Raw genomic sequence first — 277,703 nt, 5'->3', positions numbered from 1 at the left:
ATTAATAAAAAATCTCTCTTCTATTAAAAGAATTAATGCATTGGTTTTGTAGAGTTCATTGTCCTTGCAAAATTAAAAAAGTTGGATTAGATATCATACCAATGAATCACTTGACAGTTCAACTAGGACACCCAAAAAGTGCAGAACTGATAGCAAGCTGTGAGAATTCAAATAGGAAATCGATTAGGGATTTGAGTTGAACATTTAGCAGTAAAAGGGTATTCAAAACATCAAATGAAATAGATTTTGAAAGTTAAGTTAGAAGGTTGAGTTGAACTAGGAAAATCAAATCGTTTTCTATAACTTGGAGTTCAGAACAGAAACTGAAACTAGAAAACTAGAAAGGCAAATCAAAATCAGAATATTGTAGAATTTTAACCAATAATCAGACTTTAAGACATTAACCAATTATCAATTTGAAACAAGACAGAAGAATAAAACCACAAGAGAAGAAGTTGAGATATTATAAAAAAAGAGATGGGTTAAAGACAGAACAGCAAACTAGATTAGGAATCCAATCAATTTGTAGGCTTAGAATCCACAAGTGTGGCCTGCAAGCACAAAACCAGAACTAAATACACAGTACTTGAAGAAAACTTCAATAATATTACTCATAAATTCATGTCTGAGGTCATAGGCCACTACATCTATATATATAGAATTCATAAACTGAATCTTTTAACAGTCCTAAACTTCAGTAATGTTACTCATCAATTCAAGTTGTTTTATTTGGACTGTTTTTTTGCTAAGCTTTGAAAATCATGTTCTCTTTTTTTTTCTCATAAAATGGCTGAAATTTTCACTAGGAAGCCTTGAGACCATGAAATCTTAAGCCTTAAACCAAGAATTCTGAACTAAAACCATTAAACTGTTAATTGGATCACACACCAACCCCTTCAATCTTGATCAAACACAAGGCACTCTTCTAGTTGCAGAAGACAAACAACAGCAACAGCTTTAATTTTCAGAATCGTGAGGTAAGAAAGAGACCCCCATACATAGCTTTATTAAATAGGCCAATAGGCCAACAAATCAAAGTCTGATTAGAGGTACAAAACCCCCTAGCTGACTTCACTTACAAGACACAACCTCCTCACATGCATGTAAGAAGTGTAGACCCAAGCAATTAACTATTGCTAACTTAAAACTTAGAATTAGAATAATTGCCAACTTAAAACTTAGAATTAGACCAACTTAAATTGAACCTGGTTCAATTAAACTAAACCAAGACAAAAACATAATAAATAAACCAAGTATGAAAGCACATAAAACAGCATGCTATTAGGCCATGGATTGGCCCCCTCTCTTGGACTTTTTCCTTCGTGAATATGTCTTCAGATTTGCATCATCTTACCATTGTGCCGAGATCCGCCCTCTAAGCATTTCAGTTTGTAAATGGAGTATTTGAGAGGAGGATAACAGAATATTCAGAGAGATTAGATGCCATCCAATATTCACATATTTGTAACACTATTGTCATGGTCACTTGCTGATCTTGTTTCCTTCGGAGGTGGGGGAAGGGGAAAGGGAGGGAATAAATATCTGCAATTTTTTTAACAAAAAGGATAGGCCAACAACCAGGCAAGGCCTTCCTCTCTATTTACCACAACTATAACAAAGAAGAAATGATAATCATAATAACAAGAAGGGGAAGGATTTTGTGTACTAAAGCAATCATGCGGTTCGTCCTCAGCAATGGAATACTCAGCAGTTGCATACATGTGAAGAAAACAACAAAGTAACGCAAAAGAAAAACCATGGCTACACTGATAGCCAATGTCATTAGAACACCACAATATTCAGTTTTGATTATACTGATTGCCTTAATTTTAAAAATGATACAGAAAGGGCATTTTCTTAAACCAAAATGAGCTAATTTCTGGCCAAAATGAGCAAAACGAGCAAATATTTGGTGAAATCAAGAGTAACAGAGAAAAAACTCAAAATACCTGCGAGCCTCCACTGTTCCTCCTTCGACTCAGGTAAGCGTTAGCTCCTGTACTCTCTCTTTCTCCGTTGTGTTCGTCTGCAAACCCTAGTACCGGAGCCAATAGGTCACCAAGATCAAAGGATTTAGAAGACGAATGCAGCAAAAAAAACTCAGAGCAATGGCTCACCAAAATCAGAAAGGATGAGAGAGAGGATGTCGTCGTCGCAGTAGCAGCTGGAAAGCAGCAAGAGCAGCAGTAGCAGGGTGAGAGAGAGGATCGCCACCGCCGTCACCGTCGCAGTAGCAGCCGGAAAGCAGCAAGAGCAACAGTAGCAGGGTGAGAGAGAGGATGTCGCCGTCGCCACTGAGAAGTTGTGAGAGGGATGAGTGAGAGAGATATGGATTCAAGAGAGGTTCTGGGAAATGTTCGTTCGGTCTGAAAACTGAGTGAAATGTGTTTAGTTTGATGGGAGATAAGTTTGGTTTGGTTTGGTTTGTTTTGAACCGATCATATGGGGTTGGTTTGAGGTTTAAAGTGGTTCAAATAGATGTAATTAGGATTTCAAAAAAATTTGAATTTTTCAAATAACCACCATTGGATGATTGTCAGGACACCTGGCACGCTAGGAACACACGGAAGTAGGATGGAAGTAGAGCTGAGGAATTAGAGGATGTGGATCCCAACAAAACCCAGACCATACTTACATGCACCTCTCACCATCTCAATAAAAAACTCTGAATAACATTGAAGAAATGTTATTCTTAATTAAAAAAAAATTTGTGTTATCCTCTTGTCTAATGTTTTCTTGTCTTTCTTAGTAGTCATCTCTACCATTGTAGTTTGATGAATGCTCCTTACAAAGGGAAGTTGTGGAACCAATTCCACTTTTTATAATATCAACCTCTCTGTTCTCAGATGCACTCAAACTTAATTTTGCACTAGTTTTAGCTTGGAGGTGATCAAGGACTTTAGAACAAATTTGAACATCATGGCTAGTAATATTATCAATGAAATCAAGTTAACAATAATTGCATTTAAAACGGCTCACACTAAGTTGTTGTACATGTTCCTAAAACTAATCCTTTTTCCTAACCATTTCTCAAGAATCTCAGTATCTGGATAATATTACAATCAAACATTTATTCAAACAATCCATTCCAACGTTAGAAACAATCATACTAAATGAACCAGTTCAATAATATTCCCATCACACAAATAATAGAAAAACATTAATCAGAAAATAATAGAGATATAATCTATTTAAATTGTGGAATGTTACAGAATAACAATGAATGAATGACCTTAGCAACCTAAGTATGAGTACCAAGCGGAAATAGAGACGATGAAACACCAAAAGAAAGAAAAGAAAACAATGGAAGAGGAAAATAATTAAAGCAAGCAAAGTTAGCAAACAAAGGAGACAAATAAAACAACAAACAAGAAAGAAAGTAAAGATGAAGAAGAATAGCAGAGTGAGGGAGGGGTTTCTCTATTCTAACTTCTAACTTTGGAAGCACTAGTCACTTGCTGCTGCTCTGGAAGGGATAGAAACGTCGCTAAGATTGAGGGAGAGCAGAGAGGTATTGTGCCAATTCTTGGCTCACCGCTGGGAGTGAGGGAGAGTTACCGTGCAATGAGGAAGTGTTAGGGTTCGAGTCGTTCGACTATGCGAGCAAAACTCTTCGAAAAAATGGAGGGAATTGAGGGGAGTTTTCTTGCAGTAAACTACCTCCTCTTTTGAAGGTCTTTGGCGCAATCACCCTATTTCCCCTTTTGTAATAACATCGAGGAGTTCATAGTCCACTCCGTCCATTGCCCTTCTACATCTACTGGTTGGCGTTTTTCTTCTTTTTCGAATAGATACCTAACTTTTTAATGATTCAAGTTTTAGGGATTGGATTTCCCATTTAACCGTAGAACTGCCAAGATATAGGAGATTTTACATTACATTGGACTTCACTGTGTTGAAAATTTTGGAAAACCAGAAACAAATTTATTTTCCGTTTTATTCAACTAGATCTTCGAGCTTTAATGTCTTCTTTTTATTTGTATTTGGAAGAGAGTGAGATCGGTCTTCAGAAATCTCCATTACCAAGCCCCATACACTCCGCCAGGCTTGATTCCCCATTAAGGTCCCCTTCACAGTATTTTTCCGCTATTACTGATGGTCCCTGATCCGTTAGTTCATATAAAGGTGGTTGTGGGGTTCTTTTGTTGGATTGTTCTGGGGCTTTCCTAACAACCTGTTGTAAAGCATCAGTTGGTAGTTCTGGCACGTCGCTCGAAAATGAGGCTGTTCACAATGCAAACATTCTTGCAAGTAGTCTTCAATTGCCTATTTTGCAGATTGGTCAGATTGTCTCTTGATTATCCAAGCACTTCAGGGGCTGCATTTTTCTTTAGACTAGACGTCGCAAGTAGTAGTTGATGATATCTTGTTTCTTTGTAATAGCTTTTCTTTTATTTCATATCTGCATGTTTCACATGACGGTGTATGTTAGGGGAGCTCATCTTCTTGCTAATGGAGTTTCTAGGTTTAGTTTGTCTCATATTTGGTGGCCTTAGCTGGCCAGAGTTTCTCTCCTGTCGATTTTTTTAATAACGACTTGGTATATCCGATTTGGTTGCATGAGTTGCTGCAGCACTTCAGAATCTATTGAGCCTTTTTTAATTGGGCCTTACCACCGCGGAATGATTCTGAGTAATTCATTGACTCTTGGTGGAAAATCGAACGTCCTTTGCGCATATATGCTATGACTTCCTTACTTGATATATGGCACGTGTTTTTGAGCCGTATTACTTTACAATAGTGATGGAAAACTTCCATTGGAGAGCTGAATTATATACATTTGCAATGCTTAGGTTGTATGAAATCCATGGTATATGATCATGTCTTATTTAGTTTTTGGTTAAGTAATGCTATAGTTGTAAGAAATCACAGAATTGGAAACATAAATGATTTCTGGATGATAAATCACTGAATTCTGTACACCATAATACACTGGGAAAACAATGTTTATATCCATGAGTTTGATGTTAACTTTATGAGGTTATACAGTTCCCATATCTGCCAAGGATTAAAGAAATTTATAAATGCACATTTAGCATATCTTATGTGAGTGTTCAAAGTGACTGCTGGTGTGAATAAAGTCCTGTCTTGTTATGGCCTTCCTGTAATGCCACATTGCCGTAGAAGTACACTTCTCTGATTGTGTTCTCAGTTATGTCTTTCAGCTTTGCATTTTAATGTGTACTGACTTGGTAATTGATAGTAGGCAAACAGAGGTCTTGGATTGACTGCACCGATTATTGACCAATGTAAATTTATCCTTAAATTTCTTGAAGGCACAAACAGGTGAGACATTTCTCTGAACCTCTATTTTACTGTCTTCATGTGCACCTACTACTGAAGTTAAAATATGCTTTTAACTTGTTTGATCTTTTCCCACTGTACAATGACAGTTTAAAATTTATGAACCCTTGGAGTACCATTATGATGTTTGTGAAGCAACTGTACTGTGGGAACAGGTGAGATTTAATAATATCTATCCCAGTAGTTTGTTGCTTAACTTAGTGGATAAGTACTATATGACGGATTAAAGATGAAGCAGCACCCTCAACTCCTTCGGTTTACTATATCTGCTTCTATCTATTAGAAATACTAAAGAACTAATAATGGGGGTATCCTTTGGTTTAAGTAAAGGCTCAGACATTGGCTCGAAGCATTTTCTCTACCCCTTATCCGGTTTAGCAGAAAGACAAATATTCCTTGTTCATTATCAAACAATCACTTATTCACAAACCTTGTGTGGGACTAATAGTTTTCATTCCCATTCCTTAGCTGGAAAGATAAGTGGCCATGAAAGAATTAAGCAGAACAGAATTGACGGGGTGGTAGAGTTGTGAAAACACTTGTTTCTTCCATATATTGGACCTTAGCTCCTTGGATACTAATTTCTCAATTAGTCTGGCTTGGAGAAGCTCTGTGCCTTACCTTTCATTCAGACTGGATGGGGTCAGAAACTGGTCGTGTATCCCCAATTGATGCAGCCTCGGATGCTTCAATTGTTGATTCTAATATTGAGTGTTGTATTACAGAGTAAATGAATTTCCCCCTTACCCCAGAACTTTAAATGGATAGTTCATTCAAGAAGCGGCTTTCACACCTTTATTGTGGATTCCCCCAACCTTGGTTTGATCCAGAAGTTAAGTGGATAAGATAGCTGCGCTTTAGTTCAGGGGGCCCAAGCCATCAGTGAGATACCATTCTGGAAGAGCTAAAATTCTAACATTGTGTCAGGACCTACAGGCCAAGGGACAATTTCTATGGGGTGTAGGTCTCCCAAAAGGTAACGGAGGCATGCAAAGATTCACATTGTTTTTCTTTCTTTTTGTTCCCCACGATACTTTATCCCAACTATATGTATCTATATTTGTCGATGTTACCAAAGAGATATCATGCTAGGTCTAAAGGGAAGTTGTGAGCGTTACATTCATGCATAACTTCCATACCAATGTTAGCACGGTTGATGATATCAGCCCAAGTTGACTTTGGACCAATTTTGAGATCAGTTGTGATTTCTTGGTCGACTTTTTTTTTGGGGATCTTGGTCCTTGATTGAAACAGTTGGAATGCAGTACCGTAACATGAATACAGTTTTGACGAGAGAATATCTAGATGTACGATCAGATGGATGGCTAGGGTATGCAGCAAAAAGAATTGCTCGGTTGTATGATACTAAAACTGATCCATCTCATCTGTTTCATTTTCCCCCTTGTTGATAGGAACCATACAAGGACTAGCATTACATTCATGGGAGCTTCAATTTTCCCAACATGATAGGCATGCTAGTATCAAGAAATTCAACACTAAATGGTGTCTCTTCAAGTGGGGCATTCAGCAACCTATGGAAAGCCCCTCTAGTGGGTGTCATTTTGATGAATGCTTTCATTGAGCTTTCTAGCTTCTTTAGAAGTCCATTTGTTTGTATTTGAAGGATCAGATAAGATATTGAGATCCTACTGATGCATCCTTGTTGAAACACACTCATACTCTGAGATTCTGTGCTTTTTTTTTCTCTTGGCAGTTGGTTCTCCATAAATGGTTCATCGAGGGGCTAAGCTACATGGCTTGAGGAGAAAATTCCTTTGTGGAACATTCCTGTTGTAGACCATGGCCATCATCATCATTCCCACCACCATCAATAGCAACAGCAGCAGCACCAGCAGCAGCATCACCACCATAATCTCAGCAAATCAGACAACTCTGTCAGCAACATGGGGTCTGGTGATTGTGATGGCAGGTTGGGATGGATTTATAAGGACTTTCTATTGTAAAATCAAAATCATGTAGTCTCTCTATTGATTGGCTATTTTATTCATGCCACTAGGCTTACATGTTCCAACTCTTTAGTTCTGCAAAATTTTCCCTCTTCCACAAATATTTGCGAGTAAAAACTTGAGGTGATTTATTTGATACATGAAGAGAATACAAAAACTATAGTTATCCTTTGCAAATATTTGTGTGGTTCACTGCTTTGCTGTATTTGATTTTGATCTTAACTGTTCAATCTCTTTGCAATGAAAATTGTCTTGAGTTGAAAGCTCCAAAACTGGCAAAAACTTTCCCTTGTCATTCATTACTTACATTAGATTTTAGTAATGACATTCCTTTTTTTCCATGGACTTAAGCTAGTTCAAATGACTCTTCTCTTGGTGAGGATATCATTAAGCGAAAATGAACTATGAAAAAGACAAGGGCACATAAAGTACAAGTCATCTTTTGCAGTTAAAGAAGTGGCAATAGTACGTCCATTTGTTTGTTATCTTTTCTGATGATCTGGTTTGGAAACTTAGGTTTCCGCTCTGTATGTGTATGGGCATGAGCACTTTGGCCTTGCAGCTTAGCTGCTGCTTTCTTCTTGTTTTTCTCTCATAAGCAGAGTAGCTTTGAAATGTACCAATTCTTTCTTGTTTCCCATCCTCTTCCCCTTTTATGGTTTACAAAGATTGAGAAGATTTACCAAGATTCAACAGGTCAGGTCCCACATTATTTATGCTACGCCATGCCATTTAAAGTATAACACTTCACTATTTGTCACCATGCCAATACTTGTGTCCCCTAAAATTAAAGGACACAACTATGACCCAAAAATGGTTCAAGAGCACAGGTTGAAGACCCTAAGGAGGTGGAAATGAACAGTCCTTAACATCTGAAACACCTTCTACGGAGATCTGAAATCGTGCTTCAGCTTCAGCTTCAGCTAAACATGGAGAGCTTATTACTTTGCAGATGTGTTCATCTCCCCTTCCTTTGCAAAGGGCAAGTCTATGTATAGAGATGAAACAACAAATGAAGATCAGTAAGAGTGGGAGGAGGAAAAGAAAAGTGATTCACATCTCATGGTAAACAGACCTTGTTGTAGAACCATGAGCCATGATGTTTCCACCTACAGGATTGATCTAGGACACAGCGAAAATGATAGAACCATCCACTTGTGCAAGAACTTGGTTGGTCGCCAAACTACCCTTTCCCTTTCACAGGAGAGTAGCTATTACCAATTTTGAACCTGCAACCAACAGGTGCAATAGCGCAACTTAACCGTTGCGCCAAGGCTTGCCCACTATTATTAGTAAAAAAACATTAAAAGAGAGAGCGAGAGAGAGAGAGATTCCAATGCACTGACATAATTAAAGAAAATGATACGAATTCTTCAGGGAATAGCAAGAACAACCAAGAAGGAATAAAGTACAAGTAAATGGAAATTATAAAGAATTAGACCAAAGTTTTGTTTATAAAAATCATGTTTAAGAAGTTACATAAACTGATGTATCTGGTAGCCCTAATGCCTTAATACTAATAGTTTAAGGGAACAAAGCAAGAGGACAGTACAGTTATGAACTTCAAACAAGTTCAGACCCCATGGCAACAAAAATTGTGTGTAAAAATTAATTGAAGATAGTGCAATTCAGGGATCTGAATGCCTAACTTCATTGAACTATTAATCCAAGTATACCCATCCAGCTCTTCAAACCAAGTGGACTGAGAATTCTACCAAAGGGAGCTCAACTTCAACTACGTATATCAATCCTAGAAGTTCTTCCTCCACCTATTACAGGTATCATAATATGCTCAATTTGGTGATGCCATCCAGAGTGTTGGGAGCTCAACTTCAACTATGTATTCTGTCGCTTGGATTAGTGGGTTGATTCCAAAGGGCCGTTAAGAGGTTATAGGGGCTGAAGGCCCGAGGCCTCGAGGAACAGGTACCCTAGGAGAGTGCACAGTAGTGGTCGTAGTATTGTAGACATGTGTTAGTACACCAAGGAGGAAGTATATATTGAATTTAAATCTGAAATTTGACATGTAACTTATCTAGACGTACTATCTTATATCTTTCCATCAGTCAGAATTACCACATCATCAAACCAAGTGGGATATTTGGAATTCAATGAAGAAAAATCCCTAAGTCAAAAGCTCCAGAGCTGATGGAACGCTTTAAATCAAGCTCTTTAACCTATTCCATATTAAGCTGACTTAATTTAGCATCCATACACTGGATCGATCCCCATTAAACACATAACAAGCACTCCATCTAGTTAAAAATGAATCACCCATTGCTCTATGCTTATTCACAGTTAAGAGCGCATTCTTTCTTTCTATAAACTTAATGTGGTCTAACCCTTGCTTAACTGTGTAAGTCAGCCTTCCCACAAAAAACAAAAAAAAAAAACAGGAATGCTTTCTTCTCCCAACATATTTAGATTGCCGTGACTTGCGGGCTTTCAAATTTTGATCAAAACACTCCACTTCGTGCCTACCTTTGGAAAGACAAGAACCTTGCTTCTTTGCACAAGAAGTCAATTGGTGTATGAACCACACACCATTTTTAAGTCGCAATACTCAAAAAAATCTTTATTTCATATAATATATACTTTTTCTGAATGGGACCTATAAAGACCTGATTGTAAATTTTATAGCTACTACAGTGGCAGCTCCCAACTTGCTTGTACCAAACATTAACCATTTATGTTGCAAATCCAATTTATCCCATCTTATATTATGATATGAGATTACCTGCACCAGTGTAATGATTAATGAGAGCACATGCAGTGGCATCAACATAGATGAGATTTTTGATTTCATGAATACGCTCTTGTATTTTGGCGTAGAAGCCACGTGACCAGGTATTAGTAGCATTCTTTTTCCCTATATATTAATAGAAAAAAATATCTCTACTTGGTAGTGTTTCCTACACTCTCTCACAGGAACCGTGAAATGCCACCTGGGTAGGTATCCAGATGTGTTTCCCCATTGGCCCAAACGCTTATAGAGAGCATGCGACCAAGTAGAGATCTCTTGCACATATTAATATATTAACATTATATATATCCCACCCTTGTGTTTGACACAGGCTGCGCCCAGATGCACTCCCAGGTAGAGAACGTCGTCCCATAATATTTTAATTTCTATAAATTTTCAAAAATTAATGTTTTTTAATTGAGTTTTAAACACTTTTTAATTTTTTGTCCGTTTTGTCAAAACCATACATTGCATATACCCATATTTGAATCTTTCTTGGTTTTGAACTATGTCAGATTGTGAGTGATCCATTGGATTGTGGATCAGGAGTGATCCGACTCCGATGCAATTGCGTTGACAAACCCTTTTTTATTAAACATGGAATTGAAGTCTCTTTCAAATCCATTTATATGAGAATGGGATCCACCAGAGAACTGGGAAGAAAAATGTCGTACCAACCCAACAACAGCTTCTGGAGGTGGTGAAGCTTGTTGAACCTTCCTCCTCTAATTTTCGTCAACTAGTTTAGTGTCAGATAGTATTTGATTGGCTACTTATTTAGTCTTTTGTTTTTTTATTAAACTTATTTAGTCTTTTAGGAGATCTTCCAAACGAGACTTTAAGGTTTCAACCTCATGATGATGGCAGCCAAGAAACATTTTCTGCCTCCTTGGACTCATGCACCACGCCCCTCTAATTTCAGCATTCTAAAATGCAAACGGTGCTGGAAGATGACCTTATAAACGTAATGAGTGGGACCCGTAAATGAGTACTTTATTGAAGGTGCGTTAATCAGTCGGTTTGGATCGATTTGGTTTGGTTTTAATGGTTTCAATGTGAGAATGAGTGAGTCTAAAACATGATCCAATAAGAGTGCACCAATTTTAGTTCGGTTTCGATTTATTTTAATAGTTTATTTTCGATTTAGTTCTAGTTTATCATGTAAATATATGAATTTTAGGTTGGTATATGTTATCATGTCATTTCAGTTTCATTCCAATTTTTTGTGTGGTTCAGTGTCTTATCAATTTTGATGTGGTTTGATTTGATTTCGGTGTTGGGGTACGGCATTTTTTGAAAATCTCGAAACAAACGGAACCAGAAGCAGTTGTTCTTAGGAAAGCACCATCCAGGGCAATAGCGGATTGGGCTCCTCTCCTGTGCGACACGGTGTGCAACACGTCAGGATGTGCTGGCGTGTGGATCACAGCTCCCCAACCGCATGATGTACGGTGCACAAGTGTGCTGGAGAGGAGCTAGATTCGATAATAGCTCCTATATAGAACTATTGTGAATATCATAGTGGAGAAGTCAAGACCTAATAGAAGAAGTAAACCTGAAGTGTCGCGAAAGACTGGGATGGAAAATGAAACCCAACCCGAAATATGATCTAATAAACTCATATCGGCTTCGATTCGATTGGGTTTCACCGGTTCGGATTAGGTTTGGACACCCCTAGAGTGTCGGGAGAGCGAAATTTTGAAATTTATTCAAATTTAATTCCATGGACTTATTGACCTTGACAACCCTTTATTAGAGAATTTGTGTTCAATTATAAGAATGCCACGTGGATTATCATCTCATGGGTCCCACTGCAGGTGACGGCGAGCTAGACTAACGGCAGGAGTGAAGAATTTAAAGCAGTTAATTTGCACTTGTTGTCGTCAACTTGACGGCTCCAAGCGCAGGGACCGTTTATCCCTCTACATCTCCTACATCTCCCTCTGTCCTCTTTTTGTTTTTTTGAGCTCGAATTAGTTCTTTGATTCGTTTCAATTCAATTCAATTCAATTCTTTTCAGTTCTCTTTCTCCATAAAGCAAAGCACAGAGACACAACCGTTTTAGAAAAATCTTTGCTTTTCTTCATCTAAATGATGAAGAATCGAAGCAGTGACAAAGTATCAGTGAGATGGATTCTTATTCTTTGCATATCCAGCTTCGCTCTTGGAATGTTATTCACAAACAGGTTCCTCTTTCTAAATTTTTTGAATTTTTTGGTGGAATATGGCATGGGTTTTACGTTTATAGCTTTTGTTCTTAGTGGGTTTTGGTTATATGTAGTGTTCGTCTTTAAAGATCCTTGCCCTTTCTCGGTTTATCTGTTTAATTGGATTTTTTGTTGCTGTAGATGTCAATCTTCAATGGGGTTTTGTTTTATCCTTTTTTTTTGTTGAATTTGATCATAAATTGGGTGATTGCAGGATGTGGACTCCTTCCGAATCGAATGTTCAGATCATAACTCGTCGACGGCAGGAACAGGAGTTGAATGTTGTTTCTGAGGATTGCACCACAAAGCAGGTCCGTTTGTGACGTTTTATTGTTTTAAAGTTAGAATTTTTTTTCTTTCTTTTTTGCCTGAATCTGTATTTTCTTTGTATCAGAAACTTGGACAGGAAAAGGATATAATGGGGGAGGTTTATAGGACCCATGAAGCAATTCAGTGAGTATAGGATGGTGTTAATTCTGCCCAGTTTGATGGGTAGTTTTTTTTTTCTTTAAGTTCAATTAATTATTTGGTTCATTTTCTGATGAATTTTTTGGAGGCCGGTAGATCTTTAGATAAGACAATTTCATCACTTCAAATGGAGCTAGCTGCGGCAAGGGGTGCTCAGGATGCGGGAAGTGGTGATTCTCATGCAATTCACGATGGCCCACCGAATAAGGCATTTGTGGTAATTGGAATTAACACTGCATTTAGTAGCAGGAAGAGGCGTGATTCAGTCAGAGAGACTTGGATGCCTCAAGGTATCTTTTTGTTACTCTTTACAGTGTAAACTATATGGATCTATCCACCATGATTTGTGTTATTACTTAATTAGCTCTTGTAATTTAGGGGAGAGGTTACTCCAACTGGAGCGAGAGAAGGGTATTGTAATACGCTTCATGATTGGGCACAGGTACATTGCTTACATTAGTTACTCTGAGCTTGTAAATTTATATTTGCAGTACTGGCATGTTCTCCATGACTGTTTCTACCAAACACCTGGCATTAATTTTGTAGCACAGTGTGAACTGTTTTAATTGAGATTTGATGTTCTTATTCAGGCCTTGCTCATTTACGTCTAGTGAGTCACATGTTGCTTATTGAATCTGCTGTTGATGATTGAGAACTCATGTTATTCAATTGGATTTCATATGACTTTTATTATCTTATATGTTTCCTGGGTTCCACTCCCCCCTCCCTTTTACATTTTTAAACAAAAGACGTATTGGCAGCAGTTCTTCTTACCCATGTGAACATATAAATAGTCACTGAGGTAGAAGACAATTTTGGAATGGGACTGTAGTGGCAATTCAGGGTTTTCTTTTTCTGGTAGGTTATGCTACAATTGAAGTTCTTAAAAAAATAGCAATGGAAATAGAAAAAATAGTTGGACAACTTGAAACCTGTTGAACAATTGAACAAAAAATGAAAAGAAACTCAAATGAGAAATTGAGTTGATCTATTAGCAGTTTTTCCGTTCTTGTCTAAAGTTGGAGTAATGAAAGTAATTCATACTCTAAATGGTTGCAATGTCATGTTTCTTGAAACACTTAATTTATGGTCCAATCAGTGGTAGGAAATGCTACAAGATATAAGGGGCAATGATGAGTGATATTTGACTGTGCAGAGGCATATGCTATCAAGTGGGCAGTTTTCTGTAAAGCTGTTTTCAAAACCCCTGAATCATAATCGTGACGGTGATGTCAGTCGTCTTATCTGGAATAGTTTGGCTTAACATGAAGGAGAAACAAAATTTGTTAATGTCCATTAACAAGAAAATTACAGAATATGCATAGTGTTAGTTCAAGTTAGTATCTGCTTGGCTGAAATTGCCCAATGAAGAGCCATAAAATGATGTTGCGACGAACTGGTGATTTGCTCTCACGCTGTGCATGAACATCAAATTATCATTGACAACATTAGCTACCATCAGCATAGCTTCTATGACAAGCTTCACAGGTCAGTCTGTTTTCCAATAGCCTAGCGTCAGTCAAGAGAATAAATCTCTATTTTATGTGTAGAAATAAATATCTGGTTTGTGATCATTACCTACTTGATTGAGAAAGTAGGGTAGGATTTAATGCCAGTAACTGCCATTACAAAAGACCTGCAATTTGGATTTAAATGAAGTCATTGACTTCAAATTATGTGGGTTGCTACATCTCCTTCTCTTCTGTTTGACTGTCCCCCCACCCCAGTTTATTTCATATTCATATGCATTATGAAGCTTTGGCTCTATTTTAGTGTTGTGCAGGGTATTACCCTCCAAGGGGAATACTGCTTTGTTGAATTTGTTCAATATCCATCATTCACTGTAAGAATGATGCATACAGGTTAGATATCCAGAGTCCAATGTTACTGTAGTTTAAAGCAGGGTTTTAAGTATTGGTGCATATCGTATCAGTCGATACGTATTGGTACTAGTGGGTATTGATACGTTACTTATTTTTTAAGAACAATTTGTGTTGACCGATACAGGTTGATATGATCTGATACGCGACCGATACAGTTCGATAAGAGACCGATTCGATAGGAGACTGATACAGTCTGATATGGATTGATACATGTAATATACATTCGATACAACAACTCAGCCTTATCCCAACTAATGGGGTCGGCTACATGGATCCTTGCCCTTCAATCAGCTCTATTCAAGGTCATACTTAATACAAGACCTTAGCTATGCTTGTCTTTCCTCACCACTTCTCCTAGGGTCATTTTAGGTCTGCCTCTGGCTCTTTTAGTTCGTTCAATCTGAATCAAATCACTCCTCCATATTGGAGCATCGAAAGACGTCCGTTGAACATGGCCATGCCACCTCAAACAACTTTCTTGTGGCTTATCATGTATCGGAGCTACTCCTATATCAGCTTTGATAAGATCATTCCTTACTTTATCCTTCCTAGTTTTTCCACTCATCCATCTCAACATTTTCATCTTTGTTACACTAATTGCCCAACATTCCGCTCCATACATCATAGCCGGTTGTATGACTATCCTATAATTTTTTTTAAAAAGTTTTAAAGGAATAGGTCGATCACACAATATTCCAGATGCACCTCTCCACTCCATCCATCCTATTTTAATTCTCTATGAAACATTATCCTCTATAACACTTTCTTTATTTCTGATTGAGCCCAGATACCTAAAATAATCACTATGCGGAAGCTCCCTCTCATCAATTTTCACCACCTCATTATCCGTCCTAGTATAACTAAAGTTTTACACTATATACCCCGTCTTTGTTCTACTTATCTTAAAACCTTGTGATTCTAAGATTGATCTCTATAACTCCAACTTGGCGTTAATCCCTGCTTTTGTCTCCTCCACCAAAACCATTTCATTAGAAAAAAGCATACACCAAGGAACCTCTGAATGTTTCTTGTTAAATCATCCATGATAAGCGCAAACAAATAAGGGCTTAAAGCTGATCCTTGATGTAACCCAATTGTAATTGGGAATTTACTACCTCATGCCCCCATAATTCTTACACTAGTCACCACACCATCATACATATCTTTAATTATGTCCACATATTTACTTGAAATAGTTCTCTTCTCTAGTACGTGCCAGATTAACTCTCTGGGGACTCTATCATAAGCTTTTTCTAGGCCTATAAAGATCATATGGAGATCCTTCTTACAATCTCTAAATCTTTCCTTGAGTCTTCTAAGTAAATAGCTTCTGTCGTGGATCTTCCAGGCATAAAACCAAATTGGTTCTCTGTAATAGTAGTTTCTTGTCTCAAATGTGTTTCAGTAACCCTCTCCCATAATTTCATAGTATGATTCATTAGTTTTATGTCTCTATAGTTATTGCAGCTCTGAGTATCACCTTTATTTTTGTAAATCGAAACTACAATGCTTCTCCTCCATTTATCTTGCATTTTCTTTGTGCTCATAATCTTATTAAACAACTTGGTTAACCAAGGTAAACCACAGATTCCTAAGATCTTCCACACTTCTATTGGGACCTCATTTGGGCTTGGTGCCTTGTCTACTTTCATCCTTCTTAAAGCTTATTTTACTTCAGACATCCTAATTTTTCATATAAATCTACAACATGTGATGTCTTGATGGGTATTGCGGTCTTTTGGGACATTATTACTCGAAATGTCTTCATTTAGTAGGCTATAAAAACAATCTTTCCATCTGTCCTTAATGCCCTCATCTCGTACTTTACCATCTTCACTTTAAATACATCTTACATGGTCGAGATCTCTACTCTTCCTTTCCCTCATGTTAGCTATCTTATAGAAAGCATTTTCCCCTTCCTTTGTGCTCATATTGTTATAAAGAACTTTATATTTCTTCGCCTTTGCTTTTCCCATAATCTTCTTAGTTTCAATCTTGGCAGATTTATACCTTTTTAGATCCTCCTTTACATCATTAGTCCTTTGCCATCTCTTAAGATTAGCTTTCTTAGTCTTAATGGCTGCTTGAACCTCCTCATCCTACCACCAAGTCTCCCTAATCCCTAGAGGAATGACATTTTCCTTTCGATACTCCCAGGACATCTTTAGTAACCTTCTTAATACAAATAGTCATCTCGTTCCACATCGTATTAATGTCTCCCTCAAAATCCCACTTTCCTTGTTTGACCACTTTGTCAGTAAATGATTTCAAGGTATCTCCTTTTAAGCTCCACCACCTTATCCTAGGGCAAATAAACTCATCTTTCTTACGATTCTACATAATGAGGCACATATCCATGACGACTAACCAATGTTGTGTGGTTAGGCTCTCCCTGTTATAACCTTACATAACAATCTATTGGCCTTCTAGTTAGGAAGAAATTTATTTGGCTACTTTGAGGGTAACTAAATGCTCTTCTCTCTTTTCTAAGTGTTTATAATGGATAAATCATAAGCCACGGCAAAATCTAAAACTGAGATCCCCTCCTCATTTTTCTTTCTAAAACCATTTCTTCCATATGCACCTTTATAGCCTCTACGATCTCTCCCAACCATAGTTCAAAATCTCGTTTCGTTTTGGTCGAAATTTCGAATATTTCGAGTATTTCGATCTAGTTGAAACAAAATGCAATCAAATTGAAAAATGCAATGGAAATTCCGATGAAATTTTAGTAATCTCGTTTCGGAAATTTCGGTCTAAAAAATGCACTGTTTCGTCGAAATTTCGGTTATTTTGACACCATAAACGGACAAGCAAAACTCATAAAAAAAAAAACAATATTTCCGGCAAAATTTCGGTATCTCGGAAATTTCGGTATGACCGAAATGGCCTTACGAAACGAGATTTAAATACTATGCTCCCAACATGCCCATTCACATTACTCCTTATAATAATTGTTGGAACTAGAATGTTCCATTTATTTAATATGTGTTTTGGATATAAAAACCATCGTGTAATGTGGGCTTTGGGTATACTAATGTGTACTAATGTGCTAAGAGATGGATGATACCTAAGTTACTGAAGAAGTATAGTTGATGAAGAAAAAAGCATGTTGATTGGAAGAAGAACTTGTGAAGACGGTCTTCTGTGTACTTGAAGAATCAAAGAGTTGGAAACTACATCAAATGGCTGATTCCTTTAAGTCAAGGCATTAGGATTTGATCTGATTAAAATATCTTTAAGGTCAACAAGATGAGAAATGGCTAGAAAATGACATCAAAAGATGGACTTAAATGGAAATACCAAGAAACTAGGTGGTTTGACTTAGAAGAGTGTCTAAGTCTGTTGTCCACGGACTTTCGTGAACATGGATGGACGATCGAGCTTTAAGTGGCAAAATCAAAAGTCCAAGTCTAAATTCACAGACGATCGAACTTAAGTGTCTCAGTGTCACAGACAACCTTCATGGTCTTTAGTGTGATCTTCCGTGCATGTCCAAGAGTTTAAGAGTTTGTGTCATCTCAGAAGGACGATGCTACGGTCTTCCACGCCCATCTTCCGTGGGAGTTCGAGAGTAACCAACTCAAGTCCCTGCAGCTGTGGTTTTCCTTTACTGTCGTGCGGTCTTCTGTGCGATAGTAATTTAATGCTACGTGGTCAAGCAGCTGAAGAGCCTTTGACTATCTATTAATGACCACTTGGACTGTAACCACTTGAGTAGAACTCTTAAACATCTTCATTGATGTTGAGGAGCTCAAACAACTAGTTTCTCTCGGTACTTCTAGAGTTCTAGTTGAATATTGGAGACCTAAAATGAGCTTAATGCTACTAACTGTTTTGATGTTTTAGTGGTTCTCCAATAGCTTGTTTCTCTTGGAAATGAAAGTGGAATTTAAGATTCAAAGGAGAAGCCTAGCTTGACTCTAACGGCTAGTTCGTGTGCCTATAAAAGGGCTGAAGTCTCTTGATGTCATTAACAAGAAGAACAAGATTATAGCAAACAGCAAGTGTGCAAAGAAAAGAGCAAGATTATTTTGAGTTGCCAGAAATCGAGCTTACTGTCTACATCCTTTTGAGAAGTTGCTTTTGTTGTGCTGTAAAGCTACATCATTCTGAGAAGGGCTGATCAAAGTGGTACAACGTGTAAAGTACATTTGTAAAATCATCTTATATTATTCAGAACTGAGCTTAATGTGTTATAGTAATCTGGCTTGAAAGAAGAAGCCATTGTATGCTGTATACAGGTAGCCTGTGTGGCTTGGTGTAAAATCCTTTGAGCTTATGTGGCTTGGGTACATAGCCCGTGGTTGTGTGTGGTTCTTGATACTTGCCTGGGAAAAGTATCTGATAGTGGAGAAATCCTTGATCCTTGATCACAGTAGTGGACATAGGACAGGTTGGTCTGAACCACTGTAAATTGCTATTGTATCTCTCTCTCTAGCATCTCTTTCACTTACAAATTGCTAAGTGCATGTGTTAAGTGGAAGAAAAGTCATGACCCAGTTCACCCCCCCTCTTGGGTGAAGCTATTCGATCCTACAATAACTCTTTTCTCCTTGATTGAAACCTTGCACTAATCCATCTATGTGTTCCCAAAGTTGTAACTTACTACTTTCATCCAATTCTACTTGGGGTGTGTAAGCGCTAATTATATTGACAACCTCTTTCTCCAACACAAGCTTGATGGATATAATCCTATCCTCAAATCTTTTAATATCCACCATGTCATTCTTTAAATCTTTATCCACTACTTTGCCCACTCCACTTCTTACTTTTGACCCCCGTATACCAATGTTTAAAGTTGTCCAACTCCTTAGCTTTTCTACCCTTTCATCTAGTCTCTTAAATATAATCTATGTTAATCCTTCTTCTTCTCATAACATCTAGCAATTCTAGACTCTCACCCGTTAAAGATCTAATGTTCCAACATGCTAAATTAATCCTACACTTTTAGACTACCTTCTTACCCACACTCGTCCATGGTGCAAGAACCCTTGCCTACTTGTCACTGCATCCGGCCGCCGACATGGTGTTTCGCTTACAGGGGACGCCCTTGTTAATCCTTGCTTGCTTTTCATTACACCTGGGTCGTAGTGTAGCGTGCCGCTTATTCTGGCGGGAACACCCTAGCAAAACATTGATAAAACCTTAGGTTCTAGAATCCATGTGAAAAGGGTTTGGCTAGGGTTTTTTCCGGTGCCAGCTGCCAACCTAATGCACCAACCCTCCTCTCTTATCAGATCTTGGGACCGGCACATCTCCTTTAAATCTGTAAAACTGAAACCGTGACTGAGATATGAAACCGAGAGCAACTGAAAGCCCTTGGAAACTTGTTTTTCTCTTCGATTTGAGTTGGGGGATATCATCTAACATAAAAAACAACCCTAATCTTCACCAATGTAACAAGTTTTGGGGATTTACAGTGCTCAAATCACAGAGATTGAAACAGATTTGGGCGAAAAAGAGGTAAAGTTCAATTATTATTTTTTGGGTGTTCAAATCTCGTTTTCCTTTCTTTTTGTTATGCATCACTTGATTGGGTAAAAGCGATTCAAATGTCAAGATGATATATATATATATATATTAAAAATGTATTTTATATGTATCATAAGCATATCTATACATTTCTTAACAATTTCCATGAGTATCTTTAGTGTATCTTGTGTCTTCGATACAAAACGATACATGATAAAGAGTGTCCCAGTCACGAGCCTTCTGCTACTGTAGCCTTACCCCCTGCTTCGCAGGATAGGCTGTTTCCAAGTCCTAACCTGCCACCAGCAGGTTCCAATAGCGCAACTTAACCGTTTTGCCAAGGTTCTCTCACTTCGATACATGATAGTTGATATGTTAAAATCATTCCTTCGATACGATACCCGATACCAATACTTAAATCCTTGGTTTCAAGAAATAGCAAACTTAAGATTTTTGTTGAATTAGATGCACAACCATGCTATTACAATCTGATCTTCTACCTTCTTTATTTCCCCCCTGATCGGAATCAACAGAAAACAAATTTATAATGAAGAAGAGAAAGCAAAACAAGAGAATGACAAAATAGGATGAAAGAGAAAAGGATTAGAACCAACACAAGCTCCACTGCCAACAGAGAAAACCACACCCATTAGGACCCTCAGAAAAACGCCCAAGACACTTGTGGAATGCCCCAAACACCCATGTCACAGCTTCACCCCCCCCCCCCCCTATGCTGGCTCTTTGATTATGCCTTTGCCTGTAATTTCTTCAAACAAACCAAGTAGTGATCTGAGACTTCCAAATGTATTTTTCCCTTTTTATTTTATGATTGTAGTTCCCACTTCCCAATGATTTTCTGATTGTCTCTGGTGAAATATGACGTATTGTGAAAGTCATGTTGGTAGCAGAATAATAAAGAAGGGGAACGATTTCTTCTCCATAAAGGTAGATACTCCACTTCCAGAATCAGCCTGCGTCGGACCCATATTCATTGGGCCCATGATACATGAATCTTCAGTATCTTCTGTTACAAGCTTCTATTTTTGTTCTACACAAGTCATGCACTATACTATAGGAAGGATGAAAACAAACTTATCAGGTTTTCTGTAAAGTTCGCTGCTTCAATAGGTTTCATTCCTTTCCTCATTGATGATACCGAAATCATCATGCATTATGCTGATCCATTGTGGTTCATCTTCAATCTTGGAGTGTGGATCCCATCCTAGTGTCCTAATCTTTTGTTTTCTCTGTCCACTTGGTCCCACAATCTGTTTATTTGTGTTGTGTTATAACCTTTAAACCCACTTACCTATGCTTACTATTTTTTGTTGGGTAAGTATGCAACTCAAGAGGGGGGTGAATTGGGAGATGCAGGATGATATGTCTAAATAAAAGCTTTCTACCCAAATCAAAAGATGAATGTTAGTATGATTGTTTAATTGCACATTTACATTTCCAGTAGCTAAATTATATGTAGTCAGTGTTTATAATAGGGCTAGTGTATAGCAGCAACATTCAGCGTACACTAGCGAACCTGGGTCCAAACCACAACTCCTAAAGTACCATTTTGGGTGTTTAAAAAAAACCATTTATGGAATAGGTGTAAAATTGTAAAAATAGGCAGCACAAAGAAAAGGTCGAAAAACCATTTCCTGGGCATCGAAACCTAGGTTTTGATTTTGGCACAGAAAAATCCTAGCTTTTGGTCGAAACCAGGGAAGTTTCGGTTTTGGCCATGGTTGAAACCTGAAACCAGGAACCTTGGTTACAAACATATAAATAAAGATAAAAGAAAAGACTCTTAGTAGAAACTGAATTCAATTCAAACTCCATTACAAAAACAGAACTACTTTCCTACATATATATCTTCCCTAATAAAATAAATTAAAAATGAAGATTAATTGAATAACCCAAGAAGAAAATAAACTCCCTACCAACCCTTATTTGATCAAAAGCCTGGTTGGGTTTTGGTTCGTCTCGGTGTGGGTTTCTAGATCGGGTCATGTCAGTTCAGCCACGATAATTCTACTACATCATTGAGACATTAAGTGATGCAGTAGCACTTGACTGGTTAGACCAGCATAACGGAGTTTGGAAACCCAAATCTAGATGGAACCTTTCCAACCTGGGTTTTTGGTTCACTAAAGGTTGGAAGTAGTTATTCATAAGCTTATTTATTTTTAAGTCTTCTATTTGTTTTGAGTTGAATATGTAGGACATAGATAGAGTTTGGTTAAAAGTTGTTATTTCAGTTTTAGAGTCTAATTAGGAGTCTTTGGTTATCTCTTTTGTTGAAGTATATCTAGCACATAGAGAAGGATAATCTTGATCAGAATATTCCATTACTCTGATCGAGATTCCCTCCTATGTGTCTCTTCTATCTATGGAGTTTAGTTAGGATTGTCTAGTCCTAGTTTCTGTTTATGACAGTTCCTATTGTAACTAGGAGTAGTTTCTATTTTTCATATTGTAACTAGGATTCCTAACCTAATTAGGAATCCCCTCTTTTGGCTGTAATCTAAACTATATAAATAAAGACATGGTGACGGAGACTGTCAAGTTCGATCACTCTTGGCAGCTCTCCTCTTTTCTTCTCTCGGTTCTGGTTCTCTCTTGTTTAATTCTGTTACATCTTTAAATATTTGCATGTATTCAATGAGATGGACAGTGAATTGAATCAAAAAATATTGGGTTTGCCTACGTGAGTGTGTGGTTGTGTGTTTCCTCTTCCCTGCAAAGTTTCTTCTCAGAAATCTTCCCTTCTCGTAACCGGCCCCTCCACCAATTTGGTATCAGAGCCACATCCAAATCCTCACAAGGTTACATGGGGAACAACACTAATCTCAAGGTTACAGATAGGTGTTTGCTCACCTACTCAATTGGTGGGTTCGTGGATATAGTACAATGCAATGTCCTCACTCTAAAGGTGTGTCATATTCTTCTTATCTCCCATCGGTGCCACTTCTTACTCACCCAAAAATTATCATTACCTGAAAGGTGAAGTATTTTCAACAATAAATGGCATTTGCTGTATTCTAAGAGAATTTATTATTATCTGCCATGTGATGCTTGTTATTTGGTTTTTCTGCTTATCATGACTCTATTGACAGATTTCTTACATATCATTACTTTGCTCATGCTTTTCTCCTGGGTCTATGAGATGGCTATGGTACTCGTGAAGAATCATCAAATGGTTCATTAAAATAGAACTTCACCTAATTTTTTTTGAATTCATTGGGACAGTGCAACGTCCAACAGCATTTTAGATCGAGCTATTGATATGGAAGACGCACAGCATAATGACTTTCTGAGGCTGGTAAGAATGCACTCATTACAAATGCATAATGATTTTGTCTGAACTTGGGACTTAATGTTGTTGTATCATCCTGCAGGAACATGTTGAGGGGTATCATGAACTTTCTGCTAAAACAAAAATGTTCTTTTCCACTGCTGTTTCAATATGGGATGCTGAATTCTATGTCAAGGTGGATGATGATGTCCACGTCAATTTAGGTATGTACTATCTTTATTTGTACTGAATCGTCTTCACAAATTTGGCCCTTTTTTATAATAATAATAATAATAATTATTATTATTATTATTATTATTATTAAGATTATTATTTTTAAGTTTTGGCTTTTATATCCTTCACGGAATGCAGGTACGCTAGCTGCAACTCTTGCCCGTCACCGTTCTAAGCCCAGAGTCTACATGGGCTGTATGAAATCAGGACCTGTTCTTTCTCAAAAGTAATCCTCTGTGAATTCATCTTTATGGTTGGACTTCTTCAAATTGCCTTTTTATGTTATCTAGAAGTGGAGTGTGTACCTTATATGTTTCCTTTTTCTCTTTCTGCAGGAGTGTCAAGTACCATGAGCCAGAGTACTGGAAATTTGGGGAGGAGGGAAACAAATATTTCCGGCATGCAACTGGACAGATATATGCGATCTCAAAGGATCTGGCCAGATATATCTCAATTAACCAGTAAGAACAAGGAATTATTCTGTCATGCAGAGTTAGGTCCAATTTGGTTCCTTGTTGTCTACCATACAGCAGAGTGAAGCAGATTCTTATGGACTTTGCAATCTAGGGTTTGAATGTACTGACATGATTAGTACAGGCTTCAAACATCGATTGCGGAGGATTCATATTCTTTTAGTTTGCTGGTTAAAGAGTTATCCTATTAGACAGTATAACCTGTCCTCCCCCATGACACAACTTGAGAATCAGGTGTTGCTGTTTGTGATTGTAGGGTCATACTGCACAAGTATGCTAATGAAGATGTGTCTCTTGGTTCTTGGTTTATCGGTCTTGAAGTCGAGCACATCGATGAACGCAATATGTGCTGTGGGACTCCACCAGGTACAATTTCTCCAAGCAATGTTCCATACTGTCTTAATAAACAGGATTTCCTTCTCTGACTGCAGTTTATTTATTTGGGGGGGGGGGGGGTATTGTTCAGATTGTGAGTGGAAGGCACAGGCAGGCAATGTATGCATTGCATCATTTGATTGGAGCTGCAGTGGAATTTGCAAATCAGTGGAAAAGATGAAGGATGTTCATGCAAGATGTGGTGAAGGAGATGGAGCTGTTTTTGGTGCTCTATTGTAAGTTATTGGGATAAGAAGGTGATAGGCAATGTCTGTGGCTTCATGTTTCCACTACTGCTCGATGGCCAAGGTAAGAAAAATTTCTCTGTAGAGGCATCAGCTGGCAGTTTTGACAAATCAGCTGAGAGGAACAGTGCGCATATAGATGGTTCATTTGCTCACTACTACAGATGTACATGTCGTGGAAAGCCTCTGGGTAATTGTCATTCAGGTTTTGAAAGGCATGAGCTGCACCAAATCTATTTTCATGTTGTTGTAGTAAGAAATACAATTGCTTCCCCATTTTGGGGTTAGGATCATGTTAGTGATTTATATAGAGAAATCAATTCTTTCATGTGGGAGTTCTGATTGTATTGTACATGTTGGATGTACAAGTGATTTTCTGTTACTGACTTGCATATAAAGGCTCTTAACCCCCCCTCCCCCCACCTCATTTTTTTCATAAGCTATTCCTCAAAGTGTTCATGATGAAATTTGCGCACAATTTATAATCAGTATTCAAAAGAAGTTGATTCATATTTCTGAGAGAAGGCATTTTAATTGTCTTTACTATTTTATAATCACTATTCTTATTTATTTTGAATGCCACATATTAATTTGTCTGACACATGATTTGTATTTGACTAAACTCGGAGTAAGGTTCCTCTCAAGAAGCATTGCAATGTCTGATGCAGATATTCTTTTTGTGTTTGATTCAATTGGAGGCTCTAAAACCCAAAGTTCATGCTTCCTATGGCTTAATATTTGTTTTGGCATCAAAGATCTTATAGTCTATGAAGGCTATTGCCATGTTTGGTTTGTAGATTTAAGTTTAAACAGGTGCATCACTGGATTTTGTGAGTTTCCCATTTTTTTCCCCCTTTTGGAATGGGAAAATTAACTTGAACAGAGAAGAAATGGTTTATAAAAAATCTATCGGGACAGGTTTTCGTTCACCCACAGTGAAGGGTTCATCCACAAATCTACCATTGTTATCATTACTTCTCCCTATAAGTTCAGAGTTCCGTAATGCCCTTCACTGTTCTCAGACGCCCATCCAAAAGTAAGGAGCCCTCTTCATCATGGCTTAAGGAAAACTCAGTTCAAATCTATATTCAGAAATTTTGAATAGCAATTGTGGTGGACAAGAAGCAGAATATCTGCCTTGGTTTTTCCTATTTCTGATTTATACAGGGGAAAGGTTTTGTTTATCAAAAGGCTTTTGCATCAGGGAGAGATATGCAGGGTAAAATGGATAGGGAGGGGAGAATGCAAACGGAGCAGGGAGATCGCAAATGTGTTAAGGGAGATTGCAAATGGTGCGTCTTAGATCAGAGAACTGACTTTGTATTAAGCTTCAACTACAACCACAGAGAGCTTCAAGACATACATACAAAGTGAGGTTTGGTTGTCAAATTACAAGAGAAAAGGAAGTTGATTCTAGTTAGAAAACTAGATTTTGGCTAAGACATAAGAGTCCTAATAGGAATGCTACAACTCAAGAGACGCATCACGCGTATATAATTACATCATTCAATACACCCCCTCAAGTTGGAGGCCCGAGTGATCAAATCTCCAACTTGTCTTCTAGGAATTGAAATCGTGTAGATGGCAACCCTTTTGTCATGATATCAGCGAGTTGGTCCGTAGTGGTATAAAGTGAACGGATAACTCGTGTTTGGTAACCTTGTGTCTCGCACAAGTTAGAGTGATTGCTACTAATGAGAATGTCATCCACATAAATCAAGACATATATGGTTGTAGATGGATATCGAGGGATTTGTAAGTGAGGCTCAGAATCTGAAATGAAGAGGAACTGTGAAAGTCGATGGAATTATGTACGTGGAGCCTGTTTCAGACCATATATGAAGCTATGCAACTTATAGACATGGTTTGAGTGAGAAGGATCCTCAAAGCCTGGTGGCTGAACCATATAAACCTCTTTATTGAGCATGCCATGTAGAAAGACATTGTGCACATTGAGCTATCTGATTGGCCACCCTTGAGATGTTGCAAGAGATAGAATGGTCCTAGTTGTTGTCGGTTTAAGAACAGAACTGAATGTGCCAGTATAATCAATGTCATATTGTTGTTGAAACCTTTTCACAACGAGGCAGACCTTGTAACATTCTAGATACTCGTCCACCTTTCTATTGATTCGGTAAATCCATTTGCAGCCAACGAGTAACATGTGAGACTAGCGTGGAATAAGAGTCCACGTACCATTTATGATTAAGGTATTGAGCCAATCTGATGGCCACCCTTTAGTTCATATCACTTGGCGCAAACATGTCTGTCAGATTGAAATCTTCTAACAAAGCTTTTCAACAAAAAGAATGGCTCAGGCTCGAATCCTAATTTGCACATCACAATTAAGAGTGAGATTCTAAGAGAGAAAAATAGTGTCTTCTTCTTTGAGATTTTAATTTCCTTACATTATTGTTATTGATGTTCTAATTAGTTTATTGTCACATAGAAAGTGTTAATTTGCTAGCCATCTATGTGCTTCTTCTTCTTTTCGATCAGGGTCAGCCGACCCAGCCCTAGAGGCGAGTCAAAATTGGATACTCCATACTCCATACTCCATAATCCATAGCACATTTGCACTTGGCAACTAAGTCATTTATGCTTAGAGGGTCTATGAATTATGAATTCATTGACCAACCAAAGTCACCGTAAATAATGGTGAAGTAATAAGTGGAAAGAATTTCGTTTTTGGTAAAACATAAGTGGAAAGACTTGACTTACGTAAGATATACTGTTCATAGAAGTAAAAAAAAAAAAACAGAAAAAACCTAAATAAAATACGGTGGGTTATTGGTGGGGATCCGGCTCCTCTCCAAGGAATCCAGCGCACAGGGGGCATCTAACAATTGGGTTATGCTGCACACATACCTGTGCGCACCAGGTTGATGGATATTCTCATAACACATTAGAAGTTATGATGTTTGTCTTTTAACATGTGATGGGTAGGGATGTAAACGGATCGGATTCAGCTCGGATAAGGCTATATTCGCATCCGCATCCGATTAGCTTTCGGATAGATTCGGATAATGCTAAACGGATACAGATCAGATATTTTATCCGTTTACATGTAAATATAGCTTTTCGGATAGCTATAGCCTATCCGTATCCACATTCGTTTAACTTTTAGATGGATTTGGATAGTGCTAAATGGATACGGACACGGATATGAAAACAGATTTCAACCATTCATTTACACTCCTAGTGATGGCTGTTATTGTTGCAAAATTTTGAACCTCTATACAAACTAGTGTTTTGGGGATCCGGTTTCTTTTCTTGAAGGGCATCGCCTAATGAATGTCTAATGAGGCATCTGACGGCTGAACTATACTGCACACATCCCAATCCGTTTTGTAGAAGGGTGATCGGTCGAGCTTTTCTTACCCAAAAAAAACAAAAAGGGTCAAGCTTTTGGCTGATTTTTTTGTTTCTTCCAAGTCCCATAATTTCCAGTCTTGGGCTTCCACCTTCAGTCCGTAATAATGGTTTCCTGGACTAGAGAGACAAGACAACAAATGGCAGGTTTCTCACCCACTCTCCTTCTCATTTCGATTAATTTTCCAAGTTGACTAATTGACTTGGACAAAAAATTATCCACATGATTTTGGAAAAAATTTCCTCTGCAGTGCTTTAGCCTTGCGGTGCCATGCAGTTTGGGTTTCAGAGCACGACACAGGGAAGATGCGACATCCAAAGGTGTCAAGCTTTAGAAGAAAGATTAAAAAAAAAAATCTGAATCAATCAAACTCGCACCATTGGATGAAGCACCTTCCATGTATCAAGCTCTCAAACCTAAATTGCGAGGCACGACAAGATGAAGGAATTGTAGAGGATTGTAAGCTGAACTCCTCCTTCAACCATGTTCAAGTCTTCTAATATTTCATTGATAGGCTGTTATACAAGGCATAATTTGTAAGATTAATCTGATATATAGTGATAGATAAATACTTGGTTAACTAAGTCAACCAGGTATTTACCAAGTGTTATGTTTTAACCAAGTTAACTAATTGACTCGATTGAAAACATCATCCACATGGCTGATAAGGTCAAAGTCAAGGTCAATAAGGCCTCATTTGTTTGAAGGAGAAAATGGGGTGGGAATGTTGTGAAACTGGGTCCCACAATGTAGTGGGTTAGGCAATACGAGTGAGATTTTTATTTTTCCCATGAATTGTAATTGAAGTCCTTTGTTTTTTGTGAGATTTTGGATAACATAAGGATGGGATTTCCAAGTGTTATATTAGCGAACAAAACATTTAATGTTGTTCTTTGAACTTTTATAAATTTACCACCTTAAGTTAAACAAAAAACATTGGGATGGGATTTTGAAGTACTACATCAGCACTTTCCTACCCCACCTAAGTCCCCGTCAAATAAACGAGGCCTAAAGCAGTTGTTGATGTCCACCCATTCAACATATCCAATTCTCTTTTTATTTTTTTCCTTCCATAAACAACACTTCCAATTCAATGAGGCCCATAAGTCCTCGTCAAACAAACGAGGCCTAAAGCAATTGTTGACGTTGGTACGTCCACCCATTCAACATGTCCAATTCTCTTGTTTTTTATCCTTCCGTAAACAACACTTCCAATTCAATGAGCCCCTAAGTCCTCGTCAAACAAACGAGCTACGTCCACCCATTCAACTTGTCCAATTCTCTTGTTTTTTTTCCTTTCGTAAACAACACCTCCAATTCAATGAGACCCCGAAATCCTCGTCAAACAAACAAGGCCTAAAGCAATTGTTGATGTTGTTAAGTCCACCCAGTCAACATGTCCAATCCTCATTTTTTTTCAATGAGGCCTTGTTTGACACGTTCAATTCAGTGAGGCCTTCTTATGTCTCACAACTGGTAAATGGCATGTCTCATCATTGTGTGGGATGTTTATAGGAAAGAGGCCCAGATGAAAAGTTTAATGATTATATAAGCCTTCATAACTATTATATAGAATTTAGATGCAAAAGTGGGTTGTATTGTAACTTTTGTTCTTTGCTTTTTCTTTTATTTTGTAATATGAAATAAATTGGCTAATATTTTTGGGAAAATTACGTGATTAGTTACTTTTAGATTTTCATTTACAAAACTGTCCACCTTATGTTTGAGTTTACAAAAATAGACAAAAATAAGTTTTGGTTTACAAAACTGGACAAAATAGTGTCTCTCCCTCCCACACTTACTTTTTTATACATTTTTACCCCTATCATTGCCTTCTCGCCCAGGTATCCTCCGTTCCCTGCAACCCTACCCTTGTCCCAGCCACCGCCATTCTCTGCTACCTCAAGTAACAGAGGAAAAAAAAAAGAGATTTTTCAAGAGGGGAACTGTCGAAGAAAGAAGGAGAGTCACTGTTTTGTCTAGTTTTGTAAAACTAAATTTGTTTTTGTCTATTTTTGTTAACTCAAACATAGGGTGGGCAGTTTTGTAAATGAAAACCCAAAAATAGCCAATCATGTAATTTTCCCAATATTTTTTGAGAATAGGTTTAGTACACTATTGTGCTTTCAACCATTGGACGGGATGATTGTAAACAGTACTCAACCCCTCATCCCCATCCAACAGTTGTATGTACAGGCAGTACAGCCGTACACAAAATGTTTTGCCATAATTTTTTTAACAAAAATATTTTTTGGGAAGAGGTTTAGTACACGATCATGCGTTCAACCGTTGGATGGGCATGATTGTAAACAGTACTCAGCTCCTCATCCCCATCCAACAGTTGTATGTACAGCCGTACACGAACCGTTTTGCCATATTTTTTTAACAAAAAAACAAAAAAAACCAAAGGTTTTGTGCTATATCGTGCACAAAACGTTGGATGAGGACAATTGGGGGTCGAAATGACCAAAACACCCTCTCTCTATTTGAGGAATGGTTCGATTGCCATGTCCAACCGTGCTTGAACCCCTTTCCCCAAAAAAAAAAATTAATTGTAACTACAATTTATTGTCAAACTAAAAAAATAAAAAATTAAAAATTGGAATGTTTGAACCGTTACACAAATATAATAAACCTCTATAAGCAAAAACATGTTCCTATTTTTTAACGTTTTAAACATGTCTTGCCGGAAAAAAAAGCAAACGGCAAACATTACCATTTTAAACACCTGAACCCTTTTTTTTTATTTTTGGAATTGGGAGCTTTATATTTATATTTTGTATAGAGGGGGGGGGCGGATCGAACTGGGTAGGGGGTAAGGTGCCACCACGGCTAACCAACTGAGCTAGCAGTTGTTGGTACTCTCTCTCGAACTCTGATTAGCCTAATTCTTTCACTGACGTAAAGATGACTCGAAGGACTACATTTTTCATGATTTTATGCACGGACACCGAAATTAAAAGCATGCATTTTAAATAAAAAAATTCTCAATTTATATGAGAATAGTACCATTTTTTTTAAATATAAACGTTTAAAATCCGTACTCCGTTTTTCATTTTTTTTACCGTTTTATTTGACTTCCTTTTGCAATTTTTATCATTTAGAAGCTGTACCGTAAGATTCCGTGTGTTTGCCGTTTACTATGTAATAGACCCAACAAGGCCGTGACTTATTGTCACCAAGAACTTCAAATATGTCTCACCTTAGTGGTTCATAGCCCTTTATGTGGGGATAGTCTATGAATTCATTATTATTATTATTATTATTATTATTTTTTTGGTAATGTATGAATTCATTATTTATTAGTATCCTATAATTCCAGATTGACAATGAAGCCTATCTTATGGCTCACCGTTACAAATGGAAAGACTTTGACTCCGTTGTTTTGTCTTGTAGTACCATAACGCTATCGTTTAAATCCATCAATTAATTATTGGTTTCTCAAAGACAAAACAGAGTAGCTCTTGCAAGTTGCAACTCAAAAATTGGTTTTCATGGCACTTCAGCTTCTAGTTTTCATGCTCCTTTTTGGGGGTTCTTCATGGTTAGAATCCGTCACTGGTAGAAGGATCGTTGGGAACGAGACAGATCGACTTGCTTTGCTCGAGTTCAAGAAACAAATTGATGATCCGTATGGAGCATTAAGTTCTTGGAATGATTCCATCTATTTCTGCAACTGGGTAGGTGTCACATGTGGCCGCCGTCATTATCAACGGGTGATCGGCTTAAATTTACAAGCGAAGGGCTTGGGAGGAAACATATCTCCTTCTATAGAGAATCTCACTTTTCTGCATTTCCTCATCTTTTCAAATAATAGTTTCCATGGAAAAATCCCCAAAGAAATTGGTAATCTGATTCGACTACAGTACATTTATTTTGATAACAATACTCTTGAAGGAGAACTTCCTCTCAGCTTGGCTAACTGCACTTGTCTAAGAGAAATCTACTTCGGCCGTAACAATCTCATTGGGAAGATTCTGGTTGAACTTACATCTTTGTCAAAGCTGGAGAAATTTTCTATTTTTCTTAATGGCTTAACAAAAGAATTACCAACATCTTTTGGGAACATTTCCTCCCTCCAACATCTTTCTTTGGGTGGAAATGAATTGCAGGGGAGCATTCCAGGATCCCTTGGTCAACTAACAAACTTATTCTTTCTATCACTTGGTGAAAACAAGCTATCTGGTATGATCCCTCTCTCACTATACAATCTTTCATCTCTTAGCTATATTGTTCTCGTGCAAAACCAACTACATGGGAGCCTTCCACGGGACATAGGCCTCACTCTTCCAAATCTCATTTATCTAGCAATTGGAATTAACCATTTCTCAGGGAGCATTCCGAGTTCCATCTCCAATATTTCAACACTCGAAAAGTTTGATCTTGATCGTAATAGTTTTGTTGGATGAGTTCCTAAAAATTTGGGAAATCTTCAAAATCTGAAAGTATTCAATATTGCCGCAAATCAATGTGGAACAGGGGAAGCTGATGATTTGGATTTTGTAAATTCTTTGGTCAATTGTACACTTCTAGAGGACTTGGAGCTACAAGTTAATCGTTTTGAGGGTCGCCTTCCCTACTTTAAAGCCAATCTCTCAACTCACCTCTCACAACTTATGTTATATGGGAACCAGATATCCGGAACCATCCCTGATGGCCTTGAGAATCTCGTTAACTTGACCTCATTGGACATGGAGCAGAACTTTCTCGAAGGAAATATTCCGCCTGGTATAGGAAAACTTCCAAAGCTTCAAGTATTGATCTTGAATGGAAATGGATTTTCTGGACAAATACCACCCTCTATTGGTAATCTTACTTTCTTGTATGTGTTGCATTTAGAAAAAAACAACTTGAATGCAAGCATTCCTTCTAGCCTTGGAAATTGTCAGCATTTGCAGCACCTAACCCTTGATCACAATAACCTTGAAGGCCCAATTCCAAAACAACTCTTCCTTATTTCCTCCTTATCAATATCTCTTGACTTGTCTTACAATTCTCTGGTCGGTTCCCTACCGATAGAAATCGGTAACTTGAAGAGTCTTTCTACATTAGATATCTCAAAAAACAGATTGTTCGGAGAAATCCCCTACTCCATTGGTGACTGTAATAGTTTGGAACATCTTTATATGGGGGTTAATTTCTTTGAAGGAACCATTCCCCAGTCTTTGACTCATTTGAAGGGGCTGCAAGATCTAAATCTTTCACACAACAACTTATCAAGTCAAATCCCGAAAGATCTAGAAAACCTTTCATTTTTGAAGAGTTTGAATTTATCCTTCAATAATCTTGGGGGGGGGGGAATACCAACAAAGGGAATCTTTAGAAACGCAAGTGCAATTTTAGTAAAGGGAAATGACAAGCTTTGTGGGGGAATTGCAGAGTTACAATTGCCTCCATGTACAAACCATGGATCTACAAAACGAGAAAAATCTCATGCTTTCAGATTAGTTTTAGAAATAATTAGTGCGGTTCTTGGTTTTCTTTTGATATCTACCTTTCTTACTCTTCTTTGGATAAGAAAATCAAAAAGTAAACCTAAACCTCCATCCACACAATCAATAAGTGATCCATTCTTAAGGATTTCTTACACTGAGCTCTTCAAAGCTACTGGAGGATTTTCTTCAACTAATTTCATAGGTTCCGGTGGTTTTGGCTCTGTATATAAAGGGATCATCAATCAGGATGAAACAATTGTTGCAGTCAAAGTACTCAACCTTCAAAATCCAAGAGCTTACAAGAGCTTTATGGTTGAATGTAGAGCGTTAAGAAACATTCGGCATCGAAATCTTGTTAAGATTTTAACTTCTTGTTCAAGTCTTGACTCAAAAGGCAAAGATTTCAAAGCACTTGTTTACGAGTTCATACCCAATGGGAGTCTAGATGCTTGGTTGCATATGCCGATGGAGGAACATAATTTTTCAAGGAATTTAAGTCTTATTCAAAGATTAAACATCGCAATTGATGTGGCTTCTGCATTGGATTACCTTCATTACCACTGTTACGTGCCAATTGTTCATTGTGACTTGAAGCCAAGCAATGTTCTACTTGACGATGATATGACTGCACATGTCAACGATTTTGGTTTGGCAAGGCTACTTTTAGTACCTGGAGACAATTCATCCCACACACAAACTAGTACCATTGGGATAAAAGGATCTATTGGCTACGCTGCTCCAGGTACAAATAAACTATACTTTATTTTGAGTCAACAATATAATAAGTATTTATCCTATCTAGATGCCTGTTACTAAGTTGTTGTTTCTACTCTAAATCAGAACCAATTGTAGGGTGTTAAACATGACCCAAATTATGATTTAAAAAAAAAAGACTCTAGGTTTAAAGATTTTGTTTATTAGGATTACTAATTCAATCCAACTATTATTGTATATTCAGATCCTGTTCTGGATGGTTGATTGAATATATCAACACACTTTTCTGTCTTAATTAGAATAGATCATGGTTTTATCCACATTCATTTCAATTAGGAATAGGTTGTAGTATGATCATGTTGCACCTTGGTACCTAATTGGACTTGATTTAGATTGGATTCCTATAAGCATAATCAAAAGAATCCCGATTCCTAGATTAAAGACTTGGCCATGTAACTTGCTACTTTCAAATAATTTGTTCACAATTTCCATATTTCAGACGTAAATTTTTTGTATTATTTATAAAATATGCAACTCTCTTACATTTATATTAATAGTGAGAGCTTTCTAAATTTCAGAATATGGCATTGATGGAAAGGCAACTACACAAGGGGATGTATTTAGCTATGGGATCCTTTTATTGGAGATGTTCACAGGAAAAAGGCCAACAGATCAGATGTTTACAGATGACTTAAATCTCCATCACTTTGCAAAGGCAACTTTACCTATGCAAGTAATGCAAATTTTAGATCCAACACTCCTACCCAAGGAAGAACATGGTGAAGAAATTGAAGAGGAAACTATCAACAGAATTGAAGGTCCTAGCCATAGGACAGATAAATTGCAAGATTGCATAACAGCAATAATTGAAATTGCACTGCAATGCTCTATAGAATCACCAAGAGAACGTATGAACATGAACGATGTTGTGAAGGAACTACAAAAAATCAAGGGCAAATTTCTTGGAGCAAGAACCGGTCATTATTGAGCATCTATGCTTGATTAGAAGGTAATTCTGTATTTATTACCTTTGTAGTTATTGTATTGTCTTTGCCACATAATGCTCATGAAAAAAACTGGAAAAAAGAAAATTCTAGATCATGTAGCAGAGGTTGGTTAATCTAGAGTTATTCAAATATAATAGTAAAAGAAGGAACTCCAGGGGTATAAGAACCAATTTGAACCTTACCTAAGCCCACTCTATATATGGCTCAATCAGTTCCTAGACAAGTAATTATTTGATTTCAAAACTGAAAGGATTCCATGTTTACTCATGTTGGGAGTGGTCTTTATATCATCAACTCTATAATTATGGAAAAACTGTGATTTCAAACATGCTTAGTTTATTATATTGCATCTGGATATTATTATATATAGAAAACTGAATTATAATAGGGCTTTTGAAGCTTTGACAAAAGCAGGAAGATTGACAAAAGCAATTGGTGGAGTCTCATGCAAAGAAGACATTGAACGACTGGTTTGATTGAAGACAGCTACAAAATACTGCACATGCCTCTACTTTAGCCTCAGCTCTTAGATGCAAAGAGCTTGTTATTGTCTTTTCAGTTTGTTTGTAAGTATTTCCACAGAACAAGTAACAGGGGTAGCTCACTTCTTGATATTATATATATATATATATATATATATATGTGGTAGGGATAAGATATCTTAGCTAGGTTTGGTATGGTTGATTTGGATTTTCCTGTCAAGGTTTTTTATGTGTTATTTCATTGTATAGTGCAAGCATCATATGTAACTCCTGGTTTTTGTAATCCTAATAAAAGTCGGCTTCGCATGAATAGGGGAAAAAGAAGAGCATGGACTCCTATTATGGAGTTCATTAGGCACCTTTTGTTTAGAGGGGAAGTTACAATGGAATTGTTGGGAAGATGGGACCCACATGTTGGTGGGATTTTGGTAGGATGGGATTTTGAAGTGTCACATCAGCAGACAAAACATTTAATGATCTTCCCTAAGCTTTTGTTATTTCACCACCCCCTCGATAACCGAAGAAGGTTGGGGTGGGATTTTGAAATGCCACACCAGCATTTCCCACCCCACCTAAATCCCCTCTAAACAAATAGGGCCTTGTGGAATTTTGATCCTCCAGCCACAAATGACAATAGACAAATTTGGATTTAAGAATAATCCAGGAGGAGAATAATTTGAGTTTAATTCATTTCAAATTTCAAATTTCAAAATTGAGTCAAAATTTTGATAAAAGAAAAGATGGGCTATGGAAAAAAAAAAAGAAGTCAGATTCGGTTCAATATAGGAATTAATCGTTTATGTTTCGAAAATTTGGGACCAACCATTTTGTTAATTTTCCAAAAAAATAAAAAATTGGGTTGAAGAGTTGAACTATACAGTTCCTAATTATATTTGCAAAATTTTCATCTACAGTCCAAAATTTTTGGACCAAATCATTCATTTCCCCAGCTATTGGCATTGTCTCAAAAGTTTGTAAAATTTTCAAACCAATTCAAATGTAATTCAAATTTTGCTGATTTATTTGCAAATTTGTCAACTGTGACAGATCTTGTCTTGTCCTGAATTCAACAGGATTTAGGTGGAGTTGGGCATGAAAAGGATAGCCCAACGTTCTTAAACTGTTCTATGTGTGTGGGTCTTGAATTCTTGTACTTGTTTCGAAGTTTGCCCTGCTTTGATATTTTTTTATGGCAATCTAAAGGAGAAATTTTGTGAGGTCTATGATGGTAGCAGAGGTCTTGGGCCTACCTGACCCGACTTGGAGGAGTATTTCTTTGTTTTTATTGTCTTGTTATGTAAGCAAGAGATGGTAGTGGGATTTGGGCAGTTTCGTGTTAAGGTTTTCTAGGAAGAGTTCTTGATGTGAGCTTTGGGTGTTCTTGAGATATCTCTATTGTATTTTTCTTCTATCACATAATGAGTCATCTTCAGCTTCGCCCGTGGATGTAGCACATCTAATTGGTGTGTGAACCATGTTAAATCTCTGTGTCATCCTTTGTTAAATCTGTTTTGTATTTTCGTGTTTCTTATTTGTTTGCATTGACATAAACACCCAATTATAAACTGCCTTTGCTTGGCATGCTAGAAGAGCAAACCATTTTGACAATTGGGATCTTGTGCTGGGCATATAACTAAAGATCCTTAGCTCATCCAGCGCAAATCTGTCTAGTTCCACCCTTCATATTGGCTTGTTAAAAAATAGTAAAGGAATCACTTTTGCTGTTGTAGGTTAAAGATTGCCACAAAACATTTAAAACATCTAAGCTCCCTCTAAAGCCTTGCCATCGTTGGGTAGTTTTTGTATCCACCATAATGATTTTACATTTTCAGTCTCTAGAGCAGAGTTTAATTATCTTCTGTGAAACACAATGCAACTAGCAAGAATGAAACATGGGTGTGGGTTACCACTTCCCGTACTTTGAAATTTATCTGCCCACCCCACACCTCCAAAAAAAAAAAAACATGGGAAGGGTATTGTCAACTTGGATTTGGGTCCTCTGTAGTGCGACATGGTGTGTAGCGCATCATCTGACAGCCCACAGTGCTTGGGCACGCAGCCCAACACGCATGTGGGGTGTTGAGCTGCATGCCCAAACACTGTGGGCCATTGGATGCGCGCTATAGAGGAGCCCAACACTTGTCAACTCTTCCACAAGTTGACATGCAAGGACAATGAAGGCCATTCCAATTTCCATTGATAGATAAAAATGATCAATGTTTAACTTGAAGTTTGTTGTACATGTTGTTGGAAGTGTGTCCATAAAGTAAAGAGTTTTTATTTATGTTTATGATTGAATGTTATTAATGAGATTTGGTTGTTAATAGGTTTTAACCTAAAATTATTCACGGCTATGGATGGAATTGGGCGTCTTGTTTGTATGGTTGCAACACTTTGTGTTGTCAGGAATGTTGAGTCCAAAGTAAAAGTATGAGTATACATATGCGTGTATTAGTCTGGAGGATCACATGAGAATCTTGAATGGACTACTATCACATATTTGTGGAACAAGATTTTCATAAGTAGCGTCACATGGTCCCCTTAACATGAGATGCCATTATTGTTATAGTTAGGTATTATGAGTTTTGAAGTACCAATGGTTAAATGTCTCCCCAACTATATTAGTGCACTAGCTTCATGGTGTTTAGCTGTGAATGAAAGAAGTACTCAATCTAAAAGAAGAATCTACTTCCTAGAGGGAGAATGTCAAAAAGGGAGTATCTGTAATTGATTGGACGAAATTTGGGTCTGGTGGCACGTCTTGTAAATAGTTTTCAAAAGATTTTGAAATATATTAATTAGTATTAATATTTATTTTATAAATCTTAAAATCATCATGAATGGATCCAACTCTCTTTTCTTTTAGTTGCTTTATTATTTTGGGTATATTACACGTCACCCTCGGGTTTTCAAACAAAACTAAGATCACACCTTGGTTTTTGAAAAAAATCAAATCATCGCCTCTACAGTAATGGTGTTAATCCGTTGTTAGTTATTGGTGTGAAAGGACTATTTTACCTTTGTACTAAAACATTAGAATTAAATTTATAATACTATCTTTCCTTCATCTTCAACATTGGTCAAGGGGAGTTTAGGGATTTAAATTTATTTAATTGACTGACATCATCACTTAACAACATAAAACTAACGGTAGGGACTAATTTGTCATATTGAGGTCTAAACCTGTGGGTGATTTGAGTTTTTTCAAAAACCAGGGGGTGATCTGAGTTTCGTTTGAAAACCAGGGGTGATGTGTAATTTACCCTATTATTTTTTATGATATTCATTAGGAGAATCATCAAAAGGATCGTTAGCGGCAGAAGGAGACGAAATAGTACTCGGCTCTCCTCCAGCCATGGCGAGAGTTGGAGGATCCAAAAAGGGGTGTTTGACTCATTTCACATTCCACCTTTTCAGGGGGAGGGGGTCTTTTCGCACTGGGTTGTGTCTGGATGCAGGTACCCGCCCACACACAACATTGATAACGCTCTGTAGTAGTTGTCCATTGCTTTGGATTTGGGTTAATAAGATGTAATTTGGACAATAGCCCAATTGCTTGGACCCATGTTGTTGAAGCCCAAATTTGGATTTAAAAATTTGATGCCTGCAACATGCTCTTGTATTTGTCTAACAAGACCCACCCACATAAACAATGCAGGTCCTAAAGTTCATCTGTACAAAAGTTCTCCATATGTTCCACCCCAACCCCCTTCGTCCACCTTAGCGATGTCAGAACCCATTTCGAACCGTTGAAACCAAATAGACCTCACCAAAATCGAACCGAAATGAAACCGATACGAGCTTATCAAGTTTTGGACTGGGTTTTTTAACAACAAAAAAAAATCGAACCACATCGAAACCAATAAGAAATCGAATCGAACTTAATAATCAGACTGAAACTGAACCCAAACCGATACCAGCTCGAAATTCATAAAAACAAAAAACATATTTTTCATGTCTTCGAATATATTTACATGATAAACTGAAACCCAACCGATAAGAAATTGAACTAACATCGATGCACTGTTATTAGATCATGTTTTGAACTCACTCATTCTCACATTGAAACCAAACCAAACTAACACCTGTCCAAACCGATCGATTGATCGGGTCAAGGCTAAATTGAGTTAGAGGAGGCGAACATAAGAACGTGTTTTTTTTTTTTTGGGGGGGTAAAAGGCGTACCAAAGAACTAATCCCTTATTCATGAGGAAACATAATTTTTTTGGTAAATACAGCTGGACAGGTTAATAATTAGTTGATTTAGTTAAAAAAAACAAAAATTATTTTAAACTAATCAAAGAAAAGGGACGCTGGTCTCTGTACGGCAGCGCTGGCTGCGCCCAGACCCATGAGAGTGGGCGCAATAACCATCCTGTCCCTTGAGTCTGCGCTGCGCTCAGGCACATGGGGTGGGGGCAATGACCACCCTGCCCTCTGAGTTCCCGTGATTGGTCCAGCAGCGAGAACTGTACCAGTCTGGACGGGACCAAATAGTGACCAGAACCAAGAAGCTTGTGTGCACGGCGTTCTCCGACGGCTCTCTCACGCTTCAAAGTCTTCTTCAGTCTTTCTCCACTCACAACGCCACAGCCATTCTCGTTTTTTTTCTTTTTTTTCTTCTTCTACTTCTCTCAGCTCTTGTATCAAACACTTGGTAGATCTGATATTGCTCTGCATCAAAAACTTCATCTTTCATTGTTTCTCTCTTGTTTTATACTTCACTCTTCACCACCTCCTCCGGTGATTCCATGGAGAACGCAGACGTTTTTGGATCATCAACGGCGCCGCTCACCTGGCATGATTTTCTGGAGCGGATGCGACAGCCTTCAGCAGCCGATTTTGTCAAATCCATCAAGAGGTTACACTAATCCTTCTCTTGCTTTCACTTCTGTTTGTATTGCTTAAGAGCAGGGGAAACTTAATCTAATTCTAATTATTTTCTCAAATTGGGTAGCAAATTGATTTCCATAATAAAACATCCAGTTTTTATGCTTGGTTTTGACCAGTTGCGCAGTTTATGTTGATTTGAACATGGAACAGCTACATTATATACTGTGAATATGGTGGGAATGTTAAGGGTTTCGCTTTGTATGGTTGTACAGCTTCTGGATATTAATGACCTGTGGCAGTTTTTACAAATTGAGTGGTGAGAGAAAGTCCCTGGTGTTGGAGTCATTTTAGTGCGTCATCGTGTTGTATGGAGATCTCATTTCATCTATACTCTCCTTAGGATTTCTATTTTGTGTGGTGGCATTTGCTTGAATTCTGGTTTTGAGAAGAGATCCGGTTGCAGATGGATTGTCATTTAAGTTCGTTGTTTCCTGGTTAAGTTGGAAATCTCTATGCATTTAAACTTGACTCTCTGCTGTTTGTTGATAATTTTTAGCTGAAAGAAAGACAGAATTGCAGGGAATGCGCAGAGCTGAGACCAGCTGTTTTGAGTGGCAGTAAATGAGAAAGACATTTTTATTTATTTGATTAAAAAAATTAGAAATATCTAACTAACTAAATATAGAAAACTATGTGAGATCACTCCCTCTCTCTAGACAACGGATTTCTTCGATGTGTGTATCCTTCTCTCAAAACTATGAGGACTTTAGCTCAAATGTGCTCTTTCTGGTACGAGATCTATGTGGAGATGATTGGTGAATTTAAGTGTTTCCCTTACATATTTTTTGGAGATTTTTAGACATTCCGTGCCTATAACCAGTAATCAGGTATATGAGTTTTATTATGTTTGGGCTTTATAAAGCGATCTGTTTTGGAATTGTAATCATCGGCAATATGATTGTCGGTAGGATGGGTGAAGCAAATCTTGCTGTGCTTGGTCTAATGATTACTGCATCATATAATCGGCTTGCTGGACAGGTTTGTTGTTTCAGGAAACTAGCAGGTGATTTAGGACACCCCCCAAAAGGGAAAAAGAAAAACAAAAAACAAAAAATGGGTATTTGATGAGGGAACTAATCTTGGGAAATGTCCTCTGACTTAAAAATGTGGTTAGAAGTCATAGAATCTGTGTATGAAACTGAATATTGGTGGCAGATTAGCTCTTGTAGAAAGGTGAGAATGCTCAAGGGAAGGATGAAAAATTAGAAAAGGAACTTCTGACTTCAGATAGCAAAAAGAAACTCCTTTCAGAAATTGAGACCTTGACACTAGAGGACTCAACAGTTTAAGAGAAGCGTTGGAAAGGAAATGTGGCATGGAGTTCCTCCAGTTGGGAAGATTTTGGGTTGACTATTTAGGTGGGAGCCTTTTCATTGAATGGTGATTCTTAATGAGGTTTAACAATTGATCATCTAAATTATCATAGCGCTTTCTTTAGATGGTCTAAATAATCATTAGCTTCAGACATGTTTTCATTAGATGGTGATGCTTCATAAGGTTTTGACAATTAATCATCAAAAGAATCGTTGGTTTAGACACGCTTAATGGAGCTGAATAGTAATTAGCAAAGAAACACAAAACTATTAAGAAAATGAGTGTCGCAGAGATGAAGATGTTCAGATGGATCAGTGGCAAGTACATTTTGGGAAACTTAAGAGTTCTGCCAATACGTGTAACCTCAGGACAGCCTAAGATTTCAAAGATCTATGGCTGAATTCCTAGGAAATCATGGTGGTAAGGGGATTAAAAGTTTGTAACAGATCAGACTCTAATGGAGTAAGAGAAATTAGGTCAAGATCAGGGACAAGGTTCTTATCCAGTTCTGTGACCTATAACTTTACTAAAAGGTAGAAAAATAATAGAAGAAAATTGTATGAGAGAGTAACAACGCATAAGTAGCATCACAAAAGTAATAATAGCAGCAAAATAACAGCAAACAACAAAGAAATCTCGTCACAGCCAAAAGGAAGAGACACAAGTTTCTTCTTTTAAATCTTCACATCCAACTCAGTTTTATTCACTCCACATCCAAATTTTACAAAGGTTAGATCTCAAAAATAGATAAAATAAATGGAAGCAACTTCTAATGTGGTACTTTCCATATTTTTCATGATTACCTGATCCACTTAATTGAAGGTGAGGATGATCCCAAATCAAAATTTTAATCCATGGATTGATCCTTGCTTGCATTAGGGTATTCAAATGAAACAAAAACTAGGGTTACACACCGGGGTATACTCTATTTTTCATTCTACGTATCTTATAACTTTTTTGATTCCAGGGTTGATCTCCATAATTCCAACTTGGCTTTAATCCTTGCTTTTGTCTCATCCGCCAAAACAATATCATCAAAAAAAAGCATACACCAAGAGACTTGATCTTGAATGTCTCTGGTTCATTCGTCTATGATAAACGCAAACAAATAAAGACTTAAAGCTGGTCCTTGATGTAAACCAATTGTAATTGGGAATTCACTACCTTGTCGTCCCCCCCCCCCCACACAGTTCTTACACTAGTCACCACACTATTATACATATCTTAACCATAGTTGTCCAGGCGGCAAGGCTACCCAAGGCGGTGGAGGGGTGCCTAAGCGCTTAGGCGATAAGATGCCTAAGTTTTATTTTTTATCCCTTCTTTTCTAACATTATTTAGTATGCTACAATATATACCTTATACCATAAGAAATCAACATTAAGCCGCATCAAGTAATCAAAAATCAACATTAAGCCACATCAAGTCATCCAAAATCAACATTAAGTCCCATAAAAAATCAATATTAAGCCACATCAAGTCATCAAAAATCAAAATAGAACTAGAAGACAACAAAACTAAAGAAGCCAACTATTGGAAGTTTGAAACAATCAAAACATACATTTGGTTTATTTTATTTTTGGAATTGGTCATTGTCCTGGTATACCTAGTCTCACATTTGGTTTATACTATTCTTAGAAAATATGATCTTATCTATAAGTAATTAAATTACTCTCAATTTAGAGAAATGTTCTTGTTCTCTAAGAAGTTTGATTGGTCAAATGATTTTATTTTTACTTGAGACTTTTTTGTGTTAGGTAGAGCACAAAACCAGCTTTCTAACAAATCCAAAATGGCTTAAATTTGATTTATACTGAAAGAGTAATGTTCCGTTCAAATCTTATTTGGTGTGCTTGAATGAAAATATTTATTTTTAAATATCAAAACAAATGAATATTTCACTGCTCTTTTGGTTTTTAGCGATGGTTTACCATATTAAGATTTATAGAATTTTTAGATTTGAGAAAAAACCTAGCATTAGAAAGTTGAAAATTTCACCTACTACCTAAAAATCTAATTTTTGTTCTTGAACTGATGGGTTGACTTTTTATCCTTTTGGAATTTATTTTTTAACTATTTTATTAGATTCAAATAGTGGAGTATTTGCTTATTTATGAATAATAACTTAAGTAAATGAAATAACAAATATAAAAACATTTACTTAAATAAGGGTCAAACTTGCTTCGATACCACTAAGGTGACAGCCGCCTAGACCCCAACAAATCCGCCTGGATGCCTAGGCAGCGATTAAGCGACGGCTAGGCGACGCCTTGACAGCTATGTCTTTAACTATGGCGACATATTTACTTGAAACACTTCTCTTCTCTAATTCTTGCCAAATTTACTCTCTAGGGACTCTGTCATAAGCTTCTTCTAGTTCTAGGTCAATAAAGACCATATGGAGATCATTCTTTTTTGTCTTTAAGCATAGTATGATTCATTAGTTTTATGCCTCATATAGTTATTGCAACTTAGCATATCAACTTAGTTTCCTAAGTAAATAGCTTCTGTCATTGATCTTCCTGGTGTAAAACCAGTTTCTTGTTTGAGGCGAGTTTCAATAACTCTCTCCCATAATTGCATAGTATGATTCATTACTTTTATGCCTTTATAGTTATTGCAACTTAGCATATCACCTTTACTTTTATAAATCAAAACCATTTATTTTTTATAAATTAGAACCATAATGCTTCTCCTCCATTCATCTAGCATTTTCCTTATGCTCATAATCTTATTAAACAACTTGCTTAGCCAAGATAAATCACAAATCCCTAAGCTCTTCCAAACTTCTATTAGGACCCCATCTGGACCTGGTGCTTTGCCTACTTTCATCCTTAAAGCTTCTTTTACTTCAGGCATCCTTATTTTTTGTATATATCTGCGACATGTGGTGTCTTAATGGGTAATGCAACCTTCCAGACACTATTAGTCGAAATGTCTTCATTTAGTAAGTTGTAAAATAGTTTTACCATCTCTCCTTAATGTCCTCATCCCTTATTAGAACCTTATTATCTTTACTTTTAATGCATCTAACATGGTTGAAATCTTTACTCTTCCTTTCCCTCATTTAGGCTATCCTATTGAAAACTTCCCCCTCTTCCTTTGTGCTCAAATGAGCTACTTATTTATTACTCTAAAAACCTAATCTACTAAAGAGGTCACATGTCAAGTGGTGGGATCCTATTGGGTGACCTACCTAGGTTATCTGATAAGAGTTTAACTTTAGTAAGTACAAACATTTACTTATAACTTTATAAGTACAACTCTATCCAAGTAAATAAAACTATTTACTTGTTTGTACACCCTGGGATGGATGTAACTGAAAACCCATTTAAAAGTAGTTGAGACCAGGCCAAGGGCATGGACCTAAAGTCTTGAAAAGGCTAGGACTCCAAGAAGAAACCAAGCCTAAGGCCTTCTATACCGTAAAATCGATTTTCAACAAAATAATAAAAACATAGAGGGTAGTATCATAACCATAGAAACGGCTCTAATTGAAATGCATACATTTGTCTCATACACTATGAGGACGGTGAGAAGAGATATATTTTACAATTAATTACATTTTAGTGTCTCCACTTCACAATATTGCATGATAGGTTTAGTACCATGGAATGTATCACCGTAAAAAAACCTAATTTGTCGAAATTGCTCAGTCCGAGAATCTAGACCATTGATTGGGCATAAATTTTTTGTAAAATACTTCAAAATAATAAATAAATAAATTTAGTTTAAATGCTTTTGTAAATTATTTACAAAACTGTCACCAAACTCTGAATTTCGTCCAATCATAGTCAAATATCTCTCTTAAGATATTCACCCTAATTGGAAGTGGATTTCATGTTGAGCATCTCCTCCATTCATAGATGAACATTGTGAATCTAGTGCACTGATATATAGCCAGTGGAGGCATCAACCCTTAGGCCTTAGTACACCAAAACATATATAGTCCAACTGCAACAATAAATACTTCTCAGGTCTGGGGACCAAAACAACTATCGCAGCCCAGTCTTGTTCCTAAACAACTGACGGTAGTCCATACAAGATTCTAAGATGATCCATTTTGATGCACATAATATTTATATTCACAATTATATTTTGGAATCAAATTTCAAAAAATATACAATGTGACAATCATATGAACAGAATCTTCAGTTGTGTCCCTAATTGTGAACAATTTAAGGTCTAAGCTTAGGACAGTCAATCAACCATAATGAAATAATGCAAATTATTTATTTTAAGTACTTTAAATTGGGTTTGATGATCACATAATCCATCACTTAAATAATTATCCAATTGCAAATTTAAAAAAAAAAAAACTTACAAAAATATGCAACTCGGTACGGATAAAACTCCCCAATAATAAAGCCAAATCCTTTTTTTTTTAATTTTTAGAAAAAAACCAATATAGAACTTGGCCCATTTTACAGGATACTCCCATAACCCAAAAAATACAATCCTCATGGTCCTTTGAGAGAAAATTTTCAGCGGCTTCAAGGGATGCTCCCAAATCAAGGTTAAAAGATGATGCCAAGTCAATTGAGATAGTTTGGACATTACAATAAAGAACAACAAATGCACTAGTGGGGGGGGGGGAATAAGGTGCCAAGTGAAGCTGGTAAAAGGAGGGAGGGGAAAACCAAAGATGACCCGAGTTGAAGTGGTGAGGAAGGAAATAAGTGCTTATGAAATTAATTACTGCTCTGGCTTTAAATAAAGTACAGTGGCAAACAGGATTCAGGTAGCTTACCCCAATTAGTCGGAATAAGACTTAATTGAGTTGAGTTGAACTCACTCTATGTAAATAAAATTTTATTAACTGTTAATCGAAAATAAGCAATGAAAATTTAGAGGCATGCTGGTGCATGGCATGTTTCCTTGATGGTCTACTGACCAGATGTCTTCATGTTGGACATTCGTGAACTATTTGCAATTCAAAGATTTTTTGTATTGGCTTGCGCTTTTTCTTTTTATAAATTTGATATACATGAAATCATTTGAAAATGATGAATGATAGTCATCATTGTCAGACTTAACATCCAAATGCCCGAACTGGGCTTGTTGATCCATGTAAGTTGACTAAGTTCGCTAACTATTGCGGAAGGATAATATTCCTTTGCATATGAGTGTAACAACGAACTAGCCAGCTTCGCATGACTGGAATTCCATAGCCAAGTCATTGATGTTGAGGCTCTATTTGTTTCAACATAAAATATTTTTCCGCATTTGTTGAAAACCAATGCAGCATAAGGATTAAAAGGGAGGGGGTGGGGATGTTTTACTTAAATGCAATGCAAAGAGTTGGAAATAAACTTCCATTTTAAATTCCAGGATGTTGTTTTCCCTATATAATGGCAATATATTGATCATTGATATACTTGGCACCCGTGGAGGACTCCGTTCAACATCATAAGGCTGGATTCTTGTATCACTAAGTCATGGCCATATGTGCTTGTGCTTCCTTGCCATGTCCACCATCTCCAACCACGAAAATGGGAAATGGAAGGAAACATAAAATAAATAAATATTTTTCAAGGAAATATTTTATGTTGAAACAAGCAGAGCCCAAGTGATTCAGGTTAATTAGAAGCCATGTGTCACTGTTATTGTTGTGTTTTTGTTATTATCTGTACTCTCGTTCATGCTAAAGTCTATTTCCTGACCTTTATGTTTTTGGAAAAGATAAATGAGACTGCCCTGACTGAAGTAAGTTTGCGATATGTGGTCGGTGCCACCAATAAATTTATTCTATTATGACTACAGTAATGGAAGGTCTCAGATGAGTTCAGTCTCATGGAATATTTTCCCATACTGCTACTTATTATTTTTATATATTGATTTGAGGCCATATAGTTTTAATTTTTTAACTCTAATTTTTGCAACTGTAAGCTAATTGTGTGCAAAGTTTTGAATCTAAATATTGCTCACTTGGCAGCTTCATTGTGTCATTTTCAAACAATCCACCCGATCCAGAAAAGGATAGTGCTGCTGTACAGGAGTTCCTTCACAACATGGAAGGGGCTTTCAGGGCTCATTCACTTTGGGCTGGTTGCTCAGAGGAGGAGCTGGAGAGTGCTGGTGAAGTGAGCTATTTTACATTGTTTATTTGTATTGCATCTCTTTCTATGAGGATAATGCTTTAACCAACTTGTCTGTGTCTGTATCAAAGGCTTTTCTAACCAGTAGATTATGAGGGAATCTTTCTTCTTTTAGTTATAAAGGTGCAACTTCTTTACTGTTTTACAATTTTTTCTGGGCTCAAGCATTTTTCTGAGAATTTGTCCTCCCCTCCAATTCACCTTGTTATTAGTAGGTCCATAATGTAATCCATCATCAAAACAACCGAGCTAATATTTTGTATCTCTCCATCCTTCGTCTTTTTTTGACTGAATGATGTATGGGTCATAAGCATCAAAGCTGAGACGCCAAAATTAATTGAAGTAGATATGGAATTTTCAAGGTTGAGCATTTGAGGCCATTTTACCATTGGGTACTACTATCTTACAAACAATTGAGAGATACAAAAGGTCCAAATTATTTTTCTTGTTGGAGGTAATGCATGACAATCCAATGCAATGGACCTTCAGGTACCATTTAATTACCATGTGCTCGCCACTTATAGTGGCATACGCCAATGAGCAGCAGATTTGACCAGTTTTGAATAGTGGTTTTAAGAGTGTGGCTGTGTGGGACAGCAGTTGGATTGTTTGGAACATTACCTCCCAAGCCTGAATAACCCATGAAATATTACAGTTGATGCTGTTTCTATGGTCAGAATAAGAACCTGATGTTCATTGCCCAGGCCCCAGGCTGAAACAATTCCCCACTTGTTCAATTTTCACAAACAGTGGTCTTGTTAACCAAAGATTAAAAAAGCATCAAGTTAAATCTGTTTCCAGTATGTTCTTGAATGAAGTAGCATTTGGATACAAGTCGACAAAGTCATGGAATTTCTTCACCACTTCAAGCTTCCACAGCAATGCAGCTCCCCTGCAGACCGAGGTTCAAAATTTTGGTTTTGAGGCCAGTTTCAAACCTAGCAGAAACCGAGATTTCCCAGGTTTCGACTGAAACCTGGTATTTTTTGGTCGAAAGTCAAAACTGGTTGAAACTACTGAAATATGGTTGAAACCTGGTACGATCCAGTATCGACCTTAGGTTTCATCTCAGAAAGTGTCGAAACCGAGATATCTTGGTTGAAACTGCAAGTTTTGACCAAGATTTAGTTCCATGCTGCAGATACCACTGCCGGTAGGTCGAGCCAATAAATAAAATATACTTTGTGCTAAATGATGAGCCTGTCTACCATCAAAAGAATGCATTTTTATTCCTCTTGGACATCACGAGATCCGCCTGTTTCTTTTTCCTTAAACAAATATCAAAATATCATCCCTCTAAAGTCCAAACAAAAAGGAAAATAGTTTAAAGCAACTTTCTATCACCAGTCTCCTCAATAAAGAGCTCAATCTAAAGGCATTCCATTATAAATTGCATTTTGACACCCTCCCTCCTCTCTCCCTAAAATCTTTTTAACAAAACTTCTGGGTTCTACCCCTATTACCTCCTCCTGACAGGATTAACGATTTTTTTTTTTTGTGTGTGGGGGGGGGGGGGAGGGGGAGGGAATTCATGTTTGATGGTCGGACTAGAATCTTCTTGGCGTTGAACTGAGTGCACGTCTTAAAGTCATATTTGTTGTTTATTCAGTGGATCCATATCTTTTCTCACCATTACTCCCAAGGTCATTTCAGTTTACCCTGTTTCTTCTAGCTCCTTAAATCTGTACCATGTCACCCTTCCCTACTGTTGCATGTATGGCTTAGGTTGTGCATGCACAAAGCACCTCACGCAACTTTCAATTCAACTTGTCACTTAAGGGAGTCACTCCTAAATTACCACGAATGTGTTCATTTCTTGTTTTATGCAACTCATTTGTCTCAGCATCCTCATTAAGTCATTATTCAGTGACTGAAGGATTAGGGAATAGTCCTTTGCTAGAACTGGACAGATATAAGGTTGGAACTTGGAACGGATGTGCAAAAATAGGAATAAACAGTAACTGATTCTAATTGAACAGAATGTGGAGACCAGTAGAAGAAAACTCAGGAAAACTGGGAACAGAACCTGAAGGATTTGGGAGAAAATATGGAACTTCAAAATCCAAACTCCTTGGGTCAGAAAATCAGGTCTACTGGTCCTGTGGGGTCCTTCTACCTTGCGGTTTAACAAGAATTGATTTCTTGGCCCTGATAGGTACAGCTAGACCAGTGGGTGTTCTTGTTTGATTTTCTGGTTACAGAAAGAGGGAATAGAAAACATTAGCAGAAAAAGGAGATTTGAAACTCAATAGAAGCAGATTTTGATAAAATAGGATTATATGGAATCTCAGAACACAATAATGACTGAATTGTTTTCCAGTTTCAGATTCTGATCAGCAAGATAAAGTAGCACCGAAAGTATAGGATTAAACTTGAACAGAGAACAATAGAATATAATGAGTTTTGATAAGGTCATGAAATCATGACCAATGCCACTCATGACTCCAATTCAATATGTCTTTGAGCATTGGGAATCCCATCAAATTGTGGGGATAGGGAAATAGAAATTATTGTTCTGACAGCTGATTGCCCAACATGACATTTTGGGCGTCAGTGAGGTTAGCTTTTTCAGAATAGAATGGCAAGAGGGAGTACTGCTGACCTGATCACCCGAAATTGAATGGAACTGAATAGACTGAAGGATAGGAGATTTTAAAACTGGGAATACACCCATTGATAACCTAAGGAATCCACCCTAAGGTTGAGGAGTCCACCTCAAAGTTCCCTGATTCCATACAGATTGGAGAAAAGACAGAACTGAATTGCTTAAATTGTTTGCTCTAGGAGCTTACAACCGCCTCCATATGTAGGTCAAGATCCAAGTCTAAACTTGGATTAGAAGACAAGGTTTGGAATTTCAAAGGAAGGGGAAAATGCGATTTATCGGATAGCTAAAATAAGAGAAAGGAAGAGCAGAGATTTGGACCATGTTGGATGCATTAAGAGCAAGGATGGTGGAGTACTAATACGGGATGAGGACATTATGGAGAGATTGGGTGAATATTTTTACTACTTACTAAATGGAGCTACCTTGACTTATAGGATCGACTCAGAAGTAGAGAGGAATAGTTTTGAAGCCAACACACATCATGGACATCTACAACGAGTTGGCGAGGCCGAAGTTAAAGAGGCCCTAAGAAAGATGAAGGTAGGTAAAACACCGGGATCGGATGAGATACCAATTGAAGTATGGAAGAGCTTAGGAGTACGAGGGGTATCTTGGCTAATCAAGCTGTTTAACAAGATTTTGAGTACAAAGAAAATGCGAGATGATTATAAGAGAAGCATTGTAGTTCTAATGTATTAGAATAAAGGTGATATCCAGAATTGCAATAACTATAGAGGCATAAAACTAATGAGTCATGCCATGAAACTATGGGAAAAAATCATTGAAACCTACCTAAGAAGAGAAATTGATATATTGGAGAACCAATTTGGTTTTATGCCAGGGAGATCCACGACAGAAGTTATTTACCTTCTAAGGAGGCTTATGGAAATTTTTAGAGCTTACAAAAAGAACTTCCATATGATCTTTATCAACCTAGAAAAGGCCTATGACAGAGTCCCTAGAGAGCTTATTTGGCATGTCCTAGGGAAGAGAAGGAGCTCAAGTAACTGTGTGGATTTAATTAAGGACATGTATGAGGGCGTGGTGACGAGTGTCAGAACTGCAGAGGCCAAAGTAGTGAATTCCCAGTTACAATTGGGTTACACCAAGGATCAGTTCTAAGTCCTTATTTGTTTGCACTCATCATGGACGATTTAACCAGGCACATCCAAGATGAGGTTCCTTGTTGTATGCTATTCACTGATGATATTGTTTTGATAGATGAGACAGTGGAAGGGATTAATGCGAAGTTGGAGTTATGGAGAACAAGTTTGGAATCAAGAGGTTTTAAGTTAACCAGAACAAAGACAAAATATATGATGTGTAACTTCAGTCAAACCAGGAGGGGTGATGAAGTGGTGAAACTTGAAGAGCGAGAGCTACCACAATGTGAATGCTTTGGATACTTGGGGTCAACCATTAACAACAATAAGAACAACAACTACAACAACAACAACAGACTCAACCTTATCCCAACTTAATGGGGTTGGCTGCATGGATCCAATCAAACAAAGTAGGTAAAAACTATGAAGTGAAAGAGAAGAATGGGAAAATGAGATGAGAAGTGAAAAATGAAAAATGACAAATGAACAAAGGAAAATACAAGAAAAGTGAAAGAGGAAAGAGGCACAGACCAACAAGTCAGGAGAATCTCAGCTAAATAGGGTCTGCTACATGGATCCTTGTCCTCCAATAGGCTCTATCCGAGGTCATACACGGCACGAGACCTAGACTATGCATGTCCTTTCTCACAACTTCTCCTATGATAGTTTTAGGCCTGCCCCTCGCTCTTTTAGTTCCATCAATCAGAATCATATCACTCCTCCTTACTGGGACGTCCCTAGGCCTCCGTTGAACATGACCAAACCACCTCAGACGACTCTCTTGGAGCTTGTCATTGATCGGAGCAACTCCTAAGTCAGCTCTAATACAATCATTCCTTACTTTATCCTTCCTTGCTTTTCCACACATCCATCTTAACATCCTCATCTCTGCCACACACAACTTCTCAATATGACTCTTCTTAACTACCCAACATTCTACTCCATACATCATAGCCGGACGAACAACGGTCCCATAGAATTTTCCTTTAAGTTTTAATGGAATACATTGATCACATAGCACTCTGGACGTACCTCTCCATGCAACCATTCCACTTTAATTCTCTGTGAGAGGATGATATAGAGGATGATGTTTCCCACAGAATTAAAGTAGAATGGATGAAGTGGAGAGGTGCTTCGGGAGTGTTATGTGACAAACACATGCCTATTAAGCTTAAAGGCTACAGGACAGTAATAAGACCGGCTATGATATATGGGGTGGAATGTTGGGCAATTAAAGAAGAGTAATATCGATAAGATGAGTGTAGTGGAGATGAGGATGTTGAGGAAGATGTGCGGCAAGACCAGGAGAGATAGAGTAAGGAATGATTGTATTAGAGCTGAATTGGGAGTTGCAAATCAAACCAGGACTCCATGAGAGCCGCTTGAGGTGGTATGGTCATGTCCAAAGGAAACCCATGGATGCACCAGTAAGGAAGAGTGACCAGATTCAGTTTGACGGAGCTAAAATAGGTAGGAGCGGGCCTAAAATGACTATTGGAGAAGTGGTAAGAAAGGATATGCATGTGATAGGGCTCAATCCTAGTATGACCGTGGATAGAGTTGTTTGGAGGAGAAGGACCTGTGTAGCGGACCCCTTGTAGGGGGATGTTTCTGGGATGCTGTTTTGACTTCCTCCTTTACTTATTCTATTTTTTTCTTACTTCCTTTTACCCCCCCTTTTACTTCTTTTTACTTCTCTTATTTCTATTACTGTCATAGCCTTATTGGATCCATGTAGCCGACCCCATTTAGTTGGGATAAAGTTATGGTTGTTGTTGTTATTTGGAATTTCAAAAGCAGAAACTAACTCTGAGACTTGACTTATAACCAAGTAACCAGAATATAGAACTATTCTATAACTTCCTAGATCTCAGAAAATAGAAACCAGATAGGAACTCCTAGTTACAATTGAAAATAAAATCTGTAAAATAAGGCATCTGGAGAAACTGGAAAAGTCATAGCAAGGCTTCTTGGCATTATGTCTGCATTTTTAACCACGTGTGCCTGCTGCTGCATCATCTCATAGCAAGACTACACATTTTATTCATGTGATCTTTCTTTGTTGCTGAATATTCAGTTCCATAAAACATGGAATAACCACGGTTTCCATTGTAGACCTACACTGCATTCTTCCTTTTAAGAAGAGTGATGTGTTGTTTCCAAAGCTTTTGCTGGTATGTCCATTTCTGTCATAATCACATAGTTTCTAAGGAAACAAATGCCAGTTCGAGGCAAGGTTTTGAAATTTTTATCACATAAAATTTCTCACTGTAACTTACTACCTTTGACCCGCAAAGGAAGTTTTCCTTTCCATTTTGGTCTATCCTAAATTTGTACTGACTTTTTATTACTCTTACTATTTGATCCTTTACATTGATTACCACAACTCATTTTTTTAATGGATTTTCAAACAAGTAGTGGAGGGAGGGGAAAATTGAAAATTAATTGTTTTTAATGCCATAACCATCCCCTGGCCCCTTCCTTTCAAACTTTGTGCTTTTTCAAATGGGGCAGTCATTGTGGGATAGAGGGAGTATCTTTCTTAATGGAAATGGAAACTAGGGGGAGAAGTAGTTGTGGATGCCCATGCATAATACTGGATGCAATGTGGCTGGCTGTGAAATGACGCCACTATGCGTACATCACAAGGGATGAATACTTAGTATTATTATTGTTATTTCTCTTTCAATTACTCAAATTTTTAATGATTTTTTAGTGTGGAATTTTTTTTATCTTCAATAATGATTTTTTCTTTCATTGTATGACATTGACATGCATGCATGCTTTGTTTCAATTGCAGGGACTGGAAAAGTATGTTATGACAAAATTATTTACCCGTGTATTTGCATCACTTCCAGAAGATGTAAAATGCGACGAGCAACTTTCTGAGAAGATGGCTTTAATACAACAGTTCATTCGGCCAGAAAATTTGGATATCAAGCCAACTTTCCAAAATGAAACATCATGGCTGGTGAGTTACGGAGAGCTCAGTGGCAAAAACTTATTTCAATGAGTTTGTCTAATTGTCTTTTGCTATGGAATTTTAGTGCAAGTAACAGATCTGTTAACGAGTGGTAGATTCTTGCATGATTGTAGTCAACATTTTATTTGAGCCATATTCGGTGTATTTCACAAACCAAGTGTACCCTCCAGGACAAGACAGTCCCCTGTATCCCTCGCAGGACCATTGCTTTATCAGTGGACCATCCAAACATTGAACCATTCAGATTGTTCTTACCAGGCAGTCCGACTGTTGCACTGGGGACATGTTTCGAACCAAAGACACTTGAGTGGTGCCGCAACCTTATCCACTGTTGCAGGCTCCTTCCTTGTGGTTGTTTCCTGAAAGTTGTAGTATATAATAAAAAATATAAGGCACATCATATCTTAGTCAGATCAGACCATTTGGACAGTTCGACTGTTGGACCAGTGACCTGTGGGTGGCAGCGGTACCGATCCGATACAATATACGGCACAAAAAAAATTCCAGCAAATGATCTCAATCAACCAGTCACAGTCCGACAACTCTCTCACTTGGATGTTCTCCATAAACGGGCAATGGAAACTTTATTGGGTGTCACCTCCATTACCATTTATATTGTGTACGCCGAGCAGCTGATGTGTAGTCAGTCCTGTCGGTAGACATCAACCATTGGCACACCACAGACGCACAAAAACACGAATGCAGCAACAAGTGCCTCTGAGGTACAGGAAAAAGAAACTACCCGAAATTCCTGTTGCCAAATACAACTGACGGTAAACCATTCAGGAATTTCTATGGATCAGTGTTCAACACATATAAGTGCCCACATTTATATTTGTATGCTGATCCCCTATTGTTGAAATATACAATGTGGCAACCCAAGTATAGAGTGCCCACATCTGTCCATAGTTGTGAGCAAATAAACGGTACTTATGGGCAGTTAGTTGAAAATAAAAGAACAATTATAGCAAGCACATAATATAAAATTGTAATCAGTTAATTTGATCTCATCAAACTGGGTTTGATGGACAGGTGGACACACATCTAATGTCTGAATATCCAACATGACCATGGTTTCAAGAATTGGTGTTGGATTAGGTAACTTGTCAACTTGGGATGGGCAGATCCATATCCATCATCCAATATCAATCTTCACCCCCCCCCCCCCCCAAAAAAAAAAAAAAAAAATCAGTTGACCATGTCTATTTAACCCCATTTTTGCCGTGTTTTGATCAGAATTAGCCATACTGGGCTGAGTGAACATAGGATTGGGTTGGCTGGTCGGGACTGGTGGAGTCCAATCTGATCCTGTATCCTAAACTTTAAATCTTTACCACCGATTACAGGCTTTTACAGCCTAACTCTAATGTATGTTCCAGTTTTAAAAACATGTGTGTGTATATTGAAACGATATAAAAGGGCCATAGCCCAGTGCTGGTTGGCCTGGTCTTGCCTATACTGTTGATACTATCGATACCCTTGATATGCCCCTCCAAAACAGAAACCAAAAACACAGGCTGAGGAAGAAGAAGAAGAAAAGGAGAAGGAAGACAGCCAGTGGCTATAGTTGCCGCCACCAGAGCACCAGTTGGGTTGCCGCCGGTGGGATCGTAGTTGCTGGCTAAAAGAAGAAGACAGCAGCAGCCATATCCGCCGCCACCATAGCACCAGTTGGGTCACCACCGGTGGGATCATAGTTGCCGGCTTGCAGCTTGCACAGAGGAAGTCACCATCAAGGGTTTCAGTGGAAGCGCTCTCGGTCTGTCACAGAGGAAAGGTGTGGGAGTGGGACTGCCAGGTTTCGATCGGCTTCAACCCCCCTTTTTTTATTCACATGCATGTGATTCCATGCATCTCGATGTACCAAATTCTGTATATAAACAGATAACAAAGAAAGAGAACCAAAGGTCATACGGTGGGATTGTATGCTTGACTAAGTAGTTTAGATTAGGCTCTTATTGTTTCCTACTCCTATTGTAATTAGTTTTCAGTTTTCTCTTGTAATTAGATTTTAGGATAGCTAGGAAATTGTTTTATTCCTATTGTGACCCTGTTTTTGGCTTTAATATAAATATGGGGAAAATAACGCTACCTGGTCTCGTGAAAGTATCGCACTGCCCCCATGAAAAGCAGAAATCTCTCCCAGGGCAATGCTTGCACTCACACTCCCATTGGCCAGCACAGGCATGCAGGCTCTATCCCCCAGCTTTCTCATTCCTATCGATTCCTTCATCTTCTCTCTCTCTCTCTGTTTTCTTTCAAGCATACAATCCCATGGTATGTATCTTTAACAATCTTCTTTAGAATTAAATATGTTTGGCATATACCTAGTGCTCTCACTGATCTGCCATGTGGCGGATATTGGATCCTACTCCTATGGTCAAACCTAATTAATGTTTATTCAAGGTATATTATGAATCAGAAAAAATGTTTTTCATGTATTCTATGCATATCTATATATTTTTGAAGTGTTTCCATGCATATCTTGTGTCTCTCTGATACGATACGATACATCTCTTAAAAGCAGCCTTCCGATTCGATACCCGATACCAATACTTAAATCCTTGATATTATCTGAATTTCAGATAGTGGACTGTCATTGTTACTTAGCAAGCATTCAAATTCTGACCATGTATTTTTTAAAACCATGTATTTTTTACTTCTCCATCTTTGCTTGGGTTTATTGTTTCTTCTCTTATATTGATCGGGATCTTCAAATTTTCAAAAAGGAATATGAAAGTGTATATAATTATTTTGAACTGTGAATTGTCCTTATATCATCTCTCTCTCTCTCTCTTTATATATATATATAAGTGAATATTTAGCCATCCTCATGAAGTTCCATCATTCTATTTTTCTCAGCTTGCGCAGAAAGAACTCCAAAAGATTAATATGTACAAGGCTCCAAGGGACAAACTTGTTTGTATTCTCAATTGCTGTAAGGTCATCACCAATTTATTGCTCAATGCTTCTATTGCTTCAAATGAGAATCCACCTGGTGCTGATGAATTCCTTCCAGTACTTATTTATGTTACTATAAAGGTAAGCTCTTAGTCATACCCAGTTTTTTTTTTTTTTTGGGTTCACATGGCATATCCACTTTGTTGTTTCAGTGAATTCCACTTATAAGATTGCTGCTTGGTAAGCAATATGGCAATACTTTTTTTTTCTGGTTGAAATATCATTATCAAGGATTTAAACTTCTGATACTGGATATGGGATTGGGCTGCACCAATCCTGATATGGCCCGAATTCTGCTGATGTAGATCCCATGTCTGGCCTACACTACCAAAGAAAGAAGAAGAAGAACCAAACTCAAGGGCCAGGACCAGCAGAACAGTCCCATCGAACCAGGTTTTAATGGGCCAGAATTGGACCAGGTCAAGCCACCCAAGCAGCCTTCGAGCCAGCCTATCAGGGCTTCTAGAAGCCCCAAATTTGCTGCACTGATTTTGGTACAGCTGGCCTTTTACCAGTCAAACTTCAGCTGCAGCTTAGTTAGTTGCTAATTTTGTTTTCCTTCCTTTTTAGTTTCCTTGCTTGTTCAGAAGGCTGGATTCTATGAAGCCTTGTTAGTTTCTATTTTCAGTTAGTTTCTATTTCCAGTTAGCTTCTATTTCAGTCAGTTTCTTTTTCCTACCTTCTATTTTAGTATGCCTGCCTGAGCTATTAAATTGGCACCCATTGTAAAGAAGGATCACCAATTGATTAATGAAATTTACAAGCAATGCTTGCACTCGGTTCTGAGAAAGAATCCCCTTTTCAACAGCTGGAATAATTGTGGGTGAGAGACCCAGGGCTGAGACTGCCCAACCCTTACCCACCTCTATCTCGAGTTCTCTTTCTCCTTTTCTTGTGTTCTCTTTGCTGCCTTTCAAAGGTTGTTTCTCCATCGATTTAACTGCTGAATCCCTGCTATTGTATGAGAAGACTTCCATCAAGTGCTGAAGATCAAACACCAAGCCAAGCTTTCTGTCCAATCGAGCTCTGCTGCAACCTAGGGTTTTCTGCAGAAATCAATCCACTGTTGGTGTCTCTCTTAAGTTTGTTCTCTACTGGATTTTAGGGTTTTATTCGTCTCTCAAAGAGGGCTGCTCGATCTCAGTTTGGGCTTCTTTTACTTGCTGCTGCTGCTACTTCTGTAACCCCCTTGTGAGTACCTAAAGTTCTCTCCGTTCAATCCTAATTCTCAGGTTGTAGGTTGATTACTTCTTCTGTTTAAATCTGAGTTTGTTCTTCCTGAGCTCCTTGGAGTTTGAGGACTGTTTGGGACTGTTGCCTTTGGTAGATAGTCCGAAATTATCTGCCTAATCTTTGGCTGATACAGAGGTATCAGATAGGTGTACGCTGATCCCAATCTGGATTCGATAATCCGATACTTAAAACCTTGATCAGTATGGCGATACTGGTTTAATGGAGGTATTGCTATTTATGTTAACGAATTAAATCACAAAATATCTTGTTAGAATGCATATTTTTTCCTCATTTTCTGTCATTTAATTTGTCAGCATGTAGCTAAAGCTGGGCTTGTGCTTTTCATTAAGAAAAATGCAACCAGTGGCTTCGTTGCACCCTGCAGCATACCATCTCAGTCCAGGTGGCAGGCTCTCTTCTAACCCCACTCTCCCTAGTCCCACTGTGCAACCTCTTCAATCATCGGAAAATGTTGAAATGCCTTCTAAACCATTAAACCTAAACAATTTTTCTTTCTGCAAGGGGAGCCCAATCAAGCATCACAGCAAGCTCCTCACTACTCCCACAACCAACATCCGAGTAGGCATGATGCTGTTATCTTCTGCCCAGTGAAGGCTTGAGGCTTTGCTTTCAAAATTGAATGCCGTTAGAAAATATGAGAAGACTCTCTTTCCCCACTTTAAAGCTCTTCAAATAAGAAGAAAAAAAGGATCCCTCCCCCCCCCCCCCCCAAACTTTTGCCTGATAGATGAAGAAAAGGCAGATTTTTGTAGAGAAAATAGATGAAATTATGAGTTTTCTCATCAAAATAAAGCCAAGAGAAAAAGATTTTGCAGGTAAACAAAGATTCAAAGTGGTTGATGAGAATAATGTGGAAAGAAGCTTAAAGGAGAAGGGAGAGCATTGTCTTGTTTAGGGTAAAAGAGAGACTTGAGGACAGTAACAGGGTTACATACAATCTCCAGGAGCACATCTTTCAATTAGGTCCAGTGAGTTAATCTGAGATGTTTAGTCTCAGGTTGTGAAGTAAAGCTTCAGCACTTATCTTACAATTGCCGTAGAAAACCAACTTTTTTCCTCATTTGAATCTTGAGGTTACCATCCAAACCCCCGCCCATTGGGGGGAGAGAGAGAGAAGGAAAAATAAAATTAAAGGTGAAGACAGAAATGGGGGAGAAGAAGAGAGAAAAGTGAAGGATAGAGAAAGAAGCAGGAAAAAAGAAAAAAGACGAGAAGAATGAAGTAGGGGAAAAAATTGAAACACAACTGGAAAAGGAGAGGAGCATGGAAGAAGGGGGAAATAGGAAGAATTTTTTTTTTTTTTTGACTACCTGGAGTAGTGGCTGCTGTGGATGAAGTGATTCCAGGGTTGGAAAACCCTATTTGGGTTCACTATGGACCCACCTAATCATACGATAGGCAAAGTACGAAGAAAATGGAAATTCTGTGAATAACTTCAAGTTTACAAGGGGGATGGCACTTTGGTAATTTAAATATAATCTTAAAGTGTACTTTGGAAAGCATATAGGAGTTCGGATACAAAAGGGATTCTCATTTAAAGAACAGGGATAGATTTGGAAGCAAAACTAGTTAAAGGACATAAGTGGATTAGAAGGTAAAGGTAGGAGTAATATTAGTAAGAAGGCTAAAGGGATTAAACTTTAAAGATACTGAAAAGAGGGGTGGGGAAGGGATCGTCTTCTACCTCAAGGCACAACCAGGAGCTCTTCAGATGAGAGAACTCCCTCTAGAAAACACCAATCGAAGTGAGATTTCAAGCGAAGGATTCTATTTCAATACCCTGCCGAATGCAGGCCATAGCCAGCTCCATCAATCAACAACTGAAATAGATTTAAATCACTGAATGTATAGCTGGCTGTACCTACAGGCTCAGACCTAAAACCCAACTCAAATCTCCCAATAATGGAGGACTTAGGAACTGAAACTGGAGGGCTCGAGTCCCCTATACTCAAGGCACTTACACCCCAAATTTGAAAAAACAATATGACACGAGGGAGATCAAGTTGCTGAGATTAGTACTGGCGGTGGGACACAACTCAGACTTGAGTTTTGTTTTAAAGCTCCTATGTTCAACAAGGTTGTATGACAAGCTCCGAGAGAGTCGTCTGACGTGGTATGGTCATGTTCAACGGAGGCCTAGGGATGCCCTAGTAAGGAGGAGTGATATGATCCCAATTGAAGGAGCTAAAAGAGCTAGGGGTAGGCCTAAAATGACCATAGGTGATGTTGTGAGGAAGGACCTGCATAGTCTAGGTCTTGTTCCAAGTATGACCTTGGATAGAGCCTATTGGAGGGCATGGATTCATGTAGCAGACCCCATTTAGCTGAGATTCTCCTGAATTGTTGGGTTGTTCCTCTTTCCTCTTACTTTCATTTTTCAGCTTTATTTTTGTTTTCCATCTTTTAATTTGACATTTTCCATTTGTCATTTCTCATCTCATTTCCCATCTCTTCATCCCCTCCCCCCCCTTTTTAGGCCTCAATTTTCCCTACTTTGTTCTGTTTGGATCCATGTAGCCGACCCCATTAAGTTGGGATATGGCTGAGTTTGTTGTTGTTGTTATTGTTTATGTTCAGCAAGGTTGTGGAATAGGGTTTTTTAAACAAGATCGCACAAGGGAGGGCTACCTTTGATTCAAATCTTAGATTGAAAGGAAGAAAGGGGAGAGGGATCTACACCAGCCTTTGTTGGCTGCTGTTAATGCTAGGACAGAAAGAGGTAGAAGGAAGAAGAAAAGAAAAGGAGGAGGGAGGGTCTCACTGGGAAGAGAGAGAGAGAGAGCACGCACTCACAAGCCACACAAGCACACCCAAATCAATTTTCTATTCCATTCTCAAATCTATCAAATGAATTGGGTTACAAGCATATTTATAAAAATGAAATTGAAAGTTTCCTAATTGTAGTCAAATGCTGAAATAGAAGTAACACCTATCTCCCAATTATCTAACCCAATCTAAATCTATAATGGAATCAAACTCTAAAATTAAAAATGGAATGAACTCCAAACAAGTAAATATCCCAATCTGTGCCCGGTCCAAAGAACTGCTACTGCATCAGTGGACGTAACTCTTCAGTCTTGTCTTCAAGTTAGCTTCAATCTCAAATCCTGACATCAAATGTTCAAATGTTTTCTATAAGAAGGTGAGCAGTGGCATCCCCTTGAGCTCTCTCTGAAGTTCTCTTGCTTAGTAATGGATATTCTAGTCGCCTTAAGACTTGGAGGGTTTAGAAAAACCCTGGGAAAACCAGAATTGCAGGGATAGGAACCAAACCAGATTCAAAGAAAACCAGATAACTCAGCCAAACGGATCAGATGAAGATGAAACTAAAGTCAGAGGATCTATTCAAGTGGTAGAATCGGTTTGCAAAATATGATCCAGATGATGGCTGTATCTCAAGTTATGAGACCTTCCTATTTTAACTAGGAAATTGAAAACCCTGACAAATCAATAGTATTGATGGAGAGTTTTTAAGGGTTCAAAACTGAAACCAAATAATGATCTGATTCAAACATTAAGCAGTAATTAATTTTCAGATTCAGCTTCAGAAATCAGATTAAGAAACTAAAATAGAAGAAGTTTAGTTGAAATAAGAAACCTTAAATTCAGTTGGAGATCTGATTGAAAGCAGAATATGATTCTAGTAAAAATAAGGCAAATCAATGGCAAGAAATAGTTGGATTTAATTAAGAATAATTCAGCAACTTGAACTAGTTTTAGAGAACAGTTAATATCTTTCTCAAGACCAGTCTGATTGGCCTGATATTTAGGTTGAAGACTCAATTACATAGGAAGAACATTCCTATGAAATTTGAAGCAATTCTGCTGGTTGGATCTCCACTCATGGAGGAATCCTTCTGCAGGTAGGATTGAACAATAACGGCAGAATCGATGTGCTAGAAGGGTCTGAAACCAGTACTAAATTAGATACTAAGAAGTAAATAATAGCAAACAGAATCCACAGTTCAAAACAGGAATTCAGGTTCAAAATACAGAATTTTGAGGTGGTTGACTTGAACTAGAAGAACTGTAATTAATTGAAAATTTTAGAACTTAAAACAGAACCTAAACTAGAAACTTGAACAATAAACTGAAGTAAGGGCAGAAACTATCTAGCAGAATAGTATAATAGCAAAGCAAAACAGAATTAAAGAAGGTAAGAACAGGGAATCACAGGGTATGAAAATTAGAATTCTGACCTGTGATTTGATGAAGAAGAGAAAATGGAGAGAGGGAGATAACCAATCAGGAATCCACCTGATTGCAGGCTTGGAATCCATTAGAGCCTCACTACTGAATCTACAGTATCACTCAGAAGTCAGAATCCACGGAGTAAATCACCCTTGAATCCACAAGAGTCAGTCTGCAATCCATAGAACGAGAACAGCATGGCAGCTTCTTCATTCATAAAATCGAGTGGTAGAGTTGTAACCCTTTACATGTATTTATAATGCTGTAGAACTGACTCAGACTCTAAGCATGAATGGTTAATCCAATCCTGACCAGAAAAGGAAAGAAACAAAACATAGTCTTACTGGGAAGCCAAAACAGGATTGATCTGGGAGAGACCAAGACCCATCATGGACTAACAAGGAAAGGAAAACTGACTCAAAACAGGATTGAATTTATAGTACCCTAATCCAGCTTAACAGGAAAAGAAACTCAAAACAGAATCTGGACATGAACACTAAACATGATCAATAACTGTGGGCTATCATGACAGCTAAGTGGCTGTAATGGTGGTTGTGGCTCTGCCAAAGGCATGTCCTGAGTGATGTTGTGCACCAGGGAGCACACCAAGGTGCAAAAAATGCAGCTTGTGCTGTCTGATACATCTGCGTATGTCCATCAGTGAGCTTTAATGACAATTATGACATTGGCTTGGTTTATGGTCAAAGACTGAAGAATGGTGATGGTATTGCTTAGGGTTGAAGGTTCTTTGGATTCAGACTGAGGTAAAAACTATGGCAGTAAATAATTTTTGTCATTTGGATGGTATTTGTCATTGACTAATGGCAGCAGATTGTAGAAAGTACTAAATGTAAAAGATACAATAGCAATCCACCTAGAGTTGTTGAGTCCACCTTCTGCCATTATCCACAGCAAGAGCAGAGCTCTGAGCTGCAATTCTGAAATTGACAGGGAATAATGGAAGTTAGGTGGAGAATTTCCACAAGCCTTAATCTGCTTTATCAGGCCAAAAAGATGAGATCGTAAAATTAGATGGAAAATAAGGGTTTTGGCAAAACTGGGGTTTAGTTTACAAAACCTTTTTCTGTTTTTTTTGATAATTTTGTACAAGATTACTAATGAGGATATAGAAGCTTAACTTAAAAACAAATAGGGATGGTTTGGTCTTGGAATAAGAGGTTTTATGTTGAGAACCCCATGTTGAATATAAGAACACATTATGAAGTCATGCAAGTTAGAGAAAGCTAGGGTTCAGTTGAAGTTAACCAGTTGGCTCAAAAGGAATGAAGAATAAATGCAAACAAGAGGTGTGCCTAAGGTTACCGGAGGGATGGAAGTCTTTTAGGCGGTCTCATATGTTTATTCATGAATAGCTGATCATGCAGAGTTGAGTATCCGACCAAATTAACAGAAAACATTCATACAACTAATAATGTTTCTACCACAATTCGAACTACTTAAGTTCCTTACTGGATTGGTCATCCAGACCAGAGAAACCTCCATAAAGGCTGAAACACTCATATGACACCTTGTTATTGTGATAATTTGAAGCAGCAAAGTTCCATAGAAGGACTCCAATGCTAAAAATTGGATGAAACTTCCCTAGTTAGCTCCCAGAAACTGTTAATTCCTCCCCCTTTGTAGTTGAGCTTTATTTCTTGGACTTTCAACTTTTTTACTGTTATATTCAAGTAACTCAACTCCCAAAGCCATCCATGTCTTTTTAACCACTTCTCTGTTATTCTAATTATTATTGTTATCCCAAAGCCATCCATGTCTTTTTTTAACCACTTCTTCCCATGTCATCTGGGTGTACCTGTTATTCTTCTAGAACCTCTACTCTGTCCCTTATAAATCCTTCTTAGCAGTGCAGTAAGTGGCTTCATTGTACATGCCCAAACCACCTCAAGCAAATATTCGTCAGCCGAAGTTTTGCTCCCCATAATAGAACCCTTTCATATAGGACTTTCTGAAGATGCCAGGAGTACAGCTGGCTAGGGTCTTGGCTGGTTGTAGCCAGATCTTGGGATCAAATCCTGCCTTCACTTCTCTCCTTCCTGCCTCGCCGAACCAAATCCTCAAAAAAGGAAAAGACTTGCTAGATATTTTATGTCAGATTTGATATGTTGTGAGTACTTAAAAACAAAACTAAATTCAATTTAGAACCAAAATCATGATAGCAACATGTTGGTGGGACTTGTGCATCCTAGAATGTTTACTTGCTCAAGTTGCAAGCATAGTTGTCACAGCATCTAGGCAAACCAAGGCATTGGAGGGGCGGACCTGGATGTAAGGCGACACCAACAAGGAGTCCAAGGGTGCCCGCCTAGGCGACGCCTTGACAACTATGACTTGCAAGACAGGTAGAACCTTTGTTTCTCATACATTTAACCATGATTGATTTTAACCGGTTTCCTGAGATAATGATGAATAGGCAGTTAGCAGTTGCACTTTTGGCAGTTGCACTTTTGACAGTTGCATCAATTTGTTCTTTCCTAATAGAATAATGTTTATAAAATTCCTTGCAATGATAATCTTATGCAGGCAAATCCTCCACAATTGCATTCAAATTTGCTGTATATACAAAGATACAGGCGTCAATCACGCTTAGTCTCAGAAACGGCCTATTTCTTTACAAACATGCTCTCTGCAGAGTCATTTATCTCAAACATTGATGCAAAATCCCTTTCTATGGATGAAACTGAGTTTGAAAAGAACATGGAAACTGCACGGGCACTTCTCTCAGGCCTTTCAACTGATTTACAAGGTCTCCTGAGAATGGAGTCCATAGAGGCCAAACCACAGACTTTGAATTCTAGGAAGGAAAGAAACAGTTCCCTTCCTGCGTCGCGACATCATCTTCCAACTCGACCATCTGCACGCAAGTTTGAGAATAAGGAAGAAATGGATGTAAAGGATCAGTCACTGGTAACAAAAAAGTTGTCCATCTCAGATTTGGAGAAGAAAGGTGCAACTGAACTTTTGAAGGAGGATCATTTGAGCAGAGCATTTAGCGAATACCGATACTTGTATGCACAGGTTGGCGATCTAACAATCAATGATGTAGACGACCTGCTCAATAGTTACAAACGACTTGTTTTCAAGTATGTTTCTCTTTCGAAAGGGATGGGTGCAGCTACTTCATCTTCTCCAGAACCTGTTTTCCAAACCCAAGCACTAATCCATGCTGAAACAAAAGAGGACACAAGAGCAATGGGAGAGGAGAACAATAGAAAGAATGATGTTTTAAATGGAGGCTCACTTGCAGGAATGGATAAGTCTGGATCCGACCTACCACAAGATGAAACAGTGACCGATCAAGGAATCGATAAACCTAAGCCAGACCTACCACAAGATGAAACAGTGACAGATCAAGCAATGGATAAACCCAAATCTGACCTACCACAAGATGAAAGAGTGACAGATCAAGCAATGGATAAACCCAAATCAGACCTACCACAAGATGAAACAGTGACAGATCAAGGAATGGATAAAGCTAAATCAGATGAAACAGTAGCAAATCAAGGTAGAGAAAATGATGAGAGTTCCAAACAATGACTGTAATATAGGTGGTTTTGTGGTGTTATCAGTTTCCACCGCAATGGATTGATGGCCATCACAACAATGTTTTGGCTCTGTCTGCTTAATGAATGGTAGGCTATTACCACTCAGTACTGCACCTCGGATCGCAACAACCAAAAATTAGTGAATGGGCATTGCCAGGAAGACATGAAAAATGAGAAATTTATTGCCATTCTATCATATGTGAGATTGTAGTCCTTTGCCTAACCTGCAACTTCCTCTTGTCACTTCTTCAAGTGGCTGTATCCTTTTCCAGGTCTCTCTCTCTCTTTTTCTCCAACCCCCCCCCCCTTTTATTGTTCATATCTTATTGTCATTATTTATTCCTTGGATTTATTCATTTGCCGTCTTTCTGAAGGGGATGATAAAGATGCGTACAGTTGTAAAAGTTCTGTATCATTGGTACAAATGAGAAAGTAGTGAAGTTAGATACCTCTATTTATTAGTGAAATGGACAGAATTTCATGTGTACAGGCCCTCATCAAGTTACAAGTACTAGTTCTTTTTTTTTTTGGGTGAATAAATGTTATTCAACCAATGTACACATAAACAAGCAAGAGAAAGAACTGGACTAAGAAAAAGAGCCGTTTCCGAACCTTGATTAGTTGGGATTAACACTTAAGGAGAGATTTGGAAAAGATTGCAAGATCCAGTAACATGGTCAACTGTGACCACAAAACAAAGAATGAGCTTTACTATTATCTAACAAAACATTGAAGAACTCCCATTGTCAATGGTGGTCAAACGCTGAAGATAATAGTCATTCCACCAGGGGGGTATAATGTGCAGGAGGAATAATAGTCTTTCCACTATGTTATTTTTGGCCATCTGAGTGTCATGGCCTATTGCCAGAGACACTCAAGTCAAGTGCAAGTATATTGTCTCAGAGTGAGTCACAAACCGTGGGATGACGCCCATTATCGCAGTGCACTTCCTCTAGTTGGGTTGGATCTAGTTCAAGTTGCGGTTCCTGATCAGAAGATCTGGATCTGGGCACATCCAGTTGACCGGCTATGTCGAACATCAACAACCAGATCTAAGCATATTCGGGGACTAGGTGCTCTCCAGCTTACCAAATAAATTTGAGGTAATTATCACAACCGTTCGATCAAATCCTATCCAACAAAATGTTTTAATCATTTCATCGGATTCCAAATCTACGGAGTACATAATCTGCTACGGTTGGGAATGTCTTCAACATCACAATAATCAAATGGAGTAACTCATAAGCCCACATTAGATCAAGCGTCATTATAGACCTACCTTGGTCATGTTTGATGATCACTCTTGAGTGATTTGGTTTTGAGGGGGAATGGCAGTATGGAAGATCATGATTATGTCCAGCCATGCTGTGGCGTTTCATTGCACTGCTTATGTTAGAGCATGAGAGATCCGTCTTGTACGCAATAATGCCCTTAACAAAGCTCTCAAACCCGTGTATATCTCTATTCACAGATAGGGGAAGAGTTCTCTGCAGGGGAGCGTGCGCACGAAAGCATCAATAGGGCGGACATTTTTACTTTTCATGGGGGCGGGACAGTCATTTTGCCCCCTTCTGTTTCTGGACACAGCGTACACGTTCCCCCCCCCCCCCCCACCACCAAGAGTTCTTTTTCCCTTTCAGATATTTGCTCTACATTTGCTTGCTTTTTTTTTTTATGGCTCACAACGGACCTAGCTCTTGTGAAATGACCCAAACACCCCTATTTTTGTTGGGCTAGATCCTCTAGCTCCCGCCACGGCTGGAGGAGAGCCGAATAGGAAAAATATCTCCTCCAGTTCCTCTAATAAGGGGTTGGGGGTGGACCCCACCCGGGCAAGGGTGGAATGGCCATTGCACCCCCCTTGTTAGGGGCACTGGGGAACTAGGCCAGGCAGGGAACTGGAGGGGATAAAGATCCGAGCGGAATATGCTCACAACCCCTTGACATCTTTTAATTGTCTCTTTGTCTTTTTCCTAGAAGTTCTATTAGTTAGGGGGGAGGGGGATCGCTGCATGGCCCCTACAGAAGCGTGGGCCAATGAAACTGCACACAAAGACACATCCAACAAGGGTGGGATGGTCATTTTTCCCTTCCTATGTCTAAGCGCCGCGTAGGTTGGAAGCCTTCTTTTTTCCCAAGTAATTAGGATCATGTTTTTTAAAACTTGATTTAGCCTGTAGTTAGCCATCCATCATAGATCATACAAAGAATAGTTACCATTTCAATAAACAGAATCATGAAAAAATAGACCTTTTGCCTCATTGTCTATGGACTCTTCTACTCATCATCTGTTGTAGTATAGGATACGCAAAGCACAAATAATAACCTATGCCTTCAACTAGGAGATATGTCTTCAACAAACTCTTCAAATGTCCATGATCACTTCTCTTTGTTTTTGACAATTCTTGATCATTTCCAATTCACTCCCAAGCTATACCAACTCTTCTTCTTAATTTATACACTAAGAAGATCTAGGAAAGACACAGTAGAGTGCCATAAGCACCAAAAATAGCTGCTCTCTATGTGCCAAAAATGTTGTGTTTGAAACCACAAACGAAGACGAAGGACGATTGTGTACCGAAATGGGATAACAGAGTAGTCCTGTTCTCCGATCTAGACAAGTACGGTGACGAGCCATCATCCCCTAGAGTTGGATGTATGGGCCAAATCAAGAGTGAAAACAAGGTGGTTGGGTTCCCATTAATCCACCACCACCAGAGATGCAACAACCACAATGGTAATGTTGACAAGAAGAAGTACTACTACTACTACTTCAAGCTCAGTAAGGTTTTCTCTGTCAATCAGAATCTGAATAGTAGTATTAGCAACTATAGGAAGCAGAGACAGATCATGATCATCAAGGGTGAGAGTCAGAAGAAGAGATCCTATAATGAGAGGGTTTATGTTTCAGAAAGTGTCTTCAATTTAGATCCTCCTTTGCCAGTGGTTAGGTCATCACCCAGAGTTAGTACAGACGGCAGTGATACAATTAGTCTTTGGAAACGAAGATGTGGAGGAGAGGATTTGGAAGCTCTACAGCTTCAACAAAGAAACCCTTCTTGTGTTCTTGGACCCACCACCCTTTGAGAGAAACTGAGAAATAAGAGAAGTGGCCATTTTTTCTTTCCTAATCCATTTGTCTATTACTTGAGAAAAGAAGAGTTGCATATATGAAACATACTAGCTACCATTTGTTTTTTTTTTTTTTTTTTTTTTTTTTCTTAGTTTGTTTTAGCCGTTCAATTCTGTTAATGGGAGTTCATTCCCTTTATGGAGATGAATTTTGATTAGATGGAATGGAAGGAGAGTTTTCAGTTTAAGAGATATTAAGGTGTGGTGGCACCAAGCATTTTGAATGATGGTCAAGAAGGTGGTGGATCCTAGTGTTTAACCTTCCTTTCCTTTCCTTTCCTTTCCTCTGAAGCTTACTGTAGCACTAAGACTTCATTTACAAGAAAGCCATAGTGAAGCATCTTAGGAATGAAAGCCATCTTTCATTCCTAAGATGAATGTGAATAACTAAAAACTTTAATTAGTAAAATGACTCATAGCTTGCTATGTCATCAAATGAAACAGCTATACTATTAATGTTTCTTAAAGGAGGGAGCTTTGGTTAGGTCCTGATGGCATGGATGATACAGTTTTATGTAAAGAGTGTACTCAGTGCATGAGGCTCCCGCCACTGCAAGTATGAGGAGGGTCATAAATGATACACTTCTATGTACAATGATAAAAGTTTCTTTGAAGGGAAAATTTCTTACTCCCCTATGCTCATCCTATATTTACTCGGACTTGGCTCCTGTCCAGCCGTGGTGGGTGCTGGACGGTCCAGCCCCGCTAAACGACAGGAAAAATAGGGGTGGGGTGGTCATTTCACAGGTGGGGGCTAGGTACCCTGTTTTTGCTGTCATTTAGTGGGGTTGGACGGTCCAGCTCCCGCCACAGCTGGATAGAATCCTTTTCCTATTTACTCACCTCTTTTTCTCCCCCGTTGATTTTGAATCCCATAAGTTATCTCTGCTCTCCTAACCTGCCCTCCTTTCCCATAATTCCTCTGGTGGCTCCTCTCTCCCTACCTTCCTACGATACTCCCCCAACTAGGGATGTAAATGGATAACCGAAATCCGAATCCGAATCCGCATCCGTATTCATATCCGTTTAGGGACATCCGTATTCGTTTAGAGATATCCAGAAAATAATTCGAATTCTCCGATTAAAATCCATCTAAAAAAAATCTGAATACTTAATAATAAAAAATTAAATAAATAATGATTTTGAGGGTTTTTAAGATTCAACAGGTTCTAGAATATGATGAAAAGAGAGCCATGATCTACAAGATATGGATTGCAAGTGAATTGTATCCACTAGGGGGAGGAAGGTCCGGGTTACACAAGACAGAGATGTAAATAGATCGAAAATTCGAATCCGATCCACATCCGAATCCGTTTAGAAGTCTCCGCATTCGGCCAGGGAATATCCGGCTCTGATCACATCCGATCCATTTACATCCCTACCCCCAACCCTCTACTCGGCCCCCTCGGCCCCCACTGCCACCTCTGCTCTCTGTCCTCCACCCAACCACCGCCACCTGTCACCTCATCTCTTTGCAATCTTCTTTCTTTCTTTTCTTTTCTTTTTTTCTTTTTTTTTTTTTTTTTTTTTTTTTTTTGGGTAGAATTTGCAATCTTCTTTCTATGTGATACAAATCATTAAACAGTTAAGTTGGCAAGCAAATTTTGAAGTTCGTAGATCAATCACTGTAACGTTGAACACAAGCAACACCATAGCAATCTGGTGTTAATGAGATTGTAGTTTGAACTTTGAAGATAGAATAATTAGGCTCCCATTACTGCTGGATATGAGTCAAAAAAAATTAATAAAAAATGTTTATTTGAATATTTTTGCATATCCATGGATTTACACGTTAACCTTTGTTCATGGCTAGGAACGTAATTGGGGCATCGTTCACATGGCCTCCACACCATGTGCTCTCTGTGATGTTAATCATAAGGCACAAGTAGGTTTTTTTTTTGTTTTTTTTTATGGGAAAAGCCAAATATTAGATTAAGAGAAACGTTTTTACATCATACAAAAAAAGGGGAGGGGGGAAGGAGTATTGGTTCTAACTGAAAACAGAGTGTGAGATCTTAGGGCAGCTGTCCATTGGTTGTGTTGAAAAGAGATTGGTACAGCAGAAAAGTTAGAGGTGAGTTCAGCGAGTTCAAAAAAAGGTGAAACCAAAGTCCAAAGTATACACATCTGTCCTCCAGGTTGTAAAATTTTGCTAAGGCTAAATTTAGAGATCCAAATCTCTTTTAGATGGATTCCTTCCTTGAGAGCGTGTTTCCACCCCTGCAAGATTCCTATCAGCTCAGCCTCCTTTGGATCGGATGAACACGAAATTCCTACAGATGTTAAAACACTCTGGCCATCTAACAAAAAGCTATAACCCCATCCAGTTAGTTTCACTGATGGTTCAGAAAGACCTGCGCAGTAGAGAACAGGGAATTTTACTTCTTGGTTAGGCACATGGGTTAAAACAGGAGTGCATTGTGTGTCCAGATCGTGAGCTAAACTAAGTGCAGTTAAGGTAGGACGATAGAGATTTAAATTATGCATCTAACGAGAAATATTCAATAACACCATATGTGGATTAGCCGTAGCTAGACCATGAGATACCTTGTTTTTTACATCCCATACAAAGTAATAAGTTAAAATAAACAGAGAAAAAAACCAAGTAGCTGAAGAAAAATCCAAGGCTTTAGAGTCGAGGAGGGAAGCACAGAACTGTGCAATATTGGGGCTGCTACGGTGCTCTGTTCTCAAGCCGAGGGGCCCAGATGCCCAGACACGCTTAGTATCCATGTGCATGCATTGAACTAGATGATGAATCTTGCTCGGCTTAGTGTCAGTAAGATTTTTGTTAGTCACTTATGATTACGCAATATAGATTTGACATACACATGTTATTATAATTATATATCGATGTACTGGATTCATGATGTTTGATCATCAATGAAATAGATTATTTGACACAAATCCACTTCCTTTTAGAAAAATAAAATATCACAGAAAGAGAATGTATGTATATGATTGGACAAAAATATGGATCCAATGGCATGTTTATAAATTTACAAAGTGTTTTGAAAATGAATATTATTTTTTAAAGAGAAAAGTTCTTTGTGGGGAGGCGGGATCCAATTTTCGTACGAGACCATACTAGACTGGCACCCACCATGAGTGGGCGGAGGGGGATGCCATTTGGGAAGCTCACACCCATTCTCGTACAAGAACCCAGCTCCTTTGTGAGAGAACGTACCACTCACACCTAGACATAGAGGGCAAAATGACCAACCAACCCCCATGAAAGGCAGAAATCCTAACCCCATGATGCCAAGGCATATGCTCTCCTTGGCCCATGCGCAAGCACAGGGGTCATGCTCCCCCACAAAATGCTGACCCATATATTAATATTATCTTATCAAATGTCTTTTGGTCCAATCATTAACTCAGAATCTCAATAAATATATTTATGACAAACTGGGGAGATAGTAATTAATTCACTTGCCCTAAACTTTCTTACTCTCCTTGCTCATCTTTCGATTGGAAAGTAATTGGTAGAACAAGAAGAAAGTCATTTTCAGGGAACAACCTTTGAATAGTAACCAAGTTTTAAATGATGCAATGGCTTTCTCCTTGATTCTATACATCATCTACATTACCAACCTCATGAGTGAATTCCACAACGGAGAATCTCACTTGTTGGAATTTATAACCCAAGCACAATACACCGAGCACCTGGTAATTTGTAACCATGAGTTCATTTCTATCAGCAAGGAAAGTTCCACAAGTGGATTAGCTTTGCAAATGAGGACCACTAATAATTTAAGAAAGGAAACCAAAGCCGAACTAGATTACTGTTCAAACGGATTAAAAGCAAATTGTGGATTTATCCTCGAGCAAGACTTTCCTTACAGCAATTAGACAAATCATACAATCACCACACAACCACAACAACAAAACAGTTCACCCCAGACAATGTCTTTTACAAGTAGAACTGCTGAACTGCATTACTTGGGACCATGCAATTCCGAGTAACAAAATCATTGCTTTCAGAAGGTATTACTTTCAGGAAATGACAAAACAAAATCACACTATTCAGTGGACCAGGATTGTCTCCAGGGAGCCCAGCACCCAGGGCATCCAGCGGTTGAGCTGTGCCGCATACATCTCGGCGCATGCCTAGGGATGTGTGCGGGAGAGCCCAATGGCTGGCAGCACCCTGGGCATGCGGGCCTCCCCAGAGACAAGCTAAATTTCTATTCAGTACATTTAGAGTGGGAAAAGTATGCCAAGGTAAAAGTTAGATAGCTGGGCAGTACAAACTTTCCACTCAACAAAGCATATGGGACAGGAATTAAGTACATAATACTCAGTAACCAAGCCGCACACAAACCAAATTATCTGTACTAAAGCGCTTTGATGGGTACTGATACAATTAAAAAAAATTCCATAGCTATTTGAATTGCTAATTATTAGTACAACCAACGGGTGCCTACAAAAAATAACTAACAATGAATTATAATGAAGGGGTCAAAATTATCCCAACTAAATGGGGTCGGTTACATGGATCCTTTTTTTCTTCAATCAGCTCTATTAAGTTGCACATGGTTTTTTCATCACATCATCTAGAGTCATTTTAAGCCTCACCCCTGGCTCTTTTAGCCACCTTCAATCTGAATCAAATGACAATGAAATCTAATATACAACTTAAATCCCTACTGACATCCAAGGTACAGTCGTACAGAAGCTAAAGCACCCTATAGTTGTCTGCTATTGAACTCTTCCATTAAAGGCAAATGCATAGCCCCAACCCTTTTCCCGACTGTCCTTGTGTCACCATTTACAGCGTGATTCAGATCATGATTTACTCAACCACCTTTCAATGGCAAGCTATTTCATTAATTACTCCAAAGGTCAACGGATCAGTGAACCAGAGTTATATGATCTTATACACAACCAGAATGCATAGACTTAAAAGCCCTCCAGACAGCAAAAGCTTGTGTAAAGAGACCATACCTCCATCCTGTGAAGAGAAACCTTTACCGAAAATCAGCAAGTCATCCAGGCAAATTAATCAGAAGCTACACCCAATACACCAGAGGCTCAATGGTTGAATAGCACAATATCACACTTCCACTTGCTAAAAGCTACAATCATCCTCATTCCTCATCGCATGCAATGCCCTGACAAAACTCTAGCAAAATTTAGAATAACAAATAATAGTGCCATAAAGCATTTATATGTTTTTTTTTTTTTTTTTTGAGTGTGTGTGTGAGGGTGTTGGGGGGGAGGGGAGGATATCAATTGCAAGGGCATTCCTTACCATCCAAGCCTCCAATTGAACCACATGTTGCTTAGAGGCATGCATGAAACCAAGCATTAAAACTATTAAAGCACAATCATAAGGGAGAAGAGTTGGAATGAAATAAATCATTACAAAGAAAAATCAACACGCCGAATATCTGGCAATATGAAATCAAAGCTCTTCATGCCACAACCCAACAGATTAGTTTCTGTATGGAAGCCACCCAGTATCATCAAAATTTAAACTGACGCTGCTAAAACACCAATCTTGGACAGTGTAGCCTCCGGATGATCTCCTGCTGGAAACATTGCAAAAAAGTTGCCAATTTGTAAACCAATAAGATGATCCTAGAACCTGCACAATGATGACTGATTCAAAACGTAAGTTACTGAGATCAATAACACCAGGAACTACAGGAACAAACAATGATACTATCAACTGAGGATCTGATTTGGCACACAGATGCTATGGGCACAAGTGAAGAAAGTTTACACCAACGTTTACAGAACAAGCACCAAAAGGATACCTTCTAATTCTTCATATACAGTTACAGGGAAGAAGCTAAGCTTCTATCAACCAGGCATGTAAGTACCCATATATAGTGATTCAAGCCTCTTGGCATAAATTTAATGTTAACTCTCATCCTCTGTACAATTTCTCTCAGAATCAATGTACAACAATGACATCAAAATTTTCTTGTCAGAATCGATGCAGCATTTCTTCTAAATAAGGATACAATGGCCAGAACCCTATCCGCATCATTCACTCTCCCTTCTTGATCATCCATTAGAATCGAAGTAACAGGTCAAGCCTCCGAGCAGCAAATATACAACTGGATAGGTTTTGGCCCCTAGAAGGCAATTGCAGACCCCAAAAGTGATGCCCATCTCTCTACCCATCATCATGTTCCAATGGTTCATGAGAACCTGTGTCACAGGCTACTAGCCTTTCCTTGGAAAGGCAGCCAGTAGGAACATAAGCAAATCCTTTAGGTAATCGCCGATTCTGCACACATGCTTGATCTGAGGTCATTACCAGCTCTTTCGGAAAGGTCTCAGTTTGCTACATTATTGATCAATGGAGTGAGCATCTAATCATCTTCTTCAAAAATGATAAAACTACGGTACCCAGAAATGACAAAACCATAGTATTTTACCTTCCTCAACGTCGATTTCCTCTCCACATCATCTGCCAGATTCCATGAGGCAATCGATACAGGTCTATGTGGGAGTTGCTTCCCAGAAAATGGTGGCCTTTCTGTCGGCAATCATGCAGCGGGGCGTTGGGATGTTAAACTTTCATCAGTCCGTTGGTCAACATCCATGGGCACAGGAATTGTAAATCTGCGCTTACCAGAAACTGTGCTGTCCACAGAGAAGTCATCGGATCTTTGGAAGCCTTCACTGAAGGATTTATGTTCATCATGCCCTTTGAGGGATGTAGTAGCTGACCCAGAACTAACATCAGGTGGGAGACTGTTAACAAGTACAGAGAATGCAACAGCATCTCTTTTTGATGCAAGTATGTCATGTGAGCAAAGAACCAACTCTCGCTGCCAAAAAAAATTAGCGTTGAACATAATACTTTAGATGACCCTAGAAACTTGAACAGCTTATGGAAGGACACAGACTGCCAAATCACAGTAAGTTTAAGACCATACAATCTCACAGACAATGAAAGACATACTTCTTCAGCAAAACTAGGTAGCGAATCATGAAATCAATCACAACAATAGCACCTATGAAATTACAGAGAAGCATTCAATTTCGATTATCCCAATGCATATGTAGACCATACAAATCAAGGAAAAGAAAGTTCAATAAGTAACTAAGTAACATGACTGTCCTGGCAGAGCTATGTATGAACATCATCATGAAGTTCCATGACGAGTTATTAGAAAGGACGAACTTGTGAGAAATAGGACGAGTTAGATTTGGGGAAGATCAATGGTTGGAAGAAGGAACTGAGCCACACCTATCCTAGATTTATAAAGTGGCCCCTCTTGTAAACATATTTTTATACAAGAAATATAAAAATATAAACCATATCTTGAGGAAACAGTAAATATATATGAACCATATCTTGAGATAACAGTATCTTGGATATTACCTAATTATCCAATAATATTATATGAACCACATCTTGAGTTAATAGTATCTTGGATAATTATCTTATTATCCAATAATATTATATGAACCATATCTTGAGAAAACAGTAACCAACCTCATCAAGTCTAAATCAAGTGTAAACAAGGGTAAATGAACAGTATGAGCAATAAACCAAGGTGCAATACATACATATCAGCCAGATCAGATGGAGTTAAAACCTACAAAGAAAATATGGCAATTCTCTCCCCCCACGGCACATCAAAGTCCCTGATAAAGTAGAGTCTCGCAACAACTTGAGGATCAAGAAAATAATGGGCCCTTGCACATTTAATGCATTTGTTAGCCAAAAGAACACTTGTAAATGCGCCCCCCTCTAGGAACCAAATGCTAGTCCCACACTTTATTTATTGGAGAAATGGGACCACTGCACAAGAAATGAGAGAAAGGTACGTAAATGACCGAGCAAGCACACAACCTTGTCACCTATCGTCACAGTAAGCAAATCCTCTCCAAATTCCTTGCAAGAAACTTCTTAAAGCTTTAAAATTGAGCATTCTCTCATCTCCAGATAATTAAGATCCACAATGAAACTAGAGGACAAACACCACTTTACCTTCCACCAATTCAAAGAAATGACTAATAGGTTGTTTTTCTTGGACAACAAAATAAATCTTAGGGGAAATATCACAAAGTTTTATCCACCACCAATCATCTTCTTACATCCATAATTTGCCCACAGCCCATCACAATATTTCTTATAGTAACCACAAAGTCAAAACACTCCATCACCTCCTATCATGTGATACTTTCATAGGAAGTGGGCTTCTTCAGGCTCCCAACTCCAGTAAGTGGTTCCAAACTTCGCCTGCATCTTATGCACTAAATGATCTCCAAATCCTTTTCTCCGTATTAGAGCTGATTTGGGAGTCCCCCCAATCAGCGACAAGCTCCGAGAATGTCGTCTAAGGTGGTTTGGCCATGTGCAGCGGAGGCCTAGGGACGTCCCAGTAAGGAGGAGTGATCTGATTTCGATTGAAGGAGCTAAAAGAGCTAGGGGCAGGCCTAAAATGGCCATAGGTGAAGTTGTGAAGAATGAAATGCATAGCCATGCATACCCTTGGACTTGTGCCACGTATGACCTCAGATAGAGTCTATTGGAGGGCAAGGATCCACGTTGTTGACACCAAGCAGCTGAGATTTTCCTGATTTCCTAGGCTATCCTCTTTCCTCTTACTTTCATTTTTCATTTTCCATCTCTCACTTTCTTGTCTCATTTCTTCATTTCTATGCTTCATTCCTCTTACTTCCATTTCCTTTGAGTGGATCTCAGTTTTCCCTACTTTGTTTTAAAAGGATCCATGTAACCAACCCCATTTAGTTGGGATAAGGCTGAGTTGTTGTTGTAGCATGACTAACCACAAAACTAATTCCCCAAACTCCACTTTCTTCTGTTTGCCCATACTTTACATTCTGTTAGGTGCCAACTCTTATTTTCCTTCCCTTCCCAAAGAAAATCTCTATTGAGTTTCAGTTTCTTTGTTTTGATTTAAGTAACATTCCTTAGAGGATAAAAACGAAATATCTGAAAGGGTTCTTTTGATAAGAGTGATTTCCCCTCCTAGAAAAAAATCTCTCTTCCGACATGCCAATCTCTCTTCAATAATTATAATAATTGGATTAAAAAACTCGCTGTTCTTGAACCAAATTATTTACATGATTGAAAGAAATAATAAACCTTACACCTACTAGCCTATAACCTTTTGAAGAAAACCCTATATATTATTAGTTATAATGTTGATGTATCAGAGCAAGGAGGTCAAGGATTAGACTCCTAGGTGATGCAGATCCAAGCATCTGCAAGAAGAAGAAGAAGCCCTAAGTAGAGCCTAGTATTTGGAGCCTTAGTTTATTTCAACCTCAGTTATTTCCCATACTTAGTTTTTTTTTTTTCAGTTTAATTGTAAACTTAGATTGAACCGGTTTAGACCATGGTTCAATCTAAGTGATTAATTCCTATTGGTTGTTAGGTGCTTATTTCCTATTTATAGTTTAGGAATCTTTTAAGTTTTAGCTTTTAATTAAAGTATCCCACCCCTTCCACGATTTATGAGGGAATGATTCATATTGTAATAGGATTTGGACCTATGACCATATTATAAATAAATAAATCGTGGGAGGCTACCCCATAATTCAGAGTTTTCAAAATTGGTTTTTTCTGTTGCTGCTGCTGTGCTCCATCGTGAGTGTGCCTTGTGAGTAATATCAAGGTGAGGGACTGGTGGATCTCCAGCTGACTCCTTGCGTCTTGTAGACCGGGAGGATCTTCTTCTCATCTCCTTGCAACTTGTAGATCGGGAGACCTTCAATTCTATCTTCAAAGCTGCTGCCATTGAAGATCAGTTTTCAAGTAAGTAATTTACTGTTACAGCATTCATCCTTCTTCTTCTAATTCTCTAACCTAAACCCCATCTATCCCTATTGTTATCCCCCATCGATCCACCTAACCCTAGGTCACCTAAACTCTGTCCAGCCCTATTCTACCATCCAAATCCATTTAAATTCAAACATAACATCCTCACAATAACCCCTCCACTCGACTGTAGCTTTTGCCCTATTCCTACATCAAACCCTAAAATCCCCTCAACCTTCATTAATCTCAAAACCCTAAAATTTATAAATCCATCACTTCCAGCAATCAATTATTCATCAAACCTTGGCCGAATAAGCTCCTCACCCTCTAGAACACTCGATTCAAAGCCCCTTCCCAAAATTCCTAACCTAAACCCTAGTTTCACCTATTTTCCTATTTCCCAAAACCCAAAACCCGAAACCCTAATTTTTTTAATTTTGAAAATCTCACTCAAACATCATCAAAACTAGTTCATTAAACTCCTATAAACCTGCCTAGCTTTACCGTATAAGATCCATCACATTACCCTAAACCTAACCCTAATTTTGACCTAAACCCTCAAATCTGGCCCCCCCATCGAACCAGCAGCTTACAGATCCTGGTTGTTTGGCTCCTAGTAGGTCTCCTACCTATCTAGGACTACATTAATAGGAAGTGCATTGGAAGACTTTCTCCGACATTTCTTCTCCCTCAGTGCTGTACGAAGGAAATGCCGCGTGAGCTCCAAGTGCAAGGACCATGGGATTTTGGCCTGCACATGCGGGGGAGTGTAGATGTACACATTGATGCTGCCCTTCCCTAACAGCATAGTCGCCTAGGCGCCTTTCTCAGGCTTTGTTTGCTGGCAACACCTTATCGGCTTATTTTTTAAACGGTTCGCCTAGGCAACCCAAGGCGCTGGAGAGGGACCAAAATCAAAGCGACACCAAACAGGCGAGCAAGGCGTCCGTCTAGGCGACCAAGGCGCCAAGACGACTAGGCAACGCCTTGACAACTATGCCTAACAGTTTGAGCTTTTAGGTGAACTGGTAGCAAACATATAAGAAGGTAGTTTATATGTTTGAGTATATAAAAGCTACCATTCATAGGACCAGATGCCAGTTAAAGCGAAGTAAGACCAATCCCCACCAAACCCTCCCCCCCTCCCCCAAAAAATAAAAAGAATAATAGTAAAACATAATGTTGATAAAGCAGCAAGTCGATGCAAAGGAGATGAATAGTTGACGACCCATCTCCTGCCCCAAAATGGGTCATTTCAATTAAAGGGAGATATCACATGATGACAGCACAAATATGAAATAGAGCATATTATTATACAAGGCAAAAAAAATACGACCACATACAGGAAATGTAATATTAGTGTCCTGAAGTAGTGAATGACGTACAAGAAAGTGATAATAGCCACAATGTTTTATCTATCCAGAAAAAAAATAATAATAACCAGGGGGAAACATAAAATCAATCAATGCATAAAAACAAGTCAGAGTTCGTCACCTAGCAACTAAGTCATGGGCTAAGTAACAAAAACTAGCCACCGCAAGTGATAGACTAGTTGGACCTTGCCGGTGGTAACTGCCTTATGTTGAATCAGCCAGTAAGGGTCTGTTTGGCAACATTCTTTTAAGTATTTCTGGTGTTCTTCTATTCTTTTGGAACATAAAATGTGTTTGGCAACACCGGTTCGTTTTTTCCTGATCTTTTGTAGTGAACCGGACAAAAAGAACACAAATGTTGATAAAAATAAATACCACATTTAAATCTAGTTTTAGAGGGGGGGAAAATAAAATGAAGGGTTCCCCAAACTCAATCAACCCCTCACCCTTTCTTTTCTTAACTCTCCCTCCTCTCCCACCTTCCCTCTCTCTGAACCCGCCTCCCCCTCAGAAGAGCTCAAGCACGAAGCACCCGTTGAAAACCATCATCTCCAGGAATTCATTGCTGCTGAGAGGGATGGGGCCTTCGTAGCAAGCCCAAGCCTTCTCCTTGACCTCCCAGATGGAATAGATGTAGATATTCACGTCTTGACAGATTCGCTTCGGAATCTAATGGAGGGAGTGCAGATCTCACCCACTTTACCAAAATGCAGATAGCCCAACCCACAAGCTCCTCCTGAAGCAATGGCTCAAAGAAAAACTAATCCTTGGCTGCATAGCCCTCAAAGAATCCCAAATCGACAATGTCCACAAAGAAATCACCCAACTCTACTGCTTCTTCTTCCTCTTCCTCTTCCTCTTCCTCTTCCACTCCACAGCCCTTCTCCTCCTCTTCAGAACAGCATCCAGAGAGCCCGGTGGTGAGGGCTGACACAGATCTTGGATCCCAATACTTTGTTCCCTCTGTTCTTTGGCCATCATTTGAGCTGTTAGATACAAGAAAGATGTCGAGGGTCACATGGAGATGTCATTGGAGAGAGAAGATGGGAAGCTTTTGACAAAATGTGTTCAAGAATTTAAGAAGAAAGGTCTGGAATTTGATTTGTTGAAGGAAGTGGATGCGCACAGCAGAACAACTTTGCCGTTTCTTATTTTTTAAACCAAAAAAAAAAAAAACCCTCCCTTTATCAATCCTCAGATTTTATGTAAATTATCGTAATTGGACTAATTTTAGTATATATCATGGTTCAAGATCTGAAGTTTCGACTGAGATATCTTGATTTCCCAAGTTTCCGAGATGAAACCCATATGTAATACTATCGACCAGGTTTCAGCATATTTCGACAATATTTCAAAAATTTCGAGCAATTTCGACCAGTTTTGACTTTTGACCAGCCCATGGCATGTCAAGTTTTGCCCCAAAAATACCAGGTTTCGACCGAAACATGGGAAAACTAGCCTTTGAAAGCAAGATTTAGAACCTTGGTATATATTGATCCAAAATCTGAGCTCTCGGACTCAGGAGAGGATGACTTGGTTCATTTCTTGAGATTTTCTTTCTTCCAAGAACATTCCAATTGCAGTCACACCCCGAAAACGGCCGTCCCGGTCTCTGAGTGAGAGAGAGTGTGTGTGTGTGTATCTTGTCTGTCTCCATTTCAATTGCAGTCAAACTACAAGCACAGCCCAGTTCATTACGCTGTAGCATTAGGAGACCACACCACTGTGTCTCACCTCCCCTCTCTTTCCCACCCATGCAATTGTCGAAGGTGGGATTCATATTCTGGTATGCTGTTGCTCTCTCTGTCTGGATTCTGGAACCATGCTTCTGCAACATCACATGGTCTTGAGTTCCTAGCTCCTCATGGTTGTTGAAGGAGGAGGAGGCGCAATGGCGAGGGCTTTGTATCTTGCATTAACGCCCCTCCCTTGAATCACGCTTTTCGGTCCAGTTTGGAACAACGTTTTCTACACAATTCTCTGCACAACGATGGATAGAATATAGGTTTGCTTATGGTTGCTATTAAAATAGAGATTTGCTTTCTCTCATCCATGTTCTCTCTACAATGCCATGGATAGATATAGGTTTGTTTATGGATTACCATTATGGGCTCCATTGAAATTATGCGAACTAAGGACGAATTTTTTTTGGGGGGCGGGGGGAGGGAGGGCAGAGGCTGACAGCGAAATGTTTTCAAATATTTTTTTAAAACAGAAACCAAAATAAGTACATCTTGACTACAAAATATTTAGATGGAACAGAAAAGCTACCAAACAGACCCTAAATTCCCCCAAGATGCCTAAGTAGTATGCCCAGGCACCGCCGAAGTGATAACTTTCATTATACAGAAGAAAAACACATAAAAGGGGGGGGGGGGGATCCAGCAATTACTTAGAATATTAAACTAACAAAAATGCTTTGAAGTGCGGAGAGAAAAAATCATTTTGGTTCAAAACTTTTGCGGAAACCTCTTGGAAAGAAAGATTGTGATTGTGCTGATTTGTTGAAAAAGCAGCAAGAATTTGGAAGGATCCCTTGGTGAAGTTTCCCATGGTTTCTATACATGGGTAAATGTGAAATTTTGCATGGCCACATACAAAAACCCAAAAACAATGAAGAACTGAATCTCATTTTGCAAAAATAAGATCGGCAATAGTAGTACATGAAAACAACATTTGTGACAAAGCAATGAAAAAGAACATATCAATTGAATCAGGTTGGTAATAAACTTTGTGCCAGAACAATACGCAGGGGTGACTTCTTCAATACAAAGGGGAGTGTCATCCCCTAAAATTGTTGTTCACAAAAGACAAGACAGAGAGAGGAAAAAAAACTGCAGTTGATCTAATACCAGCAATTTGAATTTATACATAAACATGAAGTACCTTCAACTTTTCTCGTCTGATAATTCTCTCACAAAGAAGGCGCAACTTCTCAAGTTCAACCTGCATCATATAATTGACTAAGTCAGTCAAATCATTGATGCCACAACCTTATAAACACTAGTAGTATAACAACTTAAAAGGAAAAATAAAAAATAAAAAAAACAAAAACAAAATAATAATAATAAACTAACACAAAATGACTATGAAGACGTGTTCACAAATAATTTTTCTCCCTATCAATATTTTAGGATGACATTGGGTGAATAATGTCTAATTTCTTCAATGTTTCTGCCTTACAATAGCAGTATGACACTGTAAAGCCACACAAATATTTATCTGGGAAAAAACAATGAGAACTAAGGAGAAAGAATAGAAACTTCTGAGCAAAGAAGAAAGAAAAGCTTTTAAAATTTGTAGTAAAGCCAAATCAATATCTTTCAATATCAAATTCAACCATAGTTTGAGATTTCGATTTGACCTAGGCCGAAACCGAAATATTTCGGATTTTGGTCGAAATTTGAACGACATCTGGTACATTTTGGTTGGCCATTTTGGTAGTCAAATGGCCATATTTAGGCCTGAAACTTCTGGACCCTAATTAAGCATCCCTAAAAATATTTGAACCTTCATTTTGTAAAAAAAAATACAACCAAAATGGTAGTTTGGCTTCACGCCCTAGGTTGGTAGTGTATGTTGTATGTTTCGGTATCATTTCTTTTATAAACCTAATTTTACACATAATTTAGTACAAGATAATACAACATTCAATAAAAGCAATTGAAAGATGTATTAAGAATGAACAAAAACCATTTAATAGTACACCAATGCCAAGAAGTGTCATCATATACCATTAATAGGAATTTCCTATTTAAACATATTTATATATGTTAGAAGCATTAGATTGGAAAAAGGAACATCCAAAATGGTAGTTTGGCTTTGGACCATCTGACATACGACGGTCACGTCATCCTATGAAGAATCTCTCAAAGTCCATCAAAACAGCTCTATAGGTGAAAATTTTGAAATTTGAGAAAATTTGGCCCCATGATTCAAATCCAACCATAAATTGAAGTGGGTGCTCCATAGTTGACCACCAAGACTAGATTCAGTAGCGATATAAAGGACTTTGCCAAAAAAAAAATTGAGATTTTCTAGTAGTTTCTAGAGTTCTCAGGAGAAAGGGGGCAAAAGCTCAAAATTTTTCCAAAATGAGTCGATTTCTTCGAAATCTTGCCAAAACGCATAGAAAGTTTATTGTGATGAGTCAAAATAACCAAAATTTTGATCAAACTCTGGTAACTGCAAAGCCAACCCCTGTTTTTGTTTCGAGCTTCTCGAAATCGTATTAATTAATTTTCCAAAATTAAGCATTAAGAATTAAAAAAATCAAACCATAAACCATTAAGCATTAGGCATCATATTCATAAATCATAAATGGTGATGGTTTGACGGTTTGTTAATAATTGGTAGAAACTTGGAAAGAGACATAACTTAAACAAATACAGGTGTAAGTGTGTAACAAGTCCTACCATTTGAGAGTTAGCTAGTACTGAAATGAGTGTTGGTGGACATTGTATCACATATAAAAACTACATAGTCAACAAAAAAGTATTGATCATGAATCTATGAAATAAAGCACCAAAACCCTCTCTTGATGTTGAAGCTTTAATCTTCATTTGAGGTGAGATTTGCCAAACAAAAAAGCACCAAAACCCTCACCTCCAAGTGTTTTTCCCTCATAGCAGAGCGAGAGAGGCGAGATTTCGAGTTAAGGAACGAAATCTCGCTAAGAGGGTGCCTTTTTATAGCTTGGTTTTCGACCGAGTCGGAGATTGAGATAATACCATGGGATCTCAGTGAGATACCGAGGTCTTGCACAAATCTTGTATCGCCTACCGTCTCATCTCGAGACTTCATGAAACCGAGTTTTTTTCTAGATTTCGCCGAGATCTTGTACCATGTTACTGACACATATTCACCGGCTAGCATGGCTTCAAGTTCTGGTATCAGAGCAGTCCTAGCCAATCCATAACAGGATCAGCAGTGACAAATCCTGCCAATCCAGTACCAATACCCAACACCATTGATGCAAATAAGTTTTTTTTTAAAGTTGACTAGTGGAAATAAGCCTTGGGTCGGGTTACATATGTGTTGAGCCTTTGGTCCAAAGGCTTTTTGTTGTAATAAGCCACTCTAATGAGCCTTAAATATGGGTAGGAGGTACGCATACAAGATTAATTCGTTATCCAAGTCATGGGGTCTTCTAGAAGTCTATTTTCTTCTTTTTATCATAGTTGTCCAGGCGTCGCAGTTGCCTAGGCGTCCAGACGCCTTAGTCTACTTGGGTGCCTTGGACGCCTTAGTCGCCTACTTGGTATCGCTTTGCTTTTGGACCCTCTCCAACTCCTAGGGTCGCCTAGACGCCGTGACAACTATGCTTTTTATTGTAAAGCTTATCTTGGTTTGGAATTATTTTATTCTAAGCTGAGATGGCTCCTCTTTATTTATTGGCCAGTACTGTAATAGGTTAGTTTGGAGCTTTCCTATTGGTTAGATGATTGAAGTTCTTATTTCCTATTGGTTGGATGATGTAAGAGCTCTAATCAGCCAGTCATAAGTTTTTGGAGAAGCTATAAATGGAGAAAAGTTCCATGTGGGGGACACAGGGGCCAGGGGCCACCCAGACATAGTAGGGGGCAACATGACCGCCCCGTCCCCACGAAAGGTGGAAATCCCGGCCCCTGAGATGCCAGCGTGTGCGCTCTCATTGGCTGCCACGCACACATGGTCCCTGCGCTCCCTTGCCACAAATATATGTACTGGCCTACAGGCCCACCCATGGATTTGAATTTTGAAGAGATAAAGATGTTCAGTTTCTGAATTTTGGTTCTGTGGATTCAGAGTGTTTACCTAGTGGATTTTGGATGTACTTGATGGATACCAAATGAAGACTAAGGTGGATTCCTTAGTGGAAGAGTGGATTCTCTTCACAGGCTTGGATGGATTCCTAGCCTGAGGTTTAGGTGGATTCCTAACCTGTTCTATCCTTCTGTCTCTCTATCTAGTCTTCTATCTTTCTATCAAGTTACAGGTCAGATCTACTTAACTTTCTGTGGTTGTGCTGTTCTTGCTCTTTCAGATTCTGTTATTATTAAGAGCCATTGCTGACCACTTATTCTAGCTTAGGTTTGATTAATACTTCCCTGATTTACTTCTTTCTGAGTTTCTGTTTCGAATCTTTGAATATCCTAATCAAAATTTCAGTTCTGTTCTTATTTCAACTTTTCCTATTAGAATTGTTCTAAAACTCACAATCCAGTCATCAGATTTTGACACAACTTTGCAGGTGTGACCTGTAAATGGGACAGAACCTTAGACTGAAATATGAGCCCAATCTAAGCTATTTAACCCTAACTGCCAATACTTTACTGTTTCTAATTCTTTCCATATTTCCTACGATCCAGTTAAGTTAATCTCCTGCTGGAATTTCCTTGGTTTGGGATTAGTCTTCATAAACCATGAGCCAAGGACTGTCCAGGATCTGAGTCAGATCAGCCAACCCGAATTGGATCAGGATCGGAATAATCTTATAAAAATCGAAGCTTAGATCTCAATCCTCAAAACCTTTCTGGTCGGTCGGTTGGTTCACACAGTATCACAGATTATGCTAATGAACTACAAACTTCTATCCATGTTTCTATCTTGGAATATTTTTCATGCCTAGCAGCATAGTTATCAAGGCGACGCCTTGGCGTCCAGGCGGTTTTTCAAGCCCATGGCGATAGGACGCCATTTCGTATGTCGCAAAATGGAGCGCCATGGTCTCCAAGGCGTCGCCTTGGTCGCTTTAGGACGACTATGCTTCTGGGCGGTCGCCATATGTATTTTTTTTTAAAAAGATTTTTGTTTTTTAATTTTTTAATGTAATTTAAGATATTCTAATTGATATAATCGGATTGGTGTGATGCTTTTGGTTCCATGCTCTGAGAAGCATGGAATCATATGCTACAAAAAGAAAAAAAAAAAAACAAAAACACCTAAATCGATTCAACATTTCAACTAATCAACTTAACCCTAAACCCATTTGACCAATTCACCAGAAAATTTGAAAAACACGAAAAAGAAGAAGAGTCGAGGACTGCGAAAGAAAAATAGAGAAGCAGTGGCGACTTCGAGTCTTCGTCTCTTCGACTTAGACTCCGTCGAACACTCAAACCTCACTCCTCAGTGGCCAACTGCCCATCGTCCACCGGCATCCGGCCACTCGGCGAGGATCTCCAGCGGTAAGTATTGTTCTTTTTTCTTTTTTTTTCTTTTTTCCTTCTAAAACCTAAACCCTTTCTAAGTGCTAACCCCTGCGGCCCTACTGTTCCTCTTCTTCTCTTCTCCAGCCTCAACCTCCACCGGTGACATATCCATCTTCCACCGGCGTCCGGCAACAACTCCATTAAAGGTAAATCTGTGAGTCATTCAGCTTTTCTTCTTCTTCTCTTCTATTTTTTGTTTTTTTTTTTTTCTTATGCTGCATTGCTGCTGCTGTTCCATCACTTGATTCACTTCCATGTCCCTCTTTTCCAGCTTCCATCCCCAGTCCGGCAGTCCCCAACGGCAACATCTTCAATCTCCACCCCCACCGACAAGTCGACATCTCCAATTCCACGGTAAGAGGTGCCATTTTTTTTTTCTTTTCTTCTAAAATCTAAAGTCTAAAGACTCTAAACCCTGTTCTTCTAAGTTCTAACCATCTCTATGACTATGTTTCTTCCTTTTGGCAGCAGCAGCCTCGTACATCGTCCGGCACTATTGTCTTCCATTCCAGCAGCATTTTCCAGCCAGTAAATGCCTTCTTTTTTTTCCAGTCTCAGTGCTTCACTTATTCTCTTCCTCATTAGTTTAATTATAAATCTGTAATCAGTATTTTTCTTTCCAAGTTCCAAATTTCATTTTTTCCTGATTTTCTTTTCATTTTTTATGCTTCACTGCTTAGAGTTTCAAATTTCAGCAGTGTATTACTGTGTTACTAATTTCCTGCTTCTTATATGCCTTCGGTTGGACTAGCAAACACTTCAATATTTTATCTATTGTGAATCTGTGATAGTTTGATTAGTGATTACACTTTCTATAACATAGTTGTTTTTTTCTTTACTTTTTAAGTTTTTATACACTTCAATTCTCTATATTTTTTAATTTTTTTCTATTTTTTGTCATTGTAGACAACTAGACATCAGACAAAGGGAGTACAATGACCAATGGTGATGGTAATAGTGGGGCAGAAAATATAAGTACGGTGGGGTCAAGGATTGATCCAAGCAAGGATCAGAAAAGAAAGGCCAGGTCTAATGATCCTGGGTGGAAGAATGGATAATGGCCTAATTTAGAAGACAAAAATTGTGTCAAGTGTATCCTCTGTGGGGTGAATACCAAGGGAGGAATAAAAAGATTGAAGCAACACTTGATTGGTGGCTATGGAGATGTAGCCAAGTGCTCAAAGACAACTGCCGAAATTGCTAAAGAGATGAGAGAAGCGATCTTGAAAAACAAGAAGAGGAGGATGGAAAATTTGGATGATTTGGATGTTGGCGGTGGCGATTTTCATGTTGAAGGATCCGAAGAAAGGCATATAGAGTCTGATTTGGGGGGTGGGGACTCGAGCCTTATTCCAAGCTCTGGAACAACTTCAAAAAAAATGAAGTTGTCATTCAAACGATAGTCAAACAACAAGTAAGGGGTCCCATGGATGCTCATGTAAAGAGGCGGACTCCTGAAGAGGTTGTTGCAGAGAGGCACGGTAAAGGTCCCCAACAGACTACAATGGAGAACCGTATGAGATCAGAGGAGGAAAGAGATAAACTCCGTTCTTACTTTGCAAGGTGGGCTTTTGAAAGTGGCGTTCCATTCAATGCATTGAAGCTAAGGAGCTTCGAGGAGTTGGTTGAGGCAATTGGACAATATGGGCCAAGTTTCAATCATTTCAAACACTTCAGAGCTTATTGAAGCATAAGGATGCTTTGAGGAGATTATTTCTTTCTGACCATTGGGAGTAATCTAAGTTGTCACATATAGAGGCAGGGAAGCAAATTGTTGAAATAGTTTTCCACACATTTCTGGAATGGTGTGCAGGATTGCTTGAGAGCATCATTGCCTCTTCTTCAAGTATTGAGGATAGTAGATGGAGATGAGAGGCCTGCATTGCCTGAAGTATATGTCGCAATGGAAGAGGCAAAGAAGCACATAATATCAAATTTTAAGGGCATAGAAAGGAAATGGAAGAAGATTGTAAAGATTATTGATAGGCGTTGGACAAGTCAGATGGAGGGACTAATATATTTGGCTGCATTTCTCCTTAATCCAAGCAAGTACTTTAAAGCAATTGAGATGGAATCAGATGAATCTTTAGCCAACTCCTTGATGCATAAAGCAAATGATGTCTTTAATGATGTTCTTGTGAGGATGGTGCCTGATACAACCTTGCAAGACAAGATCAGTGAACAATCTACTGCTTATACTGGAACTAGAGAATCTTTTGCAAAGGATATGGCGATTAGACAAAGGGACAAGTTGAGTCCTCGTAAGTATTTTTTCTTTTAATTTATATTGCTTAGTTGTTTTACTTGTTTGTATTTTGTATTGTATGTTGATTTTAATTTAAGCTATATTTTTTCTTATATATATTATATATATTTATAGTCGTTTGGTGGGAAAAACATGGAAGCTCTACACCTGAGCTTACAAAGCTTGCAAGGCACCTACTTGGTCTTTGTTGTTCATCTTCTGGTTGTGAGCACAATTGGAGCATATTTGAGTTTGTAAGTACTTGAGTATTTCAGTACTAAGTTAATATTATTTTTATTTTTTGTTTTTTGTGTGGTTTTAATGTTTTATGAAAGAATGACTTAAAGAATAAAAAGTAATATTTTCATATTGTTTATTTGTTCTTCAGATTCACACCAAGAAGAGGAATAGGTTAGAGCATCAACGTTTAAATGATCTTGTCTACATCCAGTATAATCGTCGTCTTCAAGTAAGGTTCCAAGAAAGAAAGGAACAAAGCAAAAATTATGATCCACTGGAGCTTGATGAGCTAGATTGGAGTAGTGAGTGGATGACTGGGGCATCAGATGATGAATTAGTTCATCTTGGGGATGATCTCACTTGGAGAACTGTATTAGCACTAACTGGGGCATCTTCATCGTTTTATGGCGCCAATAGAGCGAGGAGGTCTGGACCATCAACCGCTCCAGTTCCACCCCTTCCCTTTTCTTATTCACGGCGTGCTAGGGGGAGGGTTGAGGAGTCTTCAGATGAAGAACTGGAGCTCGGGTTCGAGTTGGATGAACAAGATATGCGTGATGATGAAGATGTTGAGGATGATTTTGGTATAGAAAGTAATGATGCGGACAAACAACAGGAGCAAGAAGATTTAAATATGCTTAATTGGGATTGAAATTTGAAGTTGTAAAGTACTTACTGAACAATTTGTTTTGGATTTTGGATGGTTTTGTTTTTTAGACTTTTCTTCACTCTAAGTATTTGAATGTTTAAGCTTTAATGATTACTTAATTTTGGCATTTTACTATTTTAGGTTATGTTATGTTTTCTTTTATTGAGTATTGATTGACAGGGTCACATAAGTAGAAATATAGTGGATGACCTTAGGGTCTGCTGCCTAGGCACTCAATTTGGCATCACAGAGATAAGTGTACTAATTTACCAGCCCTTTATTCTTTATATTTAATAATTTATAATGTTGTTTGATTCTTTGATATTTATATTTCATTATTTTCATATGCTATATTGCATTATTGCTATGATAATATTATGAACTTAGTTTGTTAATTTATCTTTTGATGAATACCTTACATTGGTTTGACTCTTTAGTATTTATTTGGCAAAGAAATAGAATTATATAATTTTTAATATGCTATTTGTGCCAAATAAAATGGTTATATAATAAAACAGAACACTAGAACGCTTTGTTCGCCAAGGCGGCACCCTATCGCCAAGGCACTTAGGAAGGCTCTCAAACACCGTGGTCGCCTTGCCGCCTTGATAACTATGCCTAGCAGATAATTACCACCATTTCTTCATCTAAATTTAACTGAATTATTATGGGGGAAAAACACTATTTATTCCAACTTAAAAGTCACAAGAAAAATGTAGAGAAATTTGAAATTTCATAATTTTTTTTACATCATAAACCACTGCAAATATTTGATGAGATGTTTGGACGAGTGGTAAAACAAGAGAAGATAAAACAAGGAATAAACAAATTAGTTGTAATTTAAGAGTACCTTCGAAGATGATAAGTCATGAAAAAGTACTTTTGAGGTGGCAAGGAAATGTGCAACGAAGCCCTAATGCTTTCAATAAAGAGGAGTGATATAACTTAGGTTGGAGGAGGTAAAAGAGCAAAGGTACAGGCCTAAAATGAATTTGGAAGAAGTGGTGAGAAAAGATATGCATGGATTAGGAATGACAACATGTATGAATTTGGATAGAATCGAATCATGAAACAGATTTTATGTAGCCAACCCCATTTAGTTGGAATAATATATAGGCATATAGCTGAGTAGAGTAATATGCATTACAATTACAAATGCCATAAACTTGAAATCTCATGCACACCTAAGCAGAACACATATCTAGATGATTTTGTCCTCAATCAGTATGAACCGATTTTCACTAAAAGAATACAAATGCAAAGTATAGTACTTGATCTTCAAGTAGAGAATGAGACCAAATCAATGACCCACACTTGTTTACTGTGCCCCAAGGCCCCCAACACCACACCTAGCTAGAGAATAAACTTCAGACAGTCATCCTTCAAGATATCCAAACATCATTTGAAGTTTACTAATGTTTCCACGAGTTCACATTATACGTTCAATGCCTCTAAATGTTACCCAATTACAAATTTTTCCATAAGAAATGTAACCTTGAGGAATCATAACATATCCTTAACTCCTAATCAACATTTTCGACTTGCAAAAACAGGGAAAGCATACAAGCATTTAAACATTAATAATGTAACGACTCTACAAGCAAGACAGAAGATGCCCATAACTGAATGGGAACATGAAATTCATTAGAGTACCTCCTCACTTACCCTAATTTGCTTGATGCTTTTTAATTCCTCTGCCCCATGATGCTGCGTCTCAGCCTGTAGAAAGTGATTAAGGTGAAGATGAAAGAGACTAATAAAAAACAACTACCACACAGGCTACACATAAACCAACTGAACGTCACCTTTTCTCTCTGCTCCATACTATGCCTATCACAGTAACCCTTGTGCTGAACCTTGCCTCCACTAGTTTTCACATGCAAGTAGAGGCCAGCATTTCTTGCACAAAAAGGATGAAATGTTCTTTGACAGTTCCCATAGTTACACTGTAAAAAGAATTCAACATTTACAATTGACAGAAAATTATCTTAATTCCACCATGCTTTAAAGTCGAAGCAAAAACTGTGAGAGTAGGAGAAAATAGTTGAGCAACCCTCACTTTTAGGCAGACACCGACTCTTCGACGACAGATTATGCAAACATCCCTTTCCTTCAAAATGGTCTCCTGAATGTGTCATGATTAACATGTAGTTACATACGCAACAAAGAATGTAATCTATATATTGAATCCTATCCAAATTAACCACCTAAAAGAGTGCCCATACCATCCCATGAACAGCATTGGCTTGTCCCTTTCTGAATGTTGATTCCAACATCCACTACAAAGCAAAAAGTAGAAAAATAAAACATTACACATGCATTTCATTTAAAATAAACTTGAGACAATCAACCAATTAATTAAGAACAGAAGACTTACCTCAGCACAAAAGGCATGTACCCACTGACCATCAGTTGACTTTCTAAAGGCACCGGTTGAGCCAGCACATAAACCACAGTGTACAATAAAACAAGGCTTCTCCTGAGAATTTGGAGGTATGGCTCCCAGGCTTCTAGATGGCAACAGCTCTTCACACAATTCACAGTACCATGGACCAACAGGATCTTTCACATTACGATAACAGCCCAAATGAACCGCAACCTGTCAGTGTAATTTCATCATTAGATCCCAAAACTAGATTGGCAGTATATAGTTACTTTATATACAAAAAAAGATACAGAACCTTGCAGTTGCTACAAACTAAGACAGGGTTCAACATTGTCTCTGATCGCCTACAGACATCACAAGATCTTGGATTGTCTTTCGAGAAATCTGAGGTCAACTGGAAGATATTGGACTGTTTTTCTGATGAAGTCCTTGATACAGCCAACCTTGAGAGTGTTTCCTTTGCCCGTGGCATCAAATGAGAATGAGGCGCAGCCCTCCCATTGACAGTATTGACCTTCAAAAGATTATGCAAATGGATAAAATTTGTCAGGTTCCTCTTTCAATCAACATCAATGATGTAAGCCTCTGTGTGAAAAGAATTTAGAACCTCGTGTTGACCAGATTCATCATGCCCATCTTTCCTAAACGATGAAATCCTCGAAGAAGCTGCAGCAGCAGCAGTCGCAGCAGCAAGCACAGCCTGGGCTTCTTTGTGGCGTTTCTCTTTCCGTCCTCGTTTCTTTGCTTCTCTAAGCTCAATAAGATACTGATAGACAAGTACGTCATCCCATTTTTGGTTCCCTACAGCATACATCTCCGCTGGAAGACTTTTCGCAACCCTATACATCAAATCAGCTGCAAGGACAATTCAAACACAATATGGACAGTACAGTCACATATCTGGGTGTACAAATAACATAAAGAAAACAAGCAGCAACAAATTACAATTCAAAAAACTTAGATCCAACACAATTACAAGGAAAAGAATGTGGATAACAAGCTTGCAAATACATTAAAGGTGCAAAGGTGATACCGCAATAGTGCTTGCTCGAAACTGCTAGGTCAACCAACTTATTCTGATAGTAAATAATTTCTCCTTCCACTTCGTCTTCTGGAGAGTACTCCAAGACTCCCATAGTTCTGGCCTTAATCAACTGTTCCAGTTTTAAACCAGAAGATGCCTCAATGGAAGAGATGCCTTTATCAATTGAACCTGCCAAAATATAAAATAAGAGATCATTTAAACCATTCCAAGTATGACACTCAAATAACCCAAAGGAAAGACTTTACCAACACTGTCATGAGCTGTGGTTTTCTGTTTGGAAAGCATACTCTGCACCTGCATCATCCTCTTGTGGATAAATGGATGAATATAAGTCGTCGGAGATACTTCTTTACTTCTGCATCACATGGCCATAAACATTATAAACTTGTCAATATAATATGTTCAAGACTTCATCCAACCGTATAGAGTAATATTCTAAGGATTATGTAAGGAATTTGACTTTGTAAACTTACTCATGATTACACATAACCAGGGTCACGGCATCAGCTGCACAAGCAGGGTCTTCACCATTAGGGTCCACAAGAGTATTCAGCACAGAAGTATCACCCTCGTTACCTTGAACTTTCTTCAATGTGTCAGACTGTGCACCTATAGCTGGGTTTTCAGTCCAGAAAACAGTATTAGTATCACAGAGGGACAATAAACGCTGTACGTTCATTATCTGATTTAGGAACTAATGTTAACAACATCTTTTCAATATTAAAAACTCTATATCTCAATCACAAGAAAACAAGATCAATGACTTTCTAACCACTCATAATGATGTAAAATATAAAATAAATCAATATAAATTATTCGAAGAAATTAAGATTAGGATCTTCCAGTATGAAATGTGCAGAAGAAATGGAAATTGTCGGTGGATAAGAAAAGAACACATATAAAATAGAGGAGTCAAAGTCTGAAAAGGCTTTGTAGATTGCAGAAAAAAAATTAAATCAAACAGAACACTCAATACTAAAAATTATTTAGAAAATGGAGTTTAAGGATAGTTTTAGGCAAACAACCAAAATTATATAAAGTAACAAACAAGAAGGGAAATCAGATAGTAGCTTGGCAATTCATGGTGTGTCATCAATTCAAAGATCTCTCATATGGTTTAAGGAGGGGCAGATACTGATGTGGAACAGATAAGATGAGACCAGTATGAATCAGTGATATAAAGTAGGCTAACGAAATCGCGTTTTGCAAGTGTGTCAGCTGATCCTTAGTGTCAATTGCCCGATCCAAACCTATCTAGATCAGTACCAACAAGAAAAACCAAGGCTCCAATAATGATCTTTAAACCCTTTTTAAAGATTTCTATGGGAATTAGGCTGCAGAATAACCGATGAACTTGACCATATTTCAACATATAAACTCAAAAGTTCTACGCCACCAAAATGGGTAGATGAATAACTTTTTAATATCATATCAAGCAAAAAGGTCAAGCTTCCAAGGGCACAGGCAAACACATTATAACATCTTTAATGGTATGCAAGCACGTGAATAACTGTATTGACACCATAATCAAGCCAAAAGGTCAAGTTCTAGCAATGCATGCACCCACAAAAGTAATAACTAAGAAAATGAGGAAATTGACAAACTTGCGACTTTATCCTCTTTATAAAAGTCAAAAAGTCAACACGACTCTTAAACAACTAAAAATGAACTCTAATCAGTAGAAATTAGACGAATTTGCAAACGCATTTCTACATGAGTACAGCCCTACAGGAACATGTCTACTTGATCAGAACAATGTGTCACCACAGTGCCAACAGACTGACACAAGTATAGCATAGTGGTAAACACGGAATTAGTTACAAGATACTATCAAAGTGGTTCACTCATAAACAAAAAACTATCACCTCCAACATAATGCCTCACCCAACATTAACAAAATCATAAAGTAGAAATAAGTAAAGATCAATTTGCAAGTAAGTCAAAGCTAATTAAACCCAGTGCAATGCTCAGATAACAAAGAATTGAGGAAATAAGATAATAAAAAAATCGATGAATTAACCCAAGTTAGCCAGACAATGAGCCCAACATACCTTCAGATCTAGGTGATTCATCAACAAAAGAACCCACCTCTTGATGCCCTGAAGACTCCAAGTTAATCTGCAATAAAGACCAAAGTCATGTTCAAAACTACAACTCATAAATGACCTGGGTAGGATGGGGAGACTACCTATCAAAGAGAAACAGAAAAATTAACTGGAGATTCACTACCACTTCCATACACTTTTATATGCCGAAGAGAACTTCAAAATATCACACATAAGCATAGTTCAAAATCTCAGTCAAAACCACCGAGATTTCGCAAAATATTTTGGTTTCGGCAAAGGTCAAAACGAAACAGATTGTGACTCGATAGGAATGTAGGATTTCGACAGAGATTTTGGCATTACGGCCGAAATTCGGTTTCGACTCAGTTTTGGTACATGTAACAAAACCTCAAATTATCAACCAGAATCTGAAGAGGAATAACTGAACAGAGCGATAGAGATTGAGGGAGAAGAAAAGAAGGCTTGTCGATAGAATCTGTGTTCTACCATACCAGCCAATATATATTTATATTAAAGGCAAAACAGAGTTACAATGGAAATAAACCTCTTACCTAGCTTAGCCTAAAACATAATTGCAATAGGAGAATGATACCTACTTACAATAGGAATAGAATAAGCATCTAATCTAAACTACTTAGCTTAAAATAGAATCCCACGATATATAGATATATATATATATACAAAACAGTGCATATAAAAGCAGTGTTTCGATCGAAATGGGTCAAAATTTCGACCCATTTCGTGATTTTGAGTGGTTTCGCCTGTTAAAGGGGGAAAACTCCACACACAAAAAAACCCAGATTTAGCATTTTTTGCCAAATCACCAACATTCATTGGTGGAAACAAAGTGTTGGGGACTACTACAACGCATCTACAGCAACGATTTGACGCATTTGAGCAAGTTGTGTAAGATTCAATTAGAGGTAAACCCTTTTTCCCCAAAGGTTTCGAGCATTCCGGAACTCTATGTGGTACTGACATAGAGTTGGAGAAACAGTTTCGTAGGAGAGTTTTAACCTTGGTTGTACACTTGTACTTGTACTTGTAACGCTTCAACATCATATTCTAGTTGTTTTCATTGAATTTTGTGTGTTCTATCACTAAATTATGTGTAGAATAGGCTATATTTGAAAAGTATACAGCAGGGTATGGCATACACTACCAACCTAGGGTACAATACCAAACTACCATTTTGGATGTATGTTTTTATAATATAAAAGGTTCCAATATGTTTAGAAATGCTTAATTAGGGTTTCCTGAAGTTTCAAACAAAAATTTGGCCAAACGAAATGGCCAGCCGAAACATGCGGAGTTTCAGTCGAATTTCGGTCGAAACCCAAAATATTTCAGTTATGTAGTCCTAGATTGGTAAGAGACCAACTAGGAGCCAGTACAACAGGATCTAATATGAACCAGTAGTCCGATTGGGGCAGAAGATGATTTTAGGTCAAAATTAAGGTTAGGGTTTAATTAGGGTTTGGGTTTGGTTAGGGTTAGGGTTTGAGGTGTTGGTTATGCTAGGCAGGTGTAGGGAGTCTATCAGTGAAGGTCCTAAGATGTTTTGCTGGAGGAAAGTATTTAAACTTGAATAGGCAGCACGTTAAGATTAGGGTTTTGAGTTTTTAGAAAGAGGAAAAGATGATTTCTAGGGTTTGGCTGGACAGAAGTTAACCAAACTTGAATGGTTTTCTTAGGAGGGTATGAGGGATAATCGGTCAGATTTGTAAACTGTTCTTACAATTGGTATGGGCTGGGCAGAAATTAGGGTTTTGGGTTTCGATTTGAGAAGGTGGGATTTTAGGGTTTTAATGGTGGGAATGGGCAGCAGTGTGGATCAAGTGTGTGTTATGGGCAGAGGGGGTGTTGTGGCAGCAGTTTGGTAATTTAATTATATCCATGGCTCTGATACCACTAAATGTAGTCCTAGATTGGTACAGGACCAACTAGGAGCCAATCAACCAGGATCTGTTATGAACAGGTGAATCGGCTAGGTCAAAATAGGGTTTTTGGTGATTAGGGTTAGGGTTTGGTGTTGGGCTATGTCAAGTTGAGGTAAAGGAACCTATCAATGAAGGTCCTGAGATGTTTTGATGGACAAAGTGTGTAAACTTGAATCAGCAGCAAGTCAGGGTTAAGGTTTCGGGTTTTGAAAAAGATGGTTTTTAGGGTTTGGATGGACAGAAGTTAACCAAACTTGAATGGTTTTCTTAGGAGGGGGATAATCAGCCAGATTTTTAGACTGTTCTGACGGTTGGTTTGGGCTGGGCAGAAATTCGGGTTTTGGGTTTTGATTTGAGATGGGGGAATTAGGGTTTCAGTGGCTGGGATGGGCAGCAAAGGAGATCGAGTTCTCCTTATCGGCAGGGGGTGTTGTGGTTAAAATTTGATGTAAGTTCTGATGGCTGGTTAGGTCTGTGGGGAATTTAAGGTCTAGGAAATTTGAAAATAAAAAGGGAAAAGTTAGGGTTGGGGATGTACAGGATTAGAAGAAGTATGGGGATGGGGGATGTTTCAAACTTACTGTTGTGCAGGAACTCTTTGGCAGCAGCTTGTTTGAATGCAAAAGTTGAATAAAAATTGAATCTTGGACAAAAACTTCAAAGTAGAATTTGAGAGGAACCACTCGGGCTTCACACCGCAGAGTATCGATTGGATCAAACACAAATCCCACCAACGAACCACCCGGGCTTCACACCGCAAGGTGTCGATTGGATCAAAAACCAATCCCACCAGCATTGATCAAACACAAGACAAACTCCAAGGGAGAGAACAAAGTTACAGAGAAGCTTGAGCAGAATTTTCTAAAACAGTGAGGTAAAGAGGAGCCACGGTTAGCTTTATTTATATTGGCCAAAGGCCTAAATTCCTATGCAGCCTAGGAATAGGAATCCTAGGCTATGTCTAAATACAATACACTCCCTCTCTAAAATTTGTGGAGAGGTGTGGACCGTAAAATATAACTTAAAGTTAAAAAGATTCTACTCTAAAAGTATAGTACAAAATCACTTAAATTGGACCAATGGTTCAACCGGTTCAATTTAAAACACTAAAACATAAAATTAAACTAAGTATAGAGCTAATCCCGTATGCAACTTATGTACCCCTACTTTAGGTCCATAAAAGTGAAATATTATATTGAAAACCCATGGGACCAAAGGCCCAACATGTCTATAACCCGACCCTAGACTTATTTTAAGGGAAGAAGCCCAGTTTGGTGATAAACCTGCATCATTCAGTTTCGACCTTGAAACCGAAATCTTGAACCTTAGACATAAGAACAAGTGAAACCAGCCTACCAGAAAGAGGTGGTCTGAGTTCATTGAGTCATATAGAGTTCCAAGATCTAAAAATGAATAGAGCAACAATGTTGACCCTATCTTAGACATCTTCTCTTGGAAGCCTCAGTCTATCAAAATCCTTGATATGAACAAGTCAAGAATGATAGGATAAGGACGTACTATAAATCTGATTTCAAACCAAAGTTGATAAGGAAGCAATTTTTCTTTAGGATGTATACAGCAGATTATATAGTCGCTAATATTTTTACTTCACGAATTTAATAATAAACAAAAGAAAATAAGGACAGAATATTTTAGAAATCACGCTATGATTGCTAGATATGAATATTTACAAGGCACATTAAATCTTGGGCCATCTGGCATAGGGCGTACCCAGTTTACGAGGTTCCCGCCACTGCAGGGTCTGGGGAGGGTCATAATGCACGCAAGTCTTACCCCTGCTTTCGCAGAGAGGCTGCTGTTTCCAAACTCGAACCCATGACCACTTGGTCAAATTGCAGCAACTTTACCGTTGCACCAAGGCCCACATAAAAAAAGGGCATACCTAGTGCATGATGCTCCCACCACTGCGGGGTCAGGGTCGGGTCATCATGTACGCAGCATACCCCCCGCTTCGAGGAGAGGCTGTTTCCATAGATTAGAACCTATGACTACTTGGTCACAATGGAGCAACCTTACCGCTGCACCAAGGCCCACATAAGCATTCTATATTTAAAGCCTTGAAAGTGATATTTCAGGTAACCACCAGAAAGTTACTCTTTGAATCATAAGTCATTCCATAATACAACTCGCACAATAATAATCCATACAACCAAACACCATTTTTTTTCCCCTTTTTCTTTCAAAATAGAAAGAAGTATATAAAGTAGAAAATTACAAAGCAAATTTCTGTTCCTACAAAAAGATTCCATGCACCGATACCCACAGAAAAACGGTCAGCTTGATAATTGAGAAAAGTAAGCCTGTTGAATATTTTTTTGTACCTAGCAAATGAATCTACAACATGGTCAAGAAGAGTTTATGATACCAGAAGAGACCATACAACCTTCTATCCACAGATCCCATTAGTGTAATACTGCAATCTTTCCCACATGGAAAGGAATAGGGAAAGTAAACCTTAGCAGCTGAGAAATTCTTTTTCCTCCTCCAATTGCACAAGAGGTAACTCTCAAAGAATAACCTTTGAACAACTAGTAAGATTCTCCCAACATATATAACGCAGGTATTCTACTGATGTGCATCCATTGAAGCTCATTTTAACTAGCACCCACCCAACTTTCCTTCCTTCCAAACATTTTCCAACTTCATTCCCCACATCACAATATAAAATTAAATAGAGGCTAGGCAACACAGTGGAACTGATCAGATTTTTCCTAATGAATATAAAAAAAAATGTCTATTAATGGAATTGAAAAGTACAAGCAAAGCCACTTCCCCGAAGCAAGAGGCTGGCAAGAAATGGTATGACTTGCTCTAGAGGAATTCTTTGACAAAACTAGCTGTATGAACATCTTTACAGATTAGCATTTATACTTCAGTTGAACTATATAAGTTTGGGAACTAAAAAAAAATCAAGGTTTCAAGTACTGGTATAAGTATGGGGCGGATAAACCGCTACCAATCCAGAGCAATTCAGACGATCTGCCCCCGATCTGGAACCATCAGGATTTGTGTTGGACCAAGACCGATCAGATTTCCATCCCACATATTGATAGTTAAATCCTTGATAAGAATAGACTCAAGATGTGCCTCCGACAAGCAGTTAAGACTTATCAAGACTATTCAGTTCAAGGTTCCCAAACTCATCTATTACTCTTATTTTGTCACTGATTGGCCCTTACCAAGTATCAACCCTAAAAAAATGGTCAGTGACAGCTCAAGGTGCACATTCAGTTTCCCTTCAAGCCTTTATAAGTAACAACAATGAAAACAATAATGATAATAAATATTGACAAGAGTGCCAACTGATCCATTGGCCAACCTAAATTTCCGTAGGGCTTAAGTGGACTCTAGAAAGAAGCCATTCCCATGAACTACTAAACTGCTCATTTTCTGTTGTATGGCAGGAGGTAACTCTTTCCCCACAATGGGACCACCACTGTTTTTTTTGGGTATGCATATATTAACAAGTAGCAAAATCCTCTATTCTCCACCCCACAGGTGCTGCGTCTTTGCCCTCCCCTCTTGGTGGCTGCTTAGCTTTTATAAAGCTTAGGGTTTTCTCAGGAAGGCTTTCTTTGCTTGGTCATGCCAAACAAAGAAATTTGACCTGGGCTCCTACCTCTACTAAACATGGCAGCTTGATGGGGTTGAAATTTTGTATACAGGTAGACCCTAAACACTTGCTGACATGTCCAGTTTCAGCCATGGAACTAAATCTCGGTCCAAACGTGCAGTTTTGACCAAGATCTCAGTTTCGCAAGAAATCGAGATATCTCGGTTTCGCAAGAAACCGAGACGAGATGATAATCGACTTTAAAAAGTCCCATGTTTTGACCCAACTCGACCAGTTTCGCCCTGTTTTGACATGTTTCGACCATATTTCACTAGTTTCGACCTGAACACCTATCTAAGAGTCACTAATCCCGATCGAAACTTGAGCAAACCTACTGTAAGACTAGACCAAAATAGGTCTAATCCCAGGAAGGATCAAAAAAGAAAATCTCCAAAGAACAAAAAGGAGAGCAATGGAAATAAAAATCATATGAGGAAACCAAGAGAACAATGGGAAGTAAGAATAAGGGAAACAAGAGAAAAATGGAAACTCAAATGAGGGAACAATTTCCTTGGTTAAAGTAACAAATAAAAAACCACAAATTTGTAACCTGTTGAACCAGCAATGATCTTCATGTATAATCTTCAAGAAATCTATCTGACAATCAGTTGAAAGAAATCCAAGCAGCTTATAGCACTCTTGAACTCGACTTGAACAAAATTAGGGTTTAATCTAACTGATGGAAGGGGATGGAGAAGGGAATGGGCATCTCACCCAACCTGAACACCTATATAAGGACTTTAACAAAGGCTAAAGTCAATATTTCATTAATCAAATTCGAGTTCAATGCTAGCCTCTCTTACAAAGTTATATAGACGACTCAAAAATAGACTTTAAGACACTAAAAAATAAAGGTCTAACCCTATCCTTAACTAATAAGGTAACCTAAATTGACTAAGAAAGCAAAATAATAAAGAAAACAAACTCAAAATAGGACTCTAACTAAACTAAGGAAGTAAATCCTGTTTTCCTACTTTCTACCCATATTTTAGGCCCATTAAATTGCTCAACTACAAAATAAACCCATGGAATTAAAAGCCCAACACATATATAACCCAACCCAAAGCTTATTTCTATTAAGATAAGCTCTAGGTAACTTATCTACATCAAAACCTAGCTGGAAACTAGGACAAACACTTATTTGTGCCAAATACAGTAAATGTTTTTATATTTTTTATTTTATTTACTTAAAATAATATTCATAAATAAGCAAATACCCCCTATTTGAATCAAATAAAAATAATTAAAAAAATCAAATTCCAAAAGGATAAAAAGTCGACCCCCTAGTTCAAAAACAAAAACTAGATTTTTGGCGGTAAGTGAAAATTTCAATTTTCTAATGCTGGGGGTTTTCTCAAATCTAAAAAATTCATAAATCTTAATGTGGTAAAACAATACTAAATCTAAGATTGTTTAAATCTGATTTATATTGAAAGAATTATGTTACAATCAAACTTAATTTGGTGTGCACGAATGCTGTTTAAAATCGCTATGAATGAAAATATTTTTCTAGATATCAAACAAATGAATATTTTACAGCACTTTTGGTTTTTAGCAATGTTTTACCATATTAAGATGTATGAAATTTTTAGAATTGAGAAAAACCGAACCATTAGAAAGTTGAAAATTTCACCTACCGCCGAAAATCCAATCTTTGTTCTTGAACTAGGGGGGTTGACTTTTTATCCTTTTGAATTTTTTTTTTTTAACTATTTTTATTCGATTCAAATAGGGGGTATTTGCTTATTTACGAATAATACCTCAAACAAATGAAATAACAAACCGTTTACGTAAATGATATTTGGCATAAATAAGTGTTTGTCCTGGTTTCCAACCAATGTCCAAGAATAATATACACTATCAAACTTAGGTAAAAAACCACAAGTACCATTTTGAGTTTTTTTTTTTTTTTTTTTTTTGTGGTGAAAATAGTTCATCCATTGTGTTTAGAATGTCAAAAATAGGTCGTATACAAAAAATCAGATCAAAAAAGGCATTTCTGGGCCTCGAAACCACCAACTCGAGTTGGCAAGGGAAAAATACAGGTTTCGACCAGTTTCGACCATATCTCGGTTTCTGGCTGGTCAAAACCCGAGTTTTAGAACCTTGGTTTCAGCCATTTGGTGTTGGCTACATGGCAAAACCCACCATTAAAACATCTTGTGACCTGGACTACGAAAATGATGTATAGGACTGCAAAAAGGGCGCATTGAAATACATGGGAGGGTAAATGATTGAATGAAGCAGCTATTTGACAATTGGTCAGTCCAGACTCTAGACCATTCCCTAGATATCCAGTTGGATTTGCCATGTTGCTCTTCCATGTGGCAAAATATGGTGCAGTGTGCAGAGATTCTTCAACTTGCACTGGCATGCAAGAAAAACAAATTTTATAGGCAACAAATTAAAAAAAAAAATCATCTACAAATTTGCATAAGACAAATACATCATGAGGTGGGAGAAGAGGCTGACCAAAGTGATCTTATACTGCACATTATAAGTATGAAGGAAACAATAAAGAGTGGGCCTGGAGTTTCAATTCAACGGTTTTAGGATTCAGATACATTCCCTGTTAATAAATAAGGCCTAGTGCCAACTCCACAGCATATACCCCCTGATGCACCAAACTCATACCAAGAAATTCAAAATATAGCACCATAATAAAAACGTGATGGACCAATTCAAAATATGGTACCATAATCTTCCACCTTCAGTCCCAAATACAAACTCACACACACAAAAGATCCTCCCAGAATCTGATCCAACCAATCACTGCATTATTAACAGTACAAAGGTGAAAGGATGTACTCCCTGGGTGAAAGAGTGACTTAATAGGCCAAACAAAAATCTAAATAACGTGTTTCCACCTTAAGGCAGGAGGCCACATCGGTGAGTTGATGTCATTCTGTATAATTCCAAGCCAACTGTAAGGATTTTCTTAAAGAAAATGAATAAGAGATCCATAGAGCAGGAAAGTTTCACAGCTAGTCCCCCATTTTCAGCTCTCAAGAAACTCATAAACTTCCTTGGTGAAATTTCTTGACTTTACAACCTCACCGCTAGTTACAGACCAGCACTGGGCCTAAACTCCTCAACCAAGCTTCAAGTTACACACCCACCATGCTGCACAGCATGGAGCAGCACACTTCCAAGACCTCAAGTCTTAGTAGTTTGCCAGAGTCATAGACAGGTAGAAGATCTAAGATTTAGTATAAATACGGACCACAAACAACAGGAGCAGGAAGAGCAGAAGTACCTGGATCCAAGGGAGAATGTTGGTGATGGATCGTTGATTCGACAAATTGTACCTTCTCAGGGCTCATTAAAGAAATGGACCAGATAACGGCCTAGTAAGTAGCGAGGAGAACCATTTTGACCTTTTAGAGCAAACACGATTCAGACAAGCACAACCCATGAAACACACAAAGTTAGGGAAGGAAAGTTATGGTCGACATGACATTTTAAACCCCCACATTTTAGCCTAAAAACATCAAACTGCAATTTCAGTCATTTCACCAAACTGTTCTTCCCTAAATCCTGTCAAAAAGCCAAATCTTTGTCAACTACCAATCAGCAAAAGGAATCTAACACCAAAAATGACGCTACTGTTGGAGGTCAGCAGTATAAAATGATGATTCAACATATCAATATGGGTGCATGAGAAGTGATTCTGCAGCATGACATAGCAAATTTCGTACAAAGAGCAGTAACTGATCAAAAACAGCTTGAGAAAACCAACTTTTTGAAGGTAAAACAAATTTTATACCTACATTATTCATAATATCGACCATGATAAAATTAAGGCAGGTGAACATATCATTCAAAGATTAGAGGGTAAAGTAGATCAAGATAGCATGAATGAATTTGAAAACTGGGAAGAAAAAAGAACGGCATAAATGAACTGCACTGAATAATAAATGGGCTTCTTAAAAGTAGATTAAAAATTCATGCCAAATTCAAAAAATTACAAGAAATCTATCAATTGAAAAACAATAAAGAGTGGAAACAAATACTAAATTTCTCTACCACAAGATAAAAAATTGTATTATTTAAACCTAACTTCAAATATGGAAATTAATTCCCATTTTATGTTTCAGGGCTTTAGTCACAGAAGACAGGATATTCCAATACTTTAATCAAAATATTGAATTTGTTAGTGCTGGTAAATATGGTTACCTTGCTAGTGACATGTGGGTCTTTACAACGATCTCCATTAAGAGAACCAGATTCATCACCAGAACCATCATTCAACTCTTCATTAAGAACAAGCAGTTGCTCATTAAATTCACTTGTCACTATTCCATCATCATTTTGCTTATTAAGTATTTCCTTAGATGAGCATAAAACTTTCTTATCCTTTAGAATCCTAATGTTGTTTTTTGTTGTCCTCCTTGGTGGAACTGACTTGACAGGAACAGCATCTGGGTGACTGGAATCCGCTACTGCAACTCCATTAGGACCATCAGGCCCTGCAGGCACAGCCCTTGATGAAATTGTGGAGCTGCTCCTAATTTTTGAGTTTTTCAGTGCAGCACCCATATAAGCATGATTTCCAAGCCACTTGATTATCTTGGACTGCAAGTCAGGGGAAAAGGAGGGGCGCTCCCCCTACAGGAAAAAGTAAACACAATCAAGCAGAAGAAAAAACAAGAAAAACAGTAAAAATTCTTCCATGACATATTTCACCAACCAATGAAAAATGAAAAATAAGAAGTTACAGCATTTTTTTTCTAAAATACCGCAAGTGTTGCGGTCAATGATTCCAACGAAATGCCAATCTCTAATGCTACATCACTCACAAAGGCTTTTCCCCGATCAATTATCTGCAGAGACAGCAGAAGGTTAAAAACAAGTGCAACAACAAATAAATTAATGAATTCTGCCAAAACACATAGTGAGTTCAGAAGAACGAATTCACACAATACCCTAGTTACCTTCTTCAGAATTTGTACAAAATCAAGGGAGTCTGTTGAACCAATATTCCCGTTGCTGTTCCTTCCAACAGCCTCCATGGTAATGAGCTGTGCATCACCGCATTCAGACCTACATCTTGAACCCGGCACAGTATCCTCAACATCCCCAGATTTATTAGAATTAAGATCAGTGGTTTTACAATGGAACATGCTTTGTTCCTCATTCTTAATTCCAAGCCTTGAATTGTGTGGTTCACTTTCTACCAGTGTCAGAGGAGAAGAATGAGATACAAAAGTATCACAACCATCAACAACAGACAAAGGGCTACTTGATTGTTGAGTAACAGTAGTGTCCTGATAAACTGAGTGCTTTGAGCAGAAAGCCCGCAGTTCAACCTATAGAAGTTTACACAAAGCAAGTTAGATAATGGGCACCATCATAATATATACTGGGGCAAGACTGAGTGACAAACCTTCTCGAGTTGGGAAAGAGATCGCTTACATTATCTGTTTCAATCTTTCCCCAAATCTCCATCCTGTGTTTTGCCTCCCTTGCACATATAGGATGAAAAGAAGTTCTGCAAGTCCCTGACTCAAACAAAACAAAAGATCAGCAGAAGCATCATTACCTGAGTATCATTATCTGGTTCAGCATCACATGTACATCTAATCAAGGTTTTAGTTTAACTTTCATTTCATTTAATTGAACAAATGGCATCCTACAACTGCCAAATAGACATGACAAAAACGGGGTAGAAATAACTCAATCAGTAAAATAATCTCATCAATGCCTCCATTTCTTAAAAAAAAATCATAACTTAATCAACAGTCCTTACTCATTTTGTGATGCGGTTAAGATTGTCCAATTGTGTCAATTGGGCCTCATAAAATTTTATTTTGGCCCATGGTTAGGTTCTATAGACCTTAGGCTTCTTACTTTTGGGTTTATTGATGTAACGGGCCTAATTTATAAGCCTATAAAGAGGGGTTAATGTTAGTACACGGGATTAGTAGTTAAATTGAGTGTTTGGGTTTGATTAGGATACTTAGGCTGTGTTTGGTATGCATTCTAGGAACGATTTTTAGGTTATTCTCAGATGATAAAAATGGTTGTTTTTATCGTCTGAGAATGCGAAATCGATCTAGAATGCATTCCAAGAATGCATACCAAACACAGCCTTAATAGCTAGATAGAATTCTGTTCTGAGTTTATTTACTTTATTGAGTGTATTAGAGTAATTAGGAGTCCTTTTATGAGTCAAATTAGGAATTTTAGAAGGTCGATATATATATATATGTAATACATCCCCCCATCAATTAGAGATATAAAGAATGAATTTTTTTTTTTAAGTTTTGGGGTTGTTGAGCAGTGCATACGGGATTGGCATCCCAAATCTGATTTCTTCTCTTCTCTTCTCTTCTCTTTTCTTCTCTTCTTTCTTCTTTCTCCCAAGAAGATCGATCTCATCTCTCTTTCCTCCCCTTCCAGCAATTTGATTTCTTCCCTTGACAACACAGTTGCTTCCTTTACCCAGATTTGACTATCGGGCCCAATTGCATCTGAGATCCTTAATCTGGATTTTCAGTTTGCATTATTTTGTCCATATCTACATTCTACAGCCTTCAAATTTTTTACAAATCACCAAATCTAATGTCCCAGCCACACAATCTATTTCTGCTAGCTGCATATCCTCCCTTTTTAATGGTCCAAAAGACTGCATTACTCATCAAGATACCACTCGACATAAATATATTCGAAAGGTTACGGTGTCGGAAGTTAGAGAAGCCTTGAGAAAGACAAAAGTAGGCGAGGCACAAGGCCCAGATGGAGTACCAATAGGAGTGTGGAAGAGCTTAGGATTATGTGGTTTATCTTGGTTAACCAATCTGTTTAACAAGATTATGAGCACAACGAGAATGCCAGATGAATTGAGGAAAAGCATTGTAATTTCGATATACAAAAGTAAAGGAGATATTTCGAGTTGCAATAACTATAGAGGCATAAAACTAATGAGTCATACTATGAAATTATGGGGGAGAATCGTTGAAGCCCACTTGAGAAGTGAAACTACCTCGGAGAACCAATTTGGTTTTATGCCAGGTAGATCTACGACAAAAGCTATTTACTTACTCGGGAGGCTTATGGAAAGATTTAGAGTTTGCAAGAAGAACCTCCATATATTATTGACCTAGAAAAAGCCTACGACAAAGTTCCCTAAAGAGCTAATCTGGCATGTCCTAGAGAAGAGAAGGGTGTCGAGTAAGTACGTGGATAATAATTAAAGATATGCATGATGGCGTGATGACTAGAGTGAGAACCGTGGGAGGTAAAAACTTATGCAGACTTGGGATGAAGCAAGATTTGATAGATGCAGACATGCAGCTCATGCAGTGGTTGAAAGGTTCGAGTCAAATGCAACTAGACAAGGGATTATCAATGCCGAGGTGAGAATCAGCCATTGTTTAGTAGGTAAAAACTTATGCAATTATACTTGTTGGTATTGATGCTAACTAAAATGGATACAAACGAAAGCTTTTAGGGATGCTACTGGGAGTTTTGGCCGATCAGTGGCAACAGTGGCTCGGGATGGCATTGCTGCTAGTTGGTCCAATCACCTTAGTCTTTTCATCCATATTTAAGTATGTATCCTTATTTAATGCTCTCTTGCAACTGAATGGTGATTGCAATATGATAGTGATTTACCCAACCTATCCAAGATAGCACGCAAAGTGCTATCCCATACATGTTCTGCCACTGTATGCGAGTGTAACTGGAGTACATTCATCCACATACACTGCAAGAGGCAGAACCAGTTGGATGCTAAATGACTTGAGGACTTGGTCTATGTGCATTATAATATGAGATTGAGAGAAGAGCACATACGACTTGGCATGGAACACAATACAAGCCCAATCGAGTTGGCAGAAATATTACAAGAGGATGAAGATGAAAAGAATCCCCTTTATAAATGGGTCAAAGATTGAGGTAAGCCTTTATTAGATGAGGCTGGGGGTCGGCCCAACAGCAAGATTGCTTCATAGATAGGTGTTGATGTTGATGAATATATGGTAGAAGAGGGCATAGTTCATTCGCAAGCCCCAATTCCATTCGAGCCACACCCTAGCAGTAGTGTAGCTGATGATAATGATTAATGATGATGATGATGATGATGATGGTGGTGGTGGTGGTGGTACTGGTGGGTATTATGATGATAATGTCAGATTAGCATCCTTACCATAGTTGTCAAGGCGTCGCCTAGGCATCTAGGCGCCTTGGTTGATTTGGGAGCCTAGTTGGTGTCGCCTTTATTTTGGACCGTCTCCAACGCCTTGGGTCTCTTAGACACCGTGACAACTACGATCCTTAAGTGATGAGGAGGACCAAATGATTCAGGAACCACAGGGTGATTTAGAGCTAGATCTACAGAGATTCATAGGGGCACTCAGTTTACTCATGCAACATGAGATGATGATCATGGTGCACGTTCCTCGAGAGGCTATAGTCGAGGTCCTCACAAGCAGTTCGGACCTACTGATGCGGCATCTCGGACAGATCGAGCTTGCCTGGCATTATGGAAGCCATGAGTTTGGGGGAGAGTGGAGGATCTGAGCATTAGCGCACCATCCTTCATAACAGAGACCCCCCAATCCAACACAAAATCATGATAGTGGCTTCGAGAACGTCGGATCAGCATCACATGCTGGGTATGGACTGTATGGTGGATATGTGGGTGGACCATCCTACAAGAGCACCGGTTCATTTGAATATGGTGGTGGACATGGTGGATCATCTACTTCATTTGGATATGAGAGTGACCATGATGGATCTTCTGCTACCTATGGATATGGGGATGGGTCAAGTGCTGGGTATGGACTGTATGGTGGATATGTGGGTGGACCATCCTACAAGAGCACCGGTTCATTTGAATATGGTGGTGGACATGGTGGATCATCTACTTCATTTGGATATGGGAGTGACCATGATGGATCTTCTGCTACCTATGGATATGGGGATGGGTCAAGTGTTGGGTTATATTTTGTCGACAATATCTTCCGGTATCCAGCCCAATCATGTGTGTCGGCTCCACCTTCTTACAGTCTCAGTGAGCCCTTCCCTAGATTGGGATATCTCACACAAGTTGATAATGGCGCTCATAGATGGGCAATTATGGACTATTAGAACAATTGGGCCCAAAGCATGTCATGGGATACATATGTGGTGCATTCAAAGGAATGGCTCTGACATCTTCAATGGTATAGAGCTCGTGGATTGGACCCACCAAAAAACTCCTCGTGGAATTGAGTGGTGAGCGTTGTATAATTTATTTGGTTAAAATGAATTATTTAATTCTCTAGTAGTTTAACTATATGTAAACTTAGTATTTATAATATGGCTAATGTACAATGTACAAGATCATTCAGCTACACAAGTAAACTTGGGTCACCAGAAGTACCATTTTGAGTGTTTTTTTTTTTTTGGGTGTGAAAATAGTTCATGTATTGTATTTAGAATGTAAAAAATAGGCCGTATAGAAGGGGGTGGGAAAGCAAAAAAACATTTCTGGGCCCGAAACCACCAGCTTGAGTTGGCTGGGAAAAAATACCTGGTTTCGACCAGTTTCAACCAAATCTCAGTTTCTGGCTGGTCGAAACTGAGATTTAGAACCTTATTTCCACTAAATAAGCCCATTTAGATCAACTTAAACACTTAAAACATTAAAGAAACTAACTAAAGATAGAAATTAAAAGACTAAACATGCTAGGCTGGCCTCTTTTGGATCTCCTGCAATAGACCTTCAGATCTGCATCAGAAGCATAGACTGCTTAATGATAAAGAATGATCACTAATGAACAGCTAAGCATGAAGGTTACTCAATGACATCACTGTGAATCAGTATTCTGATTAGGACTCGGTAGTAAAAGCTTCCAAACTCTAGAATAAAGTCACACACTGGATAACCTAATAACAAAATCAGTAACTGTGTTGGCAGAAGCGAACTTTCATTCAAATCTAGGATTTACCTTTCCATGGTGCTTTCCAGATCGCAAATGGTAGCAGATTCCAGAAGATGTTACCACTCTGACCAAAGGCTCTAACCTTTTGCATCCAACCAGGGCCATGCACTGCCAGGGATCACCCAAGGCATCCCAAACATCTCCAGAGAATGGGGACTACGACCAAGGGAAAAGGGTCAATGTAGCAACAAGTAATTAATATTTCTTAACCTTGGTAACCTGGCAATGGTAGCACATATTCGGAATTACTGTCCCCTCTTAATTATCTTGCCCTAAAAGCTGTTCAAAGAAAGAAAGATACCTCTATAGAAAGCCAAACAAAAATTTCTGCAAAGGACAAATTACTAGAGCAACCACAGGCTGATGCACAAGTGGATTTAATCACAAAGATGCCACAAGATGGCACTCTACTGTATCCTGCCTCACCAAACCCTAAATCTGACAAACACTTACAAGCCAGCCTGCAAATTTTAACTTATCCCAATCATTCAAACTGTGAGCAAACATTGCAAAACCAAATATTGCTACCATTGATCCTTTCCTGGATCATGGTGATGCAAATTCATCACCAAATAGGGCTTGTGTCATTGGGAATAAGTCTAGGGTTGGGTTACATACATGTTGGGCCTTTGATCCCATGGGTTTCTAATGTAATAGGCCACTTTTATGGGCCTACAATATGGGTATATAGGTTGCATACGGGATTAGCCCAATACTTAGTTTATTTTTATGTCTTTTTAATTGAACCGGTTCAAATTGGTTGAATCCAATTGGTTCAATTTAAGTGATCATGTGACTTGATTAAGTGGTCATGTGATGTAAGTTGGACTGGATTCGGACTCTATAAGTCCAGCCATGTTTTGAGTCTATTTCCTTTAGTATTCTAGTTTCCTAGTTGGTTTAAGTTACCTAATAGGTTAGGGATAGGGTTAGCTCATTCCTTTTTAGTGTCTAAGCCTATTTTTGAGTCTTCTATATAAGTTTGTAAGGGAGGCCAGCATTACATACGAATTTGATTAATAAAAACTCAGTTTTATGCTTGCTGCCTTTGTTGCTGCCTTGGCTCCATCGTGAGTGTGCCTTGTGAGTAATATCAAGGTGAAGGGATTGGTGGATCTCCAATCGACTCCTTGCATCGTGAAGATCGGGAGGGCTGCTACTTATCTCCTTGCATCTTGTAGATCGGGAGACCCCTTTGTTCATCTTCAAAGCTGCTGCCATTGAAGATCTCTTCAAATCCAGTAAGTTTGAATCTGAACTTTGTTTAAACCTTCTTCTTCTCACTCCTACCCTAACTAGGATTCCTCCATAACTTCAAATCTGTCCATTAGTTTTAAACCAACTTCCAGCATACATCCCTTACATCATTATTGACACTCGATCCAAGTTTCATCAAACCCCCACCACCCTAAACCCTAGAATCCCCTACTCCTACCTCCATTAGGAATTGTCTCCAATAACCTTATCTTGCTGTCCAACTCATCTCACCTACTTCCATTCACTCAAACATCATAAAACCTATACCATTAGACTTCCCTACACCTGCCTATCATTACCATATAAGACAACCCTAACCTAAACCTAACTTAACTCTAATTTCTGCCCTATTTAGCCTAAGCTGTCCCAATCGGCCAGCCTTATTAGGTGAACCCATTACCCTGGCTCCTAGTGGGATTATTTCTACCTAGGACTACATCACATGGCTTCCATGTCAGCACCAATCTCATACAAACATTCGAAAGCTAACTTCAGCAGTTCATTGTCAAACCACGAGTCTTTGCAGAATCTGCTGTGCTCCCCAAATCTAACTTACATAGTGGATAAAACTCACTAAAACTACTGGCTGCCCTGAAGATTCACTTCCAAAAAATGATATCAAAATCTAAAGCCATGCCATGATTAATATAAACACTGTTCCCTTTCCCTGAATTGTAAGGTCATATGTGCTAAATAACAACCCACAGCCAGTTCAGATTGAGAGGGAAAGAGCAGCTACTATCTTGCCATATAAATTTAGCTACATACATTGACTTCTTACACTGCACTATTGCTCCTCTTCTCCACAGACCACTTTTTCTTCCTTCGGAGAAGGGCAGGGGGTGTTCACCTAAAAGCCAATAGAATCTGACAACATCACTGCTTTTAGCCGAAGAGTAGAACCATCAAAATGAAGAACAACTAGCTCAACAAAAAGAGATCTAATCCTCTCCATCTATAGTAAAGCAGACTACATGAAATTGGATATTGTAGGTTCATAATAAACGTGGTGAAAGTATTCAAAAACAGCAATCCATGAAAACAAAACTCTATTTCCATTGTTTAGAGGAGGTTGTCCAGGTTCTTAGTGTTTTTTTTACCCATCATAGCAAGGTATCAATAAATAAAAAACATTAGGCAAATTTAAAATAAAGAGTGGAGTTTATCAAGGGTAAAGATTGTCTAGGCTTCTTTTTTATTTCCTTTTTTATTGTATTGTTGCAAAACGGAATGGAGAATACTGCTGACCAAGGATGGAAAGAGGTTCGCAAAAAATGCCAGTGCCATGCTGAAGATATAAACTACCACAACAACAGGCAGACAAATGACTTCCATACAAGAGCTAAAATTAAAAAATTTCCGGGCACAAATGAACATTGGAATCGAATACAACTTTTAAACTGCATGGCCACACGAGTCACATGACCATAGTTCCATTGAACAGGTATAAAAATTGGTATGAAGATTAAAGTGAGGGTGAGGAGCACGGTGGAATTATAGAAGCAAAAACCTCCTCCCGAGTAGACAAAGACTGAACCATGGAGATTTCTGCCAGTTCAATGGATTTCAATGAACATCGTTGGTATAATCGCAAACCTACAATCCAGGGGAACACATTCAAAATAGCACCAGCTGCGCCCTTTGCACCATCAATTCGACCCCAAGCTTTGGAAAGACTAGCCCGACAGCCCAAAAGTTCCTTTCCAAGAGTTGCATAATTTTCTGAGACACATGGCCATTCACAATAGCCAAGTAAAGCAAATTTTCAATCCTAAAATTGTTTGCCAAAATCAGCTCTCTCTTCTAGGCATATTCACTCCAAAAGATTACATATCCTCCTCTGCTTCCTAAGAATAGGGTGTTTCTTCTGCTATTAGTGTGATAAAAAGCACAACTAAAGAGTAAAAAGAACACCAAAACAAATTACATAATAAAAGCCTCACATATGCACATCAAAGTGATCAAAAATCAAGAGAGAACATAACAAACTTCTACTGGCTTGAAATATTTGGGTCTATGAACAGTAGGTTTAAGGTACTTCTTTCGGGCTCCTAATCACACATGACGCCTAGAATAGGACAAGATAATTGCAATTGACAGCAACCTACGATGAAATAAATGATAAAATCAAACACCTGATCATTTATGTTCATCTACGAACTAAATAATTCACACTTGATGGATGATAAATAAACTCAGCTGTGGGTAGCTACAGGTGAATTAAGGAGCTTGCAATAACTAATTACTGTAATGCTACTCTGGTGAACTAGTGGCAATTAATGCAAATACGATGGAAAAGACGCAAGTAATAAACATACCATGGCTACACCGAATGCAGGCACCATACTTAACCTTGCACAAACAACAAAGTAATTTTCTCCTAGTCTCTTTTATTCCTTCAACATTCATGATTGGCTCCATCGTCCTCAAGTCCTGTACGTACACCTCAGGCAGCCATTGACAACAAACCAAGTGAGCAAACTTCACAGTGCCAATGTCTTCGGTTTCAGCACCGTCCTTGGCAATCGGTTTTAGAGCACCACCCTGTTTAGGACAAAGCACACAAGGCCTCAACCAAACCTCAGCACCATCGTTCACAGAATCATTTACCACCAAAGAATTTTCAACATCACCAGTCAGTTTGCACCAAGAGCACAACCACGGTCCATCTGGAAAAGTTTCCACGCCGTAGCACTTCTGATGTACTGAAACTTTACATAATTCGCAATCCAGCATTCTGTTCAATGGTTCCCCATTGCCACCCAAGCAACAAACATGGCAGAGCAGTGACTCTTGTCCTTCTGAAGGCTGTGCAAATACCAGTATTTCTAGACCTGCATCCCCACCCAAGAGTTTCCTTTTCTTGGAAGGTCGCTCAGAAGTGAGTAGAATTTTATTCCTGGAACTCAACAACCATTGCAAACCAGTAGACGACAATGCCAGCGAAGAAGGCTCTACCACTGAAGGCACTTTTTCTGGCTGAGGCAAAGTACCAACTCCCGAAGGCGAAGGAGGTCTATCTGAAGAACCCATTTCGCACTGGGGTAAACCCATTTCGTTCTGAGATAAAACATCAGCTCCCCCACCATCAATTTCTATTAACTGCTCCTCCTTCACATTATTCTGTGAACTAGTACTAACATCAAGTGCATTTTCACAAGTCCTAACAGTAGCATCCGAAACCGAAGGAATCGATAAACAAGCCTTAGTAGCATAGGAATCAAAAGATGACACAGCAACCAAGTTCTCAATATCGGCCAAGGTAACCGGCCTAAAGTAATCCTCAGCCTCAACCCAAATGTTCGACAGCGTCGGAGTCTGTGCAATCAAAACATGCCCCAAAGACTTCGCCGGCGATTCAGAATGAGATTTCTTATGCCTCTTCCGACTCTCAGAATACTTAGACAAGAAATCTGACAACCCAAAGGGAAGAGTAGGAACCCTCGAGAGCACGGCCTCCTCGGTATCATAAGGTGAACGCACCGACAAAGCCTTCCGCGCCTGTTCGTAGAAATCGACACCAAAAGGTTCTTCTCTCCTTGCGATAATTTTGGTGGGAGAAACCCTAGAAACAGGGCAAGGTTTCTCCTCGGTGCCGCAACCTCCCTCTGCGCCCCTACCCATCATCTTCCGCCGATTGCATCGGCTTCCAGTCATGGTCGTGAAAAGCCAGAGCCACCACCACCGTACATTATCTCAAACCCTAACAACCCTAACCCTAGCTCTAGCTAGCTCTGGTTTCGTTCCTTGCATCCAACGACCAAGAAAAAAAAAAAAAAAAAAGAAGGAGAAGAAGGAGAAGATTATGAATGAAATCTAGGGTTAAGGATTTTTTCAGTTATTTTCAGGTTCAGTTTTCGGATCCTTCGAAGAGTGTCCAAATAGAGAGGAAAAAAGATTCGCGTTTTTTGCAGGCAGAAAAGGAAGGTTTGTTTTAATGTCAAAATTAAAAATTAAAAAAGAAAATTACTATGGAACATACAAGAGACAAGTTGGGGAAATCAAAAATTAATTTTTGTTTATTTTTTCTTCTTTTTTGTTTTCGTTTGATTACCCCGCGCGCTGTGATGATGTCGTAACTCGTAAGAGAAGGACGAATGGAGGGAAAGAAAAGCGGGGGAAACAAATTGTGTTAGTGCACGTGCCTTGCTCTCTCTATCACTCTGCAGAGGAAGAGAGGGTGTATACGCGTGACGTTTGCCAGATGTGCATTAAAGCAACATTTGGGAAAACGATCTGTGTCTGGGATTGTGGCCTACGCCATCACTCCCATTAGTCTATCTCTTTTCGTTCTATGTGACAAGACACCTCTGTTCCTTTATTTTAAGAAAGAGAGAAATAGACACATGGGAGTGTTGGCATAGGCCACACTTCCTTACAAAAAACTGCTTCCCACAACATTTATGGGGATAGCATGGACATTACTAGAGGTACATATAAATTTCTTTTGGAGAGCATTATCTATGGGGCTCTGTCCGTCCGCGGAACCAATGAGAGAGTGTGAGGAAGCATAATGGGGTTGGAATTTTCGTCTTTCATAGGGGTGGGTCAGTCATTTTGCCTCCTACTGTATCTGGGCGTTAGCGGTACACTCCTCGATTCCTCCATTTCTTTTTTAGGTGCACATTTTGATGTCTATGGTTGCTACCGGACTAGCTTTGGATTGGACTATTCTGGTTCATTATGGTCTGACTGACGGCTTCATCTACTAATAAACAACCAATCGTAATGGTGTTTGATCCAATTGTAGTCAAAAGGATGCATTGGAAACCCTAACTTCTGAGAATATGAGTAAGTTCTTGTAACAAATAATCATACACTAAATGCAAACACGGTTTATAGATGTTCAACAAATGCCTGTCTTTTGTTTAGCATGAACTAGTACTTTCATTGGGGTGTAGCTTCTCCTGATATTAGCTAAATTGTTATAGTCTCGCTCACCCCAATGAGTAATCATCAGTTGTTTTCCCAAGACCACAAATAACCTAGTGGTTTTTACTCAAAACAAATACTTACAATCAAAATTTGAAAATCTTTGAAAAGTTCAAAGAGTTTCAAACCGAGATTATAACCCAATCAAGCAAATATCAAGTGTTTTAGATCTGACCGATGTGGATTTTTCAAAGAGTTTCAAGCCGAGATTATGACCCAATCAAGCAAATATACCAAGTGCTTTAGATCTGATTGATGTGGATAATACTTATTGATTGAATTTAGAGACTACTTAAAGCATAGTGACATATTATCTTAATTTAGTGCCCCAAGAACACCACAACAAAATCGTGTTATAGAAAGAAAGAACAAAACTTTGTTAACATTGTTCGCTCCATTCTCATCTACTTATTGCTTACCTTTAACTTTTTTTCTTCTTCTTCTTTTTTTTTGTTTTTTCTTTTGGGGGGGGGGGGGGTTGTTTGCCCTATAGACCACTATCTATTTGTTAAATTGGTTTCGGATTAAATCTATGCCAAAGTCTCTCTATGAGATGTGGAATTGTTGAAAGCATAGTGTGCGACATCTTAAAGTGTGAGGTTGTGTTGCATACATTAAAAAGTACCTAGCAAATTAGAATCCAAACGAATAGATGCCACTTTTTTGTGACACCCTAAGGGCATTATAGGTTATTATATTTATGACTCTATACATTAAAGAATGGTATGAGCAAGCCTGTGACATTACTTGAGGAGGATCATATATCCCAATGATCTGATCCCATGATAATTAAAGAATGGTAAAACGAATATTGCCCGACAGCATTCCCCTACATCCTCTAACAACCCCTTGAAATGATTGCTCTGTCCCCCTTGATAAATGCTCCTATGCACATTCCCATTGGCCCAGGCATTGGCGGAAAGGCTACACAACATGGCATCAAACCCTTGCCCTTGAAGAATTGTCTGATGATGATACATTGTCTGCTTCAGCAAAGCCTATTACTGATATTCCCACATATATGGAAGACCTATTGAGCCTCGTCGTAATGGGAAGATCTTTAAACCTCTAATACAATATACCCCCATTATAAAATTGTTGAAACAATAGAAGAGTTATACATGGTATCTAATTCTTCGAATTCAGATCCCAATTACTACTCTGAGGCCATACATAATGTTGAAATATAAAAAATGGAAAGAAGTTATGTGCTTTAAGACTGACTATATCTATTCCAACTAGGTGTAGACTCTTGCGGATCCACATAAAGGCATAAAACCCATTTGATGTAAGTGAATCTATAAGAGGAATAAATCAGTATCTGAGAAAGTAAAGAGATTCAAGGCAAGATTGGCTGTAAAATGCGACACCCAAGAGAAAGGTGTATACTGTGATGAGACCCTTCCACCAGCAATGACAATCAAATCCATTTGAATTTTATTTTTCATTACTGCCTATAATTATGAAGTACAGTTATGTTCTTTGTACCACAACGCATGGTAGCACAGACTGTGCCCAGACACATGGGGCGGTGTAGGCATTACAAAAAAAATAGTCATTTACGAAGGTATTTTTATCGTCATAACAAATATTATTTACAACAGAAATATAATTTCATGGCTAAAAGTGCCTTCTTTCTTTAACGATGGTATTCTTTTAATCACAGTTAAAAACTCTGAAGTGACGTGTTGTAGCTGCTCATCGTAAATAGGTAGAGAATTATGACGGAAATAAAAATCTATGGTTAAAAGTCTTAATTTTCACAATAGTATTTTATTACCGTAGTTAAATACATTTAAAATGATGGATATAATATGTTGTCGTTAAAATACTATTTTATCCGTTGTATCAGGTTTAGAAATGGGACAGTTACTTTTTTTTTTGTTTTTTGTATGTGTAAGACGGTTACTGAATTCCTCTCCCCCTGTTTTGGTTTTCCTACGAGCAAACCCTTAGACCATCTACCTTCTGATTTTTTTTTTACTCGTCTTAGTTTTTCTCTCTCTCTCGAGTCTCGACCTAGCTACGAACTACTCTCTTCCCTCTCATTCTCGCCCTGCGAACTCCTGTCTTCCCTCTTAGTCTCGCCCTGCGAACTCCACTCATCTCTCTCTCTCTCTCTCCCTCTCTCCCCCCTCAATCACTCACTGATTCCTCTCGCCCTACCTCTCATCTCTCACGTCCTCTCAATATCTCTGTTGTCCTCTCTCTCTTTGTGAGTTTCCAACTGCTTTTTGAGGATAATAGCTCAGAAAACAAAAGAGGCTCCAGGGATTGCTTTCCAGATAGAGGTAAAATTTCGTTTGGCATACAATGCATTGAGCAATCTAGGTTTATTGTTTCCTTCTTTATAACAATCTGAATGCATCTTTCTTCTATTCATTGTGTATGGCGGTTCAAATATGAACTGGCCTTGAACGTATGTGTTTTTTTTTTTTTAATGAAATCCTGATACAAAGGATACACGATTGGGTTTTTTTTTTTATTTTTATTATTTTAAATCTCCTTCCTTCTTCCCTCTATTTTGTCTGTTCTTTGTATCTTTCTTCTAGATTCCTTTCTAGAACCTTGAGCTACATTAATAATCCATATGTAGATTATGTGCAGAACTTTGCTCTGATGTCTAGAGTAATAAAATTACAGTTAAGAAAGATTAAGAATTGTCCCAATGGTTTGATCGAAGATTGGAAGAAGTTGATAGGTGAGAAAGTGATGAAAGACTCTAAATGGGGGGGAAATCTGTTCTTAAAGGTAAAAACTTTATTTTAACCTTGATTACATCTTGTGTAGTAGTGCTTAAGTTGAATCCGGTTGTTGGCTTTAGAAGTAACGGTTGAATGCTATATAAGAATATAATTTGAACTTTCAATGGATGTTTGTGGACCTTTAAAAATAAATACGCTTCGGAACTCTACTCACCATGAATGGTAGCCAGAAGAGTTCCAAGAGTTAGACTCTCAAACTCAATTGATTTAATTTGGATTTAATTTGAATTTCCCAATGTATCTGGGCGATCATTTCAGCCATTCAAGGGGGGGGGGGGGGGCGATCATTTCACCACCCCCCATGTGTCTGGGTGCAACCTTTGCCCCCAGTGCAAAATACATGTTCCCTTATGAAATATGACAAATATATGTTCAGACTGCGATATCTATATGCAATAACCATAAGGATATACGACAGATATATGTTTAGACTGCGATATCTATACGCAATAATCATAAGGATATACTTCTCTAGGAGAAGAAACTAAACATAGATGAACCTTACATTTATAAGAAATGTAAAGAGAGTGCAATAGTGTTCATAGTCCTTTACGCAAATGACATAATTCTGATTAGGAATGACGTGGGCATGCCGTTATCTGTTAAGGCTTGTGTGATTGTCAGCCAATTTCTCAATGTATCACTTTGGAGATGATAGTTACATCATTGGGATTTAGCTTGTGAAATATCGCAAGAATATGATGTTGGAACTCTTACCGTCCTATTACATTGACAAAATGTTGGTTAGATTTAATATGCAAGAATCAAAAAGAGGAAATATATATTTCAAACAAAGTGTCAGTCTTTTTAAGTCATAGAGTCCTATTCCAGAGAATATTGAGGTTATGAAGAGAATTCTCTATTTTTCAGCTGTGAGAAGATATTGGTTTGTTTCATGCTCAATTAACTATTAGACTTTTCTTTGGGTTAAAAAACTTATCCCAATCTTAAAATTGTAAATATTTTTGTTTAATAAATAATTAGTCTATTTTTTTTTTTTGGTAAACCAATAGAAAATCAGATACTAAACAAAAGTTGAAAAATGTAACAATAAATAGTAAAGCATAACCTAACACAAGGCCGAGCTGGGCTGGGCTTAGCCCGATGTCTCAACCCTGGCCCAGCCCAACCTTGACCCAGGGCCTGAAAATTTCTACTCACCCTCAAGGTTGAAAAATCCAGCCCAAGCCATGTTTGGGCTTAGGGCGGGCTTGGGCTGACAGGTCGAAACTTACACGTCTAATGTGAGGCAAAATATCATCTCATGGGGGAGATAATTAAATGTAGTTGTATGTATTTCTATTGCCACGATTGACTTAACAAACAATTTATTAAATGCCTTAAGATAATTATAATGAGAATCATTTTACACTAAATATTTGACAGAATATCATGTCGGGTTCTCGAATGATTGAGTACGAAAGCTTATCCTGCATGGCAATAGGTAGCATTTTTTTTACGACTATCATTCTACTCTAGTTAGCCCTTGTTGGGATTCGAACTTGTGACATAGTGCTTGACTCTAATATTAAATGTTAGGTATTTGATTTCGATACGTCAAAAGTTCCAAACCTAATGGAATAGAAGCCTTTTAACGTATCTCATACTGCTAAAAAAGCATAAAATCATCCCATACTAAGCTAACATCTTTTTTTTTTTTTTAATTCAAAAGCTGACACCTATAGTCGAGCTCTATTGGACACATAACAAACCTACTCTCCCACCATCTGCCTCATTGATCAATGGAAAGGGAAGCACAATACCTCTGAGAAAGTTTCCCCGTTTTTGGTATATCGAATATACAGTAAACCTAAACCCACTTCACATAAATCGACAGTCACTTAATCGGTTGATTAGGTGAATATTCGTAGGAAACAGTCACAGTTAATCTCATGCCAAATCCATGGTTAATTTTACAGGACATGTAAATAAGTTCGTATGATCATGATTTGTGTATACAGTTTAACAAATATCCCCTGAAAATGTCCATTTGTCCAAATGCCTCTCCACAACTTTTCTAATTATAAATGTTTTTTTAATTTCAAAACATTGTAGCACTTTGGTCCAGTACATTAATTTGGGACGTTAGACGTTAGTTTTAGGAAATCTAATGACTAAAATGCCCTTCTAATAAATACCCACCAAAATTAAAGAACAAAATGACCAAATTGCCCTCATCTTCCCCAAATGATTAATGTTTGAAACTGAAAATTAAACCCTAAACCGAAAGATGAACCCTAAAATCAAACCTCCAAAAGTCTCAACTGAATGCTGAAAAAGAGGAGAATCAAACCCCATGATCTTCTCCTTCCTTAGTTCATATGGTTCTGAATAACCTGTAATTATAGAGAAGATTGTGTTACCGAGGAAGAAATAGTGGGTGCGTTTTGGGACCATAGAAGGCAAAAATACACACATGAGACTATGAGAGAGAGAGAGAGAAAGAGAGAGGGGGGGGGGGGGGTTGAAATATATAAAGGGCACAGTTCAGGATTAGGGTTTGTGGTTGAGCTTTTGACTGTAATGAAACACAATTCTGCTCCTCTAATATCTCGGAGTTTGAGAAATAAGATAGATTGGATGAAAGTCATCAAATCAAACCCTAAAATTAATTTTTAAGGTTTGTCATAGGCTTTGCTTACAGTTAATGTCGGGATTGAGTTCAGGCCCAACTCAGCACATAAGAGGAATTTGCCCATGCTGCGTTTGGTAACATTTCGCAGGAGTGTTTATGTTGTTGTTTCGCCGATTCATTTTTCTATTATTGTGGAAGTTGGACATCTGAAACACAAAAGAACCATATGAACTAAGGAAGGAGAAGATCATAGGGTTTGATTCTCTTTTTTCTAGCATTCAATTGAGATTTTTGGAGGTTTGATTTTAGGGTTCATCTTCTCCAAATGGTTCAAGGTTTGATTTCCATTTTCAAACCCTAAATCATTTGGGGAAGATGAGGGTAATTTGATCATTTTAATCTTTAATTTTGGTGGGTTTTTATTAGAAAAGTATTTTGGTCATTAGATTCCCTAAAACTAATGTATAACATTCTAAATTAACGGATTGGACCAAAATGCTATAATGTTTTGAAATTAAGGAAGCATTTGTAATTAGAAAAGTTGTAAAGAGGCATTTGGACAAATAAGCATTTTCAGGGGGCATTCATTAAAAACCCAGTAAACTATACCACGTGATGACCACTGAGCTGGTCCCACTCATGGAAAACCATTTAAATGGAAAATCAAAACGAAAAATAGTATTTAGATCACTCGGGAGTCGAGACATCGAAGGAACCTTCTCCCATTCCCATCTCCCTCACCGTCTTTCCTTTACTGCTTCTGCTTGTTCCTGTGGTGCTGTTAGCAGAGTAGCAGCACAAGGGCTTGATTGAAGAACTTCTTTAAAAAGGGAAAGATGGATTTGGGTGAATTTTGGGCGATTTTCGGTCCTGGCTTCGCCGGTGCTGTATTTGGTGCCGGTTGGTGGTTTTGGGTCGACGCCGTTGTTTGCAGTTCCGTCAAGGTCTCCTTCGTGCATTACCTTCCTGGTTTGTTCCTTTCTCCTTCTCTCCTTCGCCTTCTTCTTCTTTTTTCTTTACTTTAATGGTTCTCGATTTCGTTTTGAACCCTCTCAGGGATTTTCGCGTCATTGGCCGCTCTGATGTTCAATTGCGTTAGAAGAGAAGACATTGATTACTCCCCCTATGAGGAAGGAGAGTGGAGGTGAGTCCTTTATCCAAAAATTAATTTAAAAAAAAAAAAATCTAATTTCATTTTTTACTGATTCTATTTCTTCGTTGTTGGATTTTTGTTTAAAATTTCTCAATGTCTGACACTTGATACCTGTTGAGGGCATTCAGAAATTATCAGTTGGGAGATGCAGAAGAGATAATTACTCTTAATTACATAAATGTGCTTACTTATGGGATACTTTAGGAGTGATCCAAGCTTTGAAGCGTGTGAATTGTTGCTTATCACAGCTGCTTGTTTAGCAGTGTGTCTCAAGGCTTTGGCTCTCCACTTATTAGTTATTACTCAACTAAAATTTGACACAGTTTTTCTTGGCAGGAGTAACTACTTTATTTTTATGTGGTTCATACACTATTAGAATAATTGTAAGTTCATTTAATAAATTAGAAAATTAGTGAACAAATTTCTGCTGCTTCATTTGAACGGAACCTATGTATGATTGCGTGAAACACGAGTTCCATTTGAGAGAGATACCAATTACGTGAATTGATGATTATCAATGATGGCCTTTTGACTTCTCAAGGAAACTGAGTTTTAAGTGAACTCAGAAATCAGAGTTACCTCCGTTGCTGCCATTGCTGCCGCTTCTCTTATCTTCCTTCTATGATGGTGGCAGTAACAGTGGCCGTGGCTGCTGCTTCAAGCGGTGGCTGCAACTGCTGTTTCTGTTGTATCGACCATCAATCTGGTAGGGTAGATACAATTGGATACAATTTTTTTTCTTCCTTCCCTATACCTCTCCGGCTTGTATCATATCGAGGGCCTGTATAGCGATACAATCAGACAATATCGGTCCTATATGTATCGATACTTAATACGATGTACATGGGAAGGTAAATGATTGAATTTGAGGCTGAAATTCGAATTGTGATGTGGTCAATCCTAGATTGCCACGATATCCAACGGTTGAAATTTCCATATCATGCTTCAATGTGGCACAGTTAGATGAGCTGCCCAGGGCGGGTCACCCAGTCAACCATTTACTTTTCTTTTAGTCTCTTACTAGTTTATTTGGCTTGCTTTAATATATTAGTAGCAATTACAGCCAGTATTCATTAATGCTTAACATGTATGTTGTGCAAGACTTGATGAATCTATATTCACTCAAGTTCCTTTAATTGTGTGTTTGCGTTGTTGGGACTGATGTGGGTCCATTGCATAGTGTGCTCTCTTATTAATGCAGTGGTAACCTAAAGCGGTGTATGCCAGTGAGAGATCAGCTTGCGACAGGATCCCAGATATCAGGATAGAATCAGATTGAAAGAAACCAGATAAATCGATGAACTAAAACTGATGTACACAAGTGAGAAAGAAAAGTAATAAAAGAAACGATACAAAAGAAGGATATGATTGTGAATCAACACCTGATCTATAAGGGGTGAAATCTCCACCAGTACTCCAACCTTGGAATCACTACCAAGGTTTTCCTGAAATCACGGTCAGGAACCTACTGAAATACCACTGTAGGGACCATTTTGAATCACCACAGAACCAAAGGCTGAAGCCAAACTTTTCATTAATCAAATTGTTGCATTACATGGCATATCAAACCACTAATTTATAGACCAACATCTCAACCTTTTCTTCTTACCACAACTCACATATTAGAAACTTTCCAAAATTTATAAACTTGAGAACCAAGGAATCTGAAAATAGAAGCTTTTTAGAGCTTCTAGAGTTTCTAAAACCATATTCAACAGGTATTTAACGAAACAGAAACAATCCAAATTATTAACTCAATATGGACCCAACCTAACCTAAATCTTCCAGGAAACTGAAAATAGAAATTAGAAACTGATACCCAATCCTGTATATGATTCAAATCCCTCATACATGGGCTGATAGAGTTGGCCTTTTACAATAGAAAACCCAAAAATACTTGGCCCGTGGCCCATATAACCCATTGGGGACTTAGAATTGAGTCTAATCAGAACTAAAACCATAGTTGTCAAGGCGACTAGGCAACCAAAGGCGTTGGAGGGCTGGTTAGGCAACAAGGCGCCCTAGGCGTGCATTAATGACTACATGTAAATTATGTTATCATGAAAGCCTAGGGGCTTAGTGTTTGTTTTTTTTAGTTCTTGTCTCTTCTCACCACTTCCAATACAGTGACATTATCTATGTAGTTCTTTTATAATTGATAGGTTGATCTACTCCTGTTTCCACTGGCTTTATCTTAGGTACAAATGACATTGTTTACACTTGAGCTTCATTATGCATGGGACTAAATATAAATTAAAACTTCATCTCAATCTTGTGTGCTACTATTTAGTATTTAGGCTTATTGTTGTAACGCTGTAGGGCTGGAAACAGCTGCGTACATTATGACCCTCCCCAGACCCTGCAGTGGCGGGAGCCTCATGCATAGGGTACGCCTGTTGTAATGCTGTAGGAAATCTCTCTCTCATAGCATGCTCGGTTGTGAGGTCTGCTAGCACTTTTTCTCTTTTGCTGGCTACACCTTTGGTTGTTCACATGTTTGGATTGGCGGTTGTTCAGCACTTTTTTTTGGGCACCTCTTGAAAAGGGGCTGGGCAACAACAAAAATGATGCTGGGTGCATCAACTTGACCACTACTGACCTGTAGACTGAAAGCCACTTTTTTGCTTTTGCGGCCAGCTAATGTAACTGGGCCCCATCTTGTCCAAACACAACCAGGGAGGGGTGTGGACCATCATGAGCTTGTTTTTAATTACTTGAGTTTTTGTTTAAAAATACAGTCAATGAACCATCTTCACTAACACAACATCTGGTCTGCAGATTGAAGCTTTGGCTTTTCTTTGCTTACGTTGTATCCTTTGTATCTCTAGCGGCATCTGTCGGCTTATTAATACAAGATTCACTTGTGAAATCTGGTCCTTCGGTGTGGACAGGGGTTGCAGGTGTCCTGCAATGTGTGTTTGTGTTGATCAGGTATGTGTTCTCTTGCCTTCACATCAACCTGGACTTCGATATTTCAGGAATGATCCTAAGAGTACAGATACATGTTCAGTAATTTTAATATCATTAACTTTTGTATGAAGAATTAACTTAGTTGTGATGCCATGTAAAATGAGGGGGCAACAAGAAGTTGAGTAAAACTACTGTTGTAATCCAGGTTCCAAACCTCCATAGAGAGAGCCTTGGACAAAATTCGACTCAAATTGCTAATAGTAGGTTATGGAGTTTTCTCCCAAGAAGAAATGAGCTGGCCTTGTCAACTGCAAATTCAAAAGCCATCATATTGTTCCTGCTTTATACATTCCATTCTAAGTGATTAAAACTAATATAGCACAAAAATTAAATATTTATAACTTCAGAAAGTGTGTGTGTAAAATGCAGCTTGATTATCATATAAGACTAAGATTGTGGTGGAAGTGCTTCTTTAAAGAAATTATTAACATAATAAGGGGCTCAAAAGAGCAATCCGCGATTGACTTCAATCTCAAGATACCACCTAAGTAACTGCGGCTAAAACACATTATTTTAATACAAACTATTTTAATTACCTAAATTTGAAGGTTATGAGGCGTGTCATTTTCTTCTTCTTCTTCTTCTTCTCTCTCTCTCTCAAGGTAGACCAGGACACCAAAGGGATGCTTTGAAGGGCATGATAGTGCAAGATTCATTGGGAATCTTGGCACTGATATGGGGTTGGGAGGAGATAAATATGAGGGGAGATAGTGAGAGAATACATGGGAGATTCTAGTTTCCGTAGTTATGTATTTCAATAGAATAAGCAAGTATGTAATAGTGGTGTCACAAGCAGATATATGCTCAGTGGGGTTCTCAGTAGTAGCAGTGTTGGCTAACTCATTACCTCAGTCTGGTCGGCCGTATTTGGCCCAACAAGTCTCAATAGTATGATTAGGTTTGAAGCGAAAGGAACACTGACGAGAAGACTTGTCAGGATACTGCCCACCTGTACCTTGGCCCCCCTGCCTCGACCACGACCTCTGGATGACCCACGACCCCTTCTGGTAAAGGAGCTACATCCCTGATTAGCAGTAAAGGCAGATCCTTCCTTCAGAGAAGTAGTAGTACCCTTGAAAGGGGTAGACATGGGCTGCAACCGAGAAAAGGATTCATTGAGAGATGGTACCTTTTCCCCAGTAAGTAGGTGACTCTTCACAGATTGGTGTTCGGTTGTAAGCCAGCTAAGAATTTAGCGACATGAAATGCAGCTCTCTGTGCCTTGAGTTGCTCCAAATCAGTGGTAAGAGGTTGATGCATCTGGATGCATCTGAAGTTCCTCAATAATTCCCTTATATACACTGTAGTACTCATTGAGCGACTTGTCGGCCTGTGTGAAAGTAAACATCTTGTCATGCCGTTCATATATCCGAGAAAGGTTCTTCTCCTCAGAGAAACTTTCACGCAGATCATTCCAAACACCCTTGACAGTTGAGTGAAACATAATATTAGAGGCAATAGATGGTTCAATACTGTTCCATGACCATATCTTGATAGTAGAATTCTCACGCATCCAATTTTCATATGCTGTGAGTGTGGTAGGGTCCTTAGGATCAGCAGTAGGAGGATCATCTGTAATGTACTTCATCTTCCCTTTGGCATGACTATATGTCTATACAGTTTGGGCCCATAACAAATAGTTAGAAACTCCATTGAGTTTAATGGTTGTAATCTGAACTTAGACATTATCCGAAGGAGGTTTAAGTTCTGCCATCAAAACAAGTTGTAGAGATCAAGGTAATAATGTCCAAAATATTAGTCTAACAGAATATTACCACAATCAGGAACAAGGTACTTTTCTGGTAGTAAAACAGCAGGCGGCAGCAACACAGAAGGATAATAATCAGACACTTAGTTATGCAAAACAGTAACTGATAGCACAAAATATGGATGATTTTGAATCACTCACAATCAAGAGGTCAGAATGATCCCAAATACCTATCGAGCAGCCTTCCTGGATAAGGGAATACAACAACAACAACAACAAACTCAGCCTTATCCCAACTTAATGGGGTCGGCTACATGGATCCAACAAAACCCAGTAGAGAAAACTAAGGTCTAAACATAAATAGGGGGATGAAGAGATGGAAGAAGAGGGATGTGGAATAATAAACGGGAAATGACAGATGAAAGATGGAAAATAACAGCAAAAATGAAAGATGAAAGTAAGGGGAATGAGGCACAGCCCAGCAAATTAGGAGAATCTCACCTAAATAATAGTCTGATCAGGTGGAAGGATCAGAACTAATTTTATAACCAAGGGGTGAGAGTTTTACCGAGAAAACAGAGTATTGCAACCAAAAAGGAGATTCTCAATTGCACAAAATTAAACCAGGAGAAATTAATGAAACCTGTAAACAGCCTCTCTGCGAAAGCAGGGGTAAGACTGCGTACATTATGACCCTCCCCAGTCCCCGCAGTGGTGGGAGCCTCGTGCACTGGGTACGTCCTTCTTGAGAAATGAATGAAACCTGGATCTAGTCTCCTTTGGATGTCCTTAATCGTCTCTCAAAATATTATAAACATCAGGTGGTTGGATAGGTTGCTCTTATCAAATCTTGAAATCTGGAGAAAAAAGTTCAGAACTTGAACCGCAACTGAGAATATGCATAGGCAGTGATATCTTCAGCAAAATAACTTCATAATCAGCAGAATGTAGTTGAGAATAGGCCCTAGTTTGTCTTCATCGCATCATAAACTTAGGTCAATATGCAGATAGCCAGCATGGGCTACTGCAGCCAGTAACCAAAGGTAAACCTTGAAACACCACTCAAACCAGTATTGAATAGGATCAATCTCCTGGTTTATTAGTGCTCTGATTTGATTCGACAATATCAGATCTAATAAACCAGATAAACAAACAAAGCAAAAGATGAAGAAGAAGATGAGAGAAGAGAGACGATGGAAGAGAAGAAGACTCTGCTCTTTAGAATAAACAGAATCAATGAACTCTTAGCTCACCCCTTAACCATATAAATATACCTAGATTACAACTTAGAGTAGGAGTCTAAATCAAACTCAAACTAGGAAACAACTTAACTAGAAACTACTAAAACAGAAAACCACCTAACAATTAATATTGCAAGTTACAAAAGGAAAGTGTACATGACACATATGTACCCCCATGGTACATATGGTCATGTACCCCTTACAACCTAATCGGTAGACTTTATTACTTTAACATGTTTAAATAAGAAGAAATCCAACTCACAAATAAAGAAACCTACTCAACCTAGGAAACAAATTCAATAAAGAAACTAATCTGAAGCAAATCCCTACATATTCAACTTCCTACCAAAATAAAACAAAATAGATAAATAAAAGATTACATATTATCTTAATATAGAAATTAAATCTCTAATTATCCTACTAGACCGCAAAACCCAATTGGACTCGGTTCATCTCGGTCTGGATGGCCAGATGGGGTCAAGCTGGATTGGCCACAAATCTGCATTACCAGCTCTGCCCCTAGTTACAAACAGTTGAAGATATAAACCTTAGGACAACCATACAACCAATCATATGTCATGCAAATTGATCATTAAATAATTAATACATTGGGTTTGATGGACACACCATGTTATCTGACTTTACTGGGAAGAATGGTTAATAGCTTAAAAGGATTTAAGTGCTTCTAGTAGGAAACAATCTAAATTTAAAAAGGCATTAGCAATGAAATCTGAAATCAACAATCACATAATACTCGCCAAAGTGCTTTTCAAGGTTTAAGGCAACCAAATTATTAGCTAGGCCTCACATGATGGTGGCTCATTAACTGCCACTAGGCACCTTCAATGTGCTTAGGTAGGCCTCACCCCTCTTCTATACATCTGTCAAATTTCAAGACACTTGGATCTTGCCATGTGGCAAATAGAGAGCCTTGAAAAATAGTTGAAACATCAAGAAAGGTTCAAGACAGCTAATGGTTGAAAAGACAAGGGCGAAAGTCCAATAGAAGTTCAGCAATTTGTTTGTGTTGGAACATGAATTTTGATATGTGGCCTATCAATGGGGCAGCTTATCTATCCAATGGTTCAAATTGGCAGCGTCATTCATCTTTATGGCCCAAAACTAGGCGTCTCTTGTGCTAGGGTTTATCATACGGCCATTCACTATACTTTTTCCTTATATTACATTACATTAAACTGACATTGATTTTACAGAACTAGTTAGATATACCAAGTGTTATTAGCATCCAAAAATAGCAGGGGAATGGCTGTTGTAGTATGAATCACTGGTAATAGCTGTTGCTACCTGAGTAACACTTGGTATCACTGGTAATAGCTATACTCATTTAAGATATGAGGCTGTACCCTTACAACTTTAAGCTTGTAACATAACCATAAAGGGGTGAAGATTTCCCTGGTATGAACAGAAGGTTGCAGGAAAAGATTCTCGTTGTCTTTGATTAGGGGCATTTCACACTCCACACAAATCAGGGGCCCAGTTTCTAATGTGGTTTTTACTACGATTGGTGTTCCTCATCACACAACAGCATATACTTCTCAGATATGGGATCTTTTTTATTTTGGGGGGGGGGGGGGGGTAGAAGCTTAGATGTGGGATTTGAACCCAGAGCAATGGCTGATATGATCAAAAGAGCATGTCTTTTTGTTTTGTTTTGTTTTGCCCTCACTGGTGTTGGTTTTCAGATGCATTGTATTTTGTTTGCTAATTGTCACTGAAGAGCGACTTGAGGGTCTGTCTACCCTTGCATTGAACTATATCTTTTATAGTTGCCAAGGCCCCAAGGCCCTTTAGATTGGGCAGGCCTGTGCTCGCCTAGTTTTTTTACAACTTGGCCCTCACTTTGGTTGCCAGAGCCTCGTCTAGGTGTTTTCTTGGTCACCAAGGCGTCGTCCTAGGTTGTACCTTTGACACCTTGGCCGGTTGACCTAGGCGGAGGCCATTCTAGGTTTTACTTTCTAGCTTTTTCGAACTCATGTATGCTTGTGTGCTTTTGTAGTGCAGCTTAGCAGCTTATCTTGTATTTAAGGGGGTTAAAATTGAAGGAATTAAAAAACCCGAATATAACTAAGTCCTAGAATCATAGTAATTAGAAAAAGAATGTTTCCTTGATCATTTATTGCATGCTTTAGTGAATGATAAAGGCGCATTGATTGATTGGTGAATGTTTCATGTCTCCTCCTTACTCCTTAGTTTATACTTTATATATTACCCCAAGTAGATATTATCGTAACTTGGTCAGGTTATCAGTAAGCAATAAGTATTAACATAACCTGAAAGGTCCTAAACTAAACCTGCTCTATTCATCCCTTGATCAATACGGGCCTTAGGCCCACGGCTAGTGCCTTGGCTTGTGTTAGTGCCTTTAAACTATGATCTTCTTTCACTCAAGAGCATCACTAATTTTATAATTTTACATTCCTTCTGCTGATTTGACAATTTAGCTTTTCTATAGCATTTTTATGTAGATTGGTTGTGGTGGGGGAGGAGTTCATATAGAAATTTGTGTTGCCTTTAATTTGTTGGTTACGTCAAACTATATTTAGCTCCAGGTTCATTCTCTTCCCCCCTCAAGAATTTTTTGGGGAGGGGGTCAACTTTACCCCTTTAAGTTCGATTTGTGTGTCAAAGCCAACTCAAGGGGATTGTGTTAGGCAAGTCTTTTTGGTCGTTGGTTTTTTTTTTGCTTTCTTCAGGAGATCAAATATGTTCTAGAATCTTTTGGTATGACATGTTTGTCTTGCTTTTCCAATGTGATGAAATCGAAATATGCACATTCTAATTCATGTCATCTGGGCTGATTATATCTTAGCAGTCCAAGTGCTTGTCAATGTCTCTGCTGTTGTTTAGTTGTCTTGTTTAATTGCCGTTCTTGTTTGTTTCTTTATACTATATATTATTTTATTTCTGGGCGGAAGGTTTCCTACTGTACATTCCAGAGGGTATCTCTTGACTCAAATTTCTCAGCCATTTGATCAAATCGGATGACTCTCCTTTTTTTTTTTTTAAATCTTTATTTTCTTGCCTTGACTGCAGCTAGGTGGTAAAAATATGTTCCTAACTTGGGTCTTCTTTTACCAATTCACTGAGCTGGTTCTTCATTATTATAATTAATGGTAGTGATTGTGATCATCATTTTCGTGATTATGTAGTTTTCTGATTGGTAAATTCATTAAACCTTTGCAGTGGGTTGATTTACTGGACATCTCATTTAGACTAAGATGGGGAATTGGGAAGCCGATGATTTGGAATGGAAACACGTGCACGTCTACTCTAATTTGTCTTTTCAGTGGGGAAAAAGAAAGTCTCACCTCCTATGATTCTTTTTGGGGTTTGAGGAAGGTAGTTTTATGTAAATGTGTATGTTGATAATGTTGACTACGAATATGTACAAATGGACCAGGACCCAGCCGAAAACTGCTCATGCTGATGGGATTGTGGTTTATCAAATACTTTTGGGGTCCTTAGAGATTGGAAATCTTGATTATAAAACTAACAGGATTGAGATCACTCAGTTTAACTGGTAGATGACTGTAGATGGGCTTATTCAGATGGTCATTTGGTTTTCAAATCAAGGATGTCATTTAAGTAAGGTTTGTAAACTAGGAGACCATCAGACTAGTTACCTCGTTGCTGTGGAGCTTCCTTTGAATGAATAGAAACCCTTGTTGCCATGCTGGAGGGTTTAGAAGTTCTCTTCCTATTTACTCTGTAGTGTTAATTGGTCACATGAGCATTCTGTTCTGAATGTTAGTGAATTGGGATTTTGAAAGATTCCTTCCTATGGACTGATTTGATTGAAGAGATCTGGGTGTAACATTAGATGATTAAACATGGAACTTCTGAAGGTACTGTGGACCTTCTTGTCAGCAAAGGAAAAATCAAGTGAGCTATATGACCCTTTGGCTTATCGTGCTGTTTCAATTATTATGAACCACAAAACACATTAGAAGATGCATGTTATGCAGAGATTAAAGCACCTACTCAACAATAAAGCAAATATACTACTGCAGTGCTTGGTTTACGTTTCTATGATCCTGTATTATGGTGGCCCAACTCATTAGACTGGCTGGAATGATGTAGCATTGACCTAGGATTGGTTGATTTTGCCCAAGATTCCGGTATTCTTTCGGTAAAATTATTTTTATCCCCCCAAAACCATGGTAACATCGATTTGGTATCGGTTAGGTATCAATATTCGTGTCGGCTGATACCAACAAAGTCGACCCAATTGCCACCCCTTTGTGATACCAGCATGAAGCTCAACAAGTCTGGCTAGAATTCAATAATAACAGATCTAGGGTTATGCATTACTGATTCTAAATAATGAGGAATTGACCTAGTAAACATTTTCCATTGCCTTCGTTTGTTTTGCGAGCAAAACGGGGTGGGAAAGGAAAAGTCATGAGCCCCATATATAATGGGATCAAGGGGTAGCAAAGGCATGGAAATGAAATAGTAGTAAAAGATGAGGTGAAATAATTAAGTAGAGAGAAAGAATGCTAACCGGTGCTATGCTTGAACGTGTACTTGCACCCAGGCATAGCCTAGCTCAAAAAGACTGACACTGCCCCTATTGTTAATATTTTACATTTACAAACCTATTTTCTGAACTATTCTTTCAAATATGTTTTAAGAAAGATTAACAATATTGCTGACTCCTTGACAAGGACGGCCCTAATCTTTAGCATATACTAAAATTTGACCTATTTCCAATCCATGCATACAGGAACAGTGTTGTCCGATGTCTAGTGTTCCACATTAAATCCATGATCTATTTGCTGTTTGGATTGCAGGGTTCTTTGAGTTTGAAGTCTTTGTTTAAATCACCCTAAATAAATTAAAGCATGTTAAGTAACTTGGAATAGGATAGGATGATTCTTTTACACGTTTTTTTTTTTTTTTTTGATAGAAGATTCTTTTACACGTTTGCACATTGGATTTCACATGTAAGTAAGTACCAAAAATAGAAAGTTCACTTTTCTAATTCTAAGGATTTCATTTCATTTCTTTGCTCGTCCTTCACCTTTTCCTGTCTCAAAGATAAGATTATCTTATCTTTGAATCTCCAATAACTATAACTCCCAATCAATGCCTGTGAGGAGGTTTCCCAATTCTCCCCTTATTAAGAAGATCAAGAACATGGGCTTGATATGCTTGGGACCACATGACTGGAATATGGACACAGAGAGGGAGAGAGGGGTAAAAATATAAGAATCACAAAATCAATTCTTCATTTTGATTTCACATAAGAATTTTTGGCTGCCAATGTAACATATTCCAATAGAAAATTTTAGGAAAATTTAAGGTGTTGGGTTTCACTTTCACCTTTCCTGTCCATCTCTCCTGCTTTAATTAGCCTTCTCTTTCTTTGATTGAAAGTGGAGACTCTAAAAATTGGGTTTCCACCCAGCAAAATGAAGGAAAAGCACAGTGCTTTTACTGAGAAGGAGAAGAAGAGAATGAACATTCTTCACTCCATTACACCTCACTGAGCTCTCTCTCTCTGTCTCTCTCTGAAATTGATGATCAGACGTTTACACTATCAACTCCACATTGCTTGTAAGTTAATTTCTGCTTCCTCGGACTGATGACCACTATACAGTTCATCGTTACCTGCATTTCCACAAGTATCAGTTTGTCACAAACTCGGACAACCAAAATCCATACGTTAGAGTAGCCAGCAAAGCTTTTGTCTTTTTCTTTCTTTTATAGATGGAAAAACTGAAAATGAATTAAAAATACGTGTAGTTACTAAAGAATGAAGAGGTTACCAAAACTCAAAAGGAAGAAGGGAAAAAGCTAAAGTGGGATTACAGGACAAGAAAAGCTGATTAGGTAAGCCGTAAGAATAATTTTTTTTTTCTTCCCGTTGGAGGATGGCGTATTTTAGCAAGAACAATTAAAAAAGGTTGAGTTTTCTTTTTCCTCCTGGTAGTGTTGGATTGGGATCCTCTCCAATGAGGAGATCTTCCAACGAATGCTCAATGAGGCATTCAATGGTTGTGCTGCCTGGCACACATTTTGGTACGGATTCAGGCAGCCCAGTCATTGGATGCTCATTAGGCGATACCCTCATTGGAGAGGATCCGATCCATGCTTTTACTCAAATCAGAAGTGGCTTCCTTTTTTATACCAAATGTTAGGTATTTGAGGGACACAAATGTATTAAATCAAACCCTTTAATCTATTTAATACTAAGCTGATCCAATCCAACGCTAATATACTAAATCAGTCCTATTAGGCATATAACAAAAGGGAAAGAGAATGCCAGCTGGTCGCTCATTAGGCGATACCCTCGTTGGAGAGGATCCAATCCATGCTTTTACTCAAATCAGAAGTGGCTTCCTTTTTTATACCAAATGTTAGGTATTTGAGGGACACAAATGTATTAAATCAAACCCTTTAATCTATTTAATATTAAGCTGATCCAATCCAACGCTAATATACTAAATCAGTCCTATTAGGCATATAACAAAAGGGAAAGAGAATGCCAGCTGGTCGCTCATTAGGCGATACCCTCGTTGGAGAGGATCCGATCCATGCTTTTACTCAAATCAGAAGTGGCTTCCTTTTTTATACCAAATGTTAGGTATTTGAGGGACACAAATGTATTAAATCAAACCCTTTAATCTATTTAATACTAAGCTGATCCAATCCAACGCTAATATACTAAATCAGTCCTATTAGGCATATAACAAAAGGGAAAGAGAATACCAGCTGGTCGCACAATGTACGCTTTTGTGTCTTGACACAGGAGGTGAAATGACCTCTACACCCCCTGCGGGCCGTGTGACGATCATTTTACACACCCGTATATCAACAGAAGGTGGCATGTCTGGCACGATCGGGTGATTTTCTTTCTACCATAACGAAAATCCCAAGAAGAAAATCACCCTAAAAAGAGGAAACTAATCCTACTTTGAATGGCGCACGATAGCAAGAGCAGCTCACGTTAGTAACTAAATAGAAGGGCTCAAAGCAATGGAAAGAGATTGATCGACCGATAAAGAGAGAAGAAAAGCTTTTGAAGGTAGCAGTACTAACCTGAACCCTGGGCGTAGTAAACTGAAGAACCCGGATCTTAGCCCCAACATCACCCAAAACCTTAAGCTCCACCCTATCATTCAACGAAGCATCCTTCACCAAATCCTCCGCATCCGTCTGAAGCAAATTGATCTTATCCACCATCACCGTCGTCTCCACCTTTCTCACACTCTGCGATGGCTGATAGAACCCCGGTACTGTCGCAACCCCTAAAGGTACTCCCCTATACATCACGTAGAACTTTGATTCACTGTACTTGATCCCAACCTTATTAGGGTTAACGGCTGTGAACTGCATCCGAATGTTGAGGGAGAGAGACGCAGTGGTCGCCGGCGAGGTGGCGCTAGCAGCGGCGGTGGTGATTCCGACGTACTGGACGGAGACTTGTTGGAGATCAAACTGGGGTTTCTTGGGTTTGATGGCGAGAACGATGACGAGGATAACGGCGAGGACGAGGAGGGCGAGGAACGTTAAGAGGAGGAAAAGGCAGCAGCAGCAACCCTTGAAGGAAGCTGCAGAAGAGGAAGAGGAGTAGTGGTTACGGGGGTAATAGTGTTGGTGAGGTGGGGGGCCGGGTTGGCGTGGTCTGTGCTCGCCGTTCACGTTAGTATGCATTGTCATTCTCCTGCTATTGTGCTCAGGCCGTGCTAATTCCTATTGGGGCCTTGGGGGAGTATGTATGTATTCTTTTCTCTTCACTCCTCTCGCTCTCTCTCTCTCCTCCCACGCCCCTCCTTCCCTACCACCTGCTCCTCTGATTCTCTCGTCACCGGCTCTTTTCTAGTTTTCTCTCATCCTTTTCATTCCCTTTTCTTCTTTTTTGCTTTTGATGAGAGAGAGAGAGAGTGTGTGTGTGTGTGTGTCAATGTGTTTTGAAAACGGAGTCAGCATGGTATGTATCTCGGAAAATTATCACCTCCAGTTTGCTGACCGGCCCAGTTCCCCAGTTTCTCTAATAGGGGGATGGTGGATCCCACCCGGGCAGGGTGTTTGGGCATGGGTAGAGAGGTCATTTCAGCCCCCCTTTGTTAGAGGAACTAGGGAACTAGACCGGTCAGCAAACTGGAGGTGATAAAGATCCATCTATCTCTGTCGCATAAAGCCTGGGATCCCAAGGTGAAGTGGGTCCCATAGTCCGTAGAATTGTGGTATCAAAAACACATTGTGAACCCTACAATTGTTGTGGGATCTTTTTCCCATTGGAGGGAGTAATCTTTGTATTATAAAAGCACAAATCTAGGAATTTAGACCGTGTAAAATTGGTAGTGTGAATTCACTATTCTTCAGGATGTAGGTTCCTAATCCCTGTGTTTAATATTTGTTGCTTTTCTCACATTCTCAGGAGATTAACTGCGCGGTTAATTCTTTGGTTCAGAAGGTCTTGTCCTAGTAGAATTGAAACCTTGCACTTCTCTCGCAATGATTTTTTTTCTACCCAAAAAATAATAAAATCCATTAGTAGTAAGTGGAAGGATGTGGCTGTTGAAGTGAGGAGTTGGATTAGAGGTCTGGGAACATAGGTTGGTTTTGTGGTTTCTATCTCTTGGTGTGAGAGTGACAACCGTGGCAATTACGCTACCCTTCTGAGGGGGTGTAAATGAATAGCCGAAATCCGTTTTTGTATCCGTATCCGTACCCATTTAGCACTATCCGAATCCGTCCAAAAGATAAACGGATGCGGATATGGATAGGCTATAGCTATCCGAAAAATTATATTTACATGTAAACGGATAAAATATCCGATCCGTATCCGTGTCTGTATCCATTTAGCACTATCAGAATCTGTCCGATAGTTAATCGGATGCGGATGCGGATATAGCACTATCCGAGCCGAATCCAATCCATTTACAGCCCTATGGCCTTCTCTCTTCTCTTACTACCCGGTTGTATCATGTATGTGTACGTAATTTGGGTCTGAATTGGGTTTGGTTGAGTGTTTATATGTTTAAGAATTAATGTTTGATTATTCTATGCTAGAATATATATATTCAATAATTTTTATGCTTGAGAAATTTATATGTATACTTAAGAATTGTGTACATATTTAAATGATTTGAGTCTTTGAGGGCTTAGAACTATTAAGGAATCGAAATCAGACCATCCTACTATTAAATGGGACCAAATCCTAAGTTTGGGACCATTTAGTAAACAAGATGGTTTTGGATTGGCCCTCTTGGGACCAAACGATTTTAATTACCAAGAACCGTTCTGTTTGACACCTTTGTTAGAAATATAATGTAATGGGTAGTAGTATAAGACTTATCTGTTAGTATGATAATTTGTATGCCACCGAAATATCCTTGTAGAGGTTGGAGAAGGAATTGACAGCACCAATAGACATCATCTTGTATCACTTTAGTCCGCATTACAACACTTCAAATGTGATTACAATCAGACAGTATTCGAAGGTTATACTCACCAATTCATTGACATAGACATACTATGATAGAGATGAAAACAGAATTTTTAGAACTATTTTCAAAACAAAAAAATTGTTTAAAATAGACAATATCTCATCTCCTTATATAAGAGAGGAAGGGATACAATCAAGGGGTGTCTCCAAAGGATATGCCCACAAATCATGTATTTTTTCACAAGCTTTGTTTGTTGATCATTTAAACAAGTTTTTCAATAAACACACTTATTGATCATTTAAGTATTTATTAGAAAACGACAAAATCCTCTAATAAATATTTTATAAAAATTAATAAATAGTTTTAATAAAATATTTTTAAAACCTAAAATTCCAACAACCCTTGGTATAGGGTTTGATTTTGGATTTGGTTGAGGCTTTATTTAGGGAAGGGGTTAGTCTAATGTGCACAATGCGTGAAGGTGAAGTCGCACTAGCCCAGTCTTTCTCTTTTGGCTATCTGCTTAGCTTTTTCCTTTTCTACGGTGGTTTTTGGGGTTTCTATTAGATGCTTCATGAGCTATTGTATTCAATAGAGTTATATGTGCAGACACCTTAATATTTAAATCATCTCAAATTTGCTTAAAAGATTCTTGATTGACCATCATGGATCCAAAAGGTCTAATATTGCTGACCCCACTTCGGGCTTACAAGTTAGGAGGGCCCATTCATCAAATGGTGGATCACACCAGGGCAGGAATATGTCTTTTCCAAACACTTAAATCAAGAATGAGACTGATTTGAAAAAATAAAAAAATAAAAAAAAAACCCTAACTTTGTTGACTAGACTAATTGAATGATTACGGTTTGGAAAATTTTAGAATTTGCAAAAACCAAAAGATTGTAGCTAGTGTTGATCACAACTATCTACATTATTGTTTAATAACATTTGTGTTGTCAAATAATGAAGCTTAGCTTTAAGGAGGGTCCATTGTGCTTTTGATACCTAGTGGAAACTTGCTAATTAAGCATTATCTAATCAAGCTTTATGTTTAAGAAAAGGAAAGTAGGTTTTAAAATATCATTTTATGGTAAGATTTGCATATCAAAGGTTTCACTAAACATGGAACATAAGATTGAGAATCCTCCTTGGTTGCAAGTCCGGGTATGGAAGAGAGAGAGAGAGAGAGAGAGAGAGAGAGAGAGATTGCTCCCCAAGTAGGAAGCATGCATTGGATTTTTAGGACATAGAGATAAGTAACTAAAGGGATCAAATTTTATTCGAAGTGAAAACTGTGACACAAGCCATCTTGTGCGTAATAGTGTCTAACGCTTGATAAAGAGCATTGGAAAAAGATGTTTACAAGTAATTTCAGCACTCCGAAAGGGCCCGGCTTGGCCCTGAGCCCGGCCCAGCCCCGACCCTGATCTGTAAACCCGAAGGACAGGTTAGGGTTGAGTTTTAATCTAACTCTAACAGGGTCGGATCGGGTTTGGAATAATACCTCGGGTTTGGCCCGGTCCGGTATTATATATATATATATATATATATATATATTAATTATAGATATAAGTATAACTGAGAAAAATTAAAAATGAAAAGACAAAAAAGCCCTAAAGATGGCTAAACCCTAAATCCGTTTTCAATTTTCAGTTTTCAAGTTTTCATCCAGATTGACGCCGCTCGCTGCCTTCCTCTTCCTCCTTCCCGGAGGAATGAGTTGGGGTTTCTGTTTTCACTTTTCAAATTTTCAGCTTGTACCGAAACTTCGACTGGGATCGGAGGAGTGGAGGTCTGATGTTGGGGTTTCTGTTTCTTCCCACCCGAAGCCCCAAAGGAGGTCAAAGTTGCAGAGACCCGAGGGGAGGAGACGACAGCAACAGTGGAGGAAGCAGCAGCCGAGGAAGTAGTTGCAGAGACCCAAGGTCCGACATTGGGGTTTCTGTTTCTTCCCATTGAAATTATTTCTGATTTTTCCCCTTTTAATCTTATGTTTATTGTCTTCTTCTTCTTTTCAACAATTGAAATTATTTATTTAGATTTCGTTACTATTTTGTCTCGTTTGACTGTTTTCCTCAATGTGCCATTGATATGAGAATTCCTCTGTTTTACTTGATGCATTTCATATTGTTAAATGAATTTTTTTTTTCCCTTCATATAGACAGGTATTAATTTCATGGGATTAAAAACAAAAATCAGGGTCAGGAGCAGGGTCAATCAGGGCCAACCCGACGCTGCCCGACCCAATCAGGGTCAATCAGGGCCCGATTGGATTAGGGGAGACCCTAGCAGAGTTGGATTGGGTTAGGATTTATATTAAGGTCCCTAAGGGTGGGTTAGGGTTAAGGGTAGGCCCAGCCCAACTTGACCCATTGACACCCCTAGTTTTACCAAAAAAAAGTGACGGCGTAGGGACTGAAGAGCTGAAATTCTAAAGTGATCAAAATGACAAATAAAAAACAGAAAAAAAAGAAAAATGACTAAAATTCTGGATATCAAAATATGTAAATAAAACAGTAATATTCTAACGATGCCGAAATCGTTTATTCTAGGAAAACTGTAAGATTCTGACAAATGACAGGGTCATTTATTCTAGAAAGCACTACTGACCGATGCACAAACCCACAGACACTACATATACAAACCCACTTTAGAAGTAATGCTAGGGTCTTTCCCTCTCTATTTTCTTGTCTTTCTTTACAGGGCTCATGTTATCTCTGCCGCAGTACAGGTTCTGCCTTGACACATGGATCTGCTACAGTATTATTCAGGGAGGCAGGGTGGTTATTGCCCCCACCCTTATGTGGGCCCGGACAGAGAACATTCTCCCACAAAAATAATATTTTAGATTAAAAAAAAGAAGGGAGGAAGGTATGTGGCATTTTGGGGTTGGTTGGGTCTAAAGTGGAGCTAAGGTAAGGGCTCCTCCTATAGGTTAGCAATTAAAGTAAAGCGGGTGGGTTCCAAGGAGCAAGGGAATAGGGAGTAGGTGGCATAGGAGTAAGGGTGACATGGCTTAGCTAGGGTGAGGTGGTATGATGTGATGGGGGTCCATGATAAGTGTGAATGGGGTGGGGTTGCATAGGGTGTTGTGACATTCATGGCCACGAGGGTGGGTACATAGGGGCTGGGGTTAGGGTGTTTGGACCCGTGGCTGCACAGGCCGTGCGGGCAAATTTAAATCATCAAAAAAATAAAGTAATTTTGGGATCCATATTACATACAGGGCTTATGTTTTCTGTGCCGCATCATAGTCTACGCCCAAACACATGGGAGTGCCATTCAGGGGGATCAGGGTGATCATTTCACCCAACCCCATGTATCTGGGCATAACCCCAGCACAGAGAACATTTGGCCTTACAATAATCATGACAAAAATAAGGTTAGCAAAACACCATGAGTGTAATTTAGAATATTATCATAGGCAGACCCAAGACCAGACAACTGGTTTTGTTATGAAAGATGAACCAATGCCAATAAAAGAAAGATACACTCATCTTAACAAAATCCATGAAATATAACATTAGAAAACAAATAATAAATACCAACCCAAAATGGTTAATTGTTGGAGTTGCTACACTAATTTGAGCTCACTAAAACACTAGGATCGAATGCTTTCACTACTACTACTACTTTTCTACATTGTCCTCGTTTAAACTGGCATTAACTTCTTCAGGCTTCACTATTTCATCAACTCTCCTGCTATTATCATCGACCCCAAGGACATCATCCATCATATCATCTTCTCCCACATTGATATCTTCCACATCATCCTCATCAATATTGTTGTCACTATCAGGGATCTTCCGTGTCTTAGGTCCATGCTCAAGCCTGTGGGTTTCAAGTTCTTTGTCCATTGTCTCCTGGTTCAAATTGTTGTTTGCTTTTCTTGCATTCCTTCCGTTCTGCCATCTCTCCAGTTCTGTTTCCACATTCGCAACGTATTGTTCTGCAATCTGCTTCTGATAGGCTGATAGCTCCTCCCTTCTAGCAGCTTTCCATTCCAGAAAAGCCTGCAATGTAATTTACCAAGTATTAATCAACATTTCTTTTCTATCTTTGCACTCAAGACCTTATTATTTCAATTCTGAAAGGATGATTAATACCTCCTAGCAAGGGATACGAATGTGAAACATAATTTTGACAATTTAATACTATATTAGAGGACAACTAAAACTTTGTTTAATTCAGTACAACCATCAGACAGTTGTATGTGGATACAGATTAACCAACCAATGAGCAGCATCCAAAGGCACTTCTGGCTATGCCAAATATAAATCTTATGAGCAGACTGTATTGTTAATAGATCTTGAATTGCTGACCACAAAGAAGCAGGTGGTTTACTCGATTGGAAAGACTTGAGATCAGACATATGGACATGTTGCTTCTGGGGTATTAAATTGTTCATACAAAGCATCTTATATCAGATTCACAATGCGACTCCTAATCACTTCCTTCCAATGAATAAAGAAATTCAGTTGTGAAGGAATAAAGAAATTCAGTTGTAGCAAGATTAGCAACAAAATCCAAACTACAACACACCTTTTCTTTACGCTCCTCAACCAGAGCTGCATCTTCCTCCAATGGTTTCGCATGCATGTAATATATTGGCGGCTCCGCTTTAGTCCTAATAGACCACAACCCACAAACATCAAACAAGAGTCAGACATTACTAAAATCTAAATTTTGTTGTTCTACCTATAATCCTGCAAAGAAGCAGGAAGCGACCGGTTTCTTCAACATTATGCACACGAACAGAAACTTATCTTTGTCTCAATAAAATTGTGAATATGGACACTTTGTACCAAAATTAAAAATAACCTGCAAAAAGAGAAGAAATTGAGCATGTAAACAGTAACCAAGAAAACATACAACTGGAAAAGTACAGCCGGCAGGGTCTACTTATTTTTGTTTTAATTCAATGTACCTTAGAAAATTGCAAAGCTTTTCATGGTGCTCACTCCACCGAAGAAATAGCAGCTCCAACTTCTTTTCTTCTGCCTTGGCTGCAACACGTGCTCGGAGAGTCTGCAGTGAAAAAAAGGTGATCATATGAACAAAGAAGCTATTTTCAAGTTTGTTCAAGTCACAAGCTTAAGTCACGGGAAAAGAAACAAGCAAACACACCAGATCTCTTCTCCTCTTTTCTGCAATTTGCTCACGTTCCTGCTGCCGCAGCCTTTCACTTTCTTCACGTGCCCTTTGCTCAGCCTAGAGACAGTTTCAATCATTTAACTATCACACTATAAACTCTAGGCAGAACTCCCTCCACTAACCAAGATGAGTCAACATATTTGATATGAAACTTTTGTTTTTTATTCCCCATGTGGAATAGTCCATCTAATTGATCCACAAAACATGCAGCAACCAACTTTTTGACAAACAATATGAACCACTGAACAGGATACTTCCAACACACTCCAAAATCACTCATTTGGGTGGTTAGCACAATTGGTTCTCTATTAATTAATATCATCGGTGTGCATAACATATCCGTAATAATTAGACACTTCTGTAATATCAGAATCCTGAAAGGAGCTAAAAGACAAACTGCTGGACCGAAAAAAGGTCTTTGTATTTCTTTTCTTAATTAGTTTTCATTACATTAGATAACACACCTCTTGATATATTCATAGTTGTATTATTTACACAATCATTAATGAATATGCTACTTGCAAGCAAATACAATTATATACCCGTTGGATCTCTAGATATCCATATGTACTTATTAGAAATTAGTTAGGGCAAAAACAGTACTTCGAAACCTTTCCATCAAAGTGCCACTTTTCAGCCGCATGAGTGGATGATTTGGCAATCTGACCATTGGATAGATTTGGGATACGGTTGAGAGGCCATTTGTCAATTTTGGTACCCTATTTCAACCATACGGCCCACCACGTATTGGGTTCCCCCGCCCCTTAATTTCGAACAGTTCCTGATGCATTCATGTTGGGTTTACTTCCTATACTTTTCAAACTTCTTTTAAACCTCTATGACAACACATTTGGTCTGAAATTTTAATCATGAATATATATGACAATGTGAACAACATAACCATCAAATCCATGCCCCAATCAAACTACCAATGGGTTCCCAGTAAAATTGTGTTGGAACCCAGCACCTTAGTTATCCCACATGGACAACAGTTGGTTCTTACAATTTTATATAAGTGATTTTCTTATTGACACCCTTTAAGGTGTCAATTAATTTGTAACTTTATTTATTTGCACCTCTTAGCATTACACAAATTTTCTTTTAATGAGGTAAAATCCATCATTTCACATGCGTATACAAAAAAGTGTGAGATAATCATAGTTATCAAGGCATCGCCAAGGTGTCGCCATGGTGAACACTCCTTGGACGCCTTGGGCGCCATGGCGGGCGCCTAGCCGCAATGGCGGTGTCGCCTTGTTTTTTTACCCTCTAAAACGCCATGGTCGCCTTCCCGCCTTGATAACTATGGAGACAATAACAGCTCTTAAGAATGACAATGATGGCAAGTCACTTTCAGATTATTTTGAAAACTTTGGCTTAAAGAACTTTATGGAATAAGACAAGTGGCAATCAAAAGAAGGTTACATTTAGACAATTCCTTTAATTAGTCTGATAGTATTATTGTCAAAACAATGCCATCTATATCCTATCAATCCAAGATGTGTCCCAAAATTCATTACAACAAGCACGCTTATTTTCAAAAAGTATTTTCTTCAGTATCCCCATGAGATAACTTCATTTATGCTCATTCCCACAGATATCGCAATGTTTGGGAGGTTAATGTCCAACTCTAGGAAGGGATAGAAATAATTGCAGCAAATAAGCAAAGACTATCAGCGCCCCCCCCCCCCTTTTCAAAAGGAAGAAAAAGAAACTAAAGAAAACATAGCGGGAAAAAAATGCATAAATCTACGAGGAACAAGCTTACTTTATTGGGTTAGATTTACTTCCAGTTAATCGCAGCATAAGTTTCATTTCAGCTGAAAGAAATGCATAAATCTACAAAGAGCAGGCTTAGTTTATTGGATTAGATTTACTTCCAGTTATTTGCAGCATAAGTTTAATTTTAGCTACAATTAACTAACTCCCTTAAACTAAATAGATTTTTTATAATGTTAAAAGACTATTTTTAAATTCACCTTAAAGGTATTCATTAACATACTTACTCTCTGTAAAGAGTTTGACCTCCGCATGTAGGCCTCAGTTGCTGAGAGATGTTTGTCTTCTTTCCGGAATTTCTAAAAAAGTGAAACAGAAGTATATGTTAACGTAATAACCACAGCAGGATCCAAACCTGTTAGGAGTATTGAAACATAATAAAGGTATAGAGACCATGAGATGAGAATAAACTCTTAAATACTGAAGTAGGTATCTCAATGAAAAAAAAAAAAAAAACATCAGAAACAGTAAAAGGAATTTGATAACAATGAGTGAAAGATGCCAACCTTAAGAATTTTGACAATCATTTTCCGTAAAAATGGTATTTCTAAAACCTTGAACTAAAAAAAAAAGACAGTTTTCCTCCACCTGTAGAATATGGTTCACTGGCCACCCTAGGGTTTTAGTATGATCCAAAAATACCCTCCCGATGCCTTCTCCTGCCAATCCCATACCCACGGCGAATGGATTCTCATTCACTGTGGGTGGAGGGAAACTCGGTCCCAAAAAAAAAAAATACAGAAATATTAGTCTGATGATTTATGATAACGTTTTCATGAGCTATTGTCCCATAAGTGGTTTAAAACATGTGATATATACATATATAGGGAAAAGGTTGGGGATGCTAACGGTACACCATATGCTAGCACCCTATGTGTCTATCTCTCTCTTCCCCCCCTTTGAAGAGAGATAGACACATAGGGAGCTAGCATACCGTATTCAAGATATTTAATGAACTTAACATTTTCAAAGTCTTTCACAACTAACAATGAAACTAACCTATCGACACCCCCAAAGACTTCACAATTTTAGAGGACTAGATACAACTAATTAGTTAAATTCGTATGGGCTACTTATCCCTCTTATTTAGACTGTCAAGATATGCTCTTTTCAATAGAGACATAAAAATTCCTCGTCCATGACCCATATAACCTATTACGCTACTTAACCCATTAGACTTGGATTTGGGCTTGTTCCAACGTGAAAACTTGTGCTGGAACCTCTCTTGATCTACATTGATAGCTGCCAGGTGGACCCCATCGGAAGTTTTATCTCAGCAAAATTAGACCAAAACAAGAACTAGAAAAAGAGGAAAACATTAATTTTAAATGTTAGGATTTCTCTTTATCTGAAAGAAATATAATGGAATTAGTTCATTTCCTTACTTTTTCTCTTTTTGATAGATGGAATAACGGATAGAGAACTGTTTCGAGTCTCCCAAATAGTCTGCTAGATTTGGAGGAACACTAGCAAAACTGAATTACACTAGCAAAACTTAGTGGAAGGTCGAGATCAATATAGGGAGCTGCATTCATCTCCAAGGCACTGTATTCATAAGCCAAAGAGCCAAACTCCAGCCCCATAAATTAGTTTACTGCTTTTAAAGATTCTGTTTTGAGAGTTATTGACTTATTATAGGATTAGGCTGTCTAAGTTAATAGGTAATTGAGGTTTGAGTCCAGTAAAGCTATTTATTCTAGAGGTCTATATGTAAGAAAATGCAACCATGGTATTTACGTATAAATGGAATGAAAATTCTGTTCACATCTATGTGCTTGCTAACTGTGAGGATTTTTTATGGTTAAAGGATGGATTTCATCTTGGATTGACAGTATTCCAAAATCAGCTAGGGTGGTTCTCTTACTTTGTTGAGTTAGATTCCTAGGATACAACAGGCAGATTCATCTACTGTTTCTTATCTTTCTTCTTTAATACTATATTGGCTTCCACTTGCCATTATTCTGAAGATTTCTTCAACAGCTGACAGGCAAGATATTTTCCTACATTTTCTGGCTTTTTGCTACCTTGTCTTCTGTTTTACACAGCATCTGCATACATAATTGACATTAATTTAGCATCCCCTAAAAAATAAATGAAAAGTCAATTATTAGTCTTCTATAGTTTTTAATGTTTTTTTTATACAATGTTAGGATTTCTCTTTATCTGAAAGAAATATAATAGAATTAGTTTATTTCCTTACTTTTTCTCTTTTTGATAGATGGAATACTGGATAGAGAACTGTTTCGAGCCTCCCAAATAGTCTGCTAGATTTGGAGGAACACTAGCAAAACTTAGTGGAAGGTCGAGATCAATATAGGGAGCTGCATTCATCTCCAAGGCACTGTATTCATAAGCCAAAGAGCCAAACTCCAGCCCCATAAATTAGTTTACTGCTTTGAAAGATTCTGTTTTGAGAGTTATTGAATTATTATAGGATTAGGCTGTCTAAGTTAATAGGTAATTGAGGTTTGAGTCCAGTAAAGCTATTTATTCTAGAGGTCTATATGTAAGAAAATGCAACCATGGTATTTACATATAGATGGAATGAAAATTCTGTTCACATCTATGTGCTTGCTTACTGTGAGGATTTTATGGTTAAGGGATGGATTTCATCTTGGATTGATAGTATTCCAAAATCAGCTAAGGTGGCTCTCTTACTTTATTGAGTTAGATTCCTAGGATACAACAGGCAGATTCATCTACTGTTTCTTATCTTTCTTCTTTGATGATATATTGGCTTCCACTTGCCATTATTCTGAAGATTTCTTTAACAGCTGACAGGCAAGATATTTCCCTACATTTTCTGGCTTTCAATATTGCTACCTTGTCTTCTGTTTCACACAGCATCTGCATACATAATTGACATCAATTTAGCATCCCCTAAAAAATAAATGAAAAGTCAATTATTAGTCTTCTATAGTTTTTAATGTTTTTTTTTTTTAATAATGTTAGGATTTCTCTTTATCTGAAAGAAATATAATGGAATTAGTTTATTTCCTTACTTTTCTCATTTTGATAGATGGAATAATGGATAGAGAACTGTTTCGAGCCTCCGAAATAGTCTGCTAGATTTGAAGGAACACTAGCAAAACTTAGTGGAAGGTCGAGATCAATATAGGGAGCTGCATTCATCTCCAAGGCACTGTATTCATAAGCCAAAGAGCCAAACTCCAGCCCCATAAATTACTTTACTGCTTTTAAAGATTCTGTTTTGAGAGTTATTGATTTATTATAGGATTAGGCTGCCTAAGTTAACAGGTAATTGAGGTTTGAGTCCAGTAAAGCTATTTATTCTAGAGGTCTATATGTAAGAAAATGCAACCATGGTATTTATGTATAGATGGAATGAAAATTCTGTTCACATCTATGTGCTTGCTTACTGTGAGGATTTTATGGTTAAAGGATGGATTTCATCTTGGATTGACAGTATTCCAAAATCAGCTAGGGAGGCTCTCTTACTTTGTTGAGTTATATTCCTAGAATACAACAGGCAGATTAATCTACTGTTTCTTATCTTTCTTCTTAAATGCTATATTGGCTTCCACTTGCCATTATTCTGAAGATTTCTTCAACAGCTGACAGGCAAGATATTTCCCTACATTTTCTGGCTTTCAATATTGCTACCTTGTGTTCTGTTTTACACAGCATCTGCATACATAATTGACATCAATTTAGCATCCCCTAAAAAATAAATGAAAAGTCAATTATTAGTCTTCTATAGTATTTAATTTTTTTTTAGGGTAAATTACAAAACACCCCCTGAAATGGAACGAATCTCAAGTCACCCCCTCTTATTTGAAAATACTCATCCGTCCCCCTCTACAGTAATGGTGTTAGCTTAAGTCAAACCAAAAAGGGAAAAGACAATTTTAACTTCAACCAAAATAAGATAAACGATGACAATTGAGGCACCCAATGTTTGTAAAAATATACACTTTAGATACCCAAAGCTTGTAAATAATATTTAGGATACCAATTTTGATATTTCCAATTATACCCTAAATCATCACCACCACTACAACCACCATTGCCCCAGCCACCATGGTGGTGGTGGTTGTTAAAACCCTAACTCCATTTGGTTTCCTTCCTGATCGCTTTATTACAAAATGCAGACCCAAATCCGAATTTCTTTCCCGATCACAAAAACACAAAATCCCCACTTGGAACCTTAGGGGCTGCCCCCTCCTCCGTCTCCTATCCCGTTTGAATTCAGCGGTTTCCGGCGAGTCTTCATTTGAGGATGGAAAAGATCTACGGAAGCCATTCCTGCACACAGGGAGTTGGTATCGAATGGATTCGAGGCAGAAGTGTATAGGTAGGGGAGAAAAAAACACTTCAAACCTTGTTTCTTCGTTTCTCTCTATTCGGTGTTGTTTTCTCTGTTTCTTCTCTGGTGGATCTCTGTTTTTCTTCAGTCTGTGTTGAAGGTAAGCTTCTGGTAGCTTTCCTCTGTTCGAATCTTTGCTTTTGAAATTTGTTTTTTTTATTTTCCTTTTCCTGACCTTTTTTTTTTTTCGGTTTCTCCCCTTTTATTCTGCATCTTCAATTCCAATCTTCAAAGTTTCTTTTGTTTTTCCGATCTTTGAGAGCCCTACTTGTGCATCTTAGTTCAGCATTTTTAGTTTCTGCTGCCTGTTTTTTCTTAGTCAAGCATGTTTGGTTCTTCCACTCAGATCATCCGAGACAACTCCGTCTCTATTGTGCTCTGCGTTCTCATCATCGCCTTAGGCTCTATTCAGTTCGACTTCACCGTAAGATCGATCCTCCACCCATGCACTCACTTGAATTTCTCTCAATGCTGCTTCGTCTCTGTTCATCAGGATCCTCCACCCATGCACTCACTTCTTTATTTCATTGTTTCGGTTCTATCGTTCAGTGCGGTTATTCTTTCCCTACGCAACAGGAAATCATCAACGGTAGTGGTTGAAGGTCGAGAACTTCGGGTACTGCGCCAAGGTCCTGCGCGTCGGTGGAAGCGCAGGATGAGAGGAAGAAAATAACCAAGAAAGAGAAGGTGGCGGTCCCGGTGGCTGCTGGGAAAAGCTGCATTATTTCCCTAAGAGAACCAGACACCGACAACCGACAAAGGGGAGAGAGAGTGGAAAGTGGAGCAGGGACTGAGAGATCTCAGGCAACTCTTCTGCTTGAGATTGAATTGCAGGTCATGTAAGGAAGAAGAGTACATGTTGGGTTTTTTAGATCCAAGGGTAAAGTTGTAACTATACATTGGTCAAGGGTAGTTTAGGGTTTTAAATAAATTTAACTAGCTGACTTCATCAGTCAACAGCTTAAAACTAACGGTAGGGACTAATCTGTAATATAGGGCTCTAATGCAGGGGGTGTTCTAAGTATTTTTAAATAAGAGGGGGTAATTTGAGATTCGTTCCATTCTCAGGGGGTGTTTCATAATTTACCCTTTTTAAATGTTAAGATTTCTCTTTCTCTGAAATAAATATAATGGAATTAGTTTATTTCCTTGCTTTTTCTCTTTTTGAGAGATGGAATAATGGATAGAGAACTGTTTCGAGCCTCCCAAATAGTCTGCTAGATTTGGAGGAACACTAGCAAAACTTAGTGGAAGGTCGAGATCAATATAGGGAGCTGCATTCATCTCCAAGGCACTGTATTCATAAGCCAAAGAGCCAAACTCCAGCCCCATAAATTAGTTTACTGCTTTTAAAGATTCTGTTTTGAGAGTTATTGACTTAATATAGGATTAGGCTGTCTAAGTTAATAGGTAATTGAGGTTTGAATCCAGTAAAGCTATTTATTCTAGAGGTCTATATGTAAGGAAATGCAACCATGGAATTTACGTATAGATGGAATGAAAATTCTGTTCACATCTATGTGCTTGCTTACTGTGAAAATTCATGGTTAAGGGATGGATTTCATCTTGGATTGACAGTATTCCAAAATCAGCTAGGGTGGCTCTCTTACTTTGTTGAGTAAGATTCCTAGGATACAACAGGTAGATTCATCTCCTGTTTCTTATCTTTCTTCTTTAATGCTATATTGGCTTCCACTTGCCATTATTCTGAAGATTTATTCAACAGCTGACAAGCAAGATATTTCCCTACATTTTCTGGCTTTCAATATTGCTACCTTGTCTTATGTTTTACACAGCATCTGCATATATAATTGACATCAATTTAGCATCCCCTAAAAATTAAATGAAAAGTCAATTATTAGTCTTCTATAGTTTTTAATTAATTTATTTTTTAATGTCAGGATTTCTCTTTATCTGAAAGAAATATAATGGAATTAGTTTATTTCCTTACTTTTTTTCTTTTTGATAGATGGAATAATGGATAGAGAACTGTTTCAAGCCTCCCAAATATTCTGCCAGATTTAGAGGAACACTAGCAAAACTTAGTGGAAGGTCGAGATCAATATAGGGAGCTGCATTCATCTCCAAGACACTGTATTCATAAGCCAAAGAGCCAAACTCCAGCCCCATAAATTAGTTTACTGTTTTTAAAGATTGTGTTTTGAGAGTTATTGACTTATTATAGTATTAGGCTTTCTAAGTTAATAGGTAATTGAGGTTTGAGTCCAGTTAAGCTATTTATTCTAGAGTTCTATATGTAAGGAAATGTAACCATGTTATTTTGTTGAGTTCGATTCCTAGGATACAACAGGCAGATTCTACTGTTTTTCTTATCTTTCTTCTTTCATGCTCTATTGGCTTTACAGTTGCCATTATTCTGAAAATTTCTTCAACAGCTGGCAGGCTAGATATTTCCCTACATTTACTAGCTTTCAATATTGCTAGCTTGGCTTCTGTTTTACACAACATCTGCATACATAATTGACATTAATTTAGCATCCCCTAAAAAATAAATGAACAGACAATCAATTTCTCTGTTTCACCATTCTACTTTAAATGTTAAGAAAATCATCCAAATCCATCTGTTACAGCATCACACATTCGATTTGTTTCAGTCATAGTTGTCATGGCGTCGCCATATCGTCGCCATGGCGGTCCTGGCGCTGGAGAAATGTGCATATCGACCTACGCCATGGCGTCCTGTCTCTCTTTCCCTCTTCGATTTCTTCTTCTTTAATTTTTTGTTTCTTCCCCAACCTTAGACCCACTCCCTGTTCCCTAAATCTCCTATTTTGGCCTTGGTTTCTGAGTTTTTTCTTTCTATCGTGTTATTGCAAGGTTGAAGAAGACATATTAAGTCTTTAAAATTGCAAGTAAGGACAACTTATACTATTTAAATTAAACCCCCTATATTCTCTATTGCTATTCTGTTTAGCCCATGCAGTTTTCTCTTTAACTCCATTAAATTACAGTTCTGCCACTCCTTTACAACTTCAGGTTAATTAAAATTCTGCCTTTTACCAAAAATAAAAAATAAAAAATCTGCCATTGCTCTTATAAATCTTGATTTATGTACTAGTTTGCCATTCAACTTTGGATTTAATTACAATTCTGCCATGGCCGACATGATCGCCATGGCGGGCGACGAGTCGATATATCGATTAGACACCCCTCCACCGACTTGGATCATCGTGACGCTGCGAACAACTATGGTTTCAGTCAAACACACCTTATTAATTCCCTAAACATTCTTTTGAATCAGGCTTTTTCTTAGATTCTGTTCTTGATATTTCCTCTTTGATTTCAATTCTGAAATTTTACTGAATCTATTATTTCCTTTTTAATCGCATCTTGTTACTGGTCATTACAAAGTGGGATTTTCTATCTTATGTGGTCCCTGACCCCTGTTCTCTCATCAGCCCTGGTATCTCCAGTTGGGAGGCAAACAAAAACTCGGGCTGCCTCCTCCTGCATTCCTAAATAGTAAAATAGTATCAGAATTCAGAACTGCAAGGCCAAGAATTCTGGATAATTTGTTAAAACCTTACTTTACAAAGGAATATGCATTTGCAGCATATCTGTTGGGTATTGCTTGAATTGGACCAAATCGAAATGGCCTACACATATGTTCCATGTTAAACCTGATTCTTGATCAGGTACCCAAATCTAGACCCATACTGGCATACTGTAATATTGGGGCAAGATTCATCGAGTAATAGAGTAACTCGGCAGTAATTGACACTCTTACTCGCAAACCCTTATGCCGTCTGCCCAATAAACACTAAAATCCACTCTCAAAATCAACAGGAAGCACCAATACTCAATTTTCTCATTCCCCTGGGTAGATATCCAGGCGAGCTCCCCCATTGGCCCAGACGCTTGTGTAGAGACCATGCGATCAAGTAGAGATCTCTTGCCCAAATTGTAATTAGAGGTTTACAGAAGTTAATTCTGCCTTATATTATTCACTCATTGAAACCTCCTAAAATTAACCATCCTTGTTATGAACTATTAACTATTTCATGACTGATGCTCGTCACTAATAGCAGAAATCCATAGATAGGTCTAGGTTTTCAGAACAATCGCAACAGAAATGTCAATTGTATAGAACTTCCATCACTTAATCAGCAAACCATAAAATTTGGGATCAACAGATGCTGTGAAAAAGTAACTAAACCCACACAACAAACTGGTAGTCTTGTCCTCGTTTCACCATAACTAAACCCACACAAAGAACTGGTTCTTATCCTCGTTTCACCAACATAACCACATAATATTTGAATATCATTACATATGTTCCTATCATCGTAAAAAAGCACTAAAACAGAAGGAAGAATTAGTTTCTCTTCGCGTTGGCATTCTTTACTTCATAATTAATGTAAATTTGTGTAGGTTGTAAAGCACTAGTCTTTTTGGGCAGCAAAATGTTTTGTTGATCGTAATTACAGTTTGTTACATGAATAATAATATCTTGTTCTTGCCAATATTAAGATAAAAGCATTAAGACGAAATCACTACATAATGCATTCAAAACATGGAATTTATAAAGCCAATGTCATTCGAATGTGCACCCAATCACTAAGATAAACCCAATACAATAGCATGCACAGTTATCATAGAAAGGCAGATTAAATCGTGAACATACACATGCGAGACAGTAATTCCGGCAAACATACCTCTAATGTCCCCAGGAGCTGCCCCAGCATTCTCTTGTTTCTGTTGACCAAACTCGGATCCTCATTTTTTGGCAAAACCCTAGGAACCTGCTCTGTTGGAATTTCGAAATCCTAAACAATCCAACCACAGACAACTAAGTTTCCATAACACTTCGACAATAAAAAAAGACAAATAACCAATATAGGACCTCGGAATTACGACCTTAGCTGCCGGCCTGTTGCCATCTCTCCTAAACCCGCCACGCTGAAGCTCTGGATTCAACGACCCCCGATCACTCTCATTCTCAGTAGCAGCGGTGTCATCCGCAGTCTCTTTCGCATCTTTCGCTCCCTCAGCATCCTCAGTAACCTCTCCATCCTCTACCTACACCATCAATCCAGTAAAAACAAAGCAAAAAGTGATTTTGTAGCCGACCATGACCGCAAAAAAATTCACAAAACAGAGATCTCACTCAACTTCTATGGAAAAATAATAACAATAATACCTTAACAACAGCTGAAGAAAGGCGTCGTTTGGCAGGAGGTTGATCGTCAGAATCAGCCCTATCGGCCTGAAACAAACAAGTAAAGGAAATCAAAATCAGAAGGAAAAGAACCCGCAGAAGAGATGGGGTGAGGGGGACAGAAGATTAGAAGAAGCAATTACTGGTCTGACAAACCCTCGCTGACGACCACCATTGGCGAAGTTTCTTGGACCGTTGGCAGCTAAGCCTCCTCGGCGGAGACCCCTCGGATCCCGAAGCCGTTCTGTGATCTGCGAAGATAAAAAACAGCATTGGATTTATGAATAGATGAGAGAGTAATGTCACAGAATACAATATATAAACGAAAGAGAAAGAAACCTAACCTCCCACTGCTGACGGTGAAGCTCTTCGATCTCTTTTCGAAGCTCTTCTGCAGTCTTTTCCACTACCGTTCCCATCGTTGCCGTCTGCTTCCTGCGAGAAGGGAACCAGGAGAGAAGAAGCTCTACCCTACCTAGTTTGATTGCAAACACCGAAACAATACCCTGGAAGAGGAGGGTTTCGCTATTTATCTGACTGTGGTTACCGGAGAGGGTGAAATAGTAAAAAGGAGAAAGTGAATGGGAATCTAATCACCACTCTCAGTGTAATTCTTCCACCCAGGGCCCCACTCACGAACAACCATAAAACCCAAACATGGTTTTAGTTAAGGGTGCTAAAATGTTCAGTTCAGTTTTGACTATTTGAGGGTAGAAATTGTAACCCGACCGTTTAATTGTTAGACGGTCTCATAATCAAATCTTGGACCATTTGGTAAATAGTTTTAGTTAAACAATTTTGGTTAAATGGTTCTATATGATTTTACATGGTTTTGGTTAAATGGTTCTATACATATTTTCTATTTTATTTATTAGGAAAAATTACATATACCTCCCCTGTATTTTGCCCTAATTATACGTTTCTCCCCTTGATTTTCCCATCTTACATACGATTCCCCTGTAGTTTTTAAAAAATTACTAATTCCTCCCCTGCCGTTAGCATCCGTCTGTTAAGTGTTGATGTGGCATAGTTAGATATTTCATAATCCCTAAACTAACCTTGGGTCCTTGTCAGATGACCCTTTTACCCTCCTTCTTCATCTTCCTCCTCCTCCTCCTCCTTCTCTACATTGCGATGGTCAACGGTCAAGCCCCGACGGCAACGCCGACTACCATACCACCAACTACTCCGGTCACGTCAGTTTTATCACCACCCGCTGTTGCAGCCACGCCGACCACGCCTAAAACCCCAGCCCCAGTAGCAACACCAAGAACGACACCACCGACGGTAGTTTTAGCTCTACCAGTGCAAGCTCCCAAGGCAGCTCCACCAACATCGACGGTTCCAGCTTCAGCTGGAGGGATTCATTGTTGAATGAAAAAAAGGGAACAACATAATTACAATTCGGTGATAGAAAACCACCCATTGTGCCAATTTGCAAAATTTTCAATTCCAAGTTCCAACCTCGCCCTTGGATGAGTCAAGTTAGATTACAGCCTGCATCACAGTGTAAGTATAATTGGCTGGGTTTTCTTTGAGAAGAACAAGAAACAACAGAAGCAGCTCAAGAAACCCAAAATTCATACAAAAATGGATTTGAAGACGAATATGGTTTATTCATTGCTGCTACTGCTGTAAGATACTGGGTTTTGTTTGATCAGAAAAACAAAAATCAGACTGGGTTTCAAGTAAATCTTGGGAAATTCGATTTTGAGCTTCACCCGAGAGCCCTAGCACTTTTAAGAGATTCAGGGGTCCAAAACAGAGGCAACGAATGCTTCAGAGACGTCTGTCTTACGTGGAATCGTTTCATCTCAAGATTAAGAAGCTTCATCCCATTGGCATCTTCCAATGATGTAATGGAAGAGATAAAAGTTGCAGAAACAACATAATTCAACAGATTTTTTTATTACATATTCAAGTTAGAAAGAGGAATTTCGGAGATCAGTTTTCTCATAGAGTTTAATGGCAATAGAGTACCCATTTTTGTTCAAGAGCAGGGCAATGGAAGGGGAGAACAACCCATCTCCCACTACATTCAGAGGTTTTGCTCATTGGGAAACCAATCCAAACCCTAACCCTCCTCCCAATCCAGCTCTTGTGTCACTGGTGAAGAAGAAGAGGAATCTTCCAGGAACTCTAGGTGAGCTATAGCTAGCTATGCCCTTTTGCTTCTTTTTCTCTTTTTTGGGGGTGGAGATCAGAACTTCCAGCTTCATCGGCGAGGGCACAACCTGCCATGGAAGTTCCGACAAAGGAGGAGCAAGGCGGTTCAGAAGAGCTAATAACAGAGCAGAAACGATAGGAGCTATCCTCATTCTTGTTCTTTTTTCTGGATGGGTTTTGGGGTTGGGGGTTTTGGTGTTTAGGGTTTTCTATGGTTTTCGATCTTCCACCTGCTTGGTATATACCAAGGTGAACAATCAATCTTCCACTCGATCTATTATCAAATCCAAGTTTGATTCTTCTATTTCACCCCTTAAGCTTTTTTTTTATTGTAATTTACTGACATTTAATTGAAACATAATCTGCAAATAGAAGGGTCAACATTTAGTGTGTGAATTTAAAGTTTTAGGGAATAAGAGTCCGAGGAGGAGGAGGAGGAGGCGGCGGCAGTGGTGGCGTTGGTGGAGGCAGTGGCTGTAGTGATGGCGGTGGTGGTGGCTGCGGTGGAGGAGGAAAGAAATGGGCGTTTTAAGGTTGAAGATGATGAAAAGGGTATCATTGTAATTTTACTTGTGGTGTTTTAGAACAACGGTAATATTGTCTTTTCAAAGCATTAATTAACAGCACTCTAACACCGTCAGACATAAGGGGTCAAAATGTAAGGTGGAAAAACCAAGGGAAGGAACGTGTAATTAGGGCAAAGTACAGGGGAGGTATATGTAATTTTCCCTATTTATTAATACTAATTATTTTTTATTACTTACTAAGTTATTAGTTTTTATTTTTTTTAGAAAAAAAAATCATTAATGAAGAAACATGATTGCTTAGTAGTTGCTACTGTAAAAAAAAATTTTAAGTTTTTAAATGGTTAGACGGTTTGGTTATAATCGGTTTTAATTGGATTACACAGTTTGAAACTGTTGGATTAATCGGCTTAAATCGAACCAAACCGATTAAATAAACGGTGTAATTTCTAAAACCATAACCGGACCATTTAACTAAACGGTTTATCGATTTCAGTTTAAACGGTTCGGTTTGATTTCAGTAAACAGTTTCGGTTTAGTTTTGACACCCTTAGTTTTAGTGCACGGTAATGATATAACAGAGTGGGGCTGACTATAACAACTAACCAAAACTTAGGGGGTGTGGTTGTATAATTTAAAAACACAGGGGGTCATTCTGTATTTAGTATAAACCTCAAGGGGTGACAATGTAATTTTTCCAAAAAATTATTTTAGTATTAAATTGATTTCCCCTCCTTTTCCTTTTTTTTTTTTTTTTTTTTGGGTAAATTCCTTTCCCTTTATTTCCCTTCCAACTACATGGGCCAAAATGAGTTTAGGAAGAAGAAAAAGAAATCAGATTTTATGTAAAATCAATTAAGGAAATCTGATTAATTTTAGGTAAAATTAATTTAGTAGATAAGTATCAGAACCATGTACGGAGAAATATTACTATATATTGATCTAATCTAAATATTCACAAAATTTTCTGTATAGTTACAGTCACAAATCTAAATTTCTTTTTTAGTATTGAATTGATTTCACCTCCCTTTCCCTTTATTTCCCTTGCACCTAGACAGGCGGGCCTAAATGGATTTAGGAAGAAGAAAATGAAATCTGATTTTAAGTAAAATCAATTAAGGAAATCTGATTTTAGATAAAATTAATTTAGTAGATGAGTATCGGAACCATGTGTATGATGTAGATTAACTAAACTGATATGATGTTGGACAGAAGAAATAAGATATCCCAGCCAACAAAGCATGTCTATTGTTTTAGGGTACGTTTGTTTGTAACCGTTATAAAGAGGGGATAAAGGTAATAAATTTACATCTTTAACCTCTTTGTAGAAAATTGACACATCAGCTTACAAGGGTAAAAGATGTACGGTTACAAGTTCTGTAACGGTTACAAACAAAACTTGTAACCGTACATCTTTTACCCTTGTAAGCTGATGTGTCAATTTTCTACGGAGAGGTTAAAGATGTAAATTTGATATCTTTATCCTTCATTAATTTCTTTTTTATTTTTTTCCATCATGTTCTCCTAGAATTTCTATCCTTTCAAGTGCACGTGCACTGCCCAGTGCACCATACTTGAGCATCCGACGGTGGCGATGAGACTGAGTGGATGAACTTTAAAGGTGCACTGCCCAGTGCACTATCGGATGCACAAGAGGATAAAGATCCGTTCTTCTACTTCGAACGGTAACAGCCCAACTTTCCATCACCACGAGTACCCGAAACAATATTGAGAGATGGCTTTGACCTAGGAAAGTAGGGGAGAAAGAGCGCTACAAAGAAGTTGGGATCACGGTGGAGCTCGCAGCAATAGCGGAAGTTCCAGAAGGGTTCTAATCTGTAACAAAGAGAGGGGAAGGGAAGGGGAGGAAAAGGCAAGAAATCACAAAAATGACCTCACCCATAGTAATTACAAGTGACATGATTAAGGGCAAATTAGAAAAGTGGTTACAAAAGCTTATTATAACCGGGTTGGTTACAAACAGCTTTACCCATTGTTTTAACCCTTTTTTTTTTTAATTGAAGAAAGGTCTACGTGGGGGAGTGTACTCTCCACACCCAAACACAAAGGGGGCAAAATGATCACCTCACCCCCCATGAAAGGTGAAAATCCTGCCCCCATGATGTCAACGTTTGTGCTCTAAGTGGCCCCGTACACGAACGTAAGGGCCACACTCCCGGACAAAGTTATTTTTCCCATATATAGAATATGAATTGTAGTCATTTATTATTTTTGTATAAATCTGAAGCATCAATATCTCTTTATTTATTTATTTATTTTTTTGGTAAACAACCTCTCTTTATAAGAAGGGTCAATTGTGCAGTCTCAAACAATCAGAGATCTAAATTCTATTTCACAATTTTCTTCCCAGGTGGGGTGCCCTGCAAGTTTGCAAAATATCATATTGGTAAGAACATCTTTCACCACCCAATTCAAGAGGGTTTGTTTGGACATGCTTTCTTCCTTGACTTCAAATGTTTAATTCTGAGAGGTTTCCATGGAAATTAAACTTCTTCCTTTTCTTTCAATTTATATGAATCCTTGTGATAGAATGCCCAAAATTGTTTATCATCATGGGATCTATTTAAACTTTGTTTATATTGGTGATCAAAAGCCAAGATATATAGTCTATCTGTTCTGTAATACTTTCTTCTTGCCTACTGTGTTGCATGTAAATTCCATTGGATAGTGATTAGCAGAGAAGATGACACTAATTACATGGGCTGCATGGACCATAGCAATTGCAATGGCTATTACTTATCAAATGGGTGGCGTAGGTAAACTTCTTCCCCTATCACTACAACAGCAAAATAAAATAAAGGGAGAATGTTCTCTGTGCCGCAGCGCAGCCTGCACCCAGGTACATGGGCAGCCTGTGCAGAGAGGGGTAGGGTGGTCATTGCGCCCACTCCCATGTGTCTGGGCACAGGCTGCACTGCGGCACAGAGAACAGTGCCCCTAAAATAAAAAATAATCTAAAGTGGGGGGGGGGGGGGGACAAAATGTAAAATTTCAACCTAGAAACTTTAACTTTTGAGTAGAGGGACTCACAAGTGTATGAAGGGACAAAAGGTCTCATGGGTAACCGACGTGAGACTATTCTCCCAACACTTCCCCTCACATGTAGTCAAGATGAAACTGCATTACGCTTGCACAAATGAAAAAAGTCAGGTTCGAGAGACACCTACAGAAAACCTGCTCTGACATCATGTAAATATCCAACCCAAAAGCTCAAACTTCTGGGTAGAGGGACTCGCAAGTATGACGGGAGAAAAGGTCTCAGGGGCAGGACTCGTAATATCGGTCTCGGATTGGTGGATTTGTCTGGATCGGATTGTTATCGATCAAGCAAACTGATCCCGATCCTTGACCAATCCAATACCGATCCACTGGTATGACCCAAAGGTTAAAATGTTTAAAAAAAAACCAAATTTTTTATTAAAAAGCAGGGTCAAATCCATCAATTTGACCTGATTCAGGTGGTCTCCATACCCCATGGATGGTGTGAGATCGACTCTGATGGTTAAATGTCATTGGAGAAGATCTGAATTCATACCTAGACCAATCCCGAATTTACAAACCATGCATGCTGAAGGGTAACAGAGGAGGGAGTATTTTGCTTTCTTTCTATTTTCTTTGGTTTTGTTTTCTTTTTTACTTTTTTATTCCCTTCATCATTCTTTAAGTCCCATAGGTTTGATCTGATCCTGTAGAATCTAACCCATTTTGTGTAACTATCTAATTTTACAGGTGCCATACCCATTGGAGTTTGCTATGGAAGAGTTTCAGATAATCTACCATCTCCTCAAAAAGTAATAAACCTCTACAAGAAATCCAAAATTGAAAGAATTAGGATCTATGAACCTAACACTCAAGTGCTCAATGCTCTAAGGGGTTCCAACCTCTTACTCTCTCTTGGTACAAGAAATGAAGATTTGCCTAAATTGGCAACAAGCCCAGAAGCAGCCAAAGCTTGGGTTAACACCAACATTGTTCCATACAAAAATGATGTCCATATAACATGGATTTCAGTAGGAAATGAAGTGATTCCAGGTTCACTAGCACAACATGTTCCAAATGCAATGAACAACCTCTACAATGCTTTAGTCTCAATTGGCTTAAGCAATGTTAAGGTCACCACAACTGTTCCAGCTAGTGTTTTAGGTGTTTCTTATCCACCATCTCAAGGTGTCTTCACTGCCCAAGTGACTCCTATTATGGCATATGTCTTAGATTTCTTAACTAAGACAAGTTCACCACTCATGATCAATGCCTACCCTTATTTTGCTTATGCTTCTGATCCAACCCATATTTCATTGGATTTTGCATTATTTGCTAACCATTCTGTGGTGATAGATGGAAAATTGAGCTATTCTAGCTTGTTTGATGCTATGGTGGATGCATTTTACTCAGCTATGGAAAGGGCTGGTGGATCTAATGTTTCTATTGTTGTATCAGAGAGTGGTTGGCCAAGTGCTGGTAATGAACCTTATACAAGTATTGCTAATGCAAAGATTTACAACTCAAGGCTTAGGGCAAGAGTATTATCTACTACTAATCCAGGGACTCCTAAAAGGCCACATGCTACCTTGGATACATTCTTCTTTGCCATGTTTAATGAAGACCTAAAACCTGCTGGAGTAGAGCAACACTTTGGTTTCTTTTATCCTAATATGAAACCTGTATATCCCTTTTGGTAGTGTATTAATGTTTGTTGGGTAAACCATGTACGGTTCCATAAATATTGATGAATAACAGTCCTATTTTATTTTTGGTGAATTATTGTTGTCACAAAGGTTTATTATTTTTCCAAATGTAACAAGGTATCTATTCTAACACGTGGATAGATGACATATCCATTCTGACCGTTGGATATAGAGGACATGATTTACATTATCCACACGTTAAATTTCATAGTTTAATTCAATCAAATACCCCATTTTATATTAGCACACATTTCGTGTATATACCTGTGTATCAGACTACTAGTTATAGGTTGGGCTGGGCCATGCCGTGTTGGATTCAGCCAGGCTAGGCCCAGCCCGATTAATCTTAGGCCAAGATTTCCAAACACAATTGAGCCTTAAATCAGAAGAGAAAGCCCAGTCCAAGCCCTAAAATTTTCTAGTAGGTTCAGCCATTGCGAGCCAAACTTGCACCCCTAACTTAGAATGTAAAAACATTAATCCTTACATGTTTCAACTTAAGTAGAGTTTGCCAAGTGGCATAATAAAGTAATAATAAATCTAGAATTATCAAAAGGTGCATGCCAAGGAAACAGATCTTCTTCAGCGGGCCGGTGAGTCCACCGTGCATTGGGCGACTGGTGTTGTCTTGGGGTGCATGTCAGCCCGTTCAGCCGTCTGATGCGCGTTGGAGAGATTTGAATCCACATACCAATACATGAAGGGTTTTAAAGCATAAAGAAAAATGCCTTTAAATGAGAGGGTATATAATTGAATGTAAGAAATATGACACATCAATTCCATGCACTAATCGCTTGCTAAAAATTATATTTCCTATAATTATGGGAGAAGGATAGGCACCCTGCCCGCATGCGATAAATTAGCAGGCGACACCAATGAGGGCACAGGACGGGGCATCATATTGAAAGGGCAGGTGAGTCATTTTAAAAGGGGGGGAATACAAAGAGGGCGGGCCTTGGTGCAACAGTACAAGTTGTTCCATTGTGACCAAGTGATTGTGGGTTTGAGTCTGGAAACAGCCTCTCTGCGAAAGCAGGGATACGGCAGTGTAGTGTGTACATTATGACCCTCCCCAAACCCGCAGTGGTGGGAGACGCGTGCATTGGATACACCCTTTTTTATGGGGTAATAACAACATTTTAAGCAAATAAACACCTTAAAAATTTATTTAGAAGAGTGATTATGGGTTGGAAAAAAAACATACTCTATTCTAAAGTAGATCTTGAATTCCAAGTTACAAATGCAACTTTTCAAACAAAGAAAATGTAAACCCAAGCAAGGAACACCATGTACCCCATAACCCAAAAAGTATATATGAATTGAATCTAATATATATGACTGCTATTGAGCAGAAAAAAAAATACAATTCTGGGCATGAGAAATCCAAATTAAATATTGTAAAAAATATATCTTCATCAATCTATTTGTACAAAATTATAACTAATCCATCCATCTCTGCAAATTTTGAACAGGCTTAGCCACAAGGAAGAAAAGACTAAAGAGTCCATTTATTACTACTAGAGCTAGCCCTCTCCCCATCTGAAAGAACCATGGAAGGTCCTTTAGGCTGAACTGATGTTGGGCTTTCTTTACTGATAATTGATGTAATGGCAGCTGCAACAGCAACCTTGAATTTGGGATCAGAAGCAATATCACTTGCAGCATTATTATTATTATGATAGACTGAGCTGCTGCTGGTAGTTGCCCAAGGATAATTAGTCATTTGTGTCTTTGGAAGTGAATATTGTGAGGAACTAGGGTTTGAGTGGGTCATGAATTGTTGTTGTGAACCAAAAATGTTGTTGGTGAGATCAAAAACAATTCCTTTAGATGGATAATTAGTACTGATAATATTGTTGAAAGCATTTGATGAATGGTGAGATGGGCTTATTAATGAATGAGAATTAATAATATTGTGGTAAGAATTGGTTGTTTGGGTAGTGTTGTTGATCACGTAAGTAGCTTCCGCCGATGTCGTTGAAGCCATTGCCGTCGCGCCTACTGGTAATGGATGATTGTGAGTTCCTTCATAGGTTGTTATCAGTATTGACATGTCTTCTAGACATCTTTGCACCTGATGATTAATTAACACATCTAATAAGATTGACTTCATTGATATACTATGAAAGAATGGATAAGATTAAGGTTGTGTTTGGTATGCATTCTTGGAATGCATTCTAGGTTGATTTCGCATTCTCAGATGATAAAAATAATTCTAATAAATCACCTGTTTTCTCACTGGGCATCCTGGAGCTACGGTGCATCGATAATAAGCACGAGGGCAAGGATTTCCTTTTGCGATTTTCTGTCCATATTTTCTCCATTGGCATCCATCATTCATCTACATCAAATTCCGAAGATATTTAATTAAATTATATATATAATTTTTTCTCTCGTTAAAGACTAGCTTTTAAGGATGAGTTCTACCCAAATTTCTAATAAGTTTAAACTTACAGTGGGTGCTTGACATCTTGCTCTGACCGAAACTCTTGCTTTTCTATTAGGAGGTGCTGCAGGATGATTTGTAATTCCGGCCAATTCGCTTTCGCTCTTTTGGAACTTATTCTGTACAGGAACAAAATTTGTGAGCTCTTCTTCTTTAGATTTTTCTCTTTGATGTGTCTGCACATTGGTTTGTATTCTCAATGACAATCCCAACTCAGCAGCTTCTCTAGCATCATCAACTTCAGAAAGTACTAATGGAGGTGTTTGGTTTTGAATTGTGTTTCCTTCACTGTGAAGTGAGAAAAAGATTTGTGCATTATCCTACATCAAGGAAGGAAAAAAAAATAATAAATAGAGGATTCCAAATCATTTATTGAATCTAAACTGATAAAAAAATGGAAATTTTAATTACCTTTTTTGGGTCATTATTTTGTTGGATAACTGCAAATTTCATTTGGAGATCATAATAATCTTTCATGGTTTGCTCAACCACTTTCCTCAATACTTTATTTTCTTCTTTCATTCGGTTCATCTCCATCTGAAGCATACATAACTAACACCAAAAAAAAAAAAAAAAAAAGTCAGTTTTTGAAATATATAGAGATAATAAAGGTAGTTTTAATATGGGTTTTAATTTTCTTCTAATACCTCTTCTGGGTTCAAATTTTCTTGGAATGACTTCTCTTGTGGTGATGAATATTCTTCTTCTTCTTCTTCCTCTTCTCTTGTTGTTGCTTCCATTTGATCCTTCTCACATGTTTCACTTTCTTGATCTTCTGTTAACACTTTCTCTTCTTCTTCTTCTTCTTCTTGTTGTTGAAGACCTTCTAGCTTCAGAGATAGATCAATTTGCTTTGCCCTTTTTTCTTCTCTTCCCATTGAAGAAGAGTTTTCAGATCTCTCTCTCTCTCTCTCTTTCTCTGTTTTGTGGACTTCTATATTAATGCTGCTTTTGAGGTACCAAAGTCAATTCCCTCCAATCTAAGACAAATAATTAGACACATAAGGAAGCATCAAAAGTCTTGACTTTAAATGGGTGTTTAAATAACTGCATTTATTAACTCTATTTTTTTTTAAATGAAACCATGAGCTCAGAAAAAACAGCCAAACGAACCCTAACTGCCTATATAGCTTGTAACCCTCGTGTCTACATACTCTACACTCTACACCAAACAAACCATTAAAAAAAAAGTAAATAATGCAAAATTATACTCGTTGTCAACTGTTTTTAAAAAAATTAACTAATTTTTTTTTCATAAAAAAAAAAATAACATTTTTATGTAAATTATTTTGAGGCAAAAATTTTTATACGTGGATTTACATTTGCACGATGGGCATTAAATACAATCAGATTGGTATAAATGTTCATTCGAAATGACATAAACACCCATGTCCCATGTACGAATACCTTTCTCTTATTTCAACGAAATATCAATGAAAATAATAATCGATGGCCAATCTGTACATAACACGTTTTTCAAGCATTAAGTTTTAGGAAAAGGCTCACTGAGTCATTGGGGGAAGGGTACATTAGCATCCCTGTGTCTATCTCTCTCTTTTAAACAAGAAATGACCTCGCTGCCCTCTGTGCATGATATTGTTTTGAAATACCTCATTGGTTTGCTCATTTATATTGCTTGCTCAGAAAAACCTCTCCCTTAATTTATAATTCAAATTTTGATAATTTTATGATGTTTAATTAAGGTAATATTGCAAAAATGCACATACCTATTAAGAGTTAGAGAGATTGTAATTAAGGGTAATTTTTAAGTTATTGATAACATAATTAAATTAAAATAAATAATATATTCATTAATAAATAAAATCAGAATAAATTAATGTATTCAATTCATGGAATACGAGCCCCGTACGAAATCCCATAACAAAAGAACATAGGGATCAGATCTTGAAAATGTCAACTAGAGGACCTCTCTCACTCTCTCTCTCTCTAACTTTTATTTTGAGTCTACTCTTTCTGATTAAAATCCATTTAAATATCAACTCCACCATCTTACCATTAACTTAGACTCTTAATTAGAAGAGTTGAATAATAGTAATAATACTTAATTCATAAACTAAAATTAAATTACTGCTAATAAATAAATAGAGTTCACTATTTTAATTTCTTCCTTAATTCACTCTACTCTCTCAGAGCTTTCGTTACTCACAAACTTATTAATTCATAGAATCATAGCTGACTTTTTGCTAAAAATACTAAAATTCTTGTTTTCACTAACAGATGAGACCTTGAGATCGAGTACGTAAGTAGGTAGGCCGGTCCGTAGCAGCTCTAGTTAAGTAGAGAGACAAGGTTCAACCCAACCCAATAACCTGATCAGCCTAGAGGCCCAAGACATGGTTGAGAATGGCCAAACCCTATCTTGGGGAAGTGTTGGGGGTATGATGTTTTGTATTTCGTCACTTGTATTTGTGGGTTGATTTCAAAGGGTTATTAAGTGGCTGAAGGGTCAGAGGGAAAGTTTTTTTAGGATTATATGGGTATTTCGATAAATTGTTTGTATAGAGTTTTGTTATTATATATTTGTAGCGATGGTTCTTTCTTTGTAATTGATCTGAGAGAGATGTGAGGACAAGTGGCTAACCCTATTCTCCATTGATTGTGAAGTAGATCTCATGTCAACTTGAATATAGACAATCTTGTTAAATCGCGTAAATCTTTGTGTGATTCCAAGGATCAAATCATAATTTAATAGAACACCTGTCCCCAATGGAATAGAGACTAAAAGGCCGAGCATGTTGCATATGTTGTCGCCTTATGACAGCATTCGATGGTGATGGGGTGAAAACTTGAAAGTGGTGTCTGCTGGATTTTTATCCCCTCTAGTTTCCTGTCCGGTCTAGTTCCCCAATGCCTTTAATTAATAAGGGGAATGCAATGACCATCCTACCCATGCCCAAACACTCTGTCCGGGTGGTGTCCACCTCCCTTATTCGAGGCACTGGGGGAACTGGGCCGGACAGGAAACTGGAGATGATAATTTTCCAGTGTTTGCTTGTCTCACATGCCATCACTTGATAAAAAGACTTCCATGATCCTCACCCAATCAATTATAAAAATGGGGGGGAAAAAAAAAAAATAGAGGAGAAAAAAGAAGAATTGAAGGGCCACATATATCCAAATTAAACAACCGTACAAGCATAGAGTTGAATTTTGTTGTTTATAATTCATATTATATAAATCATTTCTTTTTTTAAATCTCTAAAAAACTATCACCTCAATGGCGTTGAAACTTGAAGATATCAACAAATTAATCTAATCTAATCTAGCCATTGCAAGAGTGTGAGATGGGTATGACTGTGATTGTCTCTTGTCCTTATATGTGGAGTTTTAATTTATTAGATATAATGAAAAATTAATTAAGATAATAATGTTTTCATTCCTACAAAACAAGAAATAGTAGTAGTAGTAGTAGTAGAGAGGGAATATGGGAAGGGTGGACTTGAGAGCAAGCGTCGCCGCAGCCCCTTCTCCCGTTAAGTGTTCCAAAATTAGTAAAATAAGAAACAAATTCCCCTTGAGAAAAGAGGAAAAAGCCACCATTGGTACCAAATGAGTCTTCTCTTGTTTTGGACCTTTTGGTGATCCCAACATGTCAACGGCTTCACCCATATTCAAAAAGGAGTGGTAGTTACTCTGATTCAGATTCCATAAATCCATTTTTAGTGATACATTTATATATAGTTATTATAAGTAAGTATCTAATAATCTATAGACATACCCTCCCATGCACCTGACTTACCTAATTAATAATGGATTAGGGTACTAGCTTAAGTACTAATTGTGGAGATTTGTTGGATCTGTTAGTCATTTTTTGGATTGAGATCAATGATTAATCCTCAGGTCACGAATGGGTTAAGAGATGCAAAATCGAATGATCATCGACGTTAACATGGCTATGATCATGGGAAAACCATTTAATATTATGATCATGATCTGGGTTTGATGGATTTAGACCTATTGCTTTGTGTAACCTCATCTATAAGATTATCTTGAAACTTATTGTCAATATAGGCTATATTCAGCGAAAAATCTTTCAATTAAAGTTACAACATCTAAGGGTAATTATTAAAGGGATTTTCTTATTGACACTCCTCAAATTGTCAAATAATTTGTAATTTTATTTTGTCTTTTTGGTGTGAGACAATTTTTTTTTTTCCAATGAAAATAATAATATCATTCTATATATATACTTACTCGAGATATGTGTATGACAATTTATTTTTTTTAAATCTTTTGAAAATAAGACGAGAGGCAATTAAAAGAAAATATTAATTTTTAAATACAACTATAAAGGTGTCATTCAAACACTCCCATCATTTAATAATAAAAAACCCAACATGGGTCTTATCATTTTATACCCGAATCCAATTAGACGATAAAACCGCCCCCGTTAGCCTGTCCTAGTCTCATCCTAATTTTCATAGAAGCATACTTTCTTGATGAGGGAAAAAACGACAAATTTTAAAATTCTTTCCCATTTCGTTCATATATATTTACTTAACTTAATCACCTAAAATTATGTTGCTTCTATGGATAGAACTATATAATTTCTATAAATTATACACACACAGTATTACATATTAAGTGATGAACTAAAACAAATCAAATTCTCAAGTCTTATTTATAATTTGTGTTATTATAAGATATATTTCTATAATAGAATGGAAATCAGAGATTATGGAAATCAGAGATTTTCCATTAAATATAAATCAAACGTGATGTATCATGTTAATATATATTATCCCCTATATATTTTATTTCTATACGCCCTTGATGTATAGTTAAAGTGTAGTTTATAGGTTTTTACTATTTAGGTGATCGAGGTCCAATCACATCTTAGAATGTGACAGAGTAAATGAGTCTTCATTAAAGCCAACATTGGTTTCTTTAATCACCCCTAACTTGACCTCCACCACCTAAATTTGTATTTGTAGTCTGCACACGTGTGGCTTCAAATACTTCTTTTTAGAATCATAACCTTATCCTAAACAAGAGGGAGGATTTTTTTTTTTTGGTAAAGAACAAAAGGGTGGAGCTTGGTGCAAGGGTAAGGTTGCCCCATTGTAATTAAGTGATCACGGGTTCGAGTCTTTGAAAATAGTCTCTCCCTGAAGCAGGTGTAAGGTTGTGTACATTAGGTCTATAAAATAGAGGCGAGGATACCCTTCCACAAAAACCATCTCAACTTCAAAGCAATGAATGGTTGTGGTAATCAAATCGTACACGAGAGATTCTCCCATCAACTCCATCAAATAAAGGGCAATCGTTGTTTAGGTCATCTCAAATGAGCATTTATGCCAATCTGACTGCATCTAATGCCAGCCGTGCATAAGCATTCGCATGAGCTGAGTTTGCCAAAATGCATTTTAACCAATTAAAAATCTTTAACCCTAGCCCTAACTCACTAAATGAGTCAATTTTGACTAGCAATGGCCATAGTTTATTTTGGAAGTTTGAGTTCCATACATGTTGAGCCTCTCATAGTTCTTAAGTGAGGAATGGGCCCAAAAGGGTAAAGGCCCACCATACCTAGAATTCCAGCTTGAACTAAATGTGCCAACCCCATAGTCCCTTACCTAGACCATCAACCAAGAAAACTTTTGCCTATAGCAGCCAAATACCTGTTCTCTATTTAGTGAAATAGAAGAGCGCAGCATTGAGGTTTGGCAAAATGATATCATACATTGGAGGGCAACGAGATCATTTCATGTCAAGAGAAGAGAGATTGCAAATCTTTTCCTAATATCTAATTATATATTTTGCATCCAAGATGAAAAATTGCCAAAAGGGATAGTTTAGTAAAGGGTATCCCTACATTATTCAAAGAACCCATATTTAGGAAACTTGTCTTATCGGAAGATCAGGTCCAACCATTGAATGGGTCTCACCATAATAAGTTTCTATAAAACCTTTTGACATTATAAAATCCTAAATACAAATATAGAGGGGCTTCTTATACTTGTAGCTCTACCTAGATTGGTTGGGTGTGGACGTCCACCATGCGAGAGCTCGAGTGTCACCAGAGTAAATGTACTTTGTTGTTTCCTTTCCCTTCAAATTTGTTAAAGATATGATCAGGCTATCAAGAACAATGTGACTCTATCCTTTGAAGTTAGGGGCAAGCTTGATCTCGATACTAGAATAATTGGGCTGTGCTTGATACGCATTCCAAGTCCATTTTGCATTTTTGGACGTGTGTTATTTTTATACGAAATCAACCTAGAATGTATTCCAAGAATGCATACCAAACACTGCATTGTTTTTATCGTCCAAGAATGCAAAAACGACCTAGAATGCATACCAAACACTGCCTTGAATTCCCCTAGAAATAAGCATATTGTGCATTCGAAGTGCAGCCCATGCACCCATTAATTATCCAATCTAATCTAACATTAATCTAACATAAACACTCTTAAATCTTAAGCTCATATCCTCTAGCCTATTCAAAATCCCACAACCCACAATTAAAAATGATATGAGGAAACAGAGAAAAAGATCACTTTTTTGTAATAAAATTGAGGGGAAAAAAAACCCAATCAAATCCCCAATCAGCAAGTGCCATATCACATTCCATGAGTGCTTTATACCAACTCCTACTGATCAATTTATTATAACCCACTACCCTTTTCAAAAAGATGCATTATTCCATAGATACAGGAATTACAGAATCACAGACGTTTTCAGTTACATATGGGGGCTTTATAAGATTGTTCTTACTTGCTTGTTATAAATTTAGAGGCAAACATATTAACCATTGAAATCAAAAATTTTCTATTGCCTTGTTATTTGTGAGCGATTAGTATGTTTGACAGATATATCAACAAGAACCCTAAAAAAAAAAATAACTTTTTTACTTTTCCTTCAATTGACTAAAATACCATAAGCTTTTTTCCTTAATTTTCCCCCGCCCTTTTTTTCCCCCACCGGCCAAAAAAAAGTTGAAATAATAAAAAAAAAAATCCCAATCTATGCACTTTTCCTTGCTTCTTACAGTGAGAACAAAACCCCTACCCTACCCGCCTCTTCTCACCCATGAAAACCTCCTCAAGAACACCCTATTCTTGGCAGAGGCACAGCACAGCACAGCACAGCACAAAGACTTCCTCAACAAAGGAAACATATGTAACTTATTGCACTTTCCACTTTCTTTGCAAATGGCCAGGGTAGAAAAATCCCACCTAATTCCCTCTCAATCTCTTCTTTTGAATCCCTTCAGCTTCTTGGCTTGCCACCTTAATATTAATCAAAAAACCATAAAGAAAAAGAACGAAAGAACGAACCCTCTGCCAGCAAAATATGCAAAATGAAACTTTTGTGTCTCTGCCTCTATGTGAAGGACCCGTCAGCCACTCATGCTTCAGTTTCAGAGTCAGAAGAGCTCAGTCCAGGGGAAGCACCTTCCAAACTGCCCACATTAGACCCCAGCTTTGGCTGCATGCCCCGGCACAGTTTTGAGGATGGCCTCAATTTCATATACTGCACAGCATGACAAAACGACAACCTTAACATTCTATACCCAGAGAACATTCAATGTGTCCAAAATATTCATGCATAGATTAAAAAGATTGTTTGAAAGAAGGCATGCATTGTTTACCTCTTTGTAAAAAGCATTTATCTCCTCCTCTGTAAGACCTTCCTCCTCTCCTGCATTTTCCTCCCATCCAAGTGAACGTAGAAAGGCAGCCTCTTCCTCATCTGGATGAACAACTTCATCGGGAACAGAATGTTTGTTTTCTTTGTTAGAAGATATGTGAGACTCCTCAGAAGCACAACCATTGTGGGTCATGTCTCCCCCATTCTCAGATGACCACTCCAGAGCAGAGGGATCTGATGAAGCCGCATCACTACACCAAGGGCTAACTAGAGTAGTAGCAGTCTCTCTGACCAGATCATACGACTTCTCTAAGATAGATGAAGAAACAGAAGGGCTCGGATCTGGGACAGTTGAAGAAAGGTTCGTCGAAGTTTTTTTCCTCATGAGATTGAAGAAATCATTTCGGCTCTGTGCTTGGGAAGTTGTAGGTCTCTTCTCCACAGTGGGTCCATGAATAACAGACAAAGCAGGTACCTTGCGCTCAGCAGTACCAAGTTTTGGGTTGCTGGGACTCCTCAATGGAGAAGCTAATGCAACTGATGGAGCAATAGCAAGTGGATTATTTACTACTCTGCTGGCATTTGTTGGACTCAAGCCATCCTTGGCAGTTGGTGAGACACCATTCTTCTCTCGAGGTGCTTTGAGTACAAGAAGTTTTCCACCATGAGATGTCTTCGGAACATCAGATCTCACAGCTCCACCACGTAGAGAGTGATTAACAAGGTGTGAAGATGGGACCTGCTGCTGCCCAGTCTTTGTACCCATGCTCGACTCCCCAGTCCTTGCTGTTGATGTTTTGGGTTTTGGTTTCTCTGAAGGACCGAGTACCTGGAAGAAAAAAAAAAAAAACATCATCAGTTTTCGTTTGCAGTAAAACATACGACTTGATTCAATGACAAAAATCAAACAAGCCAAATTGAAACCTAGGACAGCAATGAAATAGAATCTAAACATAGGAAGGAAACAACAAATGACATTATTATGTCCTGAATGATCAATGTTCCTGCAGATTGATCAACTACAGCAAAAGTATCAATAACCAGCGATCAAAACAAGTATCTCGCATCACTATTTATAGAAAGGTAAGGCAATATTCCCAGGGTGGAATTACAGAGGCATGTTTTACCCTGTTATTGGATAGTTCTAGAAAACGTAAAGATCATGAAGCTCAAACAAACAATGGACAGCCATATGAACATGCTGATTAAATCAAACACACAAACAGGAAATTAAATGGTCAATCTCCATCCACAGAAAATGAGACATTAACCAACTAATGAGACTCAAATCACAACAGGTACTACATCCTTAAAAAAAATCGATCTAACAGTCCTACTGAGAGCCTTAATCTTGAGGATAGCCGGACATTCTGAACACAAACTGTAACAGATCAAAAGCATTAAGATGCTCTCTTTTTTATGACATCAGAGATGCTTTTCATTTTCAACAAACCATGCCATGCACCAGAAAAGCACACAGTTTCCCAATGTGACCATTCTACCAGAAACTAGCATAAGAAAAAAAAATTCTTTTACTAATCATGAGGAGGGAACATTAAAAAGTGAAAACGAGAACTTTAAGACAATGGGCTTTAGCAGTAGGAAATTGTCATGAAATTTCTCAAGCATAATCTTGCTCACACTTCTGCACCATGTAGGAAGTACAATTCTTTCCAAACCACTCATTCCAACTAAGATTAATCAAAACAAATCACTCAATTAGTTAATTGGTTTTGCTTATCTACAAAAATAAAAGTGATATCCAAAGCTGCAATAACTACAGAAGCATAAAGCTTATGAACCATACTATGAAACTTTAGGAGAAGGTTATTGAAGCCCATTTGAGAAGAGAGACACTCATCTCAATGAATTAATTTGGCTTTTTGTCAGGTAGATCTACGACAGAAGCCATCTACTAATTGAGGAGGCTCATGGAAAGATATAGAGATAGTAGGAAGGATCCCTATATGGTCTTTATTGACTTGGAAAAAACCTATGACCGAGTCCCTAGAGATTTTAGAGATTTAATCCAACATTTTCTAATGAGGAGAGGAGTTTAGAGTAAATTTGTGGATCTAATTAAAGACATGTATGAGGGTGTGGTGACTAGTGTGAGATCTGTGGGAGGCCAGGGCAAAGAATTACCAATTAAGATTGGGTTGCACCAGGGATCAGCCTTGAGCCCTTATGAGACAAAAGAAGGGATTAACTGTAAGTAGGAGTTTCGGAGGTCACCTTGGAAACAAGAGGCTTTAAGATTTGTAGAACAAAGACGGAGTATATGATATGTAATTTGTCACACTATGATGGATACTGATATGGGGTGAATTGTCGAAAGAGAGTTGCAGCAAAGTGATTATTTTAGATACCTGGGGTCAATCATAAGTAAAGAAGGTTATAAAGAGGAGGATGTTCACAGAGAATTAAAGTGGGATGGATGAAGTGGAGAGGTGCGTCCAGAGCGTTGTGTGACCGACGTTTTTCTTTAAAGCTTAAAAGGAAAGTTCTATAGGACTGTTGTGCGACCAGATATGATGTATGAGGAAGAATGTTGGGCAGTTAAGAAGTGTCATATTGATAAGCTGTGTGTAGCAGAGATGAGGATGTTCAGATGGATGTGTGAAAAAACAAGGAAGGATAAAGTATGAAAAGAACATATTAGAGCTGACTTGGGAGTTGCCCCAATCAATGACAAGCTCCGGGAGAGTCGTATAAGGTGGTATGGTCATATTCAATGGAGGCCTATGGACGCCCCAGTAAGGAGGAGTGATATGATTACAATCGAAGGAGTTAAAAGAGACAGAGGAAGGCCTAAAATGACCATAGGAAAAGTGGTGAGGAAGGATATGCAGAGTCTAGGGCTTGTACCAAGTATGACCTCAGATAGAGTCTATTGGAGGGCAAGGATCCAAGTAACATACCCCATATAGCTGAGATTCTTCTGTCATGTTGGGTTGTGCCTCCTCTTTCCTTTTATTTCTATCTCTCATTTGGTATTTTCTTTTTCATTTCTCTTCTCTTTCCCCCCTCCCTCTTTTCTCATCTTCTTCCCTTTTTTTGGTTGGAACTCAATTTTCCTTATTTGGTTTTGTTGGGAACCATGTAGCCGACCCCATTAAGTTGGGATAAGGCTGAGTTTGTTGTTGTTGTAATTAGTTTAACCATTCAAACCATATAGCATTGAAAAGTCATTTTTCAACCTCTGACGGCACTGCCATATGGCATTGGCATGTCATTGGGATCCTCTTGACACACAAAAAAAGGAGGGGCGCAGCAAAAGGAAAAAAGAGAAAAGAGGAGTAAGAGTAGAAGTACAGAGAGACGGGGGTTAAAAAGAGGAAACAAGAACCTTAAAGACTGAAGACCTTAGCAGCAGGACCTAAAATATTTGTTGGTTCAATGTAAGCAGCTGAAGCAACTGCTGGGGGAGCATTTTCAAACTTCTCTAGGGTCTTGCTCACGATTTATCTAACATTAGACTTCCATCTAAACCACTTATTCAAACCATCATCAATCCAATAGTTCTGAGCTTACATAGAATAAATGAATAAAATGACTCGGTAGCAATAAATAATTTGATTTTTATGGTGAATATTTTTGCAAAGTTAAGGCAAAAATATATACAGGCCCACCTACAATTCTTCTAGTAGCTAAAATCTATATAACAATGCAACAGAAAATAAAATGGCAAGGCATGATAAACAAAAGTATGATACATATGGTCAGTAAATATTTCTCGATAAAACTTTACTTCTTTCCAATTTATTGCAGTGCATTGGAAACAAAAACAAGTAATGACACCTAAATCACCAGAAGACCTGAAGGTCTGAAATCAGCTTCATTGCATTTTACAGATGTTGCAAATGTAGACCTGCTGTTCAAATCCAAGACCAGAAAGAGATTAAACTAAAAGAAAACAAATACGCATTTCAAGGATAAGGTCCAGAAAAAGAATTTTCCTAAATGTTCCATGGGGAAAAGGAGCCCCTATCCTAGAAAAATCAAAATCCTAGGAAATGAAAACTTGTCCAACTGATTCAGTCATGTCTCCTTCTAAGCCTAAAATCAATCCCATCTCAACCCTCAGGGGTGGAGAAAAGAAAGGGATATATAATAATGAGAAGCACAATCGTGAATTTACCCTTTCCCCTACCAAGGAACCATATAAGTGGATCTCACATTGAGGTAGTCTTGCAAAAAATGTATACCGAGAATCTGAACCAATCTCCTGCACCCATCTAGTATTTGAGAAAATGAAAGAATTATTGATTTGTTTGAACCAAACCAAGTCCTCTTTCTCTCAAAAGCTGCAAAATGTGGCTCCAAATTATGATATGGCCCCTTCCAGCTACTAACAGATCCCCCTAAAAGAGGATTTTGAAATTATCTAGGGTTTCAATAACCCTTTTTTGAGGAATGAACAGAGAGACAGAAGGATATGTTAGCAAGAGCAGACAATATAGGGTTACCCTACTCATAAAGAAAGCAGTTCCTCTTTCCACCTCTCCAAGCACCTAGCAAGATTTCCAATAACCCCAGTCAGATTGACACCATTGATAATGGGCCATCTATGAATGTCACAACCGTAAAGGTTTACATATCCTGCCCAAGTATAACCCAGCCAAGAATCCTTTCCAAGTTCACCTTGAGCCACATTATTTTTACAGAGCAACTTTAAACAGCCATCTAGTTACCTTGCTAGTCACAACAACCCCCCCCCCCCAAAAGGAAAAACATATTACCACAAACTGCAACTTCTACTCTCACCAAAAATGTTCTACAGATATCCCCCTACCACGAGTTGTGGCATTGATTCTCCATTAACTTCACTGGACCTGCAAAGATCTTCCTAGAATAAATTCCACCAATTGAATCTAGGCTTGGAGCATTTGGATATAAGGCTCAAGTGATGCAACCCTCCAACACCTTCACTTTGGGTCACTGCGGGCCCGCTCCGAATAATAGAAACTCAATTAATAGGGCTAGTTTCGTAAGTTCCTGGTACTCAGGACTCGTTTTGGCAAAGCACACACAAGCATGGACTGAACCTTGATTAGAACTGATAGAAAAGGAGTAGGTTGGAATTAAATTAATGAGCAGTACTACTTCACCTTCAATGGAATAAAAGAGTGCAGAGAGATGATCACACCATTGCAACAGTAAACTCCAATATGTTTTATCTCATCCAATATGAATATTATGATGCTCAACATATTTAAAGACTTGTAACAAAAGCTAACCTACTCAAACTCTAACACTGAAGTAGAGTTTGAACCAGACTGTACACTCTATCCTAAGACTCTATTAACATGAATAAAATAAAGGAAAGAAAATATTTTTTTAAAAAAACTCCTAATTAACCCAGTGTGTAACTGCATCATCAAACCTGTTGGTTGATTGTAATGGCTAATGGCTAATGGCTAATTAAGTTTCTATTGGCATAACTCAAAGCCTTACTCAAACAAGTTGAGTCAGCCACACAAATCATATTCTATACTCCATTTAAGACCAAATCTACTGTTAATTCACAAGCACTCATTCCTTGTCTCACTACAACCCAGGTCATTCATGAACTTCCAATTGGTCTTCAAAAACTCTAATTGCACCATATCACTTAATTTTATCTACTGATCTTGTGTATTACTTCAACCCCCACTTTATGTGCTTCTATTTAAGGCACAATACAATACATAACCCAAAGTTAACCAGCCAAAGCCCATAGAACCCTTGCATAGCGCAAAATTAGATCTCCCTAGGCTTATCCCAATTGGGCAGTCTTGACTGCATCTCCTTCCATAAATTATACATATCTTTCCTTACTACTTCTCCTAGGGTCATTTTAGGCCTGCCCCTAGCTCTTTTGCTCCTTCAATCAGAATCAAATCACTCTTCCATACCGATGCATCCCAAGGCCTATGTTGAACACACACACACAGATATATATATATATATATATATATATATATATATATATATATATAGAGAGAGAGAGAGAGAGAGAGAGAGAGAGAAGAGAGAAATCAATTACTCCACCAGGTATCTCTTTCCTTTATTCCTTCCACTTATCCTTCTTATTCTTACTTCTTCTTCTTCTAGTTCTGCAAATGTTATCCTGGTTTCTTCTAATTTCTTCTCTCTATTCATTGAATTCTTGTTCAGCTTTATATACCTGCTAAAATTCTCTCTTTCAAATCTGGTTATTAGAGATCAGTCAACCTTATTATTAAACTGTTTATCAATTCTAACATCAGATTCTGCTGAGATTTCTTAGTTCTTGAATTTAGCTTGAAACAGCAGCAGCCAAGAATCATCCACAAATTCTCATCTGAATCACAGGATTCTTTCATTAGTTGATAGGCATGATAAAACTGCATGCTCAACCAGACTATAAAACTGCATACTCGACCAGACTTTCAGGCTAATCAGGCAGTAGGAACCAATTACAATCAATTCTGTTCATGTTTCCATCCTATTGATTCTACATGATCCTGGTATAATTGTAGTTCTTGTTTTTGTAGATTTTTTCTAGAAACCTGAACTGAATTACAATCAATTCTGTTCATGTTTCTCATAGACACGATAACTTCCTCCATGAACAAAATAGAATTCTTCCAGACCTTCTTACCTCTCTATAAAGAGAGTTCCAGTGCACGATGCCCCTGCCATTTGCAGGGTCTGGGGAGGTTCCTAATAATGTAGGGACGCTAGGCTGCAAGAGACAACACTAACACTCCTACAAGAAATCAGCATCGTAATGAACTAACACACAGAATCTCAGCAAAACTCCTTGGGAAACTGACCCGCAGAAAGGATAGAAGGGTGGATCGAGTCTTTCACTCTCACCTGAGGTATCTCACATTCTCACCTCTCGTAAGGTCTCTCACCTCTCAGGAATCTCTCCCACTCAACTGCATCTCACAGCTGTCACAGTTGTTAAACAACTTCTTCTTTTACTCATCAAATCGTTGGCTGTATTCAGCCTTGTGTTCTATTTATAGAATCAATTACAACCTAATGCAAATTCTAAAATTAAACAAAACTCCAAAAATTAGTGGGAAACTAATTCCTAAGATGTCTCTAATTACATGACTAAATAGGAAATAACTGAATAAGATAACCAATATAACCCAACTCAATTCCTGGTATTAATCTTCAAACTTGATCTTATCCAGCTGGCCATTATCTCCTAGAAACATTCTCCATCCAAGCTCTCATGGGCCCCACAGAGATTTACTAGTAGCCTTCTACTGCAAGGAACAAACTACTCCAGCCAATAATAACCTGGCTGATATCCTGAATTATCTCCTCGATGCAAGCTGGCCATGAGACCCATTGAAGCTGCCAATTTCTCTCCAAATTTATCTCCATGCAACTGGCCAGAATGGGCCCACAAAATCTGGAAAATAATCCTCCCTTAAATCAGCTATCACGATCTCTTCTTTGGACAAAATCGATGGCTGAATGTGACCCAAATTATAGGCCAAGTAGGGAGGTACATGCTGGTTCAATGGCTCAGAATATGGACCAGAATTGAACCCAATTTGATGCCCACAAATTATAGGCCAGGTAGGCAGGTACATGCTGGTTCAATGGCTCAGAATATGGACCAGAATTGAACCCAATTTGATGCCCAATCGTAGGACCTGATCTACATCAATCCCCCCCCCACTTAGAAAAACTGAACCTCGAGTTTTGAACATTCAAACGACCATCGTGGTATGATGAAGACCAAGCTGCAGCCCATAGTAAAATTCCGGTAGTTCACAGCTGGCCATGTTTGGGTCTGATACCAAATAATGTAAACCAGTTCACAAGAGGATCGCAAACTTCAGGTCCGGCAACAGTAAATACTTCGACTGGTTCTCAGATTAGCAGGAAATTTCAGAACAATAACATAAAATTAAAAAAAAAAACAAGAAATCAAAGCAGGGAAGAAGAAGATAGGATAGTCTCTCTAAGACTCATCTCTCACCCACAGCCTCTCACCAATGGTATCTCACCATACTCTCTCATCGAGAAGCACAAAGCTATGTTCTTTTTATTATCTCAATCTCATCAATCAAATTTGTGTACAAGGTTGTAGTCCCTTACAAACTTATATAGAAGACTCAAAAACAAACACTAAAAAGGAAAGACCTAACCCAATCCTTAACTAATAAGGTACCATAAACTGACTAGGAAACTAAAATAATGAAAGAAACTGACTCAAAACAGGACAAAAAAACTAAATTAATGAAGTAAATCCCGTTTTCCTACTTTCTACCCGTATTTTAGGCCATTACATTGACTCATTACAAAGAAAACTCATGGGATCAAAGGCCCAACATATGCATAACCCAACTCAAGGCTTATTTCCAATAAAATAAGCCCATTAAGTGACTTATCTGCATCACATAATGCACGCAGTCTTCCCCTGCTTCGTGGAGAGGCTGTTTCCCGACTGGAACCTGCAACCACTAGGTTGTAATGAAACAACCTTGCCTTCTAACCTCTCTAACATACTAAAAACCAAAACTCTAACGATACTTTCTAATTCTTTGAACTACTTTATACTTTCCAGACTATTTTGACCACCAACTAAGCTTCCAGAATTTGAAATCCCATCAGAGACCCTCAGTATATTAGCAATAACTTTCCCAAAACAGCTCCGAGTTGCAATATCTTGGTTTCAATGGGAAGCTAATTGAATGAGCAAGCAAACAGCACCAAAATTTTGGCCAAAGGGCACACTTTGGACCACAGAAATAACCTCAAGTATAAGTCATAGAAATTACAGACAACATAACTCAAAAATCAAAATAAAATAGGACATAAAATCAATAAATAGATGAACCTCTTGAGTGGAAATGAATATCCTGAAGGAGGAAACATCACTGATTTCAAGTTTGAAATGCTCTTCAATAAAAATCCTAGAACCAATATTTTACATCTTCTTACACACTAACATAAATTTTTCTCAAACATGTATACAGCGTACAGACAACCAAATATTGCCACACTGGAAGAACCAACAGCAGTATAAAGATTTAAAAAAGGTCAAGATGGCTCAAACCGGAAAATGGAGGGAAACAGGTGAATGCAAAAACTAGCAAGATTTCAACTTTTAAATTGAAGTACATAAGCACCATCAAAATTTTCCAGAAACCAAATGACAAAAAATTCCAAACAACAAATTAACAATTGATGATTTTTGGTTCAACACATCCCCCCACTCCAAAAACCATTTGGCCATGTCGGAGCTACGAGTATCAAGACAATAAATTCAGAAATTGTTACTGGCACAGTATCTTAATGAACAAGAGGACTCGGCAAAACAAAGACAACAGTAAAAAAGCAACACTTTTAGCAACTTGTAATTTCTTACATCCAATCATTTAGAAGACCACAGAAACAATGTTGACTAGACACAAAATACCCCTAACTCTCAACACCTACCAAACATAACAGTCAATAATGTCGACCATGTGCCTATTGTATTCGTAGAAGAAACAATGAAGAGAGAGCAGAGTATACTGTAGAAGGAAGAGGAGAGCAGACTAGCAGAGCAGCAGAGAGTTCTGTTACCAGCCAGAAAACGCCTTCAGAGCCCCTGATGCAGGTCCAAGCATCCGTAAGAAGAAGAGAGAGCCCTAAGCTTAGGGCCGATTAAATTGAAGAGCCTTAGTTTGCCTTACTTTCATTCTATATTTAGTTATTTTGTAAAACTTAATTTGAACCAGGTTTGTAAACTTAAATTGAACCAGGTTCAACCTTTGGTTCAATTTAAGTGATTCAGTCCCATTGGCTAGAAGTTAGCCTATTTCTATTGGTCCTTAGAGGATCTTGTATTAGGGTTTGGGCTTTCAGCCTTAATATAGCTAAGTAAATCGTGGGAGGCTCCCCACTATTCATTTTGCTAAAAAAACTGTTTCAGCTTGCTGCCATTGTTGCTGTTGCCCAGCTCCCTTGTGAGTGTGCTTTGTGGAACACAAGGTGAGGGATTGGTGGAACTCCAATCAACTCCCTGCATCTGTTCAGATCGGGAGATTCTCTTCTACATCTTCTAGTTGCTGTTCTCCAAATCCAGTAAGTGTTTATCATTCATGAAATTTCTTTTCTAGTTTCATTCCTTTATTAGATTCACCTCATGTTTGGATCTTAGCTTCTTCTTATCAACCCTTCCACTCGATCCTCAGTTCTGTCCCATTTCCTACCTCAAAACCCAACATCCCCTCATATCCATTTAACCCTAAAATAACCCAGAACCTGTCCAGAACTAACCTACCCTAAAAAAACCCCCATATTAGGATCGAATCTCCCTCTCCCTATTTGGGAAACTCAATCCAAACCTTGGATCAAACCCTCCACTATAAACCCTAAACTCACCACCTTCTTCTTCCTCAAACCCGAAACCCTAATTTTTCTGTTTTTTAAATTCTCATCCAAATCTTTCCAAACCTGGTTTAAGAGCCTGCCCTAAACCTACCCTGCTTTACCATATAAGATTCAATCCCAATACCCCAAGCCAAACCCTAGTCTTGACAAATTTCCTCAAAATCTGCCTCTCCAAACCAATAGCTTAACAGATTTTGTTTTACCTGGCTCCTAGTAGATCTAACATCTATCTAGGACTACATTAGCCCCAATGGTTAAACGATTCTCGCAATCTTGCCTTCAGACTTCAGAGCCGCAGAGTTCAGCCCTGAGTTTTCTTTTCTTTCAATTTGGGGATGACTGGATGAGTTGAAGGAAATGGCAAAGAGTGGGAAGGCCAAAGGGAAAGAGAAAGGGTTTAGGGACTTCAGATCTCTTTGAATCTTCAACTGGATTTTTTTTTTAATTTTATTTGGGGATGATTTGCAGTAAATGCAAGAAACGGCGCAGAGTGTGAAGAGTGGAAGACCAAAGGGAAAGAGAATCGTTTTTAGGGGTTTTGTGATTTGGGGGTTTTTTTATTTCCATTTTTACCATTTAAAAAAACGCATACATGTTTAAAACGGAGGGGTCTGCCGTTTGCCATTTTTCCTATATACTACGCAATCAAACGGCAAACAACGTTTTAAACGGTAAAAAATGCGAACGGCATTTTAAACGCCTTTTTGCTAACAAAGGTTGAGTCGGACCCAGCCTGTCAAGGACCAGAGAACCATGGATCACATCTGTTTCCCTAAAGGGCCATCGACTCCTCCACTACGTCAAGCGCATAGTTGTCAAGGCGTCGCCTAGGCATCCGGGCGCCTTGGACGCCTTGTTCGCCTAGTTGGTGTCGCCTTAAACTTTGGCCCTCTCCACCGCCTTGGGTCGCCTAACTGCCGTGACAACTATGGTCATGCGTCATGCTTTTGATGAAAGGGTGGGAGCGGTTTTGCTACTGCGACTGAACCAAATCCGTTTAGTCAAGTTTCATGTTGATCAAGGCGAATCCGAGCCCTTTTCTTTGAAACCCTACTGGGTTTTCCGCCTCCCTGTTTTGGCTGGAGGTTGAAGGTAACCCCCATCCCTCCCACATTGTAATTTTAAGCCTGATTTTCCCCTTTTGCCCTTCCTTCTTTAGTTAATTCAATTTTATCATTTATTTTAGTTCTCTTCCAAGTTTGCTTTTGGTAAGTAAATATTATTCGCTATTATGTCCTCTCTCCTTTTTCTATCCATTTAACTCTCGAAAAATCTGATTATTACAAGAATGCCATCTTTCCTTTGCAACTTCAGTTTACTTACAGAATTTCCACTATTATTAAATAATAAGGGTTATTCCAACCAGGGTTTGCACCACCACTTGAATTAATAATCCTCAAGCACATTCTTTTTTATTCTTTGGATCTTTGATGAAGGATCCATCAAATCCTTGTCCAGCAAAAGTGACCACCAAGCCATATCCATGAAAAGGTGACTTACATTGTATAACCCACTTATTATTATTTATTATTATTATTATTATTATTAGGGGAAGAATTCTTTGTGGGGGAGCGCGCCCCCATCATAGGGGCAGGATTTCCGTTATTCATAGGGGAAATTACTTCTCTTATTATTATAATTATTATTATTATAATTACTATAATAATAATAATAATAATAATTATTATTATTATTATATAGTACTACCCTTTACTCTATAGGCATTTCATATCATCACGATACATCCAAGAGAGAGAGGACCAGATGAGAGGCAGAAATAGAAAAGGAAAAGCTCATTTAATATAAAACCTGGAAGCCATAAGGCTCCTTCTGATTGCAGACAAAGGGAAGGGAAGTGAAATCAGTTTTTTTAAAAAAAGGGAAAAGGAACCACATGACGCCAGCATGCGGATTCCTTATACGCCCTCTCATAAACCATCGTGGGACCCACACACTCTCTCTTCATTAAAACCCTCCCCAATTGTACAATTTGTCACCCACAATCTGACATAGTGGGGAACCTCTTCCCTTAAAAAATGAAACTTTGGCAATAATGTAACTAGCTTAAACTATTACTAAATATGATAATCATACTTTTCAAATGGAAAGTTTATTTCCTTCTTAAAACCAAGAAATTTGGTTGCAAAATATAGTAAAGGTTAATAACGAGATTTGGTTTATTTCCTTCTTAAAACCAAGATATTTGGTTGTAAAATGTAGTAAAGTTTAATAACGAGATTTGGTTTATTTCCTTCTTAAAACCAAGAAATTTGGTTGCAAATTGTAGTAAAGTTTAATAACCAGTTTTTTTAATGTTCTGGAGTTAGTTACACAATAATGTTAAGTAAGGATTACAAAAGTTTCCATTTTAGTTTTTATTTGATTTCACTTCCTTTCCCTTCATTTCCCTTGCAACCATTTTAGGTTTTATTTGATTTCACTTCCTTTCCCTTTATTTCCCTTGGAACCAGACTGAGCAAACAACAGGATTGTCCTTCCACCATTTCCAGCACTGGCACTGGATGTATTCTTTTTTTTTTGTTTTTGGGGGGTGGGGGGGGGGGGGGTTGGAGTAGGTTCTGGTAAGGCAAAAACTGTACAAGTTAACATGCAGTCAACTTACAAAATCAAAAAAAAAAGGGAAGGAAATAGCTCTTACCAAAGCTTTAGGCATTGAAGGCGTCATAGGAATTAACTGCCTTGATTGTTTTATAGCAAGCTCCTCAAGCCTCTGCGTCTCAACAGATAACTACAATAAAGCAGACAAGGACACCGTTATCAATAGAGCAACTTAAAATATTTAATAGAATTACAGAAGGAACAGCTCAGTTACCTGGGGAGCAGCACGAGCTCGTGAAGGAGCTTGTGCCAATGTTTCAGCCATGTTGAGGCCAGTTGATGTGCTTGATACCACAGAGGATGAAGTTGCAGGCACACTTTGTTGAACTGATGAGAGTCCCATGCTATTGCTTCCAATGATCACAGGCACCTCTGCTAGTGCTGACGTCCAGCCCTCACCTCCAATCACAGCTGAAGCACCTATTGGCAAGCTCTGAACAGCTGTGCTCAAACCGGGGGAGGAGACCCTTCCTATATCAGGTCCTGCTTGTCTTTCTTCAGCTCCAAGGGAGGGGAAGTCCCTTTCAAATGCAGCCTTGTGAATGCTGCTCACAATAGCAGACCCACCTAACAAACCATTGCTGTTGCTGTGATTGTTACTGTTGCTGTTGCCATTGTTAGAGTCAGCTGCTACTCTTCTGGGCCAGCTGTCGCCTCTTTTTCCTGATATTGACTGTTTTCCTGATATTGACTGTGAACGCCTTAAAGTATCCTTCTCAATCCTACTTGTATGTATGTTTCCCAAAGGATCGAAATAGTCTCGGTCCCTGTAATCCCCCAACACTGACCTATCTTTATCATGGAAGTCAAGGAGATCCTTCTCCCAGTCCCTGTCACGGTGGCTCCTCGCAAAACCACTGTAAGACCGTGAGTAGGAAGATGTGTCCTTGTCATGTATAGAACCATTACTACTTGAACTCCTACGAAAATAGTTTGAGGAGGACCGATCCAAAAAAGTAGAACGAGAAGAATCGTATTCAACACTGCTCACAGAAGATCTATTTCTCGCGTGAAGTGTTACAGTATGCTCATCTACAATAATGAAACACTCATTCAAATGGAAGCTATCTAGAGATAAACTCCAACTTCTAAAATAAAATATGGTGAAGAAGAATTAAAGGAACTAAGAGTACCTGAATGCGGGGAAGAAGATGAAAGATGGTGGGCTGCACTGCCACTCCCAGTTAAACTTCCAGTACTCTTCAACCATTCTGGAACTAATGTAGGCTCACTTCTTTCCATAACGGACGTTGAACATGATCAGAGACAATTTAAAAAGGAAATCCCAATACGATATGCCTTCACAAATTAATCCAGCCTAACACCATTACCCAGAAGATGAAGCTCGTTTCAGTTGTTGCAACCAACACAACAAGATCACTCTAATCCCGTTAAACGATTCAAAGAAATTTTTGAAACCTCACTTCTGTCTAAATCCACTCAAGAGGGATTATAAGGGTAATAAAACGAATCCAGAGGCTCCTGTACAAGACTCTGACACTCCAACCTTCAGTTGAACAATAAACTAATACCCTCAAAGCTATAACTAGGGTTTGTCCTCTTTGTACAACTTCAATCAAAGTGAAAGCCCGAATCAAAAAGGCTCTTTTTACTTGTTTACAATGACATGGTAGGTAAAGCAATGACAATGGAAACAACGAAGAAAATATTAGAAAGAACCATAAGGGCTTCTCTACGCTTCAGATGGATTTGCAATCTCCAATAGAAACTTTCAGAAGACCCTCATCTCTGCAACGACTCTCGAATCGAAATTCCCACAAACAAAAATCCTACCCTTTAGCGGATAATGAAGAAAACAAAACGTCACTAGGCCAACAATTGAAACCCATTAAAGTAAACTCCGGGAAACAGCAAACCCTAGAATCAGAAAAACCCTAGATATCAATAATATGATCAAGAAAAGAATTTAATGGGTCAAAAAATATGGAAAATTTAATGGAAGCCCACGACAAGAATTCTCGAAACTAGGGTCTAACAGAACAGAAATCAGAGAAAAACACAAGAAGACAAAAGGGTTTGAAGCATAGATTGAAACGAACTAACCCTTTGCCTCTTAACAATTGATGAACAGACGAAACAGGTTTGTTTGAACGCCCGCAATCCTAACCGCAGGATCCAAGCATAGCAGCCCTAACCGTTCGATTAACCGCCAAGTGTTTTCCAATGCTGAGTAGTAGGTTTCAGAGAGAATTCCAAAACGAAGAGGATTAGACGAAGAGTTAGAAACCCAAAAGGACAGTTTCAAGAAGAGAAGGAGAGACAGAGAGAAGTTGAGATATAATTGGAGACTCAGAAAAAAACCTTTTGTGTGTGTGTGTGTGTGTGTGTGTGTGTGTGTGTAGTGTGTTGGAGCGAGAGATTGGAGAAAACGATTGGAGAAAACGAACGAGCTTTGGTGGCCGCCGTGGAGGGAAGGAGTGAGGGTTTTATCCGAGAGAGATTGGGAGAGAGAGAGAGACAGAAGGTCTTTCAATGTATCAGTTTATTTTGTTTGGTTTTGCTAAAACAAAACGTATGAAGAGAAGCGCCTCTTTGTTTCTCTAGTACTAATAAAACCCTTTTTTGGTTTGTTTTTCTTTTGCCTTTTCCTCTTATAACTGTGAGAATGAGTTCACCTTAAAAAATCCTCTATCTCTATAGTCTATATACACAACGAACTTGCCCGACTTACATCATGTGTAAGAGTTTATGGACATTATTTTCTATGTATTATCTTCTGTACTCTACTAATGGCTATTTCCTTCCTTACTGTTTCCTTGTCTCCTATCCAATAATTTTTTTTTTAAATAATAATAAATATTTATTGTTAGGTTTTTTTTCCAAATGGGAAATATCTTAAAAGCCATTAAAAAAAAAAATTTAATATAAAATTTAGTGTTTACCAAATTGTTATGTATGTTAAACCCTCTAAAGACAAAAATTATAGTCAATATTCTTTCTATTACAATATTTTTGTTCTAGAGTATTGAAATGTCTAAAAAAAAATGGAATTTAACTTGTTGATTTAACTTTATCGGTAGGAAGAGGATTCTCTGAGCCACCCTCGCTGATGGCATAGCAAAGAACTACATCATCAACATAGGGTCCACAGGGTCAGGATAGGAGAGAGAAAATAATTTTAAAAAATTCCATATGAGAGGACCTATGGTACATTGGTTTTGTATAGAAATTTTTTATTTTTTTTATCTGTATATAAATATCTTGATAAGTATAGGAACATTAAAGAGTTGAACTTTTTTTAGGTAGTTCTAATACTTTGATGGTTTTGAGAACTTATGTAATTCTATAGATTCTAGCAACTAAAATACCCTGAGAAGGTGTAACGAAATTGTTTTTTTTTTTCCTTTTTTTTTTTTTGGGGGGGAAGAGGGGGTTTAATGGATATAAAGGTTGAACCTTAGGTTTTCCAAATGTTAAACTTCTATACTAATAAATTCTCAACCCCTCTCCATTTTCCCATAATAGATAATCTCTTCAAGTAGATTATTAAGTGGGTGTAGATATTGTGACCATTTAATTTAGTATTTAGGTACCATATGTTTTTTTTTTCCGGTACTACTTCAGGTACCATATGAATGCAAATGTGTAGATGGCGGGCGCGACTCAATGGTAATGTTGCATACATATGACCTCCCTAGATCCCACAGTGGTGGGAACCTCGTACACTAGGTATGCTCCTTTTGTATGAATGCAAATGTGGTTTTCCACAATTCCACATTAGGTTACAAATTAACACATTTATTCAGTAGGCATGTAAACGGATCGGATACGGATCAAATGTAATCGGATTCGGATATTTTCTGGTCGAATACGAATACCTCTAAACGGATTCGGATGCGGATCGAATTCGGATTTTCGACCATCTGTTTACACCTCTGCCTTGTGTAACCCGAACCTTCCTCCCCCTAGTGGATACAATTCACTCTCAATCCATAGTTTTAGATCACGATTCTCTTTTCCTCATATTTTAGAACCTGTTGAATCTTCAAAAACCCTCAAGATCGTTATTTATTTAATTTTTTATAATTAAGTATCCGGATTAGGATTTTTATCGAAGTATTTGGGTTTTTTTTTCCGGATATCTCTAATCGAATACGGATGCCCCTAAACGGATATAGATGCGGATCGAATTCGGATTTTCGATTATCCATTTATAACCCTAAATTTTATTGTGAGTCTCGTGGATAATGGGCTTCATATTAGAGAGAGTCCCACGTAGATATTGAGAACCATATAGTCATGCCCTACATAGATATTCTAATTATCTAATAGGCTCTATCATTCTTCAAAATAAACTAATAACTACGAAAAATGAAAAGATCATCCATCTAGGGAAGTGAGTGGGCCAAGTAGAGATAGGCTTAGTATTATAGCCCAAGAGCTAGCGGGCTTAGAACAGCCCATCCAAGTAGTGTGTACATAAGTGGGACTCTCTTTATTTGCTGCAAAGCATAAGATTATGTTAATCATTTGTATGATAAGCCCATTACAAATATAATGTTTTAAAGCTCTAAATTGACTACAAGAATCCATTTATATCAACATAAAATGAATGGAATTAAAATATATATATATATATATATAATTTTTAAATTATAAATTTATTTAATAGTTTTCAACACTAGACTGAATTGTGAATTGAAAAGCTTCCTAGTATCTATTAAGATAGGTTTTGACTAAAGAATCATGGTTTTGATTAAAGGAGGAAATTAATAAATAAATGCTAAATTAAAACACAATAACAATAAAATAAAACCACTAGTCCAAACTGGATGGTTCACAAAAAAGCAGACAATTTTCAAAATCACCCGATTTTGTGTGGTTTTAAAGAGGGGGTCTTAGAGAGGACCGGACCAAAAAAGAGAGTAATATTGATTTGGTTTGATTTCTAGTTTGGTCCAATTTTTAAAATTATGGATTTTTCATCGGAAGCAATAACAAAGGATGCATAGTTTTATGTTTGGGGCATAGTTTGAAAACCAGGTTTTCCGACACGACTCGCTCTCTTCAAAACTTAGTGATTCGGATGAGTCATACACCTAGTTAGCAAATTCGGATTCGGGAATTATTCGGAATGATTCGTTTTGTTAATTTAAGATTTCGGTAAAAAAAGCGGACATAATAAAATTCGGATTCGGATTCGGATTCGGATTCGGGAATTATTCGTTTACCAAAATAAAAGTCGGGCAAAAAATTCGGACGTTATTTTTAATATTTATAGTATCTGTTTAACATTATCAATCAATTAACATACCTACATAAATTACAAGTAACATAAAATTGGGAATACAAGCATTTATAATCTACTAATTCCATCATTAGGTAAATTCCTCCTATAGAGAGTACTGTAGTTGTTTTTTTTTTTTTTTGGTTAAAAAAAGTCTCTTTCTTACTAACTCCTTTCTTTCTTTAATGTGAATCTTACTGTCCCCAACTCCCCATGGCTCCTATACCTATAGTCCAGAGTTCCAAACACATAATCCAAGTGAGAAAGACTCTTTCTGTTTATCTTTATTTTTTTTCTAATTCTTCGATGGATCTTGATCTCAATTTTGGAAGAAAATATTTTTAAAGTAAAATTAAAATCCATCAATAACATTGAGTCACTAAGGCTGAGAAATTAGAAAATACTTACAAAGGCAGACGGAGAAGAGAAACAGTCTCGCTGGCTGAAATCTGAATAGGGACGGAAAAGAAGAAGATAGCTTCAGATGGAGTGTTCCAATCTCTGAACGAGGCAGCAAATCTGTAGATGGGATGTGGGGATGTGGGATGGAAGTCACGAAAGTACGAGATAGCTGTTGCAACCTTGCAGGTAGCAAGGTTGTTGCTTGCAGCGGTGGCCGGAGTCGGAGAAGAAGAAGCGCCCCAGAGTCCCAGACGACAGACTTGGTCGATTCTTTGACTCTTTGTCTCTCTCACAGACACAGAGACACGGTAAAACTGTAAAAGGGTTAAACTGTTAAAGGGGTGAAAGTGCAACCCTAGGGGAATATGTAACGGGATTTTTTGGAGTTTTTTTAATTAACCGAATTATGCAGATACAATTCGGTTCGGCCGAATATAACGCGAGTTTTTAAATAATTCTAATAAGTCGTGCTTTTTCCAATTTGTATTTTTAATTCGAATTCGGCAAGAAATAATTGTATTATTCAGAATAATTCGATTCGGCCAAATTATTCGCGAATTAATCGGAGAATTAAATAACTAGGGTCATACATGGTCAAAGCGAGTCTTGCATTTCCAATTTTTAAATAAAAGACTATTAATGTCACAGTAAGTTGAAATAAAGAGAAAAGGTATCGTCATTCACGATACACATTGGGAAAGACCGAAATAGGATAAAAGTAAAAAGAAATCAAAACACCATCACGTTTAGTGTTTACTACTTTACTCTTAAAAAATTGTCTTTTTACCTCCCATTTCTTGAATATTCTACAATGGCTAGTTGGATCCAGTTGCAACACCATAAAAGTCATTGATTACTATATACACGTCCTCTCCCCATGCAAATGATTTCTGTAATTTGAACTCCTCAATTTCTGTCACTTTCCCCTTTATTTTCTTTGATTCGACTTCTCTTTGACAACCCTCACCATGAATGTCTGGTAGACGATTTGCAGTTGCACTGTCCCCTTCCTTGCCATCCCGTATTGTGCAGCACCACTGGTTCAATCTACAACATCTCTCGTATGACTTTCATTAGTGACATATGGTCCTCCCTTTCATCGTTACTCTCCATCGTTACATAGCACCACCAATCGTATCCCCTCTGCTTACCACTTATGTACCTTCACACCTATGCGACCAATGACAGTAGTGTGGGTGTGAGGGAGAGAGAGAAGTTGTGATGTCCAAATCAATACCATAAAAGTTGTCGTCCCACCTCACTATTGCGAGTTGGAGAGTTGGTTCAAAGAAGAAAGCAATAAGTCTGAGAGTTGATTCAAAGGAGAAGGGAAGATGAAGGGCTAAGTATCGAGTCGTAGACCATGTAAAAAACAAAAGACTAAACTCGACGAGTTTCTTATGACTCAGATCAAAGCACAGAGTCTCATATGACTCAGACTGATTTAGACTGAGTTTGGTCATTTCTTATATTAACTGAGTCTATGTGACCCATGATTAAGTTTTGGAAATCTTTGACTTGACTCGGCCTAATGGTTGGATAGAGGTTAGCACAAACTATATCTTAATTTTTGGGTTTGGTTCAAGCTAGAAAAATAAAAAAAGTAATTTTAAGGTTGGATGGTTGATTGGACTTTGGACTAGCTTATCCTAAGAAAAAAAAAATCTAAATTTATGAATTGATAATGCTCCTTCGACTATTAGCAATTCATAATTCAAATAAAAAAAAAATAAATTAGCTGTTATTTTTATAGATATGTTATTTATCCCATTAATTCATTTTGCATTACCTTTGGACTGATTACACTATTCAGTTTGTTCATCTTTTGTTTTTCTAATGAGCCACTTAAAATGATATAGAAACCACAAATCAATAATATATATTCAAACAAATCAACTCAGTAAGCCCAAGACCATCAAATAAACTCCATCATCAATGATATACATATAGGTTCTATTGTTACTTATCGTAACTATAAAATACATATGTGTGACACATAGCCTTATATATTGTATCTATACATAATGGGAGAGGACGCACCAACCATGTGCAACAAAATGGTATCATACATTAGAGGGCAACGATGTCATTTCATGTGAAGAAGAGAGAGATAGATACAACCCCGGTGGCAAAGAGTGTGATGTTTTCATTACGTATGGCTTAACATCCAGTCATTGTATGGGTATGGATTAGTGGGAAGGTGTTGACTAATGGATTTGGTTGGATTGAGCCCATTAACAGGTTTATTTGTAGTTATGCATTATTATAGGGGCTTCAATTAATCATCTCTAAAGTACAAAGTATTATTTTATGCGTCGACCTATTTGCACTTATTATAGGAGAGACATCAATTGTTCTTAATTATATGGTTAGTCTCTACTCACAACCTATGAAATGTTAGCAATGCCCATCAGCGCTTTGTTTTGCATAAGTATTATTTTATGCGTCGACCTATTTGTACTTATTATAGGAGAGACACCAACTGTTTTTAATTATATGGTTAGTATCTATTCACAATCTATGAAATGTTAGCAATGCACATTAACGCTTTGTTTTGCATACTCATTTGATATCCATATAGTATACATATATTCTTTCAATTGGTATCAGTACAGACATGACAAATCTTTGATTTATAATTTTTTATTAAGAGGTATATGATATTAAAAAAATGATTACGGTCATAATCATTGCCAATACAACAATTCGAGCCACAACTAAAGTTTCTTTGGTGCATGCAACAAGCTAGCCCCGAAAATCGAATCGAGTCCCTTACACCGAAACTTTTTAAAATTGGGACCATTTAATTAAACGGTTTAAATCAAATTTTAGATCATTGGTAAACCGTTTAAAGTGAAACAAATATTAGTAATATGTAATGACAATAATTAACCATTAATGCCATCAGACAATAGGTTGTTGCTTAATTTAAAAATAATGAAAATCAAACATGGATTGCTAGAAATGTATATGTGAAAATTATTATAAAATATTTGGGTTTGATTCATTCAAATACATTAGTATCATAGTATTCAATGTTTCTATGAATATTTTGGCTTCTCTATAAATTAGAATCATACATTTTTCAATGTGGTTTGTTGAGTATATCCAGCAAGCATTAAACTCAGTGTAAAATAGGCAATTCATATAGGAATCAAATTTATAAAACTATGAACGAAACCATTTAGGGTCGATAAACCAAAACCATTTAAAAACCAAGAAATCGAAACTGCTTACGAAATAGATGGCTTCAACCTACAATTCAAAAATCGTTTAAAAACCAAAACTGTTTAAAAACCAAGAAATTGAAACTGGATGGCTTCGACTTACAATTCAATCGATGAACAGCAGAGAGTAGGCTTCGACCTACAATTCAAAAACCGTTTAAAAACCAAGAAATTGAAACTGGATGGCTTCGACCTACAACTCAATCGAAGAACAGCAAAGAGTAGTAGTCTCATCTTACCTAACAAAATGTGTTGATTTTTTGTGAGATTTTACTGAGAGAGCGAGATAGAGAGGCGAGAAACAGAGAGAGATGAACCGAGAGATCTTACCTACACCACTGCACTATCCGTTCGTTGAAGGTAGAGTTTACCCTAATGTCTTCGAGAAGGAGGTTGAAAGAGAAAGGTTGCCTTGATCTCAGACATTTCTCAAAGAGCTAGAGCGAGAGGCTACTAGGATCTCAGGTGGAGTTCATACCTTTCTTCAAGATGAGGTATACGTCCATCTTCTCAGGTGGAGTTCAGGTGGAGTTCAGACCGTTACTCATGGAGTTAAAGCATTTTTCTTCAAGAATGAGGTTGAGAGAGGAGAGCTTTCAGGGAATGGTCGAGCGAGAGTTGAGAGATGAGACCTTTCTTCAATGGCTCTTTTTCTTTAAAACACGGGTAACACTGTTGGACTTTGGACCACAAAGTGGTAAAAACAAGAAATTCTTGTTTTTACAATAACGTTTTTTGGGCATAAACTGTTATAAATTTTAATTTATGGTAACAGAAACACCTGAAACAAAACAGGTTTATCAAACGCTTTTCTGTGCCATTTGTGTGCTAGGAACATTATTGGCACAGAAACAGCAAAAACAACACATTGTCAAACGGTACCTAAAACTGTTGAATAAACGGTTCGGTTATGATTTCACCTAAAAATCTTTACATCGAACCATTTAATACCGTTAATGTAACGCCCTCGGAACTACCCTAACGGTTTAGGGACCTTTACGGTTCACAGGATCTCAAGTTAAAGGTTGTGAACCAGAGCAGAACCAAAGACAGATACATTAATGTAAAATGTTTAAACTAAATATGTTCCATTAATATTAAATGTTTTAAAGTTACTGAAATGAAAACTTACATCTTTGAAACCTCAAACCACAATTAAAAGTCTAAATCTAAATTACATAAACCTAAAAAATAACTTAAGTCTTAAAATATAAAAGTCTTAATCCAAAGTTTAAAGCCAAAGATAGCTAATATAAAGGTTCATTCTCCTCATCATGAGTAAAGTCCTCAATGCCCTCATATTCATAGTCATCTCCAAACTCTATCATATCTGAAATGTGGTGAGGGTAAGCTTCGAAAAAAGCTTAGCAAGTACAATACATGATTCCATAAGTTTTAAAATAATCATGCAAAAAAGTCCGAAAGACATACATATAATGTAAGATATCTAGTATTCTATCAGGAAAAAACATCATCATAATCATAACGTATTATCAAACAGTTAAGCTAATATGGTAATGCTCATCGATACAGCGATAAAGACAGTAAATAAATAAATGTTGAAAGTAAAGGCAGAAGATAATTACGTCTCTCATATAAAATCGACTAGTAGAGCTATTGTAATCATACACTGATCATGGCCCTTGTGATAGCAGCACATGCAATAATCATGAACTACCATCCTACTGTCCCACTCAGTCAAACAGAAACGATTGACACTACCAGTGACTTGAAGTAACAGTAGCTCTGCAATGCCCCCGAAGGTTTTACCAGCACGCTTCTCAAACTTGAATACTATGGTATGGAAGCACAATGTTCCAACAAGGAAAATTGTCTTACTTTCTCCCCACAAGTAAGCCCATGCAGGTAAGGCAAAGCAAATCAATAAAAATATCATATACCATACAAACAATTTTCGGAATAAAGGCTAGCTACACCTCCACTCCACCCTATGATGTACTAACGGTAAAACGAACTATATATATGAAAACAAAATGTCTAAGGAACAAAATAAATATGTGAAAACAGAATTTTAAAGCAACAATAAGTATAAAAAACATGCACTCATAATCGTGAAAATCAAACAATAATCTCCAATCAAACGGTAAATAACTTCTCCAATCGTGACTGATCCTGTACAGTCCGAATCCCCCTCTTCTCCTTCCTTCTTCTCTTCTCTTCTTCTTCCTTTTCTCCAGTCCTTCTCTCTCCTTGAACGATTTATTTTTTTGAATGAGGGAATGAGAGAATAAGAGAATGAGTAGAATTGTGGCTTCCTTCTAGTCTAGCTTTTTTTTTGATAAAATTCCTTCTAGTCTAGCTACAATGACTTATTTTCTTCCAACTTGGACTCTCTCCCTTGCTTCTAGCCCAAGAAATTCTAATCCAAAGGTCTTAAACACTCCCAATCCTATCACCACATCACTCAACCACTACGATGTTATTTAAGTTAAATTAGATTTTATCTATAAGAATAATCCTATTTAGTGCAATTATACTTCAAATTTTATTATGGTGACACCTAACCAATAAGATAGAAGAGATTGAAATCTTTTACTTAATTAGATCTTTTAATAAAGAAATAGTCCACAATAAGATCCCTAATTATAGTAATTTATATTTTTTATTTTAAATCAAAGAAGGTCTACTTCGTTTCTCTCTTTCTGATTAAAAAAAAAACTCTCAAGCTAGAATCGTGGAAGCCCCCCTTTTAAGTCCAATAAAAATTATAAAAAAAAACATTTAACTCTACCTCTCAAGAATGGAACCTTAGACCTCTATCCATTTGAATAAAATATCAAACCACAAGGTTAGGTTACTATTTATTCTATAAACATACAAAATCAAATATTTATCTTAATTAGTCCTAATTATATATTAGGCAAAATAATAATAAAATTCAAAATAAAGAGGCACACTAGGGTTTAATACTTACCCAGCTTATGTAAGTGCAACCCCCAATCAGTCCAAACTTCTCACATTCTAACTTGTCTTATCCTGAAATAAGTGAAAAGACAAAAATACTCTTAAGCAAACTTTAGGATTTTACAGTTAATAATGTCCATCCTAATGGATTAAAACATCTATATTTTATAATCACCCAAAAACGGAATGTCTAACAATACAAGAAGAAATATACAAATTGTAGTTTCAGTTAAGACTTTTTCAATGACCTCGTCAATTAAGTTGAGATTCACCATTGCCACCTCATCACCGTAAACCCCTATCTTAGATAAGAATTTACTTCGTATTGATGGACCTTGACTCTCTATTTTTTTTAAAAAAATATTTGAAATGATAAATGATTTAATAAATCATTTCAATTATGCAACCAACTTCATGAGAGAGCGGGGTCTATGCTTGTTGGACTTTATTGGATTCTGTTAGACGAACATAGTAAGTTGAGAATCAATTTTTCAATTGATATATATTTAGGTATATTTAAATTCATATCTGTTTTGTTTTGCATGCTCATGTTTTTCATTTAGTATGCATATATTTTTTCAATTGGTATCAGAACAAGTATGACAGATCTTTGGGGTATAATTATTTTATTAACAACCATATTGATCTTGTCGTTAACGGGTAAAAAAAATAATCCTAAATTACTCTAGTAAATAGTAAATAAGGGGTCGATCTACGGGGAACTGGAAAGCTAAATTACTAAGATGATTAGATGAAAGTGATGAAAATTAAATTGCAATAAATCTAGTTTTAAACTACGAACGAAAGAAACAAATCTAAGCTAACAACGATATGCAAATACGGGAGAAGACTATCTTTAGGGTTCGAATCCCCAATGGGTTGCTATTCAATTCGGTTGGATGCTTTGATTTATTATAACCACATGCCTAATAATATCACAGAATGTAGGGTTCCTCATAGGTAGGGACTATCTTGATAAGTACTATCGTCCTTCACTCATAGGGCTTGACACGCTTAGTTCGTTAAGCTATAATCCATCATCGGTACAACCACATAAGAACAAAATACCATTGCTTGAATGAAAAATAATGAATCACAGAAACAAAAATTTTCAACTAAATACATCAATTAAAATCATCAAAATAGGGATGTGGTCTCAACATCAAGCAATCAAGAATACAAACCAGAATTTTCAATAGCAAACACCATTAGTTCATCTACACCTAAAGACAGATGAAACTTAGCCAATCATGGTGTTAAGCGACAAAGGGCAGCAATGGCGACGACGATCCATAGAGATGAAGCTGCTGGAACGGTGATCCTCCTCCCCTTGCGGAACCCAAAATCCAAAACACCAATAAGAAGAAAGAGGAAAATAAAAAGAAGAAGAAGAGAAAGAGAGCACGGCTTTTTTTGATTGCTTGGAATCGAATCCTCTCCCAATCTGTCCGTGGGTTTTTATAGTTCTTGTTTTAAAAAGAAATTTAATAAGAAAAAAAAATAAAAAAAAGAAAGCATGAGAGATAGAGAGAATGTAGAGATAGGGAAGAGGTAGAAATAGAGTCTGTGGGTGGATAGGATCCCAATCTCAATTCTATCCCCTAATTTAATAAGTCCCCTCTTTAAATCAGTCCCCCTCTTCCACGTGAATAGGTTAGATGATTTTAAAAATTAAATAGAAATAAAGATAAAGAGGTTTTAGTAGAGTGGGAGAGTAAAAGAGAGAGATATAACATGTACGATGGGGATGAGAGAGAGAGATAATGTGAGGAGATGGAAGAGAGGTAGTGTTTGTGAGGAAAATGGAAGAAGTTAGGAACGTGAGAGAGGAAAAAAGGATATGGGCTGGCTTTTTAAAATTAGAAAAAGACAAAATAAAGAGATAGGATATGGTTTGAAATAGGAAACTAAAAGAGAGAAAGAAAGAGATTCATGTATGATGAGAGATGGGGATAAAAAAATAAATTAAGTGAAAATCGTGTAAAGAATTTGAGAAAAGATGGGAGATTAATAGGGAGATGGATTTTAGGAAAGTGAAACCGTGTGGGGTTTGAATAAAATAATAAAAAAAAGGAAAGTGAATGGGAGAAAAAAAAAATATAAAATATATGAAAGAGAGAAAATAGGAGAGAGAATAAAATAAGAGAATTAAATAGAAAAGAGAGAAAATAGGGGAGGAAATTCGTTCAACAATGAAGGAGGGGTCCACTTGTATTATGCCAGTCAATCTTCCTTGGTTCTGGGCTCGGGCTTGCATTTCAACTCATTTTCTAGCCCAAAAAGAATAATCGTATGAATGGACTCTGAAACCGATGCGTACTTTTAATACAACACGTCCATCTTGCTCAGAATTCAACCCTCTTTGTAACCATAAAAAGAAACTGAATCACTTTACGTGTAAATTAGAAGATATGATGCATGATAGTCCAGAATAGCATGAAATTACATAAAATACCCCTGGACCCTGACAAAGACAGAAAATACCCAAGGTAGCTCCATTCTAAGAAGATAAAAATGCAGAATTAAATGAAATAATTTCACACATAAATGTGCTCATCACATATAATATTAAAAAAAATTATCGTGGCCATAGCTGTTTCTAAAATAGCATTCTAGACTGCAACTAGAGCTTCTTTGGTGCAGATAACAAGTTCTTTCAATTGGTATCAGAGCCAACATATAACATTAAAAAAATTACTACGATAATGGCTGTTTCCAAGGCAACAGTCTAGACTACAATTAAGATTTTCCTGGTGTACGTAGCAAGCTAGCCCCAAGAAATTAACTCACAATCATAGTTAGCAAAAATGGGAATGACAAAAAACGAAGTCTGTAGACATCCGATTTTTGTCACCCTTGCTGATGACGATACCCGAAGATTTGTGTGGTTGTAATAGTTATTATGGTGGTTGTAATAGTGTTCAGGTATTTGGCTATTTATAGCCATCTCTCTCTTTCATTTTAAACCATCAGTTGACTATCAATACAACTTCCTGGTATCCTCTTTTGCTTTATCCAATGGAGCTCTACTCTTCTAGTTAGATTCCTGAGTTCTTTAGTCATCCGGTGAGTATGCTCTGAGGTTGCCTCTCTGAGGATCCCACTTCATTAGAAAAATTTGAATTGACAGACCAGGTTAACTAGAATTCTTGCTGATAAAGTCCCTTGAGATTCGGTGGGTTTCAGGCGAAGGGTCGTCCTATACCCTGTTTATCTTGGGAAACTTTCAGCAAGGATACTATTTACCATAAAATGTTCAAACTCAGTTATCTACCCTTTTGAGCATCTCTCAAGGATACGACTTATCTTCCATCATGTTACAGTCACCACGACTAAACAATGCTTCCTCAAGCACAGAGGTTACCCTCAGAACTTCCAAGTCCACTAAGGTTGATTATCTATATGAAATCAACTACACTCTAAATTCAGAGAAGATCTACCCGACGAACTTTCCAGTTGTCAACCCATACAGTGTTTTTTCGAAGAACCAAACTTCTCTCACTAAAAAAGCCATGTCTATCATTTCCCCTTCGAAGACTCCAGATTTGAAGGAATATATGCAGACCTCTCCTTTCTCTTAGAATCAAGTCACTACTTTGGGAAAAGAGCAGTATTTTCCATTGAAATAGCCCCAGAACTCACCCGCCAGTGGATAGGTCTTGGCTGTACCCATCTGCACTTTGGTGCCATCAAAATAGCCCTTACCTTTCATGGCCAGAAAAGGTTACCTATTGCCTCTAAAATTGAACTTCTTGATAGCTGGTTCAAGTTATACCCTCATGCCACCATTACTAATATTCAGACCACCCTCAACTCCCGAACAGAATTCTTCATGTTGTATCCAAATTATAACATCGCCTTAAGTGATCTTAAACTTCCAGATTCATTGCAGTTTTTGATGCAAATCACGGGTGCACCACAGGTAGCTTTATCAATAGCAGCAACTCTCCATTACAACTACCACACACAACAACCATAGTTAATTTTACAAATCATAAGTACTTTTACAAACCAAACCAAACCATCTTAATTAGTATTTGGACCGGTGTCGTTGTCGTAGGACCCATCAAGATAATGGTGTGTCTGAAAATCCTCTTGGTTCTCCATGATGCGGTGGATGTCAGGATCTTGGAGAATATCAAAATCTTAGAGAATATCATTAGTCTCCCATGCATTGAAGGTGGTGGTAATGAGGCATTCCGGCAGGCAAGTGGGATCTACCTGATTGTGAGAACACATGTTGTGCATGAATTGAAGCCATTCTTCTTTTCGTTCTGTACGCTGGTCAAACAGGTCATATGTCGTGGTGCATAGCAGTTAGAAAGTGGGGGAGAAAGCCATGTAATGATTTGAGGAGATATTAGGCTCAACAAAGGTTGGGTGAATATGATCTGGGGGTCTATAAAAAAGGATGGCGACAAAGGTGTCACCATCAGAGAGGGTAGACATGATATTAATCCACTGGGGGATAAGAGCAAATAAAGTAAGAAGCTTAGCAAAATAAGGAGATACCTGGAGACCAGGGTAGTCTCTATGGCCAGGGGAAAGTAGACTACTATTGTACCTTACTAGGTAGTGATGAATGATAGAAATGAGGAAGCACAATGCTATGTGGTGAACAACAAGGAGGTGCCAAAAGAAGACATAAAATTCTTTTTCAAAGAGATAAAACTGGTTGATGGTGAAGAGGGTGAGGTATGGATAAGAAGGGTGACATACCATCCATTTGTATCGTATGCCGTATTGGTATACTAAGAGAGGGAGGAGGTCCTGGTAGGTTTGTCTACTGTATTCAATCATGGTGTGATTAGAAATGTCGCTGTAAACTTCTGGGGGAAGTGTAGGTAGGAAGAGAGCTAGATCGGGTTCTGGATCTTCATCATTAAGGGGAAAAGATGAGCATGAGGATGCTCCAAGAGTGAGGGGCATGTAGAGGAGAATGATAGGTATACTGGATTGGATTGATTTTTTGGGTTGGGATAGGAAATATGCTAGCACATTATCTTTTCCTTTGATATGCTTGATCTTAAATTCCCATTTGAAAAACCAATCTGCCCACCTGAGAAGTTGTGGTTCCAGGAGAGTCTTCTGTTTGAACTGAAGCATTCGGGGGAATGATGATATATCCATTTCCACCTGGAAGGTGTGACCAATAAGGTAGAACTGGAACTTTTCGATGCCTCTCCGGACTGCAAGAATTTCTTTGAATGTGGAGTGGTAGTGCTGTTCAGAAGGTTTGAATTGGGCACTGCGGTATCCATAAACATGTCGCTTTCCATGTTTTTCTTTAGGTAGGACTGCCGCCCAATGTGTATCACTGGCGTCTGTTTGGAGAATCCAAAGACCTGTTGATAGGATCTGAAGAGGAGGAAGCTTTTGAGCAATAGCTTTGAGATGTTTGACTGCTACTGTATGTTGTGATGACCATGTTGGAGGGTTTTTCTTGAGGAGTGCATTCAGAGGGCATTTATACTGAGTTTGATTGGAGATGAATTTAGTCATATACTATATGATCCCAAGAAATTGCTGGAGTTGTTGAACGGTGAATGATCTATCAGACAATTGTAACAAAGACTTTCCAATATGAGGTTGGAGCTCATATTTTCCTTGGTCAATGGTAACACCAAGAAAGCCTATTTTGGGGACCTCGACTTGCATCTTTGAGGGAGAGAGCATGATTTTATATTTCAAAGTGATTTCATGGAACTGATGAAACTCTGTCTCAGACACACCAAAAAAATAATTACAGGGTAACCCAAAGGTTCAAACCCAATTTAGGGTCATGGACCCTGAGGGGTGCCACATGACACCTGACCTATATTCCATATTCTTTCAATTGGTATCAAAGCAAATATGACAGTTCTTTCAGTTGTAATTTTTTGCTAGCAGACATATAATATAAAAAATTACCCCAACCATGGTTATTGCCAAGGCATCAGTCTATGCCACAACTAAGGCTTAAGTGTATGTAGGTAGTTAGCCCCGAAAAACCAACCCACAACTATCATTAATAAAAAAAAAAAGATTAGAACCACAGGGGTCATCGGGCCTATGATTTCTAGGTCGTTAGTTTTTGGTCGCTAGCGATCCAATTTTCCTCCCTATTATGAACAGGGTGTTAGATCAAACGAAAAAAATAATTTCCAAAACAATGAACTTAGAACCACCGAGGTTATTGGATTCCAACCTTGAAATCCTTGTCGAGGGTTCACCTGAGGACCATGACCGGTCACTTGTTTCTTTAGTTTTTTTTTTTTTTTCTATATCTTGTTCCCTCGATCGTCTAATTCCAAGGACTATTTTTTTGCTTCTAAAGCTTTAGAGCATAGGGTTTCTTAGGTTTGGTGGTTGCACACGTCCTGTTTTCTCTTTCATCCTTCTTTTGAACCGAAGGGAGGGAGGGATCAGTAAGAAGGCACCTCCCTAACTTGAGGAGCAAGGCCTTACTGTGAGTTAAACTTCATTGAAAAATTAAAACTCCTAGAGATTAAGGTCGACAGATAGTCATCCACGGGACTCGCATCAATTTTTTCTCTGCAACAATTGTTCCCCTCTTGAAAACTAAATTGATAGAAACTAAGTACATTATAGTCTTTAGAAGAGAAAAGAAATAAAACATCAAATAAGATGGAATTGAATTTAATACTGTTTTAATCAAAATTGAACGATTAGTTTAAGATAAAAAGATGGATCTTCTACCCCATTACTTTATGTTTTAGTCCATTAACCTAACTCTTTGCCCTGAGAATAAACATAGGGGTCCCTAAATAAAAAGCCTTCTTATTGATATCCTTGTCACCCAAGTCCTACAAATTTACAACAACTTTCTTTGTGAACACCAAGCTTTAATGATTGGGGGGGGGGGGGGGGAAGCATTGTTCTTGTTTTAACAAATGTGGCCAATTCCAACAACATTCTGAGCATCCTCTTTCAAAAACAACGAAAGCCATCAAAGAAGTCCTTAGACAGTACAACTCTCACACCATTTTAGTAAGAAAAGACTTTAGTTTAAGAGAATATTTCAATTGCTAATGCTTGTACATGCTTTGTCTTTCAATTGACTCCTCTCGGTGTTGTTTTGTTGACTCACTGGTTTTTCAGGCATTGGTCACCACATTATCCGATTACCAAGACATAAATAAGAGTAATAAGTTCAGTTCAGGCTTATCTCCATAGGAAGTAGTATACTTAGTGGGTCTTCTCAATGGCTCTCTTTATTCAAAAGCCCCTGTTTAAGCCCCTCTTTAGGCTGTCTCAACTAGCAACACTGATCCGACACCTTACCACTACAATGTTGCAATCCTCTCCTTTGTAGAATACTTTTGCAGTTTTAGGTTTATCTGTGGATTTGGTCTAAAGAATTTGGCAAAGAGGGTTTGAAAATCAGGGATCTCCATGCAAAACTGGGAAGGAGAGGATGAATGGAGCTGAAATTCACAAGTGAGGAAATCTCAAAATTTCATGTCAAATTAGGATAGTTGTCCCTCATTTTTTTGATGTTCCATTATGCCTGACAAAATGTGATGGCAAATTTTTTTGGGTCAAATTTAGCTAGTAACACATGCAAAGAGACCTTTGTTAAGGAGAAAGTGAAGAGAAAGCTTAGATAAAAGGTCAAAATTACTCCCCTCCACACCCCACCCCCCCAAAAAAAAACCCCCTCTACAAGGTTCGAATGCCTTACACTGCCCAAGAGTCCCTTCCAACTTCAATAAAAGATAATGATGAAGAAATTATAGGTTGACCAAGTGCATGTTTCATATTAGTCTTCACGCCATTCACGTTTGCAGTTTTCATTGCAGCACTGATAAAACGTTGACATGGGCTCATCTGCAGACCTAATTTGAAGTTGCCTGTAGTATGCTTGTCCAAAGTTGCAATAAGGACAGGTCGCTGCATAAATAATTTAAAGCATAATGAACAGATGAAGCCAAAAAAATTGGGGGTAAGGAGTGGAGAGAGGGAGAGGGAAGAAAAAAGCATAACTATGTATACAGTGAGGGGTTGTTGATACCCTCTAGAACTATATCTAATGTTCTAAATGTCATGTTATTGCATGTATCAAAGATGAATATCAAGTAAGTTGGGGCACCATCCAACTATTTAGTGAGAAATAATGTGTCCAAATCATAGTTGTCAAGGCGACAAGACGACCCAAGGTGTTGGAGGGGTGCTTAGGCGCACCATAGGCGTGCATTAATGATATATAAAATATAGTTATGATGATTTGCAACACAGATGCGATATCAATGCAATATGATATAAATGTACTAGAAATGGCCTAATTTGAGAAAGCCTACATATAATAAACAAAGCATAATCATGAAGTGTCAACAAGAAATGCTATCGCCTAGAATCCAAGAAAAAGCCTGGACACCTAGATGATGCCTTGACAACTATGGTCCAAATGGATCTTATTAGGTACACTACGTAGTCCTTAAGATGCCATACCTTTGGTGATATACTTGTTAGCTTACGTAACCTATCTACAGTGGGGGTACATAATGTGGTATATGTGTATATAACACGATGCGGGGAAAGCCCTATTATGTTGTGTTGGACAGCTAGCTTAGTACGTTAGTTCTGCTTTTACATTTTGTTTTCTATTCTCAGTTTGTCTCCTAGTTAGACTAGGGAAGCTTCTAGTTTGTATCTGTTTTACTATTTATTAACGTGAGAGAGGGACTACAGTACAGAGGTATGCAGGTTTTCTTCCCCAGTAGTGCAGATTCAAACCTTCTGTCTACACCTTTATGATAAGCAATCATTCCCCTCTTTTGCCAACATATAGTAAAGGTTTCTTATGGTAAACAGAATCATACAGCTCTCATCACAGATACCTAATTCCAAACCCTCTTTAACCATCTATTTTTACACTCCAAAAATGCTGCAATCATTGAGATGATTCAAAGCTGAAACTCTGAATATCACCCTACTAGTTTAGCTTAAAGAAAAGCCATAAATTTATTCTACAGAGAACATAGAACCACTAAAATAGGAAACATAGTAAACTCAACTCAACTCAACTCAACTCAGCCTTATCCCAACCAAATGGGGTTGGCTACAAAGATTCTCTTTCGCCAATCAACTCTAGTCAAAGTCATACTTGTTACTAGTCCCAAGTTATGCATTTCTTTCCTCACCACTTCTCCTACAGTCATTTTAGGCCTACCCATGATTCTTTAGGGCATGTTTGGTTGCGTAAATCAACAGACCGGTGTTCTGTCGGATCACAATTCTAAATTAATAAAATCGTTTGGTTGCCTAATTCCAATGGATTACAAAAATTGCATGATTCCGATTTTTACACTAAACATGATCCATATCTGAGTTTACCTCTTTAAGTGAACTCAGATATGAATTACAAATTCTAGGCTTTGTATAAATAGCATCATCCAACTTTGAATCATAAGTCTGCTGCCCTAAATCGAAAAACGATCTGAAAATCGCGACCAAGCTTCTTCTCTACCTACCTGCCGTCGTCTTCCTTGGCCTGAACGTTTATATCTGTAATCTCTGCGCTCTCTCTCTCTCTCTCTCTCTCTCTCGCTCCCTCTCTGTTCTCTTTCACTCTGTCGATCCTATTCTTCAGAGTTTACATCCCTTCCGTGGCTTCAACCTTAGAGTTGTTTTGATTAACGAAAAGCTTGGTTGAGCTTGGACGAAGCCTGCTACCAAGCTGCTGAAAAAGGAAACAATCTCTCTCTCTCCTTCTCGCTGTCTCTCTGGCTTTCGCTTCTGAGTCTGATCACAAGGTAATGTTTCAGACTTTACCAACTCTACCTGAACCCTAATTATCTCACTCTCTGAGGAAATTCGCTTCACGGGTCGTGGATCTTTTTGTTTGATTTGGTATTTCCGCACTTGCTTTTCCGTTACATTAGATTTGCAAACTCGTTTATGGGGAAATGCTTGAATTTCTGGACATACTGTCTGTTGTTTGACTGGGTTCAGACGATCTTGAATTAGTGCTCTTTGTCAGGCTGGTTCAAGATTGCAGCTTGGGGACTAATATGAGGTCTTAGTCGGGGAATTGAACTCAGTGGTGTTGTTTGATTAGGGAATGGGGATCTATGGTTTGATTTCTTAGGTTAGAAAGGGAGGTTTGTGGTTTTATTTCTTAGGTTGGGATATTCATTGTGGATCCATTACAAAATGATAACTTGTTTGTGTTTGATGGCGTTGGATTCACTTTGTGGATTATTTCTCAGATCATTATCTGAATTTTCTATTGCTGATCGTAGAATGAGGACTTTGTAGCTCGTAGGAATTTTCTATGGCTTACTTTGTTGCTTTGAACTAGATACCTCTTTCTGAGTTATATATCATTTTTGTGCTATATGCTCAGTGCATTCTGAAAATTGGTTATGTTTTCCTTGTTGTTCAGCCATTTGAAAACCAAAGCCATTAGTTGATAAACTGCCATAATGAGTTAAACAGAATTTGATCCTTCCTCCTAACTCCCCCCCCCCCCCCCCTTTTCCATGCGCGTGTGTCATTAAGGCACTGCACTGAACCAAGAATTCTTTTTGTTCACTGTCATAATTGACTGAGTTGTCATTCATAGCCCAGTGTTCTTTCTTTTCCTCTTTCTTATCAGTAATTTATCTCTCTTACACAATGTAGGCATCTAATGCTGAAAAAATGTTTCTCCACAAACAAGTGTGATGATATTTATCAGGCTGATATTCAATTTTTTCCACTTACACTATGTTGATTTGAACCCTAGAGTTCTTTTACTATCCTTTTACATTATCTTGTCTGGGTAATTTACTATGTTTTAGTTCTTCAATAAGTAGATCTTCAAACAGAACAATATAGTACTAATTTGATTTGATCAAAGCTTACTTCTTGGTTGTTGACATGCTTACTTCCTTGCTGTTGTACCTGTTTAGTTAGAGATGATATGATATGGAAATTGAAGTTTTATCAAGAGTTTTTGAGCTATTGAACTCTACACAATGGACTGGTATTGCATTCCAAGAATTTTAATACAAATAATGTGCTCTCTTTAATCCTTTCTGTATGTTATTATTCTAAGTCTTCTAGTTCTCCCTAACTTTTGTTGTCGAAGGAAAGCTTTCTATTAATTAGGATGCAATAGATGGGTTTTGTGGTTGTGGAGGGTTTTGGCAGGATATATTTAGGACAGTTTGTATTTGCATGTGATTTTGTCGTCCCGTTTATTTGGTTGGCAGCATCAATCCTTTGGTTCAACAAATTCTTAGGCAACCAATCAATTATCAGGAAAATAAGTTTGGATCCCTTGTGTCTCTATTTTATGGGGTTTGCAATGCCAAGGGATCTAATATGATGTATTGGTATTGATCTGTTGTACTGTTCTATTTTTATTGATCTGCGTCTCAACTATCAACTTTCAGTGGTTCCTGTCTAGTTCGAGAACTCGCGAGATCTCGCCGAGTTTCTCGGTTTTTGGAAAAGCCGAGACGAGACTGCCTACGAGTCTCAAAAGTGCAATATCTCGGCAAGATCTCGGATCTCGGTTTCGACCCATTATTTTAACCCACCTACCACTTAAATACCTTACCTAATTGGACAAAACTTGACATATCTTGGCGAGATCTCGGATCTCGGGTCCAGATCTCGAGTTGACCCAAAGTTGAGGCTTCGAGTTGACAAAAAAAAAATGCACCAACTTGGCGAGATCTCGACTCGTCTCGGTTTTTCCAAGAGTCGAGTTGGTACCAAGACCCGTGTTTTAGTACCTTGGTTCCTGATTGATAAGATGTGTATATTGATGTTCTTGGATCTCCTAAGGTGCTTTTGATTCCATTTGCTCACTTTTGGGTTGCAAAGTAATATGTTCTTTGGATTTCTACATACTCCAACAAGCTCTATCTGATAGCAAGTCAAATTGCTCACAAATCAGTTCACACTGCTCGCTATCCATTGCTGATTGTTATGTTGTAGTAGATGAACTTGCACTGGCATGATTGTAGCATGGTTATAGCATGGTTATGTAGGACCCTGTGGATATTTTGCTGCTGTTCTTGTTTATATTTATTTATAAACTTGATGGATATGAGGCATATTATGATTTTCTTTTAAGGTAAAAGCCTAAATCATTAAGGACAAAGAGCAGGCCCAGGCCAAGGCCAATTACATCATCTTTCCCAAGGAAGATGAGAATGTGGGGGAGAAGGTGCCTCTTAGTGCAGAACCAAATAGAAAATTAAATTAAATAAAAAGAATGATCAGGAGAAGGTGATGGTATTGAGTATGGCTGGGCAATTAGATAATAAGGAAGAACAGCAGAAAATAAATGATGTTGGATTTGTGGGTTGGCTTCAAATGTTTTTTTTCGTTTTTGTTCAGTTGCTATATGTTTTTGTGACATGGTTTATGTAGGTAGGTGAGTCTTTAGCTCAAAAGGAAGAGCACCTAGGTTTGTTCCCAGGAGATGATGGTTCGACTCCATCACAACTCTCATGTAGCAGTAGCTTCTTATTTAATTTCTTATCTTGAAGTGAACTGATTTACCCATCAGAATAGGGTGAGGCTTGGGGGAATCTGAACTTTTGTTTTACTTAAATGAAAGCTATTGAGTCATACTGAGTCATATCCTCTATGTTGTCATACCTGAGCACACACTCACCCCCACCCCTTGCTACCCCTACACCTGAACACAACACTGACACAGTCACCCTCACCCCTTGTTGCCCCTACACCTGAGCACACACTCACCCCCATCCCTTGCTGCCCCTACACCTAAGCTCACACTCACACATAGCAATGGCATATTAATAATTTTAGGTTATATAAGGTTGGGTGGTAATTGGATTTAATTAATTATTTGAGAACATTAATATGGTAATCGTATTTTTTTTGGTTAATGTGTCTTATACTTTTAAATGTAAGGTTTAGTAACTGACAGATTCAGGGTAACCAAACAGTTATTCAAGTAGATTCAGGGTAAATCCAACTGACAGACTCAGGGTAACCAAATAGTTTTTCAAATAGATTCAGGGTGAATCCAACTGACAGACTCAGGGTAACCAAACAGTTTTTCAAGAAGAATCACGTCACAGAATCATGATAACCAAACAGTTTATTTTCTAGAATTACGATTCAACAGATGGTAACTCAAGTGGATGACCATCCACAATCAGACCACATCCAAAATATTTACGCAACCAAACATGCCCTTAAGTTCTTCAATCTGAATCATATTAACCATCCATATGGAAGCATTCAAAGGCCTCCATCGCACATGTCCATATCATTCCTTGTTTTATCTTTTCTAGTCAACCTGTGAAACAAGAATCTTGCCACCTAGGTTTGATTTTATGCAAAAGAAAACTTGCTCTTCCCATACAAAATATCGAAAAATGATGAAGTTTTGATTTTATGCAGAAGGGAACTTGCTCTTCCTATACAAGATATGGAAAAATGACGACTTTCTGTCTATACATTTCAATAATTATTCTCAGTTTTCTCACAATTTCTACCAGATTAATTAAGCACCAAATAGAGAGCCTATGAACATTATTGAGACCACAAGCAAACTGATTCACTTAGTACGTCTATGATGAATGTGGAATTCAAAGCTCACGTAAAAATAAACCATTGGTATTGATGCAATCACAATAGTAGTGCCTATGATCCACAATGTGAAATGATGGAATTAATGAAGCCAAAATATCTTTGGCATGATGATGATAAATATATAGTTCACCAGAACCCAGAAGAATCACCAACTGATTTTAAGTGAAGCAAAAAAGAGTATCTACTTCTCATAGATCTACCAATGATGTGGTCAATTTGCAATAAACTCCAAAAACTGACCGTGAAGCAGGTAACAAACTAAACGAAGCATGGACCAACACAAATGGTATTGCAATGCGATTCTATGAAATTAAACTCCAATGAGATAGCATTTGGATAACTAATGATGCTGAACATATTAATGATTTTCTCTACAAATCGATCAGCAGATAAGCAGGGACCCATAAATATTCCATCAGAATTATTCCATACTTTAATTAGTTCAATCAATCATATAGGTTTGCTTTGTTATCCAGAACTTACGGATGCAGATACAAGAAAAAAAAGGAGGAGAAATTAAATCTTGCTGGTAGAAATTTCAGCACTAGGAGTTAGTATGGTTTGGTCTGATCATGGGTGAATTAGCTTTGGAGTTAATTTGATTTTTGACTGTCAGTATCCTAGTATTGGCTGTGATTAAGTGAGTACTTTTCCAGATGGTTTTTGACCTAGGGGATTATGAGTCCTCAATGGCTAGGCAACAGGTTTAAGTAAGCAGTTTTGGTTTTTGGTTTTTCAGTTTCAGTGATTCCAAATTAGTCTTGGAATCTATAAACACATGTATTGGCCAGGGGCCACCACACCCCATGATTTGATGAATAGAAAGAAACTTCAGTTTTTTTTCGGTAGTTGCCGTGGATTCAGTGCTTTCTGAGTGGAACTTCTCGGGGTATACTTAGTAAATCCAAGCATAGTTGTCTTGGCATCAAGGCAAGCCCAGGAAGCACTTAGGCTACTAAGGCGTGCATATACCAAGGGGGTTTTAGAGGTAAAATATGAGAATTCTTCCCTTTGAGATATAATTTTGAGGGGGGTTCATGTGTAAAATGAAAATTTCATACGTTTTATTTGCAAATATGAGGGGGCAATGTATAAAATTAAGCAATATCTTCTCTAAAGATAATTTTACCAAATAAAACCCAAAGGAGGCAGTCTTGTTCCTCCTCTTTGATGTCGAAGGTGGAAGCAGGGGCTGTTGCAGCTCCAGTTACAGGTAAAGTTACAGACGTACCTTCTCCTCTTTGTTCTTCCAGCAGAGGTGGCTGTGTTGGTCACAGAGGCAATGTTTGTTGCATATCCAGCTTCAACAGCTGCTGCTACTTCTATAGTCTTCTTCTTCTGCCCTACATTTTTTTTTCTGGGGGTAGTGGCAACTATTATTGCGTCCCTTTTTCTCCTTTTTTCCATGGTTTCTTGGACCTGGGAGGCCAAACAACTTGACACCCAGTCACCTAGTACCTAGAAAACCACCTAGGTGACACCTTAACAACTATGATTCCAAGTGAGGTATCAGGTGGATTCTTGGTCCATCAATTTTTTCTGAATTCCTTTCTTACTATTCACCATTCAACAGGTCAATTCCTCTGCTCTTACTACACTTGCGGCACCCCTGTTTTCTGTCAAGTTTTCAATTAGTTTTCTGATCTCATAGTTCCCAGAATACTGCTTGGATCTGTCTCAAATTTAAAATACAAATTTCCGGACATCTATTCTATTGATTCATGCTGGAGATGAACTGCTTGGATATTAGTTCTAGAACAGCCGCTCTGTTTTCTTGGATACACTAGTTTACTCAGATAATTTGCAGTCAATCAACCTAAAATAACAATCGACTTGAATATTAGGCACATCTTATTATTCTGCTGCAAGTCATAAAATTTCTAACTAGTTCTCTAGTTTTCTCTGTTTTGGTGATCCTGCGCTACATGTTTCTTTCTAGTTCTCCAGATCATGGTACTAAATCTCGTTTTGTTTCGGTGTTTCGGTCTGACCGAAATTTCCGAGATACCGAAATTTCAGTCGAAATATGGTATTTTTCTGTGGGTGTAAAAATGCCAAAAATGACCGAGATTTCCGAAATTTTCGAAACAAGATGACCGAAATTACCGAGATTTCCGAAACGAGATGACCGAAATTTCCGAAATACTGAAATATTCGAAATATTGCATTTTTTCATATCAGACTTGCGTTTCGTTTCAGACAAGTCGAGATACTTGAAATATTCGATATCTCGACTGAAATTTTGCGAGTTTTAGTACTATGCTCCAGATTGGAACTGGGGTTTGCATTATGCTATGTAACAAAAAAGCCACATTAAAAAACAAAAAAAAAAAAGTGGGTGTATGGTTTGATAGGAAAGAAACAAAAAATATGATATAAAAAAAAAACTAAGGGGATGCTGAAGATGATACCATCTGTTTTTGGAGCGAACTTCATGGCGTCTTCCCCACTAAATATTGGCTCAATCTCCTTCTTGACCAGATGCTGTCTTTTCTTTATCTTTATCTGTAATGTAACAAAGAAATGCCAAGAAAAAGGAGAGTGCATGTATCACTCACTCATTCATTCTCAGATGGGTTAGGGTTTTGGTTGCTGAGACGAATTTACCTTATCTTCTAATTCAGAGATGTATGGACATGTTGGACAGAAGAGCCTGGCTCTGCGGCTCATGTAAGCCGTCTCATACTGCAACATGTTACCACAAGTTGGGCAGAACTCCATTCAGAACTGGATGATGTTAACTCCTCTCCTCTCCCTACTGTTCTTCCTTTCCTTCAAGTATACATGGATTTAATCACACAGTGAAGCAATATATAAGTTAGAGATGATAAAAAAAATAGCTCCAAGTTGATAGAGAGTAATTAGATCAATAGAAGCAAATAAAACACTTATCAATCTAATAGACTAAATGCTAATGACCACTCTAAGACCCCTTCTGGTTAGAAGCGAAATGATGTAAATTGGATTTTTTTTTTGGTAAAGTGAATCCAAAAAGAAAGAATAAAAATCTTTTCAATGGGAAGTTGAAACATGATTAGAGACGAAATTATTAAAAAAAAAATAAGAGAAAAGAAAAGCAATATGATATACATTTCAAGTATATCAATTTGACTTCCTTCAAAGTTTCCCAATAAAATACAAAAATAATCCAGACTGACCGTAACTTCAATTTCTTCCAGGGTATATATACTCACAGTTGAACAAGTAAAATGTACTTTGAATAAAATATTATGTCAACAATGAACCCTGAACTGAAAATCAAATAAATGACAAAGGAACTATGAACTGGACTGCCAATATGTAACAAGAACCACAGGAGAAGAATCCAAATTGTAAGTTGCTTAGTTTAGCACTAAAAATACACAAATAGAACAGGTTCAGTACAAATTAAGGTCATAGGAATTATGAATAGAAAACAAAGCAAAATCAACTGAAAAACAAACCAAAGCAAAATCAACTGAAAAAGAAACAGAGAAAGATAGAAAAGAGATTACACGACAATAATATCATCATCCTGATTGCAACTAAATGTGAAACAAAGAATAATGGTGAACAAGCATCGGATCCTGCCTGTGGAGGAAATGAAGAATCTATAGAATCCATAAACAACCCAGAATGAAAGAGAAAGACAGAGAGAGAACCTGAGTTGCCGAACTCGTTTGCTTCGCAGTGGAAAGGAAAGGGCGGTCGTTTCACGGTCAAGGGAGGGTGAGAGGATCCAACAGAACCCTAAACTCTCTATTTTATTTGTTTTTAGGAGAAAGTTTTCCGTCATCATCGATCTCAAAAGTCGAGAGAAGTAATCCTTACCAAACACAGCCTTACATTTGAGCGCGCGCAAAGGCATCAACACGGATTCGGCTCCTGTCCTGCCGGGGCGGGAGCTGGAGTGTCCAGCACCCCCCAGATCCTGCCACGTGGATAGAGGACCATCCAACGGCTATGTTTCAGCTTCATAAATTAATCCATTTCACTCTTCTTATTCCCTCTCTCACCCGGCTTACCCGACCCGTTTTACTTTTTGAAAATCGAAACCTAAAACGAAAAGTGTTTTGGTTTTTCAAAATCGAAACCACGTGGACAGGGGACCATCCAACGGCTTGTCTTCTTCGGGGTGAACTTTTCTTCTTCCACATAATTCTTATCAAAAAGGTTAGAGATTGAGAAAATTTTGGTCTCAGTTGCATTTAACTATATAGATCAATTCTCACAACAGTATGTGTTTTTCAAATTCTTTTGTTTTCTTTGTTCACAACAGGATATTACTACTTATGAGTATGTTGTGGCAATGAGGGCCATGAGTGAGGCACCTGCAGGGGCATCTGTAGATGAGGAAATGCCAAATATTGTCTATTCTCCAACAGGGTCTGCTACAACTGGCTTAAGTGGTGGAAGTTCTCTGGGTCTGCAGTACAAGGGCGCATGGTGTAATTTGTCGATTATCAGGTAAAATAATTCAGAATAGCCTTTACTTTTGGCAATGAACTACAATTCATGGCAATCAAAACTTAGAAATGGTCCATAACATTTATGCATGAAGTGGTGTCCACTGTCCAGTGTTTTTCATTTGGTGGGTTTGAACTTTGAAGTAGGTGTTTGCATAACCGGACTAGATCATTACCATGTCCGGAAATATGTACATTTATTTGATGTTGGGGATTGAGGTCTAAAGATCTCAGATTGAAAATAGGAATAAATGAAGAAATAAAAAATCTGAAACTTATGTGGAAGAAAATAGGTGTTTACTAATCCACATTCTTCCATCATGTTTCATATTCAATCCAAATTTCACACTGAAGAAACATTCTCTCCAACTCTTTCTTCTATCTTGCTGTTCCCATTTTCTTCAACCACCAAACCAGAAACTTAACATCGTTTGGGAGTTGGAGTCCTTTCAAGTCCACCAATCACCATCATAAGACTTGAGATATATCACTCATCCTTAATTTCAACTTTCAGCTTTTTCAATAGACTTTAAGAGGAATCCAATACTACTATGCAAGAGTAGGATTTCATAAAATATTCAGTTTCGAGAAGCCTCAAACAGGCGTCAACCCTAAAAGCACACTAGGATCCACAAGCATACTAGTAACAGTGCAAAACACTAGTAAAAAAAAAAAAAAAAAAACAGAGACGGAAAGGAAAAGGAAAAGGGAAACACAAAGTTTGCAGCTACCTCTGCCTGTGAAGAAGTTTTCACTGTCACTCGTTGCTCGCTGCTGCCGCTCGTCGCTCACCGCCGTTAGTCTCTCGCCGCCGTTCGTCGCAACAGGACTAGGTGTCGCCGCTGCTAGGTTTCGTCGCGCAAGGTCAAGAGATGGACGGAGAAAATAGGGGAAGAAAGAAGACGAAGGACGAAAGTGTTTGGCTTTTCGTTTTAGGTTTCGATTTTCAAAATAAAACGGGTCGGGTAAGCCGGGTGAGAGAGGGAATAAGAAGAGTGAAATGGATTATTTATGAAGCTGAAACATAACCGTTGGATGGTCCCCTGTCCACGTGGCAGGATCTGGGGGGTGCTGGACGCTCCAGCTCCCGCCACGGCAGGACAGGAGCCGAATCCCATCAACACGAATGGAAGATTTTATTTCAAGAAGGATTGTGCGGTAATTTCGTACGCTCTTATTTTGACACAGAAACTACGCGACCAAGTAGCGTTTTTTAGCAAAAACCTGATGTTTCTCGCCGCGTTTCCTCATCCCTGCGACGGCGTTTACTAGTAACCTTTGCGAAGACTTCAACTTGGTTCAGTCAACATTTTATTTTATTTTTTTTTGGTAAATCAGTCAACATTTTCTTCACGAAACAAATATCTAACACGACGACCTATATATACACACTCTTTCAAAACCGTCCGATCAGCACCCAATATCATAAAAGTCATCCACGTTTGCAAATCCAACATTCCTAAACTAAGTTTGCACATACACTCGATCTCCCAAAACTGACACGACAAACTTCAAAGCAAAAGCCGAAAAGAAACGACACAGAATCACACAGAACCGTCGCGAAAACGAAGAAAAGAGAGAGAGGGATTGCTTTTTAGTGTTTCTCTCTGTTTTAGTAATGGTTAATGGCGCGAGAGGTTCAACTCTTGCAGTAAAACACTAGCTCCCATGAATCACTTCCATCTCCGGCGATTTTTCCTTCACCGTGAGAGAGGGGGAAGCAGTAAGGAAGACGAAGAAATTGGTCATATGGTGGATCCAAAGCAGGGAAAGACACCGAAGCTCGATCGACGCAACGCACTCAAGCACATCAACTACGACGCCTTGGCTTCGTCTTCTTACTCTTCTGCGTCATCATCAGAGGATTCTTCCTCAGCTTTTCGAACTCGATCGCTTGATATCATACCTCCGGACACTAGCTTCCGAATTGAAGGCATAGAGTCTATCGATCGGCTCTACGAGACTCTAGGGCTTTCATGTCCTGAGGATTTCGGTATTCCGGCAGATGCTTGGGAGGTGAGGAAAGCTAGGTCTTCCTCTGATATACTCCCCATGTCTCGATTGCGGGAAATCGACAGTCCAACTAACCGGGAGGAGGCACCCGAAGCTGGGATTAGGGTTGACGATGAGACGCCAGTGTCACTTGAGCTTGCTCCGTCAAACGAGTTGGAGACTGTCTATAGTTCACCACATGTTAGGTCTTCCGGAGGGGGTGGCGCCGCCGCGGTAGATGGTGGAGGGATTAAGGGAACTCGTCCGCCGGTGCTTGCTCCGCCGCCTTCAAGGCGTCGGTATGTCGATGTCATGTGTTCGGCTTCGACGTGGGATATAATAGGGTCTTTTGCGCCCGATGAGGAGAGGGGTTCGTCTTCGCGTCCGGTAATGAGAGTAGATTCGAGCTCGTATGATGAAGAGGATGGGGTGAGTGGAGAAGGTCAGGAGGTTAATGTTATTGTTGTTGGGAGAGAAGTAGAAGAAAATGGAGTGATACTTCGGAATACCACTGTTATGTCGGAGTCACCTTCATTTTCGACATCGAACGATGAGGATTGTTCGAGCTCGACCACAGAAACCACGTATACAATTTCTCCTAATGGTAGTTTCAGACGAAGCATCACGTCCTGGCAACGAGGTCATGTTCTGGGAAGTGGGTCCTTCGGGACTGTGTATGAAGCGTTCACAGAGTGAGTTTTCTGTGCTCTTTCTTTCTCTTTTTCTGTTTTTGTATGAATTTTATTTTCCTTGTTGCTATTATGTTATCTGACTGCAAGAACTTGCGTTGATTCTCTTTTACTTAGTTTTCCATTCTTTCCTCTTTTGTGTTGCCACTAATTTATTTCAATATTTGCATTGGAGCCACACTAATTTTTCGACTGGTCTACTTCTAAACCGCTAATATGCTCAAAAAGAAGAAAGAAATTATATTAGCCTTTGCACTCGTTGAGATGCAAGTCATTTAACTCCTCGTAGATGTATTCCCGTGTTGAAAGTTCGAATTGGTTTTCCAATGCTTACCAAATACTTCCTTGCAAAATGGCTCCAAAACAAGGCTGAAAGATTCTCTGGACGGGAAGGCCTAGAGAGGTATCTCCTGGCGGGTTGGTTATCAACCTAGATCTCGTTCCATAAGTCCCTGGTTGTTATGATGGGATTGTACCCAATATGGTACTATAACCTTTCTCTGTTGTCTACAACTGTACTAACTCTTTTACTCCCTTTACTTCTCCACTGTCATTTTTACTCTCCTACTAACTCTTCAGAATCCAAAGGACAAGGCTATTTTATTTTTCTCTTCTTCTTTGCATTTTCTTCCTGCTATGTCATTTCAGTCGCCATGAAAGAGAATGGAGAGAGATGAAGTTTCAACGCAGAGCCTGAAGGGACAGTTGGAGACCTCCATCCTCTTTCTACTTCTCTTGACCAAACTCTAGCTAATAGAGTATGTTCTCTTCGATGGTGGCAAACAATGGGCATTGGGGCTGTGTTTCTAGTGGCTTCTTCTAAGCATTAACTGAAGCAATGATTTATATTTAAACTGGCCTCTACTTCTAATATATTTATTCATTATGTTTCCTCTGGTTATTTCAAGCTACACACACACACACACAGACTCTCTCTCCAGCTTGAGGGGAGTGTTAAGAAATAAAAGTTTATGTTATACCATAGGGGTATTTTTTAATTGTTTCTTATTATTTGGTCTTGTGTGTAAATACACATAAGCCGGAGACTTGATTGTAATTCCTTTTATTTTTAGTGTTTATAAATACAATAGAAACCTATTGGGAGGATGCTCTCTATTCGTCCAATCGGTAGTTCTTCTTTCCTCTATTCCCTTCTTCTCTTCTTCTCCTTTGCTGGTTATCTTTATGTTGCTTTGTCACAGTTTTTATGCTAATCTAAAATATACATGGAAAAACATAGAAGCTAATAATAATAATAATAAATAGGGATTTCGCTCGCTTTGATGCTCTGTGGTTCCGTTACCTTCGTGATTGGATTTATCTTAATGCCTTGGGTTCTCGGACTGCTCATGCTTTTCTACTTTGTTGGGATCGTTTCCAATATCTCGGTGTTGGGTCACTCCATTCTTTGTCCCACTGCCACATCTGCCCCGTCCTGGAAGGAGATGCCTGGTGAGGGGGGCGAAATATCAGAGAGAGAGAGAGAGAGAGAGAGAGAGAGAGAGAATTGGGGAAGCAGGTGGAGGTGGAAGCATACGGGGGAGTGGGACGATGAGAAACGAAGCGATCTACTTGGAAGAAGCAAAGAAATGGATAGCAGAGCGTGGGCGGAGATGCTCAAGTCAAGATATCCTGTACCTAATGCTTAACGGTCTCCAGATCGTACAGGCCCAAAGGGGTTCCATGCTCTTCAATTATATCCTTCACAAAGAATTAGCTGTAACGCACTCAGATATCATCTCACCCTTTTTTTTTTTTTTTCTATCGTCTTCTTCTTCTCTTCCTCTGTATCCTACCTTCCTTCAATTCTCTTCTCTTCTCTGAAATTCCATTTTCATTCGTGAAACTTTAAATTTGTGCACTCTGAATTGGGTTTTTTTCAAACCCTCTAATTTCCTTCTCCAGCCCTTGCCCCAAAACACTTGGCCCCTCACCGGATTTCCTCCCCATCCCTCCCCATCGAATCAGCAAAGGGTATTAGTGGTGGCTGCGGCAATGGTGGGTGGTGGTGGTATTGGGTATTTACACTTGTAGAAGAAGAAGGGAAGAGGAAGAAGAAGAGGGTATTAGTGTCATTTTACCCCATCAAGAGTATAATAGGCATTTAAATTAAAATTGGGCGATTACATCATCGCTTAACTGTTCTAATCTAATGGTAAGGGTACGGAAGTAAGATTTTTTCAAAATACAGGGGAGGTTTTTGAAATAGATGAATTTTTAGGGGTGGTAGACGTAATAGATTCAAACTACAGGGTTGGAAGTCGTAATTTTCCTTAATAAAATATTTATTCTGATATATCATTAATAAAATAATAGAAAATCATCATGTGCAGCCAACATATGTTTTATTTTGGTGGGTGGGGGGTTGGAAAATTTACATCAAATGAGAAGGTGTAGCACTTCTTGATTGGTTTGATACTCAAACATTTTGGCATTCTGATTTGATTGAATTAATGCTTGATTCTGTTCCATTGAAGATTAGAACACTTCTTGATCTTATTAAACCATTTTACACTAGTTGACGTTCTGATGTTCTGCCATATTCTCATTATCATGCTTCTTCTGCAGTGATGGATTCTTTTTTGCTGTAAAAGAGATTTCTTTGGTTGACCAGGGTCCCCAGAGCATTCATCAGCTTGAGCAGGTGAGGCAGTTTCATCCTAATGAATCTTGTAACATATATATATATATATATATTATTTTTCTTTTGTATATTTTTAGTTTTTTTTACCCCATCAACCCTGAAAATCAAACATGTATTAGAGTTGCCCTCGCTCTTGCAGTGCTCATGATTTTGCTACTGAGATTTTCTTCTTCTGATTTCTCTTTTTTTTTTTTTATTTGCAGGAAATTGCTCTTTTAAGGGAGTTTGAACACGATAATATTGTTCAATACCTTGGAACAGACAGGGTACTGCTTCCTTATCTTTTTAGGTGGCATGTGTTCTGTTATTTCTTTTTTCATTTCTAGCAACAAATTATTGGAGATTAGACATTAGAACAAGTTTTACCTATTTACAAGAAATAGCTACTTTGATTTATTCAATTTGGAAAAGAAATAATTCAGATCTGGAAGTGAGTTTGATTGAGATTTTTAACCAAGAACCCTATTGATTTAATGACATAAAATACCCTTAAAACCAGGTCTGATATCTCATCCTTGCACTTCAAGACTCCATCAAAATCTGTAAAAATTCTTGCAGTAAGAACCCTATTGAACAGAGCCTCTTCCTTAGAAATCTGATCTCTAATGGCTATTCCTTGGACCTTAAGTCTTGCAATATATCACATTGGTTTCCCCACTTTCTTTGCTACATCAATTTCTCATTCGAGTCAGCATTGTTTCTTTGTCTCCTTTTTGATTCTCGCTTTGTATAGCTCTCTTGGCTTTACTGCTCGTTTCTCCGCTACTGGAACCTCGTCGAATGTCAACACAGTTTTGGATATGTTTCATATATGCAGATGTAGCATTAGACGTCAGTAACTATAGAATACCTTGAGAATAGAGATCGAAGTTTGACAATCAGAAAGTCGCATCAATTGCAGGCTTAGTAGAAATCTGTGACTTAGTTCTTTAGCTGTTTGGGTTTTTCAGCCCAAGGACCCAGATGGTGTAATTTTGGTCTCTCCTCATAGTCCTGGTAGAAATCAAGATCTATAAAACAATATCTAGAAGCTGCTACCAAGTCAAGTCAGAACATGAGTTCTACAACATAAAATATGCCGAGATTCATTCTTCTTTTATTTCACTTGCTTTCTTACTTTGATTAGGAGCATTTCGTCCATTGTGTAGTGTATTTTCAGGGTTGTATTAGTTCTTTTTAAATTCAGTTGTATAAAAGTCTCAAAACAGGGAGATAAGTATCAGTTCACAGTTCTAGGAATTTTGGTCAAATTTGTTGCAGCCTTTTGTGGTATTCTTCTACTCTTTACTGGTTTTCAGTTTACAAAACCTTGAGCTTAGTTGCTAGTTGCTTCCTATGTTTAAGATATGTGCTAGCATGCATGGACTGTTTTCGTTACAAGAATGCTGTTTGAGTTTAAAATAATAACCGCAAGCGTACGGGTCAATCGTAGCTATGGGTCGAACACGAGGAGGTCAACCTTGAATAAATTTCCACTTTTAATTAACGCGAAGTGTACAACTTACCAAATATGGAAACAACCTATATATAGAAACTACCAATTATGGAAACTAGCAAATATAAAAGCAACTAAATTACCAAAGATAACAAATTAAAAATAGAAACTAGGGCAACCACTAAGGTAATTGATGAATTAAAAATAAGAAAGTCACTTGGGAATGAGTTCCACCATGAGAATTATGGCAGATCAATGACTAGCATATTAGGGCAAAGCATGCATACGGCCTAAGTCTATAAGATATGCGGCACGACTCATATACGGCTAACATATCCTATGAAAGCAGTGCTCATACAACATACAATGTAAACAAAAAAAAAATACATGAACATAATGGTGTCACAATGGATACAGCTAACGAACATGTATATAGTTCCCCTTGGAATGACATACAAGTTGTGGGCAGTCATCCATCGTAAGTCCAATGTTGATCATGTCCATTAATCACATAGACAATGCTAGCCATCAATTCTTCCTTCTCTCATGGTTTCACCCACTCCCAAAAGGAGAGGTTTAGCTAGCCATGAAAGCAATGAAGAGGGAAGGAAGGATTGATGGAGAAAAAGACAGAGAAATTATTAAAACTAAAATTTATAAGAAGAAGAACTTAGCTGATTCGAATAACTCCAATGAAGATGATTCCGTCACTTGAATCCCATCACTTGAAGCCGCATCCAATATTGAAGAACAAATTACCAAAGTGTATAATGAAGATTACACATATGATCGTAGGGATGGGGAAATAAAATTTATCCTAACAATGATTCTAAAAAATAATAAAATTACATATGATAACCTAATTACATAAGATCTAAAAACTAAAAATAAAAAGAAGAGGATGAGAGATCGGGTATAACGAAGAGGAACGGCACTACTGCTGCTATTATGATTCTAGAATAGAAAATTAAAACTGAAAAAGAAAAAACGAAGGACTGAAGGGAGCGAGCGGCTGGAGTGCGGTCAAGATGGATTTTATATGGGGGAGAGAGAGCTCGTGAAAGGGAGATGGGAAGGAGATAGGAGAGAAGAGGGAATTTAAGAGGAAGTGGGAGAGAGAAGATATAGAAACCGAATTTACCAAAATAAAAGAGATACAATCCGAGAGAGTTAGGAGAGAGATTAGAGAGAAAAGATATTTTTCTCATTTTTTTTTATTATATTTTTTTATCCTAAATTTCAACTTCACTAAGAATCGTTTTTGGGCTATATCTTTTTATCCTAGGTCCAGATGGAACTAACCCGAGAATTTAAGTTGCACCATTTTAAATTCCAGACAATATGAGCCCAATATCCGATATCTTTTGAAAGATTTTTTATTCTTCAAAATTACCGTTATGCCCCTATGCTTGATTTTTCTCTCTTCTTCTTCTTCTAAACTCGAATCGGCTCTAATCAAGTGACTTCCGATGTTGTGCATTGGAAAGCTAACCCGACTGAAGTCTTCAACCTTGTAACCTGGCGTTTGGCGGTCCAATTAGACATGTATTCTCCATTTTGACCAAAATGCCCCTAAACCTGAAAAATGACAAAAAGTAACCGAGTAGCACTGTTCAATGTGGTAAAATGAATGCTTTATACCCTAAGATTTCACACATAAATGTGCTCATCAAATGTGAAGCTTCTGTCATTGTCTCTCATTAATCCAAATCTGAGTTCACGAGTTCTTCATTCCATTCGGTATTATTATTGTTATTTGCTTTTTTTACTGCCATTCTGTCATCTTGTTCTGCTTCTTGAAGGCGGCAGTTTTAGACGCCAAAACTTAACAATCATCCCTACTGCTCCTTTACAGTTAGTGAGCACTTCTTATTTGGACTTTAGAGCATGTGCCTCAATAGATTTTGTTGTGTATGAATTATCTATTTGATCATGTTATTATAGCGTCCTAGTTTTCCACTTGTCTTTATTTTTCTGTACTCTGTTTTGAAAATTACTGGATAATGAGGACCGTACTGCAGGTTTTATAATCTACTTATTTACATGATGAATTTTGCAGCATGAAGGAAAACTGTATATCTTCCTCGAACTTGTAACACAAGGTTCTCTTGTAAAAGTCTATCAAAAGTATCATCTTGGAGATTCCCAAGTCTCAGCCTACACGAGGCAGATCCTTAGTGGTTTGAAATATCTTCATGAACGTAATGTTGTTCACAGGTGTGACAGCTGGACTTTTTTTTTATTCTTTTGTTTTGTTTTGTTTTTTGTTATTTTTATTTTATTTTAATTTTAATGATTAATGCTTATTCCTTTGACAATGGCACACACTGAATGCTCATTTGCTTAGATCTTGTGTTGCATAGTTGTACTGATCTAATCCTGTACGTTGTTGTATGACATGAAAAAAGTATATACTGCCTGATTATGTAGAGTGCTTTACTTCGGAATGTCTTTCTAAGATCTTACAGTCAGATTCTTCGTCTTGGTTACACAATGTCTCCTTTTATGAGGGGAGAAGTTGATTTAGTTCAGGGAACCATCACTTTGTTGGCTGGTGTTATTTCACCACTTTGGTTTCTATTCTTCATAGTGTGCTAATAGGTTTTTAACGCTTTGTGATTCTGCCCTAGGTTGGTTTCTTTATTGAGGGTGGTGTTTCAGTGAGTTGGGTAGATAGGTTTGAGGTTTTCTGCAGGTCTTCACTTCCGTAGTGGATATCCTTGGGACAATTTGGGACTTTGGTTTCTGTACCACCTTGGGTTTTCCTATTAATATAGCAGTTGTGGCTCAACAAGTAGGAAAAGAGAAGTAAAAATCTTCGCTGATTTATGGAACTAGTTCCAGCTGCATCTGCACAAAGGGGGTGGGTGGGGGTGTGGAGTTTTCTGGATAATAGAAGCACTTCTTGATGCATTTGCAAGTTGAAAATACTCTAATGTACTTTGGTTCTATTTCCTTGAGAAGCATTCATTACTTTTGTGCACCATTCGCATGGTTATGATTTATGAGGCACATGGGGCACATGCTGCAAAGGCAGTTTTGGATGTTAGCAATTTCAGCATATGTTAGATGTTATTTATGGATCGTGGACGTACTGTGTACTGATTCGCCATCATAAATAATCTGTAGCTACAAATTTAGAGCATAATTGTGACTCAAAACCTAAACCATCTTTTATTAAGCTGTTCCTTGGACATTATTGCGACAAGCAAAAATAGGACAGAGGCTTCTAAAAGCATAAATCATTACATGATTATAAACAACAAATGTGTATCAGTTTTAGATTCAATCAGGTTCTCATAATTAGCTGGATCTAATTTTCTGTTGATTTTACTTAATATTGCTTTAAGGAATTGGTTCTTTAGGATTAAGCAATCTAAGCAGGTGTGTTTATTCACTTCAGAAGCAGGTTGAGGTTACACACTACTAGTTGTCTGTCAGCTGCACTCTACGGAATGGGATACTTACTGAACCTGTAGGTTGGGGACAAAAAAATATTATTAGCCCCTGGCAATCTTCATTGCAGGCTGATGAAGATTGTAGAACAGTGGCAGCATCGATCCCACTCTCCCAGTACTGGTCATTGCAGTTTTGGAGGCTTGCTCTCCATCAGATCATGAACCAGTGATGACTTTTGATTTGGTAGCAAAGCGATAATGCAATCGGGTATCTGCAGTTTGGATGTCACCTGTTTAAAAACCTTTTTTTTATTCGTTTTTTCTAGATTTTTCATTAAAGGATTAATAGGACCAAACAGACTCTTGTTTCGGGATGTGTTGTCACTGGAAATGAAGGTTATTGCGGATCGATTATTGGGCTACAGGTGAATCCATTGTTGAGGAATGTGCCACATACCTTCCCATTCACAGATTGGAACATGTCATCAGATCCATAATATACATAATGAAAGGAGCCAGCTTAGCTGGTCTATCCCTCTAAATGGGGGGTTGTGACCCTCAATTTTGAGGGATCCTCTGTTCAGGGAGCTATCTTTCTTTGCTGGAGTTCTCTGGAGTGCAAAATCGTTTAGGACTATGACATTGGATTTTTGTACTTCTAATAAAATTTCTGTTGTTGCTTATCAATTAAAAAAAAGGATTAAATGATGGAAGGATTAAAGGAAATGAGGAATGCAATTCCTTGCATGGAAATGCATTTCTCTTGACTTGCTGTGTTCAGCTATGAGGTAACCTCTCAAACCATTTCTCAGAAGTCCAAACCCTAGATTTAAATGTTGAACAGAGGCCAAGTGAGTCTGTTTTCATTGGTTTTTTTTTTATCTATTTTTCCTTATCATAATATCATGTTGAACTGGTTTAGCAAGTAATAGATTTCAAGGTAAACATGTTTGATGCAAAAAGTGACATGTAAACCTCTACCCACGTTTGACATGGGTAGGGTTAGTTTTCCTCCAATTATTTATGGGTCAGGCTTAGTCATATTGTTTTCTCTATTTTTTGTCAATTCCAGAGATATCAAATGTGCTAATATTTTGGTGCATACAAGTGGATCTGTGAAACTTGCAGATTTTGGATTGGCAAAGGTTTCTTTCTTCCACAAGTTTTTGCATTTTCATATTTTTTACAGATCAAACGTCTGTCAAGTTCTCAATCTTACATTTGTGTTTGTGCACCTTCACAGGCAACCAAATTAAATGATGTGAAATCCTGCAAAGGCACTGCATTCTGGATGGCTCCTGAGGTTTGGATTTTTCTACTGTTGATTATTGTTCACTATTTTGTAGTTATTATATTATACCATGCCAGTTCTTGGAAAGATATATGCATGGCTTTAAATGTTGGCTAATACGGTAGAAGTTTGTAACATTGGTTAGCTGTTTGGGTTTTACTAGGAATCTCTATTAGTTTTAAAATTTTTTCCTTTAGGCTTTGTTTGTTTCTGTAACAATATCAAGGACTAAGAACCAGCAATCAACAATGAGAAGAACATGTAGAATAAGAATGGAGAGAAGAAGGAAGATGGTATGCCAAAACAGAGACTGCGAAAGACTGAGAATCAGCGTACTCTACCAGTCTCCCAACTATTTTTTACATAGACAAGTTACATAAAGATTGGAACCCAAGCTTCCCATTCCTAGTTACAATAGAACTCTAAAGAAACATAATCTAACTAGAATACTTTAACCTAAGTAACCAATGTAACAAATCCTAACAGAATTGCTGCCACACAGAGTTATACTGTGGTACACATAATGTGTAACCACGGTAGAATAGGTCCATTCTCCAACAGTTTCAATATAAAATGGGTGGAAGTAAAAAAAAGAGAGTTAAAATGTTCAATTATGAATTTGTTTCCTCAAAATAAAAAAGAAGGGACCTAAGGTTCTACATTGAGGCTCGCTATTTTATACCTAAAGAATGCAAAACAAAGTACTTACTTCCCCTACTTTATTTTACTTCTGGATATTTAACCCATTTTACATTGAAACAAGAAAGGAGCCTTAGGTCTATTTCAAGTGCTTGGGTGGGAATTCAACTTTAGGTCATTATTATTTGTTTTCATAATTCAAATAGGAGTGGCTAGAATTCTTTGTTTAAACACCAGCATCGGATCTTTTGGACCATCCAATCTGTATTGGTATCAGATAGGAATGATCCAATTTATCATAGCCAATGCATTGGCCAATCGAGCAGTGTTATCAGGCTTTTGATCACGTAATTGGTCAATCCTTTGTTTGGTTTGTCTGCTCTGGTTTGGTATTGGTCAGGAATGTCTGCCTTGTGATACTGATCCTTAAATCCTTTAGGACACCAAAGATAAATGGGTTTGCTTTGAGTTGCTAACTTCTGGGTGCTCGAGGAAGGGTTGACACTGGGCAGTTTCTGCCATGCCTACTATGCTGTGTTTAGCTTATCAAGTTGCACATGGTTACAAGTTCCATGCTAACTGATTTGGGCTATGCCAGCTGATGTGTTAGATGGGTTTTGACACAGGTGTTTTGTGTTGACTCAGTAGGAGTCGGATCCAGTTGACCCCAAATCATAAAATACGCGGTCTTAGATATATATATCTTTATACTTGGATGGGTTCATGGACTAACGCACAACACAGGGTCTCGGAGTCTCTTTTGAACCCACCTTACTGAAATGGAGAGGCATGTAGTATTTGAGGGGTTTAAACGATTTTTTATTTTGGGATTCTTTATTTCTCCTAATTTGGGCAGGGGTATTAACTTTTAATATTTTGGGTTAAATATTTCATTTTGGGACAGAAAGTAGGAAGAAAAGAAATAAGGTGAAGGGAAATGGAGGAGTATTTGAATAATGGAGTGATTGAATAATAGAGGATGGTTTGTTACAGGATCTGTTGCTTTGATGACATTTGATGATTTGGACCTGTGAAAAGTGTGGCGAAAAAAAAAAAGGAAAATAGAAAAATGATGGAGACGAGCAAGAAAAAAAAATGATTTTGCCACTTGGTTAAATTAAATCCTCGTGGTAAAATTACCAAAAGCAAGGCAAAATCATTTAATTAACGCTTTTGTGATTAAACTTATGGGAATGTTAAGCAAACAGACATCTAGTAGAAACTAGGTGCAAAAGAAAACCATTCACAGTAGTTTTATGTTCTTTCTTGGGTGTATCAAAATGTATTTGGGATTTTTAAACCTACTTCAACAGCTTGTTGCTTAGCTTTGTCAACCAAATTTATGGTCTACTCTCCCCCATAAATAGTGAACTTTTAATGCTTCAAGACCTGCCATGTGGTAATTCATGGGTATGTCAATGGAAAAGTTTTAGTCCAAAATGAGTAACTTAAATGGTTTTAATCCAAAGTTTCAATGAAATAAATTTCTCGCCTCCTCTTCTCAAGTAGTTTTCGGTCTACTCCTTGGTCTTTTAACTTTAATCTGCATCATCTCACTCGTAGTTACAAGTGCACTCAATATTATTCGTTGCGGACACATCAAACATCTCTATTCCAACCTGTCTTATTGAAGTGGTGAAGCCACTCTTAAATCATCTTGAGTTTTTTTATTTCTAATTTTATCTTTTCTAGTTTTTCCACTTGTCGATCTCAACATTCTCATGTTAGCTCCACTTATTTGTTTATGTGCTGTTTCTTTGTTAGCCAACATTCAGCTTCATACAACATTTTTGGTCTGCTAGCTATCTTATAAAATCATCCTTTTGAGCTATGGTTGGAGGCATCTATCAAATAACAGTCTAGAAGTACCTTGCCACTTCTGTCACCTTGCTCTAATTATACAAGCAACTTCGACTTCTGTTTTTAGTCATCAATTTCTTTTTCTTCAGTTATAATTGATCCTATATAGGGAAACCTATTGCACTGCAGAATCCCTACTGGTTATCCTAACCCATTTCACACCTATTTTTACTAAAGTTTCAAAGTTACTGAGAATATATCCTAAGTAGCATACATATTTCTACCACATGGAAGGGTGATGTGGAAAAAAGTTGCCTAATCATAAAATTAATTCTCGTAGAAAATTAAATATATATGTAGATCAACTCATACACTATATTGTATAGTTATGGCATAATGTTTCTTAAACAGGCACGTATTTCTACCATATGAAAGGGTGATGTGGCAATTCCTACTGTTGGATATGTAGGGAATGGTCTTAAATAGCCATGTGTAAAATTTCAGACTCAAATTCAATTATATTACCCTCCCATTCATTGGCATCTTCCCTTGTAATTTTCAGCTGTGCAATATTAGCATGCACCCCATGGTTCATGTATTGCCTCTGTCAAATGGCCGAAACGAGCAAAATGAACCAAAGTTTGACGGAGTATTGCCCTGAGTTTGGTTGAACTCTCATAAAGAAATCAACTGTATGGGATTCCGATTTCAGCTTCCAGCGAAATTGAACTGATTGGGAAACATGAGCATCAAGATTCTTTTTCATCTTGTTTTGCCGTCTTCTTGCTTTTATAATTTGCATCCTTTTCTGGTGGCGGAGGGCGGGCCTTGGTGCAACGGTGAGGTTGCTCCATTGTGACCAAGTGGTCATGGGTTCGAGTCTGGAAACTGCCTCGATCAGATCCTTTCTGAACCCCCCTATGACCGCTATCAAAGAGAAGCTTTTTCCTATACTATAGTTGCATGCAAGTCTATTGTTGTGTTTCGGAATTAGGGGAAGCAAAGTTTCAACAAGACGCAGGCAGCCCTGGCAAAGCTTCAAACAAAGAGGAAGCCAATCAAATCCAAAAGAGTAAGCAAAGCCCGGGAACCCCTTTCACGTCTTTCTTTCTTCAGAATCTAACCGTTCTACTTCTTCCTTACCACTTCTGCGAAAGCAGGGGTAAGGCTGCGTACATTATGACCCTCCCCAGACCCCGCAGTGGCGGGAGCCTCATGCACTGGGTACGCCCTTTTTTTATCCTTTTCTGGTGGCAGCTCCATCAAAATTTTGTTTTGGTTCTTCACATCCGCTTGCTTTCAAATATTTTTCTACTCCAAGAAGAGTATTCTATAATTGGTATATGTTTTGATAAAATCTGTGGCCAATTAGAGTATATTTTTGGTTGATGATTAGTACTGATGGATGGAAACACAGAAATGAATATGTGGTTGAAGTCTGAATAATTTATGTAGTCTGTTCCTTATATTAAGTTGTGCGAATACAGGTTGTTAAACGAAATACACATGGCTATGGACTTCCAGCTGATATATGGAGCCTTGGTTGCACAGTGCTAGAGATGTTAACGCGTCAAGTTCCTTACTCTCCATTAGAATGGGTAATCAAGTGTCTCTTTGAAGTTCATCTTTTTTTTTTTCCCCTTCCATTTTTTATGTGATTTTGCTTTTATTTCCTTTCCTTTCTTCCTGCCCTGCTTTTGACTGGCTAATTACTTAAAATATGTATGAAATGATTAATTATTGCAAAGAGGAGAGGAGAGGAGAGGATACAGGGAAGAAAGACAAACTAGGGAAAGTATTGTCAAATGGGGAGAGAAGCCCCTAGAAACATGGATTATCCCCCAACCTTTACTTGGCCAACTTGTTTGCTCATTTAACCTTGGCATCCAGTGAAATATCATGTTCTCCAAAGAACTGAGTTCTGGATCTCTTTGATGAGGAAAGAAAGCCACCTAAATCTCCTGACATAAAAGGAAACCAACACACATTGGAAACCACCTTTGCAATTGTCTACGACTAGATTGATAACCGGTGATTAATGATCATGTGAAATTGGTCCAAGTCATGTGACTGTTGAACCAAAGCCTGCCTACAACTGAATTGAATAACCCAAGTATTGGTTGTCAATAGATCCCAAAACCAATTTGGCCTGAGCCCAAAAGTGCGTCCAATACCGGATAGCTCTGGTTTGCTAGACAGGCATCCATCCATTTGAATTCGATGAAGCTCTCAGGATAGAGAGAACAGGGATTAAGCATAGGCACCATCAAACTGGAGAATGAAGAAATGATTTCCATTCAATCCCTCAGAAATGGAGTTAATCATGATGTCTCTGAATCATAGTTGTCACGGCGTCACGGCGATCCAAGTCGGTGGAGGGGTGTCACGTCGATATATCGACATGTCGCCCGCCATGGCGTTGCCATGGCGAGCATGTCGACCATGTTTTATTTTTTATTTTCTCTATTTTTAATGTGTTAATAGATGTATACTCAAGCCATGTTTTATTTTTTCTCTATTGTTTCTCAAGTTTTAAGAAGAAAATTCAGAAATCGAAGAAGAAATCGAAGAGGGAAAGAAGAAATTGAAAGAAATCGAAGAGGGAAAGAAGACAGGAAGAAGAAATCGAAGAAGAAATCGAAGAGGGAAAGAAGAAATCTAAAGAAATTGAAGAGGGAAAGAAGAAATCGAAGAGGGAAAGAGAGACAGGAAGAAGAAATCAAAGAGGGTCGCCATGGCGTAGGTCGCCATGCAGCCCTCTCCAGCGCCAGGACGCCATGGCGACGCCATGACAACTATGCTCTGAATACTTCGGCTGTGGATGCCCATTGAGTAACCATACTGGTGGTCAAATGACTAACTTACCGCAGTGACCAACAGTGATCCTGGAATATCTGTAATTTTGATCCTCCCTGTTGCTCTTGGTAGCAGCTAGCAACACAAATGTTCATAAACTTTACCTAGTTTCATAAGCGGCGCAAATGCTAGTATCTGTACAAGCTGATGTCGTTTGGAATTTATCCATTTCAAGTCTAAGAGCAATAGGCATTGCCTTGAAAATATTGCTCCTTCCAAATGAATACTACTTTATTATTTACTAACCTGTTGCTTCTAGGGTCTTTTACTGAAAATTTCCCATATTCTCAGTAAAAGAAAGGGGGGGTGGGGGGGGGGGGGGAAAGAGTGCTCATATATTTAACTAGTTATTTCTCCCCCCTCCCCCCCCCTCCCTCTCTCTCTCTCTCTCTCTCTCTCTCTCTCTCTCTTAAAAAGCATTTTATTTCCGTATGTGACATGCCAACATACATTTAATTAAATACAAGTCACTGTAAAACTTAAAGCCACAGTTAAATTTTTAATTCTCATCTCATGTGACATGGAGTTGGAGGGTAATGTTCTGAGAGTCCTCACATTCAAGTGGCTAATTTATGATGCTTTGGAGGCCAGGCTCGGATGGAAGAGATAAGAAAGATTGGTTCAGAAGTTCGAACTGAATTATGTGACTTTTCAGTTTTCACTACATTGCTAGTGGATCTATTATCTTATTAGACACTGTTTCTCCTCATTAGTTACTGCATTTTCTGGATCCAGTGGCTCCAGCCAACTATCACGTGGCTTGCAGTTGATGCATGTTGATGATGTTATTCATATGGGTACTAATGTAGCATATTTTTTCATTTCAAGTAGTATTTACATTACTTCTGCGTGTTTCTGCTTATCTAGCTATTATTTCTGTTTTTTAACCTATTATGAACCAAGTTATTTTATATGTATATCCTATAATATATTAGTTAGAAGACTGGATCTGTCTCTTCCTTACCCATCCATGAAAGACGTGAAAGTGCATGATCAAGTAGTCTACTCTATCTTAGTTTTCAGTGTATCCATTTTTATTGAATTTGCTCTGCTAATTCCAGTAATCGCATACATTTGTGTGTGCATATAGTTGTAACATGAGATCTTTTATCCATTTCCTTGTAGTGCTATAGGGATTGAGTTCCCTGTCTGGCTGCATAGCATACTCTAGCGCCTCCCTGTGTCTCTCTCCTCCCACAATAGGGGACAGATATGTCATTTCATAGAAGGGGAGAGAGATAGACATAAGGAGGCACTAGCGTATGCTACGCAGCCTGGCGGCATTCTTTCTCCCTTTTCTATATTATAGTTTAATGAATGTATTGCCTCACCAGTCATCCATATTCCATACAAATGTATGGGATACAGACTCTGGAATTTGTTGTAGTTTTACAACTGTTTTTCTTCCTGACATGGCAGATGTCAGCATTATTTAAGATTGGTAAGGGAACACCACCACCTATTCCTGATTTTCTATCAAGAGATGCTCGGGATTTCATCCGCCAATGCTTACAAGTTAACCCAGATGACCGGCCCACTGCTGCTCAGCTCTTGAACCATCCATTTGTGCAGAGGTCTCTGTCTGCTTCATCAGTTCCAGGATCTCCTTCACCTCATAACAGCAGATGGTCTTGAAGTTTGTCTTTCATCAATTTTGGTCATGAAAAATATGAGGTAAATATCATTTTATATGTTACCAAGCCCTTCTAAATCAAGGGTGCTGCCATCTGTTAAACTTAGACCATTGGCACCTTTGGGACACTTTTCAAGTTTTCATCACTAGTTAAGTTTCAGCTTAAAACAAGGAGTGGAATTGCTGTAAAAGTGAGTTCAAAGTTCCGGAAATTGCAGAAATGCCACTATATTCCATTGCAAATTTGCAGTGAAACGGTATTGTTGTAATGATGAAAATTGACATACTTTTAATATTACCACTAAGATGATTGTGTGGTCGTCTATCACATTGACCCATCTATGTTTCAGGATAAGTTGTGACAGTTATCCCAACCCTACTAAGGCAAGATGGCCTTTAGTACAGCATTTTCATTTTTTTTTTGCAATTGTAGCTATAATGCAGATTCTGCGAAGCTATTTATTTCTGTTACAATATTTCTGTTATTGATATCCTTTAATTTGGTGATCCGATGCTGGTTGTGTGCAGTTTTAACCTGGCTCACGTATCTTATATATAGCCCAATGGGGGTGAGCATGCTGTTGAAACCCTTGAACCTTGAATGCTGCATGCAAAAGGTCAAATCTAGCCACGAATCTTGAGCACCAGAAGGTCATACATTTTGCTGATGTTTGTATTTTCCCTGTTGAGAGATCTCTGCATTGGAGAGCAACCTGTAATTTTTTTGTTTGTCCCTATTTTTTTCGAGCCCCCATTTTTTCTCAGTGTGCAATCCTTCAGCGGGAGAAGGCAAAATTTGTGGTTGTTTTGTAAAATTGAAAATTAGTGTTGTATATATGTTCCAAGTGTTCCAAATGTAATTATTTTTCTTTATGTAATTTTTGGCTAAAGTCTCGTGCATTAGAATTTTGTGGATTTTGAGTGCCTATTTTATGTTCTATGTTGTGTTATGCATATTTTTGGATTCGGCAAAAGAAGGGAGTTCACACCTGAAATGAAGTTTGCTACACTTTTTAACTTGCCGAAGGAGCAGCTTTCAAAATACTGAGCAAGACAGATAATATCCTTAACAACTGGAGAAATATCCAAGGGAATGGGCATGGGCTGGGCCTTAATCCATTGATTAGACTTAGAATAAAGAACTATCACTCACACGAGCTAGGATTTTATTAAATGGATAAACAAGTATGTTATGTGTGTCTTGAATTCTTGGACCCGTTTCGAAGAATGACCTGCTCCGGCATTTTTCGTTGGCAATTTGAATTGAATTTTGGTATGTTTTGACCCGGATTCAATAGAGAAGCATTTATGTTCTTTAACCGTTTTGTTGTAAAACGTGAGAATTTTGGGGCTTTCAATCTAGGGTTTATGGGAGAGAGCAGCAGCGCCGCTTTGGATGTTCTTGATGGATTTCCATTGTAATTTTTTTCGATTTACATAGTGAAACAGCTTCGCTTTCACTCGTGAATGTAACACACCATACTGGTGTATGAATCTCGTTAAAATCTTTGCGTCATCTTGCTCTGTTTTTGTTTCTTTTCATGTTTTGGTTAGTGTGTTGGTTGGCATTTTGCTGTAACAAAGCATCAGTTCCCATTTCCCAGCCTTTAAAACTTGCCTTGGCCATGATTAAAGAGCCCCCAACTTAAAAGAGCCACCAACTTTTGATAACAGAGGCATGAAATTTAGTAGTGCTTCACATTGAGGGGGTTGGATTAGGGCCCTTGGATCCTCTCCAGTTTCTTGAAAGTACTGGTGAAACAAAAGCAGGGGTGTGAGATCCACTAGACCCTGCAACTCCCCTCCCCTCCCTCCTCCCCTCCCCTTTCTTCTTCCCCCTGTTTTGTTTCATTTGGTTTTTCAAGTGACTCAAGAATAATTGTACCCTATATTAGGAGGTTTACGAGATGGTGGACTTTCTTGTGTGGGGATGGTTTGCCTTCAGCCACGGTCAAAATAGAATCCCTTGATCGAGACCTTTGATGATGTGTGGTAGATGTCGGGGAACAAAATAAGGGTATTATTGATATGTATTGTAAGGTATAGTTTTAGTACTCGTATTGGATCATCCAAATTGGCTGGTTCGTAGCCAACACTGGTTCATGACCAATCCCTTGCGAGTTAGGATTAGCTATCCACATGGGGAGCAGTGGAGACAGATCCCAACCCTCCATAGGACATGGGGAGCAGATCCGGACTCACTACTAAATCCCTACTTTAAGGGTTAGACATCTATGGCTATTGATGGCTGTACTCAAACCCAAGATATTTGTTTTTCTTTTTAATTTTCAAATAGACATATTGCCTATTAATTAATTAATTCATAAAATGACTTATTAATCGATACGCACTTTACAATCAAAATAAGGTTGACCACACCAAGTCTATAATCTGTAGTACAGAAATAATGCCACAAAATTAGGGAATTAGTCATAATCTCACTCCACGGTCCACCACCCCCATTTTAGATGGGTCCCAGCTTCTACTACTATATTTCCACTGGATTTCCTCTCTGCCTCCGAAAATCCTGACCGTTCAATTGATTATTAAGTCATGGTTTTAGTGTATGGTATCGGAATGGGTATTGATCAACCAAGAAACTCATACGGTATCAGATTGGTATTGACACCGATTATCCATATCAGACAAATTTGTCCCTGATTTTCCTTTAACAATTGTTCTTTTGACCATTTACCATTTGTCCAAACCATATCTCCGATATGGTATCAGCATAGTATACAGCGTTACGATACCGATACCTCGAACCATGGTCAGATTTGAATATCTGATGGATCGCATCATTTTTCCCAATCCAACGGTTACCTGAGGTACATTGACATGAGCCAAATCTCATGTAGACTTTGTAGTAATGTCCCGACAAGACAAATAAGGACAGACAGAATCTTCCGCGTGAAATTAAAGACAAATTTGCAAAAAGGAAGAGACAGAGAGAGAGAGAGAGAGAGAGAGAGAGAGAGAGAGAGAGAGAGAGAGAGAGAGAGAGCAGAGACTGGTGCAGGTAGGTCCCGTCGCCTTAAGTATATCAACAAAACGTGGATGTTAAAGCTTTTCTCAGAAAAGGGTTTTCAGAATCTCAAAGTTTCTCTTCTTTTACATTCACAGTTATAGACGTAAAGAGTACCCAAACCTTTCTCATTTGGGTATTTTATTTATATATTTTCTTTCTTCGTTTTTATTTTGGCGGGAAACCGAGAGGCCCGGAAAGGGCTGATCGATGATGGCCCGAGCAGTTGAGAGAGCTCATTCTCCTGATGTTCTAATGGTGTTGAGTGATTCTTCTCCTTGTTCTGCTGGGTCGAGTTTTCGGGAACTAGATGATGTGTTCTTGCAGGTTTGGTATCTGGTTCTGTGTTTTTTTTATTCTTTGTTTATGATATTTATATGGATTTGATGTTTGGTCATGGAGGTTACTGTTTTTGGACTGGTTGGCTTGAATTTGGAGTTTGTTTCTGTTTGTCTGATTCTTTTGGTATTAATATTTCTGGGTTTGGAATGAAGTAAGAACTGTTGATGCAAGTACTGATTGTTTTGGACTTACTTTCAATGGCTCTACAGGCTTGGGTTTTGTGATAAGGATTGGAACTTAACTTGGGTGCTAATTGCTTAACTGGAGCAGGTCTTGATGCAGACCAGAGAATCAGTATGATGGTCTCGGACATCCAAGAGTTTCTTTTAGTTTCTCATCCTGCAGATTCACCCAAAAAAAAAAAAAAAAAAAAAAATGGAATCTTTAATCTGTATTATCAGATCCAGCTCCTAGCATTATAGTTCTCTTGATTTGAAAAGATAACCCTCAAAGATAATCCTTACCACACAGGCTTCGTTATGAAGTTGTCAACCACTTTGTCCACGAGTTGAAGTTTGTATATAGTATCTCTTATTAAAAGCACTTAAACTATCCTAACTTAGGAATAGAAGAGGAAGGAAAATAAATATTACTTTGTTAATAGCTATTTATTGTCCCTAATTTTGATTGGTTTGTAAGACTTCTTATTTCTTCAATTTTCACTTTGCGCTTCCTGAAGTTGGTATGTTACTGCACACGGATCTTTGGAAGATCTGCTTTCTGAACCCTAATGCTATCTCATCTGTATCCCCGTCGTAGCGCCTGGGCGTCCTTTTTTTGTCGTCTCCTCGTGCTTAGTGCTTTGCAGCTCACTACTTTAATGCTATAGTGGCCATCAGAGAGAAAGCACCCTGGTTTTCTTATGTTGTTACTTTATAATTTCAGTGAAATTGCTGAAGGAAAAGAAACAATATACCTTAGCGATAGCAATTAAATTCATAAAATATGCAGGACCAGCCTACAACTTGAACACTCTACTTTTTGTCCTAGAACTCTCAAACTATTAGTTCTAACTTGAAACACATGCTGAAACATGAAACTCTGTTGTATTCGTATGCCCAACAGGAGGAAGATGAGAAAAATGCAAACATCATTTCAAATGTTGGTTATTAATTGATGGGAACATTGGGGTGAGGGGGGCAAAAATGAAAGAAAATGGTAAATATGTAATAGGAAATTTCCAACAGATTTTCGCTCATCTTACCTGTGCCTTGACCTTTGTGTTGATGAGAACATTGGGGTGAGGAGGGCAAAAATGAAAGAAAATGGTAAATATGTAATAGGAAAATTCCAACAGATTTTCGCTCATCTTACCTGTGCCATGACCTTTGTGTTTGGGGGGGGGGGGGTTTGTATTGAAGAGAACACTGCTTTCCAATTGCAGAAGATCTGATCTGGTACCATGTTTCATTTTAGTAAATTATCCAACATGAATTATAGCCTTGGTCAATTAATCTTGCATTCCCTGAATAAATTCATCCAACATCGAATAAAATTTCAGCAAAACCTTATCCCAACTATATTGGGTCAGCTACAGAAATCCTGTTTCACCGTTCCTCTCTGTTTGAAGCCATAATAGCGGGGAAACATTATTCATCAAATATAAAATAACTAATTTTTGCCACCAGATAGAATAAGATAATTGGACTTTGTATTTAATTTATTCCAACTGACTAGTCATTTAGTCATATCATAGGACTAATTTCATTTTATTTACTGTACAGACTCAGGCCAGAATCTGGCTTGGAGAAGTCCTGCACACAAGGCTGGATGAAGAGACAGTCATTGCTGATTTACTTGCTGACGGGAAGTTGTTGTATGTCCCTGAATTTTCCTTTGCTCGCTGCTTTATGTTAATTTATGGATGATTATATAGATTTGTATTTGATCTTGTCTTTGTGGACACATGATTGTACGAAAGAGAAAAATCTCTAATATCTACACAAGGATTGGCTTCATTTTGAAAATGAGAATACCTGTATTCTACTTCGATTCTAAGGAAAATGAGAGTACATAAATTCTAAGGATTTGGTCATATAAAGGGCAGATTAGTGTACTTTTTAAGTAAAAGATGAGACTTGTAGCAGTACCAGGAACAAAGAGAACCAGACCTGCACTGGGTATGCACCCTCCCAAGACCCTGTAGTAGCGGGAGCCTTGTGCACTGGGTATGCCCTTATGTAAGAAGGCAATGGATTAGTGTTTAAGGTACATAATTGGATAGTGAAGAAGGGCCTGTACTAGATTGAATGCTTGAAAAGTATGCCAGACGGCTAGATGTTTGCAAAGTTTATTGTTGGTTACTTTGTAATTATTCATTGTTTGTTGAGTAACCTTTTTCCTGTGTTCTCTTCTAGGTTTCAAGTGTCTAGAGTAATAACAAAAATGCTTCTGACAAAGCGTATGGAGCTAAGATATTCAAAAGCCTATATATATGAACCAAAAATTTCTGGAAAGTGCAGTGGGAGGTATATGCCTTATGCCAATGTTGACTCATTTTTGAAGGTAAGCTCCATTTTATGATTTCATAGTATATATTTTTTAAATATTGATTCATTTTAAAATTTAAATATAGTATACATTGATCCACAGGTAAAAGTTTCCTCACTCAACATTTTGAGCCTTTTCTTGTTCTGATGAGTAACACTTCAGTGATATTCGAATGGTAAGAATATAACAAGCCTCTAGAGGAGGAAATGCCATAACTAGTACACAACAAAAAGGAAAAACCATAAAAAAAATGAAATGCTAGGGTCAGAAATGAATTTTATCCCCAAAACATATCCTAGGCGAACAATTCTCTATGTGTGCCTTATTTTACAATTAAATAGTAGTATCTAAAGTGACAATCTATTTCAGTGTTTGAAAACCCAGCCATGTTGCGCCCATTTTTGTAATTTGACAGGTTCAATCATCAATCCAGATCCAACTTGTCTCCGATTGAATACAAGACTAGTCAGTGGGATCTTTCATTAAGATTGGTAACTGGGTTAGTGCATAGGCTCACCAACTTTGGGGATTGGGTGAAGAGTCAACTGGGTTTTGTAACTGATTTGGTATGTGGACCAACCAATTTTGGTGCGTAGGCAATGGGTTAACAAGGTTTTAAAACACTGATCTATGTAATGATTTTGAATTTTTTTATTCAATATGTTATTCATAGCATTTGTTAACCATAGACTAATCACAAGCTATGAGCATTTCGTCCAAAAGGTTTTGAACTCTCCAATACAGCCAAACTCAGTTAAAGGATAAAGACCAGTCACACCTTGATGAATCCCAGTGATTCAAGTTTCAACCTTATGGAGTGCTCATTGAAGATTCTTAGACATTAAATTTTTATACTTGCATAATTAAGATGAATCATTTAAATGGGAGAGGGTTATTTGGGCAAGTGGCATAAGGAAGCAGTTTCGTGTAGGGGGGGGGGTAGAGAGGTCATTTCATGAGAGAGAGAGTTTATTTGGCTAGCATCTCATCATTATTCTGTTCTTGGGCATTAATCAGTGTTATAGCTTCATAATTCTGCTTGATTGAGTCAGTATTCTTGAGGTGATGGGGCATGTGAATATAAGAAACCAGCCAGACTTTCCATGCGTTGATATTCATATGACTAGGACCTACAGTTGTCCCATCTAAATGACTGTATTACCAAAGGATCAGTTTGATGAGACTAATTTTCATGGGAACGGGGTTTTGGCATGCCCTCGCCTGAAAGTAAAATAGTACACCCTCCAATAACTGCCATGTAGTAGTTCAAAGGGGCTGAAAATTTGTGTATAGCTAGACCCCAAGTTCCTTTGTTCGCCGGTCAAATTTCAGTCCAATTGAAGTTTGCCAAGTGACAAAACAAGGTATTGAAGAAGTCAGGGACTACAGTGGGGTGCATAGACATACACGAGAGGGTATGCCTACATATGAGAATATACATTGACTATCGGTCTGAATTCGACATGTAGCAAATCCAAAATTAGTTGTACACATCCAATGGTCAGAATTTCAAGATTACCCTTCCACGTGGCATTAAACACAGGGCATGCTAGAATAATTCAAGGTGAGGGTATGCTAGAATCTTTTTCTCAATGTTAACCTTAAAATCTATGTTATTTTTTGAGTTTTTAGAAACTCTGATGAAATCCTTTGGACAGTTCAAATGGATGTATAAAGTACATGGTTATACTCTAAGTTTCTATGAAAATAGGCCCTCATTTAGTGTATTCCTGGTCAAAACAGTTTTTAAGATTTTAAAGTGAGATTCTTCCTCAACCTAATACCTTAATCTTCTCCCTTACCTTTAACCATTAGAAATGAAAACCGTTTGGTTCCTTTTTATTTTTTATTTTTTTATGAGTAGAAAATATTACTGATCAAACAAACAATGTTAAGTTGTGCTTTTGCAACCTGTTGGTTGCGGGTTCGAAATTTGGAAACAGCCTCTCCTGCAAAGCAGGGGGTAAGACTGCGTACATTTGCCCCTCCCAGACCCTGCAGTAGCAGGAGCCTCATGCACTGAGGTGCTCGTTTTTTTATCAAGCAAACGATGTACAATATACACACACAGAAGAATAGAGCCCTTAATTGAAACACCCAAATACCCAATAACTACAAGGGGGGCTTGTATCCTGAACACCATCTCAGCCTATCCACTCCTTGTTTTGCAAGCATATCGGCCAAGTCATTAACAGGCCTAGGCTTCCAATGGAATTGAGCTGTTCACTTGAGAAGCCCAAAGCTTTATTTCTAATGATGTTGGCAAATCTCCAGGATGTGTCCTCTGAAGAGCTAAGCCAGGCTATAGTTGTGTCTGAGTCCCCCTCACCTCCGTGAATCCCTCCCTAATGGCAAACGCCGACCCCAACTGAAGTGACAGAATTTCAGCATGCTTAGGGTCTTTCTCTCCAATTGGACTTTAATACACCCGAACAATATCCCCTGAGCTTGACCCCAAAAACTCTTCCCCAGGGACCCTGGTTTCCCAAACACCAATCCAAATTCAGCTTCCACATACCTTCTGGTGGGGAAGTCCAAGGGGTCTTTCTTTCTATGTTTTGGTCTTCTCAGAAAATGATAAAACTCCAATCCCTAAATAGATGAAGAACTGGGGACATCCTTAAAATAAATCTTACATTCTTCTCTTCCTAGATGCACCAAAAATGAATCATTGACCACCCCCTGGTTGTGATATTCTCAATGATCACCCCCTCCTGGGAAAACTTATGCTGAAAGAGTCTAGCATTCTTCTCTTCCCAGATGCACCAAAAATGCGACCAATTACCCTGCCATAAATACCTGTCCCTGTCTCTTGAACAGGCTGGATAGCAGAATCTAGCACCCCAGATTTTGATATTCCCGTTGTGCAAAACATGCAATAATTTAACAGTGACATAGTAGATAGAGAAAAGAAGGCACTTTCTGAATGACACATTATACTGATGAAGACCGGAAAAAAAAAAAGGTCTCCAAGAACCAAAAAAGAAATATATATATATATATATATATATATATATTTATATATTTTCATGTAAATTCAATCTAGGTTTTCCATCTACAGAATAACTACTTCTTCAAAATAATATTGTTGATGGGAAAGAACGAGATAAGCATGAAAACTTTTGGCTAAAAAAATTCCAATGTAACTCATTAGAGTGGTAATTCTATTTCATTTTCTTGCAACTTCAAAATTCATTCTCAGTTCAAGTCAAGATCATAGATGGAAGTTCCATAACACTTGGATTTTCTAATCTGCAGAACTGAGAAGCTCTTGAGCTTGTTTTTAAGTGCAAGGACCCCTTTGAAAACCTATTAGGGTATTGAAAATAAAGTCAACCGAGACCCTGATTGATTAATGAAATAGTTCCCACAGGTTAAAAGGTTAATCTCTGTTAGAATTTACTTCAAATTATGACACCCTAAAAGAAGGAAAATTTTAAAAAAAGAGAGTGGAGGGGGATGCATTCTTCATGGTTTCTTACTTTTGTTTCATTTTTTTGTTTATAGATCTGCCAAATCCTGGGATTGACTGGTGTTGACCTCTTCTCCGCATCAGATGTGGTAGAGAAAAGAGATATTCGAAGAGTTTGTATGTGCATTCGTGCACTCTCAAAGAAAGCAAGATCTAAGCATTTAATCGTAAGAAATATTAGTATCCCTTCATATTTTTATGATTTTTATTTTTACATGTAGGTTTTTGGCTCATTCTACTGCTGCTATGAATTTGACAGCCATTTTGATAATCGTAATAAATTGGAGTTATATTCTTGTGATAGGTTCCAGATTTTGATATTGTTACATATACCATAGCCATGCCTACAGATATGGTTGGGTGCATCCGCAGAAGCCTGGAGCGATCACAGCATAGTGCTTCAAGCTCTAGCGGTAGCAATCCATGCATCAACTCAAAGGTCAAGTACAGACAGGTAAGCTATAACACTGCAATCATTTGTTTGATATTGTTTGCTACTGGGTGATATTTTAAATAATCTTCATGGTATATGTATATTTGAGGCCGTTATCCATACAATTCCTTTGTTTAAGCTTCGCATTTCTACTCATTCTTCATCTTTTACTGTAGCAAAACCAGAATGAAGATTATGCCAGGTCATATGATTCATTTTCTGAAGAGTCTGATGATGCAGAAAGTGATTTTAGGATATTTGGATTTCAAAGTCCAGATTCAAATGCTTCAAATACTGCTACCCTGTTTTCGAATTTAGAGAGATCACTAGGAGTTTCAGAGGTTGTGGAAGACTGTTTTTTAACAAAAACTGTACTCGTGTTAGATGCTGAGGATCAAGAGGTAGATGGACATAATAGCCAATATGATCTAGTCTCTGTAATGGCATCAATGGGTTCTCTTAACACAAACCGCCAAAAGAATGTTAACCCAGAGTTCTTCAGTATTCACCCAGATGCTACATTAAACCATCTATGCATTGAACCTCCGAATGAGCTAAATGCAGGGGAATTGTACATAAACAGGAAAGGGGTAGGGCATCCTATGTGTACCCTGGAAAACAGTTCAGTGAACTTTTGCCATGTCACAACTCCTGCTTCTGTTGTAGCGGATTCTATGGAAACAAACACATCAAAAGGGGGATATGCTGGTTGGCAGTCTGACATTTCAGAGCTAAACAGTCACAGAACTCACAGTTGTGATTATGTTTGGTCTGATGGGGAAGGGAAGGGCAGGATATTTATGATTGATAATGGATCAAGCTCCAATCACAGGGCTTCAAAGTATGAACTTGGTAGGAGATTATCTGATGAGATGGAAGATGCTGAGGTGTCCTCCACGGCCAGTCTGAACTCTGCTTCAAGTAAAGTGGTCACCGTAGATTATGAAGATGGTTTTGAAGCGGAACTTGATTTTACTAATGAGAAAATTGATTCCCCTAAGTTTCAGAATATGGAAAATGATCAGATGGATGTGAGATCTGTGAGTGGACTAAAATTTTATGATACGGTTGAATGTCAGAACCCTGACGATATACTAACACCAGAAACTGATAGACCGCAAGGAAATATGAAATGTGTTAATAGTATGAATTCCGCCTATGCTTTCCAACCAACTGCAGATTGGAAAAGATTCTTCACTATTGGGGATCAAAATCATGTCGGGACACATGCTTATGGCATCATGTATGACAGAGATTCAGCAGTTGCACAAGCTGACAATAAGGTGCTATTTAATTTTAATGCGACCTTAAACTCTGAAAATGTCTCGATCAATGAGAACTGGAATCAACTTGATGAAGTTTTATCAAGCCAATCAGATTCCCCCTGTAGTATTCAGGCCATATGGAATGAGAAAAACCACTGCTTGACGACTATGGTATCAGAGGGTAACAGTGTTGCAGCGCCTTCTGAACTTGTGATGCCACATGGTTTATATCCAAACTTAGTCTGCCACTCTCCTACAATAGCTTCTGTAGATGCCCTGCAGCTTGATAATTCTAAGTCCTTAGTTGTAGCTAATACTGACGAGATATATATTGCCTCCAAAAAGGGTGCAGATATGGATACGAAAAAGCACCTAAGCATCTCTCTGTCAACAACCTGTTTTAGTAAAGAAACAGAAGTCTCATCTGAAGCTTTAAGTGCAGGATCCACTGTTGCTAGAAATGAAATGAATCTAGAAGTGTTGGAAGTAGAGAACTTTTATAAATACTTATTTGTAGAAAATAATTTAAACTGCTCCTTAAAGCAGATGTTTCGAGATGTTGTGGGCTGCAAAAATACCTCAGAAGGAAAGGTTGTCTTGAATAGGTTCTCCACTTCGACTGGAGGTGAAGAAAGGGAGCCAACTAGTCCTTCAAGTTTAGAAACATTCTGTTTTCCACAAGTTAATCCATCAGGCATAACAATTGGAGAAGACAATATGTTGAATGACAGGAACTCAATCAGCACTGCAATATGGTGCCACAGAAGCTCCTTATTTGACATCATTGCAACTCCAGATCTGATGATACATCAACAAGATCTTGATGTTTACTTGGACAAACACATTGAACCTGTATGTGGTGATGCTCAAAGTGCAGAGTCAGATAACTATGGGCTGGAGATAGAAAGGATGAGTTCTCCTGTTGAAGTTAGGGATGCCTGCTCCAAACATTCAGATGGTCTAGGAATCAGAAATATTAGTTACCAAGAAAGACAGACCACCATTACAGTTCTCGTGGATAAACATGCTGTTCATACTAGTGATGTTCCTGTGAGCCAATCAATGCTAACCCTCAACAACCAGCCCTACTCATCAGTTGCATGTTTGGAAGAAACATTCAAAGAAGAAAACAGTGAAAATATTTTAGAGACTGCGTCACAAGTAGTGCATGGAGCATGTATAAATTGTGACAAGGAAGTTGTTTATTGCACAAAACAGATGGATGAGGTGAATGACTCTTTTGCCTTTCAGCTTTGGTTCTTCACATTATTCTTGTTTTTCCCATTTTCTATTCTCATTTGCTGTTTGGTATATAATCCGCATCATGTCCACTTGATCCATTACTGTACCTTTGACGTAAAACATGTCTATCTATTGGTGTACAACAGGGCAAAGGGAAACATGGAAAATTGAACTCAAGGACAGTTGAGTGTCCAAGAGTGAGGGAGGGCAAACCAAGCAGAAATTTATTGTTGAGATCAATTGCTGGAGGAGTTACTCTTTTTGGTGGAATTTTCTTCTATCTTTACTTTAGGTATGTCTATCATCAGAAATTTTTTTTTGGTGAAATATCATTAAAATCAATAAATAGAAGAATCATAGCTAAAAAAACCCATATCAACTTTTATAACCACTAGACTGATAAAAGATGAAAACCTATCTCATAACCCTTTTTTAAAGCAATTTAGTTTTTGAAATGTATGAAAGGTCAAAAGTAATGTAACAATTACAACTGAGGAGTTAGAAATAACCGTAAAAACTTTTGTTCTTGTGCCTCTTTTTTTGCCCCCATTGGTTGTTGTTGCATGTTATTACAAAACATACAACAAAGGATTTCCAAATTTGTTGGTGTTATGATGGGTGTCATGGTCATTTGATGCCTTTTATGACCAAAATGCATGAACCAGAGGGGTATGAGATGGGATTTTATATGTGGAGGTTCTGATGGATATAGAAATTAAACATTAGGTTTGATGGATAGGGTTCTTTTGAGGGAGGGGCTATCCCTGGGCGTCATAGTTGTCAACGTGTCCAGGCTCTTTCTTGGGTCCAAGGCAACAACATGCCTTGTTGACACTTCATGAGTATACGTTGATTTAGGTTAATTGCTTTGTTTTTTGATGAATATGTTTATATTATATCCTATTCTTTGTTTATTTGTATGTTGGTTTTCTCATATTAGGCTAGTACTAGCATAAATCATATCATATTGTATCGATGGCTTCTATGTTGGGTATAAACATAATTACATCATTGCTATATTACATATACTCATTGTTGCACCAGGTTGTGGCCCTTTTCCAAACCCAGAGCTCTTTCTACAAGGGATTTTAAGATATATCCCATTTTTCTTGTACCCACATGAAGCATGGTAATTACCATTTAATAAATCTTTTTTGCATTTCCTGGTTTATATGTAATGCTTTATTTTACTCTCATGTAGCAGGAGAAAAGGTGGTAGAGAAAAAATTGGCGAAACAAGTGTACCATTTACACAAACTCGAAATGCAAACTCTCCAGAGCTTTCAACAAGGAAGGCTCGAAAGAGAGATGGAACCAATAGGGTTTATCCTGAAGACAGATTGAGATTTCAAGATTAGAGATAGAATTACAGAGTACATACATATAAGGAAGAGATACAGATGGTAAAGTTATTCAATTCAGTGGTCAGAGTAAGGTTGGAACAGATTGTTAATCATTAGGGGAATAATTATCACCTCCAATTCGCGGGCACCTCCAATTCCTCTAATAGGGGGGAGTGGACCCCACCTTGGGCAGTGTTTTCAGGCAAGGGATAGGGTGGTCATATCCTCCCCCATGTGAGGAATTGGAGGGGATAGCGAATTGGAGGGGATAACGATTCATCATTAGGAGCAATGAGATTCAAGGTACTATCTTCTTTGGAGTCATCCTAAAATTAGAATTATGTGCATTTTTATAGTTGCTAGCAGGCTTATGAACCATCTTAAGATGAAAGCATTGCTCAAAATTTGTAACAAAGGTTCACTAAAAAAAAATTTGTATAATGTAGAACTTGGTAGCTTTACCCTACTTATTAGCCACTTTAATTGGCTAAATTAATTACAGAATATGGTTATATTGAATAGATTTACAACCTATAAATTGCTGCATGTTGATTGCCTGAATGCATTAATTTCATTTCTTTTACCCCCATTCATATTATTATTTAGTGATATGAATCCTTTCATAAGAGTAGGTTTTTTTTGGGTGCAATATTTTTTTATGAAACCATTTAGGAACCTTATAACTGTTTAAGAAATAGTTTGATTTTGGTTTCATTATGTGGAACCATTTAATAAACGCTTCGATTTTGATTTCTATTCTAACACCATGAATCGAATCAAACCAAACCGTTTAACCGAAACTGCACCATTTAACACCCTTAACTGTACACCCCTTGGTGGTCCTAGATTTCTTTTTAAGTATTATTTATTGTGTCACTTAAATTGATCTAAAATTTGACATTGGAAGCAATGGACTATAGGGACCACAAAATTCTAGCTTTAGAACTCGATGCAACCAAAATTCTAGCTTCAGAACAAAGTTATAGGCTTAAAAATATTTCTCAAACCATCCAATATAATATTTGGGAAAAGTGTTTCTGAACATGGAAAATAATCCTCTCCAAATTGCTAAAAGTGTGCAATGCGGCAGTCTTAGGTGGAGATGATGACACCTGGCAGCTAGGACACCCAATGGTCCGAGTTCATTGACTTCTACCGTTTGGATGTCCAAGTTGCTGTGAGGTGGAGATGTCAACAGCACTGCTGCATTGCACACTTTTAGGAATTGGAGAGGGATTTTTTAAAAGAACATGAGGCGTACAAAATGCCTGAACACATTTGAATTTTTTGTTATTCTTTATCTCATCTCTAAACAATGAATAAAAAAACACATGTTAGTGGGTGCATCTTATGACTCATGTTTAGAGAATCCTTCCACATAATATTTTAAGGGAGAGGGTTCTCTAAGCAAACAACAAATGGCATAGGGGAATATACCATAAAACCAATGGGTTGTGATATACTACCAACCATAGGAGGACAAGACGGTCATTTAATGTGAGGAGAAGAGAGATAGACACAGAGGTGCTAACATACCTAACCCTTATTTCAAATTGGGAGAGGATTATTTGAGCAAATACATACTCTATACCCACCCTCTCACATGGTTATTTTAAATCATTCATCCACCTATTTTAAATCTTGTTCTTTCATTATATTACCAGGGAGATTAACAGAATGGTTGACTCTCTGGCCAAGAAAGCCGTGTCTTGTGCGTGTGAGACTAATTGGCCTCTCTCCACTACTAAGATTGTTGATTTGTCTTTTGTGTAATGTAGATATCTTGCATTTTACACGCTTCAATATATAAGCTCATGTTATACCGAAAAAAAAAATGTCATTTTAAATCAGTATTTTTCTTTTTTATCTAGGGTGGACTTTTGTGCAACGGTTAAGTTGTTTCATTGTGACTAAGTGGTCATGGGTATGAGTCTTTGGACACAACCTCTTTGCGAAGCAAGGGGTAAGACTGTAGTATTAAGGGTGTCAATTGGTTCGGTTTCGGTTATTCAGTTGAGTTTCAGTTCGGTTTAAGAAACAAAAATGTAGAAAACCAAAACCGAAATGAACCGAAAATATGAATACATTTTTAAAACCAAAATCGAATCGACTTGATTTGGTTCAATTTTTATTCGTTTTGTATTCAGCTTCATAGTGGGTTTTAATTTAGTTTCATATTCAGTTTAGGTCATATTGTAAATGTTTGGCCAACTTTTTTACATATTAACTAATAAAAAACCCTTATTTGTTAGCATCATATTCTACCAAACTTTTCTCAAACACTAAAATGGAAAAAAAATTATCTTCCACATTTGATTAAAAAATTTTAAAAAGATATAATTTATACAGTTTTTTATTCAGTTTGAAAGTAGGTAATTCGATTTTGTTTAACGGTTTTAGGCATGAAACCAAACCTATAAAAGATTCAGATTTGGAAACCAAAATTGAACCGATTTACTTCAGTTTGGTTTTAAACGATCGGTTTTAGTTTTGGTATTCGGTGTCAGTTCTAAATCAACACCCTTAGACTGCATACACCCTTTTCTATTTTTATTTCGTGCCAGACACCAGGGCGTGCAAAATGACCGCCACAACCGTGGTCATTTCAAATCAAACGTTCCCTCTCCAATAATACATTAACACATTTGTGGCCATTGGATTAGAATAAATGGTGGGACCTGCTATCCAACTATTGGATTTTATAATAATAAATTTGTTCCGATCCGATCGCCTCATGATACAATACAAACAACGACATTATAAAATAATAAACCTCAAACGCAACAAATACCAACCATTGGATTAGAATAAAAAGTGTAAACATAGTTAATCCAATTATTCCAATCTAACAACTTCAAGTACGAGTCTCACGTAAGCTCCGTCTCATCGAATCACATTTCTTCCACTACGTGCGGTATCATCAACCAATTACGTGGCAACACTTCTCTCTTCCCCATTCATCTTCACCAGTGGCGTTAATATTACTCGATCCTCTCTATCTCTCTGAATTTTCATTCGTTTTCGCTTTTTATTAATTTATTTTTCATTTTAAACCAAATCCAGTAACCACGCAACCTTTACGCAAAGCGAAAGGAGAGATCGAAGGCACTCTCTCCCGCCCATAACTCTCCTCCTTCGCCTCACCTCCGAAATTTCCGAACCTTAACCCTTCCTCTTCTCTCTCTCTCTCTCTAAATCTATCGAATCAAAGCCAATCGGACTCATTCTGTGATGAACAACCGCCAGGTACTTCAATTTCATTTTCTTTCTCTCTTCGGATTTCTCGTTTAGGGTTTTTTTTAAGCATTTCGAAGAAATCTTTGAGAATGTTGATACCTTTGAAGGATGAATTGAAATTTTGAATTTGAATCCATCTCGTGACGCTTTTTTTTTATGGCTTTAGGTTTTTATAGGTTTGATTTACGTGTTCTTGAATGTTTCTGACTTTATTCTTGACTGTTATATATTTTGGATAATTTGGAAGTTTTGGTATTTTCAATCTGAAATGTCAGTAGGGTAACTAAAAGTAAAAAATAAAGTTAACTCGCATGTGACTGTGATTGATTTAATTATTATTTTATTTATTTTTTTCCCGTGTAATCCGGGGCATCCGGTTAATATGTGAGTTGCTTCGTCTTGCTTTTCTGCTAATTAAGTATTGCTATTTTTCTTCATTCACGTTAGTTGGGAACTTTGAAATCTGGGGGCATTTCGGTTTCCTGTAACTAGCTTGTGTTGGATCTGAAGTTGGCTCGAACTGTGTGGTGGTTGAGGTTTCTGGTTGGTTGAATTGGTTTCAAAATTCAGTTGTAGAAGAATTACAATTCTGGTACGATTTTTGGTTTTTTTGTTGCCATTTCTTAAACTTAAATTCAAATGCTGTTATGTGATTTCTCATATGTGGGTTTATGTTTGGGAGGGTCAGTGGCTGCAGTTCATTGAAGAGCTGGGGCTATCATTTGCTAGAAGTCAATTGTCTTGGCTTGTGCTTGGTTAAAAAATTATTCTTATTATTCTCAATGTGCCCCTTAGTTTTGAGTCTTCTAACATGACCAGGGGATCTGAACAGTATGTAAGGATATCCTTGATGTACCCTGTAAGTACTACTAAGAGAGACGTACGTTGGTGAATTTGTTATGGAATTCCAGATCGTGGCATCTTGCTTGCAGTTTCAAGCAAATGTCTTCTGTCGCCTGTGGACTGGTGAGAAATGGGAAAATGATGTGATGGTCCTTCCAATTTTCTCGTGAACTTCAATGTGAAATTCCTGGTCCTTTTGGATCTTCCAAACGAAACCAAACAAATCCTCCATAGAACCTTATACTGGGGATTGGAGATCTGACCAACTGTTTTTTGTTTTCAATGGAATTGAACTCTGCTCACACCTAGAATTTAAGTGGATAGTTAAAGTTGCAGCTAGTATTGGTTTGATTTATGAACCTGCCAAGGGATCTCTCTCTCTCTCTCTCTCGTGGTAAGTTTCCGAGGGAACTCTATATAAGAAGTGCTGATTGAAAATCAATGTTAATTGTTAAGATTGAAGATTTCAGCAATTGATTCTTTATTTCTATAATATTTAACAATTTGTGGACACAAAGAACTTAACTGGTACTAATTGGAATTGCTCTTCTTGTAGGAGTAGGTGTATAACTAAAAGAAAATATTATGGGGCTTCTCTTCTATAGTAACCCATTGTTTAGCATTCAATGGTGCTGTTTGCCTGACAGTTTTGCTTTGCTGAAGTAGTGGTTGAAAGATTAATTCCTTCCAAGAAAAAACAAAATTTGCATAATATGTTTCATCAAGAGCTACAGAAGAAACTATGATTTGTTTATCTTCAGCTAGGATGATTGAATTTCACATCCTATTTTCTTCATTTGATAACATTGCACATACTTAGTTGATGGCTTTTGGTGATAATTTGGATAAACATTTTGGGGAATGCTCAATAATTTGGAAATAAACATTCAGAAAACATTCCCTTAGCATCGTCATCATCATGTTGACAATGACTTGTTGGTTCACTGGTTAGAGTTGTCTTATTTTTTGAATTGTCATTTCCCTTGTATAAAAGGTAACCTACCTATTATTAAGGATAGAGTTTAGGGTGACCTGGCCATGGTATCTCAAATCCTGTCAGCTTGCAAAGGAGGTCGGATCCCTAAAAGTGTTGAAATAGAATTTCACAACACAGAATGGGGTGAAAGAACTTTTTTTTTTGTTATTGTTATATTCTTCTTCAGTCTGCTGATCTCTGGTTCCAAGATACATATGTGTGCTAACTTCTATAGCACTCCCTTGGCTTTTGCACTTGTGGATTTATTTCTCTCAGAGAGGTCCTGTTTCTTCCTTTTATCTGTAAAGAAGTGTAATTCAGCATTTGAAGTTTGTATTTGGGTTTTTTGAATGACGATATGGTCTGTAGTTGAATCTCTTTATTTTCAGGGGCATCTTAGGGATCTGTAAGCCAGTTTTGGATCTTTTTGAGCTAGATGTTGATCTCATACTTTACGAAATATTGTGCTGCGATTTAGGGATGCTTTGCCTTTTGTGATGGTTAGGATGATGGATCAATGGGTTTGACACCAATGTGGCATCAGGATCTGGGTTGTTCTCTCTGTTGTTGTTGCTGTTGCTGTTGTTTTTGTTGCATCACTAGCTTGTATCTTGTTCTCTTTCTAGTTTCTATCAATAAATTGTGAACCATTATCAGGAAAAAAGTAAAGGAAGTGTAGTATATGGTCATGTTCACTTTGCTTGGAAATCTGGTTTAGTGGTCAGGAAATTTAGCTTGTGGAAGGTCTTGAAACTTGTAACCATTTTAGCCCAGGCAATTCTAGAGTAATCATAACATTGGTTGGTTGTTTTTCAGGGCATGATCTTCTGTGATGTTTACTTTCTTCTAGGGAGTTGTATGTGTGCAAAATGTGTGATTTTGCATGTTTATGTGCACAACTGCATATATACCCAAGTGGTTTCCTCATTCATGTGATGTAATACTATGCATGCGTGTTGAAAACTAGCTGTTACTGGTAAATGATGCGAGGCTGATGAAGACTGAGTGATTGTACAGACAACCAATGTAGAGGATTTCTGTACATTGGTCGGTTGCCTAGTTAAGGGACGGACAGTCACAACCATGTTGGACGACTTGTTGCAAAATATATATTTTTTGAAAGTTCCCCATGCTGTTTAATTAAGGCCACGTTCTTCCTACCTGCAGTTTTTAGTTATTTACTCTGTTGATAACATGTGTTTCTAAGCAGAATTTCTGAAAACTACTTACAGATTTCAATCCACCCTTTCAGGACCATGGAAAAGCAGGATTTTTTTGTTTGGTTATCTTTTTGAATGCATTTTCATCTTGAATGCTTCTCCTTTTGGACTGATTGATTTTGTTTTTTGATTTTTCAGCTTGCTTAGGAAGCGCTGAAGCACATCCAAGATTTCCTGGAAGAACTTTTCTCTACTTTGAGGTAATTGGTCTTTTTATGGCTTGTGGGAGCTGTACCATTTGTTTATACAGATTCATGTGGTGGCTTGTGGGAGAAAAGATACATTGATCCATAATGTTGCATGTAGCAAAATCTGCAGTGACAGTCAATGTTGGACAATCATTTAGTATCATTGTGTTGCCTTGCTTATAGCACATTTTGTTTGTGTGTGCCATATCCATTGACATGGGAGAACACTCTTTAACACATTGCAATGACAACCTTAAGTGATGCCAACAGCTTTATATTGGTGCTTGGCACTCCTGGAGAAGGCGTCACGAATTCATGCTACTTTGTATTTTGTTGAATTGCCTGGTTTTAGGGGTTTTTTATTATTATCTTGTGAATCGTACTCTGTATCACATTCAAACTCATTAAATCTCTATGTGATTGTAATGTATATAGAAACAAGAAGAATGGATGATAAACTGACGTAACTAAGGAAGAGATTGGATCTTTTTTTTGGGGGGGGGTTGTTTTGAGAAAGATGGTGATAGAATGAAATCGGAATTATAACATTTATACTAACAGTAAACCTGAGTAACTACACATGCTTAACAGCAGAAGTTGCATGTTTTGTGGACTAGATTATGGTCAGTGAGAGGTGAGCTTTCTTTTGTTCATTCTCTTTCTTGGTTTCCCCAGAGGTAAGAACCGCTTAGGTCTTACTTCCCTTTTGTTTTGAAAGTGGACGGATTGGATTACTTCTCTGCCACTGAAAATGTTCCATCGAAGAGATTTCCTTTAATTATATGGGCCTGCTCACATGCATGTTAACAATTTGATCTGTATTTCTTTGGGAGTTTTTATCAATTTCAACTTTTCTGGGTCTTTGCTGGAACTTTGGTTTTTTTAGGTGTCACCTAGGCATCCAGGAGCCATAATGGCACCTTGGTTGCCTAGGCGGTGCCTTGATGCAATCCCAGGTTCAATAACCTTGATTATGGGCATTTATAGGCCCACCTAGACAATAAACAACTCAAATAACAATGGTAGTGGCAATTCTGTAATTCATAGAACAATTGAGAACCTTATATGTAAGTAAACAGGTGAAAAGACCCAACAGTTAATAGAATTTGGAAAGAGGGGGTTTCTGGTAATGAAATTGAAGTAAGGGATAAAACGGAACTAAATTTCTGGATTGGCTTTTAATTAATTATGGACAATAGTATTTAATTGTAATTTATAAAAATAAAAAAACCTTTCTTCAACCTCTCAACCGCGATGATGGGTAACCCACAGAAGAACAGAATTGGTTTCAATGAGAGAACTCTCTCAATTTAATTCCTATCGATGAAAGATTTTAAATGTGAACTCTCAAAACCTGGACCTCTTAGAAGTCTCCATCAACTGATCCAAAGTTCAAGGTAATAAAATGTAATAGTATATGCAACTAGGTCCTGGCGGAACATGGGATATCAGATCTGGTTCAAAAAAATATCTATAAACCACTGCAGAGGCAACTTTAGGAGCTGACACTCAAGGGGTGGTCGCCTTAGAGTACTGACCTGATTCACAGAGTTTCAGGCTGACAGAAAAGGTATTGTGAGAGATTGAACTCTCTCGTTATGGATTCGCAGGGTACATTCATTCTGTATTTAGAGGTCTTTTTCTTTGCTTAAATCCTCTCTTTTTTACTCTTGTTATCGCAATCATTGTTTATTTCTGTCTGCCTAAGTGTTACTTCAGTTTCAGTTACTGTGGCTCTCACTTTGTTCTGTTTGGACCCTGCACTTTAAGTCAACCCATCCATCGGATTTGGCCCAAGTTTTGATAACTTGTTCTCCTTGACCAGTATTCTATTCGACCATAATTGGGAGTCCTGATGATTCCTGGATTAGAAGTATTGTTGATTCATTCTAGTACTATTTTCTGGTTTTCTGTGCTCATCAGTTTTTGCCAATCCATCTCTTGGATCATATTTGATTCTGGAGCATACATTCTGCAGGTTCTAAGCATACTGTTCGATCTAACATTCAGTTCCATCCAAATTTCTGATGACAAGTTATTGATTCAACTCAATTCTGGCCTGTCTCTACTTAATTTTAGATCACTGTTATTGTGGCTGTTACTGTTTTTTAAATCTTATCTTGATTTATTAGAAATCATCAAGAGGAGTAGAGAACTGACCTGGTTATGGAAGAGGTTGAAGTGTAATAAGAGGAAACAGGAAATATAGTGTGAGAGAAAAGACCGGAGTCCACCCAGGAAGCCGAAGGAATCCACCTCAGAACTTGGAAATCGTTCAGGAACAACATGAATCCACATCGCATAGCAAAGAAGAAAACATCATACTTGATTCACAAAATTCGTGTACCCTTATGGGATGCTTACAAACCTATACATGAAACTACCATAATAAGAAATTTGGATGGAATATGAAAGCCCCATCCAATTACAGGTCCTAATTAAAGCTTAAAAGTATGATCCTAAGATAAATAGGTCTTTTAAATATAAACTAAATTCGGAAACCTATTCACACAACTTATATCATTAGTCAAAGAAACCAAATCACACATCTTATCCATGCCAATTGATCTTGAAAATTGACTCTACAGTTGACGACCAGCAACATAGGGATTAAATTAATTGGTCCTTGTAGCTGGTGTTAAATATTATATAAACATCTTAAGGCCTCTTTATATGATGGGCTTCCATTAGAATCACTTGAAGATATGTTGTAGGAAGTGTTACCACCTTTCATCTGAAGGCACTTGAGATGACTCATCTCTAGAACTACCCATAACCTCACTTTTTAAAAAGTCAACTTTATAATAGAAGACCAGATTAGGGATAACCTAGCCCCAAATAAACCCACAACAGAAAATAGAAAGAAAGGCTGAAATTAGAAAGTAAGCATTTCTAAGCAAACCATTCAATAGAACTTCCCCAAGCTTAGGTCGAGTGGAGGTGAGGTTGATCAGGTCCTGTGCTTCAAATTACTGCCAACTCTGATGGCTGAATGTTGAGTTATGAGTTGGACATGAAATTAGAAGGTAGGCCTCCAAAATAGAAGGTAAGTGCTACAGACCAAATCAACCAGCAGCAGGTGCTCAAACTGGAATCGAGTGAAAGTCCCAGGCAGCAGTGAAAAACCCTCCAAATCTTAGTCAAACCAAGGGTTGCTGAGATATGGGACAGATTCGAAATTAGAAGGTTTGTTGAGATCTTGCAAACCAGTGGGAGTTTGGACTCCAAATCAGGGATCGATTGTGCCTCTTGTAGGTCTGATTCAGCCCTCCAGACCTCTTCTGAATATGAGCTCTTGTTGCAGAGATATCGATGCTCAAAGTTGGTGGAGAAATCTGGGCAGAACAGCAGAGCCGCGGGGTAATCAATGTCCTCCTTTGGCTTGATGCAGCAGCAACAGATCTGGACCTGAGAGGGAACTCGATTCTAGTCTTCAAGATGCACTCCAGCAGTTGTGGCAGTGACAGGCAACAACAGTACAAAGGGGAGATCGAGTAGGGTAGGAGAAGAGGATAGAAGAAGATAAAATGGGGGATTGGGAGATTTGGCTCTCTCAGCCCTAGGGTTTTGGCTTTCTCAGCCAAGCCCTCACAATAGGATAATCAAATCTTGCACAAAGCAATCTAAGCAACTTCATTGATTCGTGGGGGTGCCTCTATGGGCAGATTACAATATACAAGCTCAAGTATTGAGCCCAAAAATAGAAACAATAAAATAGCAAGTCACTTGGAGACTTCGATTACAAGCAAGAAACTAAAATAGAAACTCTATGTTTTCAAGGTTTTTAAAATAGAAAAAAATAGAAACAAACCACTTAATAAAAATAGAAACTAATTAAATTCCTATATCCCCCACGCATAGTCAAAATTGAGTCTTCTAATAAGTCTTCACGCAATCTGGTCTTAGGCCCCACAAGATCTTCAAGTAATATTCTCACCAAGGCAAATATGGGGCTGTGACAATGTTCACGTGAACAGTAATGTGAACAGTGTTTTGGTCTCTTCTTTTTCATGTTTTGATCGACGACACTTTAACCTTGAACCTGTTTCAAAGCACAGAAAACTGCTCAATTGACACAACTTGCTCTTTGAGTCGTCACTAAAGAAAGAGTAATCTGCAAACTTGAGAAGATTCAATAGCCATAGTTGTAGGGAAGCTTAAAACAACTCAGGGAAGTATTATTTAATAAATGAATCTTGTTTCTCATTTTTCTGAGTCAGTTTTTTTATATCCATGCTTTTTGCTCTAGTAACTATGATTGTAGGCCCATTATTTCAGTAATTGAAAGCTCTTAGTCATCCTTCCTCCCACTGCATTTTTCCTATTAATTGGCTCAATGCTTCCAGATGGGGACTTATTAATCAGTTAGGGAAAAATGGGATATTAACATAAGCCTTTGGCTACTTTCAGAACAGTTCTTTCAGATGTTCCAAAACCCTCTTTCTGTATCTTGCTCTTCAACAACTGTTTATTTAGTTCGGTCATGTGTTCTCTAGATCTTTGCATTGTCCTGGTTACCCACAGTGACTTGTTGGATCTATCTCTACCTAAAACCACTCTGCTTACTGGAATAAATAATTTTTTTTTTGGATTTGATCATGTTGGTTTTCTTTACTTTTCTCTATTTTCCACATCTTCAGTTTTATTTTCTTTGTCTAATATGTTTGTCGATTAGTTATATTATTATTTTTTGTATGATCCAAGTTCCCATGCTATGAATTTCAGGTGTTGACATGTTACCCATCTCTGAACACTTCAGCACCTGGCACCCACGCCATGTGCCCTTGTAAAACATATGGTGACAGTGTGTGTAGCTACTTTTCTTAGTAAGGCCAATTTTATGCAAAGTCTGGTTAGTTATAAATGGCTGTCCTAGTTTTATATCCTACAGAGTTTTGAACAGTTAACCTACATTTTCTTTTTATAGCATTTCTGGATTTTAGGCAGTTTAGAAAACAACATGCAAAATTTATTGCATGGAGTTTTAGTATATAATAAGTGTCATTTGTTCACGGGTATTGCATGCTTCTGTTTAATCCATCCAATTTTCATTGCAACTTTGGGTGTTCATTTAATTGGTCTTGTGATTTAAAGGACCAAAGCATAATGGAGGATGTAGGAAGATCACACTTTTTGAGACTCTTGGAGGTTTGGAGTCTCAAGTACCAATTTTAAATTCAATAGTGAATATGGGGAATGTCTTATGGATAGCAGTCCCATTACTGCTATGTCTTAGCAGATGATCCCGATTTACGCAGTTGCATTAGACACTATCCCGTATGGAGGCCTATGCACAAGCTTGGGAGGCCCATAAGGTACTGGTGGCAGTCCAATGGGCTGAAGTTGACATTTGGGTAGTTATATTATAAGTTGGGCCTTTTATTATTTTGGGTTTCATTGTAATGAGCCTAATTTATGAACCCGTAAAGTGGGGATAAAGATAGTACATGGGATTAGTAGTTAAGTGTTTGAGTTAGATTAGAATACTTGATATGCAGACACTAGATAGAGTTCTGTTTTCAGTTTATTTACTTTATTGAGTGTATGAGTGTGATTAGGAGTTCTTTTATGAGTCAATTTAGGAATTTTTAGGTCTTTATAAATGTAATACACCCCTATCAATTAGAGATGATGTGAGTAAAGAAAATGAGTTTTTTTTTTTTTTTGAAGAGTTTTGGTGCTGTTAAACAGTGCATACGGGATTGGTATCCCAAACTTGTTTTTTCCCCCTTCCCTTCTGTCCTTTTCTCCTCTCTTCTTCCTCCCAAGAAGATCGCTCTCACCTCTTTTCCCTCCCCTTCCATACATCTGATTTCTTCCTTTAACAATGCAGTTACTTCCCTTTTCTCAGGTTTGATCATTGGGGCCTACTTGCATTCGAAATCCTTAATATGGATTTTCAGTTTGTGTCATTTGCTTTATTTCTTTAGTTGTATTCAATTTTTAAGTTGCTTCACTTCTCCAATGTGATTTTGGTGGTGAAAATGCTACCCATCTTTGGTAGACCTTGAAGTGGTTTTTCTTTTGGTGGGTCTTGAAATGGATTTTAGTGATGAGGGAAATGAGGTATGATGTCCAGCGGGGATGCTTGGTTGTTATTGCTCTTGGAATGGCAGGGGCATGGTTCTGGAGTTCTCTTTGTAGTCATTGCATCCGTTTGGCTGTTTGAAGGAATGAGGTTGCCCTGGACATGATAAGGGTTAAGCCAGATTAGGAGATTGTACCTTCTTGATGGATTTCATCTGTTTTTGTATAGACTTGACCTTTTCCTTCCCCTTTTTTATTTTAAAATTTTTACCTTATTTGAAGAATTTCACACGTCATGGTATGTTTTTGCTCTTGATACCAAAGGCTGGCATGCCTGATATTGGGATACTTGGTTATGTGGTCATAACAATAATGTAATAGAGTAGCAGCTTGTGGTTTCACATGGACTTCAAGGATAACTTGCTGCTTTTGATACTAAATTTGGTCAAGGCTGATTTCTTTTTTCATTCATCAGTCAGCATATGTAAGTAATGGAACACTGAATGTAAACACCAAACTCATTTTCTCTCAAGGGCAATCAATATACACAGATCAGCCAGTTAGTTTCCAACAATGTGGTTGACTTTCTTGGGCTCAATTATACCTATACATATGTAATCAAGCCTGTCGTTCAGTCACAGCTAACTAGGACATCCTGATGTTTCCTAGATCATGCCGAAGCACTATTTACTGTGTTGCAAGGTTTAAAGCTCCAATGAAGCGTCCAATACATGTCCATTTTCTGCTAGCATTACGATGCTAACAAGGACACCAGAAGTTTCTTTAGAATTGTACAGTACCAATGGTGTTGCTTGTGAAGCTAAAAAAGGGGGAGGGGAGAGGGGTTTAGAATGCTATTAGGCTATTATATTGATGTGTTCTGACTAATCGGTCATTTTGGTTTGGCTGATACTGACCTTGAGCATCTTCATCAAAACACTATTTTTCAATGGCTTCAGATTTTCTTTTTGGCCACATTTTTGTGTTCTTTGCCAAAAAAATAGTGGGGGATTCTAGCTGTATGAATTTGTGCTGAGCTACTCGTAGTCATTGGTATCTAATGTCTTCAGATTCATGCATTGATTAGTGAACCTATTAAAGAGGTCTTGTATTAGAAAATGTTTCCAAACTTGTAATTGGTATGCATTTAAAAACTTGTACTATTTTGTAGTTTTTCTGCTGTATCCAATCATAACCATCTGAATCAAAACTTCTCGTGAGAATGTATATGCTCCCACCAAGAACAGAAGTTCAAACCTTCCTGTGTTTCAAAGCATCTATTAAAATTATTCTCTGACGATCCCACCAACGCCAAAATTCAAACCTTATTGTGTTTTTATACATAAGTTATCAATAGTTTTTCTTGGCAATGAATTTTTGTAATTGCTTTGAGAGTTAATATTTATGTGGTCGCTAAATACATTTGGGCGTGTTCAGACTTTGTTGTTATATACCCTTAACTTTGTTCCTTGCTTACTGTGGTTTCTTGACAGGCATATTTATATTTTCTGTTCTATTGTATCTACCATTGTGATCTTGCCACTTTAAAAAATCCGGAAAAGGTTTCTTGTCATCAGGGCCTCAAATGATGTGAAGTCTTAATATTTTTTAACCTTGATAGAATTACCTACTAGTAAAATTTAAGTCCCTTTTGTTCATTATGAACTTAGATCCAGTAAAGGTGAAGCCTTTCCTTTAGAGTTTCATCTATCAGGTTTCATGGCATGGATAATACCTTTTTGGCTTATTGCTACTTTAGCCCTTCACTGTGTGCACATGAGACCACAACTATTATCTGATTCTTGTACAGGGATGTTTGAGATCTCAAGGACACAAAAAAAAAAAAAGTAATCTGAAGCTGGAGAAAACAATTGTCTGAAGAAATGTATGATAAGAATAACATATTAAGGGTGTTGCAACTGAGTAAATAATTTTCTTTTCAGTTGTAGTAGTTAAATCTTGAAAAGCGGAAAGTTTTCTTGAATATGTAAGAAAGGGTATCAACTATGGAACTTCTTTGAACACTGAACTGAGGTACTTTCATGGGCTGATTGCGAACCTGGTGTTTGTTGTGAAGTAATAACTGTATCAAAATTACCACATTACCAATTATAGCTCTATACTAGTAGTACTGCTATTCTTATTATAATCTAAGACTTTTTGTTTAGGCTAGTTTGGAGTGCTCGAAAATGAGAGAAATAATTGGAAATTTTTTGAAAAAGAAGAGAGATACATAAGCACCTCATTACTTTTAGGGTAGTTATCCATGTAACAATGGAAGATGATGCTTCTGAAAATCACAAGATAAATCTGAGCCATCCATTTTTATGGTTTTTTTTTCTAATCTAAACCGTTTGTTCCCAACTTCCCACTATCAGTTGGGAGAGTACACAGTAATGTCTAGAGTACTGGTACACATTCATGAACATACACTGATACACGGGATGTGTGCAAATACAAACTGGAATATTGGATTGATTTACTCTGAAATTTGACATGTGACTAATCTAGATCATGTCCTTTCTATCAACGGTCGGAATGGACATGTCAGCTGTCCATGTGACCGAATAGATCCCTTGTGACATTTGGAAAAATGACAGACCATTGTGATAATAATAATTCGCTTTACTTTTATCATCATTTTTCATCATATTTTGTTTTTTCCGCCTCCTATCCATTTCTTGTGTTCCAAACATAGCCCTTGGCTTCGTAGCAGCTTGGGTTGAAAAATGTCATTTGACTAGAGAATAGAACACTATGAAAGGGGAACATGTGTAAAAACGTCCAACATGCATGTATCTCGTTATTTCTAAATTTGGTTTTAAAACCCTTTATTTGATTTTCCTCCTGATAATTTTGCAGCTGTTAATTTATTTTTCTTTGTTTATGCTGTTTCTGACTTCTTGTGTTAAACGAGTAAAATTACAGTTTTTTTACTTGGAAATGGCGAGAGGTGGCAGGGGCAGACGCAGACTTGGAGCCCGTAAGTACAGGTCTACTCCATACCCATTACCATCTTGCCGCCGGGAGGTTACAGAGAAGGAATCACACCAGAAGAAATGTTCCAATGCTTTGGAGAAAAAAGACTGGGAAGATGCAAACTGTTCAGTGTGCATGGAATACCCTCATAATGCTGTTCTCCTCCTCTGCTCCTCCCATGACAAAGGATGCCGTCCCTACATGTGTGGCACCAGCTATCGTTATTCCAACTGCCTTGACCAGTTCAAGAAAGCATACACCAAAGTAATGTCACCTCGCTCTGTTCAACCATGGCATGAGTTGGGAGACAACACTAATGGTGGTTCAGGTTCTGGTTGGCCTAATGAAAAATGTGAAGTAATGGACCTAGCATGCCCACTTTGCCGAGGGCAGGTGAAAGGGTGGACTGTGGTGGAACCTGCACGTGAATATCTAAATGAGAAGAAGAGGAGCTGCATGCAGGATGACTGCTCATTTGTTGGAACTTACAAGGAGCTCAGGAAGCATGTGAAGGCAGATCACCCATCTGCACGACCCCGTGAGGTGGACCCAGCGCTTGAACAAAAATGGAGACGGCTTGAGCATGAGAGAGAGCATGATGACGTGATGAGCACAATAAGGTCATCCATGCCAGGGGCAATGGTCCTGGGAGACTATGTTATAGAGGGACGTCATCGTGGCTTTGGTACAGATAATGAGGGGGATGCTGACGATGATGATGGATATGATGTGGATTTAGGAGAGAATTTTCTTAACTTGTTTCTTCTGTTCCATCACAACATGGGGGGAGGAGTCAACCTTAACACACGCCTGAGGAGGTTGGAGAGGCACCGCGCATTGGATGAAAATGGTCGTGGTGGAATCTCTCGTGTTGCAGCAACTGGTGGTGCAGCTAGTGCAAGAAATGACGATGATAATCATGGTTCCCCTGTTGGCCGCCACAGAGGCAGAGTGGTGGAGCTGGGGAGGTCACATAGGAGGCTAAATCGTAGAAATCGCCAGAGAATGGGGACAATGTGACCTGAAAGAATAAGTGGGGGATGAGAATTGTGTAGGGTTAGTTAGGTAGAAATCAGCATTTGACTGTCTCGTCTCCCTCTTCATCAGTACATCGTCGTCTGATTTATTTGTGGAATGTCATGTTAAAATATTGCTTTTTAAATGAGGGGAAGAAAAAAAGGAAAAAAAAAAAATCCCTTCTCTTTTTCTCTGTTTGTATCTTTTTCTGTTTAGGTTTTTTTTTTTTTTTTTTTTTCACTACCATTATGTGAAAAGAAGGAAATTCTAAATTAGAAGGTAACTTTATTTCAAACTGTTGCAACTTTGTTCTCTATGTATGTATGCTCTTCTGATGGAATTTTCTCTGTATGGGAGAGGGGATGCAATTGGTGGGTTGTGACAGATTCAGGCCTATTTCTTCTTATTCCCCAAGGTCCTCTATTGCTGTTACCCATGTTCTTGTTTTTAATAATCTTTAGCGTTTAGCCTTTTAAGTGTAACTAAAACACAAAACTACTTTTATTGGTTATAACCACAAATTACCCTTTCTTCATATTGGAATACCAGGGGAAGTGATAAAATGTGTTGCTCTTCTTCCTCTGAGGTCTTATTTTACAGTCTCTTTCCTTTACCTTTTTTGATTCCCCTTCCCCTTCTCTTATTCACATTTCTGTTTTGTTAGGCCTATCTAGACATGCATTTTCTTACTGCTCGATTTGGTGTGCTTCTAAGATGTGACCATTGTCTGCCATCTCTTCAGAGCTTCAGAGCTTCCATTTTCATTTGATTGTCATGCTAAGCAGGTGGTGGGTGCTGAGAAGTTCTGTAAGTTTTCTACCTTTATTTCTTTGGGCTCAGGAGTTTACATGTTTATGTTGTGGGCTACCCTAAGCCCAACAGAGATGTTCTTTGTGATTTCTTAGTCTCAACTAGGAACCCGTGGGGGCGCAATTTACATTTGTTGCTCTGGTAAAGGGATATTTTCAGTGGACTTCTGTTCTGTTGGAGCAAGCAAAGTGGCGTTGCTTCTTTCTCCTTGGTGGTTCGGGAGAAACAACAAAGAGGTTCTGCTTCTGGTGGATCGAAGGTATCTCCGGCTGGTAGCTCTGACTCAAAGGAACCGACGCCTTCCCTCTTTCATGGCAAGTAGTTACTCTGGATGTACATCCAGATTCTCTCCTTTGTCGCCTATTCTGTTGGGGTTTTGCATTTTCCTCTTTGGCATCCTTGGGGCTGGTTGGTTTTCTCTTGGGGTCTACCATTGAGTGCTTGATTTAGTCGACACAAGACTAGACAAATTGTTGGATGAGAGAGAGAGAGAGAGAATTTCGGACTGAGATGAGAGTAATTGCCAAAACCCATCAGAGAAACCTAGTTCAATTGCTTGGTTATTGTTGTGATGGCCAAAATAATAGGCTTTTGGTGTACAAGTATATGAGCAATGGATCACTTGCAAACTTCCTCTTCGAATCTGAAATACCACCATGTTGGCATGGAAGGGTGGGAATTGTTCTCAGCATAGCTAAAGGTATCCTCTACCTACATGAAGAGTGTGATACCCAGATCATTTATTGTGACATAAAGCCTCAAAACATCCTAATGGATGAGTACCAATTGTGTCTCTAATTCTTGTACCCATTTTGAAGATTGTCCCGTTCCGACATTTTTTATGGCGACCCAAATGAGAATTTTTTTAAGGTCTGTGATGGTAGTAGAGGGCTTGGTACAATACGACCCGACTTAGAGGAGTATTTATTTGTGCAATTGTCTTGTTGTGTAAGTAAGTGAAAGAAGTAAGATCTAAGGGTTTTTCGTGTTAAGGTTTCTGAATAGAGTATTTGCCGACCTTTGGGTGTTCGTGAGAGATCTCCGTTATATTTTCTTCCATTACATAGTGAAACATCTTCAGGTTCACCCGTAGACGTAGCGCATCATATTAGTATGTGAACCACGTTAAATCTTTGTATCGTCTTTGCTCTATTTTGTTTTTTTATTTTGTATTTCTTGGTGTTTGTTTTAAAATGTAATCAAGTCAATGTTGTTTACTCTTGAAGCCTTGCCATCATCGATAGTAAACTAGATGCTTTAGTATTGAGAATTTGAGATCATGTAACGCATAAATTATTACATATGTGGTCTGAACTACATAACCAAAGTTTAGAAACCCAGAATTAGCCACTGGTTCGGGCTTCATCATTTCCATTAAATCGGATCAGAATCAGTCCAAAATCAAAATTTACAAATTGGAATCGAAAAGCAGTAAAGATTTCCACAGATCTGTGATTTTTTTTTTTTTTTTCCTGAATTTTGAACATTAAAGATTTTTTCATATGGGAGAGAGGAACATAAGCTAATGTTGGACGACCATTGTTAAGCAGCTACTCTAGGAACTAGCAGCCATGAGAATCGGAAGAGAGGAACTGGTTTTCGCAAACTAACTGAATTCATTTAAAAGCTAATTAGATGTTTTTTGATCCGATTATAAAAATATTATCAAATAATAGTTTTTATAAATATGACAAAAGGAGTAGGGGCTTTTATGACATATCACCTCTTACATGAACAGTATATGTGAGAGGGTGTGCAATTTCATTTTTGAGGTACCCTTGTACAAAACTTTTTTCCCAATTTTATATAATACTAAAATCTTCTTATCAATTCACAGTATATTATAAATAATTAAAATAAGAAATTAAACGGGAAAAAAATATTCATGAGGACATCTTTATAATTTTAGGGAGAAAAGATCCCCATGACGCCAGCATCTGGATCACTTTTGCACGCCCCCACCCATTTTACTATAGCACCCCGCTTTGAAAATTTCCGTATACCTCCTATTATGAGGTTTCCCATAATAGAACTCCCTCCAATGTCTAAGAGTGCACACGGCCGTCCGTCAGAGGGAAGAGGGAAACTTCTCCCTAATTTTAGATTTGATACTTCAACATCAACCCTAGTAGGGTGATAGATTCAGCCATTCACATTCTCATCTTCTTGAATACCCCCCTTCAACGTAGACACAAACTAAAAAGAAGAAATCATAGAAAAATGAGGAAGGGCCAAACTCCAACTCAAGACCGAAGGTTAAAACACATGAAAACCAAACTAAACATAATCAAAATCAACCAAAAAGTTAAAAAACAACCATGGAAGACCAGGAAGATCAAATGATGAGGGAAAATAAAGATTTAAAATAAAAATCAGAATGATAGAAATTTATCCATTGAAAAGAGAAAATAAAAAAAAATAGCAAATCACTAAAAAGAATTCTAAGAAAATCACACTTAGAAGCAAAGGCCTAGATCTAAAACATGGCATAAAAATATTTATAGAAATCAAATGAGAAGATCACATGAAACACATCATGGCTGCTCTGTTAGGGGGCAGAAGTGACATGTGTCCAGTAAAACAACGATAACTCACTCCACAAACAATCAAATTGAATGAAGTAAAAAAATCAAAATAAAGAGGCCTTACCTAGATAACTTTCATGAAGGAGGAAAATAGGTTGGAGTGGCCTAGACCTAGGTTACAAAGATCTCCAATCGGGACCAGCACAACAAAACAACAAATCAAGCTCCAAACATGCTCCCAATATATGGTAATGCGTTTCTATAATTCCCCTTAAAATGTGAGAGGGGTCATCTATTTATAGCCTTAAGGACCGTTTAAGGCTAGTGCTCTTTGCATTCATTCTTGGGGTATTTCATTCTTCTAAGAGAACATGTCAAATATAGGAAGAAATCACCTCCATGCGCAAAGGGAAGAATTTTATTTGATCCTCTGGGTTTTAAAGTCTTCTAAGATTTTTTAATTTTTGCCTATATTGGAGCCAACGTCAGCTTTTACGAGATCAAATCGAATCTCACACTAGTAGAGATGAATCCTAAACGAGATTGATGGACGATTTTCCACTATTAATCTGGAGACCAGAAAAATTACAGAACCCTTCAAGGAAACTCAAGACAATCGTAACTTAGGGAAGATCAGATTTGATGAATGTCATGAGGTCATCCGTAAAAATGAGGAGGGACAAGGACAAGGACAAGGACAAGGACAAGGATTTACACTGAGGAGGCAACAAAATTCTTCTCTCCGAAACTAGATTACCTAACATAGCAGACAGGGCTTCTATAACCAGAGTGAATAAATATGAATCCATTGGAACATTAACAGTTTACTATTGTATGATAAGATTATTCTCTACTCCTAATGTAGACAATGTAGGCATTGAGCATTAGGTATAACATTAATCCAAATCTAAATACAAAACAATCCCTTGATTACCACATATTCTAATTACCCACCCCAATCCCCTATTCCAAACTTGCCTATATTTAACTGCACACTCCCTCTCCCACCCTAAAATAACAAATAAATCCTAAATTTGAGATCTCTTTTCCTTTCATTTTCTAACAAGGGTTTTTTCACAAAAAAATAAGGCAAAAAAGGGTAGAACAGATCATGTGAACCACTACTATATACATACAACAACACTAGAACCCTAGCCATCCTCATCACACTTCAAAACACAAGTAATGAGTTCTTAACATCATAGTTCATCTTCTCCAAGTTGGGTGTCACTGCAAACTGAATCATTGGTGCTGGCCCACATACCAATGCCAACATATCACTTGATCCTCCTTCTGGAACATGTTCTCTAAGAATACTCTCTGTAACTCTCCCTACACTGTACTTCCACCCTTCCCTGATTGATTTCCCCACCACATACCATACCTTCAACCTCTCATGCTTCTCAGCCCACGAATCCAATTCATCTCTCAACAATATATCATCTTCTGTTCTATTTGCATACACCAAATACATCTCTGTTTCATCCTTTGGATCCTTCAAGATTGCTTGGATAACTTGATAGATAGGAGTGATTCCTGTCCCTCCAGCTATCATTGCTAGCTTCTTTCCAAATTTGTGCTTTCCATGGACTATGAAGTTACCTTGGCCAGTATACTCAATGTGTCCCAATGGACCTTTAATGTCTAGGGTTCCACCCAAGGGAAGATTATCCAAGAATTGTGTCATTAGACCTCCATTTGGGAATTTAGGGTTTATACCCTTGAAGTAGACCTTAACAACAAGATCAAAGTAGCCAACCTCATCAATTGAGCTTGATGGAGTGTATGCACGCATACAAAGCTTTTCGTTTATGGTAGCACAAAGATAAATGTGCTTCCCTACCGGCAGTCCAAGGACTTGTTCTTCTGATGGCAATGCGAATCGGAAGAGACGGGAATCGTAGGAGAGTTGAGTCTTGGAAATGAGCTTGCATTGGATCTTTTCACCTGGTATCAGAGCAAGGTTTTTCGTTTTAGTTATGTCACTAGACGAATTATGGATTGGAGAATTGTAACCGGTGGTGGTACTGAGTTCTCCGATCCAATAATCTTCGAGCATTTTTTTTGCTTTTTCGGAGTGGATCGCGTCAAATTCTTCGGTACAGTCGGTTCCGGCATTGATAAGGATGCTATCTGACCCACCAGGGTGGTCCTTAAGGAACTTGGTGCAGTCATAGACTTGGCCATGGACGACGATCCAAGGTGACTCGTCCGAGTTGTGCTTATTCACCTCGGACATGGATATCACTTTGGAGGATGTCTTCGTGAAAGGAGTGGATAAGCTCTTTTTCAAGGCAGGGTTACTTTCAGACGTCTCAACATGCTTTTGTCGGGTCATCCACCCGCCTGGTTGGTTTGCCGGTTGGGTCGGGTGCTCAAACATGATACCAATCTCACCCTTGTGTAGCTTGCACACGTTCATCTTCACTCTGAACCAGCAGTTGTTCATCATTCCCTGCACATAAGATTTAGAATAAAACCATTATTAGGTTTCATGCATTTAAATGATGTCGGGTCGGGTCGGGTTAGATAAGCTTAAAAGTCCATTAAGGGGCCCTCAATTAACCTGACCGTTGCTATCACTTAGACTAAAAAAGTCCAAGGCAATTCACATCAATCCAGTTTTCTTTGATGTTAACATGACACTTGTCACTGTTGCAAAGAATAGATAAGTTGATGAGTACTATTACCGATTAATATCCTCCGTAGTGCGGGCATCTGGCGGTACATTGCAATGTGGCCCTGAGAGCTAGACATGTGGAATAAACTTGACACCATTGGATGTCACATCTTCCACTTGTCAAGCTCTCAAGCCTGCACTGCAATGCACCGCCAAATTAAGACACTATAGAGCCTTAACACCACAACACCTTGGCATTAGGTTTTTGAACTTACCATGACATTCCAAATGAGGTTCTCAGGTTGAGTATTGAGGGCTTCATCCCAAGCCCTCACAGCAAACTCTTTGGCACCAATTAGGTCCACCACCTCCACTTCAAGGGACCAGAAGCACCAACACCAGTATTTCATATATTTGTTGGGTTTCTCCTGAATGTCTAAGTTGCACACCATCCATGTCTCTCCACCGTCCATTGTCACCTCAACACGTGTAATTTTCTTCCCTCCACCTATATAAAAAATTAAATTAAAATTTAGAGATAATATCATGAATTTAAAAACTAAAGTGGTTCTCCATGGGAGTGTTGGCATAGGTCATGTTTTCAGACAATCTCTATCTTTTTCTCTCTTGACGCATGGGAGTGTTGGCATAAGTCATGTTTTCAGACAAAGTTTTTTTTTCATTAATAAAATCACATATCCAAACAAATGCTTGCACGACTTTCTAGTTTTAAAAAATGGCCGATCGAAAAAACAATGGAAAGGCTTTGTTTTAAGTCCTCATTTCTTTTTGAGGAAGATGTTTCATCTATGGATACCACATAAAATAATATATAAAAACCACCAAAATTAATGTTTTTTTTTTTTGTTTATGGGATTGTCTATATGACACCTCTATAGTCATATTTAGAACTTTGACACATTCTTTTGAAGTCTTTTGCTTTTTATATTTTTATTTTTATTTTTTTATTTTTTTTTATCATATTTCTAAAAGTTCTTTTAAGTCCAAAAGTAATATGGGGTTTTCAAAATAAATTAGCAAGTGACTTCTTGAGTTCTTGTTATGTTATTATCAAAGATTATTATTGTTTTGCATATTTTTCGAATAAACATTCTTAAAATAGTTTTGAAAAAACCTACAAATTGTAAAATCTATTTATTTTATTACATAAAATACCAAGCCGCCTAAATAGAAACTGTCTAGTGTGTGTATGTGTGTGAGTTTGTGTTTTTTCTTTTTCAAGGTAGGGTCCATGTAGCACGGCTGTTTTTTTATTGGTCTTTTCATACTTGAAGAATGGTCTCGAATAGACAAGTACTTTCTGAATTCTAAACAACTGTCTATGGCTTTTTGTCTTAAAAAAAATCGATAAATCTAAAGGAGCACCACTTATTCTCTGGTCCAATAAGTCCTAGGTCGTAGGTGACAATTTTCACATGTTCATGTGCTTAAGGTCTTCCATATAGTAGTTTACCCTCCTCCCCCCCCCCCCTAATCCAAAAAAATAAAATAAAATAAAAATCTGCATAAAATATAATATGGAGAAGCATAGTTCGTAATCTTGGATCGGATTGGTCGATTTTGATTGGATTGGATCAGTATCGATTGAAATCGATTCTAATATTGATCTGATCCACCTGTACGGACAGGGATAAAAGGGTTAAAAAAATTTAGATTTTTACAAAAAACACAAAGGCAAAAGTGTCATATTTGTCCGAGTTTGGGCGATCCCGATCCCGATCCAACTGATACCGAGATTTCACACACACATATACATACATACATATTCTTGCTAGGCTTATTAAAATTCATGTATACAACCATTGTATATATGTAATTTTTTGATGATCATTCGACGAATGTATTATCGTTTATTTTTTCCCTTGAGATACATGTTCAAGACTTCAAGTTTGATGAAGAGGAATAACCCTCGTTGATATAATTATACTTACGTAAAGAAAAAGAAGACGAACAAATATTCCCTTGAATATTTCTACCAAGAAAAGAAAAAATATTGGGTCTCCTCTTCCAAAGCTTTAGATCATTGTTTACCTAATTCTTTATTTAATTTGTTTTCATATGATTTGTAATTTTTAAAATATCGATAACTTATAAATTAATGGATCCCTACATTATCTGAGTGCACTTTTGTATGAACAAAGGAATCCTTTTTGAAATCTGACAAAAGGGACGAGTTTTTATGACATATCATCCCCTCACATGAACCTTTTCTTATATAAAATAAAGGAAATTAGATCTTTGTCGGGGAGTGTGGCCTATACCGACAACCCCATGTGTGACGTGTCTATCTCTCTCCTCCTTAAAACAAGGAGGCAATGTGTCTTTTCATATAGCGAGGAGAGACATAGACTCATGAGAGTGCTGGCATATGACACACACCCGGACGGAGAACTTTCTCCCTGAAAGAAAATTCCATTCCAGGAGAAATAAAAGGTAGACTAACCAGTATAAGCATAGCCCTTCAAAGTATAAGAACTCTGAGTTGTCCACGAGTTAATCGGCAAGATCTCATCGTGACACGGCGTTGTAATTACCGAGTTAATGTTCAACTCGGTGATGATGTACTCAGGCTTGTACCACCAAGCTGCATCAAATCAAAGAACTAGAATCAGAATCTTTCATTAACAAACAAAAAAACCCAAAAAGAAAAAGTGGGTAGGTAATTAATCCAAGAAGGATGGAAGATGCGCAGTGTACCTTCGGCGTTAGCTAGCTCGGCATCCACGTGTGACGGAAGGACCCTATTATCGTTATAGTGATAGTAATTCTCCGACTCTTTGGTGGTGACGATTATACGTTTCAGCCATTTTACCATCCTGCCACCAATAAATCCTGGTATGATCATCCGCACCGGGAATCCATGGTCCGGCTTCAACAGCTCTCCATTTTGCATATAAGCTAATATGATATCCCGTGATGGATCCATCGCAATCTCTTTCTTGATGCTTGTACCATACTTGGACCCACCACCACCAGGTAAATCTTCAGCTCCTTCAAAACACACGTTCATCGCTCCCATCCGACGGCTATAGATGTCACAACGCTTGAGCACATCTCTTAACCGTACACCGCGCCACACCGAAGTAGAAACCCCAGCGGCTCCCCAGTTAAAACCGATGGTATGTTTAACCATGTTTTGTTCTTTTCGCCGGTTTCCGGCGCAAACAAGCGTGACCGGGAATTCCGTGCTTGGGAATTCGTTCACGAGCTGGTCCATGGTGAACCGGATTGGTCGCTTGACTAGACCGGTCACTTCGAAGGTCCATTCCTCCCACGTTGCCTTTGGAACCGGCCCGTGGTTGCGAACGTAGTGAAGTGGCACTGGAGTAATGAACCCATGGTGCATCAACCGAGTCAAAGGCGGCTCACAATTAAATGGGTGCTTACCGGTGAGTCGAATCAATGACGGGTTACGCTCGACCCAGTTGTCGGCGGTTCCTTGATCACGAGAATCGAAGATTGATGGTTCAACCTCGTTGTTAACGTTGCCAAGATGGTCCGACCAATCAAATTCGTTTTCATCTTCACTCGACGAATCGTCCATTTGAACCGCGAAGGCATGTTCAGTAGCTGTGTTCGGAGGAAAGTTGGAGCTCCGGAACGGCGAGGGTGGCCGGGAATTGGAGGAGGTTCGGTAGCCGTGGACGCCTCCGTTCAGATTGGGTTCGAGATGGCCGTACTGCCGGTTAACGACTGAGGCGGCCATTTTTAGATACTGGGAGAGAAGAAATGAAAGAGAAAAAAGGTGAAGGAAATGGGATGTTTCACTCTTCTACTCTTTCTCTCTCTCTCTCTCTTTTTGTCTCTCTCTCTCTAACGCTCACTGCTTCATCTTTGGAGAGTATTTATAAGGAAACGTGTGTCGTATGGAGGGGGTTGGGGGTGGGGCCTACGGTTGAGGAGTCGTTTGAAAAGAAGGAGGTGGGGGGGGGAGGGGGCGCCGCCAAGTCCGAAGCCGAGATGCGAATCTATGTGCTGCTTTCCGGGTTCCCGGGTCATTGGTGGATCGATAGATAAAACACATAAGTCCGATCCAGTCAAAATACCCTAAGACCCAAGCCGAGATGCGAATCTGTATGATTTCAGTAGAGTGAAGAGATTTATTATGAATTATTTCTATTTAATTTCATTAAATTTATACTGAATTCACAATTACATGGATTTGGCATTTTGACTACATGAAATTTTTTTTTTTTTTTTTTGGGGGTGGGGGGGGGGGGGGGGTTAAACGGCTACAAGAATCATGTTGGAGGTTGTTGACATACCATCGAGCCATTTTTTATTAACATAATGACACCGAGCCCTTATTCAGCTGTTTTTTTTTTATTTTTTTTGTTGGTGTACCAACTATTAAGAATTGTTTTGTTCTCCTTCCTAATCCTGCCCACTACTCCCTCCTACTGTCCTACTTCCCTCACTTGCAACTAAGGATGTAAATGGATCGGATACGGATTGGTTAAATATTCCCTGGCCGAATACAAATACCTCTAAACGGATTCGGATGTGGATCAAATTCAGTTTTTCGACCATCCGTTTACATCTCTGCCTTGTGTAACCCGGATCTTTCTCCCCCTAGCGGGTACAATTCATTCTCAATCCATATCTCTTAGATCATGATCCTCTATTCATCATATTCTAGAATTTGTTGAATCTTCAAAAACCTTCAAAATCATTATTTACTTAATTTTTTATTATTAAGTATTCAGATTTTTTTTCGGACGAATTTTAATCGGATTATTCGGATTATTTTCCGGATATCTCTAAACGAATATGGATGTCCCTAAACGGATTCGGATTTCGATTATCCATTTACATCCTTACCTGCAACTCCACCCCACACCTACCACTCCCCCGCTCCCACCACCCCTCTCTCTCTCTCTTGTGTAATCTCCCACCACAATCAATGCCTATGATCTGTTCTGAAATGGGAACCTTGGTCTCAGCCTTCAGTACTTATTCGACAGCTTCACTATTACGTACAAGGATAAGAGAATAAGGGTGGAGGTAGAAGAAAGAAATTAAATAAGAAATGATAGGGTTACTTTACGGACCAAGCAAGGGTGTCTTGGCCTAATTTGAAGGTAGCTAACCTCTTACTCGTTAGAGCATCTGTTTATCATTCAAAAAATCCTCCTTGCATTAAAAGCTAACTATAAATAAATATTACAAAGACAACTACTTATAATTACCCATTCCTAACTTTTCTCTCTAACTCCTCCAACTTCTTTCCACTACTACCACAATTCACAACAACCACTCCTAATCAGTTATATTCCCACTTCACAACATATGGGCACGTAACATTTACAGAAGAGGCTTATACAGATTATGGAATTTGACCATGGCAGCAATACACGACAAGTAGAAGAATTTGACGGACCTCTTGTGGCGAAATAACACTCAAAGTAACCAGAAACAAAGATGGAGAGAGAGAGAAAGAGACAGGGTGTTGCAAATTGCAACAGTAAAGAGAATGGGATTGCAACAATTGATAGGTTGAATGGCTGAGATGCAGAGAAAGGGATCCAACGATCAACAAGATGCTGACATACTAGACTTCATCACACAATGCTAATTTGTTCATCATTTTCCCTTATATAAATATTTTTTTATAAAATAAGAGAAATTCTTCTTAATGATACATTTTGGGGGGGGGGATTCTTTAAAAATTATCATATTTTAATTTGTAACACAAGAATTTCTCCAAGATATATCAAATTATTTGATTTAATGATCTAGCCAATAAAATAAGACATTTCCACTAAGGGCAGAACTGAAGAGAAATTAAGAATTGAATTCTTGTCCCTCATTTATTTTTGGTAACCTATGATGCATGTTAAACTACAGAATGACTTATCAAAGGTAATTTAAGGACTGATTTGGTATGATTTCGATTTCAATTTCTGATTGATTTTACAAAATAGACAACATATAGATTTTTTGTCGAGAAATTGAAATTGTTTTGACTGCATCAATCTAACATATTTTAAGAATAAGAAATTCATTTGGTAGTTCAATTTCTGACAATAGATTCTCTATATTTCTTTGGGAGAGGATAGTGGTGCTGGTGGCGGAGGCAGGGGCGGGGGCGAGGGTGAGAAGGGGTGGTGGTGGTGGTGGTTTTGGCGATGCTAACGGTAGTAGTTGTGGTGGCAAAATAGAGTGATTTTGCTTTCATTTCTTTTTAAACATGTCAAATGACACATTTACCCATGTTATTAACACATGCTCATTAAAGTGGAGCATAGAATATACTTGAAATTGATTTCAATTTTGATTCCTATCATCCAAGTTATTAC

General features: G+C 38.0%; 15 protein-coding genes and 3 long non-coding RNA genes across 26 annotated transcripts; 9 read left to right on the top strand and 9 right to left on the bottom strand.

Annotated features, from left to right (window-relative positions):
• The first annotated feature begins 11,992 nt into the window (after positions 1-11,992).
• On the top strand, positions 11,993-33,115 carry LOC122654837 (beta-1,3-galactosyltransferase 7-like). 3 transcript variants are annotated; one of them, XR_006331969.1, is made up of 12 exons: positions 11,993-12,200; positions 12,436-12,532; positions 12,616-12,674; positions 12,786-12,979; positions 13,068-13,131; positions 23,291-23,363; positions 23,440-23,560; positions 23,709-23,796; positions 23,906-24,031; positions 24,300-24,409; positions 24,510-24,912; positions 33,105-33,115. XR_006331969.1 is itself a non-coding variant. In XM_043849109.1 (11 exons), exons 1-11 carry the CDS (start codon positions 12,106-12,108, stop codon positions 24,656-24,658), a joined length of 1,176 nt encoding a protein of 391 aa, XP_043705044.1. In that variant the 5' UTR covers positions 11,993-12,105; the 3' UTR covers positions 24,659-25,179. The 3 variants fall into 3 exon arrangements, 2 of the variants coding, with proteins under 2 accessions (XP_043705044.1, XP_043705045.1); XM_043849109.1 differs by lacking the exon at positions 33,105-33,115 and having other exon boundaries at positions 24,510-25,179; XM_043849110.1 differs by lacking the exon at positions 33,105-33,115 and having other exon boundaries at positions 12,003-12,132; positions 24,510-25,179.
• Positions 16,488-17,025, bottom strand: LOC122654838. Its single transcript, XR_006331970.1, has 2 exons — positions 16,583-17,025; positions 16,488-16,551 (listed from the first exon to the last, which is right to left on the bottom strand). It is a non-coding gene; the product is annotated as an uncharacterized LOC122654838 (long non-coding RNA).
• On the top strand, positions 31,531-35,299 carry LOC122654957 (probable LRR receptor-like serine/threonine-protein kinase At3g47570). Its single transcript, XM_043849210.1, has 3 exons — positions 31,531-32,425; positions 32,516-34,213; positions 34,764-35,299. The coding sequence occupies exons 1-3, from the start codon at positions 31,531-31,533 to the stop codon at positions 35,171-35,173; spliced, it is 3,003 nt and encodes a 1,000-aa protein (XP_043705145.1). The 3' UTR covers positions 35,174-35,299.
• A 4,882-nt stretch (positions 35,300-40,181) lies between these two features.
• On the top strand, positions 40,182-66,836 carry LOC122654836 (vacuolar protein sorting-associated protein 9A-like). 3 transcript variants are annotated; one of them, XM_043849106.1, is made up of 5 exons: positions 40,182-40,535; positions 47,817-47,964; positions 54,491-54,661; positions 57,536-57,715; positions 65,624-66,836. In XM_043849106.1, the coding sequence occupies exons 1-5, from the start codon at positions 40,426-40,428 to the stop codon at positions 66,635-66,637; spliced, it is 1,623 nt and encodes a 540-aa protein (XP_043705041.1). In that variant the 5' UTR covers positions 40,182-40,425; the 3' UTR covers positions 66,638-66,836. The 3 variants fall into 3 exon arrangements, with proteins under 3 accessions (XP_043705041.1, XP_043705043.1, XP_043705042.1); XM_043849107.1 differs by having other exon boundaries at positions 40,408-40,535; positions 47,878-47,964; XM_043849108.1 differs by lacking the exon at positions 47,817-47,964 and having other exon boundaries at positions 40,402-40,535.
• Positions 66,837-69,507: 2,671 nt separating this feature from the next.
• On the top strand, positions 69,508-86,412 carry LOC122654218. Its single transcript, XR_006331884.1, has 3 exons — positions 69,508-69,754; positions 72,208-72,210; positions 86,402-86,412. It is a non-coding gene; the product is annotated as an uncharacterized LOC122654218 (long non-coding RNA).
• LOC122654214 lies at positions 75,513-117,405 on the bottom strand. 3 transcript variants are annotated; one of them, XM_043848202.1, is made up of 20 exons: positions 115,807-117,397; positions 107,718-107,803; positions 107,237-107,611; positions 107,042-107,125; positions 106,479-106,910; positions 96,714-96,780; positions 95,136-95,277; positions 94,908-95,017; positions 94,651-94,830; positions 94,225-94,475; positions 93,913-94,131; positions 93,609-93,830; positions 93,457-93,510; positions 93,291-93,356; positions 93,037-93,177; positions 92,897-92,950; positions 83,791-83,850; positions 76,367-76,565; positions 76,170-76,270; positions 75,513-76,075 (listed from the first exon to the last, which is right to left on the bottom strand). In XM_043848202.1, the coding sequence occupies exons 1-20, from the start codon at positions 117,143-117,145 to the stop codon at positions 75,905-75,907; spliced, it is 4,353 nt and encodes a 1,450-aa protein (XP_043704137.1). In that variant the 5' UTR covers positions 117,146-117,397; the 3' UTR covers positions 75,513-75,904. The 3 variants fall into 3 exon arrangements, 2 of the variants coding, with proteins under 2 accessions (XP_043704137.1, XP_043704138.1); XM_043848203.1 differs by lacking the exons at positions 75,513-76,075; positions 76,170-76,270 and having other exon boundaries at positions 76,529-76,578; positions 115,807-117,402; XR_006331882.1 differs by lacking the exons at positions 75,513-76,075; positions 76,170-76,270; positions 76,367-76,565; positions 83,791-83,850; positions 92,897-92,950 and having other exon boundaries at positions 93,108-93,177; positions 93,439-93,510; positions 115,807-117,405.
• LOC122654217 lies at positions 117,271-141,460 on the top strand. Its single transcript, XR_006331883.1, has 3 exons — positions 117,271-117,361; positions 121,112-121,121; positions 141,425-141,460. It is a non-coding gene; the product is annotated as an uncharacterized LOC122654217 (long non-coding RNA).
• Positions 124,521-134,438, top strand: LOC122654216 (transmembrane protein 50 homolog). The gene is made up of 4 exons (XM_043848205.1): positions 124,521-124,729; positions 124,817-124,904; positions 127,692-127,844; positions 134,037-134,438. Exons 1-4 carry the CDS (start codon positions 124,597-124,599, stop codon positions 134,068-134,070), a joined length of 408 nt encoding a protein of 135 aa, XP_043704140.1. The 5' UTR covers positions 124,521-124,596; the 3' UTR covers positions 134,071-134,438.
• Positions 136,329-138,533, bottom strand: LOC122654215. The gene is made up of 2 exons (XM_043848204.1): positions 137,898-138,533; positions 136,329-136,466 (listed from the first exon to the last, which is right to left on the bottom strand). The coding sequence occupies exons 1-2, from the start codon at positions 138,516-138,518 to the stop codon at positions 136,380-136,382; spliced, it is 708 nt and encodes a 235-aa protein (XP_043704139.1). The 5' UTR covers positions 138,519-138,533; the 3' UTR covers positions 136,329-136,379.
• Positions 141,461-143,751: 2,291 nt separating the features above from the next.
• Positions 143,752-157,192, bottom strand: LOC122655995 (pinin). The gene is made up of 10 exons (XM_043850407.1): positions 157,035-157,192; positions 156,834-156,941; positions 156,673-156,738; positions 156,390-156,551; positions 156,188-156,298; positions 147,412-147,483; positions 145,379-145,462; positions 145,179-145,279; positions 144,794-144,878; positions 143,752-144,264 (listed from the first exon to the last, which is right to left on the bottom strand). The coding sequence occupies exons 1-10, from the start codon at positions 157,107-157,109 to the stop codon at positions 143,881-143,883; spliced, it is 1,248 nt and encodes a 415-aa protein (XP_043706342.1). The 5' UTR covers positions 157,110-157,192; the 3' UTR covers positions 143,752-143,880.
• A 1,502-nt stretch (positions 157,193-158,694) lies between these two features.
• On the top strand, positions 158,695-164,080 carry LOC122654955 (glucan endo-1,3-beta-glucosidase-like). The gene is made up of 2 exons (XM_043849209.1): positions 158,695-158,833; positions 163,131-164,080. The coding sequence occupies exons 1-2, from the start codon at positions 158,695-158,697 to the stop codon at positions 164,078-164,080; spliced, it is 1,089 nt and encodes a 362-aa protein (XP_043705144.1).
• A 1,388-nt stretch (positions 164,081-165,468) lies between these two features.
• Positions 165,469-167,427, bottom strand: LOC122654954 (probable WRKY transcription factor 9). Its single transcript, XM_043849208.1, has 5 exons — positions 167,180-167,427; positions 166,944-167,084; positions 166,541-166,852; positions 166,314-166,427; positions 165,469-166,160 (listed from the first exon to the last, which is right to left on the bottom strand). The coding sequence occupies exons 1-5, from the start codon at positions 167,408-167,410 to the stop codon at positions 165,582-165,584; spliced, it is 1,377 nt and encodes a 458-aa protein (XP_043705143.1). The 5' UTR covers positions 167,411-167,427; the 3' UTR covers positions 165,469-165,581.
• Positions 167,428-173,653: 6,226 nt separating this feature from the next.
• LOC122655736 lies at positions 173,654-189,473 on the bottom strand. Its single transcript, XM_043850038.1, has 5 exons — positions 188,273-189,473; positions 187,354-188,171; positions 187,180-187,269; positions 174,148-174,975; positions 173,654-174,029 (listed from the first exon to the last, which is right to left on the bottom strand). Exons 1-5 carry the CDS (start codon positions 188,379-188,381, stop codon positions 173,904-173,906), a joined length of 1,971 nt encoding a protein of 656 aa, XP_043705973.1. The 5' UTR covers positions 188,382-189,473; the 3' UTR covers positions 173,654-173,903.
• Positions 186,547-215,310, bottom strand: LOC122655737 (DNA-directed RNA polymerase III subunit RPC10-like). Its single transcript, XM_043850039.1, has 5 exons — positions 215,115-215,310; positions 214,919-215,012; positions 206,687-206,834; positions 189,544-189,550; positions 186,547-186,562 (listed from the first exon to the last, which is right to left on the bottom strand). The coding sequence occupies exons 1-3, from the start codon at positions 215,226-215,228 to the stop codon at positions 206,704-206,706; spliced, it is 339 nt and encodes a 112-aa protein (XP_043705974.1). The 5' UTR covers positions 215,229-215,310; the 3' UTR covers positions 186,547-186,562; positions 189,544-189,550; positions 206,687-206,703.
• LOC122654953 lies at positions 202,847-204,443 on the bottom strand. The gene is made up of 2 exons (XM_043849207.1): positions 204,001-204,443; positions 202,847-202,898 (listed from the first exon to the last, which is right to left on the bottom strand). The coding sequence occupies exons 1-2, from the start codon at positions 204,441-204,443 to the stop codon at positions 202,847-202,849; spliced, it is 495 nt and encodes a 164-aa protein (XP_043705142.1).
• Positions 215,311-218,549: 3,239 nt separating the features above from the next.
• Positions 218,550-249,058, top strand: LOC122654952. The gene is made up of 16 exons (XM_043849206.1): positions 218,550-219,636; positions 222,202-222,277; positions 222,481-222,543; positions 225,772-225,929; positions 228,183-228,255; positions 228,354-228,413; positions 232,328-232,438; positions 235,116-235,328; positions 238,565-238,681; positions 240,421-240,512; positions 241,054-241,201; positions 244,694-244,825; positions 244,963-245,112; positions 245,268-247,583; positions 247,745-247,893; positions 248,800-249,058. Exons 1-16 carry the CDS (start codon positions 218,621-218,623, stop codon positions 248,954-248,956), a joined length of 5,031 nt encoding a protein of 1,676 aa, XP_043705141.1. The 5' UTR covers positions 218,550-218,620; the 3' UTR covers positions 248,957-249,058.
• A 2,897-nt stretch (positions 249,059-251,955) lies between these two features.
• Positions 251,956-265,566, top strand: LOC122656064. 3 transcript variants are annotated; one of them, XM_043850494.1, is made up of 3 exons: positions 251,956-252,187; positions 255,356-255,417; positions 264,363-265,566. In XM_043850494.1, exon 3 carries the CDS (start codon positions 264,376-264,378, stop codon positions 265,429-265,431), a length of 1,056 nt encoding a protein of 351 aa, XP_043706429.1. In that variant the 5' UTR covers positions 251,956-252,187; positions 255,356-255,417; positions 264,363-264,375; the 3' UTR covers positions 265,432-265,566. The 3 variants fall into 3 exon arrangements, with proteins under 3 accessions (XP_043706429.1, XP_043706430.1, XP_043706431.1); XM_043850495.1 differs by having other exon boundaries at positions 264,350-265,566; XM_043850496.1 differs by lacking the exon at positions 255,356-255,417 and having other exon boundaries at positions 264,362-265,566.
• Positions 265,567-269,843: 4,277 nt separating this feature from the next.
• LOC122656769 (nitrate reductase [NADH]-like) lies at positions 269,844-275,162 on the bottom strand. The gene is made up of 4 exons (XM_043851412.1): positions 274,102-275,162; positions 273,848-273,988; positions 271,659-271,891; positions 269,844-271,218 (listed from the first exon to the last, which is right to left on the bottom strand). The coding sequence occupies exons 1-4, from the start codon at positions 275,108-275,110 to the stop codon at positions 269,935-269,937; spliced, it is 2,667 nt and encodes an 888-aa protein (XP_043707347.1). The 5' UTR covers positions 275,111-275,162; the 3' UTR covers positions 269,844-269,934.
• Between the last annotated feature and the right edge of the window lie 2,541 nt (positions 275,163-277,703).

Source organism: Telopea speciosissima, chromosome 3, assembly GCF_018873765.1.
Source record: "Telopea speciosissima isolate NSW1024214 ecotype Mountain lineage chromosome 3, Tspe_v1, whole genome shotgun sequence".
NCBI classification, from domain to species: Eukaryota; Viridiplantae; Streptophyta; class Magnoliopsida; order Proteales; family Proteaceae; genus Telopea; species Telopea speciosissima.
Note: the sequence above shows the minus strand (reverse complement) of the source record. Positions and strands in the feature narration are given on the sequence as shown.

Coding starts and splice junctions, on each gene's coding strand:
- LOC122654837 (XM_043849109.1), top strand. CDS start 12,106: ATGATGAAGAATCGAAGCAGTGACAAAGTATCAGTGAGATGGATTCTT. Junction 12,675..12,785: donor AGGACCCATGAAGCAATTCA/GTGAGTATAGGA, acceptor GGAGGCCGGTAG/ATCTTTAGATAAGACAATTT. Junction 12,980..13,067: donor AGAGACTTGGATGCCTCAAG/GTATCTTTTTGT, acceptor CTTGTAATTTAG/GGGAGAGGTTACTCCAACTG.
- LOC122654957 (XM_043849210.1), top strand. CDS start 31,531: ATGGCACTTCAGCTTCTAGTTTTCATGCTCCTTTTTGGGGGTTCTTCA. Junction 32,426..32,515: donor CGAAAAGTTTGATCTTGATC/GTAATAGTTTTG, acceptor AATGTGGAACAG/GGGAAGCTGATGATTTGGAT. Junction 34,214..34,763: donor TATTGGCTACGCTGCTCCAG/GTACAAATAAAC, acceptor TCTAAATTTCAG/AATATGGCATTGATGGAAAG.
- LOC122654836 (XM_043849106.1), top strand. CDS start 40,426: ATGGAGAACGCAGACGTTTTTGGATCATCAACGGCGCCGCTCACCTGG. Junction 47,965..54,490: donor AGCTGGAGAGTGCTGGTGAA/GTGAGCTATTTT, acceptor TTTCAATTGCAG/GGACTGGAAAAGTATGTTAT. Junction 57,716..65,623: donor TTATTTATGTTACTATAAAG/GTAAGCTCTTAG, acceptor AATCTTATGCAG/GCAAATCCTCCACAATTGCA.
- LOC122654214 (XM_043848202.1), bottom strand. CDS start 117,145: ATGACTGGAAGCCGATGCAATCGGCGGAAGATGATGGGTAGGGGCGCA. Junction 106,911..107,041: donor CATTGACCGCAACACTTGCG/GTATTTTAGAAA, acceptor TTTTTCCTGTAG/GGGGAGCGCCCCTCCTTTTC. Junction 93,831..93,912: donor TAGTTTGTAGCAACTGCAAG/GTTCTGTATCTT, acceptor TTACACTGACAG/GTTGCGGTTCATTTGGGCTG.
- LOC122654216 (XM_043848205.1), top strand. CDS start 124,597: ATGGATTTGGGTGAATTTTGGGCGATTTTCGGTCCTGGCTTCGCCGGT. Junction 124,730..124,816: donor CTTCGTGCATTACCTTCCTG/GTTTGTTCCTTT, acceptor GAACCCTCTCAG/GGATTTTCGCGTCATTGGCC. Junction 124,905..127,691: donor TATGAGGAAGGAGAGTGGAG/GTGAGTCCTTTA, acceptor TCTGGTCTGCAG/ATTGAAGCTTTGGCTTTTCT.
- LOC122654215 (XM_043848204.1), bottom strand. CDS start 138,518: ATGACAATGCATACTAACGTGAACGGCGAGCACAGACCACGCCAACCC. Junction 136,467..137,897: donor TTACTACGCCCAGGGTTCAG/GTTAGTACTGCT, acceptor GTGGAAATGCAG/GTAACGATGAACTGTATAGT.
- LOC122655995 (XM_043850407.1), bottom strand. CDS start 157,109: ATGGGAACGGTAGTGGAAAAGACTGCAGAAGAGCTTCGAAAAGAGATC. Junction 156,942..157,034: donor TTCACCGTCAGCAGTGGGAG/GTTAGGTTTCTT, acceptor TTATCTTCGCAG/ATCACAGAACGGCTTCGGGA. Junction 145,463..147,411: donor GGTCAAACTCTTTACAGAGA/GTAAGTATGTTA, acceptor AACTGTCTCTAG/GCTGAGCAAAGGGCACGTGA.
- LOC122654955 (XM_043849209.1), top strand. CDS start 158,695: ATGGAAGGGGAGAACAACCCATCTCCCACTACATTCAGAGGTTTTGCT. Junction 158,834..163,130: donor GAATCTTCCAGGAACTCTAG/GTGAGCTATAGC, acceptor CTAATTTTACAG/GTGCCATACCCATTGGAGTT.
- LOC122654954 (XM_043849208.1), bottom strand. CDS start 167,410: ATGGGAAGAGAAGAAAAAAGGGCAAAGCAAATTGATCTATCTCTGAAG. Junction 167,085..167,179: donor AAAATTTGAACCCAGAAGAG/GTATTAGAAGAA, acceptor TTTTGGTGTTAG/TTATGTATGCTTCAGATGGA. Junction 166,853..166,943: donor AAAATAATGACCCAAAAAAG/GTAATTAAAATT, acceptor TCCTTGATGTAG/GATAATGCACAAATCTTTTT.
- LOC122655736 (XM_043850038.1), bottom strand. CDS start 188,381: ATGGAAAGAAGTGAGCCTACATTAGTTCCAGAATGGTTGAAGAGTACT. Junction 188,172..188,272: donor ATCTTCTTCCCCGCATTCAG/GTACTCTTAGTT, acceptor TCATTATTGTAG/ATGAGCATACTGTAACACTT. Junction 174,976..187,179: donor CTTCAATGCCTAAAGCTTTG/GTAAGAGCTATT, acceptor TTTTTCTTCCAG/GTACTCGGTCCTTCAGAGAA.
- LOC122654953 (XM_043849207.1), bottom strand. CDS start 204,443: ATGACTAAATTCATCTCCAATCAAACTCAGTATAAATGCCCTCTGAAT. Junction 202,899..204,000: donor CTGGAACCACAACTTCTCAG/GTGGGCAGATTG, acceptor TGTGTGTGGTAG/TTGTAATGGAGAGTTGCTGC.
- LOC122655737 (XM_043850039.1), bottom strand. CDS start 215,228: ATGGAGTTCTGCCCAACTTGTGGTAACATGTTGCAGTATGAGACGGCT. Junction 215,013..215,114: donor TCTCTGAATTAGAAGATAAG/GTAAATTCGTCT, acceptor GTTACATTACAG/ATAAAGATAAAGAAAAGACA. Junction 206,835..214,918: donor GTTCGCTCCAAAAACAGATG/GTATCATCTTCA, acceptor TTATTTATGCAG/CGACCTGTCCTTATTGCAAC.
- LOC122654952 (XM_043849206.1), top strand. CDS start 218,621: ATGAATCACTTCCATCTCCGGCGATTTTTCCTTCACCGTGAGAGAGGG. Junction 240,513..241,053: donor CTTGCTGACGGGAAGTTGTT/GTATGTCCCTGA, acceptor GTTCTCTTCTAG/GTTTCAAGTGTCTAGAGTAA. Junction 247,894..248,799: donor TTCTATCTTTACTTTAGGTA/TGTCTATCATCA, acceptor ACTCTCATGTAG/CAGGAGAAAAGGTGGTAGAG.
- LOC122656064 (XM_043850496.1), top strand. CDS start 264,376: ATGGCGAGAGGTGGCAGGGGCAGACGCAGACTTGGAGCCCGTAAGTAC.
- LOC122656769 (XM_043851412.1), bottom strand. CDS start 275,110: ATGGCCGCCTCAGTCGTTAACCGGCAGTACGGCCATCTCGAACCCAAT. Junction 271,892..273,847: donor GAAGGGCTATGCTTATACTG/GTTAGTCTACCT, acceptor TTTTTTATATAG/GTGGAGGGAAGAAAATTACA. Junction 271,219..271,658: donor ACCTCATTTGGAATGTCATG/GTAAGTTCAAAA, acceptor TCTTATGTGCAG/GGAATGATGAACAACTGCTG.